General features: G+C 40.0%; 3 protein-coding genes and 1 long non-coding RNA gene across 12 annotated transcripts in view; 2 read left to right on the forward strand and 2 right to left on the reverse strand.

Annotated features, from left to right (window-relative positions):
- Positions 1-49,184, forward strand: part of tex9 (testis expressed 9) — a 128,776-nt gene extending 79,592 nt beyond the window's left edge. For 6 of the 7 annotated variants that reach the window (XM_048562944.2, XM_048562941.1, XM_048562942.1 and 3 more), the window contains exons 8-12: positions 5,829-5,911; positions 13,328-13,501; positions 25,028-25,162; positions 26,492-26,626; positions 26,785-27,007. In XM_048562944.2, coding sequence (XP_048418901.1) covers positions 5,829-5,911; positions 13,328-13,501; positions 25,028-25,162; positions 26,492-26,626; positions 26,785-26,859 — 602 coding nt within the window. In that variant the 3' untranslated portion in view covers positions 26,860-27,007. Of the gene's footprint in view, positions 1-5,828; positions 5,912-13,327; positions 13,502-25,027; positions 25,163-26,491; positions 26,627-26,784; positions 27,008-48,691 lie in introns of those variants that run through there. The other variant, XM_059639215.1, reaches the window with a different exon arrangement.
- Positions 26,745-61,079, reverse strand: mns1 (meiosis-specific nuclear structural 1). 2 transcript variants are annotated; one of them, XM_048562938.2, is made up of 11 exons: positions 60,963-61,079; positions 59,577-59,775; positions 56,910-57,131; positions 46,248-46,375; positions 45,014-45,116; positions 44,057-44,286; positions 42,329-42,545; positions 42,119-42,226; positions 36,997-37,254; positions 34,363-34,488; positions 26,745-29,639 (listed from the first exon to the last, which is right to left on the reverse strand). In XM_048562938.2, the coding sequence occupies exons 2-11, from the start codon at positions 59,742-59,744 to the stop codon at positions 29,532-29,534; spliced, it is 1,668 nt and encodes a 555-aa protein (XP_048418895.1). In that variant the 5' UTR covers positions 59,745-59,775; positions 60,963-61,079; the 3' UTR covers positions 26,745-29,531. The 2 variants fall into 2 exon arrangements, with proteins under 2 accessions (XP_048418895.1, XP_048418896.1); XM_048562939.2 differs by lacking the exon at positions 59,577-59,775 and having other exon boundaries at positions 60,963-61,073.
- A 17-nt stretch (positions 61,080-61,096) lies between these two features.
- LOC125467291 (uncharacterized) lies at positions 61,097-74,136 on the forward strand. Its single transcript, XR_007250602.2, has 3 exons — positions 61,097-61,160; positions 66,150-66,220; positions 73,792-74,136. It is a non-coding gene; the product is annotated as an uncharacterized LOC125467291 (long non-coding RNA).
- Positions 74,137-132,557: 58,421 nt separating this feature from the next.
- Positions 132,558-243,060, reverse strand: LOC125467170 (zinc finger protein 280D). Of its 2 annotated transcripts, none has more exons than XM_059639306.1 (20): positions 242,946-243,060; positions 222,483-222,636; positions 211,046-211,138; positions 210,685-210,818; positions 209,417-209,546; positions 195,400-195,579; positions 188,125-188,225; positions 187,633-187,853; positions 178,188-178,345; positions 169,327-169,427; positions 169,091-169,237; positions 164,150-164,284; positions 160,003-160,244; positions 158,309-158,449; positions 156,641-156,703; positions 154,419-154,540; positions 150,990-151,014; positions 137,557-137,602; positions 136,473-136,534; positions 132,558-136,307 (listed from the first exon to the last, which is right to left on the reverse strand). In XM_059639306.1, the coding sequence occupies exons 2-20, from the start codon at positions 222,619-222,621 to the stop codon at positions 135,578-135,580; spliced, it is 2,970 nt and encodes a 989-aa protein (XP_059495289.1). In that variant the 5' UTR covers positions 222,622-222,636; positions 242,946-243,060; the 3' UTR covers positions 132,558-135,577. The 2 variants fall into 2 exon arrangements, with proteins under 2 accessions (XP_059495289.1, XP_048418589.2); XM_048562632.2 differs by having other exon boundaries at positions 137,557-137,605.
- Between the last annotated feature and the right edge of the window lie 21,679 nt (positions 243,061-264,739).

Consider the following 264,739-nt stretch of genomic DNA (forward strand, 5'->3'; position numbering starts at 1 on the left):
TCAGGCCTCTTGCTTTGAAATAAATGGGATTTAATTTATCAGCCCTACCTCATTCTCTGCTTTGTTCCTGCCTGAGTGTTTGACTTGCTCCTCTCCCAACTGCACCAGTGTCAGACTGATCTCTTTTCTCACTATCTCCCCAGGTCCCGTTCCCCCGTGCACCCCCCCCTCCCCCGCCCCACTAGTTTAAATCGTCCCTAGCAGACCTCCCCACCAGTATATTAGTCCCTTTCTAATCCAGATGCAATCTGGTTTTTTTATATGAGTCACCACAGAAGAGATTAGATTAGATTCCCTACAGTGTAGAAACAGGCCCTTCGGCCCAACAAGTCCACACCGCCCCTTGAAGCATCCCACCCAGACCCATCCCCCTATAACCCACACACCCCTGAACACTACGGGCAATTTAGCATGGCCGATCCACCTAACCTGCACATCTTTGGATTCTAATGATCCAAAAATGTGAATCCTTCTCCCCTGCACCAACGCCTTAGCCACACATTCATCTTCTCTGTCCCCCTATTCCTACTCTCACTAGCTCATGGTACCAGGAGTAATCTAGATATTACTACCCTCAAGGCCTACTTTTTAACTTCTTGCCTAATTTCCTATATTCTCTTCTCAGAACCTTGTCCTAGTCTTATTCTGTGTCATTAGTCCCAATGTGTATGACAACTTCCTCCTGGTCCCTCTCTCTTTTGAGAATATTCTGCATGATCTCTGAGATGGAGTTTAATGCGGAAAAGTGTGGGGTGATTCACTTTGGAAGGAGTAACAGGAATACAGAGTACTGGGCTAATAGTAAGATTCTTGGTAGCGTGGATGACCAGAGGGATCTCGGTGTCCATGTGCATAGATCCCTGAAAGTTGCCACCCAGGTTGATAGGGTTCTTAAGAAGGCATATGGTGTGATAGGTTTTATTGGTAGAGGGATTGAGTTTCAGAAGCATGAGGTTATGTTGCAGCTGTACAAAACTCTGGTGTGGCCACACTTGGAATATTGCATACAGTTCTGGTCGCTGCATTATAGGAAGCATTGTGGAAGCATTGGAAAGGGTGCAGAGGAGATTTACCAGGATGTTGCCTGGTATGGAGGGAAGGTCTTATAAGGAAAGGCTGAGGGACTTGAGGCTGTTTTCGTTGGAGAGAAGAAGGTTAAGAGATGACCTAATAGAGATATACAAGATCATCAGAGGATTAGATAGGGTGGACAGTGAGACATTTTTCCTCGGATGGTGATGGCTTGCACGAGGGGACATAGCTTTAAATTTAGGGATGATGGATATAGGACAGATGTCAGAGGTAGATTCCTTACTCAGAGAGTCGTGGAATGCCCTGCCTGCAACAGTCGTAGACTCGCCAAGTTTAAGGGCATTTAAATGGTCATTTGATAATCATATGGATAATAATGGAATAGTGTTGTTTGATGGGCTTCAGATTGGTTTCAAGATCGGCGCAACCTCGAGGGCCGAAGGGCCTGTACTACACTGTAGTGTTCTATGTTCTATGTCCTTGCTCCTGGTACCAGAAAGGCAACATATAATTAGATGTCTTGTTGTCAGCCCCAGAAACACATGTCTGTGCCTCCGGCTAGAGACTCCCCTATCACAACTGATTGCTTGGAACCTGACATACCAGTTGTTACATTAGAGCCAGTCTTAGTACTAGAAACCTGGCTGTTGGTGCTACATTCCCCTGAGAGTCCATCACCCTTACATTTTCCAAAACAGCATACATGTTTGATATGGGGATAGCCACAGGAGACTCCTGCACAACCTGCCTCCCTGTCCTACCTTTCCTGGAGGTAACCCATCTACCTGACTGTATCTTTGGATTTTCTCACTTCCTGCAACTACCATATTAAACATCACCTACACCCTGTAAATTCTTCATTTCCTCTAAGTGCCACTTTAACCGATCCATGCAATCCAACAGGATTCGCAACCAAACAGACTTCCTGCAGACATAATCATCAGTAACAATGAAATTCTCCCTAACCTCCCACATCCAATAGGAAGAACACATCATTCGACTAAATATCATCTTTGCATCTTATTAATCCACAGACCCAGAAAATAGCGCAATCTTACTGCTCTAAAAACACTGCTCCAGGATAACTTAGTATTTATGTTTTATATTTTTTAAGTTTAGACAAATCTCAATAAATAGAGGGAGAACTAAATATCTGGATACAGAAGTGGCTTGAAGGTAGGTGACAGTGGGCGGTGGTGGAGACCTGCTTTTCAGACTGGTGGTCTGTGACAGGCCGTGTACCACAAGGATTGGTGCTGGGTTCACTGCTTTCCATCATTTGTATGAATGTTTTGAACGTGAACTAGGAGGTATGCTTAGTAAGTTTGCACATGACACCAAAATTGGGGGTGTAGTAGACAATGAAGGAGGTTATCTCAGAGTATAACAGAATCTTGATCAGGTGGGCCAATGAGCGGAGGAGTGGTAGATGGAATTTAATTTAAATAAACGTGAGGTGCTGTCTTTCAGAAAGGCAAATCAGGCAGGAGTTGTACACTTAATAGCAAGCTCCTGGAGAGTGTTGCTGAACAAAGAGACCTTGGAGTGCAGGTTTGTAGTTCCTTGAAAGTGGAGTCACAGGTAGATAGGATAGTGATGAAGGCCTTTGGTATGCTTGCCTTTATTGGTCAGTGCATTGAGTCTGGGTATTGGGAAGTCATGTTGCAGCCATGCAGGACATTGCTTAGGCCACTATTGGAATACTGTGTACAATTCTGGTCTCCCTGCCGTAGGACACTTGAAAGGGTTCAGAAAACATTTACAAGAAACTTGCCAGAATTGGAGCGTTTGAGCTATAGGGAGGGGCTGATAGACTGGTTCTGCAGTCACTGAAATGGTTGTGCCAGTGTCATCCTCCATTAGGACTGGGTGACCATTTAACCAGATGTTTATTTTGATTGGTTTTGATTTGAAGTTGCTAAGCAATTTAACTGTTCCAAACCAGCTGTAGGTGGACTTTCCAGGGTGTGTAGTCTCTTGGATACCAATGTATGAGCTCTGTTACTCAGTTTAGGCCAAGTGAGACTCTTTTGTTGTCTTGAGTCTAGGTTTTAGCACCTACTGCAATAGCCTGCTGGATTGGATCTTCAAGAAAATTATATTCGTTTGGCCAATTGCCTGCCCTTGAGAGGTGTTCCCCAAGCTCAGTCAGACTGGCAAGGGTGTCCACTTCCATTGGAATACCCTGTAACTCATGATGGATTGATTGATTTATTGTCATGTGTACCGAAGTACAGTGAAAAGTAGTACAGCCAGATTATAGTAAGCAAGGATGTGCACATCAAAAAGACTTAGAGGCATACAGGTTACATTGCACAGGGTGTGTGCTAGGTGAGTTCAATGTTAGCAAGATTGGCATTATTTGAGGCTAGAGAGTCCATTCATCGTCTAATAATGGCTGGGAAGATGGTCCTGAGCCTGCTTGTGCACGTGTTCAGGCTTCTGTATCTCTGCCTGACTGAAGAGTTTGTAGGAGGTCGTTACTGGTGTAGAGTGGGTCTTTGATGATATTGGCAGCCTTTCTGCAGCAGCGAGCCATGTAAGTGGAGTCCGTGGATGGATGGTTGGCTTCTGGGATGGTCTGGGCTGCTCATACCACCTTCCGTAGTTTCTTATGGTCCTGGGCAGAGCAATTGCCGTACCAAATCATTATCCACGATCAGTATACTTTCAATGGTGCATGTATAGAAATTGGTGAGGGTCTTTACGGTCATGCCAAATTTCCTGAGCCACCTGAGGAGGAAGAATTGTTGTGCCTTACTGACTGTCGCATCTATGTGGCAAGTCCAGGATAAGTTGTCGGTTATCGTCACTCTCAACTTGACGCTCTCCACCCTCTCAGCCTCAGTTCCATTGATATAGCTGAGGGCGTGCTCTCCTCCTTTCTTTAAGTCAATGATCAGTTGTTTAGTTTTTTCAATGTTGAGAGAGAGGTTGCTTTCATTGCACCTCATCACCAAGCCCTCTGTCTCCCTTCTGTATTTTGACTTGTTGTTGTAAGATACCTGTCCCACTACAGTGGTGTCATCAGCAAACTTGTAGATGGCATTTGTTCAGAATTTGGCAACACAGTCACAGGTTCACAAGGAGTACAGCACGAGGCTGAGGACGCTTCCTTGGGGGTCTTCAGTGTTGAGTGTTGTTGTGGAGGAGGTGCAGTTACCTGTCCTCACTAGTTGCGGCCTATGGGTCAGAAAGATGAAGATCCAGTTGCAGAGGGTGGAGCCAAAACCAAGGTCATGGAGTTTTGAGATAAGTCTGGAGTGGATAATGGAGTTGAAGGTGGAGCTATGGTCAATGAACAGGAGTCTGAACACGAATAGGTGTCTTTGTTGTCCGATTGTTCCAGGGATGGGTTCAGGACTAGGGATATGGCATGCACTGTGGACTTGTAATGTAGGGAGGCAAACTGTAGAGGATTGAGGCAGGCTAGGAGACTGGACTTGCTCCACTTGTCACATTTTCCAATGATAAAGCCAGTTGTAGCACCTGTTTGAAGTGTAGTTGGGCTTCAGCTAGTAGATGATTTTGCATGGTCACGTCATTAATCGCACATACCTAATGGTTTCTCAGCATCTCATTAAGTGTTAAACCAAAGTCACATGCCTTTGCAATTTTCCTTACCTCAAGTCAAAAATCCCAATTCAGATTCCCCTGGATGTTGAATTGCCGAGTAAAACCAATTGCATTTCACAATTAGAGGAGGCTTGAGTTTGTAATATTCCTTAACTAAATCCGTTAATTCTTGAAAGGTTTTAGTATCTGGTGCCTCAGGAAAAGTTTGGCTCCTAATAATCGAAAAAGCTGTAGGTCCACAAGATGTCAGGAGAATTACTTGTAAGTTTTCATCTGCCCCAATGTCATTTTGTCAGAAAAATTAGCGCATTCTTTCCAAATACTGGGCCTGGTCTTCAATGGCAGGATTGAACAAGTCAAACTTCCCAAATAACAGTGTGGTGCCAGAAATGGCTACCCCAAGTAAAAGACAACTGTGGTGAGCAAATTTCTTGTCACCACTGAAATAACACCAGAGAGGCCTGTATCCCATCACCAAGTTGCCCTTTATTTACATGTGGAGAGTCCTTGACACTGATCCAGCCAGCTCTCAGAGTGAACAAATTGTCTGACTCTCCTATTCTTATCTGTCAGCCAGGGCTCCCTGATTGGACTAGATTAGCAGCCCTTGTCAGAGACCTCAAATTTTAAGATGTCCACCTGGCTGACCTTGTTACAATCACTACAATACCCTTCTAACCAAATAGAGAAAAAAATTACTAATTTTAATTTTGTAGGACCTGGCACTGTGGCTCAGTGTTTAGCACTGATACCTCACAGTGCCAGGGATCCAGGTTCGATTCCAGCCCTGGGTAACTGTCTGTATGGAGTCTGCACATTCTCCCCAGATGGTCGAGTTTGCTCCCACACTCCAAGGATGTGCAGGTTAGGTGGATTGGCTGTGCTAAATTACCTGTAGTGTCCAGGGATGTGCCGGTTAGGTGAATTAGCCATTGTAAATGCAGGGTTATGGGGATAGAATTAAGGGCTGGGTTTGAGTGGGATGCTCTTCAGTGGGTTGGTGTAAACTTGATGGGCTGAATAGCCTTTTACCACACTGTTGGGATTCTATGATGCCATTCTGACAGTGATAATCTACTTTTTCTTTGTAGGGCAACCCATCTACCTGTTAACATTATATGCACTGTAAAGAATTTTTTAAACACTTTTGTTTTCTTGAATTCTGTTCAATTAAATTGATAATAGAAAAAATAAGAAAATGCGTTTACCTGACTTCACAGAGGCCCAGATACGATTTCTGAAAGCGAAACTACGAGTAATGCAGGAGGAATTGGATCGACTAGCTCATGAATACAACAAGAAGGTAAGATTTTAAATATGTAATTACACAATATCACAAACATTTACTGTTAGCTGCATAGATGTTATAATGTCATGATCAAATACTAATAATATCATTGTCATAAATTGCATGCACGATGAATAGGTAATTATAGAGTAATAAGAATAAACAACATGTTAAAATACACGGAGAAGGGATGAAATACAAAGATTACTCCACAATACAATAAATATATGGCTGAAAGTCACAAGGCTATTGAAGTTCATCCAAAGATTTACGAAATCAATTAATTAATCAGTTTAATAAATTAAAAGCTATCCTTAGTAAAGGTTACCTTGAAATGATAGTAATTGTCACGAAAAACCAACTGGTTCACTATTGTATTTTAGGGTCTTTTGTGTAGTAACCTTTTGTGTTATTTTATCAAAAGTGCAATGGCAGCCTCAAGTGAATATGTGCAGTGACTGACCTCCATAGTAACTGAAAAGGAAAAATTCTGTCCTTGGTTCTGACTTGTTCACTTCTTTCATCAGATGAGATCATAACACCCTGTAGACACAAACTCCTGACAACACATTGAATGTATCCTTCACTGTGTTGCGTGACACAACCATTGTGTTATATGCTATAAACTTGTAGCAGATCTAGTAATCCAAAATAAAGCATCCCTGAGGAGAGGTGAGCCTTCATCTGCAGAAGAATTGTATTCAACCACAATCTGTAACTTATGGCTCAGTATATTCCCCACTCTGCCATTTCTTTTAAGATGGGAATCAATGCAGATTTAATGAAGATTGCAGGAGAGCATGACAGGAGCATCATCAGGGCAACCTCAAGTTAAAATGTCAACCTGATGAAGCTCCAACTTGACTGCCAGCTTGCCAAACTGCAGAGGCAGCATGTGATAAACGGAACTACGTGATCGCACAACCAACAAATCAGATCTCAGATCTGCAGTACTGCAACATCCAGTTATGGATGGTGATGAACAATTAAACAACTCACTGGAGAAGCAGACTCCATTGTATCCCTGTGTTGAATGACGGGGGACCCAATACATCAGTACAAAAGACAAAGCTGGGCAAACATCTTCAGCCAGACATGCTGAGTGGATGATCCATCATAGCTTCTTCCTGAAGTTTCCAACATCATATGTCAGCCAATTTGATTCACTCCATGTGATATCAAGAAATGGCTGCAGGCACTGGATACTAGAAAGGCTGTGGGCCCTGACAATACAGTGTGCTTTGACTAGCTGTTCCCTAATCAAGCTGTTCCAGCTCTACAACACTGGCATCTATCTAACAATGTGGAAAATTGTCCAGGTGTATTGTATCCACAAAATAAAGAAGAAATCCAATCCAGCTAATTTTTATCCCATCAGTCCACTTGCAATCATCAGCAAAGTGATAGAAGGAATTGTTGATAGTGCTATTAAGCAGCACTTACTTAGCAATAAGCCGTTCACTGACACTCAGGTCCTGACCTCTGTTCAGGTCCATATACATGCAAAAGAGCTGAACTCCAGAGGTCAGCTTACTGGCCTTGACATCAAGGCAGCATTTGACTAAGTATAGCATTAAGGAACTCTGACGAAATCAAAGTGAATAGAAATCAAAGCGAAAACTCAACACTGGCTGGATCTATGCCTAGCATAAAGGAAGATAGCTATGGTTATTGAAGAGCAATCATCTCAGATTCATGACATTGTTGCAGGATTTCCTCAGGGTAGTGCCCAAGGCCCAAATCATATTTGCAGCTGCTACGTCAATGTCCTTCCCTCCATCATAAGTTCCTAAATTCAGCAACATTCACAACTCCTCAAATTCTGAAACCGTTCATATTGAGGTCGAACAAGGTCTGGACAAAATTCAGGCTTAGTTTTTCAAGTGGCAAACAACATTTGTGCTGCACAAGTGCCAAGTAATCATGATCTCAAACAAGAGAGAATCTGAACTTCATCACTTGATATTCAATGGCATAGTTATTGCCCTACTATTCACATCCTCGGGACTATCATTGACCATAAGCCAGTGTTGTGTGTCATGAAGGTGAACTTCCAGGTGGTGGTGCTACCATTAATCTCCACTTACCTGGATATGTGCAACTCCCAACACTCAAGAAGCTCACACTATCCAACACAAAGCAGCCTCTTTGATTGCCACCCCATCTACTAACTTAACATTCACCACCCCTCCATCATCAAATTACAATTTCAGCACTGCAGCAACATACCAAGGCTCCTGTGGTAGCACCTTCCAAATTACCAACCTCTACCATCTAGAAGGACAGGAGTAGCAGAAGTTCACCTCCAAGCCAGACAGTACTCTCCTCCTAACATTAGAGACCTTACACTCTAAGACTGCAGTGGTTCCAGAAACCAGTTCACCAACACATTTTCAAGAGCAACTACAGCTAGGCAATACATGCTGTTCTAGCCAGCAATGCTCTTACCTGTGAAAGAATAAAATAAACTTATCCCAATCCTGCATTTAACACCTTCTTTCATAAATTGAATTTCCTCAACATGCTTTACAAGTGTAGACAGTTGTCAGTGTTGGGAATTTGTACACAGATGGTTTTGCGAATAGTGAAATTAATTCCCCAAATAATTTGATTTCAGTTTTGCTGGTTGAAGGATAAATATGGGCCAGGACAGCAAGTGAACACACTTGCATTTCTTTGAATAACGTTATGTAATCTTCTCTGTTCACAAAATGGACGAATATTGCTCCTTTGCTAAGCTAGGATGCTTGTAGTATCAACCCATTACAAGTATTCTGAGAGGGTGTTTGGAAACCCTGAAGAGTAGGCAGATTGAATACCAAATAATGGTTGTGAGATTTTGAGTTGGTTGGAGTTCTCAGAGCCAGAAGGAGAAGGAATTCCAATCCACACTTATGTAATTGGAAATTAACTGTTATATGTAATTTTAGTAAGATTACATAGGTGAAAAATTGAATGTAGAGAGTCTCGAAACACTTTTGTCACTGACTTGGAGCTCTTAATAAATCTGTCCCTAATAGCAAAAGATACTTCTTATAGACTTCCTGTTGTCATTTAAAACTGTATATGCTTAACTTTTAATTTCATATATAAATATTTTAAATATTTAATTTACAAATATATTCTAAATATATATATATATATATGTTATTTTATCTGAGATATTTGGATAGTTAGACACAATTGTGGCCAGCGATTGCTGAACCTATGGAATACTTACTTTAAGTAGTGGTACTCAGTTACCTTAAAAAAAAGTATCCCTTCTTGGCTTATCTTCAGCTCCTTGATGACCACTATACTTTGTGTTCATTGGAAAATAAACATTTAATTATCACAATGCTAAATGAAGCAATATTTTCACTGTACATGATGCAGCATTATTATTACCCACGTGTTTTCATCGGACTGAGCATTAAAAATATGCAATATAACATCTCAGTTTGTGAAAACACCTGTGACAGCATGTAACTGATATTTATTTATTTATTTATTTATTTTGAAATCCTCTTACACACTCTGTCCTCAGCAGAATTAAGCTCAGGTCATTAAAAGTGTTAGTACTAGTTAATAAATAGAAACATTTGTAATCTTTGAATGTATAATACAATTAAAACACATTGTTGTGGATAAATACCAGACTAAGATCTATGCTGAAGGAAGTTGTCAATGGTAACTGTTCTATAATGTTACACCAAACCTATGAATATTTTTGACAGATATCTTGTAAAACCTGCCTTTAAATGAATTCTGAAATTAAAGTCTAGCTGAGAGAACCATTTGATCTTAGGAGCACCAGTCATTGTAAACATTTGATATTAAAACATAGTGGGTTTGGAAAATATTACACATGCGGTAGATATTATCTGGACGAGGGATAATTCATTACACGTTTGCCTGAACTGACTTTATTTTTAACAGGGTTAGTGTTTGTTTTATTGGCCGGTTTCTCTTGCCCAAAATGTCTTTCCCTCCTTCTCCCCGAACTCTCACAATGCTTAACGCTCTGTCTTAGAGCTACCTCAGAAAACTGCAAACTCTAGTCAAAATATAAATAAGGAAATTTCTGTCTCATTACCTGCATCATTCATGACTTGCCCACATTATTGATTGTCATGAAGTCAACATTCTCAATTGGACTCAGTCATCATGACTCATGCATTTTAAAATAAAAATCCTACAATGTAAGGTCTGTTTTCTGGTTCTTGTAAGAATTAGGTATGCTCAACTTATTCTTGATGTTTAGCAATATTTCTCCGGTAATTTTTCTGTGCAACAATTTTACCTTGGCCATTTACTAGATTTGGAAAAAGTTAGACATAAGTGCTGCTGAATGAATTTTGTCATCGGCTCATGAACTCAACAGAGATATTCCAGAAGCAACTTTGAGTTGATGGTACAGGTAGGAAGAGAAAAGATATACTGTGGACTGGAGAGAGTCTATACCAGGATGAGTAAAAGCAGTGCATAAGCATTCTATCACCAGAAGATAGAAAAATGTTAAACGTTTAGAAAACAGCACTGTAAACTTAGTTGTAGTACTTTTTAAATGATATTTGGTCTCAGCAACTAGATGCTGGCTACAAATATTCCACAGATAGTAATGCAATGTACCTAGAAGCATGTAAACTCATTTGAGAAGTATTATAAAGGAAGTTAATGAAATTTTAGGTTCAGGCAGTATCCATGGTTGGAAACAGGGGGATACATTGTGCTATGTTAAGACACAAAAGACAGAATCTTCCTAGCCACTGAACAATGTGGGTATGGTGAGAAACGTTGGGAGAATCATAGCATTGCAGGAGCCAATTTCGCTCTGTCCAATGTGTTTAGAGCAATTTGCAGGAACTCTGCAGTGCAGCTATGGATTATCAGCAGTTGAGTGGATGCACGACTAGTACCTTTGCTAAGAACCTGGGGGATTTTGGCTGTGGCCAGTAATTCCACTTATGGCGAATGGGGTAATATGATGAGCACGTTACCATAGGGCCTGGTATATTGGTAGTGAGGTGAGTTTGGGAGAATAGCATGAGAAAACCCACTAGGTCTTGCAGAGGGAAGCTCACCAAATTAACACTTAGCCAATTTCTGATAAAATTCAGTGGAAAGTCTTCAGTGTTTTCTTACTTTTTCCAACAGTATCAAATACTTATAATTTTTTTATATTAATTTATAGAATGTGGGTGTTGCCACATTTATTCAATTCTACATGTCAGCCTCAATAGCTACTTATTGCCCAACATCCATGCCCTCATGGCTGTGAATTTATCTTCTACGTTCTTCCTGTGATTTTCCTTAATTTAAGTTCACTGTTCACCAATTTTATTCTTTGTATATTCAGTAGTCAAATTTTCACAAGCCTGATTTTTTTCAGCTTTCCCTTCATTAATATGGTCTTTCTTTACATTATTTAAATGAATCTTCTCTATGTGCTTTCCACTACTTCAATGCTTACCTTTCATAGGGTGCTGAAAACTACATCCAATTTCCAGTATTTCTTCAGTCTTTCAAATATGTTGGATAAATTGAATATCTGTTTCTTGTTTTTGCCGCAGTACTTTTTGTAATAGTCTATTCTACCTGAACTACCATCACCTTGCACCTGCAAATCAGATTTGCTTTTATATTTTAAGAATTGTAACATTTCACACATCCTTCTACCCTGTTTTTCTTAGGTTACAACATATTGCTTTTCTTCATTAAACTGCATCTGAGTTGACTGACGACTTCTAAAACCCATCCATGTCCTGCTTTAACATCCCACATTCTTTTCCACTGTTCAAATACCCCAACTTAATATTGCTAGTAAATGTCAGCCTCATTCCTCTTGCCCATATTCCAAATTATCTTTATAAATGGAAAACGACTAGTCATTTATCAGGTAGCATAAACTTATTTATCCTACTCTTTGCTTTCTGTTCCTTAGCCAATTCCTTACTCGCCACTTGCCCCCACACCTCCTCCCTCACCCCTATCCCGGGCCCCAAGATGACATTCCACATTAAGCAGAGGTTCGCCTGCACATCTGCCAATGTGGTATACTGCATCCATTGTACCCGGTGTGGCATCCTCTACATTGGGGAAACCAAGCGGAGGCTTGGGGACCGCTTTGCAGAACACCTCCGCTCAGTTCGCAATAAACAACTGCACCTCCCAGTCGCAAACCATTTCCACTCCCCCTCCCATTCTTTAGATGACATGTCCATCATGGGCCTCCTGCACTGCCACAATGATGCCACCCGAAGGTTGCAGGAACAGCAACTCATATTCCACTTGGGAACCCTGCAGCCCAATGGTATCAATGTGGACTTCACCAGCTTCAAAATCTCCCCTTCCCCCACAGCATCCCAAAACCAGCCCAGTTCGTCCCCTCCCCCCACTGCACCACACAACCAGCCCAGCTCTTTCCCTCCACCCACTGCATCCCAAAACCAGTCCAACCTGTCTCTGCCTCCCTAACCTGTTCTTCCTCTCACCCATCCCTTCCTCCCACCCCAAGCCACACCTCCATCTCCTACCTACTAACCTCATCCCACCTCCTTGACCTGTCCAACTTCCCTGGACTGACCTATCTCCTCCCTATCTCCCCACCTATACTCTCCTCTCCACCTATCTTCTTTTCTCTCCATCTTCGGTCCGCCTCCCCCTCTCTCCCTATTTATTCCAGAACCCTCACCCCATCCCCCTCTCTGATGAAGGGTCTAGGCCCGAAACGTCAGCTTTTGTGCTCCTGAGATGCTGCTGGGCCTGCTGTGTTCATCCACCCTCACATTTTATTATCCCTTACTCATGTAACTAGATTTAGTTTAATTTCATGCCTTAATTGCTTCTACAAATGTTTTTTATATGGTACACATAGAATCATAGAATCCCTATAGTGCAGAACAGGCCATTCAATCTATTGAGTCTGCACTGACCCTCCAAAGAGCATACTTCCCAAACCCACCTATTCCCCCCCCCCCCCAATCTTATTCCCTATAATCCTCAATTTCCCATGACTAATGTATCAAACCTACACATCCCTGGAGACTCTGGGCAATTTAGCATGGCTAGTCCACCTAAAGTGTGCATCTTTCTACTGAGGGAGAAAACCAGATCATCCAATGGAAACCCACACAAATGCGGGGTGAGTGTGCAGACTCCACGCAGACAGTCGCCTGAGGGTGGAATCAAACTCGAGGCCCTAGCGCTGAGGCAACAGTAGCCACCCTATCACCCATATGAGACACATCTTTTGAAATTCTACTGCATTCCCTTTAACTTCTTTTAATTTGAAATGTTTAATTGGTGATGATTTTCTGTTCATTTTGTATTACTAATCTTAATGTTGGCTGCTGAAGCTGAGTGACCATTTCAATTGAAAGATTTTAATTTCAGTAAAAACCTATTTGCAAGATTATTTTTCATAACTTCTCATTGTTCATTAAATAAAAGGATGATGAAAATAATTCCTTGACCAATCGATTAAAAGAGATAGAGGAGGAACGTAACAAGTTACAGAAAACAACCAGCATCCAGCAGACACAAATTGATAAATACAAGACCCTGGCAGATGAGGCACGCAGGAAAAGCGATGGATTGCAACAACAAGTGACTTCTTTGCAAAAGGTATAATTTATATTGTAATGATCTGTGTAATTCTTAATTAGCCGCCGCTAATGAATATCACTTAATCATTACCGAATATGGTTAAAAAGTGCAGGCAGGTGACCTGTTTTCAGGCCTCTAACAAATTGTTCTAAACTGGTCATGAGTAACCATCTCTCTCAAAGTTGTGTGCGAATGTTTGGTTGTCACTTGCATTCTGCATTTGCTGCAAGTATAACTGCAAGGTTGTACACACTGCTCGCTAATAGAAATGCTGTTGGTAACTGCTTGTATCGAAGAATAGGATTAATATAGCAATTCAAAGGATTTTTCAAATTTTTTTAAAATCAATTCAACTAAAATTATGGAATCACAATATTCACAATGGCCCACTTTCAGCATTTGTTAGCTTGGCTTCTGACCCCTCACTGCCCTGTTTCATTGCTGTTTACTGATCCCTATGCACGGTGGCAACTAGAATGGGCTCTAGAACACTGAACAGAACAGTGATCAGTGCAGCAAGTAGAGCACTTAACAGGCTGGCAATGGGAGCAGGCAGCAGAGTGCTGAACAGAGCTGGGATTAGAGGATGGCAACAAGTGGAATACCAAATGCAAAGGGTAGTGTGAGCATTTCTTGGGTGTATGACCTTCGGTGATGTCACACGTCATTGGGAGCTGGCACCAACTTCCAGTTCCAGGTGCACAGCAATGTCCTCAAAAGCATAGACTTCCTGCTGTAGTGTGGTGGTAGGAGATACACAAAAATTGAAATGCTTTATTAACTATATTTGTAGTGTTTCTTCTGTCTTTCAAATTGTATATTTTCTAAAGTTTCCTGGTTGCTTCTCTGAGATTCTTAGTCTGTTTCTCATAAGATTTTCCAACTGCCAGTCATTTATTTGAACACAAATGCACCTTTTTATACTGCAGTAAAAAGTTACCAAAATGTTTCAGGATTTTAGGTACTTGGATATTTGTATATTTAGTCTTCAGAAAGGAGTTGTCAGTTAAATTATACTGAGCCGATCATAAAATCTGTACATTTGAAAATTATGCTACCGGGGACACAGTTATAATAGTTTTCCATTTCAGTACTTCCTTCCCCATGACTTTCTATCATGGAAAGAATTCTTCAGCTGCACAGTAAATGGTAGAAATCTATGGTTACAATTACAAGCTTCACAGCAAAGTACTGGGAGAATATCTGCTATTAGATTCTGCTTCAGCTGACTGTTAAACTCTGCAAATATAAACAAATTCTGAAGAGTTACAAAACCAAAATCAAGGCAATGATATATATATTTCATTACACTGATGTTTAACGGCAACAAAATACTATTGAAATAAATGATCAATGTACAGAATAATTCAAAAATAAACACAAAATTCTACAGCAAAATGCAAATGGTCGTCAGCTGAACTCTTCAAACAATCAGAAATATATGGTTTGTGCATGGCATAATAATAGAAAGATCTGTAAATATCATGGTCGATGCAGAGCTCAAATTTTCAAATTGAAAACAACTTGAGAATATGTTTGTAAAGTCACGGTGACAAATTAGCTTTTACGCTGATGGAAGAACTGTCAGATTATAAATACTAACTATTTTAATACTTTGTGTTACACTTTTCTCAAATTAAAATGTACAGATGTGTTTATTACATTATTATTACTAGGTCTTCCAGATTTGCAAAATATTTAAAGGCAAACCTGTTAACGGGTTACTACGAACACAAGATCTTGGTAAAAAGTACTCATAAACACGTAGAGAAAGTGCTGATTTTTCTTTAAGAGTACTGCATCATTACTTACACAGAAATAGATTTTCTTGGTACAAGTAGGACAGGTAGAGTTTTATTTTCTAGGATTCAGTCAAAAATTACTTGATCAATCGTCTCTGAACACCCTTTCCAAAATGCTTTCAACAGAAAATGTGCATTCCATCTCCAACTCACAATGAACAAGACCCCTGCTAATGTATTGAAAAGAATAGCAAATGTCTTAAATAAGTAAGATATTTGATTCAAAAATTGGATACTGTTTGTTACTCCCATAAGGTGTGCTTCATAAGTATATTGCTTTTATATTAAGTATTACATTAATGCTTTCAATATAGCTTGGTAGAAATGTACATGTTTTGATGTGCAAAGATAAAATGGTTATGCAAATATGATGACTCTACTGTAGATGTCTTCACTCCCTAATGTATGAATCTGGAGAGATCAGGTATTTTAAAATTGGCACCTTGGGACTCGTATTTGTTCCATTAAAGTAGAATTTTACATTTAATTTAATGTTTGTAAAATTTAATCAATTTTTTTGTCATTGGAGAGCAGTTTTCTGTGGGAATGTTTTCAAGGTATGAACCCAGGTAGTTCATTAACTAAGTTGTCTCATGAAGCATTTGTCTTCACAATAAGCTTCAATTATGTGTTATTATTGTTTCATGTTAGAAGTGAAATATTTCTAGCTTTAATGTTATCTTAGTGTGAGATGTGTGCGCATATGTGATATAGGATCATCTTTTCCTCCCTTCTTTCTTGAAGGAGACAAGCACAGCTGAGTTAATATCTGTAGAAGCGTATGTGTCAGGCAGGTTTTCCCAGTTCTTCATTTATAAACCTATGTTGTTTGACCATGGAGGGCACTACAATTGACCTTGTTCTTAACCAAACTGAACATTTAATTCTCTTAGTTGTACGGCATAGAAACAGGCCCTTCAGCCCCCCAAATACCAAAGAGCAGTGTCGCATTTACATGTACTTGGTACACTCATTAGCATTCGGAACAGAAATCCCAACAGATTTCTCAATTTCTTGTCCAGGTGTATTGGGACAATGATGGCTTTTCATTAGTTGCTCAGCAGAGATCAGCTAACTAAGTATGAATTCAGAATCAAAACTGAGATTTTCATTTGCTGAAGGTTTGGTATTCTGTACCAATGGTTCCCCTTTTTACAAAACTATTGGGATTCAAATATTTTATGGTCAATGACATTTCTTTAATCTAGTAAAATAAATATCCAAATCTATAAAAAAAAGTTTGTGACAAGTCATAATATGAAGTTACTAAATGATATTTCAACAGTCATGTGTAAAAGTCATCAAATCAGGGATTACTTTTTGCTGCCATCCAATGGCTAGCAAGGTAATTGTTCACTATCTATTTATTTTTTCCTGTGCTTTTAAACCAATTTCAGCACAGTCAGCACTGCAAATCATACGAATAACAATTGGAAATATTTTATTAATTTCCAATTTGAAACAGTAGTAAAACATTCATCAAATTATGAAAATGTATTCTTGGGAAGTCAATGTCACTGGCAAGGCTGTCATACTGCCTCCTCCAAAGTACCTCAAAGGTTGATGATAGGCTGTTATCTTCAATACTAGATTAGATATGAAGTGTTGCTACTTAAGGGCAGTTAAAATTAACCCATGTCCATGTGGGATTAATGTTTAAATATTAGGCCGAATAATGTAAGGATGGCAGATTTAGAACATAGAACATAGAACAGTACAGCACAGAACAGGCCCTTCAGCCCACAATGTTGTGCCGACCATTGATCCTCATGTATGCACCCTCAAATTTCTGTGACCATATACATGTCCAGCAGTCTCTTAAATGACCCCAATGACCTTGCTTCCACAACTGCTGCTGGCAACGCATTCCATGCTCCCACAACTCTCTGCGTAAAGAACCTGCCTCTGACATCCCCTCTATACTTTCCTCCAAACAGCTTAAAACTATGACCCCTCGTGCTAGCCATTTCTGCCCTGGGAAATAGTCTCTGGCTATCAACTCTATCTATGCCTCTCATTATCTTGTATACCTCAATTAGGTCCCCTCTCCTCCTCCTTTTCTCCAATGAAAAGAGACCGAGCTCAGTCAACCTCTCTTCATAAGATAAGCCCTCCAGTCCAGGCAGCATCCTGGTAAACCTCCTCTGAACCCTCTCCAAAGCATCCACATCTTTCTTATAATAGGGCGCCCAGAACTGGATGCAGTATTCCAAGTGCGGTCTAACCAAAGTTTTATAGAGCTGCAACAAGATCTCACGACTCTTAAACTCAATCCCCCTGTTAATGAAAGCCAAAACACCATATGCTTTCTTAACAACCCTGTCCACTTGGGTGGCCATTTTAAGGGATCTATGTATCTGCACACCAAGATCCCTCTGTTCCTCCACGCGGCCAAGAATCCTATCCTTAATCCTGTACTCAGCTTTCAAATTCGACCTTCCAAAATGCATCACCTCGCATTTATCCAGGTTGAACTCCATCTGCCACCTCTCAGCCCATCTCTGCATCCTGTCAATGTCCCGCTGCAGCCTACAACAGCCCTCTACACTGTCAACGACACCTCCGACCTTTGTGTCGTCTGCAAACTTGCTGACCCATCCTTCAATCCCCTCATCCAAGTCATTAATAAAAATTACAAACAGTAGAGGCCCAAGGACAGAGCCCTGTGGAACTCCACTCACCACTGACTTCCAGGCAGAATATTTTCCTTCTACTACCACTCGCTGTCTTCTGTTGGCCAGCCAATTCTGTATCCAAGCAGCTGAGTTCCCCTGTATCCCATTCCTCCTGACCTTCTGAATGAGCCTACCATGGGGAACTTTATCAAATGCCTTACTGAAGTCCATATACACCACATCCACAGCTCGACCCTCATCAACTTTTCTAGTCACATCCTCAAAAAACTCAATAAGGTTTGTAAGGCATGACCTACCCCTCACAAAGCCGTGTTGACTGTATTTGATCAAGCCATGCTCTTCCAGATGGTCATAAATCTTATCCCTCAGAATCCTTTCTAACACCTTGCAGACGACAGACGTGAGACTTACCGGTCTATAATTGCCGGGGATTTCCCCATTTCCCTTCTTGAAGAGAGGAACCACATTTGCCTCTCTCCAGTCCTCAGGCACGACTCCAGTGGAGAGCGAGGATGCAAAGATCTTCGCAAGTGGCGAAGCAATTGCATTTCTCGCTTCCCAAAGCAACCGAGGACAAATCTGATCCGGGCCTGGCGACTTTCTTCCCATAAGATAATGAGCGTACCAGTTCTTTATTAAAACTAAAATCCAAAATCTTAATAGTCACTTTTATTGTCACTATTAAACAGAATACAAAGAATTGTACTTGAATATGATCTGGGATTGTCTAGATTACTAATCATTTAACATAAGCCCTGTACATGAGCATATGTATAAAAATTGATGTAAATTTACATTAGTACAAGTGTAGATTCTTTAAAAAGACCATATGAAAGAAACAATGTGATAAAGCACAGTGTCATTCAGAATCAAAGATTCAGTAACTAACAATTGTTGAAATTTTGTAATTGCAAACTCAGTAGATAATAATCAAATCCTATATAGCTACAAGTTATTAAACTTATTTGCAGTTGAGTATTAACAAGTGAAATGCAAGAATTCTTAATTTTGAGCACAACATATTACTTCATTGAAGAGATTGGGAGAGGAGTAATATACCTTTAAATAAAAGTGACCATCTATGCTCAAGGAGAGGGGAGCTATCAAATTTGCAATTAAATTGCTCTTAGTTAAAGCTCTGTAATGAACTACTTAATAAACAAAATGAGAAAATTAATTTAGAAAATGCATGTCATGATTTCTAAATTATCTTGTTATACATTGTTTAGAACAATGTAATTTTGGTTAATTTATATTTTATGAGTTTGCGTAGGAGGGGAATTCCATTTTAAAGTTGTTCTTGTGGGCTTGATACAGAGAAGCCTAGAGAAGTTTTGTTTACATGCATTTTACTGAGGGTTTACCACCCTTGAGATGAATAGATGAGGGTTAGTAGTTTAATGCAAAAAAGTACAGAAATAAAACTGCTGTTGTTTAGCAACAAAGGTTCGTGGTCTCTCAGAGAGTTAGAAAAATCTAAAAGGGATTAGGTGAGTGTGTGTATTCAAAAAAGTGAAGACAGAAATGTTGACATCTGGAGTAAGAAAGCTGATAAAACTACTGGAGTCATAGAATAATACAACATAGAAACAGACCCTTCAGCCCACCATATTTATTCTAACGAATAAAACCAAACTGTACAAATCCCATCTATGTGCATTTGGTCCTTACCTTTCCATACCCCGGCATTTTAAAAGCTTACCTGGATGTTTCTTAAATGTTGTGAAGGTACCTGCCTCCAGCATCCTCTCAGACAGCAAGTCCCAGGGTTCTACTGCCCTCTGAGTAGAACATTTTTTCGTTTTGCTATTTATATATTCAGAAAATGCCTTGGGGTTTTCCTTAATCCTATATGCCAAAGATGTTTTGTGGCTCCGTTTAACCCTCCTAATTTCCTTTTTAAACATCTCCCCACAATCTCTACATTCATGAAGGGCCTCCCCTGTTTTAACTGGTGAGCACCTACCACATGCTTCCTTTTTTTAATCAAACTTTCGATATCCCTGACATCCAGGGTTCCCTGGACTTGCTGTCCTGGCCCTTACAGGAACATGCTGGCCCTGAACTCTCACTATGCTATGTTTGAAAAGCTCCCACTTTCCAAATGTAGAGTTACCTGCAAATATCTTCTCCTAGGCTTGCTGAACAATGGAAGAAATAGAATCTGGTAAACACACCAGTGTCCTTTTTCATAGAATCCCTACAGTATGGAAGCAAGCCATTCAGCCCATAAAGTCCACACTGCCCCTTTGAAGAGCATTCCATCCCTACCCTATCCCTGTAACCCTGAATTTCCTATGGCTAATCCACCTAGCCTGCACATCCCTGGACACTACGGGAATTTTAACACAGCCAATCCACTCAACCTGCATATTTTTGGACTGTGGGAGGAAATCGGAGCATCCAGAAAAAACCCACATAGACACGGGGGAGAATGTGCAAACTCCACACAGACAGTTGCCCAAGGCTGGAATTGAACCTGGTTCCCTGGCACTGTGAGGCAGCAGTGCTAGTTAGTGAGCTACTGTGCTAGCTCAAGCAGTATTTTATTGTTGGGATGAAAGGAATGGTGAGTATATGAATCCTTTTTTTGGTGTTTATAATGAAACATTTCCAATATTTTCATCTAGTGTAATAAAGTTCATGTTTTTCTTGTCTAATAAACCTTTCATTCTTTGCAGACTGCAGCGCAGGGGGAATTTGGAGTGTTAGAATCCATAAAACTCACAAAAAACTAGCAAGCATATTCAGCGAGTAATAGGGAGGTATATGGACTGTTGGCCTCTATTTCAAAGGAATGGAGTATAAAAATATGGAGGGCTTCCTAAAACTATACAAGGCATCAGTCAGACCACTCCTGGAATACTGGTCCCCTTATCTAGGGAAAGATATGCTGGCATTGTTGGCTGCCCAAAGAAGGTTTACTTGGTCACTCCTTCATATGGAGGGTTTTTAATGAAGAGAGGCCGTGTAGGTTGGAGTTGTCCTTGTTGAAGTTTAGAAGAACAAAGGAAGACCTTATTGAAACATGTAGGGTTCTTAAGGGGCTTCACAAGGTAGATGCAGTGAGGTTGTTTCCCATTGTCAGAGCCTTGGACCAGAAAACACAATGTCAGTATAAGGAGTTGCCCAACTAGGACAGAGATGTAGAGGAATTTCTACTCTGACAGCATTCTTCACCACAGAGGGCTGTTGAGGCTGTGTTGTTAAGTATATTCAAGGCTGAGAAAGCCAGATCTTTAATAAGAAAGGGAATCAAGGGTTATGCTGATGGGGCAGGAAAGTGGAGTGAGGATTTATCAGATCAGCCGTGATCTGATTGAACAGCAGAGCAGACACTATCAGGCTGAATACTACTCTGTTCCTACATCCTTCGGTCTTATGAATTCTTGTGAATGTGTACAGTACTAACTGTGAAGGTTGGTTTAAAAAAAACCAAACTAGGATCTATCAAACCAGCTTCAATTAGGGATCTGAATCATCCAGTATTAACATCAGTTAGGATCATCATAACATTAATACACATAATGTATTATTCCAAGCGGTACTGCTTTTAATTCAGTCTCTTCAGACTGTTAGGTGGAAGGCATTTCAGGGTCAGCAAATATTAAATTCAGCTAGCTAAGCAGGCTGTCATTGAAATTATTCAATTTTATTCAGCATACAGAGATAAGTGAGTCCTTGACCTTTGTGAATAAGACTAATTCTGCTGGTGAACAAATACAAATGACTACATAAATGAAATGAAACATTTAGATGTCTACATTATTACAAAAACCAACAAGGAGCACAAAGGACATTGACCAGGTTTACCTCTTAACAGGGGATTTTGAAAAACAAGGCCCATTTGAAAAACAAATACAATTATTATTCTGAAAATAAGTAGAGAAAGATTTAAGAAAGTAGATAATTAATGTCATGCAATATTGCAATAAAACAAGTTTTGAGTAGCAACACAGACATAGAATACCATGACATAGTGACTCACTGTTGCCTCACAGCGCCAGGAACCCAAGTTCAATTCCACCCTTGGGCGACTGTCTGTGTGGAGTTTGCACATTCTCCCTGTGTCTGTGCAGGTTTCCTCCGGGTGCCCCAGTTTCCCCTCACAATCCAAAGATGTGCAGGTTAGGTGGATTGGCCATGGGAAATTGCCCATAGTATTCAGGGATGTTCAGGCTGGGTGGGTTAGCCATGAGCAATGCAGAGTTACAGAGATACAGTAAGGGGATGGGTCTGTGTGGGATGCTCTTCAGAGGATCAATGTAAACAGTTGGGCTGAATGGCCTTTCCACACTGTAAAGATTCTATGAAATGTAGTGGGAATACAAATAGGATGGGAATCCAGCAGCAGTAAGAAGAAACAAAAGTAAAAAGGGCAGGGGACGAAAAGGCAGCAACTAATTGAAGTAGTAGGTATTCTTCTAATACAGTTCACTGAAAGATGCATTTTGTAGCCCTGTTAGCACCACAGTCATCAGGAAAAGAATGTGTAAGGCATAAGGGAGAGATGGAACAAAAGGGAGAAAAAGGCAATCAAAAACGGGCAAAGAAGGCAAATGCAGCAAAACTACAACTAAGCTGGTAGATATACTATATTGTCTCACACTAAATGAAATCCTGTAGAAACTTAAGTAAATAAGATATGGTATTGTTTATTGTGCATTTAATAGTTATTAGGTGATGTCTACTGAAGACAAATAGAGATTGTGTTCCCTTGTATGGAGAAGCACATTAAAATTATTTGACATTGCCATGAGGAATTTATAAGGATGTTAATGCGGATCATGTTTCTCAGACAAAAAATTGCAGGGGTGTGTGTTATTTGGACCTAACTTCAAAGGCTGTAAAATGCAATACAATTCAAATAGATGTTTGGATATGCAGTAAGAGAAATATACATTTTATTGAACACATTTCACAACTTCTAAAATATTTCACAGCCAATACAAGATATTCTCCCTTGAATAAGGCAAATAAAGTAAGAATGTCAGTAGTAAGTAAAGCCGCATGGAATTGTGTTGAAGCGTTTTCACAATATTTAAATGTTTTAATTAGATGAAGCCACCGACAACATGTGTAATTCAAAGTTTTGGCAAAAGTCTGCAGCTTGGGTTGTGGATGAGTTTGTTGACTTGCTCACCAAGCTGGCTTGTTCTTGTTCAGACTTTTCATTACCGTGCTAGATGACTCATCAGTGGACCCTCCGATGAAGCGATGTTATTCAACTTCACTTGGAATTTATACAGTTTGGTCCGTTATGTTGAGTAGTGTCACTTCTGGTTTTGATCTGTACAGGTTTGTATATGGGGTCCAATTCTGTGTGTTTGTTGATTGCACTCCAGGTGGAGAACTTGCCTCTAGGAATTCCCAGAGGGCTTGGGCCAAACTCAATTAAATGCAACAAACCAATACAGATCAAAACCGGAAATGACACAGCTCAACATAACGGACCAAACGGTATGAATTCCAAACGGAATAGAATAACACGGCTTCATCGGAGGCTCCACTGATGATGTCACTAGCATGATGATGAAACGTCTGAATGAGAACAAGCCAGCTCGGTGAGCGAGTCACCAACCTTAACTTGTGTAATTGGCATACTTAGTGTTTTAATATGATAATACCACTATTAAATCCATATTAATTAGTCCATTTGGGCAGTAAATTGCCAAAACCAATGTTTCTATCATGACACTCTTCTCTGCTTGCTATTTATTTGGCAAATGTAAATCTCTGAAACCAAGCGATTAGTCACTTCATCTGCTGAGTTTAACTTTAGTCTGCTACTTGGTCTGTAGAGGGGACACTTCTCATTAATGCACAACTTTGTTTGTGTCTCCCTCAAGTATATACATAGTTTGTTTGTACTGAAGCCATGGCAGTGGACTTTGGCTCCACGGGGTCTTGTCTTGTTCTGAACTCATATAGCAAGACTTACTCTGGCCATAGTTCAAAGCATGCCCTTCTAAAGATAGGATTTGTACCAAGGAAACTATTGACTACTTTCCATGTTTACCATTATTTGAACAAAACGATACCTGCTGTAGATCTTGCTCAGGAACATTGCGCTGTGTGGCACATCGAGATGGAAACTAGGGGTGGGATTAGTAGGTGAATGAAACAGGTCATCATGGAGTGATTGAGGTGGAATACAAATGGTTTCAGTTTGTGGGTTTTTCATCAGTCAGCAGGTGTGTGGAGTGATGTTTCCACAGACTAAAAGCCAGAGGAGTGGTGTTGAGCAGAGTTTCAGTCATGATGCACATTGCTGCATTTAATTGTGTCAACAAAATGTGTACATGATGGCCTATGCCTGACAGAGGTGCACTACCTTGCTGCGGACTATGATAGGGAAAGTGCTGAGGTCTGGAGTGCTGTGACAACAGTGCCCCACCTAGATCAAGTAAGTTCAGCTAATACAGCGTGTCTAGTTTTGACCTTTGTTCTTATTGAAGAAAACAAGAAGTCTTATCTACTCGAGTCACTCCTAATTTGTTGGGTTTGGATCGTGCTTTAATCTCTGACCATGCACATAGACATGCAGCTCCTTTTTGGGGCTGGCATTGTGGAGCTGGAACACACAGTATATGGTTTTAGATACCACATGCTGTAGTTGACTGTAAACTTAGTTAAGGATCTGGTCCATTGGTACAGAAAGATGATGCTTAGATGACATAAGCAATGTCATCAACATTTTGTGAGATATGGTGTTCACAGATTATTTTTATACATGTTGAACAATATTGGGGTTAGCACTGAACCCTGTGGTAGTCCACAGGCCAGTCTTCTCCATGCAGTTCTTCTCCTTTGTCTAATGTAGACTGTAAATTGTCTGCCGTGAAGGTCCTGAACCAGCTGCAAGTGCTCTAGACAGATTTAGGAGCAGGCCAGCATGCCACATTGTATCATAGGCAGCTATTGTTTAGGAAGAATGAGATACCAGTTAGGACCTGTGATATTTTTAGAGAAATTTTAATGTTTAGAACATGAGCTGCGTGTGTAATTTTCGGAGCCTCAGAAAAATTATGTATGTTCATGGATTTTAACGTCTGACTTATTAAAATATACAATAATTATTCTTCCACACACAATTGTTATCTTAGGAATTGGACAACCAGAAAAGAACTCAGAAGCAAGCTGCTACAAACCATAGTGCCACGGAGGTTCGTCTAAACAGGGCATTAGAAGAGGCTGAAAAAATCAAGACAGAGCTGAATAAATTGAAGCAGAATAACAAGGTAATGTTACAAATACAATGCTGCTGGTGAAGAGTATATCATAAGTCAGTGCAAGCTGGGGAGCTATTGCTACATTGTTGGAGCTTTATTTCCATCCAAACCTCCTTTGTCTGCAGCTCAACACTGGGAGTGAGGCATTAATGAATATTATTGTATTATGAAATTTACTTCTACAGTTAGCAGTGGGCATTTTGGCAAAAGGGAACTCAAACATTTCAAAAATGTTCCTCTTTTGAGGGTTTTAAGAAATTAATGGCAAATTATTACCTGGCTTGAAATTTAGTTTGATAATTGGAAACCCAAAGTAATAATTGTACCGAGTTCTGCACATGGTTACTGTTTGCATACCATCGTACTGGCATTCCAATGATAAGGCTCAACAGAGATTATACTTGGTACTTATTAACTAGTTTATTGGCAGTTCAAATCTTGTGGTCTAAGTTATAGATATATGCTCCTGCAGGGTGCCATTGTCATGATTAACTGAGTAAGGAGAAGCTAGAGGCATGCTCTGTTCTTCCGTCCTCCTCCAGTAGATGTTCCTGGCCAATGGGTCCCTTCTCTGTCCAGGTTCCTGTGCTGTGTGGGCTCCTGGTCCCCATCTGTTCCTACTGTCTTTGGGCTCCTGCTTCACGGTGCTTCTGTTCAGTCCATGCTTTTATCATGCTGTGCTTCCTCAGCATCATTCATCTATACAGGGGTCATAACTGGACACAACTCCATTTAAATGTGAACTAATATTTACTTGTTCATCAAAATTCACCAATTGTGTATAGTGTGTATCGGCTGAGTGCTTTATACATTAATCTGTAAAGAATCAATCTTTACGCTTCAGACTTGGTATATGGTGAAAATCACATCCAGTAGGTAGGATAGCTTTTTCAAACCAGCAAATAGAAGGGAGGTAATAATAGTTTTTTAAAAAGCTTAAAAAGTCCACATGTTAAATCAATGCTGCTTGTAATAATAAATTACATTGTTTTTTCTTTCTTTCTCTCACTGGTCAAGTTTTATCTCATATCCTCACACATTAACAATTTGTTTATTTGCTTCTCGTATATCTGTGCTCATTACCTGTTATGTATACTTAACAGATGTTAGAATATTTTAAAGAAAGACTGATATCAAAACTCAGCATTCATTCTGAGTGTCCAGAAGAAAGGCTTTGACTTGGATACGTTATCTGCAATCAGGCTCCACAGCTGTTGTAGGTTTTGAGACTGCCTAAAGACACTCTGTGCCTTCTCATTATCTCACTGGAAATTGTGTTTGTCAGAGGATGGCTAAAACATTATTGTATTGCCTACTATTTGTCTTTATATGTACTAGGACACAACTAACCAAGAGAAACTAACAATTGACCAACTGAAGACCGAAAACAAGAAGTTAGAAAAGCAGAAAACTGAGCTCATGACTGGCTTTAAGAAGCAGATGAAGTTAATAGATATCCTTAAAAGGCAAAAGGTAGGATGTGACAAAATGATCAGTCATCGTATTTTTGAGATCAAGGATTGTTATTTAATTGGCACCCAAAATAATCTGTTGATTGAAAGGTAATATATATATATATATATATATATATATATGCAAAAATTACAAACTCGCCCTTGCTTTTTTTTTAGATGCATATGGAAGCTGCTAAAATGCTGTCCTTCACTGAAGAGGAATTTATTAAAGCATTGGAATGGGGAAACTGACAGTTGTAACACATCTCAATGTTGCAAAACATAATTGTTGTTGCTATTACATTTGATCTTTTTCTCATTGAGTTTAGTATTTACATCCATCCTACTAAAACATTTTGTAAACTGGTAGCAAAAGAATAAAGATATAACTGTTTATGACCTCTTGTTAATTCATTGCACCAGGAGGGTAGTTATTGCTTTTATTCTCATAATCTTGTTTTCTCCTTTCCATTTAAGTCACAGACCACAAAGATCCTACATATATTTTCATAATTAGTTTCAAGCATATCCTACATCTTGAATTGTGTAGCAGAATTTTTAAAATATAAATATAAATAGATTACTTTTGATGATTTGTTTTAGTTTTAATTAGTGTTCATTCCCTAGAGACAAACAGTGGCTTTCATTTCTTCACATGTAATCTAAAAGCTGATCTTGAAACAGTTTTCCTGAATTCAAAGCATCTGTATACAGCAACCGCCAAATAGGGTCAGTGGCAAAATATTATAGAAAATTTGAATAGAATATCAAATACCAAGATACATCAGTATAATCTTCATCACCTTCACTATAAAAACACAAACATTTAAAGGACAGATCTGTGAAAGTTGACCCAGTGATTAATTAAGTGATGTTCATTCCATTTTATCAAATGAACAATTATGTCTAGGAATTCAGTATAACTGGTATTTGGTTGTGTATCCAGTCCCTCTAATATGTTCTTCATATACATCCTTATATTGTTATTCTTAAGAGAGAGACTAAACTGGCCATTTGAAATGACTTAAAGTTTGTCATACCTGTCTCAGGTGAAACTGTCCCTAATCTGTTTGAATATAAGAATTGTCCCATGGTCAATTTAGTTGTTCTTTTAAAATTTCACCTATTTTTCTAATCACCCTGTTCAGAGATGATATTACACACCTATGGACCAAGTGGGACTTGAATCTAAGCCTCCTGGTCCACGGGTAGGGAGACTACCACTACACCACAACAGTCTTTCAATATTAGTTGATATGTTCTCAGCCAATTATTAGTTCACAACAAAACCTCAAGTTTAACTTTGAATTCTGCTTGGTGAGACAATATTTCTCACCGTTACCTTGCAGGAAGACCCTGAAAAGGCCAGGTCAGCCAGAAATCTCTTCGTGAACCCATCCTTGGCTTACTTCTTCAACAAGTTTGACTATTACAGCATATTGGAAAGAGAACTGGATGTTTTCAGAAACATATACTGTTATGTTCCACAGTCCATGCTGAAGGTGACTTTGAAGAACAGTTGAGATTTAGGAAGTCTGTTTTCTAGAACTAGAACCAATTTGAACATCATTACCTCCTATTATTGAGAATGATTTAAAGGCAAATACATAGGTAGAATAAGAGAGAAACTCATTCATGTTAGAATTCCTTTCACTTGCACATAACAGCTTTGGACTTGTTACTCCAGAGCACAACCATGTTTTATACAGAGGAGTTAAATTCCCAGAATAACTAGTCCATAAACACTTTATGAATAACGCTTCTGTCAGATTTTCAGGCAGACCTTTATGTACAAACTGCTGACTGAAGGGCAGAGAGAAAGAAACACACTGGAGAACTTTAATATAAAAAAAATCAAATTGCAATCTGGCATCACAATGCAAAGGAACACTGTTCCTAAATAGGTCAAGCATGAGTAAATCATGATCATAGTATTCAGGGCCCAGACGCATTCTTGAAGCGGCTTGAGTTTTGTACATATTTAGCACATTTATGCACACGCACACACAACTCTAACTAAATAACACTCCCTAGGCACATGATAGTTCTGTATTATCAGCACCAGACAGTAATTGCTTGCTTTATTGCCCTTCTTTCAAACTTGTAATGCTTTCATAAGATGTATGGAAGATGCTTAATACTGATCATCTACTTTAATCAGCTTCTATCATCCCTGGAATGATATGGATGTGCCACAATCACGATCCATCTCCCATCCACACAAGTCTTGTAGATCCATTGGAATTTGTGGGTTAAAAATTCCTCATTCCTTCTGCTTAAAGTTAACTTTAACAGTTTAACATATATTGGTCTGTATGTGATGTGGGTCAACGAGACAACATAAGGCCATTCTTTAATCTCAACATTTCTGTGCTTGCTGGACATGTGACACTGATTAAACAACATCTAAGATATTGAAAAGATGTAAATCATTGAGAGAAGGAGGCCCACATGGGAGGTAATGTTTCATCTCCCCTAACTATTCCATGATCCTCCATTAATTATTCCTTCATTGTCTATTTCTTAAATTTATTTCACTGTGGTAAGTTTGCAAATGCTACCAATTCATCAATGAAACAGAAGTATTAATACAGGACATGCAGTACTGTAGAAGACTGTTAAATTGAAAGACCCAAATTTTATGAAAATCTGTAGATTTCAGAAATTGCTGATCTGATGACCAAGTTTAGCAAAATTCACTAATCTATGTTCCATTAATCTTCATAATAGATTTTCTCCATTGAGATGAACAATTTTACAGCAGTTCCAAATTATTTATTTATATAATTTCATTAACAATCATTCCAGTTACATTTTTGACTATTATAAATAGAGATCAATATAAACTTATGATTCAAAAGTAACTGTACTGGCTAGCACGGTGATGTTCTGGACAAAAGTTGACATGACATATACCCATAAGTCTAACAATCCCAGCCTTCGTCTGATGATAAATTAGCACTTCCTTTCTTGAAATTCTCTCTGAAGGTTTCATCAAATAATTCGAGCTCTTGTTCATCTCTAAATACCCCCTTTTAAAAGATACATATGATACAGTAATTAGTTTCACCAGCAAAATTCTATTATAACCATTGCTATGTTCATGCCATAAACTGAGAATATCTAAAAAAGAAGTAACATCAGTGTAAATAATTGAATTTTTTGGTCAGTGAGTTTTTAAACTAACTCGTCCTTGTACAGCCTACATTTCAGGGGGCCACAGTCTTACGCTTAGTTAATTCTTAAATTCAAAAACTTTAAGTTTAACCATAGCAGTCATCAACTAAACAAAACATCAAGATCTCCAATATAAAATGAAAATGTGTGCTTCATTTGCTGAAAACTAGTAAACGTGAGCATTTTGTCTTTTGTTTTAAAATATGCTTAAAAATTAATTGGAACAACTGGCAGTTAATTTCTCAAATTTAATTTTGCACATTATGGCATAACTCCTGACAAGTCTAAACAAATGGCCTATTGCACTTCTTTCACTGTATCTTTCTCATTTCACCTTGGCCAAAGCTTTCAAGTCAGGCATGCTGCCCACCTATACCTCTGAAAGTCACCATCAATACATTTAATTTTGACTACTGCACACTGCTATTCTCTTGCAACTTTCCATTGTGTTTGATAGTTAACTATTCCAACTTCTTCAAACAACTTTCACAGTCCAGCCCCACATCATGGTAGTTCTGCTTCTACTTGTTTCTTGAAATTGTTCATATTTCTCTTCCCAGAGTCAGCTTCTAATGCACTTAAATACCTTCACGGGTTTAAATTGGTAATATTAATCAGGATGTTTGGGATCAGCTGATGGCATCTAGTTCGGCCTCTCTGCCTCTTACTTTGACTCCCTCACCCATTGCTATTGTCTCAAATTGCTTACCAACAGACACAAACCAAATTTTCTCCAGCTCAGAGTTGTTAAATCTGAAGCATTCAAATTCCTACAAATGCTTGTGTGTCTCTGGTCTCAAGTCCATTTCCTTGCCAACCTGCTATCTCATACTAAGCTAGGAGGTGTAGGACATTGAGAAAGTGCTTAACCACATTTTCTCCTACATCTACAATGACAGTTTCATCTATCCCTGGTTCTGCTGTTTGCCCTTCAAATTCCTCAGCAGAGTCCCCTCCTTATCCCTGCTATCCGCATACTCCACATTAACACCAGCATACCCCTTCATTCCCTCAGCTTTCAGTACACAATAGTTCTGACCTTTACAACTTCCAACCTCAGCATTGATGTCTCTTGATAACCCTCTATTAAAAAAAAGACGCTTCTCTTTAGCCATGCTCTGTTCCCTTCAGTTCCAGTTTCCTCTTCAATCACATCAGGTACAATTAACTCATTTTATGACTCCACAGGATATGTCAGGAGGCTACTGGAATACTTTCCATTTGCTTGGATGAACACAACTTCAAAAACTGAGTGAACAATCCATTTCAGACTCCTTCGATCATTACACATGCCAGTCTTCAACTGATTCAATTCAGTCCTTGAGATATCAACAAGTGGCTGAAGGCATTAGATACTGCAAAGACTACATTCTGACAATAGAACACAAGAATTGGGCTTCAGATCGAGCTTTACCTTAGCCAAGCTCTAGTTCAGCTAAAACACTGGACATTTACCCAATAATGTTGATAATTGTAGAGCCATAGACCCCTTTGGTCCAACTCAACCATGCTGACCAAGTTTCCCAAACTAAACCAGTCCCACTTGCTTGTGTTTAGCCCATTTCCCTCTAAATCATTTCTATTCATGTACTTATCCAAATGTCTTTCTGAACGCAGCAGTACCTGCATCAACCATTTCCTCTGGCAGTTCATTCCACATACGAACCACCCTCTGAAAAAGTTGCCCCTCAGGTCCCTTTAAAATCTTTCTCCTCTCACCTTAAAAATATCCCCCATCCCAGGGAAAAGACCTTTGCTATTCGCCTTATCTATGCCCCACATGAATCTTATAAACTTCTCTAACATCAACTTCCTACACTCTAGTAATAAGAAGTCCCAGCCTCTCCTTATAATTTAAATTCTCCAGTCCAGGCAACATCCTGGTAAATTCTTCTGAACCCTCTCCAATTTAATAATATCCTTCCTATAACAGGGTAATCAGACTGTACACAGTACTCCAAAAGTAGTCTCACCAATGTCCTGCTCAACCTCAACATGACGTCCCAACTAACTGTGTAAATATTAATCTTGAATTGATTCTAAGTTTTGAATAAATATTAATTTGTTTCAATTCCTTTGTTCCATTAAATTTTTGAAAAATGAATAATTAAAGAGTTATTAAAATCAACGAGAGAGGCAGGAAATAATTCACCTCTTGCAAAAATTCAAAATAAAACATAAATCTACAAAAAAGACTCAAATATTTTGCCCGCCAAATGCTTGACATGCTTTTACACCAACCACTTCAAATGCCTCCACACCGTTGTCTAGCTGGTTGGGAATTCATATCTAACCATATTCAAATCGAGGACATGGATAATAAATGCTGGCCTAGCCAGCAACACCCATATCCCATGACTGAATATGAAAAAAACTAAATAGCTTTGCTGAGATAACACAGTGTAGAGCTGGATAAACACAGTAGGCCAAGCAGCATCAGAGGAGCAGGAAAGCTGACATTTCAGGCCTAGACCCTTCTTCAGAAATTTCTGAATTTCAGGCATTTTGGAAGAAGGGTCTAGGCACAAATCATCAGCTTTCCTGTTCCTCTGATGCTGCTTGGCCTGCTGGGTTCATCCAGCTCTATACCTTGTTATCTCAGATTCTCCAGCATCTGCAGTTCCTACTACCTCTATATAGCTTTGCTTCCCACTTCTGCATCATTAACTCAAGTATCCCCTAAGGGGAGATTCTTGGCTCCCTCCTATTTCTCATTTACACGTGGCTCCTCAATAACATAATTAGAAAACACAACATAAGTTATCATATGTTCACTGATAACACCCAGCTCTATCTTACTGTATTTCTTGACCCCTCCACTGAGTTTCAAACTGTTTTAGCAGAAATGCAGTGTTACATGAACAGAAATTTCCTGCAACTAGATATTGGAAAGACCAAAAATGATCTTCAGTTCCTGCCACAAACTCTACTTCTTGACTGCATGTCTACTTTATCCCTCTCCCTTTAAGCTAAGTCGAACTGTTCATGATGTTGGTGTCACAACTGACTTGGACGTGAGCTTTCAATTTTTTCCCCTCAAAGTCATTAAGACTTCCTATTTCCACATTCATATCATCGTTCTTTTGTTCACCTCCTGCTGATCTACACTTTTATTGCCTTAACATGATTATTCCACTGCACCCATGGCAAGTTTCTAATTTCCTACCTTCAAACCTGACGTCATCAATTTCTGCTGCAAGAGTATTAATTTTCATCAAGTCCCATGCGATTACTGACCTACATTGGTGCTTATTTAAAAGTCCTCATTTTAAACTTCTCATCCTTGTTTTTTAATTTATATCTTGGGCAGCACGGTGGCTCAGTGGTTAGCACTGCAGCCTCACAGCGCCAGGGACCCGGGTTCAATTCCAGTCTCAGGTAACTGTCTGTGTGGAGTTTGCACATTCTCCCCGTGTCTGTGTGGGTTTTCTCCGGGTGCTCCGGTTTCCTCCCACAGTCCAAAGATGTGCAGGCTAGGTGGATTGGCCATGCTAAATTTCCCATAGTGTTCAGGGGTGTGTGGGTTATAGGGGGATGGGTGTGGGTGGGATGCTCCAAGAGGCACTGTGGACTTGTTGGGCCGAAGGGCCTGTTTCCACACTGTAGGGAATCTAATCTAATCTACCTTGGCCATTCCCATTCCCAACTCAATAACTTCCTCCAGCTCCACAACCCTCTTAAGTAATTCAGGTTTCTTAAGCATACTCAATTTCAAATACTACCATTGATAGCTGGGGCTGAAGTAGCTGAAAGCACAAACTCTGGAATACCCTCCCTAACATTCTCCCTCTACCTTACTTTCCTCTTTTAAGACTCCACAACACCTATCACTTTGACAAATTTTGTAAGTCTGTCTCAACATTTACTTGTGAGATTAAGAGCCACATTCTGTTTTACAACACGTCTTATGGAGCACTTTGGAACTTGTATTAAAAGGCACTATATCAAGACAGGTTGTTGCTGTTGACCGCACAACTAGTGCATATGGTGGAAGATGATAACAAGGCAGCACCACACCCATTCAGAGACACCTTAAACAAGAACAACAATGTGAGGAAAAACTTTTCATCTACAGAGTGTGGTTGAAATCTGAACCTCATTGCCCTTAAGGGTGGCAGCGGCAGAAATTTTTAACAAAGTAATTAGATGTATATTTACAATGCCAAGGCATTCAACGCTACTGGCCAAGTGCTTGAAAATGGAATTAGAGTAGCTGGGTGGCTGTTTTTAACAAGAATGGCCAGAATTGGCTAAATGGCCTTTTTCTATGCTTTATGACGCTATGACTCTGGGATTCATCCCTAGCCATTTGAGACAAAAAAAGCTGACTTCCCACAACTTGCATCGACCAGCAATGCTAGCACTTAGAGCTGTAACTCAACGTATCCATAATGGCTGGAGTTCCAGGTGCTCAATGTCTGGGAGAATGTTCCACAAACAAGTGAAGTGATAAATAAACTTCGACAGCTGCTCTTCTTTTGCTACCTTTTCTACACAATATAATCTAAGTACAGTACTAAAACAATGAAAAGCCTATAATTCAGTTTTTAAACTGGTAAGACTTCTTACTATACGTACCTTTGGAAGGTAACCAAAAAGCTTGCTGGCATGGTCTTTGAGAAGTTTCTGCCTTTCTTCTTCAATTATGACTTGGAGAGCTGCTTTCTTCTTCTCTTCTTTATACTGTCTTTCAAGTTCCTGTTGCTGTAGAGTATTAAAACCCATGAATCAAAATCTACTAAAATGTATATATGTAGAGCACATAACTTCCCAGACTTCTTTTTAAGAAGCAGGATGCAATACAGGGTACCAAGGCTATGACTGAACTTAGTGACAAGTCACATTTTTAAATGTAAAAGTACTGAAATGTTGATCCTAGTATAAAGTGACAGACAAAAATGTTAATATACACCAAGAAGAACAGAAATTGCTGGAAAAGCTCAGCAAGTTTTGGAATACTGCATGCAGTTCTGGTCTCCCTGCTGTAGGAATGCTGTTGTGAAATTTGAAAGGATTCAAAAAGATTTACTAGGATGTTGACAGGGTAGGAGGGTTTTGAGCTGCAGCGAGGGGCTGAATAGGCTGTGGCTATTTTTCCTGGAGCATCAGGGACTGAGGAGTGATCTTATACAGGTTTATCAAATCATGTGGGGGATGGATAAGGTAAATAGACAAGGTCTTTTTCCCAGAGTGAGGGAGTCCAAAACTAGACAGCATAGATTTAAGGTGAGAGGGAAAAAATTTAAAAAGGACATAAAGGGCAATATTTTCATGCAGGGGGTGGTGCGCGTATGGAATGAGCTGCCAGAGGAAGTGGTGGAGGCTGGTACAATTATAACATTTAAAACGCATGTGGATGGGCATATGTATTAGTTTAAGAGGGATGTGGGTCAAATGCTGGCAAATGGGACTAGATTAATTTAGGATATCTGGTCAGTATGGAAGAGTTGGACCGAAGGGTCTACTTTTGTGCTGTGCATCTCTATGACTCTATGAGGTCTGGAAGCATCTGTGGAGGGAAACGAGAGCTAATATTCTGGGCCAAGTGAACTGATGACAGCTAGGAAAATATCAGTTGAAATGCAGTCGATAGGGTGGGGGCAGGGGGTAAGGACTAAATGATAGGTGGGGCTAGACCCAAGGAGAGAACAGATGGACAGACAAAGGAGCCAGAAATAATCTGGCTCGGAGGGTGAATAGTTATTAATGGGTACTGTTCGTGGCTAACAGTGGGTCGTGTGTAATAACAGACTGTGATAACAAGGCCTGGTGTGTGGGGGCTGGGGTAAAGACATGGGAAAGCTCAAGCCCTAAAGACAATAGAATCCAGAGGCTGTAGGAACCCCAAGCAGAAAATGAGGTGCTGTTCTTCCAGCTTATGCTGAGCACTGCAACACTGAGCACTGAGACAGAAAAGTTGTCCAGGGAACAGGGCGGTATGTTGAAGTGGCAGGCAACTGGAAGGTCAGGTTCCTTTTTTATTGGAGAGAACGTAGATGTTCACTGAAATGGCTACCCAGTCTACACTTTGTTTTTCCAATGTACAGGAGACAATATTGTGAGCAACAAATGCAGTAGACTAGATAGAGTGAAGTGCAGCTACAGCACTGCTTCACCTAGAAAGTGTGTCTGAGCCTTTGGATACTGAGAAGGAAGGAAGTAAATGGACAGGTGCAAGGGAAGAAGTCATGAAGCTGTGGAGTTGGGGGTGGGGGGGAGGTGTTAAAAGTGAAGGAAGAGTGGATCAGGGTGTCGCGGTGGGAAAGATCCCTGCAGACGACTGACGAGGGGAGGGGAATGTGTGTCTGGTGGTGGCATCTCGTTGGAAGTGGCAGAAATGGCAGCTAATGATCCTCTGGAGAAATAAACACCAATATCTTCTTTTATACTCAAAACATGAGTGGACTGTTTTGAATAATGAAGAAGTAATCTTGCAATAAGAAATGGAATCCTAAAACAAGCACTATTAAGTAACAAGGTGTCAAATGATGAATAAAGCATTTTGCTTTGTAAAAAGAGAGGCAATATAAAAATCAAGGATGCAATTCTAAACCAGGTGCAGGGTATACGTGCATGCAAATCTTTGAGTGTGGAACAGCAGGCTAAGAAAGCAGTGAATAAGGCACAAAGGATCCTGGGTTTTATAGACAGAGGCACAGAATACAAAATACAGTGGAGTACTGTGCACCAAATTTTAAGAAGAATGAGAAGACATTAGAAAGGTATCTGGGAAAGAACGACTTTGGTTATGTAGTTGGACTGGAGAAACTGAGAATATTTTCATTAGTGAAGGGAAGGTGCAGAGGAGATTTGATAGACACATTCAAAATCATGAGAGATTGGGACACAGTAAATAGAAAAAAGCTATTCCCATTGTCAGAATGATCAAAAACCAAAAGGACACCAAGTCAGGGTGAATGGCAAAAGAACCAAAGGAAGCATAAAGAAAAGACTTGATTTAATATAAAAACACTACATGTAGGATCTGGACTGCATTGCCAGAATGTGGCGGAGGCGGATTCAATTCATTGCCTTCAACAGGGACGAAACAGTAAGGTGTAAACTTGCAGGCTACTGGAAAAATCAGGCTAACTGAGTAGCTTTGGACAAAGCAGGTTGTGTTGCCTTGTTCTATACTGTGAACAATCTATGGTTCCATAACGTCTAACAACAGGGCAAAACAATATTTTATAAATAATATATAATGCATACTTGGTTTGCTTCAAATTGTTTGCGTCGATCTTCAATCATTTTCTCCACAGCTTTCTTATGCTCAAGCTGTTTCATACGTCTTTTCTGTTCGTTCATCTGTTCAATACGGTCATCCTCTGCAAGTTTAGCCATCATCTTCTTTCGTAATTCATCTTCTTCTTCTTTCTCTGCCTGTATACGCTTCTGTTTGAAAGCCATTTGGTCTTGGTAGGTCTGCTGCAATTCAAGACGCTGATGAATCTGCTTCTCCCTTTCTGCCTGTGAAAAAACAAAGTTAAAATGCAACACATTTTTGCATTACCTTATAGTTTAATCTTAACTGTATAACAAAGTGAAGCAATATTATGTGGTACTATCGTAGCTAGGAATAGAATTTCCAGCCTGAAGGTCACGTCTCCTGTAAGAAGATTGTTAATTGCTTTCATAAGCTTTTGTTTCATATGAAAAACCGGGAGTATAATTACATAATCTTCTATTGCTAAGAACAGCATCATACACACACAAATGCTCAATTTTAAATTTGGAAAGTAACGGCTGAAAAGGAAGAAGTTAGAAATTGCACCTCCAACAGGATTCTCCTTCTCATCAAATGTGTGCAACAACAGTTGGTCATCACCATCACCACGCTCTGTTCTGCCAAAGACAAGTTCAAGACTTTTTGGAGGCATCCGTGATCAAAAAACGAGCACATGATTGACTTTGCCATTCCTCAAACCCAAGACCAAAAGGATGTCTGCATCACCAAAGCGATGACCAGTGCAGACAACTGCTGAATTGCTGCACTGGTTCATCAGCTTCTCTATGTCCATCAAATGCCACCAAATGCAGCTAAAGATGAAGAAACAGTTCAGAAACAAGCTCAATTTTGAACAGCTTCAAGAGCTAAGCAAACTACTGAACTTCAAACAATGGCTTCACCAAAATCTCCAAACAGTTAATTTTATTGTTTATTGAGAAACAACCACAACAGCTAAGATCTCATCAAGAAAATGAATGCTCTTCATACCTATCAAAACAGTGAGGCAAAGAGGAGAACATATCTAACAAGAACTTATCTAAGGTAGAGTTATAAAGAACAATGACAGAAATCACGAATCAACAGTGAAACACCTTGCTAGCAAAGCACGACACCTGACACCTGGAGTTTCTTCACAGCTTTGCCTTAGATAACAAAGTGTGGGGCTGGATGAACACAGCAGGTCAAGCAGCATCTTAGGAGCACAAAAGCTGACATTTCGGGCCTAGACCCTTCATCAGAAAAGGGGGATGGGGAGAGGGTTCTGAAACAAATAGGGAGAGAGGGGAAGGCGGACCGAAGATGGATACAGGAGAAGATAGGTGGAGAGGAGAATATAAGTGGGGAGGTAGGGAGGGGATAGGTCAGTCCAGGAAGGACGGACAGGTCAAGGGGGCGGGATGAGGTTAGTAGGCAGGAAATGGAGGTGCGGCTTGAGGTGGGAGGAGGGGATAGGTGAGAGGAGGAACAGGTTAGGGAGGCGGGCACAAGCTGGGCTGGTTTTTGCAGTGGGGGGAGGGGAGATTTTGAAGCTTGTGAAATCCACATGGGAACCTTGCAGCCCAATGGTATCAAAGCGGAATATGTGTTGCTGTTCCTGCAACCTTTGGGTGGCATCATTATGGCACTGCAGGAGGCCCAGGATGGACATGTCGTCTAAAGAATGGGAGGGGGAGTTAAAATGGTTTGCGACTGGGAGGTGCAGTTGTTTATTGCGAACCGAGCATAGGCGTTCTGCAAAGCGGTCCCCAAGCCTCCGTTGGTTTCCCCAGTGTAGAGGTAGCCACAACGGGTACAGCGGATGCAGTATACCACATTGGCAGATGTGCAGGTGAACATCTGCTTGATGTGGAAAGTCATGTTGGGGCAAGTGTAGCACTTCCTGCTGGTATGGTGGGGTTGAAGGGGAGTGTGGAGCGGACAAGGGAGTCCTGGAGAGAGTGGTCTCTCTGAAAGGCAGACAAGGGTGGAGTTGGTAAAATGTCTTTAGTGGTGGGGTTGGATTGTAGATGGCAGAAGTGTCGGAGGATGATGTGTTGTATGCTGAGGTTGGTGGGGTGGTATGCGAGAACGAGGGGGATCCTCTTTTGGCGGTTATTGCGGGGGCGGGGTGTGAGGGATGAGTTGCGGGAAATGCCGGGGGGGGGTGGGGTGTTGTGGTCCTTGAAGAACAAGACATCTGAGATGTATGGGAGTGGAATGCCTCATCCTGGGAGCAGATGTGGCGGAGGCGATGGAATTGGGAATAGGGGATGGAAATTTTGCAGGAAGGTAGTTGGGAGGAGGTGTATTCTAAAGCAGCTGTGGGAGTCGGTGGGCTTGAAATGGACATCGGTTTCTAGGTGGTTACCTGAGAAGGAGACAGAGAGGTTCAGGAAGGTGAGGGATGTGTTGGAGATGGTCCAGGTGAACTTATGGTTGGGGTGGAAGGTGTTGGTGAAGTGGATGAACTGTTCAAGCTCCTCTTGGGAGCATGAGGCGGCGCCGATACAGTCATTAACGTAACGGAGGAAGAGGTGGGCTTTGGGGCCAGTGTCGGTGCAGAAGAGGGACTGTTCCACATAACCTACAAAGAGGCAGGCATAACTTGGGCCCATGCAGGTACCCACGGCCATCCCCTTTGTCTGTAGGAAGTGGGAGGAATTAAAAGAGAAGTTGTTGAGGGTGAGGACGAGTTCGGCTAAGCAGATGAGGGTGTCGGTGAAGGGGGACTGGTCGGGTCTGCGGGACAGGAAGAAGCGGATAGCCTTTAGGCCATCTGCATGGGGAATGCAGGTGTGTAGGGACTGGACGACCACGGTGAAAATGAGGTGTTATGGACCAGGGAATTGGAAGTTCTGAAGGTGGAGGGCATGGGTGGTGTCATGGACATAGGTAGGGAGTTCCTGGACCAAGGGGGAGAAAATGGAGTCCAGATAGGTGGAAATGAGTTTGATGGGGCAGGAGCAGGCGGAGACAATGGGTCGACCGGGGCAGGCGGGTTTGTGAATTTTGGGAAGGAGGTAAAAGCGGGCGGTGCGGGGTTAGGGAACAATGAGGTTAGAAGCTTTAGGTGAGAGGTCACCTGAGGTGATGAGATTCTGAATGGTTTGGGAGATGATGGTTTGGTGCTCGGGGGTGGGGTCATGATCCAGGGGGCGGTAGGAGGAGGTGTCGGAGAGTTGGCATCTGGCCTCAGCAATATAAAGGTCAGTGTGCCATACTACAACTGCGCCTCCCTTGTCTGCGGGTTTGATGGTGAGGTTGGGATTGGAGTGGAGGGTTAGGGTTAGTTGGTGCAGAGTAAGGATTGAACTCTTTTGAGAGAGAGAGAAAACATCAGCATCTAATGAAGAGAACACTTCAAAAATATCCCAAACCATGATACAGTCATTCATTGACGAGATCATGTTTGAGGAAATCCCCCAACTCCCCATCAAAGATGATCCTGGTCTGACGTAAGTGAAAACTGCAATTAGACACATGAAGAATGGAAAACCTGCAGGAGTAGATGGGATTCCAGCAGAGATTTTCTGCTCTCTCAGAACAGAATCTTCAAGCCTCATTTAATGCCTTCATGAAAGCATACCACGGTGGTCTCCGCCTCAACCTCACAACAACTCAAATTATTTAGCAATTTGTCCATCCCTCCGGTTAAGATTAATGGTAAAATCCTCCCAAACATGAAACATTTCATCTACTCTGGAAGCTACCTCTCATCGATGGATGACATCAATACGGAAATTCAATACTGCATGCAAGCGTTGCCTTTGGCAACCTAAGGATGAGAGTTTTTGATCACCATGACATCCGTGCTTATACCCAAGATCCTTGTATACAAGTTAGTCATCCTTCCTGCTCATCTGTATGGCTCTAAAACTTGGACTATGTCTAGATGCCGCCTCAAGACTCTTCAGAAATACTATCAACGCTATTTATGATGGATTCTCTGCATCAGCTGGGAGAATAGCCATACTAACATCAGCACCTTTGAAGCAGCTGAAAGGGCCAACACTAAGTCTACAATCAATCAAAACCAACTCCGTTGGGCTAGCCACATGCTTAGGATGCCTAAGTTCCGGATACCAATGCAAACCTTCCTCGCTCAGATTAAGGCAGACACTCAAACTAGATGACGACCAACGAAGCATTTCAAAGACGCCCTGAAGGCATTCCCTCAAGGAATATAACATAGATGTCACCGTATGGGAAACCCTCACTTAGAAGAAACCAACTTGGAGGGAATTCTTGTACGAAGGGACAGGATTTCTAGAGAACACACATCCTCAAGAGGAAGTACAGAAAAGGAATGTGAAAAAGCGAGGTCAATGATCTCAAGGCCAAGGACCACTTCCACCTCCCAGAAACACTTGCCAAACGTGCAGTCGGAGATGCAGCTCTAGGATCGGACTCCTCAACCATGAAAGGAGCCAAAGAACTCATGACCAATGACACAGAATTTCCTGTACGGGCAATCATTCTCATTAAGAAATGATTGCTGATGACAACAAATTGCAAGTACCCTTCCTTCACTGCTGATTGCAAAATCCACGTCATTACCCTTGTAATTGTTGCACTACAATTACTATTCTTATATTGTCATTGAAGAAAGTTATTTTAAAAAGAAGAGGAAATCTTTTCACTCATGTGATGTCCACTAAAATCTCCCATGCCGATATAATGAAGATTTATAACAATTATTATCTGAACCTGCATTTCCTAATAAATTAAAAATGATGTTAAGATACAAATACTGGACTATGATCTGAGTTGACATGAGTTAAACAAAACAAATATTTCCTGGAGATGAAAATACCAAGGATAGTAAAAGATACATGCACATCAGGCTCAATTTGATACCAATTTTTCAAGTGCAGCATAAGATAATTATTATATGTTTTCAACGCACCAGCTCAATACTTTTACTGCCAGAAACAAAGCAACTTTTAGAACATAGAACATAGAACAATACAGCGCAGAACAGGCCCTTTGACCCTCGATGTTGCGCCAACCTGTGAACCAATCTAAGCCCCTCCCCCTACACTATCCCATCATTATCCATATACTTATCCATGAAGTATTTTACTTTAAGAAACAAGATTATGATAAAGTCTTTTGGATACTGACTATTGCTTGCTGCCTGCGAGCCTCTTCTGCTTTTTCAAGGTACAGTTCTTGCCGGACATTTTCGAGTTCTTCACGTTCATGCCGTTCTTTCTCAATTTCAGCAGCAAGCTATAGTGAAAAACAGCCAGTTACTTGTTAGAAATTGGAATTTAAAAGTTAGCGTATTTAGGAGATATATATGGAGACTGATGTTGTAAACAAATTTGTTACCTTTTTGTACAACATATTTTTCTGTTCGTCTCGTTCTCGAACTTTGGCCATTCGGTCATCCTCCCTGTTTTGTTGTGCACTAGCGAATTCCTTAACTTTTCTGTTCTCTGCTTCCATTCTTTCACGTTCCATTTGCTTCCATTCAGCTCGTTGCTTCTGGAATTCCTCAATGTACTTCTGAGTTTCCCTCCTCTTTTCCATCTTCAGCTGTCTGTCCCTGTGCAGCACAAATGAGTTAAATAGCTGTGGTCTCATCCAGTGGTCCAATTCTAATATCACAAACTAATATCATTAAGGGGCACAAATATTAAAAGTTGGCAACTTAGTCAGCACTGCAGCACAGATTTGAAAGGTGCTGGACTTATTATTTGTTTGTAAAGAGATAATGTGATCAATTCTCAAGAGAAGAATCTCATAGCAATCTGAGCGCCGCGGCAGGATCAGATGAGAAGTCCAACGAGGCCTACCTCAACATCAGGAGCATTTTGGTGCAAACGTTTTGCCTTTGCTGAGCACTGAGCAGAATTTCTTGCTGGCAGCAGCAAGTTGTCAATTAGGAGGGATTATTGCTTGTTAAACACCTTCTGAACATTACAGCTCTCCCCATGAATGTTCAGATTCCTATCTTACTAAACAAGTTACACGACGAGAAATCTCTCGAAGGAAATCTGAATGGGTATCTGGCAACTTCAGCTTGCTGTTGGTAGTAAACAGCTTCCACATTGATCGGCACTGTACAGCATCTCTGGGCACCAACTAAACGGATCCCTTATCCACAGACCTTGGCATCCAGCATTTGCCAACTACTCACAACCATCGTAGTACCTGTGTAATTCACTTGTAGGCTCTTAGGGCGAAAAGGTCTGCATTGCAGGAACACTGGCAACTAGCACTGAAAGACTACGGCAGGAACACTGTGTGCGGGGACAGGCATCTGGCACACAGATTGGACGAGGCTACATCTCAGAGCTGCTCACTTGCTCTCAGCACTTCCTCATTTCACACCTACTTGCATGCTCACAGTATCCATGCTTTGTCACTTCTCTGAATATAGAGCCACTGACCACTCAAATATTCATCACGTACCAAGTCTGAACTTGTTCCTATCCACTGTCCACATGCCCACATTTTCAAGAAGTCTTTGGATAGAAATCAGGAGCAGTAATTTTGGATGATATTTTCCACCTTTTCAACTAGTAATTGCCAAGTCAACTAGCATTTGTCAAGTTCAACCAGAGTATTTGAACTGCTGTCCAAACTGATATCAGCTATTTAGCACAGCTGATTCATTGCCTAGTGAGAAGCTCATTATAAATATACTTGATAGACAATGTTAGAGGACAAAAAAGCTCAAGTGTTAACATTAATTTATGACCCTTTCTCAAGGACAATCATATCCATTTGCTTCCACTAAATGCAGTGATTACTCTCTTTAAATTCAAGTGACATCCAGATGCACATTAACAGTACAAGAGGCTTTAAAAGACTATGGCATTATAGGAAATTACATCCATGGAGGAGGGATGGGAGGCCAGGAGAGGGAGGGGGGACGGGGAGAGAGAGGGAGGGAGGGAGGGGGAGAGAGAGAGAGAGCGTGAGAGAGAGAGAAGATACATTTAGTTTAATAAAACTATATTATGGATAAAACTCAAGATATGCTAATTAGTTTACATTTACATTTACATTTATTACATTTAAATTACATTTAATTACATAAATTACATTTACCTCTGATCTTCTTCATAGATCTTTCTTACGATTTCATCAACTCTTAGTTTATCTTTTAGGAATTCATCATATGCTTCCTGTCTCTTTTGTTCATTTTGATCAAGTTGCAGTTCGAGCTCCTTCTGATACTTTACAGCTTTTTCATGGCGTTTCTGTTCCTCCTTCAACTCCTCTGTAGTGGCTTTTTCATGCTCTTCCTTCATCAATTTTGCAATCTCAGCCTCTCGTTTCTAGTGAAAATGATAACTATACATATGACTCCAGAACCTACAGCAATCATTGCCTGTCCCACCCTCTCCACATAGACCACACTTTAGCTTATGATAAGAATCAGGTTTATTGAATGTGGTTATAGATTGTGCACAATCCAAATCTTTAGGCATTATAGAAGCAGATTTAGCAAGAAAACAAAAACCGCCAGAGTTTTAATTGAGTAGCACTTCATCAAAATATGAAAATTTGCAGTTTATTTGTCCTGATTACTGTTAGACTACGTTTTGGAGCCTGTATCACAGGTGTGTGGAATTGGAAGTTCAATTTCCAGAACAGACTGTGGTGATGGAGAAAAATTGGAAAATATTTTAATCTCATGAAGGTTTCATAGGGGATGAATTAGTTAAAATAAATTGCAAGTAAGATTAAAGTTTTAAAAAAGTTAAAATCACAAAAAGGTCAGGTGAGTAGAATTATTTAAGATTTAGCATTTCATACAGCAATGCATGGAATTAATATGGTCTACGATACATTGATAGAATATGCAACCCAAAACCTTTTGAAAATAAATTGGAATAATTCCCTGGATTTGCCAGCAGCTTACAAAGAAGCATACCACATAATATGTATGCATAAACAGGTAGTCAGTAAAGGAATAAAATTATGTGTTTTCTACCCTTGTAACACAAAAGCTATTTCTGAGCTATTCTCACTAAACTGCTAACACGTAAACACAGTACTTACAATCTTTTCTAAACGATTTGCTTCTTTTTCAGCTATCTGAACAGCTCTTTCTTTGTTCACATAAGCAGCCTTCAACTTGGCTTCCAAATCACGAAGCTCAATGCTAAGTTAGTTATGCAGAAACACAAGAATTACTAACAAAAGTAAAAGTAATCACATGGAATAGTCACACTAGTTTCATATTGAAATGGTATATTGGGCTGAATTTTATTTGTCTTTCATCGAAAATGATTTAGTCCCATGTCGCAATAGTCATAGCCAACAAACAAGTCTCCAGTGAATGTTTCAGAGGGCAGTGCTGAGATTACAGGTGGAGAACTGTGCACAATATTGGTCTCTTTGTTCAATGAAGGATGTATACGCAGTTCAGATAAAGTTTACTAGAATAATATCAGAAATGGGCAGGTTGTCTTACAACAAAAGGTTCGATGAGCAAGGCTTGTACCTGCTCGATTTTTGAAGCATAAAAGACAATGTGATTGAAACATGAAGGCCTGAAATGAGGGGATTGTAGGAGTGATTAAACGTCAAAAGGGATGATTGTGTAACACAAAGCAGGAGGCAATGGAACAAGTTTTTTAAAAAAAATCTATAAATGGCAACAGCACTACTATGACCCACTTGAGTAAAAAGCAAATACTGCAGAGGTTGCTAATCTGAATTAAAATCAGAAAATGATGGAAATACCCAGATTAGACAGCTCATTGAAAGAGCCAAAAACTTACACTTAATACTTATTCATGAATCAATCAATAATCTAGCACTGGGGCCAGTAAATTCAATTGGCTTGATAGCTGGCTTGTGATGGAAGAGTGTCACTAACAGTGAAATTCAATTCCCACTGTGTAAGGCCACCACAAGCTCTCTGCGTCCTCAACCTTGCCCTTCAGCCGAGGGACGGTCACCCAAGGGTTAAGCCCACCACCAGTCATCTCTTTTTCTCTCCCTCGCTACTGAAACAGCAGCATATGGTCCTTTAGGATTATGGTGACATTCACTTTCATAATCTAGCTTTGTGGTCAAGGCTCATCTGGGAAAGGAAAAATATAGATTTATTTTACATCCAATATCATTGTAAGAATGTGTTTCTGATCACTCTTAAAAGAAAATACATTCCTTAGACAGTACCTTAAAATTCACAACAGCAAATTGCCTTTCAAAGCTAATGAGTTGTGCGGTATTTCTAGCAATGTGATGAGGTAATATATAAATTTGACATGCTTCTACTTGTTACCTGTTTTCTCTGACTTGCTGTCTCAATTTTTCGTCCTTTAGTTTTTCATACTTTATTCTTTCTAGTTCCTTAGCAATTCTCTCCTCTTGTTCTAGTTGTTTTGCCTTCAATAGTTTTCTTTTTTCTGCCTATTACAAATATTAGAAATAGTCAGGCACAGTAAAGCTTGAGAATTAAATATGTTAACCAATAGAAAACAAGCTCTTCTAGAATTTTACTAATGGTCAATACAATTTAATTTTATACATCTGCACTTGAACTACATTTTGTTTTATCAAATAACAAGTTAAATTGAAATATTTATGTAGCAGAACTTGGTATCAGCATTCCATTACCCATCTTCATAGTTCTTTACTTGAATTTACCCAGCATAAAGCTTTGAGAAAGGCAACACTGCATTACATGACACCAATCTCCCTCAGCTGAAATAACTCAACCTGAAAACTGAACTCAAAATTATTTGGTAAATTGTCCTTTTCTTCATGCCTAGGGACTGGTGTTCCATTCAGGCATGACCATACTTGGTATTTAAATTATCCACCAATTTCTAAAATCTACTAAGGTAAGAATATTGAGGTTTCATTACATTTTTTTCTCCTGACTTTCATTTTCTTTTAAAAAGTGAGTCTTGTAACCTTCACCTAGCAGAATTACAAAGTGTTTATAACATGGAAACAGGCTGCTTCAGCCAACAGGTCCATGTTTATGCTTCACATGATTTTCTTCCCCCTTAATGCCTAAGAAAGGGATAGTCGAATTCATTACATCAGTAAAGAGGAATATTAGAAAGCAGCAGCATATTTTCTGTAAAGCATCCCATTAATGCACTGGAGACACAGAAATAAAATTGGGTTGCTATCATTTGGATTTTTTCTCCCTGTCCCCTCCACGTCTTCACTGGCCGCTGAGGATTTTTCACATCAGTACTGACCATTCTTTATCATGCAACTTGATCAATGGGAAGTAGAATAATTCAAGATCGAACTGATAAATTACATTGGGAAATCAAACAAATTATTTTATCCCTTTTGCTGATGCAAACAATTCTGTAGCTTTACAGTTTCACCAACTAAGGGACCCTTTCCAACAACTAGATATTAATAAGTTAAATGACACATTCAGATTTTCAAACTGATAAGCCACTCAAGAGCACTTTCTCCATCTGAATTAGGAGTTGCATTACTCACTGCAGTATTCCTAGCTTCAACCTACTCTTGTAGCCACTGTATTTATACAACAAATCCAGCTGAGCTTCCAATCAATAGTAACCCCCAGGATATTGATAGCAGGGGATTCAGTGATGATAACACCATTGAATGTCAGCAGGGGGAGGGGTTGGTTGGGTAGATTGTCTTTTATTGTAGATTATTATTGCCTGGCATTTGTGTGTAATGAATGTTACTTGCCAATTGTCAGCCTAGCCTGGGTATTGTCAGGACCTTGTTGGTTTTGAATGTGGACTGCTTCAATAACTGAGCAGTCATGAACACACAATGTTCAGCACCAATCTTTGGCGAACATCCCCACTTCTGATCTTACAATAGAAAGAAGGTCATTGATGAAGCAGCTAAAATTGGTTCACTTTAAGATATCATTCCTGAGGAACTCCTGCAGAGATGTCCTGGAGTTGAGATGACGGACCTCCAATAACCACAATCATCTTTCTATCTGCCCAGTAGGAGTCCTTAAGATGCTAGGCCAATAATTACAGAGTTTAAATTTTTTATTATTCTTCTGTTCAAAATACTCCATACCGATAGTATAAATTTAGAAGGTTAAAAATCTGTACTTTTTAAATAAAGGAAGCATTATAATTTATCCTCCTTTCATCATCAAATGTCTATTCTAATGGTAGCTATAAAAGAAGATTGCAGACTGCACTTCCCCAAATATGAAAATATAAGAAAACACTATCCTTCAGACAGTATATAAACAAACAGACAAGCATTCAAACCATCTAAAATTTTCAGGTCAAAAGAACTTTCATTGGAGCATAGTGATCATTCTCTGATGAAGGAGCACTGATCCAAAATGCTAACTCATTTCTCTCTCCACCAATGTCAACTGACCTACTGAGTTTTTCTCCAGCATTTTCTGACTTTACTTCAGACTTCCAGTTCTTGCTGTTTTTCAAAATGCAAAATACTAATTTTAGGTTATATGAACTTAAAATAAGTACTGTCATGCAGAAGATCAGAATTATCACAAAGGAAAATGTTTTTCCTACGTCTCTCCAATATCCCAAAGCATGGAAGGCTACTGGCTAGAAGAAGTGGGAAGACCTGATGTAATACATATATCCATAGATTTTTTGAGTATAGGTCTATCTTTTACCCTGCAAACATGCTCAAACCAGCAAACTCACCGCTGGTGATGAGTGCTAACATAACTTGGGAGGTTTGCCTTAAACAGTACTGTTGCATTTCTGTTTTTCTCCTTTTCAGAGAAGCCCAAAATGCACCTGAAACAGTGAAGATGAAAGTTTGCTGAGAACAGGATCAGTATACAAAAATCTTTCAATAAAGCAAGGCAACTGGAGCCAGAAGACCACTAGATATATCCAAAGCTCTGCTTCAAGGATGCTTGCCAGAGTGAGATGAAGGCTCTAAATAACAATTTGGCAGCTGCGAGAGATGTGGTCTGGTCAAAGTTGATACCGGTTGGCCCCAGCCACAAACATTGAAAACAACATACAAGGACACTCGATAACCATTTCAAATGTTACACCTGTGCCAGATCATGCCTCTCAAAGACTGGTCTCTTCAGCCATCAGCAAAAGTGTGCTTTATGAAGCTACAAAGATTTGCTGCATGTCAATTATCTTGTAAGGATGTAGATGGGTCAATGGATTAAACGCACCATAAATAAACATAGTCTTGCAGGATAACATGTGCAGTCAAACTATAATACTGATCAATTATATACGTTTTTATTCTTAATTTAGTTAATATTTGCAAATGGAATTGTACGAGTTTTAGAAAACATACAGAAGGATGTCAAAGTAATAAAGTAGTAAGTGATTAAAAAGAATCAATGCTTTCATTGCTATAACATTGGACACAGCAAAGGCTATTTTGAGATATTAAACTAGAATAAATTGCAGTAATAGGAAAGTTTAAGGAGACTTCAGATAAGGAAGCAAAAGGCAAGGAAGGCAGAGTAGCCATGGTACAAATAGAACATATTTCCTTGTAAAGTGCTATTAATAAAGAAAGAAATGGCTCAGGACAGTCATGAAAATTCTTATTCCAAGATGGGCAAAGAAAATCAGACTAGTCGTGGTTCTGACTGTTTTATCTCAAAAGGGGAGCTATTTCCTTATGCTTTGACTCAAGGATGCAAATCAAGAAAGATACGAAGAGACACTGGAGCACGTCAGCCACTGATGCTGGCTGATGACACTATTTGTCTTCCAGAGCAGTTTGTGAAGGAGAAAATATTAATTGGAGGTATTAATGGAGGTTATGAACATGTTTCATTATACAAAGTTTGACTAGAGAGTGGCTTGGTAAATTGAAGGATAGAGTAGAGAAATAAATTCTTTACAGAAGGAATTAACTATATTTTGGGAAATGACTCTTCAGGCTCAAACAAGGGTGGTTGAACAACAAATGGAGGTAGAAGAAACTGTAACGTTGTCAAAAAAGAACATTCTGGTTTGTTTCCTGACAGTGTCATGACTAGGTCTCAGGGCCACAAAATTAGACAGGAAGGAAAGAAGTCTATGATACAGAGATATGAATTGGAAGTGCAATTATCGGATACAATTTTTGAAAATATAACTGAAAAGGATGAAGGCAAAGAGAATGAAGTTTATATATTTAGTTTAAAAAGGACTAAAAAAAAAGACTTGCAACTGAAGAGTTATACATAAGAGCCTACTCAGAAGCTGAATCAAAAACCTCATCCAAGTGTTATTACTTCAAAAACAAAGTCTAAGTGATGAAATGGACATCACCTCATATCAGCCATAAGGAACGGACGGTGGTCTGAGGGTAGTTCCATCTGTGTGTATAATGAAATTTTATAAGTGGGTCATGAAATTCCAATGCAGGTTGCTTAAGAGTTAGGTAAAAATAAGGTTAAGTATTAAAATATTTTTATTGGCCAGGATTGGTAAAGTTGGTAGTTGGTAAAGTTGTAGTTGAAGTTATTTCAGTTTTTTTTGACAAGACATGGATTACCCAAAGTACAATCAGATCAATGATCAAATTTTATGTCACAGATATTCAAAGAAATGATGACTAGTTTCAGATTAAATAATTTACATCTCACTCACAATGCATTGGAAAGATGACACCAAAATTGTCAATTTCAACAATGTCAAAAACAAGTGCAAATGAAAGTCAATCAAAATCAATAAGATTAGGTGAAAGTTACGAGTTTTAAAGACCATATCTTTTGTAATATCTGACGTGGTCTAAATAATTCCTCAAGTCATTAAATTTTGGTCAGTCACTGTGGTTGTACTTCCAGTCTACTACAATAAGAAAAAGTCTCAGATTCTAGTATTTCATGCATTTAATTCTCAGTATCATACAGCTCTCTCACATAAATCATCTTTTAAATTTAATTTTTAAAACACAATAACACATGTTACATCTCATTTCTATTTCATATTGAGGAGCCTTTTAATATTCACAGTGATTAACTAGAACACAAAATGACTGTTGAACATGACCACGAGCAGGAAGTAGATACCTGTGCCAAGAGTTGGTATCATTTCTCCACAGGTGTGATGATAAGCCTGGGACAAGATAGTGAGGTCACAGGTGAGTGAGAGTCAGTGAGAGGAGGTGGATGCTACAAAACAGAGATGACTTCAAAACAAAACAAATTATTTTTATTTTGTCATACAGAGTACCTCATTTTATGTTCATCTTAAACCGGCAGCTACTTAACATCACTTGAGAATGATGCAAGCTTTACTTCTGCCGTTGCACCACCTACAAGTGGTGTTCTTAGGTCACTCTGCCTTCAATATCTGGCATAGAAACAATGAGGAACAGATCAAAGCAACGTTAGATTGCTACAGCATTATACTGTCTTTTTCAAAAGAAAAATCTGGCAAGGAATTCCAGTTACAGAGAGGCTGGGGCTGTTCTCCTTCGAGCAGAGACATTTCAGAGATTTGAAAGAGATGTTCAAAAATTATGAATTAGTATTGAAAGTCAGTCACATAATAGCAGACATCTTTTTGACATGTAAGAAAGCAGCAAAGTTTTTTTTTAAACAAACAGGAACATGCTGGAGAGTCTGCAAACTACCAGTAACATCAAAAGGGACTCCTTGCACAGAATGTAACAGCATCTCTCTCTCTCTCTCTCTCATTTCCAAATCAAATCACGTACTCTATTACTGTTATACCTTGTAATATATCATAGACATGGAGAATTTTAATTGAAAGGAGTTTCAAGTACCACAGAACCCATTCTGGCTTGAAGCTTGAGAAGAGATGACCTCCAGAAGGGGAAAAAACAGCTTACAATCAGCTGCAACACCACTTGAACTCAAGATTTATAAAGGAACACTGAAATGGGATAATTCTTTTTACTTATATAATCTTTAACCTTTCACAATTCCACCTCCTCCAGTGTATAACTTCCTTTGCTTTTACATCCCAATGTGGAAACTGGGACTGCTCTTAGATGTAGTAGGAGGGAGAGGAAAAAAGTACATACATTGGCAGCAATGGTGAAAAATCATAAATAACCTTTTACTTTTGTAAATATATGTTAACTTGCACTGTTAATGTCCGCTGTAGTATAACTTTCACTGTTGGAACTCATTAAGTGGGAGGTGACGGCCAAGCGGTATTATCACTAGACGGTTAATCCACAGCTCCAGATAATGTTCTGGGGATCCGAGTTTGAATCCCACCATGGCAGATGGTAGAATCTGAATTCAATAAATATTTGGAATTAAGGGTGTAATGATGATCGTGAATCCATTGTTGATTGTTGGGGAAAACCCATCTGGTTCATTAATGTCCTTTAGGGAAGGAAACTGCCATCCTTACCTGGTCTGGTCTACTTGTGACACCAGACACACAGCAATGTGGTTGACTCTTATCTGCCCTGTAGGCATTTAGGGATGGGTAATAAATGCTGCCTAGCCAGCAACACCCTCATCCAATGAATGAATAATGAATAAAACTCATTAAGTCACACCCATGTGAGAGATGATCAGTCTTTTCAGACATCCAAAAGATGAAGAAAGTTATAATGACCAAGTAATGCTCATTTCTCACAAAAAATGTAGCTGTTTGAGTGCAAATAGCCTCAGACGTCAGATATTCTTGAATCGTGACACGGAGTGATGCAGTCAAGATATTGCATTCTAAAGTGGACAATATTGAGACTAAATTCTACAAGCAGGAAATATCCCAGAGCATGGCTTGCACATGTCATTCCATACTTAGACCCACATGTGAAAATATGGAATCAGTGAAGATTCCACATATAAAGTAAAACTTTCCTTGCAAATATATGTCAGATTTTAAAGAGAGCACACTGCCATTCAAATTAGGGAGATGTACGATGAGCAACTCACATATCCAATCTCCCTCAAAGCACATCAGACTGCTGGAAAAGGTGTATAAAGCTTTGCTTCTTGAAGGTTTAATGCTGTCTTAAAGAACACTCGAGGATTTCAGAGCAATTTGGCAATCTACGCATACTGAAACATTTATATGTTACTGCTGATAGAACAATCAAAAGGTGATTCTGTAGGATTCCTCTCACCTTGCTGGTTACCATGCTGATCTCTAATATACAGACACTTGGATGGAAAACAATAAGACATGAAAACATAAGTAGGCCATTTGGTTCATGGAGTTCAATGAGATCATGGCTGATCTGATAATCCTCAACTCCACTTTTCTATCTTATTATCATAACCCTTAATTCCTCAACTGATTAAAAATGTCTTCCTCAACCTTGAATATACTTAAAAACTCAACTTTGACAGCCTTCTACAGTAAAATATTCCTCAGATTCACGAACATTTAAGACAAGAAATTTCTCATTTCTATCATAAGTGGAAGATCCTGACTCTGACATTATGGTCTCTGATCCTAGATTCTCACACAAGGGGAAACAATGTCTTTGTATCTACCCTAATGAACCGCCTAAGAATCTTGTTTCGTAAAGCTACCTCTCATTCTTCTAAACTTCATATGAGTAGAAGCTCAACCTGTTCAAACTCTCCTCATAACAAAATCCACACAGACTGGGATCAACCTAGTGAATCTTCTCTAGACAGATCCAATGCCAATATATCTTTCCTTAGATAAGGGAACCAAAACTGTACAATATTAAAGGTATTGCCTAAATAGTGTCTTTTGTAGTATTAACAAAACCTGTTTATATACTTCACTTCCTTTGAAATAAAGGCCAACTGACCACTTGCCTTCCCTATTATCTGCTGAACTTGAACTCTAGCTTTCTACGATTCATGCATAAGGATCCCTCAAATCCCTCAGTGATGGAGTTATCTGTAGTCTCCCTCCATTTCAATAATATTCATATTATATATCCATCCTGCCAAAGTGTATAACATCACATTTTCCCATATGATATTCCATCTCATTTACCCTGTATCTATTCTTCTCAAGACTCTGTGTCATCCTCACTACTTGCCTCCCTACCTGTTTTTCAGTCATCCTCAAACTTGACAAGAATACATTTACTTCCCTCATCCTAGTCCTTAATATATATCTTATATAATTGTGGACGCAGCACTGATCCTTATTGCACTCCACTAGATGCAGGTTACCACCTGGAAGTGCCCTCTTCATCCCAACTCTATCTTCTATTAATCAGCCCATCTTCTATCCATGCTAATATACAATCCCCAACAGCATGGTCTCTTATTAAGTAGCCTTATGTGGTAATATAGGAATGCCTTTTGGAAATACAAATAAATTACATCTATTGGTTTCCCTTTATCTATTCTGCCTATTACCTGCTCAAAGAATTCTGATAAACCTTTGAGACTTGATTTCCTCATCATAAAGCCATGCTAACTCTGCTGGTTATATTGTATGTTTCTAAACGTTTCGCTATTACATCCTTTACAATGGTCTTGAACATTTGCCCAATGACAGATGTTAAGCTAACTAATCTATGGTTACGAGTCGTTTCTCTCCTTTTTTGAATAAAAATGTTCCATAATTAGTGGAGAAAATTCCAGATTAAGGATTCTCAGAAAATTACTACCATCACATCCACATCTCTGCAGCTACTTCCTTTAAAATCCTAGGATGCAATCCATCAGGCCCAGGGGGCTTATTAGCCTTTAGTCCCATTTTTTTCCATATTATTTTTTCTCCAGCGGCAGTTATCGTGTTTACTTCCTCTCTCCACTTAGCCTCCGAGAAGTAAGCCTTAGATCCCCCATACCTGCCTCACCTCCAATGTTAGAGATAATGAGAACTGCAGACGCTGGAAAATCCGAGATAACGAAGTATGGAGCTGGTTGAACACAGCAGGCCAAGCAGCATCTTAGGAGCACAAAAGCTGTCGTTTTGGGCCTAAACCATTCAGATGAAGAGTCTAGGCCCGAAACGTCAGCTTTTGTGCTCCTAAGACACTGGTTGGCCTGCTGTGTTCATCCAGCTCTACACTTTGTTATCTCACCTCCAATGTTACCTTTCCATCTGATCACAGGCCAAATTTACATTACATAATCTAAGGGATGAATCTGCCTCTTGGAACTAACTGTCCGGGTAACTCACCCCTTCCCCGACATGATGCAATGTCTTCACCTCAAACTTCAGCTCAACTTGCATCCGACAACCATATTCACTGTAGATTACATTGCTGTCCAGCAATTCCCACATGTTGTAACTGCAACACATCACCCAACCTGCTGTCTCTATCATATTTAAGTTAATCACTGCAGTATCCTTCCTCTTTCTACTTGAGCAATTCCCATTCTTTTACACTTTGTTATTTAAAAAAAAGTAAAAATCTCATACCTAACACGCGCTTTGTAAGAAAGAGAGACAAAAATAATTCAAGATCCAAACATAAACTGAATATCTTACTTTTATTTAACAGACTAGAAATGCCCATGAATCAGCAAGAATGTTTTTGAAAAAGCAACCATTCTCACTTCTTCCTCCACTTAATCCTCTGAGGGCTTTGAAGCCTAGCATTCAATGGTAAGTCTCACTATCAAGTGAAAAGTTATACCTCAGAACTGTTCCAAGGAAGGGTCACCGGACCCAAAATGTTAACTCTGTTTTGTCTTTCACAGATGCTGCTAGACCTGCTGAGGTTTTCCAGCAACTTTGTTTTTGTTCCCAATTTACAGCATCCGCAGTTCTTTTGGTTTTTATTCAGTTAGGTTCTGTCTGGCTGTTTAGTCTCTGTGAGGCATTGATCTGTCATACTTTCTTGGACAGTCTTCTTCAGCAATGCCCTGATCTTCAGCCTGAATTTTATCCCCAGGTGATTGCCGTCATTCCCCAATTTGTATGCATCCAGGACATTTACAGACAAAGAACAGGTGCACGCACAGTTTCAAGTCAATAAAACAGGCAACAGCCATTCTTTGGCTCTTTTCTCAGAGTAATGTCTTGACCGATCAAATTCTGTCTTGTTGGATCATGTTTGTGGAGTTAAAACGATATGTGCTCTTATCAGCCCAATCCAGAAAAATATACAGGTCTTGTTGCATTTGCTCATGGATTGATTTAGTATCCGAGGAATCATGCAAGGTATTGAACATTGTATATATTTGCTAATAATCGCACATTCTAACTTTACTATGGAGGGAAGGTCATTAACATAGCAGGGGAAAGTATTTGGACCTGAGGCCCAGGACATTAGGATAATTTTAAGATATCAAGACAAGAGAAGTGTGTAATCTTGAAATATTTATTCCAAATAACAAAATGCATTTTCCTCAAGTCCTGGACTTTAAGTAGTTCAGCCATCAAACTGGTGCTGTGATTCATCAGACCAACAGTTGTTTGACCAAAAACTGAGCTTGTCTATCAATAAAACCACTAACATTTACAAAGTCCAAACTGCATAAAATGTGGTCAGGAATATCCTGCCTTGCACCAAATACTGCATAACCATCAGAACCATCTTTGCTGAATTACAATGGCTCTCATTCCCTAACACATGACATTTAAGATCTTTGTCTATTTACATATTTTCAAAGTCCTGAAACACCTATTTTTGCAATTTCCTGCAAGAGAAATGTCCTCCATAAAATGTTGCTCCCTTCACTTATATGCATTCCTTTCCTTTGACTTCCTAGGTGGTCCCACTGTCTGACTGCTTTCTGAAATCTCTTTATTCTTCACATCTCAAAACAGCAAAAGCCATCTTGGTCATCCTTCTAATCTCCTCTTTCTTTCCTTGGTACCCTTTCGCTTACATGTGTTTCAGGAGTGCAGATTACTCAAGAGTTAGTTATTTTAAACACATGCCCACCCCGCCAACCCCGATTACTGACCAGAAGCTGAATGCTGTGTTGAAAACAGAATAACAATGATATGTGCCTGAATACTTAAAGAGAATGAGGTTTTATTTTAGAACAGAATTCCTTAATAAACATTAAGAGATCCCTACTTGAGACAACTGGCACAGTCCCTCTATATTAAAACAGCTAAACAATAATGAAGAACATTAACAAATTCTTTACCTTTATAATTGCTTCTTCCATCAGTTTCTCCTGTTCTATATCATTTATTATCCTTTGGAAGTACTTCATTGGTGCCAATTCATCAGATCTCAATCTAGGCAATATTGATTTTTCTTTTTCCAATTTTTGAAGAAAACTTGCAAACACTGAATTATCATCAATCTCATCTTCCAATGGTAGGCTCTCTTGATTTTTCACAAATTTAGTTGGGCAATAAGAAGCCTGTTAATTATAAAGAAAGGAGTGTACATTACATAAAGAATTTCTTCCAAATACAGATACAGAAAATAAATTAAGTCAACTTCAGATGTCAAAATTCATTTGAATGGTATCTGTAATTCAAATCATTCCCTGGATTAATAAGAATTTAACTGTTTACAAGTGGATATCAACTTCTGGCACAAAGATGTGTCGTATCCAAACCAGGATCCTCCAAGCAGACAGCACAAACAAACTGAAATAGTCATTCGGACCCATTATTTTGTCTAAAGACTAGTTCTTAGTAGTCAGGGACAGATTCAAATCCTACCAGAAGTCTGCTAAAAGCACATGATTTTTAGCCAATAGGTCATTTTCATAATTTCATAATGAATCTGTGAAGTATATCAGTGGTGCAAGTGGAAAATTGTGAGAGGAAATATTAAAAGACCAAATAAACCAAAGTTAACCATTCGGAGACAAAATCCCCAGCCTTAGAGAGCATCAAAAAACGTTCTATATGTAGCTGGGGATAGTAGGAACTGCCGATGCTGGAGAATCTAAGATAACACAGTGTGAAGATGGATGAACACAGCAGGCCAAGCAGCATCAAGGAGCAGCAAAGTTTGACGTTTCAGGTCGGGGCCCTTCTTTTTTTTTCTGAAGGGTCCCAACCTGAAATGTCAAACTTTCCTGCTCCTCTGATGCTGCTTGGCTTGCTGTGTTCATCTAGCTTCACAACATGTTATCTCCTATTTGTAGTCTTTGCCAAGGTTGAAGCAGCAGACTAAGAAGCAACAAGTAAAAATTAAAGGAAATCCTTATGTAAGCACAAATTTGTAGGCAAGTGGTTCAATAAAAAGTGGTGGTTAAAGGATGATGCTGCACCAAGTGTTTTCAATGGAATGCCCTCTGTAAACTCTCCCACACATTACAGGCTTGTGATCTCTATTTGACCCAAACTTCAGGTTTGCAATCCAAAATACTGCCTTAGTTGGGGAAATCAGAGATGAGGAATCATGAAAGTGAAACTGCCACCAAGAGTGAGGGTTGTTTTTAATAAATATGTCTGGAGAAAAAGGGGTAAATTGATATCAAGGTTGACAATCCCTTCAAAGGCTTTACTGACACAGTGTGAAGAGTGTGGTGCCACCAAGAAAGGCTCTCTGAGGGCATTTGTTCAGTATGTGGGCAATGATCTGGCTTGGATAGCCATTGTCACAATTTGAGCAATTCCTCTAATTCCACACGTGGTACAAGTTACCACATCACCCTAGCCCACCCTCATCTTAATGATGGTGTTCAGAATTTCCATGGAAGGTCAGAGTTGTGAGCGCATGGAATAGTTTGCCAGTGGTAGTCGTGGAAGCGGAGTCATTAGTGACATTTAAGCGACTGCTGGACATGCACATGGACAGCAGTGAATTGAGGGGAATGTAGGTTAGGTTATTTTATTTTTGGATTAGGATTATTCCACGGCACAACATCGTGGGCCGAAGGGCCTGTACTGTGCTGTACTTTTCTACGTTCTATGTTAAATTAACAGGAGTGATGAGATCACAGGTTTTATTAGTGTACAGTTGGTGATATCCACAGTCAGCCAGATGGTGCACTATTAAGAGGGCAATCTGTCATCAGATTGTTGAGTGTTATGTGTTCCAGTAATAAACATGGAATTTTAGTTGAGTGCATGGTTTAGTTTAAAGTTCCGGCATGTGAGTATGTCAACCTGCATCATTTTTTAAGGAGGACAAGAAAACGTCGCATCTGGAAATAGGAAAGAATTTCGCATTCACTTCTGTGACTGAAAACTCACAATCCCAAAACAGTTTATCATTCTTGACCATACATTGACCTGCTTATAACATCTCCAGTACACCAGAATCAAGCTCAAGACAAGAGTGAATCTCATCCAGAAACTGGCAGATACATTCTGAGGAAATATAACCAAAATACTCTGAAGCTGCAAAAGCTGCCATCCTGGTCTATCCAACAAGAAGCAACTTAAGTAAGTGGTTGAGGCAGAAATCATACTATCTTATTTGACAACTTAAATTAGAACCTACACGTAAATTATGATTGCTTGAGAGTGCCCCGTATCCTGAAATCTTCACCCTTGCTTTTACAGCTCCAGACATATTCTAACACTTTTAATGCTAATCTCCCAACATATATTTCAATCAAAACCCTGTTGCCCAAGTGCTATCAGATACTAATCACATTTGAATGAATGGTTTTACTGTCAAGCGTACTTTACAGTGTAAAATACAGTGAAAATCTTCCACTGCGACCATGATCCGGCACCATTTTGAACAGTTTAAGAGTAATTTAGAAAAAAGATATAGGTAAAAAGATCTTAACCCTTCTGCAACCACTTTGGTGCTGCCAACACCAGTCACCACCAATGCCAATGTTGCCACTCCTCAAGCATCATCTTTCACGTGCACTGATGTCAACTTTTGTGCTTACCCCTCCGCCAGCCGACTCCCCAACATCACTGCCAGAGTCCTGCTCTGGGCTCACCAGATGCCTCGTTACCGCCAGTCTGGGCCACACTCTGGGCTTATCAGTCCCCTTGCTGCTGCCAGTCCTGCTCTGGGTCACCAGCCACCACCACATGATTTCATGATTCCTCATCCAGACCCCAATAAAGCCACGTACCGCAATGCTGACGCCATCAATGCCACCACGACCGAACATTCCCCAGAAAGTAAGCAGAAGCAAAAATTTAGAAGAAATAAAAAGAAAAGCAGGTCGAGCGGACGAGGCCCTGTGCTCTGCCTACTCCACTGCCTTGATATGATCATAGTTAGCATGGCCTGCTTGCTGAAGAAAACTTACTTGTAAATTAAACAATCATAACAGCTCATCAAAGATGAATGTATCTAATTAGTTCAAGCTAATGGTTCCAAGTTATGCTAGAGTTGTCCAGGAAAGGGATTGTTTGGCGGTAAAACTCTGTGGTGAATTGCTAAAGTATCTGATCTGAGAATTTTTAAATAAAAATGATGGTACTGCATTGTCAGCATCACCAACACCTCTCTGATCTATGCTGACATGAACTTTTAACTCACAAAAATTTCCAATGTGATATTTTTCACATATATACACATATACTCACTCTTCCTAATACCTAATCTCCCCCTTGCCTCCAAAATATGTTCTTGATCTTAGCTCTTCATACATCCCAAGAGTGCATTTTGGTGTTCTCTCCTGAACATCACAACTCACACCCTTACCCCTTTGCATCTTGAACACTTCTGTTACCAAGATGTTGGTCACCCTTCCTGAAATATGTATTTTCTTAATCACTTTTTAAGATTGAATATTGGGGAAAATAGAAAAGCACATTATTTTGAGAACCAGGTACACCCTCGACATTTCTTCATCATCATGCGCACGACCTCCCTTGATCAAGGTAGGCTTGTCCAAAGAGTAGGTGAGCTTTACAGATTCCTGGTACAACTTTTTGTTTGGCTTTGGATTAGAAACGTGCCTTAGCTGGTCTCCCCATCACAGAAATTCAGGTAAGATTCGGGCAGCAGGACCATGGCTCTTGTGATAAAACAACCCCAACTTTCTCTCACACAAACAGAGCTTGCTGGTAAATCTCAGCAACATCTGTGGGGAAGACTTCCGAATCTTCGCACACTGTCACCAGAGGGCACTAGCTGCCTACTGCAACAGATACTTAAAATATGCTCACTATATAAAAGCGTTAGCACTAACGTTCATAAAATAATTTTGAGATCTTGATAGGGCCATGCAGTAATTCCAGTTAACAATCAACAAGTGCCAGAACCCGTGAACTGTACATACATATTTGCGACATTCCCCCCTCCCATCAATTCTTACCATTTTTCTAAGTGATAGTGTACAACCGTGTTTTATAAATTATAATTTCGACAGCTACAAACAGCCAAACTCTCCACCGAAGCGAGGACGGTTACCCTGGAAACGCCTTTCGGCGCCTTTTCTGACTACTCAATAACAGCCGCTCCGATTGGCTGAGACACATTTCTACAGTGTTGGCGTTCCTTCGCAACGTTCTTGGTGAGTCTCGATAGTTAGTTCAGTGGCACAAGTTGAAACAATTTAAAGGAAAATGATATTGCATTTATAAATAGATCATTTTCTGTCAAATCACACATTCCTATACAGTTCAAGAGGATAACTTGCGTCGTCGATTCAAATACACGTGTCACGTTCACAAATTTTATTTTGAAGCTAGGTTTAAATAACGACTAAAAATAACAAAGCGTGGAGCTGGATGAACACAGCAGGCCAAGCTGCATCTTAGGAGCACAAAAGCTGACGTTTCGGGCCTAGACCCTTCATCAGAAAAGTAAAAGCCTACCAACTGAAGAGGAAAACAAATCATGTTTTGTTCTATTCACTCATTGGGACGTGGGCATTTTTGGCTGGCTGGCATTTATTACCAGCCTGTAACTGCCCTGGAGAACACAGTGAAGAGCTGCCTTATTAGATTGCTGCATGCACATCCTGTAGGTTAACTTACATTGCCCTTAGGGAGGGGATTTCATGATTTCCACCCAGCAACAGTGAGGGAATGGCAATATATTTCCAAACCAAGGTAGTGAGTGATTTGGAGAGAAATTGGAGGTGGTGGTGTTCCCAAGCATCTTCTGCCCTTGTACTTTTGAGATGGAAGTAGCCATGGTTTTGGAACATGCTGTCCAAGAATCTACGGTGAATATCTGCAGCGCATTTTGAAAATATAGCACACTGCTGCTACTGAATGTCAGTAGTAAAAGGACTGGATGTTTGTGGATATGGAGCCAATCAAGCTTCTCCCTTTCTTCCTTTGCTTTCTGCATTTCGACATTAATCTCATTTGATTTTATAAATATTCCATAAGACAGAGCAAATGTTTTACTCTTTTTTTATCCATCATAATACTCCATTAAAACTTGCTGGCATAAAAGGTTTCACGTTGCTTTGAGCTGTAACATTATTGGCTCAATACTTCATATGTAATAAAATTAACTAATTTCAACTAGTTGATTCAGTTTTTATACACTGAGTGCTAATAAATACTGGAATTTCTCAATCAGTAATACAAATCTTTTGCTTTCAGTTCTTAAAAGGTAGTTTGTTCATTGATACCAGTTGAACAAACAACTACCCTGCTGACTTGGACGTTAATTTTATTTCATCTATTAACATTCTTAACAATAATTTGTCCTCTGACTTTAGTATATTTTCTTCCATTTCTAAAACTACTTTCAAGATTTTCTCTGTTGTATCAAAGATTTACAACTCTTAACTTTCTGTGCTGTATTTTCCCTGGATTTTTGGCAAATCGTTTTCTCAAGTGGGATTTATCACATCCAATCCCATCTCATTAGTTATGCATGTTGATCCCATGTTTGTGTCCATCTTGTGAAATTGTGCAGTATGAGGGTTAGAAGTTTTTGCTACTGCTGGGATGTTGCAACTGCTGGTACCATGTTTTAAACCCCAGCTGCACACCACATTAGATGCTGCAAGCCAGGAACTGCTGTTCACACCTTGGTCCATATGGTTATCCACAAAGAAATGGCCCAGAAAGGCCATTAATGGCTTGGTCAAAATATACACAGGAACAACAGGCAGGTCTAGCAGAGGCAGTTCGTAAATCTCAAACTCATTCCAGGCATCCCTTGCCCTCAAGGTGACAGAGTAGTGTCAGCAAGATGCGTTTAGGGAGGAAGAGCCAACAAAGGATCCCCTGAAGCTTTATTTCAGGACACTCCAGTGTCTTGCTTGCTGGCATAAAACTTGCTGGCATAAAAGGTTTCACGTTGTTTTGAGCTGTAACATTATTGGCTCAATACTTCATATGTAATAAAATTAACTAATTTCAACTAGTTGATTCAGTTTTTATACACTGAGTGCTAATAAATACTGGAATTTCTCAATCAGTAATACAAATCCATTTCCTCCTGACTGAGATGGCAAAACCTGTGAAACTCCAAGTGTAAGTGATCCTGCATGTGGGTAAAACACCCTCAGGAGATCTAGGCCCAAGTGCCCCCAGGGATGACCATCTACATTCTCCGAACCAGCAGGCTCCCTCCACACTAGCTGTGGACGATGGGACTCCACTAAGACTGAGTGGGAAGGAAAGAAAGAAAAAATTTTAAAGGGCACATAGGTGGTACAGGTAACAAATCATTATAAAAGTTCATTTGCTTTTGTAAATATATATGTGCTTTGCATTCTTAAAATGTTCGCTCGAGTATTTTTGTCACTATCGATCCTGATTAAGTTGCAACCATCTGAGAGGTGAACAGCCTCTTTTTACATCCCAAAGCTGAAAGAATCTGTAATAACTAAGCATTGTTCATCTCTGACAAGCAACTGACTCTTTGACTGCAGATGTCATGGATGCTTGAACCATGACATTGATGACTACAACCAAGGTTTGCCCTTGAATGTGGGCATGCTGAGGCTAAAAGCAATGTGTGCAGTTTGTGCTGCGGCCTGCCCTGCACACATTTTTCACACTAATGCCCACCTTGTGAGTGAGAGTACAGAATTTATGTTGATTCAGGACAGCTATGGAGGGAAATGTTTATTCTGATGTGTCAGCTTTTCAAGGGAGCTGCCATTCAAGGCTTGAGAGGTGCACAGTGGGAAGTTCACTCATCCATTCTCCCACATATCACGTTGGCCTGCCAAGAGCAGATACACGAAATGCTGCCACTGTCAATTAAACACTGCCACACAGGATGTTCCAGCATTTCCGGGCCAATTTAGAAGCACGAGCTCCAAAACTTTGAATGATGAAAGTGTCATATGGAGTTGCCTCAGAATTTCTCTCAACCTGTTGCCTATTGTGAATGATGTCACCACACAACACCTGAATATCATAGTTAAATTTCGGGTCCAGTGACCCTTCCTCAGAATTGATGGTGGCTGGGAAAACGTCAGTTTATATGCAGAAAATAGGGAGGTGGGTAGGGTAGGGAGTAAATGATAGGATAGAATCCAAAGAGAGAGAAAGACAGATGGACAGACAAAGAAGTTGCTAACAATCAGGCTGGGAGGGTGAATAGTTGTTAATGGGGACTGTAAGTGACTAACAACAGGGGGTGTGTAATGGCAGGCTGTATGGTACCAAGGCCTGGCATGTGGGGTGGGGGCCTGGTACTTGGGAGAGTTTAGGCCCTAAAATTACTGAACTCAATATGGAGTCCAGAGGGCTGTAGGATCCCCAAGAGGAAAATGAGGTGTTGTTCCTCCAGCTTGCACTGGGTTTCACTGGAACACTGCAGCAAGTCAGAGACAGAGATGTTGGCCAAGGAGCAGGGTGCTGCATTGAAGTGGCAGGTGACAGGTAGTTCAGAGTCTTTTTTGTGAGCAAAGCTTGGCTGTTCTGTGAAGTGGTCGCCAAATCTACTCTTTGTTTCCCCAGTGTAGAGGAGACCACAGTATGAGCAGTGAATGCAGTAGACCAGATTCTGGGAAGTGCAGGTGAAGTGTTGCTTCACCTGGAAAGTATGTTTGGGTCCTTGGATACTGGGGAGGGAGGAAGTAAATGGCCAGGCGTTGTACCTTTGCCGGTTACAGGGGAAGGTGCCATAGGGCTGTGGGGATTGGGTGTTGGGGTTGAAGGAAGTGTGGACCAGGGTGGCCCAGAGGGAACGGTCCCTGCGGAATATGGCCAAGGGAGGGGAGGGGAATATGTGTCTGGTGGTGGCACCTTGCTGGAGGTGGCGGAAATGGCATCTGATGATCTTCTGGATGTGGATGTGGTGGCATGGTAGGTGAGGATAAGGCTAACCCTATCGCTATTGCGGGAGGGAAGAGAAGGGGTGAGGGCAAGTGCGGGAGATGGGTTGGACCTGGTTGAGGGCCCTGTCAACAATGGAGCTGGGGAATCCTCGGTTGAAGACGAAGGTGGACATTTCGGAGGCTCCTTTATGAAACCTTCTGTCTCCCTGCTGCTGTTTACTCCTGAACATTATTCTCCAATTATAACACTGATTTCTTACAGTGGGCACCAGGAACCCTGTGAGCCTATGTGTAAGTGATCATTATTTCATGTATGAGTCTTGATTACAAGTGTCCTCAGACGACGGTCTGTGAGCTATTTGCACACTCTCAAATTGCCTGTGGTGTTCATGAATGTGTAGATTAGGTGGGTTATAGGGGGATGGGTCTGGATGGGATGCTCTGAGGATATTTTGTGGACTTGTTGGGCTGAAGGGTCTGTTTCCACACTAGGGATGCTATGATGAATGAAGCATGGGTCTACCCAAAACTTTAAGAATGCTTCACATCTTCATCTTTAGCAACCCTCTTGGATATAAGAAAAGGTTTGACATCTGATAATCAATCCTCCTCTGAGCTCCAACTGCTAGTGTCTATCATGTTCTTTTTGGTCTTTCTTTATTTTATCAACACCTCTGAACATTTCTTTCTTTTCTCTTTGATTATCCTACACACTCTCCTCCTTTCTGCTGAAATGAAAACTAATGACAGTGTCTCATTTGTGGAAGGGTCGAGAATAAGCAGGTACAGTTTTAAGGCCAATGGTAAAATAAAGTGCTGGAAATACCAGGAAGAGCCTTTCAAATGATGACTGGTTAGGGTCCGGAATGTATGTACTGTGTGAGAATGAGAAGACATTCAGGAGGGAATTCGTTTGAGATGTTCAGGAGGGAGTTGCACTATAATCCTAAAAGGAAAATGTGCTGTGCTAGGAGGGGAAAGACAGGGAGTGGCACTGGGTAAATTGCTCTTCTGGAGAGCTGCTGCCAACACAATGGTATGAATGACCTCCTTCTGTGTTGTGATGATTCAGGACTTTAAGTCATTCCCAAGAAATTGAACTATGATGCTATTTATTTCCTTCAGCTATCCTGCTTCCTATTATCTCGTTGCTTCTAAATACTTGCTTCTAAGTTTGCCAACATCTAATTACTGTACTTCTCTTAATTTTGGGTGATGTCCTGCATTGTGTGCTCTGACATTTACTTTAGATTCTGAATTTGTGAAGAGTTGTACATCACCTGTTTGAATTTTATCTTCCAGCTAGACAACAATGCAGAGTGCAGGAGATCAATTCATGTCATGCCAAATTGCTGAACGTCTAAGCAGTCAAGGTAAATACTGAGGAAAAGGTGGAAGGGAGAGGTGATGCATTTTGGAGTTCAATCCGAGCAAATGCAAGGTGATGCATTTTGGAAGATCTAATTCAAGGGCGAACAATACAGTAAATGGAAAAGTCCTAGGGAAAATTGATGAACAGAGAGATCTGGGTGTTCAGGCTCATTGTTCCCTGAAGGTGGCAACACAGGTCAATAGGGTGGTCAAGAAGGCATATGGCATGCTTTCCTTCATCGGAGGGGGTATTGAATACAAGAGTTGACAGGTCATGTTACAGTTGTATAAGACTTTGGTTCGGCCACACTTAGAGTACTGTGTACAGTTCTGGTCACCACATTACTAAAAGGATGTGGACGCTTTGGAAAGGGTGCACAGGAGGTTCACCAGGATAATAAAATGTGAGGCTGGATGAACACAGCAGGCCAAGCAGCATCTCAGGAGCACAAAAGCTGACGTTTCGGGCCTAGACCCTTCATGAGAGAGGGGGATGGGGAGAGGGAACTGGAATAAATAGGGAGAGGGGGGAGGCGGACCGAAGATGGAGAGTAAAGAAGATAGGTGGAGAGAGTATAGGTGGGGAGGTAGGGAGGGGATAGGTCAGTCCAGGGAAGACGGACAGGACAAGGAGGTGGGATGAGGTTAGTAGGTAGATGGGGGTGCGGCTTTGGGTGAGAGGAAGAACAGGTTAGGGAGGCAGAGACAGGTTGGACTGGTTTTGGGATGCAGTGGGTGGGGGGGAAGAGCTGGGCTGGTTGTGTGGTGCAGTGGGGGGAGGGGACGAACTGGGCTGGTTTAGGGATGCAGTTGGGGAAAGGGACATTTTGAAACTGGTGAAGTCCACATTGATACCATTAGGCTGCAGGGTTCCCAGGCGGAATATGAGTTGCTGTTCCTGCAACCTTCGGGTGGCATCATTGATGCACTGCAGGAAGCCCATGATGGACATGTCATCTAAAGAATGGGAGGGGGTGTGGAAATGGTTTGCGACTGGGAGGTGCAGTTGTTTGTTGCGAACTGAGGGGAGGTGTTCTGCAAAGCGGTCTCCAAGCCTCCGCTTGGTTTCCTCAGTGTAGAGGAAGCCACACCGGGTACAGTGGATGCAGTATACCACATTGGCAGATGTGCAGGTGAACCTCTGCTTAATGAACCATTAAGCAGAGGTTCACTTGCACATCTGCCAATGTGGTATACTGCATCCACTGTACCCGGTGTGGCTTCCTCTACATTGGGGAAACCAAGCGGAGGCTTGGAGACCGTTTTGCAGAACACCTCCGCTCAGTTCGCAACAAACAACTGCACCTCCCAGTCGCAAACCATTTCCACTCCCCCTCCCATTCTTTAGATGACATGTCCATCATGGGCCTCCTGCAATGCCACAATGATGCCACCCGAAGGTTGCAGGAACAGCAACTCATATTCCGCCTGGGAACCCTGCAGCCTAATGGTATCAATGTGGACTTCACCAGTTTCAAAATCTCCCCTTCCCCAACTGCATCCCTAAACCAGCCCAGTTCGTCCCCTCCCCCCACTGCACCACACAACCAGCCCAGCTCTTACCCCCCACCCACTGCATCCCAAAACCAGTCCAACCTGTCTCTGCCTCCCTAACCTGTTCTTCCTCTCACCCATCCCTTCCCCCCACCCCAAGCCGCACCCCCATCTACCTACTAACCTCATCCCACCTTCTTGACCTGTCCGTCTTCCCTGGACTGACCTATCCCCTCCCTACCTCCCCACCTATACTCTCTCCACCTATCTTCTTTACTCTCCATCTTCGGTCCGCCTCCCCCTCTCTCCCTATTTATTCCAGTTCCCTCTCCCCATCCCCCTCTCTCATGAAGGGTCTAGGCCCGAAACGTCAGCTTTTGTGCTCCTGAGATGCTGCTTGGCTTGCTGTGTTCATCCAGCCTCACATTTTATTATCTTGGAATTCTCCAGCATCTGCAGTTCCCATTATCTCTGATACTAGGTTGTTGCCTGGTATGGAGGGTGCTAGCTATGAAGAGAGGTTGAGTAGATTAGGATTATTTTCATTAAAAAGACAGAGATTGAGGTCTACAAAATCATGAAGGGTATAGACAGGGTGGATAGCAAGAAGCTTTTTCCCAGAGTGGTGGAATCAGTTACTAGGGGTCATGAGTTCAAAGTGAGAGGAGGAAAGTTTAAGGGAGATATGCGTGGAAAGTTCTTTACGCAGAGGGTGGTGGGTGCCTGGAACGCTTTGCCAGCGGAGGTGGTAGACGCAGACACATTAGCGTCTTTTAAGATATATCTGGACAGGTACATGGATGGGCAGGGAGCAAATGGACACAGATCATTAGAAAATAGATGACAGGTTAGACAGAGGATCTTGATCGGCGCAGGCTTGGAGGGCCGAAGGGCCTGTTCCTGTGCTTTAATTTTCTTTGTTCTTTGTGAAGGACAAACTTGCAAATGAATCACTTTTAACCAACTTCTAAATAGCCAGAGCGTGGCACAATCCAAGGTTTGAGAGCTGGTTTATTGCTTGTCATCACAGATGGAGAATAGTGCATAGTACATGGAGAAAGAAGGAGGAGAAATTAAATTTAAATAACAAGAGTAGAAGATATTTCTTTAAAAAGCCAATCCAGACTGCTACTTTCAAACTCAGTTGACATATTAAGGATTCTGAAAATGATTTATCATTAATGCATATATAACAGCTAATAATTCGATAATATTTACTTAATGTTCTATATTATTACATCTTTTGGGACCTGCAAATATGTTCTGTTGAAGTATATAATTACCTCCAATAATAATCTGAGAAGGATTTACTTTAAGTCTCCAAGAAACTTACTCTGTAACATAATATTGATTTAAGTATGTACAAAATGATAAGCTCTGTGGATAGTGATAATGGGAACTGCAGATGCTGGAGAATCCAAGATAATAAAATGTGAGGCTGGATGAACACAGCAGGCCCAGCAGCATCTCAGGAGCACAAAAGCTGACGTTTCGGGCCTAGACCCTTCATCACCTCTGATGAAGGGTCTAAGCTCTGTGGATAGATCTGTTTTTCTGTAATGTTTAAATATCTGCCCATAATGTAGAGAGCATCTACTGCTAAAAAGCAATTACTGTTCGTCACATTGCTTTCTAGATTGTGACACATGCCAATGTACAATGAAGCTTGCAGAATAAGTTGGGTTATTACAATAAACTTTGCTTTTTTATCATTAATAATGGCAATTTTTCACTTCTGTTATATCAAGTCCCAAGGGGCACAGTTATGCTAATATGTCTTAATGTTTCGCACAAATGAATGATCACACTACATTGTTCCTTTGATTTAAACTAATTGATGCTTAAAGGAGCATTATTATCACAAAACAACACTCAACAAATTAAAGTCAATTAATCTTATTAGTATATGCCTATTGTGCTGAATTGAAACTTGTGAAATGGACAGTGGCTTGTGTTCGTGTCCCATTAAACATTTTGTACAGTGCTTCAAGATTCGCAACCTAATACTATTAAAAAATTAGGTCGCAATATTAGGCTAGATTGCCAAATGAATTGTTTTAACCTAATAATATTTTGCCATAATTTTTCTATAATACTTTTTGAAATACAAGGTCAACTGTACATGAAAACTTCAAATAAACCTAAAGAGTTTCAGACATCAAGACATCATTTGGTCCCTTGAAACTATACTGTATAAGATCACAGTTGCATCACAAATATAATAACCTATTCCCCTGCCGCATAACAGCAAAGCACACTCTAAAATGAAGTAATATGAGATGTTGGGCTGCAGTATAGATAGAGCCTTTCAATCACCACTGTTCCCTAAACTGAATCATGTGGGAAGATAATAAGTGCATGTCAGGCACCTTCTTGACCCCGCTAGGCTTTAGATTGTCATTAATTCACTGGAGAACTTTGTCTTCACAACTTGTCATTGTTAGCTGAATGTATAAATATATAGTTTTATCATTTTGTGAAGAATGGGTCAAATAAATTCAAAAACATGGATTTTACAATCAGGGTAAACACATGGTGCTCAAACAAAAATAGAGAATGCTGGAGAAACACAGCAGGTCTTGCAGCATCCATAGAGAGAAACAGTTAACACTTCAAGATCAGTGACCCTTCATCGGAACTTAAAATAGCTGGTAAAACGTGTTATTCAGGTGAATAATGGGATGGAGATGGGGAGTGAGTAGTGTACATGGAGACGGAGCCCAGAGAGAGAAAGGATAGGTAAACAATGTGATCAAACACTAGGAGGGAAAATGAAATTAACGATGATGAACAAGAAGAAAGATTTAAATGGAAATCCTTTTGGAGACCTTCCTTATGCCAACAGTCAACAGGAAATGTTTCATGCACTTTTGAGTGACAACGTCATAGGGTTTCCAGTGGAACACTGTGCCCTCTACAGGGATCTGAAATATGTAACAACGTGTCTCAATCAATCAGATTGAAGAACTCTTTCGAGTTTAAAGTCTGGCTCAGTGAGTTCAAATTAGAAAATTTAATTCAATATAAGATGATGCACAGAAAGTAAAACAAAGAGAGGAGAAAATGAGGACAATTAAGAGATAAATAGATTAATTAATTTCTTGAGATCTCCAAACATAATTTTAAAATTACGTGAAGTCTCATTTTTTCAGGTTAAGTTTGTTTTTGTTGACGAGTTATTTTCAGTACTTAAAACTTACATGAACAGACAGGAAGTACCGACCACGTGCGGGGTAGATGAGATTAGTTTAGAATGGCATCATACTCAGCACAGACAGGGTGGGTTGAAAGGCCTGTTCCTGTGCTTTTCTATTCTATGTTCTATTAAAACACCATTAAGTATTCAATCACACCAGAGAAGACATGCCCTAATTTTTTCTGACATGTTTAATGAATAACCAGTGGGTATGTACAGCAACCTCATACCCTACATGTATTTTAATGTCCAGTATATCAGTGTAGCAAAGTTTGTCGATTGCCAGGATAAATTGTAGAGCGACTTCCAGACTTCTGTGTTTTGCTGTGCATGTGCTACTACCGGAAGTTATAATCAACTCACGATTTTATAATGATGAACATTGATGACTTACAGTAAGTATTACCCACAACATCTATGCCAATGCAATTTTCTCGGAAATGATCTTGAATCAATTCAAAACCGAGTTTTGAAATTTGTATGAATTCTTATTCACGATGATGAATGGTTACAGTATAGAGAAAGGTCATTGAGTCCATGGCATTTATGCCAGGCATCTTGGCCTTTTTATATACATTCATGGCATGTGAACACCACTGGATAGTCTAGCATTAACACAATCCCTCACTGACCAGAGGACTGAGTCAACAACATTGCTGTGGATGTGGTGTCACATGTAGGCCAAATCAGGTAAGGACTGAAGATTTTCTTCCCTAAAGGATCTTAGTGAACCAGATGTGTTTTACGTCATCGCCATTGGGCTAGCATTATAGTCCAAATGTTTATTGAATTGAAATTTCACTATCTACCACTGTGGGACTGGCACCCATGTCACCAGGGCATTTGCCCTGAGTTCTGGAATCCTGCTCCAATGGCATTACCACTATGCCATTGCCTTCCAAGCTTTATTTAATTCCATGTAGATATTTTATGTATTAAACTGGTGTGTTTAAAGAAAGCAAAGCCGATACTTGTAAAATATCACTACAGAAAGTTAAAGTCAACAAATTAACCGTGCTACATGATAAATTTTGATTATGAGATGAGAGCTCTTTTCCTTTTAAAAATGGTTTACCATTTTGTACAGTTTAGAAGACTACATTCAGCTCTTTCAGAGTTACAGGCAGCAGCCATATCAATTGGAGGAAAGTTTGAAAGAAAATGTCTCATCTTTATTCTATATAGTTTTTGATGTTTTTCTTATTTATATATTCACATTTTGAAAAACTGTAATCAATCTTATATCTTGTTTGTACTGTATGTATCAACATATGGATCCAAACAGTACAATGAAGCAGAAAGGCAAGTTCTTTTTAAAAAAAAGCCTTTTGGGTTGGGCTGATGGTGGGTTTTGAATGATTATCACGGTACTCAAGTGAGAAAAAAATGAGATAGTGGTAGGATACTAAACAATTAGAGAATGCTAAGCTTTACATTGTCCTTCAAACAAAGAAAACATATGAAATGCTGCTAGGTATTGTACCAAAAACATCCCATTATTAAAATTGAACTGATCCTTAAATACTATACGAAATTTTGTACTGCTCTAACAATGGAACAATCCACAATATTCAGGAAGGAATTACAATCACTAAAAGCAGCCAAAAGAATATTACTGTATTCAAGACCTACAGGATTTGGAGGCTCTTATTTAAATTAATTAAAGGCAAAGTGTTCTCCATAAATTTTCTACTTTGTAAACTGATGGTATTTTACTAACTCCCCATTCCCTAAATCTGCTCTAGCAAGTTATCTTGTAACTCTATGCTTTTAATGTGACTAGCACTCCATATTCACTCAAAGGAAGCTCTGCTCAGAGCAGATAAAGATGACCCCTGTGCATGTTTTCGTCCTGAAAAGTAATACATTCTCGCTATAACATGTATCGTCAACAGCCTGTCAGAATAATGACAGAAATCATCATAACTGTGGCTAATGGTTTGAAAGTCAACCAGCACTGAAACTTTCAGATATTTAAGATGACACATCTTGTGATACTCTGTGTATCTTCCTAAAGATAAGAACTGATTCAAGAGGATATCAGCAGTTGTCTTGGAGGAGTCATTGAATGCAGAAATTTGACTGCATTGAAACAAATCCAAGCTCTTTCAAGAAAGATAATAAAGCTGATTTTTATTAGTGACAAACATAATTATGTGAATAAATTTATGCAGTACTTTTGCGAAAGTACTTGTGTAAGTGACAGAAAACACAATTTTAGACAAGACAGACACAAAAGCAAAATTCTGTGAATGCTGGAAGTTTGAAATAGAAGCAGAAAATGATGGGAATACTCTGCAGGTCTGACAGCAATTGCGAGAAGAGAAATGGAGTTAATGTTTCAGGTTGAAGACCTATGCCAAACTCTTTTATTCTTCAAGTAACAAAGTTCTCTCTGACATCTATTTCAAATAAGCATTTGAGTCATTCCCTGGCATTCTTTAAAATTCTAGTCTTCTTGATACATATATAGTGAAATGAGAAAAAAGCAGCTGTGCACAGTCCAGATTCATACTATGCAGGAAAAGATGCATTTTTGTTTGTGAACAAAGTATTGAAAAGGACAATTCCTAAAATAGAATGAAGTTCTCGTTCTAACTAGTAATGTACTACTCCCAGGGAAGTAAAACTGCTATTTTATAGTTTTAGGTAGTTTATTAGTTAAATGTAGAAGCAAACCTTTTAGTTTTTATTGGCCTGTGCTAATGAGACCAAAATTGGCACTCGGCCAGTGAACTTACCATTCTGCTTCTCGTTCTGCTTCACTGTGCTGTTAGTCCTGCAGTACTGTACAGGACTCAATTATTTCACTTTCCTTTTGCTACCAAACTTGTTTTCTGCCTGACAGGTCTTTTTCACAAACTGTTATTGTATTCTGCTCAGGGACTTTTGAGGAAAGCTGTCTTCTTCCATCTCCTCAGATGCAAGACCATTCTCCTCTCAGCCGAAGTGCAAGTAACAGACCATTTATCAGAGTGAAGGATGCTCTCAGGGGAAAGTAGACAACAGTACACTGAGCGTGGCCTGAGTGACAGCCCAACCAATAGAGATTGATTTTAATGAAGCCTGGAATAAACAGTGAGATTAAGAGGTTGCGTAGTGGGCTGACAAGATTTTACTTCACCTTCCTGTAGAAAATTGGAGCCAGGCTGACCAGCTGATGCCTGTCTCTGCTTTATGAATGTGTTTAGCTTTCACTCTTCAGTGATTGGCTACATTTGTGCAAAGTCCTTGGGGGAAATAAATAAACCTGCTGCTCCTCTGATTTATGAACTTCTTTATAACAAAATGCTCTCTATAACCAGATTAATGCCGCTAGATTGCATAATTCATTTTTCAGCAATTGCAAATTAACTGCTTTGGTTCATTTTTCCATTCTACTGCCAAGCCAATCTCTTGCAGGCTCCTCCTGTTTGCCTGTCTTTTTAAAAGGTGGCTCCAATGCAAAGTCTCACTTTAAGGGCAGTTTAAACCATATTCTCTGCCCTTTATAAAAATGTTCTTTGCATGTAATTTTCTTCAGACTTCAGCCGGTGGAAGTAGATCACAAAATTGTTTGTGGGTCCTGATTGCAGTTTCTTTGTATAATTTCCCAGGTAGTTTACATGGGATTGTTGACATACCAACTACAACCTCCAGACGTAAGCAAGTGACTAAACAAGATTTTGGGAAGAATGGAAGATGAATCTCAGTATAACTGATATTTAACTCCATGTACTGTTAAGACTTCCCTTTATAACAGTAAACAAAGCTTTGGCATGGGTTATTAAATTTAAAAAGTGTCTAAAGATATTTTGTGTCAATTCCATTGCTATTCTATTAACAAGTTGCTCGACAATTAAGTTAATCCTAAATAAAAACCAAAAGAACTGCGGATGCTGTAAATCAGCAACAAAAACAAAGTTGCTGGAAAAGCTTCACAGGTCTGGCAGCATCTGTGAAGGAGAAAACAGAGTTAACGTTTCGGGTCCGGTGACCCTTCCTCAGAATGGTGGCTGGGAAAGCATCAGTTTATATGCAGAAAATAGGGAGGTGGGTGGGGTAGGGAGTAAACTATAGAATAGATTCCAAAGAGAGAGAGAGACAGTTGGACAGACAAAGGAGTTGCTAACGATCAGGCTGGGAGGGTGAGTAGTTGTTAATGGGGACTGTTAGTGACTAAGTTAATCCATTCAGTGTTGGAAGTAACAGCACAACAAATAATTTAAAACTATTTTTAATTCTTGAGGAGCAAAATGTAGCGAGTAAAGTTAATGCATTGAGAAGTATGTGCATCACATTAACTGACTATTTTCAAGATCACAACTAAACAGCACAACCAATGTGGACAGAAGCATCTTGGCTAATCATACATATTGAAGTCTGGGAAGAGTGAATTTCAACTGGCTCCTGATAAAGCAATTACAGAATGGGACAAAATCAAGCATTACTTTCATGTCTGTAGGTCAAACATTAGTGTAATATTTAAATAATGCCCCATTGATTAAGTGTGTAAGCAAACCATCTCAAACTGGAATGAATGCTGAATATCCTACTCAGCAGGTTTACATTGAAGGCAAGTCACCTGGTTAATGTACTTGAGGGTTACCAGCGTGGGTCAGTGCTTTTATAAGGGGAGGAAGAAAAAGAGTCAAAGGATAAAAATAAAATCCTTAAAAAGTATGTTGTAGCCAGATAACGATTGACAATAAAACTAAAGTTTTGAGAGTGGAGATGTGAAATAGCAGTGGACAGGAGAAAAGACTGGGCAGTCAGTTGAATCAAGTTGAACATTAAAACCCATACCTCATTTCCATGAGCCATGAACATGATCATTTTTGCAATACACACCCTGAAACTGGGTCAAAGCCTCTAACGTGGCTTATATGCCAAAAATAGGAAGGAAGGAGAAAACACAAAATGGAAAATGTGATAAACCGAAAGGGAATAAACCCATCTCATCAAACCAGCTTTTCTGAATTGCTCCACCTTGTGCCACCACAGCTGAATAACCAGCTGATAATCACTGTCAGCGTTCACACAGAGAGAGTGGCCAATGTATCAAGATATTGGAGACCACCAGGTGCTCCTGACTGAGCTTTATGATGAAAAAACTGAAAGGAAAATGAACATTGTTCAAAAATGTACTACATAATAAAGCTTCAGAGATAGTAAGAATTGCAGATGTTGAAGTCAGAGATAACACAGTGTGGAGCTGGAGGAACACAACAGGCCAGGCAGCATCAGAGGAGCAAAATAGTTAATATTTCAGGTCGGGACCCTTCCTCAGAAATGGGGAGAGGGATGGCAGCTCAGAAATAAATTGAGAGAGGAGGGGTGGAGCTGGGGAACGTAAGTGGGATGGTGATAGGTGAGTGCAAGTAGGGAGTGATGGGGATTGGTCAGTGAGGTGGGGGGACAGATCGGTGGGAGAGATGATGGGCAGGTTGTGTCAGGTCAAGGAGGTGGGGATGAGGAGGAGGCTTGGTCATGGATGAGGCCCTGGCTGGGGAAATTTTGAAACCGGTAAAATCCACATTTAGGCTATTGGGCTGTAGGCTCCCGAAACAGAAAATGAGGTGCTGCTCCTCCAGTTTGCAGATGGCTTCATTGTGACACTGTAGGAGGCCCAGGATGGACATGTCACTCAGGGAATGGGAGAGGGAGTTAAAATGGTTGGCGACTGGAAGGTGTTGTTGTTTGTTTCAAACAGAACACAGATGTTCTACAAAACAGCCTCCATTGGTCTCACCAATGTAGAAGAGGCCACATCGGGAGCAGCGGATGCAGAAGACGACGTTGACAGATGGGTTTGTGAATCCCAGTCTAACGTGAAAGGTTTGTTTTGTGCCTTGAATGGAAATGATGGGGGAGGTGTAGGTCCAGGTGTAGCACTTCCTGCGCTGGCAGGGATAGGTCCCGGGGGTGTGAGGTTAGTGGGGAGTGTGGAGTGGATGAGGGAGTTGCAGAGAGCGGTCCCTACAAAAGGTAGATAGGGGTGGGGAGGGAAATATATCTTTGGTTGTGGGGTCAGATTGTAGGTGGCGGAAGTGGCAGAGAATGATACGTTGGATGCGGAGGTTGGTGGGGTGATATGTGAGGACAAGGGGGACTCAGTCTTTATTTTTGTTCAGGGCAGGGGATGTGAGGGCAGAGGTACGGGAAATGCAAGAAATGCAGTTGAGGGCATTTTTGATCACCAGAGTGGGGAAGTTGCAGTCCTTGAAATAAGAGGACATCTGGGATGTGCAGGAGTGAAACACTCCATCTTGGGAGCAGGTGCAGCGGAGGAATTGAGAATAAGGGATGGCATTTTTGCAGGAAAGTGGGTGAGAGGAGATGTGGTCTAGGTAGCTATGCGAGTTAGTGGGATTGAAATAGAAATCGGTTTCAATGTGGGCATCAGAGATGGAGACTGAGAGGTCCAGGAAGGAGAGGGTCATATCAATAGAGTTGATAGCCAGAGACTATTTCCCAGGGCAGAAATGGCTAGCACGAGGGGTCATAGTTTTAAGCTGGTTGGAGGAAAGTATAGAAGGGATGTCAGAGGCGGGTTCTTTACACAGAGAGTTGTGAGAGCATGGAATGCGTTGCCAGCAGCAGTTGTGGAAGCAAGGTCATTGGGGTCATTTAAGAGACTGCTGGACATGCATATGGTCACAGAAATTTGAGGGTGCATACATGAGGATCAATGGTCGGCACAACATTGTGGGCTGAAGGGCCTGTTCTGTGCTGTACTGTTCTATGTTCTATATCGGAGATGGATCAGGTGAATTTGAGGTTGAGGCTTGGTTTGTTGAATCAGAGTCCATTGACCTGAGTGCCTAACTATTAGAAGAGGGACGATGACTGAATATCTCTTAAAAAAACAAATTTGCAGCTAAATAAATTGACTATTGATATATAATTGGTGTTAATGCAGTGAAATGTAGGCATTACATTGCTATTGCAAAAACATTAATCTTTATCAGGATCATGAAAGTTTGATACATTATCCATATATCTAATATTATATCTTAAGTTCCCTCAGGGACAGCAAGAACTGCAGACGCTGGAGTCAGAGATAACACAGCATGGAGCTGGAAGAACACAGCAGGCCAGGCAGCACTGAAGGAGCAGGAAAGTTGACATTTTGGGTCAGGACCGTTCTTTAGAAAAAGGGTCCCAACTCAAAACGTCAACTCTCCTACTCCTCTGATGCTGCCTGGCCTGTCGTGTTCTTCCAACTCCTTGCTGCATTATGTGTTAAATTCCCTTTCCCCTCTGCAGAAATGTCTGATAATTATTCTTGGCATTTTCTGCAAAAGCATAAATAGGAGAGCAATTTCTAGTGTCTGCCCATGTGCAGTTGAATATAGACATTTAGACCATAAGAGCATAAGACACAGGAGTGGAAGTAAGGCCATTCGGCCCATCAAGTCCACTCCGCCATTTAAATCATGGCTGATGGGCATCTCAACACCACTTCCCTGCACTCTCCCCGTAGCTCTTGATTCCTTTTGAGATCAAGAATTTGTTGATCTCTGCCTTGAAGTCCTCCAACGTCCCGGCCTCCACTGCACTCTGCGGCAATGAATTCCACAAGCCCACCACTCTCTGGCATTTATATCAGAGATATCCTGGATGATCCCCACGGCATTCTGTTAGACTCAACACTGAATTGATTGCAACAGCATTAACCTGTCCACCAACTTCATAGCAGACCAGAAGATGTAGATGCAGAAGTTGGACATTTTGTACATAAAGTGTGCTCCACAATTCATTGAGATCATGGCTGATCTGATAATCCTGAACTCCATGTTCCATTCATAACCCTGTAATTCCTGGCTCCCTTACTGTCTCTGTCAGCCTTGAATATACCTAATGGTACAGCTTAGATAGCTCTCTGCCATAATAGAATTCCACAGATTGGCTACTCTGTTATAGAAAATAAATTGCTACATCTCTGCTATAAATGGATGACCCCTTACTCTGAGATAATGTCCTCTGGTACTAGATTCTCCCACAAGGGGAAACAACTCTCCACAACTAGCCCGGTCAAGCACCCTAATAATCTTACATGTTTCAATAAGGTTTTCTCTCATTTTTCCAAACTCAATGAGTACATGCCCAAATTAAATAACCTCTCTTCGCGAGAAAATCCCTCCATACCCAGAATAAACCCAATGAAATATCTTTGGATTGTCTCAAATGTAAGTGTATTTTCTATATTGAAGGGGCCAAACTGTTCACAGTATTCCAGGTATGGTTTCTCAAGAACCTTGTAAAATTTTGCCAAGACCTCCCTATTCTTATATACCAGTCATTTGAAATAAAGGCCAACAGTCCATTTATTTTTCCTATTAACTACTGAACTTGGATATTAGGTTTTTATGATTCATGCTCAAGGACCCCAAATCTTACTGTGCTGAAGTTTTCTACAGTCTTTCCCTATTTAAATAATATTCAGTGCATCTATTCTTCCTGCCAAAGTGCATAACTTCACATTTTCCTACATTATATTCCACCTGCCAAATTTTTTTGTCCACTCACAAAATCTGTTTATTTACCTCTGTAGACTCACTGTGTCACTCTCACTACTTGCCTTCCACCTATTTTTGTATCATTAGCAAATTTGGCAACAGTCCATTCACGTCTGAGTCATTTATATATTGTAAATAATTATGGCTCCAACACTGATCTCTGAGGCACTCCACTCATTTCAGATGGCCATCTTAAAAATGCCTCCTTCACTGCAACTCACTTTCTTCCATTAGGTGGCCAATACACTCTCCATGCCACTATGCTGTACTGTTGCAGGCTGTTTGCCTCCACTGAATCAGACATGGATCAAGGGAAATCTTGAACAACAAGCTGGCAAACGCCCCATGGGTGAAGCAGTGAGGCAAACTATGAGGTGTTGCTGTGGGATCAAAGTGTGGGTTATGGTTTTATTTTCCCTCCAAAAGCTTTAGAGATTCTTGAATTTACATCATCTAACCGGGAAGTTCATTAATGGGAGAAGACCTTGGAGTGATATTCATTCTAATTCTCTAACCAGCGTTCATTTGGAGGTGGCCCACATTTCAACTCAAAATGTTATTTATGAAAACATTTACTTTAGAACTGGGTCTTAAGTCAGCAACATGAAGACAATTGTTTAAAATAGTAAAGAAGAACTTTTTTCACAATTCGTGTTATGTTCTATTCATTATACAACCATAAAAAAATGAAAATATCGAGATCATAGCTGCATAGTTACCTAATAGTGTTTGAGGGACTCATGCAAAAGACAAGTAATGGTTGGCCATGATTAAAGGCTTTATTGATGTTTCTGCCTGATAAATGACTCACATGATGACAGCCACTACTGTATACAGCTTGAGTGGCAGTTCCCGGTCAGTTCTTTTTACAGATAGACATGCAAATAATTTTAAAACAGGCCCTGGGAACACAGGCTAAAATAGGAGGAAATGTATCACAGGTGCCTGAGAAATGAAGGCTTTTTCGATGTGAAGCTGTACCTTGAGAATTTTACCAGCTGTCAGTATTAAATGTCCATTTGGGAGAGCGAAAGAAGATTTCAGCAAATCTCACAGGTTACTGTTATGAGATGCAGAGAAGGCAAATGTTTCACAAAGCATTAAACTTAATAGAATGAGATTTAAATTCCTCTAATATTGTTTCAGAGTTAATGGGTTTTTCTTCTGATAATTGCATGTCCAATTTGATTAGTTTCTGCTCCCTTTCAGTCTTAATAAAAGTAAAGGCAAATCTCTTCAGAGAGAGGGCCAGGACCCATCAATTTATTCCTGATTGTGACTGCATTAACGTTCAGCTTAATTAAGATTAACTCCTCTGATATTTGTTGATATAAAAGATATAAATTATTACAGTATATTTTGCAGTTCTCCAATGTATGCTCCAAAAATCTCCAACTAATTCAAAGAGATTCATTTCTTTCACGGCTTTGCAGAAATATTATTGGATAGAAATATTGGAACATTAAAGGTGAAATTTTACCTCAATATCTCAACTTGAGGGCGTAATGTTATATCCCTTTGCCTAGTTATGTTGGATTTGACCAGATGTTGATTTTGGAATCTCCATCCCACAGTCCAATCCATCAAACAGCTCCTGTGCTTAAAAAGTGAGCATTAGTACCATTAAAATTCAGGGTCAGAAATCTTGAAAAAAAAAGCGTAGTTATATCACTCGCAGGTTTGGTTATGTTGGGAAAAGCTGGAACACATTGGAGCCTTGAAAATTCCTCTGTGATTCCTGGTCTCAAATCTCTGCATATGCTGACTCCAAGTGAGATGCCACTACTGGCACTTGTCAAAAGAATTAAATCCCTTTAAAGCTTGTTTACAGCTAAGCACTTGTCATACTGTTCCCCTGTGGTTCACGGCTGGTTGGCTTTTCTATCGCTCTGCATAAGATTTAATTTCTTTCTGTTTATGTGTGTACTTACACATGCAGGTGCAGAGCACCCAGCTGTTGGGAACCTGCAGTGGCATATGTAGAATACATAAAAAAAGAAACTGCAGACAGTCTTGCATCTAATGAAACAAATTACAAATGGTATGGATTGCTATTATCTGGTAATTTATACAGTGAGCAAGCTTTAGAAACCTCCAAGGTCTCTTACAATGATAAAATGTTTGTGATTAATGTATTAAAAATACCTATAATGCATAAAAATGTGCAAGGATCAGATGTATTGTATTACACCACATTTATTTGATTTATGATTAACATAATGATTACAGCCACTGCACATATATATTTTTTGATCTACAGAATGAAAAGATATTTCAAAACTACATGTTCTTGCAGTATAGAATAAAAATAAAAGGTTTGCACTTATGTTCTGTCTTTCATAATCTTAGCAAAGAAGCCAGAACATCAAGATATCTTCCTCCCCTCTTTAAATAGTGTCAAAAGATCTACCTGAGAGGACAGATGTAAGGGCTTGATTTAATAGTTCAGCCACAAACAGTATGTCCGACAGCACATTGCTCCATCAGCACTGCGCCATGAGGTCTGGATTTTGCAGAAATCTCTAGACATTGATTTGAATCCCAAAACCTCTGATCTATAGGCAAAACTGACAAAGAAAATGATGCTGAACAATAGGAAACTATCTGTAAAGCTATTAATGATTATAACCAATTAGGCAGATTTATGATTTAGCAACATAGTAACTTGAATTTCTCTAGCACCTTTAGGTTCTCGACAAAAGTGTTGCCACACAAAGTATAAGATCAAATCACAGAAAAAGCTGTCAGGAGAAATGGTCAATAACTTGATTAAATGAGGTTTTAAGCAGCATCTTAAACTGGAGAGAAGGAGAGTAGTTTAATAGAGAATTCCAGAGCTTAGACTATATGCAGCATGACTGCCAATGATGAAATTATTAAAATCAGAACAACAGAAGGGGCCAGAAATACACTGTTTTCGTAGGACACTTAATCTAAATTAAATGTATAATGATAATGGTAAAAACATTAAAGAAACATAGAAGATTGGAATGGGGGAGACCATTCAGCCCTTTGAACCTACACCACCATTCATCACAATCATGGCTTATTGTCCAACTCACTAGCCTAATCCTGCTTTCTCCCCACAATCTTTGATCCTATTCACCACAAGTGCTATATTTAGCCGTTCTTGAATACATTCAATGTTCCGACATCAACTACTTCCTGTGGTAGTGAATTCCACAGGCTCACCGCTCTTTGGGTGAAGAAATGTCTCCTCATCTCCATCCTAAATCATCCAGCCCAAATCCTCAGATGTGACCCCTGGCTCTGGACACACCCACCATCAAGAACATCCTCTTTGCACCTACCCTATCTAATCCTGTTAGAATTTTATAAGTCTCTATGAGATTTTTCCTAATTCATCTGAATTCCAGCAAAAACAATCCTAACCTAGCCAATCTCTCCTCATACATCAGTTCCGCCATACCTGAAGTCAGTCTGGTAAGCCTTCGCTGCACTCCCTCGAGAGCAAAAGCATTGTTCCACAGAAAAGGAGACCAAAACTGCATAAAATATTCTAGGCGTGGCTTCACGAAGGCACTGCACAACTGCAACAGCACATCCCTGGTCCTGTACTCGAAATGTCTCGCAATGAAGGCCAACGTACCATTTGCCTTTTTGACCACCTACTGCGCCTGCATGCTTACCGTCAGCGTCTGGTGCACAAGGTCACCCAGGTCCCGCTGCACACTCCCGTCTCCCATTCAGGTTGTAATGTGCCTTCTTGTTTTTGCTTCTGAAGTGAATAACCTCATATTTATCCAAATTGTACTGCATTTGCCATTACGGTAATTTGAATGCTTGCTAAGTTCTTCTGATTGTAAAGAAGATGCACACTGAAGCTTGGGTCTCAGTTTTTTTTGGACATTGAGAAACTGTTAAATCCTCTCGCAAATGTTGACTCAAAATGTATCTTAAATGTCTTCGTGATTGTTTTATAAATATACCGCGTAGTTTTAGTGTCACGTTCCATTCACAAAGCATCACAATAAGCTGCCACACTGGGATATACTGTTGTGAAATATGAAAGCATTAACAAAGAATGGGTGATAAGCAGATAACTAACACAAGAAACAGTCAATTGGCACCTGAGGCCTACCATTATTTATTTTTTGTCAAACAAATAGAGTGCATTTCAGATGATGGTTCTTTAAATTTGCTCTGTAATTTATCCTTAAAGTCAGTCAGAGGCGTGTTGATACTTTGTGTTTTGTGCGTGACTGACCCCTGTCAAATCTGAAATTTCTGTGTAATGGTATATGTCTGATAGTGAAAACAGTGTATGTTCAGCAAGATAGACTAGTTAGGGTGAAATTATTTTCTTTGCATTGTTCTGAGCATTTGTTTCCAGATGCTGTATTAGTCCTGGAAAATTTCAGGTGCAAATTAACAGGAATATTTCTCATTATTCCACATAGAATAGTATACTAAATTTTACCCCCTCCTTGGTTTCAGAAGGCAGTCTCGAGCTAGTTGCTCAGCTGCGCTGGCAGCAGTAGGGCATCAGTATCAAACTCAGGATGGCCGTGTGTCATCAGTGTTGGCAGATATTTTTGAGAAGGAGAGAGTAATGCAGTCAATCTAATCTGTCTCCTGTCTAATGTCTATTCACGTATTTGTCCTTAATGATCACTGGTACTAGTCAGGAATAGCCACATTTGGAAGCTAAACTGCTAGTACAATTCAAGACTAGTCTTCAGGGTGAATATCTCAATTGGTTGATTTTTCTTCTGCTTATACATTGAGCAGAATCTTACTGGGGCTTGAATGATGAGGGCTACGGTGAGAAATAGTGAGAAATGTGGCAGAATACCATACCAAGTCTAGCAAGGCTTCTCTCAATAATTGGTATAACTCGCCATACCTTTTAATTTTGTTCAGGTTGTTGAGGGGAGATTCCCATTAGGCAGCAGCAAGCTGCCTATTAAGGGGGATTATTGCTTGCTACTGACATTATGAACTGCAATTCTCACCACATTAATATGTAGCTTTCTCTTGGACCAGCTAACATGACCAAACTGGACACTGAAAATTCTTGACATGGAAGTCAGAGGAGTATCTAGTGAGTAGCTCACCTCTTACTCTATAGGATTTTCATGTTGGACACCACTGCTGGATCTAGGAGAGAGGTTGTCCTGCCCCTACCAACCTGTTTAACAGGACATCATGTCCCTGTCTGCAAAGTGGGATGACTGTTTCCCCTTATTGGCACATCTGGAATGTCCTAGAGGCTTATGTTACTTTTCCGGGTGTACAATGGGCTTTCAAAGATGGTATGGGTGTGGGGGCACCAGTGAATTCCTGCATAACCACTGGGTGGCAAATTGTTTTGGGAATAGCACGTGGAACGATGGGGCCAGAAACGAAGGTGAGGGATGCCACAGGGCTGGAGTAGATAGTTAATATGCCAAATTTGGAAGATGCACCAAGAAAACTCATCAAACCTTGTAACAGGAATCCCTCCAGAAAGTTTAACTTGGATTTTGCAAAAATCTTAATTTCAAACTTGATTTACAGTTGTCAGGTTGGTAAAAGTAACAATAAGTTTGCACACAGCAAGTAATGATGTAAATGAACAGAGTGAGAAGTCACACAACACCAGATTATATATGATGCTGCTTGGCCTGCTGTGTTCATTCAGCTCTACACCTTGTTATCTCGGATTCTCCAGCATCTGCTGTTCCTACTATCTCTATATCAGATTATTGTCCGACAGGTCTATTTAAAATCATAAGCTTTTGGAGTGTTGCTCCTTCATCGGGTGAAGTCCAACACAACCCAACACTAGCATCTCCACATCATAGTAAATGAACAGATAATCTACCAATACAAAAACTGAAATTGCTGGAAAATTTCAGCAGATCTGACAGCATCTGTGGAGAGAAATCAGAGTTAACGTTTCGGGTCCAGCAATGTTTCTTTACATAGTCTGTTGTTGTTTAAGGGATCAGTATTGTCCAAGGCACAAAACGACATAAGACTCCAGGTGAATAATGTAATCACAGGGACATAGTATTAGATGAGCTCATGTACTGGTTGGTGCAGACTCAGGTCACATTTCTGTCAACATTTGTCTCAGTTTCACCTGCAGATTGAATTTGGGCAAACGATAGTGCTTGAAAGAAATGAAAGGAGAGATAAAATTTCAGTAACAGGAAGCCTCCAGTTCACTTCAGCATTCTTAATAACTAAATCAAGAAGAGCATTAACATTCCCACAAAAACAAGGAAAAACATTTCATACCTGTGCTTGGAAACTGTAGGTGGCATAGTTGCCAAAGGGAGTCAACAAAATAGTAAAAATTAAAATATTATAAGAAGGACTTTAGAAACTGAAATTAACTACATCAGCCTCACTTGTTCAGCTACTTAATAGAAAGTGGATAATGTAGTTCCTTTGCAGAATTCCACACTGAATGCCATTGTTTCTGTACCATTTAGGCTTTGAAGCAGGATAGAGAAGCCAATAAAAATAGGAATGTGAAACAAGTTGATTCATCAACAAAATATCTATACACAAATATGATAATAGAATCTCTAACAGGAAGGAATTCTTCTCAAATTTGATTGTTTCTAATTTTTTTAAACAAAGTATTTTGACTCTCTATCACTAGCATGCAGACTTAAGTAAATTTGACTGAAAGGCTCTGTTACGGTGGCTGTGTTATTCCAATAGTAGATAAAGAAGGACACAATTTGACTGGGACAACACATTCGTGATAGCATGAGCCAAATAGTGACATGCCAGGGAATTCCCAGAGTTCCGACCGGAACTCCATCAACAAGCTCATTGAACTGGACCCGATGTACAAACCACTGAAAAAGAGAACCAGAAGTAATCCAACCACCCCAGCAAACCGAGGCACATAAATAACAAATGGGACAGAGCACCAATGCTTCAATCGAGGTGCACTGATAATGTTACCCAGCAGGGTGGTGAAACATCTGCAACCAAATGCACTGGCTCGGCAAGCAAGCCAATAGCAAAACATAGTTAAGTAATGTAGTATACTACAAAATTTTCAAAAATGAATTGAGTTCAATGAAATACTTAAAATTGTTGTGAAACCAAACACTGCTCCAACAAATTTTGGCTTTGTGATCTAATACGGAGAATTTGGATATGGGATACCAGGCCTTTCAAAGACAAGAGTGGCAAAGTTTGAGGAAGCGCCTTAAGTTGAGGGTATCGTTGGGTGAGGAGATGAATGTTATTTAAGTATATCAAAGTACACAGCACTGGAGAAGCAGAACAGATGAACAGTTGAAAGCAAAGCAGAAAAGAATATATTCCATGCTATGATATTAAAATGATAACTCTCTTACCCAGTTCCTGCTGATGATTTAAAACTTTAACATTGAATTTGAGAATTCACTGGTTGGATCAGTCAGAATCCGTAATATAACATTCAAACTGGTTTGTTGCACTAATTTCCAGGTCCTACAAAATATGTTAATGTGAAAATAATTCAAGGATAATATACTTTTTATAAAGCCCTAAACTACAAAGCATCTCAGACCTGAAATGATGGCTTTGTATCTTTCCCTATACATATGTAAAGCTAAAATCACCATAATCCCAGAGGATCATAGGGCTGCTCTCATTGGACAGAGAGAGATGAGTGGTGGTGACTTTACCCTGAGGGTCACTGCGCCTCAACTTTTTCTGAATAAGGGTCTAGACCCGAAACGTCAGCTTTCCTGCTCCTCTGATGCTGCTTGGCCTGCTGTGTTCATCCAGCTCTACACCTTGTTATCTCAGATTCTCCAGCATCGGCAGTTCCTACTACCTCAGGTGAGGAGTGAGGTTGAGAAGTGGGACCTTCATGATAACTTCAGATGGCACAGTCCTTGAACCCATGTTTTTGGCAAAAATCTGCATTGCAAGTCAATATTCAGCCAACTGAACTAAAATACCTCCCCCAGGCTCCCATACAGATGCCACCCAATTTGCTGAGTTTTAGCGGCTTTTTCTTTTATTTCAAGCTGAGAAAAGGCCTCCAGCCAATATGAAATGGTTGTTCTGCCAATGAGCTTTTCAACCAATATTCCTGACTGGATTACTAATCTGCATGGAGTAGCAGTGTTGGTAATTGTATGTTCAACCATATTTTTATTCATTTTGTTTCAACTTCTTTAACTGAACCAAGATTTCTAAAGTAAAGCAATAAAAAACATTGCTTTTTTCCATCCGCTCCATGACGTTATCTAAATCAGCAGTCAAAGAACATGGCTGATAGACAATGGGTACCAAAAATTATGCTAAGGCATGTAAGATGCTGATGAAATTCAACAGTGGCACAGTTAATATTGTTGTCAACAACTCAGAATAAGTAACATTTACATTCTACACCAAGCACCAAGTGAGATTCTGTCCTTGAACTACAGACATGCATATCGATTCTAATTCCAATTTTGCTCTAATTAGAATAATAGGAGTTGTCAAAAGAAATCTAATGAGCATAACATGCCTGTATCCTGGTGGGAATATTCATTTCTAGGAAGAGCAAAATGCCTGCACGTCAACACTTGATTGCTTAAGACATTTGTTCAAAAATCAGTACAATCCAAATAATATCAATAATTCATTAAAGACTTCATAACACACGAAGCACCACCTGATGTTACTAGCTGCTTTCAATGCAATCTGTGGAAGTGAAGATGGAGTAATTAGATCCTTTTTAATAATTCACGCCTTTATGTAGGTTTGAACAAACTGCCATCTAGATTAAAAGAATATAATGAAAACAAATTATTAAACTTTTAAAGTTAGTTTTTTTTAAGAATTAATAGTCAGAACAATTGTGTATCATTTTGTGTACAATGACAACAGGCCAGGGAACTAGCAATAATTCCTTAGCTAGAACTTACAGCACAGGAGCTGTATTTTGCCAGCTGGTCAATGCCAGTGTTTATGCTCTTCTTAAGCATCTTCAATGCACCATTCTTCTTCAATCATCATAACCTTTTATTCATTTCTCCCTCTTCTCCACAAAGATATCTATGTAATTTCAATCAACTACTGGCAGTGACTTCTGCATTCTCACAAATTTCAAGGACGGGAAAGCCAACACATTTCTAAATCGATGGGCTGTTCATATGTTATGGGATGGCTATATCAGATGTCTAGAACATGATGCCTGTAGCTACAAGGATGCCAGTTCAAACTCCATACTGCCAAAATTTGCTTGTATTTTTAAAATATCTCAATGAATTTAAGAGGTATCTTGTTATGTACTCAGAGTGGTGTAACTGTAATATTGTGGAACAAGGGAAAGTGGGATTAGTCTGGATAACTCTTTTTTGACCAGAACAACTGAAGCCAAATGATCTCCTTCTATATTTTAAATTATCAGTGCTAATATGAAATGTAATTTTTGTTTTATCAATTTAACAGTAATAGGAGTTTAACAAGAATATTTTTGAACATCATTTGCATAGAACATTACAGCACAGTGCAGGCCCTTCAGCCCTCGATGTTGTGCCGACCTGTCATACCGATCTCAAGCCCATCTAACCTACACTATTCCATGTACATCCATATGCTCATCCAATGACGACTTAAATGTACCGAAAGTTGGCGAATCTATAACCGTTGCAGGCAAAGCGTTCCATTCCCTTACTACTCTCTGAGTAAAGAAACTACCTCTGACATCTGTCCTATATCTTTCACCCCTCAATTTAAAGCTATGCCCCCTCGTGCTCGCCGTCACCATCCTAGGAAAAAGGCTCTTCCTATCCACCCTATCTAACCCTCTGATTATTTTATATGTTTCAATTAAGTCACCTCTCAACCTTTTTCTCTCTAATGAAAACAGCCTCAAGTCCCTCAGCCTTTCCTCGTAAGACCTTCCCTCCATACCAGGCAACATCCTAGTAAATCTCCTCTGCACCCTTTCCAAAGCTTCCACATCCTTCTTATAATGCGGTGGACCAGAACAGTACGCAATACTCCAAGTGCGGCTGCACCAGAGTTTTGTACAGCTGCAGCATAACCTCTTGGTTCCGGAACTCGATCCCTCTATTAATAAAAGCTAAAACATTGTATGCCTTAAGACCAAGCGACATATAATGAGATACTGAAGTTAACCAAAACCTTTGTGAAAAGTTGGCTTTCAATTAACACTCTTATTAGAAGAGAGAGAGAAGTGAGAACTTTATAGAAGGAATACGAGAATTCAGGGCTTAACAGCTGAAGGCGTGACCATAATGATAGAGCAGTTAAAAATGGAGAAGAGCAATATGCCAGATTTGAAGGAGGAGGAAGAGATTACAAAAATAGAGAGTAAAACCATGGAGAAATATGAAATCAAAGATGAGAAGTTTGTAATTGAGATTCTGCTGAAGCTGGAATCAATATAGGTCATCAAATACTGGAATGATGATGGATAGCAGGTGTTAAATTTTAGAATAGTTGATCAGGAGAGCATTGGAATAGTTGAGTTTAGAAGTTTTGAATGGAAGTGACAGAACTCCTTAGAGCATCAGCAATGTTATTTGTGCTGTATAATTCATACAACTTTGAAGTATTAGAACAAAAGCAAAAGCTTAAAGTCACTGAATTGTCTTTAAGTTTAAATTTCTTTCAAGTTTACGTTGCCAACGTAATGTCCAATTTACACAAATGACACTAAAAGGAGTAATTTTGTTTTTCGTTTGCACCCAATGGGACAAAGGTACACCATCAGAAATTATAAACAGCAATCTTGATTCTCCAGGTTCAAACAGAGAGGGAGCTGTTGCCTCTGTTGTAAAGATTACTTAGTCTATAATTTAGCATAGAAAATTACATTTACAACCCTATCACGCAAAGTTAAAAAAAACTTTCCTCCGAAAGAAAAGTATGTTTAATTTCATTCCTGTGATAAGGAAGGACAGAATTACATTTTTTTGTGTCTAAAGACCTATGTGAGCTCTGACATAGCAGCTTTATTCAGACACCAATAACAACTCTCAGATAGTAGTTGCATAGTCTAAATTGTGTGACACAGGAAATAAATCACCACACAATGCCAGGAGGATGTAATTAAGAAGCTGGAATGAATAGTAGGTGACATATCTACTGTCACAGGTTAATTGATTTTCTGGTATTGCACAACCCACAAATTAGCAATTCTATTGACATGTGCAAAACAATGGAATAAAATAATTATATACGTTTTTAGGTACCTTTCAGAACATGATGTGACAATTAGCTGAATGATTTTTCAATTCCATGTGAAGCTGAAATGAATTTCAGCATATGAGAAGTCGTAATTATTGTAAGCAAAAGAAATCCTAAGAGATGAATGATTATATGCCAATCTTTGTTGAACTGAGTATGTATTAAGGCATTGTTTAAAAAGAAAATCAATGTTTATGCGTTCTAGCTCATTTGACTGACAGTTGGAATTTCTCTTATTCTTTCATGGGATGTGAGTACTGCTGGCATTGCTACCTTTTGTTGCCCCTCGCTAGCTGACCTTGCGAGGTGGTGGGGAGCTAACTCTTTAAATTGCTGCAGTTCATTTACACAATACTGGGAAGGGAGCTCTAGGTTTTTGACTCAGCAACAGAGAAGGAAAAACAATACCGTTGCAAGTCAGGATGGCACATGGCTTGGAGGAGAACTTTCACTTGCTGCCCATGTCCATTAAGGTGGTAGAATAGGTTTTGACAATGTTGCTTAAGGAAGCCTAATGGGTTGCTGTGGTGCATCTTACAAATGTTACACTCTGCTCCATTGGTGGAGAGACTGTCGTTCAAATGCATACTTTTTTCTGGATGGTATCAAACATTTTAAGTTTTATTGGAGCTGCATTCATTCCAGCAAGGGCACATTTTAGTCATAGATGTTCAGTTCCTCCTCCACACACACTCAGTGTGTGCAGTCTCCAAGAATACCCCTGACTTGCTCAAATGGGTGCAGTTCCCATAATATTCAGGAAGCTTGACACCATCCAGGATGTAGCAGCCCACCTGGTTAGCACCACGTCCATAAACATTTCATCCCTCCTCCACTGCCACGGTCACTCAGTAGCAGTAGTGTGTACCATCCACAAGATGCAGTACAGAACTTCACCAAGGCTCATTCAACAGCACCTTCCAAGCCACAACCATTCCCAACCAGAAAGACATGGGTAGCAGATACATGGAAACACCTCCACCTGCAAGTTCCTGCACAAGTCACTCACCATCCTGACTCAGAAGTATATCATTGTTCCTTAAGAGTTGCTGGGTTAAAATCTTGGAACTCCATCCTAAAGGCAACCAGGAATGGACCATAAATACTGGCCCAGCCAGAGACACCCACAACCCTTGAATTCTTTTAAAAAAGCGTGATTTGTACCTTGTCAATGGTGGACTGATTTTGGGAGCCAGGAGATGAGTTCTTTGCTGCAAAAATATCCAAGCTGCTGCCACATTGTTTACAGCCCGAACCAGTTAAGTTTGTGGCCAGGATAATGATGTTGGGTATTCAATGATATTACTGCCTATGAACATCAAAGTGAAATTGTTAAATAACTGTTGTTGGAGTTGGTCATTGCTTGGCGTTTGTGTGGCATTTATGTTTCTTGCCGCCTAACAGCCCAAGCCTAAATGTTGCCCAGGTTTTGCTGTCTGTGGTCAGGAAGAGCTTTAGTGGTATCAGCAGTCAACAATGATCTTAAATGTTGCAAAGTCACCAGAAAACATTGCCACTTCTGAGCTTGTGACAGAGAAAAAGGCAATGGTGAAGCAGCTAAGTTAGAACCAGAACATCATCCTGAACATCTGCTGCAGCAAAGCCATGGGTGTGAGATGTTTGGCCTCCAACAAATACAACAATCTTCTTTTGGGTATGATTCCACAATGAGTGCAGAATTTTCCCCTGATTTTAACTGACTTCAATTTTGATAGGAGTATTTGATGCCACACCTGGTCAAATCTTGCTTGTTGTCAGAGGCAGTTACTCTCACTTCAGCTTTGGAATCAATTTCTTTTATGCATATTTGTGCCAAGACTGTAATGTGGTCTGGATCTGAGTTGCCAAAGTAGACCCCAGTGTCTTTTGTTGTTTAGTTGCTGTTTTATAGCTATATCAAGACATCTTCCATCATCGGTTTGTTGTTTGATGAGGCAGTAATTAGCCAGATTAGATTTGCCTATTTTTAGAGGACAGACCAAACCTGGGCAATTTTTCATGATGTCAGGTGGATGCCATGTTTTAGCTGTACTGGAAATGCTTGGCTAGGGCATGATTAACTCTGGAGCACCAATCTTCAGTACTACTGTCATAAACCTCTGATTTATCCTGTACCTTCAGCCAGTAAACTTCAAAATAGGTTTGGTGAGAACTATCAAGGGATCCAGGAGCCACTAAAATAAGTGCAAAACTTTCCTGAACTGGAAGCATCAGCAAAGCTCAAAAGAAAGAAAGCATGCCTAGAGACAAATGAAATTTGAAGTCCATCAAGGACCTGTAACCTAAGGAAATACATTGAGTGGAAAGACCGATGTAAATCCAGTCAATTTAGCAACAGCTATAACATGCATGGATTCTTCAGTCCAGTCAAGACTATCAATAGCTGAATCTCCCAGGGATCTGCCCCACTAAGAGCTAAGAATGGAGTGACATTCATTAACGACAGAGAGGCAATCAGTGATCATTGAAGGAGCAGTTTGGTGATCTCCTCAAAAAAGACTTAGTCCTTGATAAGAGTGCCCTTGATCACATTCCACAGCATGCTACATATCACAACTCAGCGTAACACCTTTCTGACAGGAGGTTGACAGGTAAGAACCAAGGACAGCTAAGCTGGCATAGATGGAATCCAGTTGAAATGCTGTGATGTTAAGAAGAACTTTTGGCATTAATGCATAACCTTACCTGCAAGGAGGAGAGCGTGCCGGCTGATCTCCAAGAGACTCTGAATGTGGCTACCTTCAAGATAAGAGATAAGACTGAGTAAAGTAATTACAGAGGGTTATCCCTGCTGTTCACAAGGAAGATTGCTGGACAAATTTGCCTCAGTTTCCCTATCCCAGTAGCTGAAGAGCTTCTACCAGAGTCACAAAGAGGATTCTATCCATCAATGAACATGATTTTCACAGCAAGACAACTCCAAGAAAAATGCAGAGATCCGCACCTGGCAACTTAACCGTCTTCAACCTCATAAAAGCCTTTAATTCTGTTAACTGGGAGGGATTATGGAGCATCTTCCTTAAATTTGGCTGCCCATAGAAATTCGTCATCACCATCTCCCGAATGTACAGCAATATATAACCTTAGTTCTTACCAATGGACCAACAGCAGATCATGTGTGCAGACCTGAGTCAATCAAGGCCATATCACCATGCTAAAATTCCTTTCCACCTTCTTTACTACAAGATACCACACGGCCTTCTGCTGGAGTGGAGGTTCTCTACGGGACAAATGGGAGACTGTTCAACCTGCGTTACATGCAGTCAAGAACCAAGACCATCCCAACATCTGTTGTCAGGCTGCTGTGTGCAGATGATTCTTGCATGAACACACATTTTGTGGCTGACCTCTAAGCCATTGTTGATTTATTCACGAACACAACTATGAGAATGGCACTCAGGTTAGCATCGGGAAGACAAAGATCATCTACTATTCTGCTCCCACCACACAATACCTTGGGAGCTTTCTCATGATGAGGACAGTCACAGTGATGAAATTCAATTTTGCCTCCAGTCTGCCAGCGCGGTCTTTGGCTCCAGGGGAACAGGGATTTTGACAAAGTTATGATAACCAGCACCAGGTTCATGGTTCAAGAACAAAGAACAAAAAAAGTTACAGCACAGGAACAGGCCCTTTGGCCCTCCAAGCCCGCACTGACATGCTGCCCATCACAACTAAAACCCCCTACTCTCCCAGGGACCATATCCCCCTATTCCCATCCTATTCATGTATAAATAAGACACCCTTTAAAAGTCACTGTAGTATCTGCTTCCAGCACCTCCCCCGGCAGTGAGTTCCACGCACCCACCACCCTCTGCGTAAAAAAAACTTGTCTCATACATCATCTTTAAATCTTTCCCCTCGCAACTTAAACTTGTGGCCCCTGGTAACTGATTCTTCCAACCTGGGAAAAAGCTTCTGACTGTTCAGTCTGTTCATGCCCTTCATAATCATGTAGACCTCTGTCAGGTCGTCCCTTAATGCCCGTTGTTTAAGTGAGAACCACCCAAGTTTCGACAACCTCTCCTCATAGCTAATGTCCTCCGTACCAGGCAACATCCTGGTAAATCTTTTCTGTACCATCTCCAAAGCCACCACATCCTTTTGGTAGTGTGGCAACCAGAATTGAACACAATATTCCAAATGTGGCCTAACTAATGTTCTATAAAGCTGCAACATTATCTGCCAATTTTTAAACTCAATGCCCCGGCCAATGAAGGCAAGCGTGCCATATGCCTTGTTGACTACCTTTTTCACCTGTGTTGCTACTTTCAGTGACGTGTGAGCCTGCATACCCAGAACTCTCTGCCTATCAGTGCTCTTAAGGGATCTGCCATTTACTGCATGTTTTCCATCTGGATTAGACCTTCAGCAGCAGTGTTGCCTGCCTTTCTGTACGTGTCAAAGACATAGATAATATGCAGCAGACAGCTCAAGCCCCTAAAGAAATATCATCAACAGTGTTGGTGTAAAATCCAGTACATCCAATGGTATGATAGACATTCCAATATCAAAATCCTCTCTCAGGCAAATATTCCAGACAGGCAGAGTCTTCAGCCATCTCCCTCTGCTGTTTGAAATTCCCTCCTTCAACTATTTTATTTTTCTACTTTTCACTCCATTGTAAAAACCTTTCCAGAATCTAAGTCAAAGCCTATACCTTCAATCATTTTCCTAAGTTAACTGTGTTGCCACTATTGCTCAGTGTTCCATTGTTTGTGAAGTGCTCCAAGCTATTTCTCAAGTTAAAACTACTGTATAAGTGCAAGTTATTGCTATTTTATAAACTTGACAGATAGAGCAATCACACAGTGGTCGAGTAGAAAGCTAACGCTACATTTTGAGTAGACACGGAAAAATTTCACTGTAGTTTTCTATTAAGTGTTGCTGTACCTTCAGTGATTTTTTTTAAAGCTCTTTTTGCAAGATTTTGGTCTCCGAGTTTTTAGTCACTGAATTTATAATATTGAAAATTAAGTTTTAATGTAGGGATTTCTCACTTATTGTGTATTTGGAGAGATAAGAAAAGGATGAAAGTGGATTAGTTCACATCAGAAGGAAACTGCCCATACCTATGATATCATATTTACATGAGTCTGAACAATTAAGTCAAGTCAGAGACAGTAGCCTGGAGAATTCTGTCTTACGAAGGAACTGGGGGACAAAAATGCATTATTTTCTAGACTCAGAGCTTCAACTAATTCCTGCTGCAGAGACAGCATGTCAAGGTCACTACAGTTCTGAACTTTTATGTATCTGGGTGAATGTAAGCTGTCACAGTGAAAACTGCCAGTATCAGTCAATCTGTAACTCACTGGCATATCAAACAGCTGACTGATGAATTGTTCACCAGGGTAAAAAATTTCATTTCCTCCCGCAGCTGAATTACAGAACTGTGCAATTTGCTTTGTCTGGCATGATTTTCCTAAGCTCAGGGCACTACTGATGGCACCCAAAGGGCTCTGTGGATCCCTGCACACAATTTCAAACCCTTTGTGAACACTTGTGTTTCCACTCTATCAACGTGCAGGTTACCTACAGTGGTTTATGACTTGCCACCTCTTCAACTTCTTTTAAACGCAGGTCCTGCGTGGTCTAGATGCCAAGATACTAAACCAAGTAAAGTACACAGATTGAGCTTTTAGCCTATAGGTTTACTAATGTTCCTGTATCTTCACCTGCTCCCTTACACAAATGCAGATCTCGTCAATTACTTAAATTTCCTGGGTGGAGCTGACTGTATTGATGCTTCCAGTGATTAAGTGGCCTGTGAATTAAAGACTTTGTGAGAACTGCAGGTTCTGTGCCTTCATTCTCGGGGGAACAGTTGGGAGCAAAACAAAACATATAGCAGAAACCATAATGCCCTCTTCAAATAAAGTACACCCTAGCAAAGCGTGTCATGTTTTGCTGCAAAGTGTATGTGAGAGAGTGAAAGAATGCTGTTGAAGAGGAATAAATATAAAGCAATGCTACTTATACTCAGGAGTGTCTCCAGCTCAAACATAGCCCTTTCCATCTATTTTCCAAGTTCCTACCATGGCCAGCTAATGTTGACTAAGGAGTCTAAAATGTCAAGATCTTCCCCAGTTGTGGTTTGTTCCCTGTTGCTGTGTGACACTTTGTTTTGCAAACAAAGAGATGGTGCAAGTTTCAGAAATTTGTAAATGACAGCCACTTCATCACATTGCCTTATGTGTTGAGAGTGTAGAGACAAACATGTGTCTATTATGATGGTTGTATTATAAGTTTCCTTTATGAAAATATTCTTCTTAGTGTGGTCATAAAATGTCAATGCTTGATATAGTTCCAGGCCAGGATGGTGAGTGGCTTGGAGGGGAACTTGTAGGTAGTGGTGTTCCCATGTATCTGCTGCCCTTGACTTTTGAGATGGAAGTGGTCATGGATTTGTAAGGAACTGTCTAAGGATCATTGGTAAGTTTCTGCAGTGCATCTTGTAGAAGGTATACCTGCTGCTACTAAGCATTGGTGATGGAGAGAGTGGATGCTTGTGGATGTGTTACCAATCAAGCAGGCTGCTTTGCCCTGAATTGGTGTCCAGCTACTTGAGTGCTGTAGGAGTTGTATTCATCCAAGCAAGGGAGGAGTATTCCAACACTTATAGACAGGGAGTCAGGATGTCAGTTAGTCACCGCAGTATTCCTGGTCTCTGAGCTGCTCTCATAGCCACAGTGTTTATGTGGCAAGTCCAGTTGAGTTTCTGGTCAATGGTAACCCCCGGATGTTGACAGTGGGACATTCAGTGATTGTAACACCATTGAATGTGAAAAGGTGGTGGTTAGATCGTCTCTTATTGTAGATCATCATTGCCTGGCATTTGTGTGGTGTGAATGTTACTTACTCACTTGTCAGTCCAGGTCTTGTTGCATTTGGACATGGACTGCTTCAGTATCTGAAGAGTTGCAAATGGAGTTGAACATTGTGCAATCATTAGCAAATCTTCCCACTGCTGACCTTACGATGGAGGGCAAATCATTGATGAAGTAACTAAAGATGCTGGCCCAAGACACTACCCTGAGGAACAGCAGAGTTGTCCTAGAGATGAGATTACTGACCTCAAACAACCAAAACAATATTCCTGTGAGTCAAGTATCACGCCAACTAGTGAAGAGTGTGCCCCCAATACATTTCAGTTTTGCTAGGGCTCCTTGATGCCACACTCAGTCGAATATGGCCTGGATGTCAAGGGCTGTCACTCTCACCTCACCTTGGAATTCAGCTCTTTTGTCCATGTTTGAACCAAGGCTGTGATGAGGTCAGGAGCTGAGTGGTCCTGGTGGAACACAAGCTGGGTGTCACTGAGTACGTACTGCTCGATAGCACTGTTGAGGACACCTTCCATTGCTTTACTGATGATCAAGAGTAGATTGATGGGCAGTAATTGCCTGGGTTAGATTTGTCATGCTTTTTGTGTTTAGGAAATAGGCAATTTTCCACATTGTCAGTGTTGTAACTACAGGAAGAGCTTGGCTAGGGGACCGGCAAGTTCTGGAGCACAAGTCTTTAATACTATTTCAGAGTGTGGTCATAGCTTTTGTAGTGTCTCCAACCATTTCTTGGCTGAAGACTGGTATCTGTAATGCTGGAGACCACTTGAGGAGGCCAAAATGGATCATCCACTCGGCACTTCTGGCTGAAGATTGCTGCAAAAGATTCAGTCTTATCTTTTGCACTGAAGTGCTGGGCTCTTCCATCATTGAGGATGGGGAATTTTTGAGTCTCCTTCTCGATTGAGTTGTTTGATCATCCACTACCATTCATGATTGGGTATGGCAGGACTGCAGATCATAGGTCTGATCTGTTGTGGGATCACTTCGCTCTGCCTTTCACTTGCTGCTTATGCTGTTTGGTGTGCAAGTAGTCTCTGGGCTGACATCTCATTTTTAGGAATGCCTGGTGCTGCTCCTGACAAGCCATCCTGCACTCCCCATTGAACCAGGTCACATGGTAATGGTTCAGTGGGCGCTATGATGGGCTATGAGGTTACAGATTCTGCTAGAGTACAATTCTGCTGCTATTGATGGCCCACGGTGTCTCATGGATGCCCAGACTTGAGTTGCTAGATCTGATCGAAGTATGTCCCATTTAGCAGAATGATAGTGCAAAAACATCACGTTGGAAGTTATTGTCTGTGTGTGGTCGCTCTTACCTATACTGCCATGGATGGATACACCTGCAGCCAGCAAATTGGTGATGATGGAATACTGAAATCCCCCACCCAGAATACACTTCCTGCCCTTGACGCCCTCCTCCAAGTGTTGTTCAACATGGAGGAATACTGATTTAGATGCTGAGGGAAAGCAGTACAGGGCAATCAGCAGGTTTCCTTGTCCATATTTAATCCAAAGCCATGAGACTTCACTGGGTCTTAGAGTAAATGGTGAGGAATCCGAAGGCAACTCCTGACTGCATGCCACTGTGCTATTACTTCTGCTGGATCTGTGTTGCCAAGAACATCTCCAGGAATGGTGATGGTGGTGTTTGGGGCATAGTTTATACGGTATCTATAAGGTATAAGGCATTCTATGAGAATGACTATGTCAGGTTGTTACTTGGCTGGCCTATAAGACAGTTCTCCCAATTTTGCACTGGCCCTCAGATGTTAATAAGGAGGACTTTGAAGGATCAACAGGACTGTTTTTTTCCCATTATCTTTACTGGTTCCTAGGTCGATGTCAGGTGGTCCATCTGTTCTCATTTCTTTGTTGAGACTTCATAGTGATTGATACTACTGAGTGGCTTGCTAGGCCATTTCAGACCGCAGTTCAGAGTCAGTCACTTTGCTGTAGATCCAGAGTAAATTGTAGGCCAGACCAGATGAGGATGGCAGATTTCCTTCCCCAAAGGACATTAGTGAGCCAGATGGGTTTTTCCTGACATTCAACATTGGTTTCATAATCACCCTCAACAGATTCTTAATCCCAGATATCTTTTGTTGAATTCAAATTCCTTTGAGTTTCTGGATTAATAGTCCAGTGATAAAACCACAAGGTCATCACCTCCTCAGGGTAATTAAGAACAAGCTGTATATGATCTCTCATGTCCTGCTGCCCTCAGGTTCTTGCAAATGAAGTCAACTGGGCAGGGATTATGAACAGGTTCCAAAGACTTGGAAAATTCTGCGAGGTTAGAGCACCAGGATAAAACTTAGTACAAATTTTGCTGAGAGATAGTAGGAACTGCCAATGCTGGAGAATCTGAGATAACACAGTGTAAAGCTGGATGAACACAGCAGGCCAAGCAGCATCAGAAGGGTCTCGACCCGAAGTGTCAAACTTTCCTGCTCCTCTGATGCTGCTTGGCCTGCTGTGTTCATCCAGCTTCACACTGTGTTATCACAAATTTTGCTGATCTATGTTCTTATGAAAATTTTCCTCATGCCATCCTTAGAGTTGGCAACTAACGGGTATGCATGATAATAAGATTTCCATTTCCTTCCAGTTTTGCTGATCTACTAAGTCGAAGTCTGAAGGCTGGAGCTTGTCAATGGAGGTTGCTGAGGAAAGGTCGTGCAGATTTTCAAAGTCATTATTTTGTCGAAACAAAAATGTATAATTTAAATTGAGACTGGATACTAAATGTAACCTGTTATAATCATTAGCTCTGATGGCAGTGCATTAGATTCCAAACCAAAAGGGCTGTAAGTTTGGATGCCTCTCCACTCTCCCCTATTCACAATGGGAACAGTTTCAGTTAGTTAGCTTCTCAAACTGTGCTGTGCTGTTCTGAAGTCGATATTATGTAAAATATCCATCCTTGTCAAGAGTGATTTATTACTGTGCTTGTCACTGCTTGATCTTCAGCTTGCATTCCCCCAGCTGTGAAAAATATGACATGTACATGTACGCTTGTTTACTAACTATAAAATAAAGGGATGTTGCTTTATGTTTGATTTGGAATTTCCTGTGTACAATTTACACTGATTCCAAATCCATTGTTTATAATGATCCTTCATATTTGCAGTCTCTTATAGTTTTGTCCCCTTAATTGTTTCACATTTTCTTTGATGTAGGACTACTTCCTTTGTTTACTTCATAATGCCATATATTTGTTTTATCTTACTGATATGGTAAATGCCGTATCTTTATTACTGAGGGTTCGGCTAACTCAGTCGGCAAGACAACTAGAGCATGGTGGAGAATACAGCCAACAACACGGGTTCATTCCTTGTACCAGCTGGTTATTCATGTAGACTTTCATCCTCAACTTACACCATGCTTGTGGAATTGTGGGATTGAATTACCCTTAAACTATACATAATCAATTGCCTTTCTCAAATGGAGAAAGATGGTAATGATCATATCTGGACTATCGCTCCTTTCTTCTATGCAGTACTTGTATTGAAGAAATTAGAAAAGATAACTTTAATTGTGTTTAGTTTGATAACCACATTCACTGAAAGTTTCACACCTGAATGAAGATAAACTGGTGCCCTGCCATTTAATTATATGTGTTCTGCAAGCCAGTCAATCACTAATTCAAATAATTCTCAGGATTTCATTTAATATCTTGACCACAAGGTGGCAAAAGAACCTTCAACATTAAAAGCATACAAAATGGAAGTACATGCTTTTCCCATTTCAATTAAGTTACTTTCGGGACATCTGGATCTATTTAGACCACATTCGAGGCACTGCCTGCTGTCACATGAATAGAATGCAATTAAGAGCAAATGTACATCCTTTAACTGTAGTGCAGGTGGGCCAGTGAGGTTCACCCTGCTCTACATAATTAAAAAATCATATTGAGAAGTCAAAGTGTTACCGGAGATAGAAGATTGTTTTGGGAACCACCATGAGTTATAGACAGTTGCAGTCCAACAGAACTGTCATCTCTACCCTGATCATTATCAAGTGGCCCATGTCGAGGCATCATGTACGAATGGCTCAACATGCAGCATCTGTACTATTCCTGGTTTAGAAGGGGTGGAAGCTAGGAAGTTGTTTCTGTTAGGCGGGGAGACTAGGACCTGTGGGCACAGCCTTAAAATTAGAGGGGGTAAATTTAAAACTGAAATGAGACTACATTTCTTCAGCCAGAGAGTGGTGGGCTTGTGGAGTTCATTGCCGCAGAGAGCAGTGGAGGCCGGGACGTTGGATGCCTTCAAGGCAGAGATCGACAAATTCTTGATCTCAGAAGGAATCAAGGACTACGGGGAGAGTGCAGGGAAGTGGTGTTGAAATGCCCATCAGCCATGATTTAAATGGCAGAGTGGACTCGATGGCCCAAATGGCCTTACTTCCACTCCTATGTCTTATGGTCTTATGGTCTTATGGTCCTCATGACCCGAATATGCCAGCTTTGTTTGATATTTGAACTTACAGTTTACTTTCTCTCCTCAGTTTAGAAAACATGGCCTGCCTGTGTCAACTTTCAAGTTAAACTGTCCAAACTTAGTAGTACATCCCCATGTTTTAGTAGAATTAGATACACTGCAATAATTACTGGTTAAATTAATAGCAATACTAATACATTGTACATTTGGATAATATGCTATGGTCATTAAATTTCTGCAATTTATTCATTCAGAATTTATCTATATTTCTGGATGTGAGTTTGCTCGCTGAGCTGGAAGGTTAGTTTTCAGACGTTTCGTCACCATTCTAGGTAACATCATCAGTGAGCCTCCGACGAAGCGCTGGTGTTATGTCCCGCTTTCTATTTATCTGGTTAGGTTTCTAGAAGCATGGCATTCCAACCGGAACTCCATCAACAAACACATTGACTTGGAGCCAATCTACCATCCCTTGAGAAAAAGAACAGGAAATGACATCACCAACGCAAGGAAACCTAACCAGATAATTAGAAAGCGGGACATAACACCAGCGCTTCATCGGAGGCTCACTGATGATGTTACCTAGAATGGTGACGAAACGTCTGAAAACTAACCTTCCAGCTCAGCGAGCAAACTCACATCCAGAACCTCAACCTGAGCTACAAATCTTCTCAAAACTCGTTATCTATATTTCCTCTGCGCCTATAGCTTACAAAATGATCCATGAACCCACATGCCACTCATTTTTGCCACTAGGCTAGATATTCATTGTAAGTATATTGGAAGGCCGGTATTCATTGCAAAAGAAAACTTACTTCAATCAAACATTTCAAAACCAAATTTGTTCTGTCTCACACTCAAAACCTTCATCACCAATTATTCATCAAGTTGAATCAGACAGTACAAAACATTAACTGAAAAATACCTATCCTACCCGTCACTAAGGCTACTTACTTCCATACTGCTCATCTTAACCCATACTGCGTCCCTACTTATCCAAATTCCTTAGCCACACTTTTATGCTCAATCACTCCAATTTTTCCCTCCTGAACTCCATTGTGCATACAATTCATCATAAACTCCACTGCCTATTCTTGTAGGCCTTCACCAAGTCAGTGCCCCTTCTGACATTCACCTCATAAGTTGAAAATCCTTGTCCCTATTCACTAATCCCTCTGTGACCTTGGTCCTTCAATCTCCTGAAACCTCATATTACAGCCTCTCCTGGGCCTCTGGCCTGTGTTATTCTTCCCACCGTTCCACCAGTCTATCATCTGTGATATAGTCTTTCACCATTTAAAATGCAATCTAAGTTTCATTCTCCAAATCCACCCTTGTTATTCTCTCCTTCCTTAAAAATCATATTTCCAATTATGTTTTGGACTTACAGCTCTCTTACAACTGAACGATGCTTTCTCTGTCAAACATGTTTACTTCATAAAAGGCTCTATATAAATGCAATTTGTTCTATTGTGATAATCTTAAACTCAATATCAATGCTACAATTATATTACGGGTTGGAACAACACAGTCACCCTCTGATCCTTCATACACTTGTTCCAATATGTTATTTATTGTACTTTTTCTGAACAAAGCTAAAGTAAATCTCTTCTGACAAATATTCATTCTTCTTTGGAATTTCTTCATTCAGACAGTGAACCTTTGGAATTCTGCATCCCAGAAGGCTGCAGAAGCTCAGTCATTTAATACGTTGAAGACAGGAATTGATTGATTACTAGATATTAGAGACATCAAGGGGTATGAGGATAGTACAAAAATGGCAATGAGGTAGATCGACCATTGCCTGGGTGAATGATGGAGTAGATTCAAGAGGCAAAATATCTACTCCTTTTTCTGTTTCCTATATTCCTGTAACAAAATATTTAAAGAAGTAGTTGCTGAGAAGCAGCCATTTGTTAAGCTCAAGTTGAGTTAGTGATTGCCTGATATTTTGAAAATTACAGAGTCCTCAACTCTCAACAAGAGAATGGAATATAAATCAATATGTCGTGCTTGGGCTTTAAAAAGTCATGAGTTTGTTAACAGTGTTGGACTTTTGAGGAAGGAGTCAAAATTAGCCTGGGAATTGTAGTAAATGTCGAAATGTAGCAACCTGCAGCACCCACAGATGCCATCAGGATGGCCTACAAACTAATCACATTAAGGGTGCTACAGGTTTAAGCAAGTATGAATGTTCATCCAAAAAGCAAAATTGTTCCATCATCAAAATGATCTTGACTAACCAAAATAGCAGTTGGACTATGATGCAAATTTATTTCATGTGTTAGTAGCTAATGCATTTAGAAGGCTGACTTATTTGCATGCAAATATAAGTGGTTGTGTATCAGCTGACATTTAGCTCATTTTGTACAACAAAAGCAAATAACCTCATCATCCGGTATCTAGAAGTTCTTTTTAGAAATGTATAATATTTTACCAGATAGAAGTGATAGAAGGAAATCAAGTTCTTCACACAATACAGTGCCTTCAATATCACAGTTGGCAAAGGTAGACTGCAACAGTAACATCTGTTGCAAATTTGCTTGTTCCTAAACCTGTATTAGTCATTCTAATGTCATTTGAGAAAAGGCTCTCGGAAAATGAGTCTCTTCACTTTGAAAGGAAACATCTCTGTCTGACATTTTATTTGAAAGAGAAAAAAGGTTGCATCTGTTCCTAAATATAGACTGTAGCTGTCAAATCAGTCATGATCTCATTGACTGACCGAACAGGCAGGAGGGGTTGAATGACCCACTTCATGCTTATATTTCTTAAAGCTGTGGTTTATTAGTGAGCAGTGCCGTTTTTCGCACTCATACTCTGAACTTGACTGAAAAGTGTGTATCCACACAAATGATTGTAAATCTAAAGAAGACAGGCACTTTGAATAATTGGTCATTGTAAACTTGTCAAATTTTGATAGAAAACTTTGTAAACTCACCAAATGCTTAGCTTGCATCAGTTTAAAATACATATTATCTTTTAAGTCATAATTTATTTTGAAGTTCTTGAGACAAAATAAGCTGTGCACCCTAATTTCCTTGCTTCTGTACTCTCACAAACTATGACCTGACATGATCTCTTTCTACCTACGTTAAATTAGATTTATAGCATTGAATGTTAGATATTTGTAACTAATGCCTGAGAAGGTCTATAATTGGATAACAGGAAGAGCGCAGTGTCAGAGGCCAGGGCTGATTCTGTCAGTTTTCTGTCAGCCCCTAAAATTAAATGCTTCTGCCATACTATCTCGCAGTCTCAAGGCAAACTGAAGAAACCCATCTGGAGTCAAATGATTTCAGATGGCAGCTCTGGGAGAAGAGATGCATTACCATCTGTCCAGGAGTGGCTTATTTGTCTGATATGTTTGGTGGCACAGCAAACACAATGGGAAGCAGCTGTAAAATGGATACATGTCTTCTAAAGTTGACCTGGCAGTTGCTTAGAGCACATGGAAATTTGGAGCAATTGTAATAAGATTCCAAGAATCAAATCATGAACTTTTCCAAAACTCTTGATTGCTATAATAATCCTACACCAACAAGAACTTTCATGAAACATTGGGATATGGATTTACCCAAAAGGAGTATTCTTTAAATTCTACCTAATTAAAGGCAAGCTAAACTTAAAATATTAAGCTCGCAGTCATCATTGCTTAGTCCATATCAGAAAGTGAATGGCTGTATCATTCAGCAAAGGCAGAGTAACACCAAAAGCTACTGCATAATTGTTAGAAATATTAAGAGCCAGTCTTGAACTTACTGGGCTGATGTCCTGAGGTTTTTTTAGTCAGCAAGTTCCCAAGGCTATGATAGTTAAAAGGTGCAGGGATTACAATTCTGTACCATGTGATTGATACCAGGGTTACTACACCCAAAAGAGAAGAATCCTGATTTTCCATCCCAGAAATTAATCTGACCGTGTGTCTGGGAGATAATAAAGAAAGTAATGTCTGAGTCTTCGCAGTCCTTATGACCAATACTACTGGGCCTAACCAAGAAGGATGTTGTGTCTCTGAAGTCCTACTCAGTCTGTCGCTGTTTTATTAAGGTAACGAGAGCAAGTATCCATATAGCTTCTCAAGGCAGTTAGTTTTCAACAATTAACGCAGGAATTAATACCAATAGCATGTGATTCGAAATATTAATGGTACAGATCAATGATGGATGTTTTTAATGGTAAAGATCAATGATGGATGTTTTTACCATCATGTCCATTTAGAAATGGAAAGCTAAAGTGAATCGATTTAGAATATCTCCATCATATTGGTTCTCCTAATTTGTCTTGAAATGGTTTGATTGAAATTTAAATGTTGTGCTATACAACAGGAAAGCAAGAAAATAATAATAGGAAACATATTTCAGAAATGTTGAATTGAGAAAATTACAATGTTTTTATTTGGTTTAGGAGCTCCAAAATTTAAGGAGTAAGGTATTTAAACGTGAAAATAGCATTAAAAATGCTAAAAATGATCAGTGAAGAACTTTATAGTAAGAAGGTAAAGGATTTCTGACCAGGTGTGATAATAATTGGAAACAGTCCTAAAACACTTCACAATTCAGAAATGCACCATACATGATTTCACTGAGGTCTGTATTCTATCTAAACTACACAAACAGAGCACATGATGCTGCTGGAGTGTTGGAGTGATATTGGTTATGCAGGTGCATTGGCAATTCTGTGCTGAACTTTGAAATGATTGAGAAGGAAGGATCCAGCAAAATTGTGGTCCCATAGAAAATCATTTTAGCTAACAAAGCTAACAACTGCTTATAATTTAATGCTAAATCAGCAACTTCAAATAAGTCCTGAGGATAGGTTGAATGGCAAACACAGTGATAAAAAACAGAATTTAGAAGTAACTTTGCGTTCTATATCTTGCAAAACAGGGTCAAACATTGGGTTTCCAAGTGCATATTAAGGGAGGAAAGTCAGGAAAACAAGTGGGAGAGATTAAGAATACTAAACCCACCATGTTAGAGTAACAAAAGTCAAGGGTGTTCAAGGGCCAAGAATTAGAGGAGTGCATATATTTCAGAGAATTCTGGGGCTGGAAGAGGTTACAAAAATAGGGACGTAGAGGTATTTAAAAAGTTGGATGAGAATTTTGAAGATCAAGGATGCTGTTTAAATGAGGTGTGAGCTTTTTAGACAGCAAATGAGCTTTGCAATTACATTAAAACTATATTGTAAAATGTCAAATTTCTCCAAAATCTGTAAAAAAATTCCATATGTATTTTAAAACATGTTCGTTTTAAAAGATTATTTTCCTCTATTTTAACTTCTATCATAAGGTAATCATGATTTATTTTTCCAAAGGAAAGTTGACAGAATTTGAGTTTTTAACTTCGTAGTTTGTTATGTATGAAAATTTCAATGTGATCATTTGACTACCTGCTTTGCTGACATCACTGCTGCTCAATGCCAAGATAACCCTGACTTGGTACTGACTTTAACCTTATTGAGAGAGAAGAAAACCACATCTAGATTTCTAGATCTTTTGGGCAGCTTTCTCTGAGGTCAGCTGTAAGGACTTCTTGCTTCACCACTGACCACAAAATTGAAGCCAAGTATTTTGATTACTGAAGTCCTTCAGACATCTGCTCTGACCATCTTTATTTAGATTATGTACACTCAAAGAAAAGACTTTACAATATTACAAAATTTCCTTGCAATGTTCAGGTATAGGAGGTTTGGAGCCATCAGTAATGAGGATCAATTAAAACAGAAAGATAGAAGATGGCAGATGCATTTAATGTCGACAAGTATACGGTCATGTTTACTGAAATGTGAGCTAATTGTACAATATGATGGAATGTCTATCAAAATGAATAAAAAAGAAAAAGATTTGGATGTGATTATTGATTAAGCAACTAGAAACATCCCATCAATATGAATGTGTCATAAATGAAGTTAGTCAAGTCCAAGGTTATAGCTCAAGGACTTTTGAAATTAAGTCAATACGTTCTGATTACAAATCATTGGCTAGGTTTGATATGGAATATCGTAGTCAATTGAGAAAAATATAAACTATTAAAGTGGCTGAGCAAACCCAAATTTCTGAAATACAATGTGGCATGCCTGATATGGAGTTATTTTTGCATAACTTTTCTTGGGCTATATTACCAAGTCAGTTAGTAAGATTTGAGATAATTGATGCTCACAGGATTACATAAGATATTTAGTACAGAATCAGGTCATTTGACCCAACTCGTCCATGCCAGCCTTTATGCTTCATTTGATCCTCCTCCCAACTATTGTAACCATCTACTCCCTTCTCCCTTAAATGGTTTATCAGCGTTCCCTTAGTAAAAAGATAATATTTGTTTCAGCTGTTCTCTTTAGTAGCAAGTCCACATTCTTACAGCTTTTTAACTATGTAAAGAGGTTTCTTATGAATTCACTACCTATTGAGTATCTTGTACTAAAAATGTTATGCTCTTCTCCCTAAAAGGCAACGTTCGCTCCGAATCCACCTCTCAGAATCCTTCTTAATTTTCAAAAGATCTCTCAACCTTTTTCTCCACAAGAGAAAAGAGTGGCAGACTGTCTATCCTTTCCTGATAAGTTTATCCATGCATTTCTCCCCTTCAGCCTTTTCATGTTTATCTGCAAAGCATCTTTGTAAGTGTCTCAAGCTACTCCTGTGTCATAAGATTGAATGGCTTGGAAAAAAATTGGACTGAAGTTAACTTTAGAAAATAAATCTACCCCATTGCCCACGAATAGTGCAGTTTCATAAATTTATAGAAATAATTTCAACTCCATGATTAAGTTGCAACATTAAGCTCAGTTTATACCATGAAATTATGTCTTAATCAATTAAAAATGACATAACTGCAATAATAACCTTTTTACTTGTTATTGGTAGATGTGATGTTTACTAAGATCAGTATCAGTAGAAATTTGACAGCATTTATGCTGAAATATTCTACCTGGCAAAATAAAATGTAGAAAGGAACAAAACAAGGTGTTAATGAATAAATTTAAGTTATGCACAACACTTATCATAGGTTTTGCTCAGGGAATAAACTCCCAGTTCTACTGAGACATTAATAATGTTGTAGGACTAGTAGTGAGAATACAAAAAATTGGATAGTAATTGAAATGTTTTACTCTCGGTAGTGTGAAGACCACAGCTTTTTACTTTGGTGATAATGGGAACTGCAGATGCTGGAGAATCCATGCCTCTTGCTCCCCAGAGGAGCTCGAACAGTTCATCCACTTCACCAACACCTTCCACCCCAACCTTCAGTTCACCTGGGCCATCTCCAGCACATCCCTCACCTTCCTGGATCTCTCAGTCTCCATCTCAGGCAACCAGCTTGTAACTGATGTCCATTTCAAGCCCACCGACTCCCACAGCTACCTAGAATACACCTCCTCGCACCCACCCTCCTGCTAAAATTCCATCCCCTATTCCCAATTCCTCCGCCTCCGCCGCATCTGCTCCCACGATGAGGCATTCCACTCCTGCACATCCCAGATGTCCAAGTTCTTCAAGGACCGCAACTTTCCCCCCACAGTGGTTGAGAATGCCCTTGACCGCGTCTCCCGTATTTCCCGCAACACGTCCCTCACACCCCGCCCCCGCCACAACCGCCCAAAGAGGATCCCCCTCGCTCTCACATACCACCCCACCAACCTCTGGATACAACGCATCATCCTCCGACACTTCCGCCATCTACAATCTGACCCCACCACGACATTTTTCCATCCCCACCCCTGTCTGCTTTCCGGAGAGACCACTCTCTCCGCGACTCCCTTGTTCGCTCCACACTGCCCTTCAACCCCACCACACCCGGCACCTTCCCCTGCAACCGCAGGAAATGCTACACTTGCTCCCACACCTCCTTCCTCACCCCTATCCCAGGCCCCAAGATGACATTCTACATTAAGCAGAGGTTCACCTGCACATCTGCCAATGTGGTATACTGCATCCACTGTACCCTGTGTGGCTTCCTCTACATTGGGGAAACCAAGCGGAGGCTTGGGAGCCGCTTTGCAGAACACCTCTGCTCGGTTCGTAATAAACAACTGCACCTCCCAGTCGCAAACCATTTCCACTCCCCCTCCCATTCCTTAGATGACATGTCCATCATGGGCCTCCTGCAGTGCCACAATGATGCCACCCGAAGGTTGCAGGAACAGCAACTCATATTCCGCTTGGAAACCCTGCAGCCCAATGGTATCAATGTGGACTTCACCAGCTTCAAAATCTCCCCTTCCCCTACCGCATCCCAAAACCAGCCCAGTTCGTCCCCTCCCCCCACTGCACCACACAACCAGCCCAGCTCTTCCCCTCCACCCACTACATCCCAAAACCAGTCCAACCTGTCTCTGCCTCCCTAACCTGTTCTTCCTCTCACCCATCCCTTCCTCTCACCCCAAGCTGCACCTCCATCTCCTACCTACTAACCTCATTCTACCTCCTTGACCTGTCCGTCTTCCCTGGACTGATCTATCCCCTCCCTACCTCCCCACCTACACTCTCCTCTCCACCTATCTTCTTTACTCTCCATCTTCGGTCCGCCTCCCCCTCTCTCCCTATTTATTCCAGAACCCTCACCCCATCCCCCTCTCTGATGAAGGGTCTAGGCCCGAAACGTCAGCTTTTGTGCTCCTGAGATGCTGCTGGGCCTGCTGTGTTCATCCAGCCTCACATTTTATTAGCTTTTTACTTTACTTCTTTTTTATAGGCTGACTTGGAAAAAGAACTGTTTTACTACAAAGGACTGAGGAAGGAACTTTTAAAAAGTTAATTACTGAAACCTGGTAAAAGTCACGTTGACATTGTTGCTTTGCAAGCAGTGGGGGGAGGTATGAATGGTGACATCATGGCTCCAGATTAAGTACAGAAACCTAGTTGGTGTTTTCTACAAACCTCTGTTAGGTCACCCCTCCAATGCTCCAGGGAAAATAGCCCCAGCCTATTCTGCCTCTCCCTTTTGCTCAATCCCAGCCACATCCTTGTAAATCTTTTCTGAACCCTTTCAGTTTTCACAATGTCTTTCCTACAGCAGGGAGACCAGATTGCATATTGTTTCCAGAAGTAGCCTTACCAGTGTCCTGTACAGCCGCATCAGGAATTACCCGTAGTGTTCAGGGGTGTGTGGGTTATAGGGGGATGGGTCTGGGTGGGATGCTCCAAGGGGTGGTGTGGACTTGTTGGGCCAAAGGGCCTGTTTCTGCACTGTGGGGAATCTAATCTAATCTAACCTAATCTGAGTTTATCTGGTACTTAAATTGGGGACTCTGCATCATTTGATCAATTTTTGTTTTGTTTTAGTTTTGTGATGTGCCGAGGAATAGTGGAGCATGATTCCCAGCACACTATACCTTTCCCTGATAGATTTTGGGAATGTACTTTGAAACACAGAAGAAGATAGGAGCAGGAAGAGGCCATTCAGCCCTTCGAGCCTACTCTACCATTCATCGCAATCATGGATGATTGTCCAACTCAACAGCCTAATCCTGCTTTTTCCTCATAATCTTTGATCCCATTCGCCCCGAGTGCTATATTTAGCTGCTTCTTGAATACATTCAATTTTTTGGCATCAAATACCCACTGTGGTAACGAATTCCACAGGCTCAACACTCTTTGGGTGAAGAAATGTCTCCGCACCTCCATCCTAAATGGTCTACCCTGAATCCTCATACTGTGACCCCTGGTCCTGAACAGCAGGAGGCATTGACCCCAAATATCTTTTCTTCTCTAATTGGCATGAGAAAACATAGTTACAAATTTCCAAAAGTCCATAAGTGCTTTGAGTCTGAACTTTCAATCAGCCCACCCAAAATTCCCAAGACAGATCATTACTGTGACAATTGAATTGGCATCTAATGACAGTTCTCAATGTTGTTTTGTTTAGGAATTTTTGAGATTTGATCAATATCTGTGTTTATTTTAAAAATAAAAAAAGTTGAGATTGAAACAAATAATATTTTAAGAAACTGTGATCCACTTATTTTGCGCACTGCAGTGAGAAACCAATAACAGAACTGTAATATGGTGTTTTCATACGAATATGACATTTTCCAGAGTGGGCTATGAAAACAATCCAATATCAATTATGCTTTGGGTGACAAAACTTTACTTTGCTGTTTGCCTTGAGAAGATGATTGCTTTTTACTGAACTGGGAACCAGAGGTGGGATTTTTCTCTTTGGCATCAAACAAGAGACCCCTTTTGTGAAAGGGCTCATGTGTTAACATCAGAGAGAAAATATGTCATAATGCACAGGCTACAGAAGCAGAGAGCCACCTAACATTGACCTACAATGCTTCTTATAACATGGTTGGTACGTGATAATATGGGACAATGTATCATTGCGGCCGGACTTGAAGTAATTCTTATTCAAGGGCAGCTGCAATGCATGGGAGTGTTTACATCATTACTTTATTTATTATGCAAAAATGAGAACAGATTCACATGTGAATTCTTACCAACTCAACATCTGTTCTACATGCAAATTGGCAAAATACCAGCCTCTTAACCGGGCTGGGCAAACCTCAGTCTCTGGAATGATACAGATAAAATGCGTAATCTACGCCTGAATCTGCCTGGAATAAAACGGCTGCTACACCAAGTTCTTATCATTAAGATTTTCTTGCATCTTGTGAATGTACGAACATAAGAAATAGGAGCTGGAGGACGCTGTCATCCATCAAGCCTGGTCTGCCATTCAATAAGATCACAGCTGATCTTTTTGTGAACTCAGCTCAACTTATCTGCCCGCTAATCGTACCCTTAATTCCTTTAATGTTCATAAATCTAACTATCTTTACCTTAAAAACATGCAATGGCACAGCCTTGACTACTTCACTGGGCAAGAATTCCGTAGATTCACTGAGCTTTGGATGGAGAAATTTCTCTTCAACTCAGTCCTAAATCTGCTTCCACTTATTCAAGGATAACAAGGTGTAGAGCTGAATGAACACAGCAGGCCAAGCAGCAAGAGAGGAGCTGGAAGGCTGATGTTTAGGGCCTCAGCCCTCCTTCAGAAATGGAGGAGGGGAAGGGGGTTCTGAAATAAAATAAGGAGAGAGGGGGAGGCGGATAGAAGATGGATAGAGGAGACGATAGGTGGAGAGGGGACAGACTAGTCAAAGAGGTGGGGGTGGAGCCAGTAAAGGTGAGTGTAAGTGGGGAGTTAGAGAGGAGATGGGTCAGTCCAGGGAAGACGGACAGGTCAAGGGGGTGGGATGAGGTTAGTAGGTAGGAGATGGGGGTGGGGCTTGAGGTGGGAGGAGGAGGTAGGTGGGAGGAAGGACAGGTTAGGAAGGTTGGGACGTGCTGGGCAGTTTTGGGATGCGGTAGGGGGAGGGGAGAATTTAAAGCTTGTGAAGTCCATATTGATACCATTGGGCTGCAGGGTTTCCAAGAGGTGGGGGTGGAGCCAGTAAAGGTGAGTGTAAGTGGGGAGTTAGAGAGGAGATGGGTCAGTCCAGGGAAGACGGACAGGTCAAGGGGGTGGGATGAGGTTAGTAGGTAGGAGATGGGGGTGGGGCTTGAGGTGGGAGGAGGAGGTAGGTGGGAGGAAGGACAGGTTAGGAAGGTTGGGACGTGCTGGGCAGTTTTGGGATGCGGTAGGGGGAGGGGAGAATTTAAAGCTTGTGAAGTCCATATTGATATCATTGGGCTGCAGGGTTTCCAAGCAGAATATGAGATGTTGTTCCTGCAATCTTTGAGTGGCATCATTGTGGCACTGCAGGAGGCCCATGATGGACATGTCATCTGAGGAATGGGAGGGGGAGTTGAAGTGTTCACAACTGGGAGGTGCAGTTGTTTATTGCAAACTGAGCGGAGGTGTTCTGCAAAGCGGTCCCCAAGCCTTCGCTTGGTTTCCCTAATGTAGAGGAGGCCACAACGGGAACAGTGGAGGCAGTATACCTCCCACCTATCCCCTCCTCCCACCTCAAGACCCACCCCTATCTCCTACCTACTAACCTCATCCCACCCCCTTGACCTGTTCGTCCTCCCTGGACTGACCTATCTCCTCCCTACCTCCCCACCTACACTCACCTTTACTGACTCCATCCCCGACTCTTTGACCTGTCTGTCTCCTCTATCTTGTCCTCTATCCATCTTCTATCCGCCTCTGCCTCTCTTGCTATTTATTTCAGAACCCCCTTCCCATGTCCCATTTCTGAAGAAGGGTCTAGGCCTGAAGCGTCAAGCTTTCCTGCTCCTCTGATTCTGTTTGGCCTGCTGTGTTCATCTAGCTCTACACCTCATTATCCCTGAATAATTATCAATTCCAGAATCAACCTAGTGAACCTCCTCTGTACCCACCCTCCCCCCAACCCCCATGCCACCTGCCATCACACCTCCCCACATCAGGATATCCTTTCTCAAATAAGGAGACCAAAACTGTACACAGCACTCTAGGTCTGGCCTCATCAGTGCCCCATGCAGCTGCGACATCACCTCCCTAATTTTTAAACTCCATCTCTCTACTGCATAACTGTGTTTTCTCTTCCTGCCGCCTTGACTACAGGGTAACCAGCTCAGTCAACTAGGGGCGAACACCTGTACATGTGCATAAATGCACTCCCTTCTGGCTTGATTATGCACATTGTAAAGTGGTGCAATATCAAATTATCTCTGAAAAAAATCTTGAAATTACAAACCCAAACACCTGGGCTGGTGTTTATGCCACCTCAGTATAATTCATTACCCATAATCCAATCCATAATTCACTAATAGAACCTATTGTTCTTCATTTTGATCCAGTCGCTGATTTCAGCAAAAAAGCTGAATGGGTATGAAGTGGTGACAGATGCTTAGTAAAATTATTAGACTGAGGTTTATAAATTTTTTATTCACTCGTGGAATGTGTGTGTCACTGGCTTGGCCACCATTTATTGTTCATCCCTAGTTGCCCTTGAGAAGTTGGTGGTGAGCTGTTGGAGGGGGAGGTAATGTTAAGGGACGGTGATCCGATGATACTTGAGGTACATCAGTATATTTCCAAGCCTGAACGGTGAGTGGCTTAGAGGGAAACTTGCAGGCGGTTGGTGTTCCCATGTTTCTGCTGCCAATTTCCTGGGTTGGAAGGTGTTGTTTGAGGAGCCTTGGTGAATTGCTGCAGAGAATGTTTTTGTGAGTGCATGCTGCTGCTTTTGAGCACCAGTGGTGAAGGAAACAAATGTTTGTGGATATGGTGCCAAACAAGTGGCACTATCACTATGCTAAGTGGTAGAGACTTTGAAAAGATCTAGCAATTCAAGACCAGGTATCCAAGATGCACTATAGACTGTCAGCAGCAGTCAAATTATTTTCCAATATAATCTGGATGGTGTCAATTTTGAGAGTGCTGTTGAAGCTGCACTCTTCTAGGCAAATATTCTCTCACATTCCTGACTTGTACCTTGTAGTTGGTCGACAGGCTTTGGAGAGTCAGATGATGAGCTACTCACTGCAAGGTTCCTAGCCTCTGACCTATACTTGTACTTAGATGGCTCATTCATTTGAGTTTCTGGTCAATGGTAACCTGCAGGATGTTGACAATGGGATATTCAGTCATGGTACTGCCATTGAATGTCATGGGGAAATTATTAGATTCTCTTGTTGAAGATGGTCACAGCCTGGCACTTGTGTGTCACTAATGATACTTTCCAATAATCAGCCCAAGCCTGGATATTGTCCAGGTCTTGCTGAATTTGGGCATAAACTGCTTCAGTTTTCAATTGATTGTGAATGATGCTGATGTTGTGATGTGATGATAGAAGGAAGATCACTAATGAAGCGCTGATGTTTGGAAAGAGCATTGCCCTGAGGAACTCCTGTAGAGATGTCCTGGGCCTGAAATGACTGACCTTTAACTACCACAATTATCCTTTGGTACTAGGTATGACTCTTAAACAGTGGAGAGTTTTCCCTGTGATTCCCACTGACTTCAATTTTGCAGGAGCTCCTCGATGCCACATTCAGTCATATACAACCTTGTCACTCTCAGCTCACCTCTGGAATTTTGCTCTTTTGTCTATGTTTGGACCAAGGCTGTAATGAAATCAGGAGCTGAGTGGCCAAGCTGAATGTCAGTGAACAAGTCAGTGTTAAACAAGATGATCTAGAATAGACTAATTGACTGGGTTAGATTTGTCCTACTTTTTGTGTACAGAACATGTCTGGGCAATTTTCCACATTGGATAGATGTCAGTGTTGTAACTGTACTGGAACAGCTTGCCTAGGGCAGTGGCAAATTTGGGGAACACAAATCTTCAGTGCTATTGTCAGAATGTTGTCATGCCTTTCTGAGCCCAGTCCTCCAGCCATTTCTTGGCATCACATGAAGTGAATCAAATTGGCTCAAGGTTGGCATCTGTGATGCAGGAGGCCTCGAGAGGAAGCCATTATGGATCATCCATTCAGAACATTATTGCAAATGCTTCAACATTATTTTTTGCACCGATGTGCTGTGATTCCCCATTATTGAGGATGCAAATATTTGTGGAACCTCATCCTCCATTAAATTGTTTAAGTCACCATTGGATGTGACAGGATTGCATAGCTTAGGTCTGATCCATTGGTGGTGGAATCCTTTAGCTTCATCACTTGGTGCTTATGCTGCCTGCCACGCATGTTTGGTAGTTTCACTAGTTGATACTTCATTTTTAGCTATGCTTGGTGCTCCTCCTGGGTTGCCCTCCTACACTCTTCTTTAAACCAGAGTTGCTCCCCTGGTTTGATGATAATAGTAGGAGGAGGGATATGCTAGGCCATATGGTGGCAGATTACATTGGAGTACAGTTTGACTGTTGCTGATGGTCTACGGTGCATTATGGGTGCCCAGTCTTGAATTGCTAGATCTTTTCAAAGTGTATACCATTTTGCATGGCGACAGTGCCACACAACATGATGGAGAGCATTCTGAATGTGAAGCTAGGACTTAGTTTCTGTCAGGACTGCATGTAGATCACTCTTACTGATAGCATCATGGATAGATGGATCTGTGGCTGGCAGATTAGTGAGGATGAGGTCAAGTATATATTTCCCCTCTTGGTTCCCTTACCACCTTGCAGAAGTCCAATCTAGCAACTTTCTTCTTCATCTCAGTCAGCAGTGGTACCACCAAACCATTCATTGTGGTGAACGTTGTGATTGAAGTTTGCCACTTGAAGTAAATTCTGTGCCCTAACCACACTCCGTGCTTTCTCTAAATGGTGCTTGACATGGAGGAATACTGAGTCATCATCTGAGTTGTATTGGACTTGAAATGTTAACTCTATTTTTCTCTCCAGAGATGCTACCAGACTGCTGACTTTCTTCAGCACTTTCTATTTTCATTTCAGATATCTGGCATCTGCAATGTTTTGCTTTCATTATGGTTTGGAGCCATTTCAGAAATAAATCTGTTTATACCATTCCTATAACACATCAGCAATTAGTGATAAAAGTTATCAAAATCTGTCAGTTTTTATAGTTGAATGTATTGATTTTTGTCAAACAGAAATGTCAAATTGTATTTGCATACAATTAGTATGTTTCGTTGGAATTGCTCTGTGTGGCTAGGATTGTTCCTGTTCATTGATTGTTAAGATTCTCTCACATCTTGTGTTGGAATTGATTGAGTTTTGCATTGAATGTCTACTGTTCCCTTGAAATGGAGATAAATGAGGAACAAATTGCAATGACTAGCATGAAGATGGTGGCCTTTAGCAGCTGTTTCATGACAACAAGAGAGGGAGGCGAAGCAGTTCATCCTTCTTGACAGACTCAAGTGTCAAGTATTGTTCATGATCAAGCAAGACTCCAAGAAATGGAAAAGAGGACTGCCTGACAAGAAAGTGGTGATACTGACATTGATGACCACTGTCAAACTTGAGAGAGGGGAGTAGCCAAAGCAAGGAAGTAACATCCCCCAGCATGGAACCTCTGGTCGCCAACAACTGCTGGGGTCCCTACAATGGATTCTGTTGTCCTTGACCCCAACAATAACAGAACTAAGCACTTTCTGATACTGAGCAAGTTCACACAGACCATTCACACCAACCTGTGTGTTAGTACATGATTAGCTTGTGGTTTTCCGCCACCCCCCCCCAACCAAGTATTTGATGTCAGATTCACAGTGATCAGTGGTACACCTTTATGAGCAAGATCATTGAGCATTACCAAAAGCCACACCAATCCCCTATTGTCAGGAGGATAATGGTATGAATGATTTGACCCTACACTGCACAGCTGTCGAGCACCTTGCCCAAGGATGATCAAACGTGGTCAGAGTACCTTCCAGAGATTATTCATACATATCATAGAATTCAGCACTCATCCACAGGCTATTCTCCACACTGCCTCTTCTTTGAATGAAACATAGTTATTCCTGTGGATCGTGTCCCCTTCTCAGGTAGCTGGCCAGGTGAATGAGTGGATAGCAGAGTAACACACAATGTTGGAGGTGGCATCCAAAAGGACGAAGTAGTAGTGTGGAGAAGAAAAGTGTTGAATGATCAAAAGGCTGACAGGATTGAAGTTCCAATCAGTGCAAGGGTGTTCCTCTGAAACTGGAACATCAGGAATCGGAATAAGGTATAAAATGATTGGGATTCTGAACCCCAGAACAGCTGACCAAACAGGCAGTTTGCAATCTATGTTGTTGAACATAGACAGCTCCAGAAAACAGTTCACACAGAGGAATTCTTTGAGGTGAAAAGGCTGATGGATGATATGGATGCAATGAATTCACTCAGCAGATTGTGAAACCTGGAATGTGTGCATGATGACTGCAGTGAATTGCAGTTTGTGTTGCTGGTAGTGATGGCGAGGGAAGAAACCAGGTAGTCGAGCTCAAGTAGTCAAGCAGATCCTATCTGAAGGGAAAGGTGTCTTTAGCAGAAAGAGGCCTCATGGAGAGAGGGAAAGACAGACAAAGGTGTTCCTCAGCCAGATATGAACTCCACATAAATACATTTTCTAAACATAACCTTAATTTCCCTTTATATTTGTGAAGGCCTGATACCAGTAGAACAAAGAATCCCTGATTCATTATCCGTGCTTAAATCTCACACTACTCCTATTCTCGCTTATGCACAGTACAGAGACCATTCCAGAGATTAGTATCTTTGAAGTGTTAATTTTCAACATTCACTCTAACACCTGAAAATAAGGCCATGGCAGGATGATGACTACCGACTCGACAACATTACTGCCGTTGTGTACCACAACCTAACAAATAAATAACGTGGTGATTTTCCTCGATCTTGCATTGTGCTTCGCTGTTCCAGTTCAAGGATCAACACGTCATTTTCCACATAAACTCTTCATAGCCTCAAAGTCTCAGTGTTAAGTTGAATAACTTCAGAAACTGATCAATTATGTCTGTTTTCCACTTTTCTGCATCCTTCCCAGCCCCATCTTGTTTGGACTTGGTTTACTATGGTTTTAGTATAAAGGACTCATTCACACTCATTTGACATCTCTCTTCCTCTTCCTCTTCCATAAACCCCTTTGATTTTTGCATTGGGCCTCTGCCTCTGTCAAAAGCTTAAGAAAAATTATTTCCAACACTTTTAGTTCTGAAGAAGAGTCGCATTAGACTCAAAATGTTACTCTCTCCACAGATGCGGCCAGATCTCTCCGTTTGCACCACAACATAGTTCACTCCCATCCATCTGCAGAATATTCTGTGGTGTCCATTATGCTAGAGGGCACTATGGAGGCAGCACAAACGTGGTCAAGTCACAATGATGATGAGAATTACAGAAATGCTAACCTGTGGGAACACAGTATCCCGGAAACACACTTCCTCCCTGATGCTGTACAATGATTCGCCTGCCAATTAAGTTTGGAAATCCTGAGCTTGTATTCAAGCAGGTGGAACCACTTGGTAGACGTGATGATAAAAATCAGATGAAGTGTTCTGAAATTCCTGAATGGCACAGGAATTGCAAGCAACAAGTCACAGGTGCTTATCCGTAATGTGTACAAGAAACAAAACTGTGTGTTACAATCTAGCCAGAGCCTTGTTTGAACAATTAATTTCAATGAAGCCCTCTCGGCCTGCCCTGACCTTATAGCTTACAGCCTTATTACCTTACTTACTACTGCAATATCCCAATTTTAAATCTTCATTCCCCAGCTCCTAATTTGAAGCAAATTTCAATGAAAGAGAAAAATACTCACCAACTAATCATTCCCATTCCCCATGGCATCATGCTTTGACCTTCCTTGGAAAATTTCCTCTGAACTTGCAGTGGCTCTCCCACTCTTTCTGCTTCTTTTCTAGCCCATTGTACTTAAATCTCTCCTATTGGTCTTCCAATTACAACATGTTATACTTTTTTGAAACTTTATTCCAGCATTGAAACATTTAAATATTTTATGATCTTGTTGACAGGATAGCATTAAAACTGGTGAAGTTACGGTAACTCTCTTTTTAAAGTATCAGTTAAATAAACTTTTCAATTTTAGCAACTATTTTCATTTCAATGTATTTCTCTGAAAGATAGGCAGTAATAATGTGCTGTTCAACATAAATTTAGTACAAATCTTGCTTCTTGAATAAACATAATTGTTAAATCTTTATACATAACTTTCTTTGTTTGTCAAAATGTATCGAAAATGTTTCTGGACTTCTATTTTAAAGGCAGTGACTAAAACTGATATGTTTCCATGGACACAAGCAGAGTGTTTCGCCCATAGTGGTATTCTGGCTAATTCATTGCCTGTTTGGTGTCTAACAATAGAACATGATGGCCAAAGCCACTCCTCTCTTTCACAAATCCTCCTTCCAGTGGAGCTGCTGGTTAACCGTCCGAAGGAGTATTCTGGCTAACATTTTCCACCTCCGAACCATGATATGATGGAATTAATCACAGCTTTAATGTTGCTGTGATCAGCTAATCAACACAGACCAGGGATTAAAACCAGCAGCTTTCTTCTCTAACTTAACCACTCCCTGTGCTAATTTTAATCTGCTGAATCAATGGCACAGCTCAGCTGTCATCTTTTTTAGATGTGTCAATTTTTCAACTTACATAGAGCATAAAAAAATGTTTTTGAGTTTGCTTCATATAAATATTGTTTTTCTAGCTGCTGACTTCAGTGAGTTTTATAATGAGAGCTCTTCAAATGACGATGATTATTATGGCAAACACTCACCATTACGTGGTTAACCAAACTACAAGTTTGTTAACCAAAATAAATTCCAACCTCCAAAAGAATAAGTAAAACATGTATTTAAAAATACACTGCTGAAAAGTGAAGGTGTTGTCAACAATTAGCACTGCAATGTCTTCATTTTATAATATGTCTTCAGTTTTCCTCTATTGCAAAACCTAATTGTCTCTCTAAAGCACACTTATCAAGAGATTTATTGTAATTATAAATCATATTTGCTGATTCTTAATACATCAAATATCTTGGCATCAGTTTAAAAACCCAGATCCCTGATTACAAAACAGCAGAATGCATTATCCTTAAAAATGTGCTTAGTCCATCCTTGTGTCAGCTATTTTTGCTATTCCCTTTGTGATTTTGGTTATTTTGAGCAACAGACATTCAGCATTAGTCACTTAATGAGGTTCAGTAAGCTGCAGGTTACATGAATGCCTGGTACTGATAAATATGTCCCCAGGTAGAATTCCCTTCGTATAAATCTGCATCCATGTGTCAAATCACTGAGCCCAACAGGTAGCATTTCACTAAAAGTAATTATGTTCCAAAGGACACCTACATTATCCAATATTACATGCTGACATGCATGCTTTGTGTTTTCTTTGAGTAACTAGGAAGATGCTAGTCACTTATGGTAACTCTCCCACCCTGTTGGTTAAAATAGATGATTTTTAAAACTGAACTATATGGTTTACTGCAAAATATTTCCCCTGTGGATGCAATTTAATTTGAAGCATTGAGCACTTTTGGGCTTCCCTTTACAGATGATGAAAGTTTCTTTCCTGCAAGCTTTTAACCAATAAAACAGCTATATTTGCATGAAGCAGTGAAACTGCCAGTTCAGACTGCCTTGTTTCAGTTGCTCAAGCTTTGTATGAGTACAATTGACAAATTACTGCCTCAAAGACTCAAATGGTATTTTAGTAAAGTTTGTCAAGAAGTGGCACACAAAAGACCATGTTAAGAAATCATAGCTTCTGCACGTGACCTTTTTTTTCCTTTTTCTGTTAAACTGCCTGGCCACAGTCAAAACTAAAGTGGTAGTGTTCTGATTATGATGCTGTTATAGCAACCAAGAGATTATGAGTTAAAATGTCACCCAAGAATCCAATGCATCTTGTAACTTCTGGATGAGTGTGATTAAAAAGAATTGCTACATTGTTTTAAAAACCCATGTGTTCACTAATGTTCTTAATTGAAGAGAGCCTGCCACTCTTACTGAACTTGTGTACAAGGGCATAAGGGTCTGAAAGGGTTAATGCCGCATTGAGCTTTCAGCATCATCCAATGCAATATCATCATATGGACTTGGAACAGTTTAGGATCTTGAAGGAGTAAGATCTATCATCAACAACTTCCTCAGTCTCTATAAAAATGTCTATCATGATACATTGCACTTAGTTGATATTTTGCGATAAAACAACAGCCTGATTAGACTATAAAATGTGAGGCTGGATGAACACAGCAGGCCAAGCAGCATCTCAGGAGCACAAAAGCTGACGTTTCGGGCCTAGACCCTTCATCAGAGAGGGGGATGGGGGGAGGGAACTGGAACCGAAACGTCAGCTTTTGTGCTCCTGAGATGCTGCTTGGCCTGCTGTGTTCATCCAGCCTCACATTTTATTATCTTGGAATCTCCAGCATCTGCAGCTCCCATTATCTCTAAGCCTGATTAGACTACCAAGGGTTTCCCTCCAGCACACTAAACCACCCAGTCCCTGTAGATCCCTCACAAGAAACAGTATGATAGCAGAAAACCTACCAGATACCACACATGAAATCATGACAAGTAGTGAGAATTAATCTTTCAGAAGTGGCAGCTAAATTCAATCAGATTACTTGATGACACTGGAGTAGATGGTAAGGACATACAGCCAAAATTGGCAACGTTCTTTTACTCATTTGCATGAAAGTTCAACTCACTTAACAGAGTAGGAGGCCATACTGAATTTCGTGTCAGGGCAGCCTAGAGGCAAAGTGGAGTGTGAGAACACAACCACCACCTTCTTACCAGCCAGGGACAGGCATTAAACAAAGCCTTGTTCATGTCATTGCACCCGACAAGAGTGGGAAATTTTGGACGTGGTTTACCAAACTATGTACGGTCTCCCACAACACTTCAAACACTTTAGGGAGTAAAACAGTATCTGTTATCATTGCTATCACATCAGTGTGCCAAGCTACCAAATGATCTGGAGACTTCCAAGAAGTCAGACAATTTTGCAGATCTACTAAGGTCTTTAAAGTGTCAGGAAGAAACATGTGACTTTAGGTCAAGGGAGGTTTGATACTTAGAATCACTGAATCAGGCAGTATAAAAGAAACCCCTTCACAGCCTATCAGGTCTATTGCGCCAATTGTTGTTTGTTTCCATAGATTTTGGTAACACTCAATCATTTCAAAGCTCAAATTGCAACTGTGGATGAGGCAATGGTTTATATTGTGTGCTGCATTCAATTAGCTGCAAATAGAAATTGTGTTAATTGTCTGATAGATTCCCATTCATTAACTCATATTTTCTCCATAATTTCTTCTTCATACTTTGTTTTTATTATTTTAGTGAATGGGAGCAAATATTTGCCTAGTTTTGTTACATTTTTGCAATGATATGGAACTTTGAAGTGACAAAAATGTTTCAATTATCACAAGAAGTTCCTTTTGTACCCAACTTTCGGGATTCTCCGCTCGGATGTCAAGATCTTGTTTATACCATTGTCATCAGGAGCTGATTAATCTCTTCCTCTTATAATGCCGCCAATTGAATGTCAATTTTTGCAAATTATAAGCAGTTTTGTACTTTTAACCCAGACAAACCAAGTGAATTAAGATGACTCAAATTAATTTCAAGCAGCATCTGCCAGCTGAAAGTAGTGTCTTACTGATGGTAACAAACTCATTCCACATTTATGAAGGCAAGTACTGTAGATACTAGAAATATAAAATAAAAACAGAGAAGGCTAGAGCTTTTTGTCAAGATTGAACATGAATGAAAATATCAGCTTGATGACCTTTCATTGGCAGTGATAGCAGAGCATAGTAGTTTTGAAGCAAATAAAGTGGGAAGGGAACAGAGCTAATGGACAATTAGACACAATTGAACAAATAGACATGTTACAGATGTACAGGTGAGTGTCCAGGCTTAACGTCATGTTCAAATATTTCAGATCATAACTGTTGCCTCATTTTTTGGATAGCAGCTGATGGTGGTGATTCTACTGCATTGAATTACATCTTGGGAAAAAAATTAAAACAGAAAACAGATTATTAACTTCATCTTTACCCATGAATAGACCCGTGAAGCCATTCAGCAAATCACTCAGAATTCTGTTTATTGTTCAAAATTAAATTTAATTAATTGGACAGATCAGGCCAAATGTTTGTCAGCTTTAGCCGCAAGCCTGATCATTCATAGGTACGAGTAGGAGGTAAAGATTTTCCCCTGTACTCAAAATGAGTAGGTTCAGTAGCCTGGTTGTTACTGGCCTGGAGCAATAGTACAGAGACAGGAATTCAAATCTCACTCTTGCATCCAGGAAATTTAAACTTCATTAAATAAATCTGGAATAAAATCCAGGTGTTAGGAAAAAAGTGACCATAAACTTCAGATTTTTGTAAATATCCAGTTGGTTCACTAGATATCTATCCTTACTCAGCTTGGCCTTTGCCTCTTAGCTGCCATGGCTCACTGTAACAAACTCAAGGAAAATTAAGCGTGGGCAATAGTTTTTTATTCATAAGCAAAAATCTAACTTAAATTTGAGCACTGCAGCAAAGCCTGTAGTGATTTTGTCCTACAGTAAGCAAAGAATAAAAATGCTTCAGAGTTTCTATTAGGAGGAGCTTTTCCTTTATTACATTCAGTTTAATTTTGGCAGTTTATGTTTGCAATTCTTTTCACTTCCGTATGTTCAGCTTGGAATACATCAGCATTGCTTGCATCAGTCAGATATCTACAAAGAATAAGGATAGCAAGTCAGTGCCAAAAAATAACTTAAAAATATGTGCGATTTTTACAAAATGTCAACAATCTACAGATGCGGCACCAATAATTAATAATGCTTTCTGCTGTTATTGACTGGAATTCCTGATACACAGTTGCATGCCAAATCCCAATTCAATTAAAGAATGCTCTACATATTTCAATTTTTTTTTGCTCAGTTAACCAAGACTGTTGCTTCACCATATCTGCATTTGTACACAGATAGCATTTGGAAAAGCTTTATGGGCAATTGTTTTAAATTAAAGGTGGTCACAGTATAAATAGTCAACTGGCATTTAGAAGTAAACATTATAGATTTTTTATTATTTATTTATTTCCAACTCAAGACCTTTGTCAAAAGCATAGACACAAATGATTAATCACATCAAATGTAAGTGTTCTGTTTTTGTTCCTAATGCTCATAGTCCAACGTAATCATACATTGAGACAAGCAGGAAAAGATTAGAACAACACAACTGAGCAGACAAAAAAGGTATTTATAGATGACAGTGGGTATAGTAACTGCTCAAGGTGAATGAGTAATTGTTGGGGTATGAGGCAGATAAAGAATTTGTTATCATACATTCATAGGGATTAATTACAAGTCAATACTAAATTATCCTCCGCTAAACTATTTCAAGTATTACCTTCTAATTACATGATGAAGTTTTGCTTGGATGAAAAAGGAAACTCTTTTCCCCCTCTGGAATTTCTCTGATCAACCTGTTCAGTTGTGTTATAAGACATATGTGGAGCAGGTGGGACTTGAACCCTTTTCTGGCTGACTCGGAGATGGGGGTACTTTCAATGTATCACAACAACCCCTAACCCTTTTAAACCTTTTCTAAGCCAACATGTTCAGAGATGTTATGACATATCTCTTGAATAGGTGGGACTTGAACCCAGACTTCCTGGCTTAGAGGTAGGGAGGCTGCCACTTCAGAAGATCCCCAAATGTTTTGGTTTTGTTTTATAATTGTCTTGTTCAGAGATGTTATTGCACAGCTTTGGAGCAAGTGAAACTTAAAGCTGGGCATCCTATGGAGGCAGGAGGAATACTACCACCACACCACAAGAATCCCTAATTTTTATTAAAACCCCATTTCGAATTAATCTGAAATAACAAGGTGTGGAGCTGAATGAACACAGCAGGCCGAGCAGCATCAGAGGAGCAGGAAAGCTGACGTTTAGGGCATAGACCCTCCTTCAGAAATGGGGGAGGGGAAGAGGATTCTGAAATAAATAGGGAGAGAGGGGGAGGCGGATAGAAGATTGATAAAGGACAAGATAGATGGAGAGGAGACAGACAGGTCAAAGAGGCAGGAATGGAGCCTGTAAAGGCAAGTGTAGATGGGGAGGTAGGGAGGGGATAGGTCAGTCCAGGGAGGACAGGTCAAGGGGGTGGGATGAGGCTTGTAGGTATGAGATGGGGGAGGGGGTGTGAGCTTGAGGTGGGAGGAGGGGATAGATGAGAGGAAGAACAGATTAGGGAGGCAGGGACAAGCTGGGCTGGTTTTGGGATGCGGTAGGGGCATGGGAGATTTTGAAGCATGTGAAGTCCACATTGATACCATTGGGCTGCAGGGTTCCCATGCGGAATATGAGGTACTGTTCCTGCAACCTTCGACTGGCATTGTTGTGGCACTGCAAGTGGCCCAGGAATGTCACCTGAGGGATGGGAGGGGGGGGAGTTGATATAGTTTGCGACTGTGAGGTGCAGTTGCTTATTGCGAACCGAGCCTAACTGTTCTGCAAAGCAGTCTCCAAGCCTCCCCCCAGTGTAGAGGACGCCACAATGGGTACAGTGAATGCAGTATACCACATTGTTCACCTGCACCATCTCTTGATGTGGAAAATCTTCTTGGGGCCTGGGATGGGGGTGGGGTGGGGTGGGGGGGGGTGTAGGGGCAGGTACAGCACTTCCTGAGGTTGCAGGGGTAAGTGCCGGGTGGTGGGGCTGGAGGGGAGTGTGGAGCGGACAAGGGAGTCCCGGAGAGTGCGCTCCTCTGGAAAGCAGATAAGGGTGGGGAGGGAAAAATGTCTTTGGTGGTGGGGTCGGATTGCGGATGGCGGAAGTGTCTGAGGAAGATGCGTTGGATCTGGAGGTTGGTGGGGTAATACGTGAGGATAAGGGGAATTCTGTATTGGTTGTTTTTGTAGCGAGGTGGTGTGGTGTCTTCAGAATTTGGCAAGATACAATTCCAGAATTTAAATACAAAATGAGGGTGATCATATTGTTGGGAGGGTGTCACATACACGTAAAAACAGTCAGGGAGAGACAGAAGGCAGGTATGTAGGCAAATTTCAACGTAGAAGTAAGCTGCCCAATAGGAAGTACAGAGAATCAAAAGAGACTTTGGTGTGCATGACCACAAATCTGTAAAGGCAATAGGGAGGCGCAGATAAGGTGACATGTAGGACACTTGCCTTAATAGTACACAAAAGAATTATCTAGCACAGGTTTAAAATTAACAACTTATCCAGCATCAATTGTTGCTTGTGGAAGAGAATTCTAAGAGCATTTGTATACGTAAGTACTTCCCAACAGCTCTCCTGAACAGTCTGGCCCAAATTCTCAGACGATGCCATCCAGTTGTAGCTTCTGAAATCAGAACGTGAACGAGCAAATACATACAAATAGGAGTAAACCTAATGATATTATATATTACCAAGGTGTGAAATACGCAACAAACATCTCTGTTAAAAGCCTTTACCAATTATGGTAACCCGAAGATATCCTTTGAATGACCTCTACAGATTAGAGGTGACATGGGATGAGGGTGATTTAAAAGCTCAAAAGAGACTGAACTGTTGGAATTGCTGATTGGGCTGTCAGATTTATTATACTCAAAACATGACTTAATTCAAAATAAAGCCACTCAAATGATTAGTGAAACAGAGGTCCAGAAGCAGCACAAGTCAATCCTAACAGGAGAAAATCCAAGATAATAAAATGTGAGGCTGGATGAACACGGCAGGCCAAGCAGCATCTCAGTAGCACAAAAGCTGATGTTTCGGGCCTAGACCCTTCATCAGAGTGGGGGATGGGGTGAGGGTTCTGGAATAAATAGGGAGAGGGGGGGAGGCGGACCGAAGATGGAGAGAAAAGAAGATAGGTGGAGAGAGTATAGGTGGGGAGGTAGGGAAGGGATAGGTCAGTCCAGGGAAGACGGACAGGTCAAGGAGGTGGGATGAGGTTAGTAGGTAGATGGGGGTGCAGCTTGGGGTGGGGGGAAGGGATGGGTGAGAGGAAGAACAGGTTAGGGAGGCAGAGACAGGTTGGACTGGTTTTGTGATGCAGTGGGTGGAGAAAAAGAGCTGGGCTGGTTGTGTGGTGCAGTGGGGGGAGGGGACGAACTGGGCTGGTTTAGGGATGCAGTTGGGGAAGGGGAGATTTTGAAGCTGGTGAAGTCCACATTGATACCATTAGGCTGCAGGGTTCCCAGGCGGAATATGAGTTGCTGTTCCTGCAACCTTCGGGTGGCATCATTGTGGCACTGCAGGAGGCCCATGATGGACATGTCATCTAAAGAATGGGAGGGAAGAGTGGAAATGGTTTGCGACTGGGAGGTGCAGTTGTTTGTTGCGAACTGAGCGGAGGTGTTCTGCAAAGCGGTCTCCAAGCCTCCACTTGGTTTCCCCAATGTAGAGGAAGCCACACCGGGTACAGTGGATACAGTATACCACATTGGCAGATGTGCAGGTGAACCTCTGCTTAATGTGGAATGTCATCTTGGGGCCTGGGATAGGGGTGAGGGAGGAGGTGTGGGGGCAAGTGTAGCATTTCCTGCGGTTGCAGGGGAAGGTGCCGGGTGTGGTGGGGTTAGAGGGCAGTGTGGAGCGAACAAGGGAGTCACGGAGAGAGTGGTCTCTCCGGAAAGCAGACAGGGGTGGGGATAGAAAAATCCAACCCCATTGTAAGATTAGCAGAATCTGTTCAGTCCTGAAAGTACAAGTTCCTAAAGCTACACAAAAAAAGCAGTAGAGTTGGACTGATAGTTACTAACAGTCATTACTAGCATTACAGAGCAAGGAAACCTCACAGGTAGAAGCAGTGATGAATATTTAAAAGTACAGAATGTTTTATTTGTAAAGCAATGGGTCACTTATGGCAAATGAGCTGATTGTAGGATACAGTCACAAAGCAATAAGTCAAACAGATACTCATAGAAGTCATGCGGTAGAACAGGGTACAGTAGAAGAACAAATGTATTCCTTTGAGAAATAGGTGATCCAGGCACAACCAATCGGCAACAATTTGATTTTGTCAAGGTGTATCTAAGTTGAAGCATGATACAGGGGAAAGAATCACTATTATCAGCTGGAGTACCATATGAAAAAAATGATATTTACACCCTACAGCAGTGCAATGGCTTGGTCCAGGAGATATAGCACATAAGATTAAATATGTGCTACAAGCAACCCTACCACACAAAGGGTATCGGGTAACAGAAACCTGTAGTGAGGGGAAGGGCCAGCTTCATATTCAAGAATTCTCACTCTTGGGCATGAATACATTTTGGACAGATCATCTTCAAACAGGGGAATGAGTCAAGTTAAGGTCAAGAAATCACTGGTCAAGGAACAACAAGTCTTTGTCTTTTTTAAAAAGTGATTCAGAATATTGTCAGATAAAATTACCCAGTTCAGAGATCAAAGGAACTACGAGATTAAAGTGCCTGTTTCAAGCCATCCTTGTGAAGGAAATTTGAGATTAAAAATTCTCCAGGTATTACTGTGGGGCGATTGCCTGTTTCAGCAAGAAATAACTCATAAGAAAGCAATCCTGGAGATGAAAGGTCCCTCAGTTTAAAAGGACTTTTAGACCTCTTGCTGTCAGGAAAGAATCAAAGTCAACAGTTTTCAGTCCAGAGATATACCAATCTTTCAAATCCAATGAAACCACGTTCTGGGAGCACCTGAATTTGTCAAATCATTTACTTTCGGGGAGATGGCATAGGGGTAGAAGTAATTGAATTACACGAATAATCACATTAATGCAATTCGCACATTATTCCTATAACCTTAAACAGTTAGAAGTTACAAAGTGGAAATGTGCAAAGTGATGGGTGCATTATCAAGAAGACACAAAAGACAAGTGCATTAAGTTATTAGGAAGGCTAGTGGGATTCTGGCCCTTATAGTAAGATGATTGGAGTACAAACAGTGAAGTCTTCCTTCATTGTGCAGGAGTTTAGTTAGACAACACCAGGAGTATGTACAGTTTTAGTCTCATCTCGAAGATATTACTGCCATGAAAGAAAGTGCAATGAACGTTCACCAGACCAGTTTCCTGGGATGGTAGGACTCTCCTGTTAAAAGAGATTGGACAGACCGGGTCTGTTTTCTTCAAAACTTCATGGAATTATAAGTGATTGCATTGAAAGCTAGAAATATTTTAAGGTATAGACAAGATATATACAGATGTTTTCTCTGGTTGGGGAGTCTAGAACAAAGCATGCCTAATTAAATGGCTTAGCAGGTTTGATGGGCTGACCTGCTACTGTGCCTATATTGCAAGAAACAGCATTTTGTTTTCAGACAGGAGTCTCTTCTAGTTGGAGGAAAACCACTTGGTAGTCTATCACACAAGCCCTGTGTATTCCAATGAGGAAAGATGGTGTCAGCAAATCTACCTAATAGATTAACTTGACAACTCACTCATCGATTTGCACTAGTGCCTGCTCCATTGCTAGTAATCTTCTGCCACTCTTTGGGAAAGTTCACCTCATTGTTCCAAGACCTCCAGATAACAGCTGAGAGATCCTGCAAATAGTCTTCCAAGTCTGCTTTTCATTGCTGCGGTTTCAAAAATACAAGTGCCACAGAATCCATGCCATAATCTAATTAGAAATCCTTCAGCAGAATGGATAGTCCATTCATCCTGCCTAATTATTCATGGAATCTATTGTCAGAACGCTAACGTTTTCTTTTTGAGAACACTGAAAACAAATTCAAAACTGGGTCCCTGTCAAAAAAAATGGCAGTGCATTTCAGCAGGAACCAAGTGGACAAGATTCCACACAATGGTTCCAAGGAAACATTTTGCCATTCTTCCAATCTTTGTGAACTTCTTCAAAGAGCTCTGCTGCTCCAATCTTCCACTAAAAATGCTGCTCCTTCATCTGTACGCTCTGAAATTATCCCCCAACCCCAAGAGTTAAATAATAAAACTTGTGTTTCAATCATCCAATACATTCAGAGGTACTGAATGTACCTACTATCAATATGGGTTTTAGGTTTGTAAACAGTGTGCTCTAAATGGTATGATACTGCTTTGTGATGGCAATTTTCTAGTTAGTTAAACTGGGGTGAAGTGAGAGATTTCTCACAATTAGAACAAAAATGGCAACAAGTTAAGATACAGGTAGTAGGAACTGCTGATGTTGGAGAATCTGAGAAAACAAGGTGTACAGATGGATGAACACAACAAGCCAAGCAGCATCACAGGAACAGGAAAGCTGACGTTCTGGGTCTTCAGACATGAACACAAAACTTAACACAAGTTGCTTTGGCATTTACTTGAGACTTTACAGGAGTTTAGCTAATAGCCACCTTCAAATGAAACCCATATCAGATTCATTTCCACTAAAATGCATCATCTAACACTCAAAAAAAAAATCCAGAGCATTTTACACGCTCAAAACAAAGGACGTATAGCACAAGCTGTTCAGAATTCTGACAAAACATCATGCTTTATTTCAAGAATATTGGTTCAATGACTGAACTGCTGGATATCAACCATTCTTACCAAGCTTCAAAACTGTTGGGTTTAGAGAAGCTGCTTCTTCGGAGGTAGGGGGAAAATATGGCATTAAAACTTGCAGTCAGGTTTTGAATATTGCTAGTGCTGGCAATTATTTGGGTTTGAAAATGAGGCATTGGCTCAGGGAATGATTACATAAACATTATTAAATAATTCAGGATCTTTTAAAAAAAACACTCTAATGAAATGTGCATGTCACTGGCTGGACCAGCATTTAATGCCTGCTGCTAACTGCCTTTGAAAAGAATAATTTCTGGCTCAAGTGTAAAAAAAAAACAGGGTATACAAATGACAGTTCCTAAGAATACCAAAGATCTGAGCAATATATTTGGCTATCCACTAATATGATTAAACACCAAACGTGCTACCAAGATTGCAGAAAAATGAAAAACAAAGTTAACATGTTCCACATTTGCACCACAATTAAGTATAAATAATTGAAATTTAATAATTCCAAAAATACAAATATATTCATTTTGCTGTAAAACAGACTGCCCAGTGAACATGTGCTTTGCATTGTGCAACAGTGGTGGGGGGTATTTTTACTTGCTAACATTATGTTAGTAGAGTGCGTGTATTAGTCAATCTCTGACAACTGTTGTGATGACCATTGGAAAATGATTGTGTGCTGATGTCAAATTAGGCTTAGCTGAAAAGTTCTGTTGGACAACAACCACAACATCGTCAAACTTCAGGTCCACACGTGAAGAATGGTTTGAATACTGGGGTCTTTCAGTCCCCATAATTCACTGGCTTAGTAGGGTAGAGAAGATCACAGAAGAAGTGAAGAAAAATACATGGAATGATAAAATTACACAGTTAGGAGTCATTAGATGCAATTTCTTTATTTGAGCTTGCAGGCACTGGCATTAAAATTACATTTAACTTCTACAAGAAGAAAAGTATATAAACCATTATTTCCACCCCTCCCTGCGTCCAGTAACCTTACTCGGAATAGGAGTCAATTCAGTTCCAGAACTAAAAGTGGCAATGGCAGCAATGAAACATATTTCTTTTTCCAAGTTAACCAGCATTAAAAAGTCACACAAAGTTTTAAGAAAAGCCTTTGCACCACTGTTACTAATTTTAATGTAGTTCAGAGGTCCAAACTGTTCTGACAAGTGTAGTTTAGTCCAATAATGTAAATTTGCCTCCTTTGTCCATTGGCCAAGATTTGCAAGCATAGCATCTATAATGTTTATTCAGTTGCACATTGCTTTGTTTACAGTTGTTTTTTATACCCTACATTCATGAATATATCATGGACTCAGATGCAAGTATCCTGGAGTGGAACAAGCAAATTTACACTTTGGACGTATAACAGTAATAAAAGATCAATGTAACTCCAACATACAAATATGGAGATTATTCTTAAAGTAAAGTACTAACAATTTCTAATTTAATAATTTTAAAACACATAACAAAAGTATTTACAACATTACTATAAATTAACTGTGTAAAGGAAATTATATTAGATTGGGCTGCATTTCAGTTCTCATTTCCCCAACAAGGTAGACTACATATGCTAAACCCCAAACCTGGAAGGCAGCTACTGTCAAACAATTCTTGAATAGTGTCCACATGGATTAAAAACACAGTTGAGTACCTCTGATGCTACAGTCATTAGGTTGTGTATTTTTTTTAAAAATACAAAATAAACTTAGCTGTTTTGGAGGAGTCTGGTACAAATGACATGGAAACATTGCCCTTATTGCATTCACCAGTTTGAAATGCCTGCAGATAAGTCTAAACCATAAATATTTAGCATCAGCTAAGCCAGGTTTTACACATTAGTGAGAGATCTCCCATCCTGAATTGGGCTGATATTTTTAAACAGAGACTTCAAAACTAAAAACACAACGATTTATCAGAACTGGGCATTACAGTTTGCCATACAATGTTTGTATAAAGATGTTCTACAAAAACAAACTGCAAGAGATTTAAACTTGCAATTGTATTATTCAATAGCCAAAAGAATTTTTAGGAATTTGTGCAACTCAAATTACATATTTCAGCAGTTAAGGTCTCAAAGTCCAAAGCTGCTTCAATGAAATTTTTCAGGTACACACTAAAAGCTACCAATAAATTTTCTGGGAAAGAAAAGTTGACAGCAACGAACAAAAAACACCAACAAGGACATGTCCAGCTATGCAACTGCAAAAAGGCGTTGATGGCAATCGAGGGGAAGTCAGTAAGATGTAAGTGCTGTCCTGATGATATTTTATGTTTTTAGGGCTCATAGCCCTATATGCTGTGGTGTTTCAACGATCATCTCAATACTTCTTAAAGGTCTCAAGGATTCCTGCCTGTACCATTCATTGAGACAAACAGCATGGGAGATAAGTTAGAAAGTCTGCAGAAAATTGTCACATTTATGAATTATTATTTTAATTTAAAAAACTGAAAGATTCATTTTCATGTCATAAGGCAGCCAGAACACACTGACAGCCACTCAACAGTCACTTTAAGTGGGTTCTCAAATGCATATTAATATTAGAAAATATGTAAGACCCCAGTTTAATCAAGGACTTAAATAAGAAACGTTCACATTTTGTTAATTATTTCTCAGAAGTGGAAAGTGCAACTGCTCAAGATGTTTATTATGCAATTACGATAAGAAATCTTATTTGACTAAATTATTTATATATTGCTTTGTGGCTTGAAATCTGCAAGTCTAAGAAACAATTCTATGTAATGAGATATTAAAAATTATGTCTGTTAACAGATGGAACAAACATGTTTGAATGGCAAAGTTTTGGAGAAGAATATTTAAAGCAGTAATTGAAAAAAATAACTGATTTGTAAAGAGACAATCAGTAAATTATATTTATCATATTTTGATACATGCTATTTTATACTGCTTTACCCATCTAGTCTTTAGCAAAATACACTCAACAGATATAAACAGCTATCAGCATCAGGGTGCTCTCTCATACCCACAGCACTTCCAAATTTTGGTAATTATAATGCACCTTCTGGTACTCATAACTAAAATAAACCAACCTTGATAACAAAATAAAATTAAGACACATTTGAAGAGTCAAGTCTAAAATTTTGATATTTAAATAGGGTTTTTGTCTCCTGCACAAACTGTTTGTACAACTAAGCAAGCCACTGTCAGTCACGAGCAAAGTACATGTCTGGAGCTATTTACCAAATATGTAGCAAAAAATATTCAGTATAATTTTAAGCAGCTTTATTCTTCCTGATACACACAGTTAGCTTGGCACAAGAGTACTGCAGTATGTTTTTTTTTAATAAAAATTCACTGTTACATATTCTGCAGTTCTTGCCTTTTAATGTCTACCTTGGTAAGCAGAATCAACTGCTGAACAAAACATACATGCCAATACAAAGAAAGCATTACTTAATACAACGTATCCTATTTTCTACAGTAAAATGAAAAAAATGAACTGCACTTTGGTTTACCATGTAACCCATCCTAAGTGATCTACTTCTAAAGACTATTAAAAGAATATGCACTGGGTTACACCAACAGCAGGATTATGTCTTTTTGTACATGACTGAGGTCAGATTTTTCTGCACAGCTGCACACTGGCATAATCTCATGTAATCTGTAATGATTCCACTTTCACTGAAAGTTTACTTAGGTAAGCTAAGAGCCTGGCAAGTTTACACCTATACAAAGGTGCTTAATTTTATACAGAATTTTCAGTCCTTTCTATTCACATGCTATGTTTATGACAAAGACAGGAATGTGAACTCTAGTCTGAACAGGATAAGAATATCAAAGCCTATAACAGTACAAGTATGTGTGTGCTTGGTGTGTATATGTCTGTATCAACAAAGTTCGGTAAGATTGTAAAATGCCCCACCCAAGACTTCAGCTCTTATTTTCTTCTAGATGTTCTGAGCTCATGAGTATTGTGCTAGGACTGGTCTCTTTAGTAGTTTCCTCTACATACTCAGAAGCAGTTGCTCCTTTTTTCTTAGTGGAGGTCACCACACTCCCCTTCTGTAGAATCTCAGTAGCTTCATGCTCTAAAACCTCAGATGGAGTAAGTGGCTCCAGCTGGATGCTGCCCTGCTCACTCGCATCAGAACCAACAGCTTCTGGTTCATCCTTACTCCTAAAAAACTGTTCAAAAGAAACATCTTCTTTGGGATCCTTATCCTGTTCTACACTTGCATCATCACCCTTGTCTCGCGTGCAGTTTTTCTCATCCCCTGTACGTTTACACTTCTGCACGGTATCCTCAAGGGTTTCACAATCTTTTGTTTCATCACAAGCAGTGTTGTCCTTAAATTCATCTTGTATTATTTCTACATTATGATCAACTGAATTAAAACTCTGAGCAGTGCTCGAAGCTACTGTTTCGCTATCAGAGGAATCATCTTGTACCATCTCCTCAGTGTTGCTTTGCTTCTCTGTACTCAATTCAGATGATAGACCATCTGTCGGTTTCTCAGTGCTTTCACTGCTTTCTAGATTTTCAATCAGCCTTATTTTGTCTTCATGATCACTTAATTTGTCACAATTTGATAAAGGCACAGCTTCCACAGATGGACGCTCAACCTCAGATTTTAAAGGCTGATCAGTGTTCTGTTGACTCCTGTTGACGGAAAATAAAACTGACATTCAGTATTTCAATAGTACAACCAAGAACTCATGCAGTTTTCTTTTCAATTTAGAAGATTCTAAAACAATGGACCTTCAAGAACTGAATGAACCATATACAGTCTGTTATTCACTAATTACAACAAAAAACTTTAATTACCCATCAGAAGATAAATCAATTTCCAAACTTTCTGCTCCAGCCAAGATGGGAGATGGTTTCTCCTTCAAGACAGACAAAAGGAAACTTTTAAAAACTTTAAGACCGCCATATCTTTTGTTTATCATTTGATAGGAGGAGAAATACACCCAATAATTGTCATTTTCTGACAAAATTTAATCGATAAGTTGAATCAAACAACATAAAAGAGAGCAAAGGAGGGCATGAATACCAAAAATATGAATTATCAAGCAATTCAAATTATCAGAATGAGCAGTCGAATCTGAATTCAGAAATCACACATTCATTATTTATTTTTTGTCCATCACCGACAGTGTTTAATCAATCATTCAAACATGGAACAAATAGACCCAAGTATTACAGGAATTAAAGTACTCATGTACCAGCTGTAGCTTTATTAACAACTGTCAGTTCCAAAATAAACAACTTAAATAATGTTTTAAATTACATTTGATCGGCTTATCATTCTATTCTCCCAACATTTCCTCTTGGGTCATTTCAATGTTACTTTCCCTCAGACTTCGAGTTTAGTGATTCGCTTTTTCAGTGCTTTATTTTCCATTCATGTTGGACATACAGCAAATGTAAAAAGTTTTGTCTTCCTTGCAGATTAGTTATCTAGTCAATCAGAAGCACCACATCATACAAATGACATAACTGAAGAGCAGGCAAGACTGAGCCTACTTTCAGTTTGTAAAGTCATACTGGAGCTGAAAGCAGCTCTTTGGGGCATAAGCATACTTATCAGTGGATCAATAATCTGATAACATCCTCACTGTCTGACAACACCCAAAAATCTAAATCAGGCGGAGAATTTCTGACTAAAAGTCAATTTGCAGGCCAACTACATTGAATCATTGCAATTTCCTGCAATTTTCCAGTGCTCTAAGAGCCAATGACTGCACACAATCTTTGAAAGAACCCTTATTTTGGATTCTCCTATTAACAAATGTATCTGTTATCTGTAATAGAGCATTTACAATATATTTCGCATTCAAGTAACATTCTACTCGGCAGCAAATATGGGTCTGATAAGCACTGTAATGGTGTAAAACATTGAACTTACCTCAGATTTCTTCATTTCCTCAGCTACTGCAATGTCCTCATTTGCCCTGCTGAGTCAACAAAATATTATTAGCTTAGATTTTTTTAAAAGATATGAACCCAAAATTATATAGCGAACTGCTAGTTTAAAGATCAATTTCCAAGACAATGTCAATTGTTTGCATTTTATCAGACAGTGGCAAATCAGAGCTTTTCTGCAGTTGCTTCAGACCAGAGCTCTTTTTTATCTCCACTTCCTTTTATTACGCTCTTGCCCCCTTCCTTAGCTATTTTTTTGTCCAATATATTCAAGATAGATAATAAATGCTGGCTTTGCCAGTAGCAGTTACATCTCATTAACAAATGAGTAAGTCCTTTACTCATTCCACCCCTAATCAATCCCTTCACTTTCTATAGTTAAAGGGATCAGACTTGAATGAGAGATAATGGGAAGTGCAGATGCTGGAGAATCCGAGATAACTAAGTGCGGAGCTGGATGAACACAGCAGGCCAAGCAGCATCTTAGGAGGACAAAAGCTGACGTCTCAGGCCTAGACCCTTCATCAGAAAAGGGCTTGAATGATCTGGGACAGAAAGTTAACTATGCATCACCGGATATCATTGATGTTCTTATTGCAGTTGCATAAAGTTTTTTGATCTAAGGCCTTCCCTACAACACACACTTTCCTGTGTCCAACCCTCTCAAGTTAAAATCAGCACTTCTGCCCTGGCCTGAAATTTAACCCATAAGTGTTGATAGCATCCCTGCTTTAGAAGTTCCCAAACTGACTGCACTTTCCAAAATTTCCCTACTCGTGTAGCTACTTGGATTGTCCTCTGGCAGAATTCTACTCCAGTGAACACACTGTTCCATTCTTTTCACTGTTGCTTTAAAAATATTTCCCACCAGTGTTTCACCTCAATATCAACCACTTTCCTTCGTTCCAATCTCTGCACTGACCAAATCCTCAAACTGATAGATTTCAATCTCAGGAGTTCATTGCCATCCAGTCATTACTATAACTTTTTTCTGTTGTTTATAACCTCATTCCACGGGTCACCCCTCAATCATTTAATCTCCCATGGCCATTCCTCACCACATACATTAGCCTAATTTGCCCCCCCACCGGTAACCTGACCTTCTAAAAAGAGTAATCTCTCAAACCTTAAGCTACAGAGACTTCGGTCTCCTGTTAAGAATTCTTCTGAAGCTGCTGACTTAACACAACCAATCCTCACATCCACCTAGGAAACCCTTGTCCCTGGCAAAAGCTAACTGTTTTTGACATCAAAGCAATGTTTTTACAAAGTGCATTATCAAGGAATCCTAGTCAAAGTGAAGTCAGTGTGAAATAGCAGAAAATCACTCTCCTGACTGGGGTCAGGCCTAAACAAAAGAAAAATGGTCATTGTTATTGTGGCCAATCATCTCCGTTATAGGACATTGCTGCAAGTTTCTCAAGGCAGTGTCTGAGGCCCAACGAACTTCTGCTGATTCAATGAATTTCTGTCTAACACAAAGGCCAAAGTGACGATATTTACTAGTCATTGCGAAGTGATCAGTTCCATTGGCTATTCCTCAGATAGTGATGCAGTCTATTACAGAATTCAGGAAGTCATCAAGTGGGAAGTGCTTGGCAATAACCATTGACCTGTCTGTGGAGAGATTGTTCACTACACCTTTCTCTTTGGTCACCTCTCCTCCATTGGACAGTTCAGTGGAATTAACCTTGTTCAACAAAACTTGCTTGATTTTCTTTAAAAATTATTTCCATTTCAGGTGAATTATTAATTTGAGGAAATTAAAATTCTGTTCACACAAGATTCTTGTCAGAAAGACAATATCTATAAACTATATTAACAGAAGTTTTGGAAAAAAATGGATATAAATTCCAAATAGAAAAAAGTATGGAAAAAACATAGCAGGCTTTCCAGGGTCCATTTCCAGTTATTTACAATGTCACATATTCCAATAACATGCTGTACTGATACACATCCGATCAATAATTCAAATAATTCCACTAAGTTAACACATTTTGAAAAGAAACCCTGCAAACGTTCTGCACTATTTTGCTATGTAGATCAGGACACAACATCATGTTCAAAAATAACGTCCATGAAGGAGTAAAGTTTGCAGTGCATTAACTGGTTGATATGCTGAAATCAGTTTTGCACCAAGTTACTTCTTTACAGAAGAGTCTAGAGATAAATCCTAAATGGTACGCTTTCAGAACACATAGGTCCTTGCATACATCTACAAAAGATTATAATTTTAACACATTTAAATACTGTCACATGTTAGCATTCTGAGCCAGTCAAGTCCCAGGTTCCACTTCAATTCTGCAGTAAAACATCGGCTGATACAGATTTTAGAGAAAAGTGATATGTTCAATGAATATATCCAACAAAAACATTCAAGTTTGCCAAACCCTTGCACTTTTAGAAACATGCAGGAGCATGTAGTTATTTAAAATATTTATATCAACTCTGTCAAATAAATGAACTTTACTGGCTTGTCAAGACATTCAAAAGACTGTCCTGAAATCCATGACTACCAGATTAAAATGGTCAGCTTGCACATATTTCTATCATAGCCACTAAGGAAATCAATTTAATGAAACAAATGCAAGATATAGAGGAATACTCCTGGGGAAGATCCTGAAATTACTTTGTACTGGAATAAAAAATAAAAACTCCTTGTTCTAATTTTCTTACCTTTGTTTCTGAAGGAAGTGATCCACTAATATGGTTCAATATGCACAAGCTCTTGCCTGGGCAGCCATATGAACATAGGTAGTGAGATTTTGCAGCCAATTTGGCCAAAACTCATTCCTGTCCTTGTCAGATGTGTAAAAGCAACATATTTTCCATTAGGATAGTGATCAGAGGTGGCAAGCTTAATTTTCTAGCCCATATCCCACACCACACTCCTCCACCATCCCCCTCCCCTCCCCCCACCACCCCGCCCCATACCCAGACGAACATGAAAGCCAGAGTACCTATTCCCCACTTTGACAAAAATCAGCAGACTCAGCAAAAACAATAGCCTGAACCTGGAATGTTCCCCCAGTAAAGAGCTTGTAGATAGTGTACCTAGCCTTTCTTTAAAATGCAGGCAACTAGAAAAAAAAAACTATCCACAAGGCAGGCTGGGAAGAGGAGGAAAACTCAGGCTGCACATCAACCCACTTCCAAGTGAATCTCACCAATGTAAGCTCAAACTGAGTCCAATCAAAGGTAAACTATGGTCAGTTAAATCCACCTCCTTTGGCTCAGACCAATCTCCAATCCTGACCAAGCAATCAGGACTCGGGGCTAAGTCTTTTTTTCTTTTCTAGCTCTGCTTCTGAACTGAAAAGCAAGAGGTTTTATTCATAAATCCAGCATTTTAACGGTTATTTCTTCATCAATGTATTTATGGCTTTGGAATCTGAAAAAGAAATCTGATGTTTGCTTTGTGCAAATGTAAATTTTCAGAAATCTGCTGCTACCCACTCAGAAAAACTGAACTGGGGCCTTGTTTGTGAAAAGGGTCCGCAACTACGGTTTGTTCGATTCCATACCTCACACTAGCAGTGCACTCAGCAACTGAACCATCAGATGGGCTGCACAGCTTTTAGTATTATGTGAAAAGTACCTTCACCTCCCCTGAAGAGAGAGCAATATCTGAGTCTCAATGCAAAGACAGGCTGAGCAGCATCTTTTAGCTAAGCCAAGCAGAATATACTTGCATTTTAACAACAGAACACAAAGTGGTTTTGTGCCACTGAATTTATTTTAAATTTAGAACAGCTGTACGTTGGTTTGGTTGATAAAATACCGATTAACTTAGGCATAGCCTTCATTTTTTAAGATTAAATTGGAAGTGGGGAGAAGGATCAATGAGGAATTCTACTCCTGGCTGGGATTCAGATATCTTGAATGAGAGAGTGTAGATATGGATGTTGGGTTGGGAAAATAACCAGGTAATATCCACTCGCACTTCTTACAAGTGCTTAGCTCCTTACCTTGACTTGGTAAGCTGGGCCTGTGAATGGTGACATAGTGCACTATTCTATAAGGAACCTGATTCCAGAGGCTGCCTCAAACACCAGTCAATGGGTTTGGGGTAGAACTATAGACAGGCTTACAAAAAATTAGGCAAGAAAAAAAAACAAATCTTCTTAGACAATATCTTGAAGATACTAAGATTTGAACATTTTGACTTTATAAATGGAATACTTGATGAGGCTGTATATGGTGGAACTGAAATGTCCTCAGTGTGGTACAAGGGATCTTAAGACTAGCTTGCAACAGACCTGTTTACAACTGCTTCACAGGCAACTCCAGAATCAAATCTATTGAGAATTAATCAGTACTTTGATTTATGCAGTTAAATAACAATGATAACTCCTAACAGAATGCAAAACTTTCAGCTGAGACCTTGAACATGAGTATAGATGGTTTTATTAGTAAGTTTGCAGATGATATGAAAATTGGGGGTATCGCTGATAATGAGGAGAATGGTCTCAGGCTACAGCCTGATAATGATCAGCTGGTAAACTGGGTACAGCAATGGCAGATGTAATTTAATCCTGATAAGAGTTGCATTTTGGGAGGTCGAGTGTGGGAAGAATATATACAGTAAATGGTACGTCCCGAGGAACAAAGGGGCCTTGATGGAAAAGTCCACTGATCCCCAAAAGTGTCAGCACAGGGAGACAGTATGGCAAAGGTGGCATATGGGATGCTTGCCTTCATTAGCTGGGGTGCAGAATATAAAGGTAAGGAATTTTTGTTACAACTTCATACAAGATGTGTTAGGCTATAGATGGAACACACTGTTCAAAGGAGATTCACCTGTCAATTATAAGTACTGACTGGATTGGCTGGGTTAGTTTTCCTTGGAGCTGGGTGGGGGGGGGGGGGGGAGAAAGAGAAGAATCTGATTGAGGTATATAAAATTATGAGAGGCAGAGTAAATTGTCAGAATCTCTTCCCCGTGTCTAAGACCAGACAGCATAAGTTTAAGCTGAGGAGCAAGGGATTTCAAGATCTGAGAAAATATATACGGAACTTCCTGTCTGAGAGGGTGGTACAGGCAAATACTCCTAACAACAATCAGGAAACAAGTTTTTGAGTACTCAAAAAGCCAGGGCATTGAAGGCTATGTGCAGGTAAATGAGATTAGTGTAGTTTGGTGTTTGATGGTTGCATAGAAATGGTGGTCTGAAGGGCCGCTTCCTATGCTGTACAGTTTTACAATTCTCCATGACAATTCATGCTTCTGGGTTTCATAATCTGGATAAGGCATCATGTTTTCAAGATTGAGAAACTTAGAAATAAACCATTTTCTCTAAGAGAAAATATGATGCCATTACAAAGATAATAAATTCAAGAAAATTCCACTCACCTTAACGAACCATTCAATTCTTTCCCAACACAAAATGTCCTCCTTCAATACGTTCCCACTTCCTGATCTAAAGAAACTAATCTGATTTGCACTACTTAATCAATCTGAATGAATCTAAATCTAATGGAAGTGATAAATACATGGCATTCCCTCATGAATTGCGTGTGCAGTGCGTGTGCGTGTGTTGGGGTTGGGGGAGGGGGGTGTTGGGGTTGGGGGAGGCTGTTGGGGTTGGCGGGGGGGAGAAAGAGAGAGTGCTGAAGGGTAACAGAATCCGAACAGACCTGTGATATGCGAAACAGGGTTTGTCTTGCAGGCTGGCTGAGAGGAAACGCAATGGAAAAACAAATCAAGATAGCAGGCAGGCAAAGTTTTATTGTCTTAGGGAGGGCTTTTAAAGTTTGTGCTGGTGGCCCAGATGCACAAAGAACACCAAAGATAGCACCTTTTCCCCTTCCCATGGTTTTAGTAACTTCACAAAAGGCTGCCAACCCTCACCAAGCTGATCATACCAACAGAAATCAAGACAGAGATAATAGTACAGGATCAATCAGCTTTTAACAATTTCAGTTAATGCTCATTTAATAACAAAGATGGGAAGACTACAGATTTTGCCATCTAACCATCCTCTACATTGTGGGGATGATCCCATGGTTGATGGGAAGTTGGAAGAGTCAACTCCTGCCCAATTTTATATGACCAGAGCTACCGCCCCAATAAAATCACAGCCAAGTGATGCATGCACTATGAAGCCTTATGACTTAAATAGAACTCACATTACAAATTTGCATATATATTACATGTAACTGAAACCATGGATGCGGACGACATTTGGCACAAGCTTCTCTCGTAACTAAATCGAAAAAAAAGCTTGAATCCAGCAAAAAGAACCTTCTCTTTCTCACATTCAATGTCAAGATGAGAATTTTCTATTTCAATTTTCAAACAGGTCCCTAAGTGGTCACTAGTCACCAATGATAAGTTAACTAAAAAACATAACTAACAATGGAGTATGGTTGACATTTTGACTAAATTTTCAATAATCATGGCCTCTGGCTTAGGCAGATGCACACAAAATGCACAAACACATTAACGTTTATATTATACTTTGGAAAATCATCAAGTCATGAACCCAAGACCTTTTGAGATGAAGGGTTACCAATATTGAATGGAAGATTATGTCTGTGAAGGAATTGGAAGAGACATGTTCAGATTATGCTTCAGCCAAGTGATGGTCAGATTTGTTTTGATTTGCAGTAAAAAATTAAAAATTAAGCAATTCATACTGTTCAAATGAGTTGGTCCCTAGAAACATAATGTGCTGAAAATTGAGAGGAGGGGTGAACCAGCTTCCAATTCTTTCAGTCTCATCAACAGGTTTTGACAAAGTTCAAGCTCTTTTTAAGAATTTGGTATACTTTCCTTAAATTTAAAATCTTAGTTAACTATCGTACCTGTGCAAAAAGGAGGCAATTGAGTCAGAAAAGGAGCAGTTTTATTACCCACTAAACCAGAGCAAAATAATAAATATATGATATAAAGCATACGGCTTTCATGCAATCTTCTGCACCCTCCCATTTTCAGACACAAGGTTAAAAAGGGGATAGCATCCAAAAAGGGAGCTAAAAAAAGGTATACCTTAAAAAGTCCTTTGAGCATAAAGTTTACAACTAGTTTCTTGGGGGCAATCAGCTGTAGCAAATGTTAGTTAGTTTGAAGTTATCCAGCCTCACATTTTATTATCTTGGAATTCTCCAGCATCTGCAGTTCCCATTATCTCTGCTTCTTATTTTAGGCTGTTTCTGTGTAAAATGGGCCAGTTGTTTTGGGGAACATGAAGATGCACGGGAGGGGGTGAGAGAATGAGAGAGAAAAACAGAGACAACAGTTTCCCTTTCAATCATCTTCTTGGAACCTCCCCAGATACACTGATTCAAGTAGGTATTTCCAAAGGCTATTTTTAAATGGGATCAGTCTGTGACAGCCATGGTGTCAACATCCCATAATTTGCATGTTAATTTCTTCCCAGAATGTCAAAGATTTTCATGGTTGTTTGGATTGTAGGAAGTCTCTTTTCATTTTCCACTTTCTCAAGGACAAATCTTTTTCTCTCTTAACCCAACTTTGGTTTCTTTGTCTCATTTCAATCTGCAACAGCTCCAATGGAGAAGAAAATTGTAAAAACCCTATCTTCTAAAATGCAGGTGTTTAGTCCCAGGGAAACATCAACACATATTGGGATGCACTAACAGCATTTGGAAGCAGTGTGCAAAATTAAGTGCCCTGCCTACAGTCCTGGTCATGCCAGATGGACTGGGAATCTTTGAACATTTTTCTGAACTCTATCAAAATGAACACAAAAGTTGGAGAACAAACAAAAGCCTCGACTGGATCGATTTATTGAAACTGGTAATGAGTTACTGAAGTAACACACTAGAATGATTTAGCTGGCTTCCACCTGTTGTCTGAAGCTCTCTACAGCATCATTTTTCTTACGATTCTCAGAAGGTAAAACATTTTCTCAGTTTATTTTGCTCAAATAAAGAAATCATAATTACTAAAATGTATCTGGTAATACCTCTAGCTTAAACCTATTTTGTGACATACTACATTTGCTTGCAATATCCTCAATATCCTAATATAGATAGAACGTAAAAACATCCAACTCTCAATTCTATTTTGAGATTCCATCATCACTTACTGGATTATTCATTCTGGTGTATCTCTAACATACTCAACATTAACGGTCACTGCCTTATATTCTTAATTCCTTCATGCTGATTTGCAAAGTAAGCTTAATTAAAAGCATGGTCTGAGATTGTTTAAAAACACAAATGTAAATTATAAATCAAAGTAGAAGCAACAATCTGTTGTTTAATTAGTATTTCCATTATTTCAAATGGCTGACTATTGTTATGCTAGTACATATCAAGCTGTCCATTGAAAAATATTCAATATAACCACATCGAATAATTAAACAGTAATATTACAGATTAGCTAATGGTCACAGGTTCTAATTACTGATGAAAACAATGGAGTCTTTGTATATTGATTCTACAGGTGATTACTGTACAGTATAATACTACAACAGTACTGCTTAGTAATGAAAGGTTCAGCACTTTCTTCAACAGCAATACATTCTATGAGCAATCACTCATGTAACAGGGAATGGCTGGCAACTGCTTTTTCTTTGTAGCAGCTTCACTGGTGTCCATTTTTGTCAACAGAACCACTTTTGTATAAAATATGAAATCTAGTTCATCATTTAAACTGTATCCTCTTTCCTGTCAGTAGGTGATTTGACTGGAGGCCTGTCACCAGTGGTGCGCCACAAGAATCAGTGATGGATCCACTGCTTTTCATCATCTATGTAAATGATCTGGATGTGAATATAGGAGGCATCGTTCGTAAGTTTGTAGATAACCCCAAATTTGGTGATGTGGTAGACAGTGAAGGTGGTTATCTGACAGTGTGATAGGATCTTGATCAGATGGACCAACGGGCCAAGGAGTAGCAGATGGGAGTTTAATCTCGATAAATGAGATGTTGCATTTTGGTAAGGCAAATCAGGGCAGGGCTTATACAATTAAATGGTAGGACCCTGGGAATGCTGACAAACAAAAAGAGACCAAGAAATGCTGGTGCATAGTTCCTTGAAAGTGGAGTTGCGGGGGGTGAAGGCAGCATTTGGCACACCTGCCTTTATTGGTCAGTGTACTGAGTACAGGAGGTGGGAGGTCATGTTGTGGCTATACAGGACATTGGTGAAGCCAATTTTGGAAAACTGCTTACAATTTTGCTCGCCTTGAAATAGGAAGGATGTTGTTAAACTTGAGAGTGCAGAAAAGATTTACAAGGATGTTGCCAGGATTAGAGGGTTTAAGCTATAGGGAGAGGCCAATAGGCTGTGGCTTTTTTCCCCCCTGGAACATCAGAGACTGCGGGATGATCTTATAGAGATTTCTAAAATCATGATGGGCATGGATAGGATGAATAGCTAAAGTCTCTTTCTTAGAATGGGATAGTCCAAACTAGAGGGCATAGGTATAGGATGAGAAGGGAAAGATTTAAAAAGGAGCTGAGGAGTAACCATTTCACGCAGGTGGTGGTGCATATATGGAACGTGCTGCCACAGGATGTGGTGGAGGAAGGTATAAGTACAACATTTAAAAGGCACCTGGATGCGTATAACGAATAGGAAGGGTTTATAGAGGGACATTGGCTAAATGCTGGAAAATGGGACTAGGTCAGATTGGGATGTCTGGTCAGCATAGATGAGTTGGACTGAAGCTTGTGTTTCCATGCTGTATGGCATTGACTCTATTAAGCACAGTAAATAGATACCATAAATTAAGTTGATGAGAAGAGTGTTTGGGAAATGAGCATTCAAAAGTCATGAATTGATCACTAATTTAGTAATAAATTGGTTTTCCAGTAAGTTATCTAGTCTAAGAAAAAAGTTCTTACCAACTTTATTTTTGCAATTTGTTTTGAGCCATCGCTATGAATGATTCAAGTTCACTTTCATTTACAATTCAATTATATTGACAGCAAACAGCAGTTCCATTGTACTACTTCACAATCCATTTGCATTAACAACTTTGAGTTGATTTATGGCACATAGCTGCATAATAAAATTTAAAAATTACTCAAACCACATCTGTTGTTATAAAGTTCTGCTTTATTACCAGTAGATCATCATATCCCACCAGGTAATTAACAATACAAATCATTAATATTAGCAAAATAATGAGGTAAAACAAAATCAGAACACAATAAATGATACTTTCAAAGTATTTTCAGGTCAGGGAATTAGAATCCCCAAATGTACTTCATCATTAACATAGCCTTCCTAAAATGTTAAATACAAAAGAAATACCCATGTATTACAGTTAGTAATTGCTTCACCATTATTAATTATTGTGGTCTAAATGACAAAATTTCTAATACTAACATATTTCAATAAAAAGTTGCTATCTGTCCTTACTAAATCTAAAGGAATAGTAAACTGTTCATCTTAGGTTATCTAACATGTTGCAATCTGCCTTCTACAAAATGTTGAATTTATACGGCATGTTTAGCACAATACAACTCCCCAACACATTTCACAGGCTGGTATAAAGCAAAACTTGACATACAAGGAGGACCTGTGAACTAATCTAAGCCCCTCCCCCTACACTATCATCAAGATGGTCAAAGAGGTAAGCTTTAAGGCTCATTTTAAGAAAATGATAGAGTGTTTTAGGGAGAGAATTGTAGATCTTAAGCCTCGTGAGCAGTGTCAATGATGGAATGATTAAAATTGAGGGTAGTTGAGAGGCCAGAAAGAATTTTGGATAAATGGATCAATACGCTTATCATCCAGGTCAGTGAATGTCAACCTGAAGAATAGTTTTCTAATTCCTCAGTTTTTTAAAAAGTAAAATTATTCAAGTTTCGGTTAAGTCAGAAATGTGGTTCTATTTGTCAACTATAGCATTAGGTCACTTGCATGCACCTATCAAGTACAAAATAAATATGCTGAGTCACAATTCTATGAATTTAACAAGGCTCAATAGTAAGGTTAAAAAAAAAGTAAGTTAACGTTGCTGTAGCTACCGAAGCATTTACTGTTTGTGAACATGATATTGATCAAAATGCAAGTAAAAATCTCTAGCAAAGAAAAATATTCCACGAAGAGTATGGGATTTTGAAATTGCTTAAAACTCTCGCATCTCAGTAGACAAATGATCGGTTGAAGATACAGCCCAAAGACAAAGGCACATGTTCTTGTATGACTTGTGTAATTCCATAAAACCTAACTGATGTACTAGTTTAATAAAATTGCAGTCCTCCATAAATTCTTGCTCCTTTGGGGTGTTTTATTAAGTGAAATGATAGATATCTAAGTATTTCGTTGTTCAAATCCTTTTCTTTAAAATCGTGCCAGGAAACATCGTAAAAACAAACTACTTAGTACAACAACAATACGACTTCTAAACCTAACTGGGCAGCACATCTATTGCTTTGTTTGAAACATTATCTGGTAGGCTAGTCTGAAGAACCCACATGATATCAAATAATTGATACTTTCTGAAAATGGAAATCAAGGAATAAATGCTTTGAAAGAGCAGAGTATTAATTCTTAACAAACCGGCTCCCTGTGTTTTATTTGCTTCCAATGAGTTAAGTAATATCAAAGCTGTCAACCTTCGTTAAATTCAAATGTGAAGTTTTCAGATGTTCACTGAACAATAGCTGTTAATAAAAGGCAATGCTGCACATTAATTCAGCTGAAATGGTGAAACAAATGACATCAATATATTCTTCTCTTGCCAATCGTTCCAAGTTCTGTTCACTGTATTTTTAATCTTTCCTCATTTGTTCCTCAACACAAACTTTCTAGTATTTCCCTGTATCTAAAACAGATTTGCCAATATCCACAGTGGAAGTGAAAGCCTCAATTCACAACCATTACAGAAGCAGGAATAGTCAAGCATCCATCAATTTTTGTGTACTCCGAGAAAGCAGGACGTGTGAGGAATTATGGGCACAATCCTCAGAGAGAGATATATGATGGATACAGCAGAATTAGTACACTTTTGTAACTAGTATACAGTTGCGGAATGGAATGAAGCCTGTTGAAGCATGCAGACAATTCAACTTGAAATATAGATAGACTATACAAGCACTGACAGTCAATTTCTTTGCCTGTACTTATCTAACTTTTAGAAAAAAAAGACTCATCATTAACTAACCACTGCAACTAGTTTAGCGGCATGGAATTAGAGACAACAGCTAAAATATGTCAGGTATCATGGGGCTACTTATACTTAGAAAAAAACATTTTTGCACTTTTCACAGAAGTGCCATACTGGGAAAAGAACTTTATTGTGAGCAATGTTGATACTCAGACAAATACAAGGCTCAGAACATATGGTACAACTTTATTTCCTCTGCAAATTTAATAATTCCCACCAACATGCACTTCACAAATATAACTTTTTCTACAGTTCTTTTATCGTATCTGAACAAAATTAACTGTATTATCAGCTGATATTAACTGTTCATGCTCAGGTAGCATTTGTGAGCCCATCACAACGATAACTGGAGTTACTGTGGGAATAAACAGATACTTGGAAGTGCGGACCTTCTGGCAGGGGAATTGCTTTTCTCACTCAAAAGTTATCTGCTACAAGTTGAAAGTAATGAACATTTAAAAATATAAAAAACTACACGGCGTAGTATCATATCAAGGAAAAAAATAATTCTTCCCACACACAAATGTAACCTCGAGCAAATCCTAAAATTATTTTTAACCTAATATGGTTTATAAAATAATGTAATAATCTGATCAAGTTAGACTGCACCAAAGTGCTTCATTTACATTCAATATATATCATAGATATGTAACCCAGTCCATCAACTCATCAAAATATTTCCATATAGAAAAAGGAAATCCTGTTGTTTCAAATGAAAAAGTAAATACCATGAATTTTACAAAGTAATGTATATTTCACAAGACAGGCTTGTGAATGGTGGATACGCAACTGCGATACATAAAAATGCAAACCAAAGTGGCAAATAAAATTGATCGGAGGCAAATGTTTCTTGTACACAAAATATAATTACTTTGCATAATGATTCATATGGGGAGGTAATCCACATCACATTTATGCACTCCAAGCAGCGAGTTATAAAGTACTTGCAGACAGGTGTCCAGCTAGGTTTTCAAAGCTGGATAATTTTGTTCAACATGGGGGAAAAGAAGTAGTATTTAATCCCGATAACTAGTCAATTTGTTACAAATCTAAAGACTCCATTTAGTTTAAAAATATTCCTACAACCCAAAACAGTATAAAAAGCAATAACAGTCCCAAATCATTAAAGCATGTGGGAAAATCAAATTATAAAGATTCCTGTTCCATAAATACTTCATTGAAATCTTCAGAAGCTACAAGTGATAAGTAACTAATCAGAGGAAAAGGAAACATACCAACTCTTTAACATGCAATTTCACAATAAAAGTGCCATGTCCAAAATAACTTAAGTTTTCCAAAGAACACTGAATAAATGATACTTACTTGAACGTGCTGTCAACACAAGAAGCTGAAAGAGAAAAATTAACAAATAATATTCCTTCTCACCATCATAAATTATTGGTTTTGTGATCAACGAACAGACATGGATATTGTTATGATTCCAACTGATACTAAAGCTGGACAAATCAGATTCCAGAATGAAGCCTCACTTGCTAAATCATGAATAGTTTTTGTTTGCAATGCGACACGTTTTCATTACAATAAGACAATTTTTGAACAAGATTGCAAAAGTCACCATTTTTCATAATCCACAATAGTTTAATCACTTCGCTAAATTTGCAGATGAATAGTATTTTTAAACATCGCCCATATCTTTTTCTTAATCTTAGTCATAATGCAAAATCAGCTTTTAATCCTAACTCATGTGGAGAGCACAAAATAGGAATGGTGACAAGTCTTAAAAATGAATTAAGAACTATTTGTTTGGGAGTTCCATATGAGGTAATCTATAAATGCAGTAAAGCCATGACGTTAGATCATAACAAGAAATATACCAGGTCCTTGCTGAATTAATTTTGGGAAAATGTCTCACTGCCCCCAGCATAGAGAGTGCAAAACAAAAATAAGACAGGGTCTAGTGATATCCAGCAATGCTTGTGGCAAAAGTGTGTGAATATAGTGGCCGAGTTCAAAACTAATCCACCCCGTAAGTTAAGAAGCTTACTATTGTTCAGTTACTCTGGACAATCAAATATAGCCACTTAAACAGGTTATCCAGAGGCTGATGGAGAACCATACACCAGTGCAAAACACTGCCATCAAGACAGGGCTTCAGAAAACTTTAAAATATTATTTGGCAACTGTTAGTGTTATCAGCACAAAAGCAATGCAAGGTACAATTTGAAAACAAAACACGTCTCTTGAGTTTCTTTAAAAAAGCCCTGCTTGGAACTATTTAAGTAATTATATAGATTTTATTCTGTAAATAGAACATCTGATGATTTACTAAGAATCCATAGGCTGACATTTCACTTTTGTTTTAAGAGTAAGGTAGCAAAATCACTGTTGACACCAAGAATTCTGCACAGACCTCCTCTCAACAAAAGATAAATAATAAAAATATGTACATATTATGACCTCCAAAACTATGAAATGCTTTGAAAGGCTAATCATCACTCAGATCAACTCTAGGCAACGCTAGCTGATCATTTCGGAAATGACTGCCAGACTACTCAGACCTCTTGGCATCAGGGTAGCCCACAAACCCCCCAACACACTAAATGAACTTAAAAGACCCTATACAGATAACAAGCAAAACGAACGTCATCTACAAAATACCTTGCAGTAACTGTGACAAACACTACATTGGACAAACAGGCAGAAAGCTAGCCACCAGGATACACGAACATACAATAGCCACAAAACGACATGACCCACTATCACTCGTATCCTTACATACAGATGAGGAAGGACACCACTTTGATTGGGACAACACATCCATCCTAGGACAAGCCAAAGAGAGACACCCACGTGAATTCCTAGAAGCATGGCATTCCAACCGGAACTCCATCAACAAACGCATTGATTTGGAGCCCATCTACCACCCTCTGAGAAAAAGAACAGGAAATGACATCACCAACCCAAGGAAACCTAAACAGATAAATAGAAAGCGGGACATAACACCAGCGCTTCATCGGAGGCTCACTGATGATGTTACCTAGAATGGTGACGAAACGTCTGAAAACTAACCTTCCAGCTCAGCGAGCAAACTCACATCCAGAACCTCAACCTGAGCTACAAATCTTCTCAAAACTCGCTAGGACTTCTCAAATGTTAATTCTGATCTCTCTCTCTCTCTCTGACCCTTCTCTATAACTGTAACGCTGTATTCTGTACTCTGTTCTACTTCCCTGAAGCACTTTCTATGGTACTATCTGCCTGTATAGGATGTAAAACAACACTCTTCACTCTATGTTGATACATGTGACAACAATCAAACATCTCCAGTAACACTTGTGTACAGATATGAGCTACGTTAGTATTCTTATTACTTTATAATTATGTGGTTACAAACAAATAACAGCCTTTAATATTACTCTACATAATTAATCTGTGGTTCTTTACTACTTTTGTGTAAAAGCAAAGGCTGATCATGTAATATGGACACTAGCTGCTGAGAGTTACTCATCTGAATATATTGTAAAAGCATGGGACTAACATAATTGAAGCCGCAGTAACATTAAGGTTGATGAGTTGTTGTTTTCTGCATTCAGCCCCCTTGTATGATCAGAGTCAGTAACTCTCAAAACATTGGAGTAAGTTTTGACTGCAACAACGTAGAACAGGTGATATTGGAGATATTAATAGAAGTGAACACCGAGAAAAAAGTATAAAACAGGCTACTATGTAATGATCCAGTTCATGGCATTACTGGACAGGTCAGATCCCAGAAAAAATGCAGCTTGATGGATCATAGGTTTTTTTTGTTTCATTAGTTAACATGGCAGTTGGTCAATGAAACACATTCACATGAGGCTGCAGATGTTCTTTGACAACAGAACAATTTACACAAAATAAAGAAAGCAAATAAATCAAGTGCTTATTTCATTCTTTTTCTGTATCTTTACACACTAAAACAGTTTCACTGTCTCCCAATATTTTCTCCTACAATTCGAGAAAAACTATCGTCCCATCTTAACATAAGTTGGTATCTAACTGACTCCTTCCAGTTTCTTTCTCTTCAAGCATACAGACAACTTTATGATTCCTGTCAGAATCTGATGTCATGAATCTTTCACATTTATGATGTACTAAACTTCTGCCAAATTTTAACAACTTGAGAATTCCAATGCAAAGCTCTCCTGGTTTCTCTGAAACACAAAAACTAGAACAGTAAATAAAACATGCTCTGAACTCAACTCTTGATTCTTCTCAACTTAAGCTCTCATGTGTTCACAATTGAGTTTAAAGCCTAACGTATGGTTTAATGCATTTCCACTATCATCAAACCAGAATAGAAACAACTTATTCAGTTAGCACTCTAGGTGTCCTCTCAAGTTTTTCGTGACAATCATGTCTTCTTGGAATTGGCACATTTGGCTCAGTAGTCCAAAATGACATGAATTTTGACATTTTATGAGAAAGAATTCCATAGCACTAACTTACACATTACGCGGTTTTTAAACCAAATTCCAAAATTTTTATGTTACACATCATTACTCACATCAACCATTTTATATTACATCACAAAGACAAAATCTATATATCTCAGTATATCAGAAAACAGCTTTTGAAATAAAATATATTTTCTAAGAAAATTGAACAGCCAGGTCTTTCCAACAAGTACTGCAGTTTATACTAAGCATCAGGTTTACAAATAACAGGTACTCATGGGGGAAAAAAGACTCTTTAAACAAAGGGGTGAACAAAAGGACAATCTGTCTCAATTTATTTGTGTTTCTTTTCTCTTACCAGTGGACGATGAAACAATAAGACAGCCATGGTATTGATTTCGAACAAGATGCTTTGCCATGGCATCTGAGCCAGTAGTATCAGCTTCAAATGGACAGTGAGTACACACCAGTTTGACATCTCTGCAACAGTATAAAGTACATAACTCTTTGAAAACAAGTTCTTAATTATCTGAAAGGATGATTTGACAGCTCACAACACCTGAAAATTGGGATTACTCAAGGTATTTGCTTTCGGACGGGTTTATAACAGCTTGGACTGGCTGATGGAATACATCATTTCAATCAGTTAGTTTGAATTTCCATTGGGCACCTACTAGCATGCAATACCCAAGTTAGCAAGCCTACGTTGACTTGACTGGAGATTCTGGACAAAGATCAAGTTCTCAGCTTTTGCTGTCATTCTATTTTTGCCACATCACAATAGGAGAAGCGTATGAGAAAAAGATGTGGGTACATCTCACAAATTAGGACAGAAGAGTGAATGGAAATAGATGGGTAAACAAAAATCCAACTACGTGCATTTGAGCAAGTCACAGAATTTTCAGATCCAAATCGTGCTCCAGCAACATTATTCCACACGATGTGGAAGAGCCAGTATGTGACCGGGGTGAAAAAAGTTAGAAGTCACACAACGTCTGACAAAAGAAGCAGAGCTTCAAAAGCTTGTGATTTCAAAGAAACCTGTTGGGACTATAACCTGGTGTCACGTGACTTCTGATGTTATTCCACATGGCTGTTAACCAGTTATGAAACAACTGCATATAACAAACAATTCAGAGCATCCACAAAATTGGTAAGAGGATTCCACAGAGAAGTTATGAACTAAAATGTACTGCTAAAACTCTGCAAATGTCTCAGATTGCATTGAATGCACCAGATCTTCTGCATGCCACATAAATAGAGACCTCTGGCTTGCACTCTTTTGGGCAAATGGTCAAACTTTTTTGACAACGAACTGAACATATTTCCAAGATGCTACACAGTGGGACCTGGTGGGGAATGACTATCCTTACACTCTGCATGTTTTAGACTTATCAAGTTCAGGGACAAAATATATATTTTTGCAAAATCCTATCTGTAAAATTGCAATATTCCATAAATGAATGGAAACAAACCTATAGTACATTGCGCACCTGCCCCCACCACCCTGCCCAACATCACCCCCTCCCTTCCACCCAGTCTACTCAGACCCAGATATATTTCATGTACATATGCAGCAATAGCTGGACAAATTCCAGGCTTGGTTTGATAAATGGCAAGCAACATGCGTGCCATACAAGTATCAGGCAATAACAATCTCCAGCAACAGAGAATCTAATCAACGCTTGACATTCCAAGACAGGACCATTGCTAAATCCTCCACTATCTGTGTTCTGGGGGGGGGGGGGGGGGGGGTTTACTGTTGATCAGAAAATGAAATGCAGTCATGTAAATACTGTGGCTACAAAAGCGGATGCAGCAAGTAAATTACTTCTTGTCTTTCTAATGCCAGTCTACCATTTACAAGATACAAGGCAGCAGTGTGATGGAATACTTTCAACTTGACTGCATAAATGCCACTCCAACATCTCTCAAGAAACTTGGCATTATCTAGGTCAAAGCAATCGGTTTTATCTGCACCCAGTCCACCAGCTTCAACATTCACTCCCTTCATTGCTGATAACCAGTGATAGTAGTGTACGCCATCACTAAACCTCCTTCAATGCTACCCTTCAAACCCATGACCTCTTCCACCTAGAGAGAGGGATGTAGCAGAAGCACGGGAACACCAACAGCTGTAGGTTCCACTCCAAGCAAATCACCATCTTGACTGCATATCATTGTTCCTTCATTGTCACGGATCAAAATTCTGGGACTCCCTCCCCCACAGTATAAGAGCATTCTGACACCCCACAATTGCAATGGTTCGGAACAACTAACCTCCACCTTCACCACTGCATTTAAGCATGGGCAATAAACGCTCATTGAGTCTGTGACACCCACGTCCCACAAGCAACCAAAAATAAGTCACTGAGAAATGCAACTGAAGCTGAATGAAGGCTTACTGATCTCTAACGTGAAAACAATCTTTCTTACAGAAGTTGACAATTCGTCTTCACCATACAAACTAAGTCTGCATTTGCCAGTCAACTACATTATTCAGTTTGAATTGAATTAACTTATTGGTTTTGTTTCCTATCAGATGGGGTAATACCAGTTTCAAGAAGCTAATTTTCCTACCTCAATTTGTTTGAAAATTCTCTGAACATCAAAAATTTCTTCTTACTTGGGACAGTATGAAATCTGCAAAACAGAATATATTAAAAAGATGACATGGGTATATTTCAGAGAATAATCGTCATTGTCTCAATTATGCATGATCTAAATAATAAAAAAAGTTAAATCAGACAAAATAAAATCCTATTTATGAACACAAATTAACATAATATATTTATATTTTCAAATTGTCAACAGCTGAACAACATTGCCCATTTGAAATAGTGTTTCTTTGTTGGTGTTTAATTTCTTGTTTGAGCATAAAATATAGTTAAATCCGCAGAGAAAACTAGGCTGCCAAAAACTGTGATGGAAGTTAGTAAAAACAATTTACTTTGTATATTATAAGGGACACAAAAGAAAGATGAACCTAAACAACACAATAATTAGTGAGATTAACTAAAACAATTCTTATTTGGCCAGATTTTTACTTCATCCCATTAGATGTTTATACATAGCAAAATGATATCGACTTATTGTTGAGGCTCTGACTATTTACCTACACAACAATAAAGATTGTTCAAAGTTAAAACAATGGATAATGGCAACCTTGTAACTAGTAAACAGTGTTATTTTCTCCTCTCTGGACAGAGCAAAGAAAATGACACAGAGGAGGAATAATTAGACAAACTGGCCATGGAAAGATTCTCCACCTTCTGCTCATTTTCTCATCAATTACATTCCAGGCAAGGTGGTCCATTGGGAACTCTCCTAATGCATCAACTAACACCCTCAACTTGCCATCTCTTTGATGACCTACCTTCACAACAGGCGAGGTGGCGGCTGGTTTCCTGGCTGGATAACAAAGGCAACCACGGTGGTAGTGGTGGTGGGCTCCAATTTCCCCACAATGACCCTCTGACTCCTCATTCTCCCTATGAACCCCACCCTATAACAAGCAAAAGAAAATGACCTACCTTCTCGTCAGTGGATTCCTCGAGGAGTTGGCCTTGACTGACAGTCTCCAGGACTCAGAAGCTGCCAGCGTCTGAGGAGCCAGGATGCCACGGTCAAGTAATAGACCAAGATACTTGCTGAAACTCACGAGTCAGCTCTTAACAAGCTGCCTAGTGTGCCAATGGTTAAGCTTGTTCTGCATTAAGGCTGCTGAGTTGGTTCACGCATAACACACTTGCCCCCAAAAAGGTAAAAATCACAGCCTTGTCATGTGACTGAAGTTAATTCCATATTGACCTCATTCTTAAGAGGCCACTGATGCTAGTGCAATCATTTTACCCTAGCCAACTAGGAATTAAAGACTAACATTTGTTGTATCATTTAGTTCTCTCATCTTGAAGACCGAGATCCTGACCCTTAATTTTTGATTGAGAAAAGGAATGAAGTCTAACTATACACATCTAATCTATTACCAGCACAAAAAAATATACTTTTAACACATACTCAAGCTGCTATACTTACATGCATATCTTGCACCTAACTTCTGATAAAATGATAAATTGTATATGAAGGGAGCAAGTTAGCAACTTGTGGAGGATTTTTTTCTTCTACACCTCTTCACCATTTAACTTGCCCATTTTGGTAGTGGAAATTGATAAAGAATTACTGTAATAATGCCTAAAAAGTGACACAGTACTCAGTTTTGGGTAAAACATAACCAAAAAGATATCCTACCTCTTCAAGTGAGCCACGTAAGATCTGTTGCAGCTACTTCTGAATCGACAGTAAGAGCAATGAGCATAAGTAGAAAAGTGATTGGCGAATACTTTAATTTCTGAGTCACACTCAATACACTTGTGAACCCCAGATTCAGCCCTGCAAATAATCAAAATGTACCAGTCAAGAGTGGGAAAAACAAAATCAAAAGTATTATTAGTCTAAAAGTAAACAATTATCCTTTGAGAAAGCACCAAACTAAACGGATTTTTTAAAAACAGCATAAAAATTTTAAAAATGCCAGAAAGCCATTCATTCAACATCAATAATTAATATGTCAAAACCTGAATTGTCTATTTAAGGGGCTTGGGTACTTCATACCCTATTCCAGCGAAAGAGCAAAAAGGGTAGACTGGTTGCCCAGTCAAGAAATTGCATCTAAACCAACACAATGCCAAACTGACCAATTGGCCATTTCTCATTTGTTTGCAAGATCTTGACAAATAAGGGACTGTCAAAGGGTACTGGTGATGAACAGGAAAGAACTAAAGCCACATCCACGATCATCAACCTAGCTATGACAGTCCTCTTTGGGGAAAAATTCTACAGATCCAACATCCTTACAAAACCTTCCCTCTCATCCCTATCTAAGACAATTCAGAGTAAGGAGTTGCTTATGTCCTCTGGTCCTTGGCTTGCCCATGAGGGGAAACAACCTCTCCAAATATACCATGTCAAGCCCCCTAATAACCTTTATGTTTTAATAAAGATCACCTCTCATTCTTCTAAACTTCGATGAATAGAAACACAATCTACTCAACCTTTCCTCACAAGGTAGTTTCTCCATATCAGGGATCAACCTCGTAAACATTTTCTGGGCTGCATCTTATTATATGCAGTACCTTACCAATGCTTTTGGGTAATCTAAGCATATTACACTCATTAGTTACCCTTCATTTTCTCAGCTTGTCAATTCCTCAAAAAACTGTAAGTAAACTTGTCAGGCATGATACTCCCTTCATGAGCCCATGCCAGCTCTGCTTGGTTATATTACTGCTTCCAAATGCTCTGATATCATATCTTTTAGAACAGACCCAATATTTTCCCAATGACGATGTTAAACCAAGTGGCCTATAACTGACATTTCTTTTTCATCTTCCTCCCTTTTGGAATTAGGTGTTATATTGGCAGTTTTTCAGCTGTCGGAGACTTTTCCGGGATTGAAAGATTCTTGGAAGATTACTACCAGTGCATCCACTATACCTTCAGCCCCTTGATTTACTATTTTTGGAACGCTATTAGAGTCCTCTGCTGTGAAGATTGAATGTAAATATTTGTTCAACTCTCAAGGTACCAAATGGACTATTCCTTCAACTTCATACTTAGTATCTTACTCCATGGAAAAGAAAATCATTACCACAAATGCCGATGTCACTTTTATTTTTCCTTAAATTACCATGAAGATTTAAGCAGAGACATGATGTTAGCCTGGCCTCTCTCTCAATGCAAAATTTCACTAAAGACATCCAAAGAAATCAAATTGATTAAGGGAGGGGATGAATTCGGGTCTCTCATTTTTCAATAAAATGAACGCGAGAAATGAACATGATGCTGGCTCTGCAATTAATCATTTAGCTTTATATAGCCTTGTTTATCTATTTTTTGAAGGTACGCAAGTTAAGCTGATGTGCAGATAATTCTAGAAAATTTACCTGAATGATCGCAGTACCAAGTTAGCAGATTTGGTTATTCTTTTATTGGGTAGACTTGGCTTCTTTTCCTCTTGCTTGAAGTATGGTGATGATAATGAACTTGTTCCAGTATTAACTTGATTTATAGTCGGTAACTGTGATTTAGTTACGGATGATGAGCACTGAAGTGCAGTTGCAGTGTTAGTCGAAGGCATGGAAGATGATCCCACCTGATAAGGTGTCATGGAAGCACGAATAGTAACCTGTTATATTAAGAAACACATCTATTAGAAGACTATAGGAAATTCGCCAACCAACAGACATTTTCAGTCCACGAATAGAGTTTTTCAAACCATCAGATAACACAACTGAGCCAGACGAAGGGCTTATCTTATGAACAAACTGTGAACGTATTCACTGAAGTTTAGAAAAATGAGAGGTGCTGTTATTGAACCATACAAGATCGCGAAAGGATTGGTTAGAGTGGACAACAGGCAGCAGTTTCCTCTTGTAAGGAACACTAAAACTCGGGAATGCAGTTTAAGAATGAGAGGTAAACAAAGTCAGAAAATTCTGCAGAAATGCAGCATGTCTGACAGCATCTGTAGACAGAAAAACAAGTTAATGTTCTGAGTCCAGGGACCCTTCATGAGAATTGAGAACAGCTGGCAAAGTGTGGTATTTATGAAGATGGTGGCTGGGGAACAGAGCAAAATGGATTGATTAACTCCGTGCCCAGCGAGAAAGAAACAACAGGCAAGCAGAAAAGGAGAGTGCTGACAGCAAGCCGGGTAAAAGGAGAAGCTGAATAGATGATAACAGGGACTGAAAATGGGTTGGCTGTGCTGACAACAACCCTGCAGGACAGGATCTGGGAGTGGGTAATGAACGTTGAATAACAGAATCACAGACATACAGAGAAGTGTTAATGCTCTGAAATTGCTAAATTCAGTGTCGAGTCCTGAAAGTTGCAATACACTTAAGCAGAAGTGTTATTCTTCCAGTTTACAAAGAGCTTTGCTGGAGCACTGCAGGAGGGCCGGGACAAAATGTCTGGCACGGGAATATAATGGGGCATTGAACTAGCAGGCAAGTGGAAGCTTGGGATCATTTTTATGGATTCACTGGAGACGTTTAGCAAAGTGGTCACCCGGTCTGTATTTCATCTCCCCAGGGTAGAGGGCAGCGCAGTGTGAGCAGAGGATACAGCAGACGAGATTGAATGATGTGCAGGTAAACGGAGTCTTCACTGGACTGTTGTGCCTAAGGCCTTGGATAGTAAGAAAGGAGGAGATAAACAAGCAAGTATTGTACCTTCTGTGATCGCATGGGAAGGAGTCATGCAGTTGACAGGTGGTGTTTACAGTGAAGGAGTAAAGCAGGGTGTCACAGAGGGAACAGTTCCTGTGCAATGCTGACAAAGATGGGGAAGAAAATGTTTGTATGGTGGTGGCATTCCACTGGGGGTGGTAAGAAATGGCAGCTTATGATCAGAGGTTGGTGGGATAAAAAGTGATAACAAGGGAAACCCTAATGTTGTTGTGGGAGAGAAGAGAGGGGGCGAAATCAGATGCAGGAAATGGCTCACACGCAGCTGAAGCGACTGTAACCACTATCATAGGGAATCCTCAATTGAGGAAAACCATTGACAGGTCTTAGGCTCCCTTATGCAAAGTGGCCTCATCAGAACTGATGCATTTGGGATCAGAGTAACTGGGAGGATGCAAAAGTGTTCTTAGAGGAAGCAACATCTGAGGCTGTACAGGCAAGGAAACTATGGGAATTGGTGAATTTGTAATGAATATCAATGACCAGTCTATCTTCAGAAATGGAAAAGCATGTCAAAGAAGGAAACGGAGGAGTCAGATGCTGACCAGGTGGAGGTGAGGGAAGGATGGAACTTGGGAACAAAAGTATCATTTTCCAATTCCAGTTTAGACAGGAAAGCAGCAACGATGACATGGGTATCCAAGCATTCTCAGAGCCATGCTTTTTCTCCAATGGAATGAATAAGCGTTCAAATTGTAACAAAGGAGATTCTTTAATCACACAAATTCCTGCTACTTAACCAATAAAGCAAAGATCTGAATTGAAGTTTTTCGAACTGGTTTCCCCAAGGAAATCCAAAGTGGGCGATGTTATCATCAGATTTCTGACTATCTCCAGTCAAGCAAACCATAACAATGGTGTTTTGAATATTCCAGTACATCAATAGATACTGAATATATCTTCCAGAATATTTTTGCAATGCAGTTTATGAAAAATTCAAGACTCAACATATGAACTATGTAGCACGCTTGGGAGTAAAGACGACAACGGACACAGTGGGATTGCTCCCTCTTATTTAACTGGATCAGCTGTTGACAAATGGATAGAAATTTGACGGCAAGTGCCTTCTTGGTACAGCAGAATGGATTAGCAGTAAACAGTTGACCAACAAGTGACAGACCACAGTTACACTGATAAGACCAGGTTAGGACAGCATGTTTTCTTCCCTTAAGGATAATCATGAACTAGAACATGTAGTTATGCTACAATGCATGTTTTGTTGCATGTAATGTGAATCGGGCTTAATGCAATTGAAGAAGAGTGGATGCTGTTTGGACAACGCAAACTTTCTGCTGTACAGGTATAGCAATTTTCTTTAGTGATTTCCCGATAACAGGAGATCCCACAAGAACGCAATTTGCGCATTATAGGAGAACTACCTGTATGTCAACAAAATGAAATTATTCAGTCTGACAGCTTCACACTAACTTCCACTGAAATACTACTGAAGTAGTTGTAGTTATGTTTAAAATAAAATGAGTCCAAATTCTTAACCTGCTACAGCCTTAAGTCCAGGTTTCGAGTCCACGAACAGAAACATGGCATTATTGTTGTTTCATCGGGATGCTATGCAACAATTAATTATTCTGCTGCTAGTGAGAATGTTCATGTAACTGGTACTTTCTAAAGTGGCAATGAGGGCCACCAAGTATACCGTCTGATCTGTAAGAGGTTAACTACTATCAGCTGATCTTCAGGTTGATCAAGGGCAATGGCTTTTCTGCAAAATGGCGGCTGCCTGTAAATCCAAACCCAATACAAGGTCAAAAACTAAAAAAAAAATTGGCTACCTCTTTTAAATTGTGAAAGTATTTTTCTGTTTTTGTAAAGTACTTATAAATGTATTATGAGTGCCAGTTACAATCAAAAATCTTAAAAATGACAACTTAACATACTTAAAATACCATGCAGTTAATGTCACGCAATGACCAAAGACATTTCAAACTGCTGGAGAAGTTTCATGAATTTCTCTTGAACCAGCTTGTCAGGTGTCCACCACAGTTGCCTTAAGTTGTTATTTTCAATTCTCCCTTTCTTCTTGCATTTAACGTTCACATAAAACCCTTCCAAATTTAAATTGCTGGAAGCAGCAAGTAAGAATTAGACACTAGCCATCTCTCATTATTCTGGAGTTCAACACACAACTAATAACAAGTGTGCAAGCTGCAGGTGATGAAAGGGTCTCTCTATTTTATCTTTCACTTGAAATTCCTGATTTTTTTCACTTCAAGAAAAGCATACTTAAAGCAAACAATAGATGGCAACTGTCACACTGCATTTAAAATTTAGCAACAAACACTATTTTCTACACTGGTCATTTGCATTGGGCATGAATTAGTGCATGGAGTCACACAATGTTATGGATAAAAATAGTGGTGACAGTGGTGAGCAGGGGGTTATGCTCTTCAAACATGTTTAAAATTCAAGGCCCATTTGCTGAAAAGGACAATTGAGCAAGTACAGCATTCTCAGATTTCAACTACATTCATGGCTACAAGAATTATGGAATTAGACCACGAGTGCTGTAGACCTATGTCCCACTGAATTTTCCTTCAGGAAGAGACAAAAAACAAATTAGACTTTGACTTAAAGCCCAAGTACTTATACAATTAAAGAAATGTGCAAGGTACGTGTATATACAGTGTTACATCAAGCACATTCAAAGTGACTACATTGACAGCCTTCTATGCCTTTACAAACCAAGTAGGTCTGACAAATTTAAAATCGAATGCTTCTTTGAAACATTTGACATCAAACTAAACAGTAACATTAACAGGAAGATGAAACAATTATTATATTCTGCAATAACTCTCTCAAAAATACAAGCATAAAGCTCTACCTTTGTTCCAGGAGGTAGACCTTCTAGCTGCATAGGTTTCCGAAATGTCCTATGATGTTGAGTTTTATGATCCAGTTTTTCTTTACAGGTCAAGAACTGAAGCTTACACTTGCTGCAACGGTAGACTCCTTTTTTCTAGACAAGGAACAACAAGCTTAAGCACTTCTTTGAAAGTAGAATGTAAAAGGAGGTGAAATTTACGTAATTCACAGAGCTGGTTGGTGTAATAAAAGAGCACTTAAAAGGGGAGGGAAGTGAATTGTGGCAGGATGGTTTTTCATCGAAAAGATTTGCTTGTTTTGAGTTTTACACTGCTTTGTTTGAACAAAGCAATATTCGACTTGTACCTCTCAAATGACATCATTTCCATGTTTAAGTTGGGCAGCACAGTGGTTAGCGGTTAACACTGCTGCCTCACAGCACCAGGGAGTTGGATTTGATTCCAGGCGTAGGAGTGCTGATAACCACCTTTCCAAGGTGCCAATCTCCTTTGTCCCCCATAATCCTGCACATTTCTTAAACAGAAACAAACATCTAATTCGCTCTCCAATGCTTCAAATGATATACACACATGCCCTTTAAAATAATACCATTATTTTGTATTTCCTCTATTCATTTTTCCCAAGCTTTATCACTCAAAAACTTTGAAAATGTTCTGGACACCCAAATTGAGGTAATTAATGTGCAATCAAGAAAAACAGCAGCTGTAGTATAAATCCTGGTGAACCCTACTGTATGTTTTCCTCTAGTCCATAAACAAACATTCACTGCCACTCAAATTCCTGGTACTCAGTCAACTTTGTGTACATCCAAACATTTCTCTTGTTACCCAGCGTCTTTTGGAACTCCAAATACACTACATCAACTGTGTTAGGTCATCAAAAGACTCAAGCTAGTTGATTAAACATTGGCTTAAACTGTTGCTAGTTTTCCCACATCAATATTTATCCAACCACATGTTAATTTCAACCCCAATCATCAGCTCGAACATCTCAAGAACCGGAGTATCTCATTAGCATTTCTCCAATCCTCTTGCATTCCCTCCTAAGGTGGTACATCTGCTTTTCTAAAAGGATATCAGGAACAAGATTTCATTTTAACAACAGAGATAGCAATGTCACAATAAAAGAGAACTGAGAACAGTTTTACATTACAAACTTAATAACTGTATTTCAATTCCACCAGCTGTCACAGTGGGATTTGGACCAGATCATACGCTGCATTAAGATAGCTTGTTGTTCTGTGGATGTTAATGGGTAGAGTCTCTTTTTTAAGATGATCAATGCCTGGCACTAACCGAGACATACAGTTGTACAGAATGAAAACAGATCCTTTGGTCCACTCATCCATGCTGACCAGAAAGCCTAAATTCATCTAGTAGCACTTGCCCCATATTCCTTTAAACCCCCCTATTCACAAAGCCATCCAGATGACTTTTAAATGGTGTAATTGTACTGGCTTCCACCACTTCCTCTGGCAACTCATTCCGTATCTCTCTTCTTGAAAAAGTTGCCCTCTTACATCTTTTCCCTCTCACCTTAAAACTACACCCTCTAGCTTTGGGCTCACCTACCTGAAAAAAAGACATTGGCTAGTCACCCTATCCATGACCCTCATGTTTTATAAACCTCTAAGGTCACCCCTCAGCCTCCAATGCTCAATGGAAATTAGCCCCAGGGTAGTCAGCCTCTTCCTATAGTTCAAACCATCCAACACTGCAGGATCTTTGTTAATCTTTTCTAAACATTTTCAAGTTTCACAACAATCCTTCCTTTAGCAGGGAGACCTGAACTGAACACAGTACTCCAAAAGGGGCCTAACCAATCTCCTGTACAGCCACATGACATCCAAACTCCTACACTCAATGCACCGACCAATAAAGGTATGTGTAGCAAAGGCTTTCTTTACTACTCTGTCAATCTGCAAGTCCACTTTCAAGGAACTAGGGCAGCATGGTGGCTAAGAGGTTAGCACTGCTGCCTCACAGTGCCAAGGACTCAGATTCGATTCCTCCTTTGGATGACTGTACAGAGTTTGCAAATTCTCCCTGTGTCTGCATGGATTTCCACCAGGTACTCCGGTTTCCTCCCACAGCCCATCATGTGTAGGCTAGGTGAATTGGCCATGCTACATTATTCATGGTGTTCAGGAATGTGTGTGTTAGGTGCAAAAAGGTGCAAAACCAAACCCAGCAAATACAAGTGAGTCTGTTTAACTTCAGTTGCAATGCCATTTTCTGAAACAATAATGCAGGTCAAAATTAATAGTTACATGTATAAATCCAGGATATTTCAGGAAACCAGCATTGGCTTCTCAAGGTAAAGTCATGTTTAACTAACTTGCTGAAGTTTTGGCAAAAGCTACAGATGTGGTGCACCTGGTTTTCCAAAAGGCACTGGTTAAAAGGTGTATAACAGATGTGAGCAAAGTTAGAGCTAAAGGATTAAAGGACAATAGCAATATGGTTACAAAACTGATCAAGTGACAAAGAACAGTAATGATTAATGGATGTTTTTCGGGCTGAGTTTCTCACGGATTGGTGGTGCTGGGAGTGGTGCCTTTCCTCGTATTCATGACCTAGATTTTGGTAAACAGGCACAATCTCAAGGCTTGCTGATTATGTAAAACTTGGAAGCAAATGATAAGCAGGATTGTGTACAACTATTAAGACATAAGGGTATTGGTAAAATAGGCAGGAGGGAGAAGAAGTTCAATGAGGAGAAATATGAAGTGATTCTTTCTCGGTCAGAAGAAAACAGAAACAACTTAAAAAGTAGGAGATATTTCAAACAGAAGCAGAAGGATTTGCCTGTACATATGTGTAGTTCACTGAAGGTGGCATGACACGTCGGGGGGGGGGGGGGGGGGGTTAGTAAAACTGACGGTAACTTAATTAGAGAATGGAGTACAGAGCAGTGAGGTCATGTTAAAACTTGTTGAAGACATCAGTCTAGTCTCTGGAGCACTGTGTTTAGTTCTAGACATTGCCACTTCAGGAAAAATATGAAGGCACTAGAAAGAATGTAGAAAAGGTTCTTAAGAATGATTCCATGGAAGGAAGAATTTTGGTTATGAAGGTAGATTGGAGAAATTACAACTGTTCTAGGAGATTTGATGGAGGTATTCAAAATCAGAAGGCTATGATAGTTATGGCAAACTGTTCCCACTCATGCAAGGTTAGAGTATGGAATTGGCAAAAGAGGAAAAGCAATATGCAAAAAAAAAATCATGCTACAGTAGTTCAGATCTGGAATAAGTGCTTGGACCATTATCTTCCCAACAGACAGAAAGCATACTGAGCTAACTTACTGGAGAAAAATATCACTATTACTTATCTTTTTCGCTTTTACAGATTACAAAATTCGAAGAAAAGTGCTTACTCCATAGATGGTGTCTACTATAAAATATTGTTTTCCTAGACTTAAGGAATTTATAGGCTGAAATTGGGAAAGAACTGTTTTAAAAGAAAGAATTATTGAATGATTATTGCAGTTTTTGAAAGCGAGTAACCTGACACTCATTGGGAGTGCTGTTTACATATGGCTGCTTATTCAAGCAGTAGTTAAATGTAGTTCACAGATGAGCTGAATAAGGAAGGGTCAGTAAAAATGGATAGTCAGCTGGCAACAAACTGATGAGTCTGGGGACTCGTGATCAATTATCAATGACAAGGGTCTTCTACCTGCCAAGAACTGTGTGATTGAGATTGCGGCTGTAAACAAGATACAGGCTAAACTATCAGAATTTGTCCAGGGCAGGCGCTCTTTGCTCCCTGCAGTACAATTCATTTTAAGCCTGAAGAAAGCCTGTTTAATCAATCCTTCTGTAGTCGCTGTAAGCTATGACTCTTAACTAGTAAGTCAGACATCTTTCACAAGTGTGAACAAGCCACACTATGCCTCTTGCAATCCACTGAAAGCACCCAGGAAAGATAAACTAAGAAGCCGTGAACCATCTCAGCAGGTACTGTGAAGAGACCACCAAAACTGCTTTCTCAGTTTTTCCCTCGGCCCATAACACCCATGTTTTTCCCCTGTGTCTATAAGGGGAAGGTTATAAAGAGATTAGAGTTGTAATTATTGAACAATCATTTACCTGTATCAAGTAGATACAGGTTCTGGTACCTGTATCTACTATTAGTAATAAATAGTAAATTGTGCTCACTACAGAGACATGCTCAAAGCTTTCTGTCAATCAGAGTCTGAAAATTGGGTAAACTGGGGAAGTTGCGTGCACTTTTCAAAACCTTTGTCTTTTGTAATGACGCCAGGAAAGTCTTGATTTTCAGCATGTTACCCCAGATGAGGCATAGCATGGACGAAAACATATGAAGTCAGTATTAAAAAAACTTGATTACAATATTTTTCCTGCAAATTATGATTTATGCATTAGTACATAAACAATAAGATAACCAACATCTGTTGAAACTGTGCGTAGTCAGCTACTGCAAGGGCACTGAGTTATAAAGTTTAATCAGTCCACGGCAAGTATATAACTGAGGACCGTATTCTAAAACTGGATTCTGGTAATGCTGACTTCTCAAGTTGCTCAGCTATAAGCTGCAAATAGATTTTTCTGCTGACAGTTCTGAAGTAAGCCGTTCAATACAGTACACTTAACAATGAACATCAAAAACAACAATAATGTTATAACTGAATACTGACCTACCTTTCCTCTTAATTCAGATCTTTCCCTCATATATGTATTTCTCTCCTGCTCTACTACATTTAACGCAAAGAGCAATTTTTTTTATTAGCTAATTGCCTCAACTGACCCTAATCACAACAGACATTCTTTTCCAAGTCATCAGCAAGTTAATTTAGATATAAAAATAACTTTTGGTAAATTATTTATCCATTCTCTGTAAAGAGAAATTGAACAAACTACATAACTATAAAAACACATTTATGAAGTTATAAATGTGCAATGCTAATACTGTACCTGATGTCTCATGTAATGCTGAACATAAGCATTTCCACTTTTAATGACCTTAAGGCAAAAAGGGCACAGCAACTGCTTGGTATTTTCATGAACAACGCGGAAATGGTTATCAACATCTGAATACATTGATGACCGATAGTTGCATACCTAATTTGGAGAAAACAAAGGGAAGAAACTGTAACTTTTTTAACAAAAATGTTGAAATGTTCTTTAACGAAAAGCAACTGAAAAATTACCTGACAAACATATGGCATTTCCCCTGGTTTATGATTGTCTTTCATATGTTGCAGAAGTACTTGCTCAGATTCATAGGACAACTCGCAAATTTTGCAAATTGCTAAAAGGCAACCAAAGCACAAGAATACAACAAATTACACAAGATTTGCTTCTTCAGGTATTTTCCAACTTATAAATCTTGTCAAAATTAGAGAAAAAAAAAGTATCGTTGTGTCACCCAACTCGGAAGAATGTGATGTTTAACAATGGGGATGGAACAGAATATCTCTTTTAAATGTTACCAAACTCCTGCACATTACTGAAAGTTGTGGTATTCTTATTTGCAGTAGTGTGTTACAAATAAAATTAAGACATCTGATCTATAGATTTACGAGGGGTGGACATCTGGACAAGCCTCACCGCTGATCCGATTAAACCACAAACAATTTTTGCTTCCTTTTAGTTCTGTTCAGATTCAACTTTTGTACATTGGAGGTACGTACAGAAACGTCCCCGGTGTCTGGCACATATGAGCAACAGATGCAGCCAGTCACCTGTATCTGACAGTTGCATGACAAGTATTAATGGTGGCTGGGAGAACACAACGTGTCAAAACTATAAGGTGAATGCACATTTTAAAATCTCGTGGCAAGGACAGCTTAATAATTCAGGTATACCTGGGTGCGATAGATGAATGTGACTTTATTGGTAAAGTAAGTCTTGAACAAACTAATAAAGCATGCACACCATCAATCCCTTCCAAGTGCTCAAGTCTCCGCTGTCCAGATCTCAAGCATCCAGAATTATTACACAAATGGATTCAGAGATTGAAAGGAGAATTTGGAAGCTTGAGATCAGCAGAACAGGGACTTCACTGTAAAGAAAATGTGTCTTCTCAAAATATTTAAATACATTATAACAGCTTTTACTTCACAGTTGTGCCATGCTGAGATTTAAAAGTTATTTCCTTTTGTATTTCCCACAATGCTTTGCTGCAAAATGACAACTTTGAATCTCCAAAATCTATTTCTCTGATACACTGCAGATTTTCTCCAACGTACTTTGCAGTTCCTATTCATCAAGTAATTTATCAAAATAGCAATCTTATTTGTGCTATTTTTATTTGGAACCAACACCTTTGCTCCAAGTAGTACCGGATTTACAGCAAGTTTAGTTACTGCAATACATCTATTCGAAGTGTTCGTCTAGCTGACTCTCCAATTTGCCTTTTGCCAAACTGTGTACAGCATATATTCTCACGTGCAAGAATAAACTGAGCAGCAAATTCATCAAACTGCATTCCACTGCCATCGAAAAATCAATCTTTGCATGAACCAGGCCTCCCAGATACTTACTTTAGGTCAGTTATGTTAAAGCACAAAAACAACATATAGTCAGCTGGATGTAAGATCTGAATCAGATATTGGTGGTCTGTAACCGAATTACGACTAACTCTACATTAATAAAACTGTCTGTACATATGTCATGATGCTATTAATATTCTTTACTAACATTTCAATAATTAGCGAAATGGCGATTTTATTCGAAATCAGGCAACAATAACAGCTGGATATTATCCTTTCACTTCTGGGATCCAAATTTGAATTTAGCTGAACTATAAAGATAAAAATCTACTTTCTCAATTGACCACAGGAAATCCACATGAATGTTAGGGAACCCCTACCAAGTCCTTGATGAACAGCGGTCATCAAAAAACTGCGCACTAATTTACAACAAATTTCAAACAAGGTATATGAAGAAAAGGTTCATTCTGGTTAAACAAGTTCAAGTTGAAGCAACATTTCATATCACAGTAAATTAAATCTAGAGGCAATATTGAATACCCAAGGGGACAAGCATTCCTTCACCATTTACATGCTTTATTGTGAGATCACAAAAACTCAATTAAGAAGGTTGTGTTACAAATAACTTTCGACAAATAACATGGCTAACACATTGCCTTGCCAGTAATGAGAATTATCCAAACAATTTAAGATATCCTCCTAAAAAGTTACACGTTCCAAAAACACTACTTCCATGAGTTTCTTGACTTGCTCGCTGAGCTGGCTTGATTTCATTCAGGCATTTCATCACCCTGCTAGGTGACATCATCAGTGGAGCCTCCAATGAAGCAATGTTATTCTACTTCGTCTGCTATTTATACTGTCTGGTCCATTATGATAAGGAGTGTCATTTCTAGCTTTGATCTGTATGCGTTTGTCCAAATTTGTATGTTTTTTGATTGAAGTATGGGTAGAGAACCATGCTTCCAGGAATTCCCAGGACAGCAAACTCTCCTTAGCATTGGTACATTCAGACAAAGGAGGCCATCAATTTAACTGAGACAAGGTAGCCACAGTACCCCAAACCAAACAGACACTCATGGGAACTCCCAGAGGCATGGTTCTCCACCTGTATGTCAGCAAACATATAGAATTGGACCCCATATACAAACCCATACAGAACAAAACCGGAAATGACACTACTCACCAGAACATATATTTGTGCGGTTGCATTACCCGAAACACTTCTCGGGTAGTGTCTCCCACCCATCCTCCTCCTTTAACCAAAAAAAAAGGTTCTGTGTGCCAGATTGGTAAGGTAACTAGTTTATTTTTTTATTCTTTATTTTTCAACAGTCTCTTTGGGAATTTAGAATAATGGGAATGGAGGTCAGGGCAGTTGAATGTTCCTCCTGCAGAATGTGGGAGGTAAGGGTCACCACTAGCGTCCCTGCTGACTACATCTGCGGGAAGTGCACCCAACTCCAGCTTCTCGAAAACCGCGTTAGGGAACTGGAGCTGGAGCTGGAGCTGGATGAACTTCAGATCATTTGGGAGGGAGAGGGGGATATTGAGGGGAGTTACAGGGAGGGAGTCACTCCTCAGGTACAAGAAAAAAGGCAGATGGGTTACAGTCAGGGGATGGAAAGGGAACTGGCAGGCAGTGCAGGAATCCCATGTGGCCATTCCCCTCAACAATAAGTATACCGTTTTGGATGCTGTTGCGGGGTGGGGGGGACGACTTACCAGGAGAAAGCAGTGGGGCACAGATCTCTGGCACAGAGTCTGTCCCTGCTGCTCAGAAGGGAAGGGGGAAGAGGAGCAGAGCAGTAGTCATTAGGGACTCCATAGTTAGGGGGACAGATAGGAGGTTCTGTGGGGACGAGAGAGACTCACGATTGGTGTGTTGCCTCCCAGGTGCCAGGGTTCGTGATGTCTCTGATCGTGTTTTTGGGATCCTTAACGGGGAGGGGGAGCAACCCCAGTCGTTGTCCACATAGGCACCAACAACATAGGTAGGAAGAGAGATGGGGATTTAAGGCAGAAATTCAGGGACCTAGGATGGAAGCTTAGAGCTAGGATGAACAGAGTTGTTGTCTCTGGCTTGTTGCCCGAGCCACGTGCTAGTGAGGCGAGGAATAGGGAGAGAGAGGAGTTGAACACGTGGCTACTGAGATGGTGCAGGAGGGTGGGTTTTGGATTCTTGGATAATTGGGGCTCGTTCTGGGGTAGGTGGGACCTCTACAAGGATGGTCTTCACCTGAACCAGAGGGGTACCAATATCCTCCGGGGGGGGGGGGGGGGGGGGATTCGCTAAGGCTATTTGGGTGGGTTTAAACTATTTCAGCAGGGGGATGGGAACCAAAATTGTAGTTCGAGTATAGAAAAGGTTGAGAGTAGGGAGGTCCGAAATCAAGTTTCAGGGGCGCAAGATGGCACTGGCAAGCAAGAAGTTGGTTTGAAGTGTGTCTACTTCAATGCCAGGAGCATACGGAATAAGGTGGGTGAACTTGCAGCATGGGTTAGTACCTGGGACTCTGATGTTGTGGCCATTTCGGAAACATGGATAGAGCAGGGACAGGAATGGTTGTGGCAGGTTCCGGGATTTAGATGTTTCAGTAAGAACAGAGAAGATTTTGCGGTGGCGGCGGCGGCGGGGGGGGGGATTGTTGGTCAGCAACTGAGGTAGTATGGGCTGAGGTTAGAAACAGGTAAGAAGAGGTCACCCTGTTGGGAGTTTTCTGTAGGCCTCCGAATAGTCTCAGATATGCAGAGGAATGGACAGCAAAGATGAATCTCGACAGGAGGGAGACAGACAGGGTAGTTGTCATGGGGGACTTCAACTTTCCAAATATTGACTGGGAACACTATAGTTCGAGTACTATAGATGGGTCAGTTTTTATCCAGTGTGTGCAGGAGGGCTTCCTGACACAGTATGTAGGCAGGCCATCAAGGGGTGAAGCCACAGTGGATTTGGTACTGGGTAATGAGCCTGGCCAGGTGTTAGATTTGGAAGTAGGTGAGCACTTTGGTGATAGCGATCACAATTCTGTTATGTTTACTTTAGTGATGGAACAGGATAGGTGTTTACCACTGGGCAAGAGTTATTGCTGGGGGAAAGGCAATTACGATGAGATTAGGTAAGAATTAGGGAGCATAGGATGGGGAAGGAAACTGCAGGGTTGGGCACATTAGAAATGTGGAGCCTATTCAAGGAAAAGCTCCTGTGTGTCCTAGATAAGTATGTACCTGTCAGGCAGGGAGGTAGTTGCAGAGCACGGGAGCCGTGGTTTACGAAGGAAGTGGAATCTCTGGTCAAGAGGAAGAAAGCGGCTTATGTTAGGATGAGATGTGAAGGCTCAGTCAGGGCGCTTGAGGGTTACAAGGTGGCCAGAGAAGACCCAAACAGAGAGCTCAGAAGAGCCAGGAGGAAACACGAGAAGTTGTTGACGGATAGGGTCAGGGTAAACCCTAAGGCTTTCTATTGGTATTTAAGGAATCAAAGAATGACGAAAGTAAGATCAGGGCCAATCAAGGATAGTAGTGGGAAGTTGTGTGTGGAGTCAGAGGAGATAGGGGAAGCACTAAATGAATATTTTTCGACAGTATTCACTCTAGAAAACGACAATGTTGTCAAGGAGAATATGGAGATACAGGCTACTAGACTAGGTGGGATTGAGGTTCACAAGGAAGAGGTATTAGAAATCCTACAGAGTGTGAAGTTAGGTAAGCCCCTGGGCCAGATGGAATTTATCCTAGGATCCTCTGGGAAGCCAGGGAGGAGATTGCCGAGCCTTTGGCATTGATCTTTAACTCATCATTGTCTACAGGAATAGTGCCAGACGACTGGAGGATAGCAAATGTGGTTCCCCTGTTCAAGAAGGGGAGCAGAGACAACCCTGGTAATTATAGACCAGTGAGCCTTACCTCAGTTGTTGGTAAAGTGTTGGAAAAGGTTATAAGAGATAGGATTTATAATCATCTAGAAAAGAATAAATTTGATTAGGGATAGTCAGCATAGTTTTGAGAAGGATAGGTCGTGCCTCACAAACCTTACTGAGTTCTTTGAGGTGGTGACCAAACAGGTAGATGAGATTAAACCGGTTGATGTGGTATATATGGATTTCAGCAAGGCGTTCGATAAGGTTCCTCACAGTAGGCTACTGTACAAAATGTGGAGGAATGGGATTGTGGGAGATACAGCAGTTTGGATCAGAAATGGGCTTGAAGGAAGAACACAGAGGGTGGTAGTTGATGGGAAATGTTCATCCAGGGGACCAGTTACTAGTGCTGTACCGCAAGGGTCGGTGTTGGGTCCACTGCTGTTTGTCATTTTTATAAATGACCTGGATGAGGACGTACAAGGATGGGTTAGTAAATTTGCAGACGACACTAAGGTCGGTGGAGATGTAGATAGTGACGAAGGATGCTGTAGGTTGCAGAGAGATACAGATAAGCTGCAGAGCTGGGCTGAGAGGTGGCAAATGGAGTTTAATGCAGACAAGCGTGAGGTGATGCACTTTGGTAGGAGTAACCGGAAGGCAAAGTACTGGGCTAATGGTAAGATTCTTGGTAGTGTAGATGAGCAGAGAGATCTCGGTGTCCATGTACACAGATCCTTGAAAGTTGCCACCCAGGTTGACAGGTCTGTTAAGAAGGCATACAGTGTTTTAGCTTTTATTAATACAGGGATCGAGTTCTGGAACCAAGAGGTTATGCTGCAGCTGTACAAAACTCTGGTGTGGCCGCACTTGGTGTATTGTGTACGGTTCTGGTCGCCGCATTATAAGAAGGATGTGGAAGCTTTGGAAAGGGTACAGAGGAGATTTACTAGGATGTTGCCTGGTATGGAGCGAAGGTCTTACGAGGAAAGGCTGAGGGACTTGAGGCTGTTTTCGTTAGACAGAAGAAAGTTGAGAGGTGACTTAATTGAGACATACAAGATAATGAAAAGGTTAGATAGGGTGGACAGGGAGAGCCTTTTTTCTAGGATGGTGACGGCGAGCACAAGGGGGCATAGCTTTAAATTGATGGGTGAAAGATATAGGACAGATGTCAGAGGTAGTTTCTTTCCTCAGAGTAGTAAGGGTATGGAACGCTTTGCCTGCAACGGTAGTAGATTCGCCAACTTTAGGTACATTTAAGTCGTCATTGAACAAGCATATGGACGTACATGGAATAGTGTAGGTTAGATGGGCTTCAGATTGGTATGCCAGGTCGGCACAACATCGAGGGCCAAAGGGCCTGTACTGTGCTGTAATGTTCTATGTTCTATGACGGACCGGAGAGTAGGTAAATGGAGTAGAATAACATCGCTTCATTGGAGGCTTCACTGATGATGCCATCTAGCATGGTGACGAAACATCTGAACAAAAACAAGCCATCATGGCGAGCAAGTCAACAATCTCATCCAAAACCTGAGATACAGATTTTTGCCAAAACTTAAAAATACATTTGAGCTAGTTTAAAGATGTAGAGGTGCCAGTGTTGGACTGAGGTGGACAAGGTCAGAAATCAGATGACACCAGATTATAGTCCAACAGGTTTATTTTAAATCACAAGATTTTGTCGCGTTGCCCCTTTATCGGGTGACTTCACCTGATGAGTGGGCAACGATCTGAAAACTCACGATTTCAAATAAACCTTTTGGACTATAACCTGGTGTCTTCTGACTACGTATTTTTGGCCAGACTTCTGCACTATCTTGATTTTAGCATTAACTGAAAAAAATCACAGTGGATGAAGGTTGAGGGGTACTAGGTCATTGGAGGTTTGTCATTTGCAGGGCCAGCATTTATTGCCCATCCCTAGCTGTCCTCAAGAAGGTGGTGGAGAATTGCATTCTTGAACTGCTTTAGTCCATTGTGTGTCGGTATCCCCACAATGCTGCTCGAGAAAGTTCTAGGATTTTTACCCAGCAAAACTGAAGGAAACACGAAATATTTTCATGTCAAGATACTGAGTACTTGCAAGAGGTCGTGTTCCCTTGAATTTGATGCCCTTGTTTTTCTAGAGGGTACAGGTCATGTACGTGCAAGGTGCTGTCTACGAAGCACTGGTGAATATTTGCAGCGTGCCTAGCACACAGTGCAGCTTCCCACTATGGGTGGTTGAAGAAGTGAATATTTACGGATATGATGCCAATCAAGCAGGTTGTTCAGTTATCAGTAAAGTTAACAAATCTGAAGAAGGAACCAAGATAAATTTAACTTCTCACAACTTATGCCAGGGTGTAACTTTCCATATTTTTATATTTTAGAACGAATGTTACTGTACAAGAACATTTTGCAAAAATATTGAGATGGAGAACAGTATCAGCACAAAGTCAAAAAACACAGCAACAGCAGGTGGCCTTTCAACCCTCATATCTGTTATTAAATAAAGATCAGCCATGATCCAATCTCAAACCTAGTTGCCCTTCTTTAATTCATCTCCTTAAGATCTTTATACAAGGAAAACATTCACTTCACAAGATTACAGTACAATTGACTAATATTCCATTTAATAGTGACTGTAGCACATATACACAGTGTATTACATTGGTAAAACCTCAGAGGTCAAAAGAACTAGTTGGCCATTCACAAAAGGCTTGAAATTTCAGAATTCTGTGTGCAAGCAAATCTGGTCTGAGGAGGATTACACAAGAAATAGAGCCTGTTTGCAGACAAGTAAGATCAAAAGATGCATGGGCTCAAACATAAATACAATTGCGATTCTATTAACTAATATATCAAAATCTTAATTAGAAAAATGTAACATTCTCAGATGCAGTTTCCCTTGAGAGCAGAGTCTGCACCCAGGAGTCAGTTTCAGGATAAAAGGTCTGTCTTTTAAGGCTGAATTGAGAAATTGCTTCAGGGATTGTGAACCTTGGATTTCTTTATCCAAGAACGCTAAGACAACAAATATATTAAAAAATGAATTATGGGCTTGCCAAATGAAAAATGCAAAAACTAATGGAAGAACCCAGTATGGCATGCATTGTACATGTATAAACTTATTTTACTTGGGTGAAGTTTCACCAAACAGTGAAAGTATAATTATCCCAGGTAACAGACCAAATAAAACAGGGGAATGATAATGTTATGCTTTTTGGATATCAAAGTCACTTGGACAAGAAAGCTGTTCGATGAAATTTTATTTCTGCACATCAAGTGTGTCATGAAAAAGGGAGAATGAATTCACACCATTCACCAGACACCTGTAATACCCTGTGTACAACTACATTGATAACAGGCATAGAATACAGAACTACAAAGTAAAGATTAACAAATTGAGAAACATACCATATTCAAGAAAGTGCATGGCTTCTCATTTTCAATTAATGGGAATTTCAACACCATTTACAGATGCAGATGTCAGACCTAAGGACTTATAAAGCATCCACTAATGGTTCCCTGAATTTATTTCAATGAGCTGTTGGCCATGGATTTTTCTAGCTTTTGTTAGATATAGGCATTCTTAATATTATTCAATATTTCAAATAGAATACACAATAAAATCTTAAAGCACAATATCCTAGATAATTTAATCAAACTTGCAATTCCAAAGATGAGATCTGCCATGTAACATCATACGAAATGATACCGAACACTTACTTGTTGACTCATATGGACTGTGAGCAGTTTCAATGTGGCACTGCAGCTGAAAGGGTGTGGGGAACTGACGATGACAATGTTGACAAGTAGTGTGGTTTTCCCAGCTCTCACTGCTCTGCTTCTCTAACTCCATATGATGCTTCATGTGATTCATAAACCTATCAATGACAAGGCCACTAATCAGACACTTATCGCTAAGACAAAGCTTTAAACAAGTGAAATCAACTGCAAGTAACTAAAATCTATGGTTAATTCAACTTTGCAAAATGCCTTACATGCAGTTTTAAACTTGACAATTTTAACTTTAAAGAATTTTGAAAAACCAAGTCAGCAAAATCATCCAATTTGACCATTTTTAATCCATCTTCATTTAAAAATATGTAAAAGTGCAGACAGCACCACTCCAAAGAGACTGAATACTGGACATGCTCAGTTAGGTTTGGCAAAATTCAAGCTAAGCAATTTTGTTTTTAATATTCCTTCATGGGATGACATGTGTCATCAACTATCCCTAATTGCCCTGACGGCAGGAGAGTCACATGTAGGCCAGGTAGAAAGAAAACAGTTTCTTTCCCAAAAGGACTTTAGTGAAGCAGACGGGTTATCCCCAACAATCAGCAAAAATTTCATCATCAACTCTGAACACTTAATTCCAGATTTTTTTTCAAGAAACTGATTTCAAATTCCACCAGCTGCCATGGTGGGATCTGAACACGGGTCATCAGAACACCACCTGTGATTCTGGATTAATAGTTAAGTGTAATGCCAAGATTACCACCTCCCCATAGAGTTAACATTTCAGTTTGATAATGTTTCATCAGAGCTCATTCCGTTTCTTCAGCCACAAGTACTGTGAACTCTGAGGAGAGGTATACTGGCATTGGAGGCAGTGCTAAGAAGGTTCACTAAGTTCATCACAGGCATGGAGGAACTGTCTGATGAAGATGAGCAGGTTGAGTTTATACTCAGTAGAGTTTAGAAGAATGAGAGAAGAATGAGAGAAGACCTATTTGAAACATATTTTTTTACGAAGCTTGACAGGATTGATATTGGCAAGTTATTTCAACCTGTAGGCAAGTGTCAGACCAGAGGGCATAATCTTAGAGCAAGGGAGTCACCCATTTAGAACAGAAATGAGAAGATTCTTTTTCTGTCCATGAGTGGTGAAGCTGTGAAACACTTCACTGCAGTGTCTGGCAAAGGGTGGGTTGTTAAATACATTCAAGGATGAGACAGCCAGACTTCTAATCATTACAGAATCAAGAGTTATAGGTATAAGGCAGAAACGTGGAGCTGAGGATTCCCACATCACCCATGATTTCACTGAACAATCGAGGTGACTCAACGGGCTATATGGCCTATTTCTCCTCCTCGGTCTTATGATCTTGAATGCTGCTAAACCAACTGAGATTCTACGACTACCTTGATTTTGAAGTTTTGAATTCTGGCATCCACAGCATTGTTTTTGTGACCAACACAGAATTTGCTCATTATATCAATCCCAAAATTAATGATTTTTGACATGCTGAATTTATCATAACTGATATTTTCAGTTACACACTTACTGAAAGCAGAAAACAGCATTAAGTAAATCGACTGAGTTATTCACTGTTCATGATATGAAGGATACAAAATTTTGTTGCATGAATCCAGATTAACAAGGCCTCAAATATTTAATGCAGTTGTATTTCCAAACAATAGGAGGGAAGTTACAATCAGAAAATCATGGGACTTAACACATGGAGCTGGAGGAATGCAGCAGGATAGGCAGCAGAAGAACAGAAAATCTGAAGAAGGTTCCTGACTCGATACGTCAGCTTTCCTGTTCCTCTGATGCTGCCTGGCCTGCTGAATTCCTCAAGCTCTACACTGTCATCTGACTCCAGCATCTGCAGTTCTTTCCATCTCTATAGAAGGTAGGTTTTTTTTCTGGGAATATAAAAAAGCTCCTTGCTCAAATACTGGCCTCATTGATAAAAACTGCTCCCTGATTACCACAAGAAAGGCTCCAGGAAAGGAGTTAAAATAGTTAACACTGAGAAACATCGAAAATAGGAGCAAGAGTAGGTCATTCAGCTCCATGAGCCTACTCCATCACTCAAGAGGATCATGGCTAATTACCGAACTTAGTACCCTTGACCTGCTTTTTCCCTACATCTTCAGATCCTTCAGCCTGAAACTATACCTAACTCCTCCTTGACGACATTCAACATGTTGGCCTCAACTGCTACCACTCTCTGGGTTAAGAGATTCCTCCTTATCTCAGTTCTAAATGGCCTACCCCTGTACCCTTAGTCTGTGACCCCTGGTCCTAGGCTCCCCTGTCATTGTGTTTACCTGTCAAGTCAAATTATAATTTTACAGGTTTCTATAAGATTCATTCATCATTCTTCTAAAGCCCAGGGAATATTATTCCAACTGATCCCATCTCTCTTCATACATCAGTCCTGCCATCACAAGAATCAAGTTCCTGTTGATGAGAGGAAGCATGGTTTGGATGGTTTATGAATGATTTTGGGATGGTTAAACAGATATTAGGTGCAGAGATTCATGTCAATAGAACAACTTGGGCTGAGAAAAGGCTTGCTTGGGGGGCTGGGAGAATGCTCTCTGCTTCACCGGACGTTCAAGCAAAGCTGGCAATGCAAATACCCCACTATCAACATCCTGGAGGTTATTCTTGATCAGAAACTCACTGCACTCAACACAAACACAGGAACTACAAGTCAGAAGCTAGGAATACTGTGGCAAGTAACTCAGCTCCTGACTCTCCAAAGCCTGGCCACCATCTACAACGCACAAATCAGCAGTGCGATGGAATACTCCCCACTTGCCTGGATGAGTGCAGCTCCAACAATGATCAAGAAACTCAACACTACCTAGGACAAAGCAGCGTGCCTGCCTAGCATTACATCCACAAGCATCCACTCGATCCACCACCAATGTTCAGTAGCAGTGTGTACTAACTACAAGATGCACTGAAGAAATTCAAAGATCCTCAGATAGCACCTTCCAAACCCAAGACCACTTCCATCCAGAAGGACTAGGACAGCGGATATATGGGAAAATACTACACTCCAGTTCCCCTCCAAGCCATTCCCCAGCCTGACTTGGAAATATATCACAGTCATTCACTGCCAGTGCGTCAAAAGTCTGGAATTCCCTTCCTAATGGCATTGTGGGTCAAACAGCAGCAGGTGGGCTGCAGCAGTTCAAGAAGGCAGCTCACCCCCACCTTCTCAAGAGCAGCTAGGGAAAGTCAATAAAATGCTGGCCAACCAGCAACGCCCACATCCCACTAACTAAATCAATCCTCACAGCAGTCCTCACCTACGTTGGCCTTTTGTGTATTCCCAGCATGATAGTTGCATGAGGAATGCATGGTGCATCCCCAAAACGTTTAAACACATGAACAATAAATTTGGGAGAGGGATAATCCTTGACCTGCCTTCACTGAATTGACAATGTGAGAGTTCCAATTTCAGATTTTTAGAAAAAAAGTTTTAACATCACACGTAACTCAAACTCCAGTTGTAGTATGGTGCCCTGACCTTTACATCGAGGCCAGATGCGAACTCTCCAACACCTCCTCCTACCGCCCCCTGGATCATGACCCCACCCCTGAGTACCAAACTATCATCTCCCAAACCATCCACAACCTCATCACTTCAGGTGACCTCGCACTCAAAGCCTCCAACCTCATTGTTCCCCAATCCCTACATCACCTGCTTCTATCTCCTTCCCAAAATCCACAAACCTGACTGCCCTGGTTGACCCATTGTCTCCGCCTGCTCCTGTCCCACCAAATCTATCTCCACCTATCTGGACTCCATTTTCTCCCCCTTGATCCAGGAACTCCCTACCTAAGTCCGTGACACCACCCACGCCCTCCACCTCCAGAACTTCCAATTCCCTGGTCCCCAGCACCTCATCTTCACCATGGACGTCTAGTCCCTAAACACATGCACTCCCCAGACAGTTGGCCTAAAGGCCCTCCACTTCTTCCTGTCCCGCAGGCCCGACCAGTCCCCCTCCACTGACACCCTCATCCACTTAGCTGAACTCATCCTCACCCTCAACAACTTCTCTTAATTCCTCCCACCTTCTATGGACAAAGGGGGTGGCCACTAGTACCCGCATGGGCCCAAGCTATGCCGGTTCTTTGCAGGTTACGTGGAACAATCCCTCTTCTGTACCTACACTGGCCCTAAACCCGACATCTTCCTCCATTACACTGACGACTGCATCAGCACCGCCTCGTGCTTCCATGAGGAGAGCAAACAGATCATCCACTTCAACATCTTCCACCCAACCTTACATTCACCTGGACCATCTCTAATACCTCTCTCTCCTTCCTGGACCTCTGTCTCCATCTCCGGCAACCACCTAGAAACCAATATCCATTTCAAGCCCACCAACTCCCACAGCTACCTAGAATACGCCTCCTCCCACTCACCTTCCTGCTAAAATACCATTCCCTATTCCCAACTCCTTCGCTTTCGCCACATCTGCTCCCAAGGTGAGGCATTCTACTCCCACACATCTCAGATGTCCTCGTTTTTCAAGGACTGCAACATCCCCCTGCATCAGTGGTCGAGAACGCCCTCAACCGTGTCTCCCGCTTTTCCCGCAACTCATCCCTCACACCCTGCAATAAAAACCAAAACAGAATCCCCCTTTGTCCTCACGTACCACCCCACTAACCTCCAAATCCAACACATCATCCTCCGACACTTCTGCCATCTACAATCACCAAAGACATTTTTCCCTCCCCACCCTTATCTGCCTTCTGGAGGGACCACACTCTCCCCTGTCCGCTCCACACTCCCCTCCAGCCCCACCACACCTGGCACTTTTCCCTGCAACCGCAGGAAGTGCTACACTTGCCCTTACACCTCCCCCCTCACCCCCGTCCCAAACCCCAAGATGTTCCACATCGAGTAGACGTTCACCTGCACATCTGCTAATGCGGTATACTGCATTCGTTGTTCCCCTTGTGGCCTCCTCTACATCGGGTAAACCAAGTGAAGGCTTGGGAACTGCTTTGCAGAACCCTACACTCGGTTCGCACTACACAATTGCACCTCCCAGTCACGAACCATTTCAAGTCCCCCTGCCATTCCACAGATGACATGTCCATCCTGGGCCTCCTGCAGTGCCACAACTATGCTACCCAAAGGTTGCAGAAACAGCACCTCATATTCTGCTTGGGAACCCTGCAGACCAATGGTATCAATGTGGACTTCACAAGCTTAAAAAAAAAACAAAAAAACAACTCCCCTCTCCCTACCACATCGCAAAACCAGCCCAGCTCGTCCCCAGCTCCCTAACCTGTCCTTTCTCCCACCTATTCCCGCCTCCCACCTCAAGCCCCACACCCCCATCTCTACTTCATCCCACCCCACTAAACCTGTCCGTCCTGCCCGGACTGACCTATGTCCTCCCTACCTCCTCACCTACACTCCCCTTTTGCTGGGTCCATTCCCACATCTTTGACCGGTCTGTCTCCTCTCCACCTATCTTCTGCTCTATCCATCTTCTATCCACCTCCCCCTCTCTCCCTATTTATTTCAGGGCCCCCTTCCCCTCCTCCATTTCTGAAGGAGGGTCTAGGCCCTAAACATTAGCCTTCCTGCTCCTCTCTTGCTGCTTGGCCTGCTGTGTTCCTCCAGCTCTACACCTTGTTATCTCAGATTCTCCACCATCTGCAGTTCCTTCTATCCCAAGAAGCTATGATGTTAGGAATTGAGGAGGATCAACAACGTCACTTAACGTGAAGAAGTGGTCATGTAACAATTTGTTCAGATAAATGACCAAAATCAAAAACATTAAAAGGAAAGAGAAACTGCAATTAATACTATTAAGTCCTCACTTCTAGAAACGGACCAAAATAACAGCATGCCACTACAAATGTTTACTTTCTACTTCATTATTTCTCAGTTAGAAAAAGTATTCATTAGACTCCAGATGATCTCATGACCGACCGCAAGCACATCCACTTAGGTGTATGCTTCTAGATACATATAATTGCAATTAAGATGCCCTCAATTATACACAGCTTTTGCTTTATTTAAGCAAGTTCAACCTCCCTAATGCACCTACTCAGCTCAGGTTTTCAAGCAGCCTGTGCTCTCAGAAGCCAGACTCATATTTCAATTTTCACATTTTGCTATTTCAGCTTCCCTTAAAGGATTCTCATTCAGGGGAACAATGACCTTAACTGCCAGCACATGACAACGAAACAAACAGGTGTAGCTGTTAAAAGAGCTTACAGAAGCCTTTTGGCAACATTTTAAAGTAAAGTTATTCAATCAAAAGAACAGTTCTTGCACTGTATAAATTACCAACTGTTTTTCACTACACATCCCTGAAGGGAATTCCACTGAAATCTGCTGATAATGCTATCAATATATACAGAAAATGGTAATGAAGGTTGTGGAGCCTTGCACCATAGAGTTATGGGGCAGTATAATCACCCTTGAGGGCACTTCAAAGTCTGCTCACCAAATTTGGTATTAAAGTAAAATTAATTTAGCAAATTACTTCTATAGCAAAGAAGAAACAGTTCTGCAAAAACTTTAGAACAGTATTCATTTTTTAAAAATGCCTCATTTGTTCCCTCAGTCCAATGTTTTATGTAGTTGGAAGCTAAGCAGTATCCAAGATTCTCTAGTTAGGCACTCTGTAATTAGTTATTTGGAGATTATTCAATATGACCCATGGTAACCAACTTGCCAATTTCTCCACCGTGTGGAGAATGTTTTGATTCTGCTGAATACTGTGAAGCAGCACAAAATAGGGTGTACAAAATGTCAGCACAAAGCTGTATTCTGTGAAGACAAGATCAATCTTAATCATTACATACGTTTCCTCTAATCATAAAATATTCACAACCATCCAACAGTTTCTAAAAATGTGCTTTTCACGTTGCACCCGAAAACACGAGAACACATTCCCCTTTACTTTCCTTTATCCAATTTCAGAAATGTGCTGTTATAATCCCAGCTGATGCTATTACCAGACAGGTCAGATCCTAGAAAGAATGTTGACTAGGCAGATCAAATTAGGTATCTGGTAACAAGCACACAATGCTGCAGATTTGGTCTTAACAATAAACAGAAGTTTATAATGCAAATGGAATAAACCAAGTCAGGTGCACATAACTTGATCTGAAAGATTTTGAAATACAATAAAATCACAATTCCATCTATCCCAACACAATCATTTTACAATACAAAAACCTGAAACTTCTCTAACACATCAACAGGCTTAACTGTTTCTAATTCCCTATCTCAAGGATTGTTAGCCTCTTTCCTGATTTGTCTCACAACTGAACTTAGACCTGCCGAACTTTCAACAGTCTTTTCAGAATTCTCACCAAATACTTCTGATTTAGAACTTCCTAACTAAAATCCAGACAATGAGGTAACCATTTCTCAAATTTTTCGAAGTGAACTTGTTTCTCTAGGAGAAACATCCATGTTCCATCAGAATTTCTGTGAAGAGGCAACGGCACTACAAACTGTGACTTTTTGCCGAAGTAAAAAGAAAATTTCTGATCCTTCTGAACAGAAAGCCAGTGAATACTCTTCAATGATTCATTTCTGTCCACTCTTCAAACTCGCTCAATGCAAAAAAAAAAGTCCCAATATCACTCCAGGAAGTTTCCCTTTCATAGTGGTTTTTGAAAAAAATCATGGTTCAAGAAAGCCTGGCAACTATTAGTTCTCATCATACCACAAAGACCAAAACTCTCAGGTCACTATAATATAAAAAACTGTTGACTTGTTACAATGATCCCGCCCATCAACCATTATTCAAACTGTCAAATAAAAACTGAAAAAAACTAAGGATGCTGTAAATCAAGAGGACAAGAATAGAAATTGCTGGAAAAGCACAGCAGGTCTGGCAACACCGGTGAACAAAAATCAGAGTTAATGTTTTGGGTCGAATGACCCTTCCTCAGAAATGATAGCAAAGAACATGTTGGTTAAGATGCAGAAAATTTTGGGGGCAGGGGGGTGAAGAGAGAGAGGACAAAAAGAGAAGAGAGGGAGAGACAGACAGAAAGAGAGGGAGAGAGGGAGAGACAGACAGAAAGAGAGGGACAGACAGACAGACAGACAGAGAGGGAGAGACAGACAGACAAAAAGAGAGTCAACAATAGGAGTGAATAATGATATAGCTAAGAGGATATTAATGTGGACAGTTAGTAGCTAACAATGGGTAGTGTGTGATAACAGACAGTGTGATAACAAGGCCTGGTTTGTGTGCATTGAGGTAACTTGTAGCCGTTTTGGGGGCAGCTAAAGGGAAAGGTGGCAAGGAGTAAAATTACACAAAATAAAACAGAGGAAAGGAAGTTACAGTAATTCCTGCTTTCATCTCTGCACTCCTTCTGATAACTGCAAAAAATATGGGACATGTGTTTTACCAAGTAATATAATGCCAACAGCCAAAACCCGATTATAATAGAGATGGGGTGAGCTATGCTCCCAAAAAGGATATAGTAGTATACATGACATTTAGAATAAGTTTTGTTTATTGCTTAAAAATGTTTGTTATAAATTAACTGTTTTTTTTCCCCAAATGCCGAACTACAAATTTTAGCTAATTTTCGCAAGCAAAACATTCCTACTGACAAGATTTTTGCATAAATATTTTTGAACGTCATGAAATAACTGTTTCATGTTCTTGTTCCACCTACTCTGTGCTGACCATTATTATAATGTACATCTAGCTCAGTCCACGAGAACAAAAATTATTTTTTAATCTAGACCCAACTCAGAAGAAATTTGTTGCACCAACTAATTATCCAAGATTTTAATTTGTTTATTCTAATTTGGATTGAAACTGTTCCTTAAAAATTTATGACATTCCTGAATGATCTGGTCATAAAAATATTCAATATTCAGTGTCACTTTTAATTAACTACAATATAAATGCAGAGTGCATTTCAGAAAACTGCAACTTCAGGACCTGACAGTATGGAGAATTACTGTGTAATCAAAACACAAACATACAATTGCTCCACTCAATTCCAAAACTTCATTACTATGACAGATAGGATGAAATACAGGGAGACAACTTCCCACAGCTCATGAATCCAAAGTTTCGAACTAAATACTGAAATGAAAACTAAGCAAACAAGTCCTAAGGCACCCAAGTCAGACTAGCACAGATGAGAATTCAAACTGCAGTAGTGCACAGCTGGCTCAACATCCAAAGACAGAGTGAGTTCGGGCCAAGGTGATTAAAACAGGTTTGTGTTTTCCTCCTCCTGTTATTAAATTTCTGGTTATTTTAATTTAAATACAGATTTAATGGAATTATAAAATGATAAACATTTAAATGAAGTCTTGAGTTTGAATAACATTCTACTTTAGAAATATGGTGCAAGAGTTATATTTGGGTTGTTAATTTAAGCAGGAATATATTTCAGTACCTTATATTATTCTTAAGGATCTTTAGACAGCTGTAGCATTTGAAAGTTGTATTGGTCTTCTGATCTTGTTGATTTAGGTGGGCATTGCCATCATCTTTTCCATAGTAAAAGTCATTGACCAACATAATAAGTTTCCCTTTATCAATCTCCAATACTTTGTTTGCCGATTGTTCGGATGATTGCACAGAGCAGTAGCTGGACACCAGATCTGGACAACAGAACTCAACAGGTACAAACAAATTGTGTTATCTATTTTCTGAGCTTTCAAAATAAATAATTTTAATATGATCACAATGGCTGTGCATGATGCAAGTTAAAACAAACACATGCCACTGGGGAAAATCTTGGTTAATAAAGATACATAACCATAATTACTACTTATTTGAAAATGCTGCTTTATAAAATTGTAATTTTAATTAAATATTCAAATAATTACATGCAAAACCTACAGCACACTATTTTCTTTGTGGAATAAATAAACAAAATACTTACAACCATATGCTGCCGTAAAGAATCCAGGATATTGAAGTGAATGTTGCACTTTGGACAAGCCCTTGGGACTGGTACACCATTTTTAATATTACTTTGTGGTCCTGTAAACATAATTTCATTTCATTTTAAATAAGTACTTCAAAAGATCAATGTAACTACATTCTCATTACAAGGGTCTCCGTGGAATCTGCAATAACTACGCTTTCTCAATTTATTGGTGTAATAATTGTTGGACAAGAGAAAAAAGAATGCAGAAACCTTTCCAAGTAGGCTCGCTTTGTCATTTCTCTGACTAAATCAAAACCTGGATCATCCAACACAAGTCTGAATCCTTGCTGGAGGGGTGACAATCCATTACAACGGAAGAAAACAGCTAGAGATTAGAACACAAGAACTAGGAGTAGGAGTAGGAGTAGGCCATCTGGCCCCTCGAGCCTGCCCCACCTAAGATCATGGCTGATCTTTTTGAGATTCAGCTCCACTTACCCATCCACTCACCATAACCCTTAATTCTTTTACTGTTCAAAAATTTATCTAGCCTGGCCTTAAAAACATTCAGCAAGGTAGCTTCAACTGCTTCACTGGGCAGGGAGTTCCACAGATTCTCAAACTTTTGGGTGAAGAAGTTCCTTCTGACCTCATTTATTTTGAGGCAATGCCCTCTAGTCCTAGTTCACCTGCTAGCAGAAACAACCTCCCTGCCTCCACCTCATCTATTCCCTTCGTAATTTTAGATGTTTCTTCTTTTGACAGGTTTTCATTTTACAGAATGTGCTCACTGTAGAAGTTTACAGCTTGGAGTTTAGTTTCATTTTAATGGTGCAAATGGGAACGTTTAAGGAGACTGGTGCAAGTGTCAGTGGCAAAGCAGGATTTGTAGGCATGCAGCTTGCTACACCAACCCCAATTTATAGCATTTCACTTTATCACATTATGAAATGAGGTCAGAGTAATAATTCTTGTGTTAAAGTCAAAATGGGTTCTCTCTCACCCTATTCTTCTGAATGCCAATGAGTATAATCCCAATCTACTCAGTCTCTCCTCATAATCTAACCCCCTCAATTCTGGAATCAACCAAGTTAATCTCCTCTGCTCCAGTGCTAGTATATCTCTTCACAAGTAAGCCAGCCAAAACTGCACACAGTACTCCAGCTGTGGCCTCAACAGGACCCTACACTGCTGCAGCACACCCTCCCTGTTTTTAAACTCCATCCCTGAGGCAATGGCAGACACAATTCCATTTGCTTTTTTAACTACCTGTTGAACCTGCAGTCCTACTTTTAGCAATTCATGTACAAGGACACCCAAGTCCCTCTGCAAAGCAGCGTGCTGCAATTTTTTAACACTTAAAACATAGTTATTCCTACAAAAATAGATGACCCCACATTGTACTCCATCTGCCAGACCTTTGCCCACTCACTGAGACTATCTCTATCCCTCTGCAGACTTTCAGTGTCTTAAGCACACTTTGCTCTACCTCTCACCTTAGGGTCATCTGCAAATTTTGACACACCACACTTAGTCCCCAACTCCATTTCAACTATGTAAATTGTAAACAATTGTGGTTCCCAACACTGATCCCTAAGGCACACCACTAGGCACTGACTGCCAACCAGAAAAACATCCATTTACCCCTACTCTTTGCCTTCTACTAGTCAACTAATCTTCCATCCATGTCAATACATTACCTGTAATACGTGCAACTTTATCTTATGTAGCACCCTTTAGTGTGGCACCTTGTCAAATGCCCTCTGGAATCCCCACACGCCACATCCACAGGTTCCCCACTGTCCACCACACCACCCACCCATTCTCAATGGAAGTGTAGTAATCCATTCAAATTTGCAAAGCAGCTGTTGTTCCTAATATTTTCTTGTCATTTAATTTCGAAGGACTTGACAAACACACAGTGGTCACTGTAGCAATTGTAACAAGGCCAGCCAGGTGGACCTCAAAGAATACTGAGGCTGTAAATTCAGTCTTATAAGAGAGCCCTGGCTAATAGATATAAACAGCCCTGTGAGAGGTTCTGTTCACACAGAGCTGTATCAGTATCAAGGACTCTTGATGTATAAATAAACAGTGACTTGGTGATCGGATACTAGCCTTTGTGGAGTTATTCGCGGCAATGACAGAAAAGCATGCTCCTAAAGGAATTTACTTGCAACAGTCATCTTCGAGTTGGGATAAGCATTTCTCGCATCACACCATTGTTTGGGAAGCTTGACTTGTGCGATTCTGCCATCAAAGACTGAGCCCAGTATGTGGAAAGACCGTACATTTGTTTCCCCTAGGCAAATGACAATGGGCAGATGAGAAGAAATGATAATTCTCCTGACTGCTTGGGGACCCTGCCACTTTTTTGGTTATTAGCATAGAGGATTTTTATGCAAAGCTGGCAGGGAGGCTGTCCTCCATGACGCTGGACATGAGCCATGCATACCTGCAATTACTGTAAATGTATGAAATCCCAGAAGTATGCTATAATTAATACCCATAAGGATTTGGAGCAATACACAAGAATGTCACTTGAAGTATCATCAGACAGTGCAATTTTTTTTAGTGGACAGAGAACATTTTACAAGGTTTACCCAAGGTCGGTGACGGGCTCACAACAGGGAAGACCAATAAGGAGCACCTGGAGAACTTGGACATCGTACTTCGGCCCTTCTCGCAAGCAGGCTTTCGAACGGAAAATTTATGTTCCAGACACACACCACTTATTGGGCTACAGAACCAACAAGATCAGGCTACACCCATTGGAAAATAAAGGGAGGGCGATCAAAGATGCCCCAGTTCCCACGTCTGTGACAGAGCTTAGGTCTTTCCATGGGCTGGTGGATTATTACAGAAAGTTCGCACATAACCTGGAATCCATCTTGACACCTTTGCATCAACTGTAAATGAGGTTTAGCCTTGGAAATGGTCATACATCCAAGCCATAGCCTTCAGGGGAGTGATGAAACGGTTGTCATCCTTGATGGTGCTGCCGCACTATGACCCCAAGCAAGATCTGGCACTAACATGCTATGCCTCCCTGTATGGCATTAGGATAGTATTAGCTACTAGGTGGCCCAGTACGTGGAGGCAGGGAATTTCATCAATAACTTAATGCACATAAATTTGTAATAAAAACCGACCACAAGCCCCATCTAGATTGATTTAAAGAGAACAAGGCAATGCCACTTAAAGCTTCAGGCCGAATTCAGTGGTGGGCTCTAATTCTACTTGCATGCAATTACAACTCAGAACACCATCCAGAAGGTGAAAGAGCAAATGCAGATGCACTGTGCTGCCTCCTGCTGACAGATATACTACCAGTGGTACCATCACTGGAAGAACATAGAACATAGAAAAGTACAGCACAGTACAGGCCCTTCGGCCCACGATGTTGTGCCGTGGAATAATCCTAATCCAAAAATAAAATAACCTAACCGAAATTCCCCTCAATTCACTGCTGTCCATGTGCATGTCCAGCAGTCACTTAAACGTCACTAATGACTCCGCTTCCACGACTACCACTGGTAAACTATTCCATGTGCTCACAACTCTCTGGGTGAAGAACCTCCCTCTGACATCTCCTCTATACCTTCCTCCTAACACCTTAAAACTATGACCCCTCGTCGCAGTCAATCCTGCCCTGGGGAAAAGTCTCTGACTATCGACTTTATCCATGCCTCTCATTACCTTGTACACCTCGATCAGGTCACCTCTCTTCCTCCTTCTCTCCAGAGAGAAAAGTCTGAGCTCAGTCAACCTCTCCTCGTAAGACAAGATCGCCAGTCCAGGCAGCATCCTGGTAAATCTCCTTTGCACCGTCTCCAAAGCCTCCACATCTTTCCAATAAAAGGGCGACCAGAACTGGACACAATATTCCAAGTGTGGTCTCACCAGGGTTTTGTAGAGCTGCAGCATAACCTCGCGGCTCTTAAACTCAATCCCCTGTTAATGAAAGCCAAAACACCATATGCTTTCTTAACAACCTTATCCACCTGGGTGGCAACTTTGAGGGTGCTATGCACTTGAACACCAAGATCCCGCTGTTCCTCCACACTGCCGAGAATCCTGCCTTTAATCCGATATTCAGCATTTAAGTTCGACCTTGCAAAATGCATCACTTCGCATTTATCCAGTTTAACTCCATCTGCCATTTCTCAGCCCAGCTCTGCATTCTGTCAATGTCTCGCTGTAGCCTGCAATAGCCCTCAATACTATCAACGGCACCTCCAACTTTTGTGTCATCAGCAAACATACTAACCCACCCCTCAACCTCCTCATCCAAGTCATTTATAAAAACTACAAAGAGCAGAGGCCCAAGAACAGAGCCCTGCGGGACACTACTCAGCACTGATCTCCAGGCAGAATACTTACCATCTACAACCACTCTCTGCCTCCTGTCAGCCAACCAATTCTGAATCCAGACAGCCAAATCACCCTGTATCCCATACCTCCTGACTTTATGAATGAGCCTGCCGTGGGGAACATTATCAAGTGCCTTGCTGAAGTCCACGTACACCACATCCACTGCTTGACCCTCGTCAACCTGTCTCGTGACTTCCTCAAAGAACTCAATAAGATTTCTAAGGCATGACCTGCCCCTCATAAAGCCATGCTGACTCCCTTTAATCACGCTATCTTTTCCAAATAGTCATAAATCCTATCCCTCAGAATTCTTTACAAAACCTTGCTGACCACAGACTTAAGACTGACTGGTCTGTAATTTCCAAGTCCATAATAGTTTGAAGTTTCCCGGACACATTTTCAGTCATAGCTGACAATATCAGGTTTGGACACAGAAAGATCGTGCCCCGGCAAAACTGAAACAGCTAGGGGTGATGGGAGAAACCAAAGGGCCGTCACAACCAGAACTGAAACGTTTTTGGACCCAGAGAGCAGATCACAGTAGAGGATGGCATATTGATATGGGGAGCAACAGTGACTGTCATCAGCAAAGATCGCTGCCAGACACTAGCTTAACTCTACCAGGGTCATCCAGAGGTTTCCAAAATGACAATGTTGGTGAGAAGTTATGTATGGTGGCGAAGATTTGCTGCTGACACAACCACTCTGGGGCAGGGCCCAGAGTGCCAACAAAGATAAAAATCACTGCCATCAGCTCCCTCACATTCAGCTAAACCCTGGTCTTGATTATACATCAATCATGCACGTCCTTTTACAGGCTCAGCCTACAGCTTCACTAGATACCATTTTATACCAGTTCCTATTACTTATCAGACCATCCTTCATGCAACTACAGGGATAGCTGCAGCAGGGTTACTAATGAGAGAAGAGGGGAGAAATGTTATCATAGAAACAGACCCTTCAGTCCAACTCATCCATGCCGACCAGATATCCTAAATTACTCTAGTCCCAGATGCCAGCATTTGGCCCATATCCCTCCAAACCTTTCCGATTCATATACCTATCAAGATGCCTTTTAAATGTTGTTATTGTACCCACCTCCACCTTTTCTTCTGACAGCTGATTTTGTACACACGGCACCCTTTGCAGGAAAAAGTTGCCCCTTAGGCCCTTTTCCCTCTCACCTTAAATCTATACCCATGTAGGTTTGCACTCCCCTACCCTGGGGAAAAGGATCTTGGTAATTCATCTATCCATACCTCTCATGATTTTATAAAGTTACCCCTCAGCCTCCAACGCTCCAGGGTAAATAGCCCCAGCCTATTCAGCCTTTCCCGATAGCTCAACTGCTCCAACCCTGGCAACATCCTTGTAAATCTTTTCCAAACCCTTTCAACTTTCCCACTATTCATGTTTTAGCAGGGTGACCAGAACTAACGCAGCATTCCAAAACTGGCCCAACAAAATGTCCTCTACAGTCACAATATGATCTTCTAACTCCTATACTCAATGCATGCCAATGCCGGACACAGACTCCGCTAAGCGAGACACAGTTTACTTCAGAGCGACAAAGTTTGGTGTAGGAACCACTGGTAAGGCCCTACATGGCTAAGGGACATGGCTGATACAGTCAGGTTCAGTGATTGTCTCATACAAAGTTCGGGTCAGTGCAATGGTCCTGAACAAGCTCGTGGGCCAAATGAGAGCTGCAAACTCGCAAACAGCGTGGGAATAAAACATGCCTGGCTCCTCAACTGTCTCAAACCTGAGCGTTCTCCCTCTCTGTCAAGCATTGAAAATACCTCGGAACCAAGAAATCAGTAGCTGCCAATGGTGCCCACTCAATGCCACTATATTTGGTGCTCACAACTTGGTCTACTCTACACTGAGATGAAACAGACTGGACAACCACTTTAAGGGACACCTACGGTCCACAAAAAAGACCCGAAACTTCCTATTGCTTACCACTTCAATGTCATGTTATTTGGCCAACATCAATCTCAGGCTTGCTGCAGCACTCCAACGAAGCTCAACTCAAGCTTGAAGATCAGCATCTCATTTTCCACTCAGAGACCCTGCAGCCTTCTCGACTTAGTATCAAGTTTAATCACTGTACAGCCTGAGTACCTTCAGTCCAAACCTTACACCTGGCCTATCAGCATGGGCTGCTACCACAACCAACCAATTTCAGCTAGTATTGGTCAGCAGTTGTTGATTCTCCCAAAGGCCGACCTTTAACCATTCCCTTGTCTGCCTGATTCTTGTTCTCTCTCTCAATCCCGGGGGTCCATCTTAACCTATCGTTTACTCCTCCCCCTCAGCTCTTCAGCACAGATACCAAAATTTTCAGAGCTACAATCAGTTTTGAAGAATGGTCATTGGACCTGGAACATTAATTCTGCTTTCAGTCCACAGATGCTACCAGGCCTGCTGAGTTTTTCCAGCAAATTCTATTAGTGTATTCGATATCCAGCATCCACAGTTTTTTGGTTGTTTTGCACAGCTGTTCTTTGTTCATAACACTGTTTTTCATTCGGTCAATGAATTTTTAATATTTACTCAAGATGACTGAAGTATCTTACATTAATTTTTTACTTCTGTTCTTGTCAAAATTTTAACTTTTCTCTCATAGCTTTTTACGTAAACGTACAAAATGGCCTCAATCTGAAGTTCCAGGGCAATTATAGCTTTTGCAGAAAACATCACTGGCTTAGTGCTGCACTGTAAGTTTGGCTTTTTAAGCAAAGGCTGAATTCCTAAATGTGAAATTATGTTAGTCACATAACTGAAAGAAGTGTCTCTCAAGTTCAAAGATGAACGATCATTAGTATCCCCACAGTCTACAAATTCCAACAAATGCTTTGCAAAAATTTTTGTTTCAACGTTAATTGCTCGATTTAATGAAAATAGTACCTTTTGATGTACTGTTAAATGAGGACACCACTACAGAACAAGTGGTTGAAGATGGTGACAAGATTGACGGGCTGCTCCCAGATCCAGCTTCAATGCATTTTGATTTCTTTGAAGTAATATTGTTTGTCTCACAGATTGCTGGACGCTTGTTACTGACATTCGTGCTCTGGGCTGCATTTGCTGAAACGAAGAAAATAAATTTGGTTCATTATAGCAGTTTAAAAATATACTCAAGTGTCAAATTCATGGAGTCGAATCAAGAACATTCCTTAACATCACCATCCTATTTAATACCATTAATGAGGTGCAGGAAACAACCTGACTAAAGGTTCCAGTGGACTCCTCATTTAAATTTAATAAGCTTTATTATTTAGCAGTTCAGATATTGTGTCTTAAAAATTATTGGTTGGATTGTTTTGTTTATTAAAATTATTTGTTGGATTTTGCAGGCATGAAGAGAAGGAAGTAAATCATCAGGTATTTCCTTAAGTACTTAGAGAATAAAGATGCTTATAATTTCTTGCCAAACTGTAATATCTATACATAAGATATATCCCAACTGGAGAACATAAACTTAAAATAACTGATCTGCTGAGAGGTTAAACTGACAGAATCTACCTCCAATTGCTGATTTACATCTGACATTTTGGATTGCTTGCCAACTACAGTAAAGTCTAATTTAACTGACACAATTGGCTCCACTGTCATCACCAGCAATTTTTCAGATAAAGGGCCTCTCTACTCAAGTTGTTACACCAGCATTTCTTTGATGAAAATGGACACGGCACAAATATGCTTTCAGCGACAAGGAAAGGATGCAGTGATTCTAAACAAGGTGTCATGATACCAACCTGATCCTAATCATCTGCAAAATAATATGATCAATAATGTCAGATAACAGCACCTGGTCAACAATAATTTGTTTGTGAACACAAAGCTTTGATTTGGAAAGCCACAATGCCAGACTTCATTACAGCTTTGATCTAGAAACAGAGCAAAACATGATCAGAAGAGCATGCAAGACACAAAACGGAGACCAGGGGTTGAGAAGGAAACCAGCCATTGGCAGAAAACACACCTAATACACAGGAAGATGGTCATACTCATAAGAAGCTAATAATCATAACATTAGTTGTTCTCAGACAATGGTTCATAACTGCTTAATCGTAAGATGGCAACAAGGGCAGTCCAAAGGACTACCTTTCAGCAGAAAAGATTTGGGAAAATAAGTTACTTAAGTGTGAAAGGAAATTTTCCACATCGGTTTAAAGAAAAAAAAAATGACAGATGATTGTTTCAAAATGTAAATTCCACAGAAAAACATTTCAAAAACATTACATGTTAACCTGTTAATTTTCAATAAATACCCTCAAAAAAACGTGTTAGACAGGTCCATGCCCTGACTGTGAAGCATGTTAGTTAGGTCCTCTACTTTGGATGTGAACACAGAAAAGAATAGACAAAAATAGGAATCCAGGCCCTATGAAGGGTCTAGGCCCGAAATGTCAGCTTTCCTGCTCCTAAGATGCTGCTTAGCCTGCTGTGCTCATCCAGCTCCACACCTTGCTATCCCAGGAAATGCACTGAAGATTTTATGAAAATTTTGAAATAGAAACCTAGCGAGGACAACAGCAGAAAGTGAGAGAAAACCTCAAAGTCTGGCAGTTATGAACCATTAGGCTGAGAACAACTAATGTTATGATTATTAGCTTCTTATGAGTATGACCATCTTCCTGTGTATTAGGTGTTTCCTGCCAATGGCTGGTTTCCTTCTCAACAGTGGACAGAAATCAAACAATGTTTAAGGTCGAGTGACTTCTTCAGCAGAGTAATTAAGAGTTAAAGCATTAAATGACAGTGTAGCTGTCTATGCCCTTCCAAGAGACTGGGTCAGGTGCAGGGTGGCACTATAATGAGGATCTTGCAAATACAGATCTACACTTGTATTGCCAGGCAATTGCACCAGTCTGCAAGAAATGGTTCCTGCCATCTTGAGAGGTAGAACCAATGAGGACTCATTACCTTCCTTCATGCCTTTGCTGAAAACAGACCTAATTTCACAAGTGTCCTTCTTAGGAAATACGCATCATCATGGCAAGTCTTGCACTCACTTATTGTTGCAAAACCATTGGGTTTGTTGTTTCAGCTCAGTTTAGGAAAATAAGCTACTGCATACATTAATTTACTTATTCTTGGCAAATAACACTTCTCTAAAAAACTTGATCCACATCTTGTGTTTGCAATTCTGCTGCTTTTCAACCATTTGGCAGTGATAATAGCAGTGAGAATGTTACTTATTTAAACAATGGTTCACCAAGATTTCAAACAGAATTATGACATAGACAGGCCATTTGGCCCATCATAGCCAATCTCGTGCCTTTCTCCCACATCGCTGCACCATTTCTATCCAAGTCATCATCCAATGCACCCTTGAATGCCTGAACTGAATGTGCCTCCACCACATTTCCATGCAGTGTACTCCATATCCTGACTCTTATATGTGAAAAAAAGTTGTGTGTCAGATTGCCCTTGCCTCAGTTGGACATAAAATCTATCCCCTCTTGTTCTTTTCTTCCTTAAAAGAGCAGAAATAGTCTCTGCCCGTCAACTCTATCCTACCTGCTCAGAATTTTGAAAACGCCATCAAATCTCATTTCAGTCGCCTTGTCTCTCTAGGAACAGTCTTTTTCAATCTATTGCCAGAACTAAAAGTTTCTAATTTCTGGAACTATTCTTGTAAATTGCTTCTGTACTCTGTTCAATGCATTCACATCTTTCCCTGCAGGTAGCACCCACAATGGCACATGATACTCCAGGTGAGGTCCAACAAGTGTCTTATACAGGTTCAACATCACCTTCCTGTTCTTGTACTCTCCGCCCTAATAATAAAGCCAAGATGACTGTATGCTTTATTAAATGCACTCTCCACTGGTCCTTCCACCTTCAAATCATCTGTGCTCATGTACGCACAGGTCTTTTTGTTCCTATACCCACATTAGAATTGTGCCCCCTATTTATGTTGTCTTTCAAAAGCTCTTCCCATCACCAAACTGCATCACCTCACACTTCTGCACTGAAACTGACCAGCCACTGACTTGTTCACTGCTCCAACTTAGGTCAGAAACAAAGAACAAAATCCACAAAACCTATGTGGAATATCTTTGCGCAACAATGCTATTAATAAGAATTTAAAATTTGAGTTTTCAGTTCACAATGACTTTGAGCATTAGGTTTCTCCTATGTTATTTACAGAGATCATGCTGCACACACAAGAAAATGCACACACTATATTCTTGTTCAATTTTTAAACATGAAATGAACTTCCTCTCTGCTTAATCTGAGAGGAACACAAGCAGAACTGACAAAAGATTAAACCTTCAAGTGTGTTTTTATCAATTTGAGAATCATTTTCACAATGACATCAGGAGCCTCCTTGTCTTCACCACTCACACTTTTGACTGATCCACATTTAGATCAATTTGATTGTGCTCGTGCTCCAGTTCCTACCCTGTACAAAATTTGCAAATTGTTCACCCTCTGGTGACCTTCAGTCCAGAAATTTGGTTTTAGCATTCTCCTTTTACGAATTCCAATCCTTCTATGGCATTGTCATCAACTTCCCAGCTCTACATTCTGTTTGTGGGATAATGAAATTCTGTTCCTCTTACAATCATTCAGATGCCAGTGTTTCAGTCACTGCAATCCAAGTCTCTCTTCAGTTTCTTTTGTTTCATCTTGCCACTTCCATCCCTGCCTTCAGAAATGGCTAACAGATTTCTTTCAAATCATGTCTTGTTTGTCTCCTCCCTTCAATTCCCTGGTGTCTCAGCACACCTAGATCTCCTCCATGCAAAATGCACATTGCTCAGAGTTTCGAAAACTAGGCAAAGAAAATATTTCTCAACATGATAGACTGAGCTCCAAGCACTCACATTGAGAAAAAAAAGTATTTCCTTTCAAAAGGATTTAGTATAGAGCCAGTATCAAGACATTAGACTAGAATTGTCAACAAAATTGAAATTTGCAAACTCATGTGGTTTGATTTTGCAACTTGGCAGAAGAATAGTTAAGAGTTGAAACCAATAATTAAAAATAATTACACACAGATTGAAGAAATAGCAATCTCAAGTGTGCAATGCATGGAAATAGATTCTGATCCCTTAATGAGACTCCATAACCATGCACTGCATGCAGAAATGGAAATAACTAATAAAAAAATATCAATTTCACCAGAACCATGGAATGTAAGACCACAAGATATAACGGTGAGGCTTTTCAATGCACTAACTGAATCACACTTACAATAACCTGTTAAGTTTGGGTCACTTTGGGTATAAGTTAAATGTACACCCACTGGAAAAGGTCATCACTGATCCTAAGCATATAATCAATGAAAAATACTTGAAAGTTTGTGTTTTATAGTAGTGGCATCTTCTTAAGCACTAGATCACATTTTGAATCGAAGTACAATCCAGGAACTACGTGCAAGAAGTTACAGATTAGGCAGGTTATTTTCAGTGCTACATAAATCTGAATTAGGTATATACAATTATTCATGCCTATGACTGCACATTACCCGCCAATGCCTTGAAGCTTGTGCTGTAGTTTGAGACTACTACTCTTTACACAGTGCAATACATGGACTTGATTAGCTTCATTTGGGAGAATGTTGTCTCACAACATGACTTTGGAGCTAAAGTAAACTTTAAAGCATAGGATTGAAGAAACAGATATTTTTCCTCTGTTCAAGTCTGCAAAAACAGCTGCCCGTTTGACTTTCATTTCAATGTACTTTTGTATTGTGATTATCTCTAACAATGCTGTTTTGTAAACCAAACACCAAATGGAATTTGGTAGTCAACCGATAATGTCTACTTGAATAAGCAGATTTGCAACAAACATGATTTGTTTCATCACATAAAATTCTAGACATTGCTTGCTGAATTTCTCAGCTGAATTCCTCAGGCATGCAAAGAGGTTTCCTATGTGGAACCTTTTTTTAAATCTTTCGCTTTATTCCCCCCTCACATCTTCATCCAACTTGAAGAGTTACAGCATTTTATAATTTTCATTAGGAGGTAAGCAGGCTTGATTTCAATTTGAATGCATTCCCAGCTCAGTAAGTGTGTTTACTCTCTGTCCTATCCCTTGAGCTCACAGTTCAGCTCTTCAGTTTTAACATCGTCCAGAAGGGCTTTGAACTCAAGCAACCACAAGTTGTCAAACAGTCCATCACACACTTCATTCCTGGATTAAAGAAAAGTGACAATTTCAGGGACTAGACCTAAAAATTTTTGCAGAATTTCTCTTTGACTTACAAACACCTCACATCAGCATGGAGGATTAGTACAATGTCGGCTGCGTCATGTTCCTTGAGTAAGGATTTTAACAAGCAATACTGGACAGCTCTTGTTCAAGCTGAGTTTACAATTTTAATAACTTTCATTACATGACTTTACTTGCTAACGTATGCTGGTGAATGTTACAGTATCAAAAAAAGGGAAGAATTAGGATCACTTCTGCAAAATGCAATAAAGCCTGCAGGTTGAGCCAAGCACGCGTGGTATGCCACTACTTGTGATGGAAACAAGTTTCTTGATTGGAATGTTATTCTCAAGTAACAGGTAGATATCATCACTCTTTGATCTCTCTTTCATAGGAGAGAAGGCCCTCTTCAGTTGTATCCTTAAAAGCAATGTGCACAAAAACAATCAGCTGGGCTGTGATGGTCATGTTGATCAAATCATCTAACCACACTGGGAGAAGTATTCACAGACCTTCAAGTCCTGCTGCAGTTGTTGCAAGATATCTTTGGAGAAAGATTCCACTCTTCTTGCTCTTGTGAAAGCACCAAGTGACATGCTCTGGACTGCCGTTATTATTTCTTTGTTCTTAAACTCTTTTGGAAAAAAAAAAGAATCAGCAAGCCACTGTAATTGCTTCTTTGATTACTTTGCCATCTGTGAATGAATTTCGCATGTTTATCACAAGATGGAAAAGGCAAAAATGATGCTTCCAAGCAGGCCTTCCCTTTTGCTGCTGGCCGAGAAGTATTGAACTTTCAAAACAGCCTTCAGTTGGTCAACTTTCTTTGCTCAAAGCATGCTACTCAGGGAAGACTGCCTTTCAATTTACTGAGTATTGCTGTGTGGTGTACTTCCAAATTCCCTTTTGTTTATTTACAAACTTTGGTGATAAAAATGGCAAATGCACTCAACTTTTCAAAACAAACTCATTTTCTCACTCCACGTAGAAGTTTTATATGTCTGGTTTCTCTTTAGGTGGTCCAGTTTCAACACTCATCGTCATTACTCAACCCTGTAGCTCATTATATCACTCAGCCACTGATTGAGCTCAGGAGGCATCTGGATCTGTGCCAGAAAATTGTCGCCTGCTTTCACGTGTGAAAACATGGGAGATCAGTTCTGTGGTTGCAATTCTTTTCCTCCCCTGTTCCTAAGTCAGCTTGCATGGCTCAAATATTGCATGTAGGACAGCATTTGCCATAATTTTACTTCATCCTACACAGACTTATTCGATAAATAGTTGAAGGAAAGACAAGCTGCAGATCTACAGAGAATGGGCAGAGAAGTGGATTAGCTGAGCTGCCGTTGCAGAGAATCCACAAAGACATGAAGAGTTGAATAGTCTCATATTCCTAGGACATGAACATTTTGAGAATATCGAAGGCATGGCTCCTAAATTTGTGGATGACACCCAAAATTGGTGGTGATCTAGTGGGCAATGAAGGTTATCTAAGATTACAAGGAGACCTTGGTAAATTGGGTCAATGGACTGAAAAGTTTAATTTGTTTAAGTGCAAGGGATTGGTAAAACAAATATGGGCAGGACTTATGCAATTAAAAGCACACCCTTGTGCTGTGTTGTAGAGCAGAGAAACCTAGGGGTCCAGTTCATAATTCATTCAGACTTGTGTCACATACAAACAGGGTGGTTAAGGTGGAATTCAGCACTCTCACCTTCATTGTTCAGACCTTTTGAGTACAGGAGTTGGGACATTATGCTGCAGTTGTACAGGGCATTTGGTGAAACCTCTTCTGGAGTACTGTGCCCAATTCTAAATACCCTGTTAAAGGAGGGATATTATTAAGCTGAAAAAAGAGTTCAGAGGAGTTTTTCTGGGATGGTGCCAGGAATGGCGAGTTTGAGGTTACGAGAAAAGGCTGGATAGGCTGAGACTTCTTTCACTACAGCATAGAGGATGGAGGTGTGACCGAATTGAGACTGATAAAATCATGAGGGGTACAGATAAGTTGAGTGGCAGGTGTCATTTTCAAGACTAGGGAGCATACTTTTAGGTGAGATGAGATAAATTTTAAAAAACATGAGCAGCTATTCTTTTAGACAGAAAGTGGTTCAGGATGTGAAATGAACTTCCATGCGAAGTGGTGGATGCAGTCATAGTTATAACATTTAGAAGACATTTAGACAAGTACATGAATAAGGAACATTTAGAGGGACATGGGTCAAGGACAGGCAAGTGGGACTGGTTTAATTTGGGATTATGGTCAAAATAGACCAGTTGGACCAAAGACTCCTTTTCCGTGCTGTATAACTCTGATTCTGTCTTGGCTTCACACAGTTCCTAACATATTTTTATTCATTTGTTTACATTACCACCACAAAACCTACTTGATCTTACATTGATAGTCCATCTGGATCAAAAACTAGCAAAAAAAACCCAGCTTTTCTCTTGCATCCAGAAGCCACACAGCTAAAGTCACTCAACTGCAGCATGATCGATGTACACATGGTGACATGAACTGTTACATGTGCACGGTGAGGGAATGGAGACAGGAGAGGAGACCAACTGTCAGAGACTCTGCAACCGACTGATCAATTGACCGCTGTACGTTGGAGATTTCTGACCAACTCAAAATAGGTCATGTAAAGTGTTAGTTATGGTTGTATCATTTATTTTGGTAAATACAGTAATCCAGAAGGCTGAGGGTCACTTTCTGGAGATCTTCACTGTTATGAGCAGCCATGCAGCTTTTCAATTCAGCCAACTCCATGAAGTTCTATTAATATATTAAAGTAACATAGATAATAGAAAGCAGATTCCAGTAAAGTGAGAAAGTACAACTATACAACAAAGGGAATCACAGTGAAGTGTAAAGTTAAATCAGAAAATAAAATAACATTTCAAAAGTCAAAGTAAAAAGCATACAAATTAATTGGTTGAGCAGAGAAACAGGAACTGAACACTGGGGTTGTTCAAGATACAGTTGCTGCATTACAGAGGGAAAGCAACTGTGAAGGAATGAGCTTTCAATTGGCCAATAGTGCCCAGCTCATTCTAAATGAACACTCTGGGTTTTTAAGTCTTGCCACAGTAAATGTATGAAATCCATTTATAACCAGGTTTCATGCAATACAAGCATACTGCAGCATTGAGAATATAAAAATGAAATGTGTAACATATGTAATTCAATGCCACTGAAGGTGCACCTTGTGATAACCTTATCTATTACATGGATGTGCAGCCGAACACCATTTAGTCAGTCCAAAAGGTTCATCCCTTAATCAGGGGTGTTCAAGGGTTATAGGGAGAAAGCAGGAGAAGGGCATTGAGAAACTTATCAGCCACAACTGAATGGTGGAGCAGACTCAATTGGCCGAATGCGCTAATTTCTGCTCCGATGTCTTATGGTCTTAATGCTCTTTACAAATCTCCTTCCACTCAATTTCATCTAACTGATAAATGCACAAATTTTCCACTCCTTTCTCCCTCATGTGTTTATTTAGTTTTCCTTAAAATACATCTACACTATTGGCCCCAATTTATTCCCTGTGGTTTCAAATTCCATGTTTCAGAAAATCTAACGGTAAAGGTGCCCTCCCAAAGTAGTGCCTGTATGGTATCTAAGGCCCCTATTTTTGGTTACTTCCACAACTAGAAACATCATCTCCACAACTACCTATCAGAAGGTGTCCATGTACACAGATCCTTGAAAGTTGCCACCCAGGTTGACAGGGCTGTTAAGAAGGCGTACAGTGTTTTAGTTTTTATCAATAGAGGGATCGCGTTCCAGAACCAAGAGGTTATGCTGCAGCTGTACAAAACTCTGGTGCAGCCGCACTTGGAGTATTATGTACAGTTCTGGTCACCGCATTATAAGAAGGATGTGGAAGCTTTGCAAAGGGTGCAGAGAAGATTTACTAGGATGTTGCCTGGTATGGAGGGAAGGTCTTACAAGGAAAGGCTGAGGGACTTGAGGCTGTTTTCATTAGAGAGAAGAAGGTTGAGAGGTGACTTAATTGAAACATATAAAATAACTAGAGGGTTAGATAGGGTGGATAGGCAGAGCCTTTGTCCTAGGATGGTGACAGCGAGCACGAGCGGGCATAGCTTTAAATTGAGGGGTGAAAGATATAGGACAGATGTCAGAGGTAGTTTCTTTACTCAGAGAGTAGTAAGGGAATGGAACGCTTTGCCTGCAACGGTAGTAGATTCGCCAACTTTAGGTACATTTAAGTCATCATTGGACGAGCATATGGACGTACATGGAATAGTGTAGGTTAGATGGGCTGGAGATCGGTATGACAGGTCAGCACAACATCAAGGGCCGAAGGGCCTGTACTGTGCTGTAATGTTCTAACATCTAACAAAAATACTTTGAAAATATTAATTGTAGATTTACTGGTTTAAAGATGGGATTTAAAAAAATACAAGGAAAACCGAAAAGAAAAGTGCAGATGCTATAAATCAGAAACCAACATAGAAACTGCTGAGAAAGCTCAGCTGTTCCAAATCCTAAGGAAGGCTCACTCAACCCAAACATTAACTCTGATTTCTGTCCACAGATGTTGCTAAACCTGCTGAGCTTTACTAGCAATTTCCGTTTTTGTTTAAAAAAAATACAACTTGTCCTGGTGTCAATTTAATCATAACTCCAATTATTTGCATGGTGTGAGTACCTTAGACAAAATTGAAAACTAGTACTGACTTGTTTAGCTATCTGAAAAGTTCCAGTGCAGTAATTCACAAACGCTTCCCGTGTGACCCCATGGTCTGGCCTCAAAAATTGAGGAAAACCCTCAGTGAGAACTAAAAAGCTAATATTGAGGGGGGGGGGGGGTGCAAGAATTATTATAACTGTTTATAACTTGGTCATAGTTCCACAATAGCCACTGCTGCCTCAGCCTTAGAGGTCCCAAAATTTCTGTGTTTCATTTGACTTAGGCTCCAACCCCACTTTGGGAAAACTTGCCTCATATGAACATAAACAACTAAAAATAACAACTTTCATTGATTTTTTTTTAACCACAGTGTTTTAGTTCTCACTGCGAGTTTTCCTCAAGTTTAAAGGCCAGAAATGGGGTGTCAAGGGAAGTGTTTGGGAATTACTGCGCTGGAACTTTTCAGATAGCTCAACAAGTCAGTACTAGTTTTAAATTTCCTCCTCCCATACACTTCATAAACAAACAAATATCCAGTCAGAATTCAGCTGATCGATCTGAAGATCAATATTTTTCTTGTATATCATTATGCTGGTCAGTCCAAAAAATTTTATGACGTAGAGAAAAAAAACTCTCAATAATAAATGATTTGAGTGATTATCCTATCCAATCGTTAGCAGGAATTAATTAAGGTAAGCAATTATTGTTTTTAGTTCAGTCTACTTTCTTTTCAAAAAGAAAAAATGCTTCACCTCATTTCAGATAATTTGTTGATAGCATGCCAAGAACAAGGGCAATGAATGACAACACTATTGATATGTCACAAACATATTATCATGAAACAGATTTGGAGTTAAAAGACAGAATATTTTACCACTGAAGTTAAACACAATACTATTATTAATAGAAAAAAACAAAATGGTGGTTACAACAAAAGCAATTTTGCCCCAATTAGTTGTCAATAGTGCATCACTGAGCATCAGGAATGATCAACACATCTGCTCAAAGAGAGGAAAAAAGCCTACAGGAAATTATGCTATAATAATCATGAGAGATTCCAACAGAGGTTTGAGTGGGAACATCAAGACAGCCAACAAATATCCAGAAGAACAAATTTCAAACAAATGTATCAAATTTGCTTCCAAAAAGAGCAAAGTTCAGTCTTGGATAACAAAGTGTAGAGCTGGACGAACACAGCAGGCCAAGCAGCATCACAGGAGCAGGAAAAGCTGACGTTTCAGGCCTTGACCCTTCTTCAGAAAGGTCTAGGCCCGAAACGTCAGCTTTCCTGCTCCTCTGATGCTGCCTGGCCTGCTGTGTACATCCAGCTATACACCTTGTTATCTCAGATTCTCCAGCATCTGCAGTTCCTACTATCTCTGAAAAAAATTCAGTCTTGATTGCTTTGAAAATCCTGTAAATGGCTGTGAAGAGTAAACAAAATGAAACACCAAGATTTGCAATTAGAATTTCTTTAAAAAAAAACTGGAGTAACTGCTATTACATGAGGCTACAAAATTCTTCATCTCATTTTCTAAAGATTCCTCCACAGTAACCTCACATCTTAGCTTGACAGTAGCACAAGGTGGATTTGAAAAGAAACTTCAAATTTCAAGTCAAAGATCCTTCCAAAGGAATTAACAAAAGATTATTTAACTTTATCAAAAATATTTCTGGAACAAAGATAAAAATCAATAGTGAAATACAATAAGTTTACATGGAAAGGGAGCAATGCTGAATGGAATTTTGCAACAATCTAATTAGAGTGTGGTGCAGCTCAGCTGGTTCGCAAACATGACAATGGTGCTCTCGTTTTAATATTTTGAAATGATACAAAGTCGTTTGACCAGATTTTCAATATGACCTAGGACAAGGCCAGCCAAAAATAAATACTGATCTAATTCTGCACATGGATTACAGAACAAAATTAATCTTAAAGCAAATAAGAGTTATAGCATTATATGCTTGAGAATGGAGGGATATAGTTCATGAATACATAACTAAGAGAACCAGCAACATAGTTCGAAAAGGAATGAAATGAAATCTCAATGGAAATTTCTTTTGGGTGTAAAGCTTGAATTAGCAAAGTTAATCATTACAATTCAGCTCAAAAGCACTTGAATATAAATTCAAATGCAGGTAGTTCTCCTATAATGCAATTGTTGCATTCTTGCATCACCTCGTGCTTTGTACCATCCACCTCCACTTAAGTCACTATTGGACAGGCTTCCAGGGCAGACTGAGAAACTGAAGCTGTGGAGAAGTGAGTGACAGGAACCTGATCTAGGTTTTTAAACACGCTGAGGGGCATGGAAAATATCAGTGCAAACAGATTTTATTTGAAGTAGAAGCCACCACAGTCCGACAAAACTGAAAGGCTGCTCTCTCATTAGACAGACATAACTGGTGATTTAACACAGCGGTCATCATGCCTCAGATGAGGGGAGCGACTGAAAAGTAGGGTCTTCATGGTAACCTGAGCCAATGTGGCAAATAAACCCACCTACACTGTTGACATCACTTTGCATCACAAACCAGCCAACTGAGCCAACCAACCACCAAGGACTGTATTTATGCTCGAGGCTCAGTAAAATAATGTATGTATTTCACTGTGATGTATATACAATCTCTTTCTTTTCTATCTGGTGCTCCCAAATCTAACAGTGATAAAGCACAGATTCAAAGCGCAATTCCTGAACTTTTATAGAAGGGAGATGGATAGCATGGCTGAAGGGATTTTGGTGGTGGGGAGGTGTAATGAGGATCCTATTAGAGAAAAACAAAGATCTTCAGTTTTGTTGTCAAGTACTTTTGAGTTGGAAGCAGGTTAAAATAAACTATGCAGAGAATGATGGGGAAATACAAGGTGTTTGGAAAAAAGGCTGACAGAGCACTCTTGTTCAGAAATGAAGTCAGGAGCACACAGACAATAATAAACCTATGAGTCTTCAACTCTACAAATACCATACATCAGAAGAAAGCTTGAGGAGTATTTGAACAAAAATTCAGTAAACAGCAGCCAACAAGGCTGGCAAACCCCTGGCTAACAAACTTCTCGGAATTGTTTAAGGAAACAAAAACCCAACTTAATTGCAGTGATCATACAATGTTGTCTACATAGGTTATAAAAGTTATTTGATGATGTTCCATAGTAGAGGCCATTATTTTAGATAATAGTCATAGGAATGAAATACAAAAAAGTACGTAGGCACCAAAGTGCAGTGGTAGATCATGTGCGGATAGAGGAGAATCTTTGGCACACATGAAGGACTGGATACATGGTTCATGAATTGGGCAGGAACAGTTCATTTTGAAGTTGAAAAAACAATGATGTTATTGTTGAATCAGGACTAAATATGACAAACTGTAATCCCAAAGCTAAGACAATTAAAATATTAGAGCAAAAATCAGAGGAATTGATGACCAAATTGCACAATGCTCCAAAAAGAATAACCTGAAATACTGTGTCCAGTTCTGGTCAGTGAAATTCAAATGGAAGACATTTCAAGACTGAAAGCAGTACAAAGCACAGCAAGAAGGCGAATCCTCAGTATCATTAATCTGGGTAATAAGACAAGTGAAATCTTAGTTTTTCCAGTCTGTAAATGATACATCTGAGAGATGGCTGTAAAATTTTATGTAGAAACTTTTTAAAGTCATATTCTTTGTAGGAGTAGAGCCAGAGAAGCTAGCATTTAAATTCATGAACGCTAACTTCATGTGAACATCAGACGAATCTTCTTCATAAAGGGAGTGGAAAATATTCGCATGACGGAAGCAAGATTCTTCAGACAATTTAGCAAACAATTAAATGCAAGGGAGGCAGAGAGAACAGGGTTGCTCAAGGAACAAATAAAGTTTAACTGTATGGTTTTCCTCTTCTGCTATTTAACTTTCTTCCAGAATTAATTTGATTGGATAGATCCAGGATGGCAAGTGTAGTCAAATAGTCGAATGGTAGGAAATTAATGTTACATTCTACTAAAAATACTGATCACATCTATGTCTCCTTTATCAATTACTACTTCTACGGTTAAAATAAGAAAAATTGATAAAGAAGAGCAAAAATCAAAAGGTGTCATAGCATGCATACCGGAAAGCACAGGAACAGTTGGTCTGTTTTGATAGCGACTTAGACTTGGGTTCTGTCTTGCATTGTATCCTACTCCACTGGAACTCTGAGACACAGTTGTTGGTGGATCCACATCATTAGCAGCAAAACCCTAGCCGAATGGAAAGATTTTCAATAAAATCAAATTTGTTTTTCAAAAATAAATTTAAAAAATGAGCATGTTAGGTTCACATATCATCACACTAAATATAGAAATTTGTTTCCAACACAATGGATTGCACATAAACATGGGTACCAGTTAGCAGAATCAGTTATACAAAGGTCAGTACAGTATAACGATCCAAACTACCCTCAAACAGTTTTACAAATTCTCATTTAAATATCAATTATTCATTAATCTATTGATTAACAAGCCAATGCACTTAAAACGTTCTGGAATCATACTCCCTTGTTGACCAACACCAAAGAAAATAGGAGAAATAGGCTATTCTGCCTATCAATTCCACTCCACCATAATCGATCTGATTGCAGCTTTGACTCCCCTTTCCTGTTGAATTCAGTTTGGAATATTTCCTATGACTCAGCCTCCACTGCTACCTGAAGAGGAGAATTCCAGACATGCAAATTACATTTGACTTTCAAATTTGATTTCTGTTTGCTTTGAACAACAGGTTGTGGTATTACAATTAGTCTCAGTGCCAGGAGTTGGGTGATCGGGGTGGGTGGTCATGGACAAAACATCAAATCTCACCAATATACCGGTGCACAGTCACCCTTCTCAATTTACAGATGAGAGTTTTGCATCAATTAATCCTTCACAGAAATCTTTTTATTCAATATAGAATTTAGCTTTTCTGCGCTAAGTTCATATGCTAAATTTTCACTATATCACTAGATATTCTAATTTATGCAACCGTAAAACTAAATTTCCTTCAAGAGATTCTAGAAATAACTTCAAAATCCTCTGATGAAAATTTGATACTTAGATTTCATTCTCAGAATTGCCTTCCTTCCAGGAAGGCTAAACACCAACAGGCAAGTTGGACCAATTAGTCTGTTTTCACATTTTAACTGCTAACTTGATGTAGATTCTGTGTCTCAATTCCACATTAATTTATTAAATTTTTGAGGGAAAAAAATCAAGAGACATTCAATCTTGTTGGCAAAAAAGACTCGTTCAAGACAACGACAACTGGAAATAAACCGTACAGCATTGTTCCAACTTAGAGAGTAAACTGAAGTCAACTGAACTGTGTTTAAACAAACAAATCACACCATTTTGTCATTACCTGTGTTGTGACAATAGGCTGTGTTGGTACTGAAGCAGGCATAGTTTGTGATCCTGGCTGATACACACCCATTGCGCTCGAATTTAATGCAGCAGTCTGATGGTTGATTGATTGGTTTGTGGATGACACACCCACTGCAGAAACATATTTTTTTACACCTTCAATATTATGGAGCATTTCTATAAACCCACAAAGATGAACACATTACTACACATTTGACAAATATTTAATTAAGGAGACCCACTCTTCTACATTAAATGGCACTGATGTTTTAGAGAAATAAAAATAAATTTATTAACAAATACTGTCTCAGCATTCAATTAAGACACTAAAACAAAACAATCACTTCAGTATCTCTTACCACTGCTAAAAGACACCATCATGCCTCTGCTAAGTCCATTCTGCATTCCTCCTTGCTGGGTCAAATTAAATGTAGTGCCTTCTGTTTTATTACCTTGTAGACAAATAAAAGATGGAGATAATAAGCAATCTTCTAAGGAGAAATTTGAAGGATCTGGAAAAATTCAAAACATGACAAACTATTATCCTTCCAACTTTTATTATCACAACTCTACTGATTTTCTCATGATCTGACAACGCAGGCAGATTTCAGAAAGTGGGAAAAATAAGGGTGACTCTGAATGGCTGAGTCAACAATATTCAAATTAAGATATTTACCACTAACTCCCAGAAACCGTACCATGGAAGTGCTTGTAGATAAAATGGAAGGATATACTTTTTGTAGAATGGCCTCTCATGTGAAAAATATGGTTTATTACACAACAAGTTTAGTTGTTCTATTTTCTTAAATAAATGACCCATTGTGGAAGAAACTTAGAAGGGAGAGGTCTCCCCCAAAAGACCTGCAACAGAAAGTTTAACTAGAACACTATTATTTAAACATGTTTAATAAATATAGGAGCACTTCTCCACCTGATAATCTCCTGCACAATTGAAACCTTCTGAGAATTGTTGCAGAACAAGTCTAACAGCTTTAATTCATACTCTAGTTTTAGTCACTGAAAAATTGCAGCACTTTAGGAGGTTCCAAATTATCCTTTTGGTTGTTGATGGCCAAGACATCTATCACTAAGCAAATTCAAACTTCACCAATTACTGCCTGTATGACAGTGGAAATAATGCTTCAATTCTGCCTTGTGTTGTAGGCTTCTTCTTCTTCATTTAACTAGATAACCCAAAACTAAAACCAACAATGGAAGCTTAAAATTCTCAATTTTGGACGGCTTTCATAGTGGGTAAATTTATTGTCATAATTAAGAATCAAATGAGGGGAAAAAAAACTTAAACCTTCACGCCCAAGCAAAGACCAGACTTCAGTGTAAACTTTACTTCAGTCTATTCTTAAACAAGGGAACATAGACAGATGATTATCTTAAAAGACCTCTCTCAAGACACAACTCCAATTATCTACTCTGGCCAGAAGTCAAGCCAAGACACTGATCTTGTGATCCCCAAAATGATCAAACAGACATTGATGTTCATATCCAGTCATATGAAAAGTCAGCCCTTTCTCTCCTCCACACTTCTTGGTGGTTGAAAACACAGTATGTTACTTTGCCTAGGCACACAGGTTTGTTCAGGTCATGTTCTGGAGGAATTGCTGCTGTAGCCTGGTTGCACTTTTGTTGACTCCTGACATACCAAAATGACCATCTTCTATTCATAGATTATTGTTTTATTCAGTATGCTAGCATGGCAACTGTCGGGAAAAGTAGTTGCAAAGATGCAGCTGTAATACTCTACACTCGAGATGATCGCACAAACTTCAGGACTGGAGCTTATCAATGCATAAAAATCTGGAAAGGCTGCCCAGGAAAGAAACCACAGGTTTTTCTGATTTAGTTGAAACTGTTTTTATAATATTAAAGCAAAATCAAAAAATTGGTTCCAATCAACAAGACAGCATTTTTAAAGCCCCTTTCAATATGCCTTACAACATTTCCTATAAAGTGGATATCATTCACCTGAGCATTATAAAAAGGCTGAAATGGAAAACAAGCTTTTGCCACGAGACCTAAAACAATACGTCTGAAATATTAACTTCTTTTTAGGTTGCAACTCGAACCCCTCGTAACTGGTTTCAAATCTATTAACTTTATTGAATGCCAGTGTCATTTAAATTTGGAACTCAGTCAAATTCTTCAAAACAAAAAGTTCTAAAATCTAAGTCAAGTATTTAAAGACAGAATCAGTAAGTGCCGACAAGTGAATGAATACATTATGATTTGACTGTGTCTAAATTTCTATGGCTCACTGTGCTCAGCTTTCAACTCGTAAACATTGCAACCACTCTGTGGGTATATTTAATAAGCTCAAGAAATTTAGCACATCACGACCAAATTTGGAGGACTTGTTTTATACAATGATGGTGACCATCAATTGGGTTCAGGTATGCCGCCAGTATTTAATTGAACTCTGAATTTCTTGAATTACAAGTATCAGGAACGTAAAATGACAGCACACTAAACCAATCTTTACCTCTCACCTACCCAACAGGCCTGCTGAGGCCTTCCAGCACTCTGTTTTGATTATTTACCCCATCAAGTTGTTTGAATTTTCAAAAATCATCAATGTTGCAATTAAATCACATAGCAATTTTCTAAATTCTAGACAAGGCCTTGTCAACAAAAGATCTCCATGTCAGATAACCCTTTCATCCAACAGCCAGTCCAAGGAAGGTCTGCTGCATTCATTGCAGGGCATGTATAGCCTTCTTTAGGTAAGGACACCAAAACTGTAACAATAACCAGACTTGGCTCCCCAAACAACTTGATCACAGACTTTTTAAGTTACATTCCCAATTTTGGTAATAAAAGCCAACATGTCATGTGCTTTCCAAATTGCTTGACATAACTGCATGTGGTTCATGTCAAGAATGCCCAGCTTCCCCTAAATACCAATTAATTTAAGTCTCTTGCTGTATTAAAACTTGTTTCTCCACTTTCAAAGTGAAAAGCTTCACACTTGACAAGATTACGCTCCATCTACCATCTTGCTGCCTACTTAATTGATCTGCTTAAATCCCTGCACAGTCTCTTTGCATACTTATCAAAGCTTAGTCTTCCACTCATTTTCCTCATCAGCAAGCCTGTATATACTGCAATTGAACCATCATCAACAGCTTTAATATAGATTGTAAATAACTGAGTTTCAGTGTTTCTGAGGATATTGAGATTTGACAAACGAGATTTTTCTGAAAATTATTTTTACTCATTCAGGGGATGAAGGTGGTGCTAGTAAGGCAGCATTTATTGCTCATCCTCAATTGCCCAAGAGGGAACTTCAGGGTCAGTGACAGTAGGAACTGCCGATGTTGGAGAATCTGAGATAACACGGTGTGAAGCTGAATGAACACAGCAGGCCGAGCAGCATCAGAGGAGCGGGACAGCTTGACGTTTCAGGTTGGGACCCTTCTTCTGAAGGGGGGTCTTGGCCTGAAACGTCAAGCTGTCCGGCTCGTCTGATGCTGTATGGCCTGCTGTGTTAATCCAGCTTCACACCGTGTTATCTCTGAAGTTCAGGGTCAACCTCATTGCTGTGGGTCTGGAGTCACACGTAGTCCAGACGAGGGAAGGATGGCAGTTTCCTTCCCTAAAGGGCATTTGTGAACCAGGTGAGTTTTTCCACCAATTGACAATGGATTCATGGTCATCATTAGATTCTTAATTCCAGATACTGAATATGATTTAATTCAAATTCCACCCGCATCTGCCATGGTAGGATCGGACCTGGGTCTCCAGAACGTTATCTGGATTGCTGGATTAATTGTCCAGTGATAATACCACTATAACTACGTGTTTACTTTGTCCAATCGCATAATGACTATCCCGGAGCTTCCTGAACATGTCCTGAGTAATATATTTGAACACCTTCTGGCTAATCAGTCTACAGTTTATTATCCCTACATCCTCTCTCATACAACCAGGCTATGTCTTCTACCTTTCAATCAAGAAGAACGTCTTAAATGTTTCTGAAATCCCTGAATTCCGTATCAATGCATCTATTATGTTTATAGCTACCTTTTATCAATTCACATTATAATTTGACTCGTCTTTGCATCAAAGGGTGCAGCATTTAATTTTAAACATTTATTTTTATGTTTAGGTACTTTAAAACAGATACTAAAAGCTTCTATTAAGTTTCTTGCCAATTCTCAGTCTTTTGTCATCCTTCATCAAAATTTTGATTCTCTTATTGGTTACAATTCTGAGTCAGGAACTCCTTTAAGCTCATAACTCCAGCAATTAGAAATCTCATCTTTCAAATATAATACTACCCTAAATGTCTCTTCTGGATTCAGATAATGAACCATAGGCATCAACACTGAAATATGTATTGCAGAAACTCAGTTCACCTGAATATGTTACTTTTTTCTGAACATCTTATATTTTTATCTTTTTTCCATTACTGTGAAGCACTGCATTGATTACTGCTTGAATGCAACTTAACTTTTTTCATACTTGGGCTTAAAATGGCTGGCAGGTTTAATATTTCCTGCAGGTTCACAAACTACTCCTTAGCCATCTCGAAAACATACAAATCAACTCACATTATCGAACAGTATTTACATCCTTATAGGCAAGATAAAGCTCTTGTCCCAAATCAAGGAGTCTAACACGAGGAGCAAGCAATTTTCATCTAGGAGAAACAACCTGCAGAATAGCATACGAAAGACGACAGATCAGCTAAGACAATCCTAATGCTTCTTCTAACAACTCAACTTTCTACTAAGGAAATTCCAAACTTCCATCACAAAATGTGAACTGTTTATAAAATTAGTCCCCACTTCCCTATCGATAGCTTTAAATCAACATATCTTAAAAGTTGTAATACCTATTCACTATTTCAAGCTGGTCTCAGCTATTGCTCAGGGTCCGACCTCCATAAGCCTCTTATCCTCGTATTTTATACTTGGAAAATGTATCGGCAATAAACAATTCACATTTGCAAGGGCAAAGTCCATGTGAATATGAATAAATTTCATATTTATGTTTACAGATTAAGTGGACAAAAAAATCTCACATTTCCATTATTACACAGCTGACTAATACTTGATAACAATACCGACAACAATACCTCAACAGAAAGATCAACTGCAATGATGACAAAGCATTTTCTAACTTCAAAAACAATGACTTTCTGTGTACTCTCAGAGTGAATCTAAATTGCACTAACGCTGACACCAATTGGTAATTTCAAGACTTGACACACAAGTCTCATCGACCAAGAATTAATTTTCTCACTTCTGAATGAAATGCCAACTCGAACTCATAGGTTGCCTCAATGCTTAATGTGGCAGAGGTGTTCTAACCAGCATGTCAAAACTCTCAGAGGGACTCCACTTATACTACTAGTAACTCCTCAGGGAAATTCTCTATTGTGTATCAGTGGAAACTCTGAAGTTCTGCGCAGACTGATGTCAAATGTTGCCCTGATAACACAGAAGTGTTATCATTTTGGCAATACATCAAACACTTTCTATACAGTTCACTGACTTTGAATCTGTCCCCACAGGAAATGTATCTTGCAAGAAAGCTGACTACATACACAGGCCAATACAGTTCTGAAAACTCATAGCTATATAGTAAGCTGGAAATCACATTTTGAGAGGACAACTTCAACTGTCAAAGTAAAATAACCACTCAGGAAGATAAGTAGGAAGAAAAGATGTTCCAAGCTTCATTTCTATTGTAGGTTATAACTATAAGTTATTTCTTCTCCTTCAAAAGAAAAACAGCAAAACAAGAGAAATTAAAATCAGTATACAGGGACAGAAGTGCCAAATGATGCAGCTTAGTCTGAATTTAGTGCAGCCTAATCTATAACACAAAAGTTGTACATCTCAGGATGACAAATCTACTGATTTTTAAAGAGAGTGCAATTGTTAAAATCTGAAATAAAAACAAACATTTCTGGAACAATACAGCAAATCAAACATTATCTATGGAAAAAGGAAGATAGCGTGAAAGGACCTTTTGTCAGAACCAAGAGATACTACAGATAAACAGCTTTAAAGGAAGAACACACAGTCAGTGAAAAGTCAACACCAAGGGATAAAAGAACAGTGATTAGGTCAGTGATGTATAAATAGTTCATGTCAAAATACAGAAATGCGGCAAAGTAAAGAAGGGTCCAGCTCCAGTGGCCCAGGAGAATGATGAAACGAGATGTACCAACCGCTTTACCACCCACTTGCCAACAGGGAATTTCTATCCTATGCAACAACTCATTAAATCTTTCATTCTTGGTGTACCAATTAAATTAAGCATAAAGCTTCAATGAAAAAACATTATTAAAAGATAATAAGTTAGTATTCCCAGGAAGAAAGCAGTCAATCCCAGCAGAACAAAACTAGAATTTAATAAAGAAATGGGAATTTTGATGTGTGTTTATTAAAGATTTGTTTTTAAAAACTATGGGATGATTATATTCCATTAATATCTCCGTTATGGCAGAGTTGGATGACATGATGTTTTTCCCAGTTTGACTGGATGAACCAGTGTATATCATCCAGTATTACTAAATCTTCTGAGTTATGAATCCTGGTGAGTCATAAGGTTATGCTATTTTACAACATGTGCACACATAACAGAAAACATGCCGCAATTTGGTTCCTAATAATCTGAATGTATTTCTTTAATAACCAACATGCCAAAGTCCATGGTAGATATGAAAGGAGTACAGATAGCATCTAGAACCAGATGGTATTTTTTGGGCTGCATCATTTCTTCTCTAGAGTTGAGGCTAATGGTGGTGTGTATTCACACTATCACCAACTTGAATTTTCAATCACAACCTTGGAAGCATGCTTCATGACCCAAGAGGATTCAGAGTCCTGTCGACCTCCCCAGGCCACGTCTACTATAATTAGGATGACTGGAAGATATCAAACATATTAGTGGTTTGAGGCATAGACTCTGGTCATAAGGAAATGCATCCTCACTGCTCCAGCACTGAGACATTGATGAGCCTTTGGAAAGGGATGGGTGAGTGACTTTCAGCAAGAATCATCACCAAAATTCATCGTTTTGTAACATCATCCCATTTGTAACTTTATCTGTCTCAACTTACAAATTTCATAAATTTCTATTAGGATCAGGTGTCACTGAGAATAATTTATGCATCTGCTTAGATCATGTAGTCGATCACTAGGAGATGACACAATCATCTCAAATGTTCCTCGATAGCACTTTGTTCTGAAACAAATAATTACAAAACTACGGATGCTTAATTCATGATAACATACAACGTATAGCTAAGTAATATATCCATTGGCCTGTCTCACACTTTGTTACAAAATGAAATTTTACAACCGTGTCCTGATTAAAAGCTCTTTACCTCAAAGCATTCTCACCACTGAGCCTGGGTTTACATCAATTTGAATCATAAAACCACGCAACCATAAATCTATGACCTAGGCCAGACAGCTTTCTTTCCAATAGAAAATGTCTAAATAACCACATTGAAACAAAATATTTCTTTATCACTTAATTAAGATTAGTTTGACAAACAACTCAATCCTACAAAGCCCTCGGCCATACTGTTTTTCAACAATTCCAGCACTCTCCTAGGTTCACCCCATCTTCCAACCCCACAAACTGATCTCATAAGAAGACTTCACTTATCTAACTCGTACCAAGTTCCATTCTCCTGTCACTCATTATTTCAACATTTTCTGAATAACCTGTTCAGAGACACTATTACAAACGTCTGAATTGGGTGGGACTTGAACCTGGATATCCTGGCCTTAGGTAAGTAAAGTACCAGTACCATAACAGTTTTGTATTTTGTTTCATTCTGTCATGGCATTTTGGCATCATTGACAAGGTCACTATTTGTTGCTCATCATCAATTGCTCTCAAATGTAGTAGCTTAGTTAGCTATTTCAGAGAGCAGTTAAGAACCAATGGTATTGCATAGGTTTGAAATCATAGATAGACTTGTACATGTGAAGGACATCAGATCTTCTTCCCTAAAGCACAAGGGAACCAGATGGGCTATTAAGACAAATCAACAATGGTTTCATGATCACCATCACTCAGACAAGATTACAATTCCAGATTTCTTTTTTCAACAAATTAATTTTTGCTTGTCGTCCTAGGAAGATCTGGATGTTTCTTTGCATTGCTATTAGCATGGACTTCTGGATTACTGATTCAGTCACATTACCAATTTCTCCCCTAAACTCGCCAAAATAAATAGGCTACCTGTATAACATCAACTCAAACTTGAAATTTCTACCCCTACATTCACAATCCTTCCACACAGTCATCCTTCACTATCTGAATTTTTTCCAGCCCCAACTCTAAGACACGCCGCCAATTCTGGTCACTTGGATATGCTGGATTTCTTACACTCCATTACTGCCAGCTGTGCATTCAGCAAGCACTGAAATCTAAAGTTTGCACTTATTCTTTGCCTTGCTGCTTAAAAATGATCCTTAAAACCTACTTCTTTGAACAAGCATTTGATCATTTGTTCTAATGTCATGAAAGTAACTGAAAGTCAATTTTTTTCCTCCAACAGGATTGCTAAGAGTCTAGGAATGTTTTGTAATTTTAACTGCAAGTTATGGTGCTACACTGCACAACAAAGAAAAGCTGATTATAAGCTTGGTAATGAAATAAAGGATCATTCTGGTGGTTTGCTCATGCACTACTCCATGGAAGTAGCACATCATTTCTCAGGATAAATTGTACTTGGAGTGTAAAGATTAAACAAGTTGGATTGAAAGCATGCTGCCATAATGAAAACAACTCGCAATGAAGTGAGACTTTTTGTTTCAAACAGACAGCTATAGAAGAGACCAGTTGCCTAATGACACCAAATTTTAAGAGTCTCTCCAAATCAAAATCAATTTTTCACTTTGCATTGAACTGCCACGTTTGTGAGTGCTGCAAATAATTTGTTATTTCTTTTGAATTGTCTATTGACTTTACATCCTATTAAGATCAGACACGATGTCAAACAGATGGCAATTTCATCTTAGATGGGTTCGGGTGGAATCATCTGCTCGGTTTCCAATCCTGTCTCGTTCTATTTCAATATAAACTACATATCAGATAAGTTTACTGTCACACTGACATTCAGATAATTTGCTATATGTAAATTAAAACAAACAGTTCAAATAATAATATTTCATAAAGCTAAGCTGAGCAACTCCTCCCCATACCTTTGTTACACATTTCTATGTGCCATTTAAAATTTCATTGGCTTTTAGTGTAATTAAACATTTTTAAATTGTGATTAGAAATAAAAAATATGAACATGAGTAGGCCATTGGGTCCTTTAGACTCCACCATTCAATAGTCATGGCTGATGGTCCTTTGCAGTATCGTGTCCCCGCTTTCACCCCATTCCCTTTGATTCTGTTAGCTGTAACAACTACATCTAACTCCTTCTTGAAATTCTATTTTTGCCAATTTGTCACATCCTTAAAAGCAACTGATGCGATTTGCATGCCACTACTTCTGATTAAGTTCCTATTCGACAAGCAGAACTCCTATTTACTCCTCAATCACAGAACAGTTGATACTATTAAAATGTTTAGACTATGTTTTAAAAGTAAATTCCATAAAAATATTCCACAGAGAAAAGCCAAATTCCATATACAGCACAAGTGCATCTTCTTCAATTAGAAAAAGAACATTTTAAATAAGAACAGAATTGTCACTTATGACATATTAACATACAGTTCATCTACCATGTTACCAATAAATTAAAACTGTGTCTCTATTTATCTCCTACTTGAATTTTTCCATGTACATCTCTCTATCTTTGTACTTCTTCACTCTTCGTCCTCCAACTCGGCCATATTCCTTCTCTGCCAATGTTAATTCCTTTCTACGCTGTTGAGTTTTCCCCAAATTCTCTTTAAACTTGTTGTCGGTAACTCTTTTCCTCTGTATGTCTCCTAAAACTAGTACTATGCTGACCTCCCTTCCATATTGGCAAGTCTTCAAGTTTTCAAGTATTCCTTGTTTCCCATGTTCTCATTGGTGACTGCCTTGTTTATTGTGCATCTTTTACATTCACTCCTTATCCTGTAATTAGAAGCGTTGGGGGGGGGGGGGGTGCTGGTGTGTGTGAGAAAAGCAAGAGAGGGTGTTGGAAACCAGTGAGCTCATGGACAAAACCAAGGAACTAACAAGGCTTTGATTGAAGTAACAGAATAAATTTGGAATCTAAGCATGTTGGTAGCTTTCTTTCTGATGGAGAGTACGCTTAGATAATAGGGCTTGAGTTTTTAAAAAAAGTCAATGGATAAATGCAATAGAAACACAGAAATTTGTGTGGCAGCCTTGCACTCACTATCACATAATCTGAATTACAGTCACCGCTCAGAAACCCATAATAGTGAGCCAAAGCTAGCCCTTTTTAATAAGGTTAAACACTGTCTAACTGTAACCCTTACTATGCCACAGCATTTTTTTTTGACAAGGTACCCAAACTGCACAAAGTCCAAACTTTATTTTTTATCGTTGCACACGTTGCTTCCAAAATAACAGAAGCTCATAATTAGTTGGGTTAGGCAGCTATAAAGTCTGAGCACAACGTACACTCAAGAATCTACTAGAAATTCATTCCAGCCTAACTATTAGTAGGAATGTTTATCTAGCTTCCCAAAAAAAAGTAGTGCCTTTCCCAAGACATTTACATTCAAGAAAATTGATTCCACCCCTCCATCAGTCCATCACTGCCAGCTGTTAACTAGACTTGATTTCCATCAGCTGCAAACACCTTATTTTCAAACTTCTCTGCAGAAATCATTACAACAATGTACATACAGAGGGATCCTCAAACTCAGCTGTAAAGAAGACAAAAGGTATTCAAGATTAATTACTCCAGAAAGTATTATTTATGGCTCCACGTGAAAAAACTAAGATTGGTAAAGTAACTGTATACAGCAATTTGATTTCTTCACATCCCTGAGGAAAATTAAGACAACCTAGTTTTAAAGCATGTAATTTAGAGAATTAAACTATCTTCTCATTGTTTTTTGGCATATAATTTTAATGTAATCAGTTGAGCAGACAATGTACGCTCTAACAGTAACAGCACTGTAACGGTGTTCAATCCAATTTTTTGGTCCTACAGCATCATACAAAGCCATAGCTGTACAATGCACTGTACACTAAGAGTAACATAGATTCAGAAGGCATCCTACTCTTGACAGAATAATCTAGTATTTGCTACTGACGGCAGGCAATTTTCTCCACCTTCATAGAAATTACTCACACCATGACAAGAAAAAAAAGCTTTATTTGCTGATGTTATGGATGATTTTTAGGGCAACAAATTCCTCTTCACTGAAGGGCTGATGATATCAGGTTATCGTTAAATAAAAAATGGCCATCAGACTTTTAGGTCAGAAAATATCTCATCAGCTAAAAAAGTATTTAGTCATTCTGCATGAAAACTGTAATTTTTAAAATTTGTACTCAATGAAAACAAATTGCTGCAATAACAACGTTATTGCTTTCTTTTAAAAAAGGAGGGCAATTTCTTGTACAATTCCATCAAGTGATTTGCTATTCTACTTGTGTCCATTCCAATACAAAATGGTGGGCAGGCAAGATTTCAATTTTACAATGAATTGGATTGAAATCAGCTTAAATATTCATTCATTTGAGTGAACAATCATTCACCCAGCAACAGAAAGTAATGTTCAATTCCACAGAACATCCAGTTATGGCAAATAACTTATTTGCACTGAAAAGAACTGTACTGTCTCAGATTCCAAATTAATCTTGAAGAAATAAAAAGTGTTATCATACTTGGGTAAATGGAGCTTTTGGAGCTTGTTATCTCTCCCACAAAAATGGGCTCATCATCATCATCATCTTCATCATCTTTCTTCCCTTTTTGCCAGGGCTCCAGTTCTTCTTCTTCACATTCCATGAACAGTTCTGCCATTCTGATGCCTCAGTCCTGATTTTGGAGGGGAAACAAAAAGGTTGCCTCACTTAAAAAAATTCAAATATCATTACATCATCTGAAAATTGAAATAAATATTCATACATTTTCAATTCCTAAATTGAACAATGCCAAACAATACAGAATTAGAAACTGAAGTATTACAACTGAAGAATCTTGATATTATCCTCTTACGCAAGTGCACCATAAAATGCCATACCAAACGTCTTAACGAGGTGAAAAACAACAACCTGCTTGGGTCCCTTTCATTACAATACAAAGAATGTCATTTAACCTTGGTTGGCAAAATATAGCTAGAGAACAACAAAAAAAACAGGGCAATTTTATCAATATTCCCAGCTATCTATCATGTTGTTATGAAACTCTTTAGACAGTTTTTAAGTCTTATCAACATTAACAACTATTACAACACCGCAAATTAAGACTACCACTAATGTTAAAGATGCAATCAATACATAGTCTGAAATGTCTAAGTATTAAGTAAAAGATAGACATGTCCACAAAACATTTCATTTCGCATAAGTTTCCAAAATTCAAATGATATAATTTTTGTTACAGGTGAAAACGTGCTATTTCATTGAAAAGTCAGCTCTGCTCAACTGAAGCACTGCTACAGATTTCACAAATAACTATATTAACAATCAACATAAGATAACCAGTTACATTGTGAGAGGAGAATACATTCATAAAAAGGGATCCATTCTTTGTCAACAAAAAGATCAGTTCAAGGCTTGTGCCCATTTTGAATTGCCCAGAAGCATGGAGTGCCTATAGTTCCGTTCCTTTCTCTACATGCCTTGACCAACTGGAATCAACATGCCGATCAGAATCCTTTTTATTACAGTAATACAAACCGTGATGGTTTCAATTCTTGTTTGTCCTCATGAAAAGCTTCGGAAATATGTCTTCCTTCTCAGCAATTCACAAGTAATTAACAGTTACATTTGTACAAAAAAATTGAACTGGTCTAAGAGAGCCACAAAATTCAACAACTCAACTGGTAGATGGCATTATAAAACTGACTTTTATTCTTGATAGCAATCTCCAAGATGTTTCAACACAGCCAGCCAAATTAGTCTCCCAATATCTGAAGTTACAACTGTGGAAAATTAAAATATGCAATAACCCTCAAAACTGACCACAATGATTCCTAACCAGAACTTCTGAATGCCTCATCCCAAGCTTTGTAAATAACCGATACCAGACACTAGGTTTATTACAGAAACAAAAGATTTAACAACTTATTAATAATAGTGGCATTAGCAGAGCAAAATTACACCACAAGGCAATCAAATCAATGTTCAGGAGTTAAACCCAATCCTTTTTAACTCTAGCCCTATTCTCACACAAAGACAGACAGACAGTTAAGGCATAAATCAAAAGAAAAAGAAATAACTTGGATGTAACTGGCCTGGTCACTTAAGCAGACTCCGTAATACATTATCTTGTAATCCACCACAGCTGAGGTAAACCTATGCTGCAGTGTCAGCATCCAATATTAGCTGGACAGGAAGCTCTTCAAACTTAGCTGCTTCCTCAGAAAATTAAAAATTACATCCATGAACAGCCATGATCTTCAGTTTACGAATAATGACTGCAGGATGGCTCACTCCAAAAAGGACATACAAAGGATATCCAAAGTTGAAAGAGGGCACATCAAAGCCATCTTTTAGATTAGATATTTCTCATTGTAAACTGCAGATAATTATGAACAGGCCTAAGACTGTCTCTTTTAGCCCTGAGCAGTTCCCAGATTACCACAGGTTACCCTGGAAAGGGAAAGTATCTCAAACATTGAGGAACAGATGAAGCTACCTGTTTTACACTATTTTGCAGTAAAAGCTCAACCACTAGTGGGATGCTGCCGTCAAGCCAAAAAAAAAATTCTACTTATTGAACAAATCAGTAATATCGCAAATGAATTCCAGTGCTAACATGATGCTTGGTATCTAGGCCATCCATTTCAAAGTGTGGATGCTGAGAAGTGGTTTCCATTAGGAGGGGAGACAAGGACCCATGGGCACAGCCTTCGAATTAAGAGGGGGTAAATTTAAAACGGAAATGAGGAGACATTTCTTCAGCCAGAGAGCGGTGGGGCTGTGGAATTCCTTGCCACAGAGCACAGTGGAGGCTGGGACATGAAGTGTCTTCAAGGCAGAGATTGACAAATTCTTGATCTCACATGGAATCAAGGGCTACGTGGAGTGCAGGGAAGTGGAGTTGAAATGCCCAGCCATGATTTAATGGCAGAGTGGACTCAATGGGATGAATGGTCTTACTTCCTATGTCTTATGGTCTGATAATATCATATATGGGATTATATCATGCTTAGCTTCTGACAACAGTGATGCATGCAAGATAGATTCCAGTTGACTCCAAGGAATATTAATTCTGATGACTGAGACTCCATTCTCTGAACCTTCGATAAGTTGTTCATGAGAGGACAACCATGGAGAGCAACCAATCCTCCATCCCACAGCACAATCCTTATGACCCATACAGTTCAAAACCCAGTTACAACTCTGGCCTCTCTCTGCCAAGCTGACTGTCTCCCTAAGAGGTCAGTTAACATTCAACGCCTGCCATCTGAGTCCAAGAGTCTACAGCACACCTTTTAAGAAACAACCTGCAACTGACTTTGAAATCTGGCCTGAAACAAACATCAGTTTGTTCTTTTTCAGGAAAAAGCAAGCTGGTGCTCAAAGCCCGAAGTTGATGGACAGCTCACAGTTCACAACTCCAAACCAAAAATAATTTTTAAAAGTTTGAAGAAAAATCATTAAGGGTATAACCAAAGGAGAAACACTTAAAGGTCCAAAAGTTTGCTTTTCTCGCATTGTATTGTTTGTGGTGTAAAGATTAGGGACAGGTAACGAATATCCACGTGTTACCTGTTTTCGCAATATCTAACAAGTATCAAGTGTAAATTAACACAACTGGAATTCTGTAGTACGCGGGTGAATAATTTTATTAATCCTGACTTCACCCAGAGCAAAAGTTTTGATATAGCTGCAAATTCTCTTGGTCATCTGATCATTTGTTTCTTCGTTATTGTTAATGAGATGGAAATGTTCTTCAAGTGTCAAAAACAAACCCTCAAAACTGGTTATTTATCACATACCATGGGTAGGATTTTCATGCAGAAAAATGGACCTGCTCATATTGTACAACAGGATTGATTTCCGATACAGCTATTCGAACATTTTGAAACTGTAGAAGTTGCATAAGCACACATTCATATGTTCTTTGTACCACACCAAGGATTCAAGGCAATTCCATCAAACAAAGACCTCAGTTGTTATCCACATGTTTCTAATGTCATTATATCCCCAAAAAAGGTTTCTTGCCAGTCCCTATGCTGCAACTCGTCAGGGCATCTAGGTGTCAATGAAAAAGTTGGTGGTTCAAAACCACTAAAGAGCACAACTTTTGTTATCAGGGCCCTCTTGTGGCTCAGTTGTGTTCCTACCCTGGACTTAACAGGCCTGAGTTCTAGTCCCACCTGCTCCAGAGGTGTGTAATCACATTTCTGAACAGGTTGACTAAAGAAAAAAAAAAAAATCAATAACAAAGAACATCTGGTAGTTCAGGAATGGCATCACTTGTACCCAATACACGGACTGTCATGGAGCTAAACAGCAAACAGTCTTATTTGTAGCCTGCAAGGTCAAACAGTTGAACCAGTTTCTGGGTGACTAGATTAGACTAGCAAGTGGCAGAGATACACACACACACAGAGCCACTTTTTACTCCAACTGCATTTCAGCTCTCTGGCTGGTATAAAAATAATCACGATGTAGATATGTGTACATGAAGCAAAGATATGGCTGTTCCAAGGCAGGACATGGATGCTGCATCAATTATTCGAATTGTGCAGTTATACACGTAGACAAGGCATATGCATACACGGATAGGTAGGTAAGTCAGTAGGACGGAAGGACAGCAAGAAAGAAAGCAAGCAAGAAAAGAAAGAAAGCAAGCAAGCGAGGAGAAACAAAGAAAGAGAGAAACAAAGACTATAAGTAAATCAGGGGAAAGGTAAGTGAACCCCCCCCAAGTCTTAAAGAGATCTTGGAAATAGACAGACAGTCATCTAGTAATGGAGAATCTGCACGTGTAACTATCACATTCAAAGAATAAATCTTCTATAATAGAACTAATCCAGGTGTATATTCAGTCAGGTCAAAACAGCAACTGGAAAAAATATGAAATGCAACCCAGACTGTTTTTTTTAATGACTTTTGCCAAACCACATTTCAATTGAGATACTAGTAAAAAATCAAATGTTACGTTTATGGACAAATTGAAAACACAACACAACATTCAATGTGTGAAGAGCTAAGTTTCTGACATTTAATTATTGACATTTACTACCCAATCCACCATAGCTACAATCACACGGACTGTGGTATCTGAAACATGGCTATGATACTTAGTTAAAAAGCCAAAACTCAATTTGTACCATAAAAAACAACGCTCAGTTACTTCTCAATGGGAAAAGAACAAGTCCTGTTCATGACCTATCACATCAATTGGAAGCTGGTGCGTGGTGGCTCAGTGATTAGCACTGTTGCCTCTCAGTGCCAGGGACCTGGGTTTGATTCCAACAGGTGATGGTCTATAAGGAGTTTGCACATTTCCCCATGTCTGCGTGGGTTTCGTGCAGGTGCTCCGGTTTCCTCCCTCACTGACAAAGTTCCACGGAAGGGTCACTGGACCAGAAGTGTTAACTCTGACTTTTTCTTCACAGATGCTGCCAGACCTGCTGAGCATTTCCAGCAACTTCGTTTTTGTTCCTGATTTACAGCACTCTGCAGTTCTTTTGGTTTTTGTTTAAAAGTCAGAAACAGCTGGAGGACACAGCAGCAATGTACAGTTAATGTTTTCAGTCTAGAGCTTCTTCAGGATTGATCGTAGCTACAAAAAGGTGCTATTTATTCTGATAACAGCAGGTACATAAGGGGAAACGAGTGAGTAGACAGATCGAGACATAGCCCAAACTGACAAAAAGAAACTTCAACATACAAAGGAATGGTTGATTATAAGCCAGGGAAGAAAAGCTGATAACTAGATTAGATGCCCTTCAGTGTGGAAACAGGCCCTTTGGCCCAACAAGTCCACACCCCCCTTTGGAGCATCCGACCCAGACCCATCCCACATAACCCACACACCCCTGAACACTACGGGCAATTTAGCATGGCCAATTCACCTAGCCTGCACATCTTTGGACTGTGGGAGGAAACCAGAGCACTCGGAGGAAACCCACGCAGACACGGGGAGAATGTGTGAACTCCGTACAGACAGTTGTCAGAGGCTAGAATTGAACCTGGGTCCCTGGCACTTTGAGGCTGCCCTGCTAACCACTGAGCCGCCCTGAGTAGGTGAAAATAGGATGGACGTATTAAAAGCAGCCCATCTCATGACAGGGTTGGGTTGTGGGGTTGGGTAAAACACACGTAAGGAAATATTAGGTTAAAAAATGATTGAACGCAATATTAAGTCCTCAGTGCTACAGGGTCTCCCAAGCAGAAGACAGATGCTGTTCTTCAAACTTGTGTTAAGCCTTGCTAGAGCAACAAAGCAGGTCCCAGACATAAATATCAGTCTGGTAGCTTGCTAATGTGTTGAAATGGCAGGCAACTAGAAACTCATGATCATTTTTTATGGACAGAACGTAAGTGAACTGCAAAACAGTCATCCAGTTTGAGATTTGTTTCCCTGTCTAAAGACTGTGACACTGAGCAGTGAATACACTAGACAAGACTGAAGTGCAGACAAACTGGTGTTTCGCTTGGAAGGTGTGTCTGGAACATGGGAGAGGGAGGAGATAAATAGGTGAGTGTTGAATCTTTTGCAAAGGTGCCACGGAAGTGTGGGGCGGTGTTCAGATTGGAGGGCAAATGGACTATGGTGTCCCAGAAGGAATGGTCGCTACAAAATGCTGATAAGTGAGGAGAGGGAAACTGAATGTGGTAGTGGGATCCTGCTGGAAGTAGCGGAAATGGCACGTTGTGATCCTTTGGATGCAGATGCTCGGGGTTGCATATTCAAGATTATGTTTTGTGGGAGAGAAGGGGGGGATGGAGGGCAAAAATGTGGGAAATGGGTCAGACACAGCTAAGGCCCCTGTCAACCACAGTGACAGGAAATCCACAGTTAAGGAAAAGGTGGACATTTCTGAGACACCCTGAAGAAGGTGGCATCATTAGAATAGATGTGACAGACCCAGAGAAACTGGGCGAATGGGACAGAGTGCTTAGAGAAAGCAGGGTGTGCAGATATGTAGTCCAGCTAACAGTGGGAGTTGGTGGGTTTGTAATGGCTATCAGTGGCCAGCCTATACCCAGAAATTGAAACAGATGTTGAGTAAGGAAAAGGAGGAGTCAGAGACAAGCCAGGCAAAGGAGACAGCATGGTGAAAATTGGGAGCAAACTTTATCATTTTTCCCCAATTCTGAATGAGAAGGCAAGCAGCACTGATGATGTTATTGGTATACCAGACAAAAATCTGAGAAGGGGAACGCAAGGATTGGAACAGGGAATGTTCCATCTATCCCACAAAGGGATAAGCATAACAGGTACCAATTTGGGTACCCACAGCCACATCTTTGACCTGAAGAGTCAGAGGAGTTAAAGGAGAAATTGTTCAAAAAGTGAAAACGAGTTTGGCCAGGCAGAGGACTGCTGAAGCCTTCTTTCCAGCAAGGAGCCAAGAGCTCCAAAAACCATCATGGTATGGGAATGAACGCATAGAGGGATTACACAAATGAGGCAGCTGGTGCCCACATACTGCAAATTTTGAAACTGACATTAGGCATCTGAAGCATTGCAGATGGTGGATAGGAGTGGGAAGAGATTGAACAAAGTGGGGAAAATGAGAGGAAAAAAAAAAGAAACAAGTTCTGTTGGGCCAGAAACACACGGGTCTGCCCATGCAGTCCTGTTTGCGCATTTTGGGAAAACAAAATTAGAAGTGTGCTGTACAAGGTGGGAAGACTGAGTCTGAAGAGTTCCTAGATATTAATGACTGTCACGGATATGAAAATCTGATGGTCAAAGCTGGGTTCATGGTAGTGACAAATAGGACAAAGTAATCAATGGCCAGCGCTCAATCTTGGCAACACAGAGGTCAGTATACTAGCAACAGTACCACCACCTTCATCAGCAGGCTTGATTACAGATTCAGGGCTAGATCCAAGGCAGAGTGCAGTCAGCTCAGAGGGAGAGAGGTTTGAACAGGTGAAGGGGCAGGGAAATTAAGGCAAATGATGTCACATCAATAGTTCTCAATGACAAGGTTAACTCAAAGGAAAAGGCCAGAGGGAAGGGCCCAGCTGGAGGGAGAATGTTGGAGGTAGGAGAAGGGGTCTGCAGGACAGGAAAAGGACTCTTGTCCAAAGAAATGGGCATAGAGGTGAAAGAGAAGGAAAAAGACAATCACTATGTTGTGGCTGAAAATCATGGAAGTGGGAAGGATAGTGGGATAAAATGAAGTCCTTCGCTGATTTCAGAATGCTCAGCATTGGAAAGCAGAAGGTCAAAAGGGATTGTGAACAGCAGACAAGTAGTAGGGTTAGGAGAAGTATTAGAAACAGTTACAGGGAGGAATGTTCCAGAGGGGCATGGGCACTTCAGTTTTTGCAACTTGTGTTCGTTAACATCGAAAGGAAGAGAAAAAGTTTCTTGTCAGAGCACCAAACAATGTAGAGAATGAAGTGGAAGCAGGAAAGGGTAGTTAGGACTGCTGTGAAATAGCATGAGATGGTGCTGATGGAGAGAGGTCAACAATGTCCATACCAGAGCTAATAGGAACAGCAGATGCTGGAGAATCCGAGATAACAAAATGTAGAGCTGGATGAACACAGCAGGCCAAGCAGCATCTTAGAAGGGTCTAGGCCCAAAACGTCAGCTATTGTGCTCCTAAGATACTGCTTGGCCTGCTGTGTTCATCCAGCTCGATACTTTGTTAACAATGTCCCTCTGGTGGACATGGCACAGTGTGGTTCTCAGAAAGCAGTGACAACAGTGACCAAAAGAGCTCTGAACATCTTGGAGGTACAGGAGATCCTGGGTGGATTCAAAATAGGGAAGTCGAAACTTCAGTTGGAATACTTTTGATATGCTTAAGTGAGAAGAAGATGCACAAAAGAAGGGAGGGGGGCATAGGGGCATGGAGTTGTTTTTAAGTCTTCACCTATCACTCATTAGGCAGACAACAGATGTTGAGTTTTACCCGAGGGTCACCACATTTCACATAAAAGCAAGGGTAAGAAGAAAGCACCTTCATGGTGATCTCAACTGATGTGGGAATTGAACCTGTGCCATTGGTGTCACTGCATTGCAAACAAGCCATCCAGTCAATTATGTTAGTGAACCCCTCCACAGGAAATATACCTAAATCCTTGAAAAGGACGTAACATTTTAGCCTCAACTACTTTCTATGGCAACAATTCCATAAGTTCACCATTCACTGGGTGAAGAAACTTCTCCTCATCTCTGTCCTAAATGGCCGACCCTGTATCTTTAGAATATTTAGATTGGAAGAGATAAGCTTAAACGTTACACATGGTGACTTCAGTCCATATAGAAAAAAATTATTCAATTACACTAGCTGGCAAACCAGTCAGCAAGACAATGTTTTAACAACAGATTTGAGTGACACAATTTAGCCAGCACACTCTCATTCACTGGATGTTGTCACCTAATTTTCATGTTAAGTGACTGCTGTTAGTGTCGCCCCCATCTTTTAGAGAATAACCTGCCCCGCGAAACATGTATTAACTTAGAGTAGGAAGTTTTGTTTTGAGCAATCAAGCTTTTTTTTTTTACACGGCAGGTGTATTTGGAAAATTGATTCTTCAAGTTCATGTCATGCTGTGATAGCTTCTGCAACCACACAGACATGTCAATCATTTTTCAAAAAACGAAAATTGAAAAGTATTCGACGCTACTATAAAATACTCAATGTAACATGCAGCAACCGACATCTTCCACTTGCATACAAATTATGTATATTGGGACACACAGAATTAAGAACTTTGAAACAAACCATCATTTTAAGTCTCTAAATAATGTGTGGTAAATAATCATTGACATACAATCACCACAAATAACTCTCAGTAACTACTTGTCTTAGTACTGGATGTTAATGATTAAGGCATTCCGACAAACATTTTCAAAAATGTGTTTGCTGATGAACAATAACATTAAAACTACGAGCAGTTGCACTAAGTCTTTTGTGCAGCAGCTTGCTGGTAAACTTTTGATTAACAGTAACTTGGGAATACATATTCCATGAAGAAATCTCCTGAGCATGAAACCATAATGACTTACTTTAGAGGCAGTCCCTTGAGTGCAAACGAGTTCTGTGAGTCCACTTGCAAATTAATTTGTACACAAGTCAGAACACAATGCAAGAAATTAAAGTATCGCCACTGGTAAGTACAGAAAATGTTTGATGTCAGATCTTCACATTTTCGGCCCTGTATGGGATCGTGTTCCTAAGTATCAGTATCTGTATGGAACATTTTGTAAATTTTTTTTTTGGGGGGGGGGGGGGGGAAGAGACGGACACACCCCTTAACAAGAGAAGATTGCTGGCAATCAACCATCATTGTCACTGAAGAAATTCTGAAAGTCATGCATAATTTTAGCACGTTTGGAACATAAACTGGAAACCACTGTAGCAAAAGAAAACGTTAAACAATTCTTTGAAAGGATTAAGAGCCCTGGCACAAATTGCAGGAAGTCCTCCAATCTTTGGAGTCCACCACTTGGCATTTTCTTCACATTGACATCAATCCTCAAGTTAGCACTGCTACTCTATCTTCATGAACATCAGGAAATTACCTTATCTTGGAAAATCACTATTTCACATGAAGGTTCAAAGTCAGTTTGACTTTTGCTTATCACTGTGCAAAATGTTTTACAGGTCTAGGGTCTTGTAAAATTCCTTAATCAAAACAGGAAAAAAAGACGATAATTAAAATAGGGTCTTCGCCTTTTAAAAGTATGTTGACTTATATTCACGAGGTCAGTGACAAACCGACAATCCCCAAATTTAGTCCTGATGTCTCTATACCAGACAAAACAATGGAATTAATCTAAGAATATAAGTAGTATGAGTAGGCCATTCAACCAGAGTCAGCCCAATTTTTCAATACATTTATGGCTGAGTTGACTCAGGTCTCAACCCTTCTTTACGACAGCTCCTCATGGACTTGAAATATTGGGGAGTTGAGGATTATGTACCTCTACTTTGAATCCTTCCAGAGATCTACCTTCTTCCACTCTCTGTGGTAGAAAATTCCAGACATTCACCACCCAGAGGGAAGAAATTCCTTTGCATCTCAGTTATAAAGAGGTGTTCCCTCATTCTATAACAATGATCTCTTTTTTTGAGATTCCCCCACTCATGGAAATATCTCAATACCTGTCTTGTCAAGCCCCCTCTCAGAATTCTGACAATTCACCATGCTTCCAAATTCTAATGAATGCAGACCTATCACATGTATCCAATCTTGATAAATCAGCTCCTTAATCCCAGTGGCCGAGTTTCCTCCTTTATCACCATGGCCTGGGTAACATCTGCTTCCTTGTCATGGACAAGTGCAGTGCGTTCATTCAATTCATCAGCTGCATCCCTTCAATGAATACATTTCCTTCGTTGTTCCTCATCAACTCTGATCTTTATTCTACCTCCTTGTAATACTGTTGTGCTTTTAACGAAGGTACTTGGCACGATTTGACCATACATGGGGAAACCACAACCACAACCACAATCGTTTTCAAATCATTTCCTTAACATCTTTTCTGTACTGTGCATCAGGCAATTTAAACTATACTTATTAGCAAAAATGTTTTTCAAATATTCACAAGGAGAGAATTTCAATTAAGTTTTACTTTAAAAGCACAGATTAAAACATCATGAGCCTCCTCCACTTCATTCTTGCATTGTTACCTCAATTTCTACTTTCCATCTGGCCTCTAAACATGCAGCACTGCCCAATGTTTAGAGGCCAGATAGCAGACATTCCGGGCCTAGACCCTTCTTCAGAAACGCTTTTTAAAAAGCGTTTTCTGAAGAAGGGTCTAGGCCCAAAACGTCAGACTTCCTGCTCCTCGGCCTGTATTCATCCAGCTCTACACCTTGTTATCTCAGATTCTCCAGCATCTGCAGTTCCTGCTACCTAACTGCTATAATCCTAGTTTTTCTGTAATACCAGAACACATGGACAAAATAGAAACCCTATTCTTAGATATGAAAAATTAAGCAAATGTGACGTTTTCAAAAGCATTAAGCTAAGCTTCCCCATCCAGCAATTATTGTTAGGTACAATGCAAATCATATAAACACAGATACTATGCAGACATTGCTTCCTCGTTCAGCCCAAGTGCTTCCAAATTCATAATTTTTACTGTGGAATATGGAATTTGTAAACTGAAACACTTAAAATTATCCCTCTTTCACGTTTGTTTCAGCATAAGACACAATTTAGAAATACTATTCATACTACATGTTTGCAGGTACAACAGGTAATTAAGGTGGCAAATGGAATTTTGTCCTTCGTGAGAAAAGGGATTGAGTTTAAAAGCAGATTCATTATGTTGCAGCTGTACAGGGTGCTGGTGACGCCACACCTGGAGTACTGTGCGTGAATGTGGTCTCCTTAGTTGAGAAAGGAGACACTTGTACTGGAGGCGGTACAGAGAAGCTTCACGAGGTTGATTCCAGAGTTAACAGGGTTGACTTATGAGAAGAGACTGAGCAAACTGGGATTATATTCATTGGAATTTAGAAGAATGAAAGGGGATCTTATAGAAACGTACAAAATTATGAAGTGAATAGATAAAATAGAAGCAGGCAGATTAATTCCACTCGTGGGCAAAACTAGAACAAGAGTGCCTACCCTCAAAATTAGTGGGTGCAGATTTCGGACTCAAGTGAGGAAGAACAACTTCATCCAAAGGGTTGTGAATCTGTGGAATTCGCTGTCCAAAGAAGTAGTTGAGGCTATCTCATTGAATGTTTTTGAAGCTAAGACAGGTAATTTTTGAACTGTATACGAATTGAGGATAGAACTGAGGCCATGATCTCAGTGTCATCTGCAAACTGACAAAGCATACCTTCGATGTTTGCATCCAAGCTATTCACATAAATGATGAAAATCCGTGGATCGAGCTGATCCTTGCGGCACACTGCCCCTCACCAACCTGAAAAGCAATCCTCCACTACCATCCTCTGTCTTCTACTTTTGAGCCAGTTCTGTATCCAAATGGCTAGTTCTCTCTGTATTCCCTGTGATCTAAACTTGCTAACCAGTCTACCATGAGGAACTTTGCTGATCGCCTTACTGAAGTCCATTTAGATCACATTCATCAGTCCTTTTCATTGCTTCTTCAAAAAAACTCAATCACGTTTGTCAGACACAATTTCCCATGCACAAAGCAATGCTGACTATCCCTGATTAGTGTTTGCCTTTCTAATCACATGTAAATCCTGTCTCAGGATTCTCTCCAACAACTTGCCCACATCTGATGTCAGGCTCACTGATCTATAATTCCCTGGGTTTTCCTTACCACCATTCTTAAATAGCGACAACCGCATGAGCCAACCTAGAGTCTTCCAGCACCTCACCCGCGATTGATAATACAAATATATCAGCCAGGGCCCAGCAATCTCTTCCCTCACTTCCCAGAGTTCTAGGGTGTGCCCGATCAGGTCCCAAGGACATATCCACCTTTATGCATTTTAAACTGTCCAGCACCACCTCCTCTGTAAATGGACTTTTTCAACATGTCACTATTTATTTTCCCACGTTCTGCATCTTCCATATCCTTCTCCAATGTAAACACTGACGCAAAATAGTCAGGTCATTTTAAATAATCAATCATACAATGTAACATGATTGGTGAACAATAAATTTTCTCCTGTTTGTTCACTCTATGCCTTCAATACATTGGAACTATGACATTTGAAGGTATGCAAATTCCAGTGATTTCCAAATTGCTTTACCCCTCTCACCTTGAATAAAAATGATGTTTCCCCAATTATTCAAATGCCCAGTGAGACAAGAGAGAACGACATAGGTCCCCAATTCCTGCTCTCTGCTGAATCAATCTCACAGACTGACATATTTGTGTGGGGTGCACTCCATTTCATACTCTTCAGCGAGAACAGCACCACAATGAAACTCACTCTAACCTGTCCCTTAATTTCCCCCCTCCCTTTTAAAATCATATCTATCAAAGTGAAATTATAGAATAATTCACAGAAATTCTCAGGATTATGTTTGTGTCCATTTGCCTCAGCGCTTGGGTCATTAATTCAGATAATACATCATCAAAAATGAAAACAATGTGCTGGGGAAGCTAAAAGATATGACAGCATATATGGAGAGAGAAACAGAGTTAATGTTACAAGTCCATTATGACTCTTTTGCCCCAACTCAGGAGGCCCTGAAAAGATAACATCTTAACTGGGAGACAAGGAAACGGAGGCAAAAGTGCAAGAAAAGCAATATCCCACTTAATTCACATCTTTCTCTGATGTTAGAAGTCACATGACACCAGGTTATAGTTGCCCAGGTTTATTGGAAATTGCAGGTTTTCTGGAAATTGCAGGTTTTCAGAGTATAACCCCATTGTCACCCAACCAGTTGGACTATAACCTGGTGTCACGTGACTTCTGACTCTGTCCACCTCAATCTAACACCGGCACCTGAACATCATTTCTCCAATGTTATCATTGACGTATTCTGCTTTCCTGCCCATTCCAAATCATTTCAGGACAACATCAAGCATTCAGAGGCGTTAAAGGACCTGTCAGTACCTTCTTCTTGACTTTTTGTCATAAAGATGTTCCCTCGGACAAAAGTCAGGAGGATGAGCACCCTGACCTCCTTTTTCATTTGGCAGACATTTGCTTATGTTGCAAGACAGCTGTGAATACTTAAACCTTAAAAATGGGCGATTCTACAGCAAATGAAATCAAATAGCCAGAAGAAAATGTTCTTGATCCAGGTTATTCCCATTGTACAGCAAAAATTAGCTGAAGATGAAAATAAAGAATATTTGAAAATCTCCATTACAAATAAGAAAATTTAGCGGGGGTGGGGTAGCACTTAAAAGCCAGTGGGACAGTGTGCATGCCCTTAATATATACATGGTTATAAATCAACATACACAGTGTTCAATTTTTCATCAAACTCCAATCACTTTCTACAACTGACTATTCTTGACTTTCCGTGAGACATTCTGCAATGATACTGGTACAAAATGTACTCTAGGTCAGGAAATACGAAACTGAAAGTAGATACAACGTTGACCTCGGACCTCAATGTAAATTGTTAATGCAAACTAGTTTCACCATACTTGTCTAATGTATTTCTATAACAACCATATATTAGAAACACATGAAAACTGATCTTGGCAAAATTTAATACAATGATCTCATTTTGACAATTCTAAGATTTGTAAATTTCACCAATTATTTAAATTGATTTAAATTTGAATTGAAGACAGAATATGTAAATCATTTGGGAAAAAGCTGAAATTTCTAGGTTTCTCAATAGAAGACAATAGCTTTAAAGGCAGTTCAACAGCCTTTCCTAATTTGAAATGAATCACTGAGCAATTCTGAACACAAACATGAGATTTTCACCACAGTTAATGTTCTATTTTGACCACCAACACTACAGCCAAATTTACACATGACACAAAAATAGCTGAAATAGGCAATGGGAAGGACACAAACAGTTTACAGAGAGATACTGATCAGTTTAGCAAGTGGGCAAAAACTTAGCAAATAGTGTGGGAAAATATGAACTACTATGTTTTGGATGGAAGATCAAAAGAACAGAATAGGATTTGAATAGAGAAAAATTGCAGAAAGCTACAACACAAAAGGACTTAGAATTACTTGTCTATTTACCATGGAAAAAACATGGAAGCTAGAGAACTTGGGGAAATAAATACTGATGTCATGAAAACAATCCACATTACAAAAACGTGCTGGAGACCTTAAAAGGCATGAAGGGAGATAATCTCCAGGACTTACTCAAGTGTATCCCAGGACATTGTGGGATGTTGGACAAGATATTTTTATCATCTACAGCCATGGGTGAGATGCTAGAAGACTGAAGTGTGGCGAATGTTGTGCTGTTATTTAAGAAAGGCTGCAAGGGAAAAACCTAGGAAACTAGGCCAGTGAGTCTGACGTCAATGGTGGGTGAGTTATTGGAGAGAACTTACTTGCATTTGGAGAGACAAGGACTGATTACGGACCGTCAGCATTGCATGTGTGTGGGAAATCAAGTCTCACAAACTTGTCTGAGTTTTAAAGTGAGATGAGGCAGAGTGGTAGATATTGTTGACATGAACTTTAGTAAGGCCTTTGATGAGGTTCCGCATGGTAGACTGGTTAGTAAAGTTAGATCACATGGGATTCAGGGAGAATTTGCCAATTGGAAACAAAACTGACTTGACAGGAGGACAGCAAAAGTGGTGGTGGAGGGCTGTTTTTCTGACAGGTAGCCTGTGATCAGCAGTGTTTCATAGGGATTGGTGCAGGGTCCACCACTGTTTGCCTTTCATATAAACAATACGCATGAGAAATTAGGAAGCACGGTTACTAAGTTTGCAAATCACACCAAAATTAAGATTACAGAGGGGTCTTGATCAATTGGGCTAACAGACCAAGGAGTGGCAGATGGAGTTTAATTTAAATAAATGTAACACGTTACATTTTGGTGAGACGAACAAGGGCAGGACTTGCACAGTTAATTGTAGAGCACTGGGAATGTTCTCAAACAGAGGCCTAGGGGTTCAGGGAGAGTTCCTTGAATTTGTGTCACAGGTAGACAGGGTGGTAAAGAAACAGGTGTTTGGCACATTTGCCTTCATTATTCAGATCATTGACTATAAGAGCTGAGACGTCATGTTGCAGTTACACAAGATCTCACGAAGCCAAATTAGAAGTATTGTGTACAATTTTGGTTGCCCGGCTGGGGGAAGGATATTAAATCGGAGAGGGTGAAGAAAAGATTCACGAGGATGTTACCAGAACAGGTAAGTTTGAGTTAAAAGAGACCCAATAGGACGGGACTTTTTCCACTGGAACATGAGATTTATTAAATCATGAGGGTTATAGATAAGATGAATACCAATGTCTTTTTCCCCCCTATGGTGGGGGAAAGAAGAGTTCAAAACTAGAAGGCATAGGTTTAAGGTAAAAGGAGAAAGATTTACAAGGGATCTGAGGGGCAACCTTTTCACACAGAGGGTGGTTTGAATGTGAAATGATCTGCCAGAGGAATGGTAGATGCAGGTACAGTTACATTTAGAAGACATTTGTACGGGTACATGAATAGGAAAGGTTTTGAAGGATATAGACCAAATACATGCAAATGGCACTAATTTAGTTTGAGACGTGGTCAGCATGCACAAGTTGGACTGAAGAGCCTATTCCTGTGCTGTATGACTCTGACTAATAACAATAAGAACAGAAATTTGTCTATTCAACCAGGGCCAGATTAATTGTCAGCCTTCTGTCAGGCTGTATTGAGGATTTTAAAGTAAATTCGATTTTTCTTCCTAAAAAACAGAACTGCCATCTAATTTTGGCAGATCAGCTGCTTACACAAGTGAGTTCATTCATATCCTGGTTGGTGGAAATATCTTAGATAGGTGATATTGATTCTTTTTCGTTTCTTGTCATTTATCCCAGTCCTTGCGGCACAGCAGGAGGCCCAGTTTGAAGTCCCATCTGCTCCAGATGTGTGTCACAACATCTCTGAACAAGTTGCTTAAAAGGAGGAGTCATTCATCTCTACTTCTGCTTCAAATTTTACCACTCATCTGCAATACAAGTACATTTTTGATTCAGCTAATCATGATTCATGCTTTATAAACACAGGAGTCATCAGAAGCTGGGAATTCTGCAGACAGAAACTCATTTTTTGACTCCCCAAAGCCTAACAAACATCCATAAGGCAGCAAAGAGATAAACTCTCTCTTGGATGTCTTTGAAAAGTAAAGGAATTAAGGGTTATGGTGAGCAGGCAGGCAAGTGGAGCTGAGTCTGCGAAAAGATCAGCCATGTTCTTTTCAAAGGCAGAGCAGGCATGTTCTTATGTTGTTCTCAATTGTCTCAATGAGTGCCATTTCAGCATTAATGACTGTAATAGGAGCAATACTCAAACACTAACACTAATGGTGTGTATGTTAAATTACTTGCCAAAATGGCCAATTCCCCACTTCTGCACTGTTACCTAGTTCTTGAATGAATCATGAAAACAGCCAATTAGTATGAATGAATAAAGCAAGTGGCAAGTACTGACCAACATTTAAACTTTCAGCTGGTATTAAAACTATATCCCCTTAATGCCATACATGTAGACACATTCACACAACACAAAAAGACAGGTAGGTGTCTACAGAGATGAAAGAGGGAAACAACAACTCCCTTAGACCAAAGTCTGGTAACAAAGGATAAAATACAATAACTTGTTACGTCCACTGAATTTCCTTTGAACACAGCTGTCAATTGATAAATGCCCAGGTCTGTTCCAATCAACTGGGATTAGAGCTGTTGAGAATGGGATTACAGTCTACTACCTCAGGCTTCATTACAGAGACAGAAATACTAGTATTTAGAAACTCTATGCATTTATCAGCAAAGACTTCTCAAAGCAGGACTTCTGGGGTGTCTTCACAAATCACTGACTGCTAGGACTGTGAATCAGAATTTTCAAACCACAGAACATTGTTAGGCATCTATTAGTATAGGTCCCCGAGTCCTCAAAGCCAGTTTCGTTCCCCCAACGATACCATATTCATTTCTTAATTTCCTACCTTACCTTGGTTGCTTCTTGAAAACCATTTGATTTCCAGAAAAACTGCAAGTGGTTTGTAGCACACATTAAAAATTTCACTTCCATAATTTGCAGGTAGGTCTTAGGCCTCATACTGCTGAACATAATTGCCCAAAAAAACATATTTAATTCAAGCCAAAAAAGGGGTCCAAATGATTTTATACCTTCCAGCTTCCTTCAGAATGTTTAAATATAGATTTGTCTTTCTAACACAATACTCAAGAAGCTCAACACCAACAAGGACAAAGCAGTCTGCTTCATCAGGTTGCAGACTTGCTCACCGAGCCACGGTGTTCGGCTCAAATCTTCTCAACAAACTTTAAAGCCTGCTTCATCAGCACATATGCCACTTTAAACATGCAATCCCTCAAAACACCACCATACATTGGCAGCAGTGCACATCATTCATAAAAAGCAACAACTCACCGAAGTTCCTCCAACAACAGTTGTGAAACTCTCAGTCTCCACAATTTACAACAACAGGGGCAACTCAACACAAGAACACCACTGCTGACAAGTCACACACCATCCTGATTTGGAATGATGTCACCAGAGGTGCACTGACAATGTAGCCTAGCAAGGTGACGAAACATCTGCAATCAAACATACCAGCTTGACGCACAAGTCTACCACTGAACTACAAGCCAAGCTACAAAACCTTGTTAAAAACTTTAGATGTCACCTTCAATTTTCGGTCACTTCACCGGGTCAAAATCTTAGAAAACCATGAAGTGCTTCACAAATGACATTCGTGACTTCATAGGAATGGCAAGAAAGCACCGAGTTTTCCAGCAACATTCAACTCCCAGAAGGAATTTTAAAATGAAAGTCTGAAAAGCACCTCAGTCAAACACTGCATCTGTAATCATGCTCTTCAAAAAAAAATCAATACTGTGGCCAATTTTCAATAAAATTATCCCAAAATATGGGTACATTTTGTAGTGTCTCGTCACACTATTGTCCAAAGAACAAAAACTTATATCTTCTGTAAGATCAAAAGGAATTGACTGACTATAAACAATATCTGACATCGCACCATAAATTCAGCTCTTGATTCAGTGCGAAGATTTTCCTGAACCCGTGTTGTCAACAATTCGGGTACTGGATTATCACAACCTGTAACCTCCTCTCAACTATAGTACTTTTGGAAAATTATAAATCTACACATTGTTCAGAACAAATTATGAATGAAATTATAGTCCTAGTCCTAAAATAAATATCTTAAGAACTAACTCAAACGCTTAGCACTTATTTCAGCATAAATACAGGAGCACTACATACCTTTTGTAAAAAAAAGTGCTACCTGCTTTTAGCAATTTTTTTAACTTTAAGCAATAAAAAAAACTTTTAAGGATTAATATGAGATGAACTGGATGAATACAGCAGGCCAAGCAGCATCAGAGGACGAGGGAAGCTAACGTTTTGGGCCTAGACCCTTCTTCAGAAATCTTTTTAGGGTTAATGCCAGTTTAAATAATGTAATACGAAAGCAAATGCGAGTGATTTTAATCCTCCAAAACGCATGCAACTTACAGAAAGAAAAGCATGAAAATGCCTCAAACCGAGGTACTACAGTAAATTCAGAGAGTTGTTTGAGTGAAGTGTACAGACTGAAACCTTGGTTCAGGGGTCAACATTTTTATAAAAAAAGTTACAAAATAAAGGCAACAATATTCAAATCAGTAATCAAATAAAGTTTCATGCAATGTAAGTGAACATTTGACATTTTAAGGAGAAATTGTATGCAGTGGAAGTGACCATCTGCCACTTTTTTTTATTCTAAAGTCTTAGCCTTCAAATTTTGGAAATACACTACGTGAAAGAACACGACGTAACTGTCAAAAAAGGAATAAACGCACGTGTGTTGCTTCTTTTGTATCATGTAAGTTGCATTAGGTTGTGGTAAGCTGTTGAGTAAAGCGTGTGCGTGTATCTTTTTAAAGAGCTACCGATGTTAGGAAACAGCTGCTGGTCGCCTGGAACGCTACAGGCGCCTGTAAAGAGCGGGGGACAGATCTCGAATCACCCATCCCCGAGCTCTTTCTTTGCCCTTTTATTTTCTGCTGGCAGCGGGCAGCTTCTGATAAATAATCTTCGCCACAACAACGAAAAATCCATCCGAACTGCCTGTGATCGGGGGAAAAAAAAAGTCTCGGGGAGGGGATCACGACGTGACAGATGGCACAATAAGGCGAATGAAGTGCTAATTAATAAGTGGTCGGCCCGCCCAGAGGCCTCGCCTTGAATCTCGCCGTCCGTCCCGTTCTTCTATGCGAAGCGACAACAGCAAACATGGCGCTGGTGGTCAGGCCGCCCGCTCGGCAGGCCCCGACCTACCCAGCCAACTCCCACAGGCCGCTGCGGGCCCGAGGCTATCCCCGCACGGTACTGAACCTCCCTAATCAATACCCGTCAGAAAGAGTGACTCACCGCCTGCTTCTCTGCGGCCTAAACGCGCAATTTCTTAACGCCGGCCATCCGCCAAGATTATTATGATATTTTTTGCCGCTGCTGCTGCCGCAGCTGCGCAATGGGGACGTCCCCGAAGCATCATGGGTAACAGGCAGACCTGGCGCGCGAAGACCCTGCTGCTGTGCACGGGGCTGCACCTGGACATGCGGGTGCAGTTGGGCATGAGAGAGCTGAACATTGCAGCAAGGCATGGGGGTGCAGTTCGGCATGAGAGACCTGAGCGGTGCAGCTAGGCATGAGAGACCTGAGCGGTGCAGCTAGGCATGGGGTTCAGCTAGGCATGAGAGAGCTGGGCATGGGGTGCAGCTAGGCATGAGAGAGCTGAGCATTGCAGCTGGGCATGGGGGTGCAGCTATTCATGAGAGAGCTGGGCATGGGGTGCAGCTAGGCATGAGAGAGCTGAGCATTGCAGCTTGGCATGGGGTTCAGCTAGGCATGAGAGAGCTGGGCATGGGGTGCAGCTAGGCATGAGAGAGCTGGGCATGGGGGTGCAGCTAGGCATGAGAGAGCTGGGCATTGCAGCTGGGCATGGGGGTGCAGCTATTCATGAGAGAGCTGAGCATGTCAGCTGCAGCTGGGCATGGGGGTGCAGCTAGGCATGAGAGAGCTGAGCATGGCAGCTGCAGCTGGGTATGAGGTTGTAGCCGGGTATGGAGGAGCTAGACATGGGGCAACAGTCCAGCACAAGAGAGCGGGGCTTGTGCCTGCAGCTGGGCATGACAAGAGTTGGATGTAGAGTTCCAGCCAGCATGAGGAAATTGAGCTTCGGGTTTGTGACCACAGCTGGGCATCGGGGAGCTGAGCATACGGCTGGACAAGGATGATGTCTGGCCTAATGCCTAACTACATCCTATGTACCTTTCTTCGTAACGCAGCAGCAGCCCTTTTCCAAGCTCCCCAAAACCCAGCATTGTTCCCATGCCTAGCTGCAGCACTACGCTAAGCTCCTTCATGCTGAGCTGCAGCTGACATGCCCATGACCATCTTTGTGAAGATAGAAGCAATGTCGTTACATTAAGAATACACTGCATTGTGTTATGTGATACAGTCACCGGGCTAAGAACAGATTTAGCAATTTAATATTGGGCATCTATGTGGCATAGTGTACCAGCAGCACCAGAATTGTCCTCCAACACAATCTGCAACCTTATTGCCTGACATATTTCACTGTTCTACCATCACCATGAAGTCAGGGAATGAACCCTGGTTCAGTGGAAAATGCAGAAAGACATTCCAAGAGCAGCACCAAGCCTGACTAAAAATGAGGTGTCAACATAGTGAAGCTACAAAACAAGTCTACAGCAAGTGCCAAGCAGCAAGTGGTAGACAGAGCTCAGCAATCCCACAACCAACAGATCAGAGCTAAGTCTTAGCGGAGGCTTCACAAATATCCCCATCTTTAATGACTGAGTTTTTACATGAGCTGGCTGAAGGCTGGCATCTGCCATGCTGGAGACTTCTGGAGAGGCCAAGCTGGATCATTCATTCAGCACTTCTGGACAAAGGTTACTGCCTTATCATTTGTGCGGATGTGTTGGGTTCCCAGTCATTAAGGATGGGGATATTTGTGAAGCCTCCTTCATTCATTACAGGATGTAACAAGACTGTGGATCTAAGAACGAGGCAATGACCATATCCCACAAGAGAGAATCTAACCATTACCCTTTGACTTTCAATGACATTACTTTCACTGAATTCCTTGCCATCAAAATCTTTGGGGTTACCACTGAGCAGAAACTCAACTGGACTCTGCACATAAATATTGTGGTGACGAAAGCAGGTCAGAAGCAAGGAATACTGTGGCAAGGAACCCACTTCCTGATTCCCTAAAGCCTGTACACCATCTACAAGTCAAGGATATGGTAGAATACTGTCCACTTGCTTGGATAAGTGCTGCCCCAACACGACTAAGAAGCTTGACACCATCCAAGACAAAGCAACCCACTTGATTGGCACTTTTTCCAAAAACATTCATTCCTGCCACTGTCAGTGCTCAGAAGCAGTCATGTATACAGACTAGAAGATGCAATGCACAAATTCATCAAAGCCACTTAGACAGCACCTTCCGAATCCATAAATACTACCAACTAGAAGGATAAGAGCAACCGATAAATGGGAATACCAGTACCCGCATTTTCCCTCCACTCACCGTCCTGACTTGGAAGAATATAACCATCCTTTCAGTGTGGCTTGATCTAAATACTGAAACTTCCTCTGAAAAAGCACTTACGCCAAATGGACTGCAACAATTCAAGAGGCAGGTCACCACCAACTTCTCAAGGGAAAACACAGGTAACCAATAAACGCTGGCCCAGCCAGCAAAGCCAATATCCCATGAATTAATCTTTTTAACATCTGAGAATTAGAGCAGCAGCTCGGAGCTGGGCTGCAGTTAAGCATGGATGAGCTGGGAATTTGGGGCCGCTGCTGTGCATTGGATCCACAGTTACACACTGGAGCTGCACTGGGTATGGGGAAATTAAGCGTATTTGTCACTGACAAATCAATAGAAACAGAAAAGTTGAAACAAAAATAACTTCCGCCCACAAAAATTTCTGAGATCTTAACTCATATTTTCTATGATTTTTCCTTATTGCACAGTTGTATCCTCCCACTCCCTCTATTTTGGAGAACTACACCATTGCCTTAACAAGGAACTGTAGGTGAAATGTGTATTTATGTCATGATCACATATACTGATCTTTTCACAAAACATTTCAATGCATTCTGTTCAACAAAAGTGGATGGCATCCTCAAGGTTCCCCATGGTAGGCTCATTCAGAAGGTCAGCAGGAATGGGATACAGGGGAACTTAGCTGTCTGGATACAGAATTGGCTGGCCAACAGAAGACAGCGAGTGGTGTAGAAGGAAAATATTCTGCCTGGAAGTCAGTGGTGAGTGGTGTTCCACAGGGCTCTGTCCTTGGGCCTCTACTGTTTGTAATTTTTATTAATGACTTGGATGAGGGGATTGAAGGATGGATCAGCAAGTTTGCAGACGACACAAAGGTTGGAGGTGTCGTTGACAGTGTAGAGGGCTGTTGTAGGCTGCAGTGGGACATTGACAGGATGCAGAGATGGGCCGAGAGGTGGCAGATGGAGTTCAACCTGGATAAATGCGAGGTGATGCATTTTGGAAGGTCGAATTTGAAAGCTGAGTACAGGATTAAGGATAGGATTCTTGGCAGCGTGGAGGAACAGAGGGATCTTGGTGTGCAGATACATAGATCCCTTAAAATGGCCACCCAAGTGGACAGGGTTGTTAAGAAAGCATATGGTGTTTTGGCTTTCATTAACAGGGGGATTGAGTTTAAGAGTCGTGAGATCTTGTTGCAGCTCTATAAAACTTTGGTTAGACCGCACTTGGAATACTGCGTCCAGTTCTGGTCGCCCTATTTTAGGAAAGATGTGGATGCTTTGGAGAGGGTTCAGAGGAGGTTTACCAGGATGCTGCCTGGACTGGAGGGCTTATCTTATGAAGAGAGGTTGACTGAGCTCGGACTTTTTTCATTGGAGAAAAAGAGGAGGAGAGGGGACCTAATTGAGGTATACAAGATAATGAGAGGCATAGATAGAGTTGATAGCCAGAGACTACTTCCCAGGGCAGAAAAGGCTAACACGAGGGGTCATAGTTTTAAGCTGGTTGGAGGAAAGTATAGAGGGGATGTCAGAGGCGGGTTCTTTACGCAGAGAGTTGTGAGAGCATGGAATGTGTTGCCAGCAGCAGTTGTGGAAGCAAGGTCATTGGGGTCATTTAAGAGACTGCTGGACATGCATACGGTCACAGAAATTTGAGGGTGCATACATGAGGATCAATGGTCAGCACAACATCGTGGGCTGAAGGGCCTGTTCTGTGCTGTACTGTTCTATGTTCTATGTTCAACAGTGCTATTAAGCAATAACCTGCTCTGCAATAATTTGCTTGTGATGCACAGTTTGGGTTCCACCAGGGCCACTCAGCTCCTGACCACAAAACCACCTTGGTTCAAACATGGACAAAAGAGTGGATTCCAGAGGTGAGATGTGACTGACAGCCCTTGACCTCAAGACTGCTCTTGACTAGGTGCAGCATCAAGGTGCCCTAGCAAAACTGGACTCAATGGATATCAGGGGGCAAATTCTCCACTGGTTGGAGTCATACCTGGCACACAGAAAGATGGTTGTGGTTGTTGAAGGTCAATAATTTCAGCTCCAGGACTTCCTCAGGGTAATGCCCTTGGCCCAACCATCTTCAGCTGCTCCACCAATGACAATGCCTCCATCATAAGGTCAGAAGTGGGGATGTTTGCCAATGATTGCACAATGTTCAGGACCATTGGTGACTCCTCAGATACTGAAGCAGTCCATGTTCAAATGCAACAAAGTCTGGTCAATATCCAGACGTGGGCTGACAAGTGGCAAGTAACAGTCACGTCATACAAATGCCAAGCAATGACCCTTCCAAAGAGATGGATTGTCTAAATGTTGGGGAAAACCCATCACTCATGTCCTTTAATGAAGGAATTCTGCCATACTTACCAATTCTGGCCTACATCTGACCGCAGAGATACAGCAATGTAGTTGTCTCTTCACTGTCCTCTGGGCCTTAAGTGGTGGGCAATAAATGCTGACCCAGCCAGTGATGCCCTCATCCATGAATGAGTAGAAGCAAAAGAGACAATGTAATCACCAGCCGTCGACGTTCAATGGTGCTACAGTCACTGAGTTCCTCACTATCAACATCCTGGAGGTTACCATTAACCAGAAACTCAACTGGACTTGCCACATAAACACAATGGCTACAACAGCAGGTCAGAGGCTAGGAATACTGTGACAAGTAACTCATCTTCCAATCCCCCAAAGCCTGTCCACCATCTACAAGACACAAGTCAGCAGTATGATGGAATACTCCCCGCTGGCCTGGATGGATGCAACTCTAACAACATTCAAGAGTGTGACAATCATCTCAAATAAAGCAGCCCACTTGATTGGTACCACATCGACAAACATCCTCTCCCTCCACCCCAGCACTCAGCAGCAATGTGTACTATCTACATGAGGCACGGTAGAAATGCACCAAAGATTCTTACACAGCACTCTCCAAACCCATGACGGCCTCCATCTAGAAGGCCAAGGGCAGCAAATACATTGGGAACACCGTCACCTGCAACTTCCCCTCCATTCCACCATCCTGACTTGGAAGCATATCACCATTCCTTTACTGTCACTCGATCAAAATGCTGGAAATACTCCTTAAAAATCATTGTGGTTCAACCTACAGTGTGTGGACTTCAATGGCTCAAGAAGACAGCTTACTACCATCTTCTCAAGGGCATCTAGGGATGGGCATTAAATGCAGGCAAGCCAGCAACACCCACATTCCATGAATAAATGAAAAAAATGAAAACATATTTATCACAAATTCCTAGTTGGCTTATGTCAGTTGAAAATAAATTTCACATGGTTAATAACATTTTTAATTATAACGGCAATCTTGTTGTAAATGTCAGATCATCCCTATTTCCTGAAACAGACATTGGTTTTCCACACCATGGTTATCTGGTAATATAAAACAACGCTCTGCACATGAAACTACACATTAACCTCTTTCAGAGGCACATTTTATCACATATTGTTTCAAAATTTGAGATCTTTGAGCCTTGGTTGCTTATTTCCATCTGCAACGATCAAAATAAAGTACGATGCATTAATTGGATCACATGGGTCATTATTTTTCCAGGACAAAACTGTTTAAAATTTCTCAGAATGTGATTCCATCGCCTAAAAGTGGAACAGCTGAAAAGTTTTTGAGTTCATCATTAGTTCTAATTTATTAGTTGCTCAACGAGATGAATGATTTCATATTGTTTTGTCTACCGTTGTGAAATCATCTTGTTCACTTCAATATTAACACTATATGTATTTATAAATATTTATTTTATTTTCAAGTCCATTGTCAACATAATTATGCATCTGGGCTACAGTAGATAACCTCAAAGCCTTTGGTGTTTTCTTATTTACTTTTTAGGTCACTTTCAATTTCACTGTATTCTTCATATTGCGAACAACTACAAGAAAATTAGTTTTAATGCACAATCGGTTTCCTTTCCAGTTACATCCCAGATCAATGTTTAATATATTCGACACCTTGCCAATATATTTGTAAGGAACAAACAAAAGCAAGGAGTATATGTTTTGGTTGATTACTACCTTCTCAAGGGCAATTAAGTATGGGCAAGAAATGCTGGTCCAAACAGCGTTGTGTAGCATGTTGGCTGATGACCTGTGTTGCAGAATTAGGACACCTTCTCCTAAATAATGTCGACTGTAGAATCATAGAGCCATACAGCATGGAAACAGAATCTTTGGCCCAACCTGTTCCGGCTGACCAGGTATTCTAAAACTGAACTAGTCCCATTGGCCTGCAATTGGCTCATTTTTCTGCAAACCTTTCCTGTTCATGTACCTGTCCAAATGCCCACCTGTTTTTTAAATGTTATCACTGTACCCACTAATACCATTCCCTCTGGCAGCTCATTCCATACACGAACCACCCTCTCTGTGAAAAGGTTGCCCCTCAGGTCCTTTTTAAATCTCTCCCCGCTCACCTTAAACGAATGGCCTCTAATTTTGGACTCCCCTACCCTTCGAAAAAGACCTTTGCTGTTCACCTTTTCTGTGCCCCTCATGATTTGATAATCCTCTATAAGGTCACCTCTTAGCCTCCCTGCTCCAAGGAAATAAATCCAGCCTATCCTGGTAACATCCTTGTAAGTCCTTTCTGTACCCTTTCCAGTTTAACAACATCCTTCCTATTGCAAGGTGACCAGAATTGTATGCTGTATTCCAAATGTGGCCTTACCAGTGTCTTGATCCTCATCGTTGCCATGATGATAATACAAATGGTAATAACCTAGCATGCTATAGTATCTGCAGGAGAAAATACCCGGTTGATCAGGATGAGGTTTTGAACCAAGGCTTAAGTGTAATGGATCTTGGATCTGGAACCTTCAAATCATTGTATGCACGAATTTGGTGCTGATTGCCTAAATCGCCACTTGCGACTACTGTGGGTATATACATTTCATTGTACGAAGTTGAAGGTTGTTTGTAGCTCAACCAGCCTCTCATTTTGTCTGTAGTTTATGCCAACCATTCATTTTTGACCATCTCATTTGGATGGGAACAAAAGCTTCTGTTGGTACCACTGTGCTAATACATTCTTTGATGTAAATCAAACTAAACGGTTGCTCACTTAATTTATTTATATGTTGGTCATCCTCGTAATCTGACTAACAGCTTAGTGAGACATTTGGTGGAGCTTGCCTTTATGCTGATTGATGTGTGCTTGGTTGCTGAGAGGTCTGTACCTATCTGGCTTTTGGATATAGCTTAGGACATTGAACCACTTGTTCTGCCTTTGCCTTTAAGCTGTAATGTCCTCTGGTGCTGCATGCCTTGCGTACAGTGTTCAAAGCTGAGCATTTTCATTACTTAGAAATGTTCCTTCACTGACTACAGTGCCAGTACTGGATGAATTATGCATAGCCTGGAGATGCCGACTACTCATTGTTGTGGCTTCATATTTGTATCCACTTTATCATTATTTTTCCCACATATAACATTTGTGTTTGTCCAAGATTTCTTTTTAGGACATTTTCCCTGATGTAGATACTACTGGAAGCTTGGTTACACTATCAGCTAACTTTGATGGGATTAAGTTGCAATCTACATTTGCTTACTTATTCAGAGCTCTTTGTACTTGTTGCCTAAAAGATGGTGTATTCAAAAGCTGAGCTTCACTAATTTTTGTACTCAGAGTGGTAACCTGATGTTTTCTGGATTCTTAACATGGTCATCATTCAGACCTGATGCGTTTAGTCAGTGGAGGACTTCATTGCCTACAGCAATTTTAAATTTAATGTCTTGTCTAACTGGTAAAGAAATTCTGAGATCCAAAAGCTATAGTTCACCACTCTGTCACAACAAAGTAAACTCAGAATCACACAAGTGTTATGAATGCAGAAGGAGGCTGATTGGCATGGTGTGTCTGCAGCCCTCTCTGAGCAGGTTAACTTTGTGTCAGTCACCTGCCTTTTCTGCATAACCTTGCACACTATTTATATTGAAATAATCAGCCACTGCCCTTTTGAATGCCTCAATTGAATCTGCCTATCCCATAATCTGACGGGAGATCCATTGCTTTCAAGTGGGTAATGGAGACTTTGTAGTCATTTTCTTGCCTTGTACAGGTTGCAGGAACTTTCATCAGACATTCAAATTTCTTCCAGCTTTTCTAGGCTTAAGGAGCCCTGAATTGCAGAGCCTTTAGCGGCCACTGCCTTGGCTGGTCATAGGCAATTACTTGACTACCATGGTGGCACTGTTGAGCTCCTTTGGCTTTACTGAATTCACCCACAATTTTTTGATATTAAAATTGGGTTGCCTGATTCAAAGAGTTGTGAATCAGTCTAAAAAGGGTTTTTTTTTATTACCTTCCATTACATGTTCGGAAATGTTAACCGATAGGGTCTTCTTCCTTGCTCAGTTTGCAGTATTTAAGATCAATTCTCCTGTCAGCAAGCTTTACTTAAAATGAAGTGTCCTTCCACAATCTGCTATTTCAGTCTGTTCCTGCTTGAGACTCACAGCTGACGACTTAATCTTCCCCAAATTTAGGCAGTCTTTTGGTGGCTCAGTGGTTAACAGTGCTGCCTTACAGCACCATGAACTGGGTTCAGATTCCAGCCTTGGGTGACTGCATGGAGTTTGCCTGTTCTCCCTGTGTCTGTGTGCTCTGGGTGCTCTGGCTTCCTCCCACAGCCCAAAGATGTACAAGTTAGCTGGATTGGCCATGGTAAAAGTGGGATAGGATAGGGAGCTGGCTCTGGGTGTGATGCCCTTTAGCAGGTCAGTGCAAACTTATTGAGTCAAATGGCCTCTTTCAGCACTGCAGGGATTCCATGATTCAGTACAGGGATTATATGTGATGTGTGTATGGTATCTGCAGAGCTTCAGAATCTCTTATAGCCTGGTGAGACATTTTTTAAGTTGTTTCCCTTTGCACCTGTCTATTTTCTTCCAATGGTTATGAAGGGGTTGAGTCTTTTATTCTGCGGAATCAAAAATTCAAATTCATACAGTAACATGTTAGGGATAGTGCACTTAAAAACAAAACATCTTTAGAAATTGCCAGCTGGCATCACTGTATAATTGTGTAGATATAAATCTAGCAGTCAAACAGAAAGATTAATGAAACAATAATACAGTTCTGTTATTTGTAGATATGTATGTTTACAGATAATGACAGCTAGGAGCTTAGTATAGACCATCTCACTTCTAACACTGTTGAATCAGTCTTCTCCATAACACATATTATCCTGTCAACATCGATAATGATCAACTGACGTTGAGGGTACATCACCTTAAAGGTATATCACATCATATAACAAGTGATTGTGACACAAAAAGTAGCTGGAAAGGCACGTTGCAACAGGGAAGAAAACAATTTACATAGAGATATTGACAGGTTGAGCAAGTGGACAAAACGTTGGCAAATGGAGTATAATGTGAAAAAATGTGAATTGTTTGTTTTGGAATGGATAACAAAAAAAACTAATATCATTTAACTTGGAAGCAACTGAAGAAAGCTGCAACACAAAGGAGCTTGGGGGTAATTGTGCACAAAATACAGAAAACTAGACAAAGATGCAGCAGGTAATCAGGAAGGCTAATGGAGCCCTGTTATTTCAAGGAGGTTGGGGTACAAAACAGAGAAGCCTGACTGCAACAGTACAAGGTGATGGTGAGATTGTATCTGGAATACTGAGACGAGTTTTGGTACCCTTATTTGAGGAAAGATATAATTTCATTGGAGGCAGTTCAGAAAAATTTCACTAGAATGATTCCCGGTATGAAGGGTTTATCTTATAAGCAAAGGCAAAACAAGTTGGGACTCTACTTGGAAGAAGAATGAGAGGTGATCTCATTGAAACATGTTAGACAGGGTAAATGCTGAGAGAATGTTTCCCCTCTTGGGAACAGTGTGGTACCAGAGGCCATAGTCTCAAAACATAGGGGTGCCAATTTAAGATAGAGGTGAGGAGGAATTTAACTCTCTTGTGAGTTTTTGGAACTCCTTGCCAAAGAGAGTTGTGGGGTACAATTCATTTGTATACTTAAGGCTGAGATGAACAGATTCTTGATTAGTTACAGAATCAAGAGTTCTGGGAAAAATGCAAAAAAGTGAACAAGGGGAATGTTGGATCAGCCATGATCTTATTGAATGGCAGTGCAGGCCCAATGAGCCGAACAGCCTCCTCCTGTTCCAATTTCTTATGATCTTAAATATTTTGAACTTCTCTATTCTATATTTTAAATGATTCTCAGTTGAGCATTACAAATGTATTTAAACATGTTGTAAGTATAGAAAGACATCACTCAGCTGTGCAGGTTTTACAGAAGATGACTGCTGTTCAAGATATAAGGAACATCTTCTCATTCGTAATAATATACACTTATTTTAAGAGATAATAGGAACTGCAGATGCCAGACAATCTGAGATAACGAGGTGTAGAGCTGGATTCATTTCTGAAGAAGGGTCTAAGTCTGACACTTCAGCTTTCCTGCTCCTCTGATGCTGCTTGGCATGCTGTGTTCATCCAGCTCTACACCTTGTCACACTTATTTTAATCTACTTGTCGGAAACCTCCTTAAATGGAAAGCAGAATGGACAAGAATATTTATTCATTTAATGTGCTGGTTATCCTAGCAAATTAAACCAAATTCTAAGAAAGTTAGTTAACACAGATCCCACTTCCCACTGTTAAGGCTACAAATTTCATTGTGCTGTTGAACTTTTTCATCTCGCACTCATCACTACACACATAAGAATGTCATATTTCAAAGACAAAATAACTTGTACTGCATTGGAAAAGGATGTTGAATGTTTGGCAAATCTGAAAACTTTGACAGCACGTCTCTTTTTCTCAGCAAGTCAAATTTAAAACACTTTTGCATTTCTGTTTCTGTCATCAAAATTATGGCCGACTAATGACTATAATTGAGTGTACATATGGGTTTGCAGTTCTGCTATTGGGATAAGCACAGTAATTTCAGAAACGTAAGGAATTGGAGCAGTCACAGTAATATTACTGTGCTACAAGCTAACCTATGGAAGCACTGAATGAAAAGCACTTTAGGGCAAGTGGATTTCATGCTCCTAAACTTTCTGAAACTACTTAACAGAAAAATGATTTCTCGGAGTGACAATGGAATGGAATTCAGAAAAATCCCAGATTCAACGCTGCCCCCACCAGTCTGCTGAGTTTGTTGATTTCAGCAAGGCTAATTGTACTCAGTGCTCGATGGGGAGAATGAGCTGGTTCTAGTCATCTTGTGCAAAACAGCAGATACTGCCATGCAAAAATGTTATCTCTGTTAGCATGAAATGCTGATATAGAAGTAAACTTATTATAGCACATTTCCAGGCCTAGCCTTTGAACTGGTGTTATTTTTGTGAGCATTATTAGTACCTTCCCAATGAATAATTTTGAGTTGGAATGCTTTACATAATGGATGTGAGTTTGCTCACTGAGCTGGCAGGTTAGTTTTCAGACGTTTCGTCACCATTCTAGGTAACATCATCAGTGAGCCTCCGACGAAGCGCTGGTGTTATGTCCCGCTTTCTATTTATCTGGTTAGGTTTCCTTGGGTTGGTGATGTCATTTCCTGCGTTGGTGATGTCATTTCCTGTTCTTTTTTCTCAGGGGATGGTAGATTGGCTCCAAATCAATGTGTTTGCTGATGGAGTTCCGGTTGGAATGCCATGCTTCTAGGAATTCTCGTGCGTGTCTCTGTTTGGCTTGTCCTAGGGTGGATGTGTTGTCCCAAACAAAGTGGTGTCTTTCCTCATCTGTGTGTAAGGATACGAGTGATAGTGGGTCATGTCGTTTTGTGGCTAGTTGATGTTCATGTATCCTGGTGGCTAGCTTTCTGCCAGAATACATGAACATCAACTAGCCACAAAACGACATGACCCACTATCACTCGTATCCTTACACACAGTTGAGGAAGGACACCACTTTGATTGGGACAACACATCCATCCTAGGACAAGCCAAACAGAGACACGCACGAGAATTCCTAGAAGCATGGCATTCCAACCGGACCTCCATCAACAAACACATTGATTTGGAGCCAATCTACCATCCCCTGAGAAAAAGAACAGGAAATGACATCACCAACACAGGAATGACATCACCAACCCAAGGAAACCTAACCAGATAAATAGAAAGCGGGACATAACACCAGCGCTTCGTCGGAGGCTCACTGATGATGTTACCTAGAATGGTGACGAAACGTCTGAAAACTAACCTTCCAGCTCAGTGAGCAAACCCACATCCAGAACCTCAACCTGAGCTACAAATCTTCTCAAAACTAGCTTTACATAATGACATCATATTTGTACATCTTACCACAGAGGGCTACTAATGACCATATGTTAACATTCCTGTACTTTGCCTTGTCTCCTAATTGGTTCCATTGACCTTGTTGTGAAATTTGGTAAAGTACTTGTGGATTGGGAGGCAGGAGGTTAGAATTTGGTGTTTGTAAAGTGCTAGGGGGGAAAGCATTACCTGGTCTCTTAAAAAGGTCATGTGCTTTTTCTGTGCTGCAAGAGTTAAGATGGATCCAGCAGCTTGGAAGTTTGCAAGTACACAGAAAGCACCTAAATTGAAACATTTGTATTGAAAGGCTGTGCAGTTAGCAGGCTGAGCAGCAGTTTTTACCAAGACAACAGGCTTTTGAATTTAGCCAATCAATTTGAACCAGGTTCTTAGATACCAAAAACCTATTAAATTTAACCCTCATGGTTTTGACAACATAGGACCAATCCTATTATAAGAAATATTGATATGTCATCAAGGGTATAAAAAGAAGGGGGCAGTTGACAAAGCCCCACATTAGCTGCCATCCACCAGAGCTAACAGCCCTCAGCTCTCAAGAGACAATCGCTGGCTGTCATAGCCGCCTCTATGTCTTGCAGAAAGCACCATCTAAGTAACAGTAGGACCAATGGCATAATGAGTTAATATTCCTGACAGAAGAATCAATGGACAAGGCACAGGACAGTCCAGAAAGCATGTAACCTGGCTATAATTTTGAGAGACTAAATTGTTTTTCATTTAAGTGGAACTTGTAATCACTGGTACAGCGTACCACGAGCGTCTTGCTTCGTCGAGTCATAGAGTCCTACAGCGCAGAGACAGGTCCTTTGGCCCAAACTGGTCCATGTCGACCAAAATGTCCATCCACACTGAGCCCTTTCCATGCACTTGGCCCATATCCTTCTAAACCATTCCTATCCTTGTATTCATCCAAATGCCTTTTAAATGTTGTTAATGTACCAGCCTCAACCACTTCCGCTGGCAACTCATTCCATACGTGTACCACCCTTTGTGTTAGAAAAGTTGCCCCTCAGTCTCCTATGTATTATTTCCTCCCTTAGCTAAAACTGATTCCCTCTCGTGCTTGATCCCCCAACCCTGGGAAAAAGACTGAGTGCATTTGGAGGCAGCACGGTGGCTCAGTGGTTAGCACTGCAGCCTCATAGCAGCAGGGACCCAGGTTCAATTCCAGCCTCAGGCGACTGTCCGGAGTTTGCACATTCTCCCCGTGTCTGCGTGGGTTTCCTCCCACGGTCAAAAGATGTGCAGGCTGGGTGGATCGACCATGCTAAATAGCCCATAGTGTTCAGGAGTGTGTCGGTTATAGGGGAATGGGTTTGGGTGGGATGCTTCAAGGGGCTGTGTGGACTTGTTGGGCCGAAGGGCCTGTTTCCACACTGTAGGGAATCTAATCTAATCATTTACCTTATCTATACCTCTCATGATCATTTACACTTCTGGAAGATCTCCCCTCAGTCTCCAATGCTCGAAAGACAAAAGTCCCAGCTTATCCAACCTCTCCCTGTAACAGCCCCTTCAATCCTGGCAACATCCTTGTAAATTTCTTATACATTTTTTCCAGTTTAATAACACCTTTCCTATAGCAAGGTGACCAAAACTGAACGCAATACTCCAAGTACAGCCTCACCAATGTCATGTACAACTGCATCAGAACTTGCCAATTTCTATACTCAATACCCTGACTGATCAGTGCCAGTGTGCCAAAAGCCTTCTTCACTGCCCTGTCTACCTGTAACTCCACTTTCAGAGAACTGTGCACCTGAACTCCAAGGTCCCTCTCTTCTATTCCACTCCTTAAGACCCTACCATTCACCATGAAACTCCTACCCGGATTTAACTTTCCAAAATCCAACTCCTCACAGTTATCTATATTAAACTCCATTTACCACTTCCTGGCCCACTTCCCCAGCTGATCAAGATCCTGCTGCAATTTCTGATAGCCTTCCTCACTGCCCATATCGCCTATCTTAGTGTCCATATGCAGACTTACTAATCATGCCTTGTAAATTCTCATCCAAATCATTGTTATAGATAACAAACAGCAATGAGCCTAGCCCCAAACCCTGAGGCATACCATTAGTCACAGGCCTCCAGTCAGATAAGCATCCTTCCAGTATTACCCTCTGCTTCCTACCATCAAGCCAATTGTGTATCCAATTTGCCAGTTCTCCATGGATTCCATGTGATTTAACTTTCCAGAACAGCCTACCATGTGGAACCTTATCAAAGGCCTTACTGAAATCAGTATAGACTATGTCTACAGCTTTGCCCTCACCAACCTTCCTTTATTAAAGAACTCGAACAAATTTGTGAGGAACGATCTCCCATACACATAGCCATGCTGACTCCTCATCAAACCCTATCTTTCCAAATGCATGTATATCTTATCCCTCAGAATTTTCTCAAGTAACTTACCTGCAATAGTTGGTAGTTAGAAGGGATTTATTCGGTTTGTTAATAATTTAGTTAATTTTTTTCACTGTTAGAGTTAGATAAATAAACTGTTACTTGTTGATTTTAAAGTGAGTGTCAGGAATTTATTTTTTTTAACTACTAGAAGTTGCTGCAAAGCAGGTTCACCACTTTTCATGCTCCTCGGCCTGCTGTGTTCATCCAGCTCTACACCTTGTTATCTCAGATTCTCCAGCATCTGCACTTCCCATTATCTCTGACGCCACTTTTCACACTCCTTTTACAGGTCATGGGGCAAGGTGCTCCTCTCTGGGTGTTTTGGTTTTAGTTCTCAGAGGGAGGTCAACCTTCAGTTTATAGCAAGCTAAATGCTGTGAGAATTGAGCAATAGCAAAAATTATATTCTTGTCTCTCATTTAGTAGTTTATGGTTATTGTATTTACCAACGAAGCAGCTGCCTAGATTGCACAGTTATAAAAACTGAGTTTGGGCATCAGTATCTTGTCGCTTTAATTTTCTAAGCCTGTGCCTGAGCAACAAGTAGTTAAATTGCCATTGCACCATAGTCAGAGTTATATCTGTAAATAACTGATTTACTGAGGTATTGATGTCATTAGTATAAAAATAGTTTCTTGTGAGAAATTTACAGTGACTTCAGAATAATTTTGATATTCAGTTAACCAAGCTGAGACCAAGGATTAATCTGAGATTTTTTTTATCTGTACCATGCAGCACAATAACAAAGCGTGAGGTCAGACAGTTTTAATACCAAAAGCAAGTGTATATGTATTTTAATTAAAAGCAGCAATTTAAGAGAAAAAAGTCTCCATTTTTGCTTTTCATTGTAAGCCAATTTTGACCAATTATTAAATGAAAGTATCTGCATGTCAACATTTAAATCTTGTTCACCCTTCATTGATGTGAAAAACTGACACTACTTAATAAAATGTGAAGGTGCATAGCTATTTCAGTCACAGAAAACAGTGATTTGACAGGGCAACCAGAAATGCATATATTGTTCTGAAAAAATGTAATTTTAACATTGAAGAATGAACATGGAAAGCCTGTGAACTTTGGGATATTTTATCTGCTTCTCCACTGACCTATAATGATGTATAAATAGTTGAAAGGCATTTTACACCTTGAGAAGCCATCAGAATGAATTGACAAGATGACAGTGATGAGTTATAACTTTGGGTAATGAGACAGGCAGGAAAGAAGAATAAAGGAAGAGCTTTTACTTATTTTGTGCATTTCACAACATCTGAATGTCCCAAAGCAGTTTTAGATCCAATTAACTACTGTTGCAGTTTTATCCTTGTCATAATGTGGAAACACAGGAGCCACATTTGTAAACAGCCACAAATAGCTGTGGAACAAATGACCAAGCCCCCACTTTAAGTGTAAATTGAGATTTAAATATTGTCCAGTATGCCCTGCCCTTCTTCAAAATTGTGCCATGGGATATTTCATGTTAATTTCAGAGAGAAAATGTTTTAAAGTTTTATCCAAAACCAAGATATCCAACAAAACAGCAACCTGGAATGTTGGAAATTAAATCTCTGAACTAGTTTTTAAACCTATAATCTTCAGATTCAAAGATGAGAATGCGATGAAATTAAATGAAAGTAGATGGAAGACTGTTGACATAAAGTCTTGGGAGTGATATAAACTTGAATAATTATAAAATAAAGGTTTCATCAGGCTCTGTGCCTGGATCCAAAGCATGCAAAGCTGAATTAAAATCAAAAGAGATGACCAAATTTGTTTAATGTAGTAAAATGTTGCAGGATTCATCACAATACCATCACAGAAATATACTAAAGCCGAACTTGATCTTGACCCAAATCAGTGAATGTTCAGGCAAGTGTCCAAAATGACAGTCAAAGGGTAAGGTAAGGGATGTGTCAAAGGAGGAAGGAAAAGATATCAGAAAGATCGCACAGCAAATTGGTTCCAGGAAGCTGATGGTGTGGCAATGAATGGTAGGGCAATTAGGATTAGAGATGCTTAAGTAAACAGAATTCAATAAGTGCAATGATCTCAGAAGGTTATGCGACTGACAGAGATTACAGAGACAGTGAGAAACAAAGCTACAGGGCAATTTAAAACAAGAAGGAGAAAGTAAAATGGAATCTTTCTCAGTGGGAGCCAAATGCGCTAGCAAACATGGGAATAATAGATGAATGGGCTGGTTGAATGAGGATACAGGCATCAGTACTTTGAACTATTCCATATTTAGAGTGATAAAATATGGGGGATCAGCTAGGGGAGCCTTCGAAAAATCAAATCTAGAGATAACAAAGGAATAATTAAACAAAAAAACCAAGGAACTGCTGATCCTGGAAACTAGAAACGAAATCAGAAATTGCAAGAAAAATTCAGCAGGTCTGGCAGCATCTGTGTCGAAAAAGCAGAGTTAATGCTTTGGGTCCAATTATCTTTCTGCACAATCTTCTGAAGAAATGTGACATCCAAATCCTGTGAATGATAAAAAAAAAATTAATTTCCATGCATCATCTCATCACAGTGTCTGGGTAAGCAAAAGCCAGGACATTTTTCCCACTGATAGCATCATTTCCATTGAGAATATTATTCAATTCAGAAGCACAACTGAGTCCAAGTTGGTTGTACGCGTTTTGTTTGACAGTGAGCCAGCTTGGCTCAATTGTTAGCATGGGATGTTTGCTCAGTTGATTTGTTTATCTTAGTTCAGTTGCCAATGTGCCAACTAAACTCAGTTGCCGGCACTCTCACTCATGAATCAAATATTGGTTAGTTAGAAATTCACATTACATCTCGGATGCACAATCTAAACTGGAGTCTTATCATACAAAAGGATGACGTCCTTCAAATAAAGCATTTAATTGAGATTATAACCAGGTGATGTTGTACAGCAGTGGTGGAGTTGGTATTCTGGAACCATGAAATTCAATGGGTTAAAATGTATCCTTCATCCTGACTTCATGTGCTCAAATATTAATTTGTTAAGCAGACTTTGAGACAACTATTTTGTTGGGCGCTGTCTGAATGAGAAACATAACTACATGCAATTTGTATTTTGGTACTCCCAATCTCTAATACCTGAAAAAGAACCAAAAATTTACTGCACAAGAATAGTTAAACAATGCTTAAACAGTCCCAAGTGCATTACAGCTATTTATTTTTTCTGTGGTTTCTACACTCCATAGTCATCTATCTAGTTCATCACTGGCCTTAGAGACCAGTTAAATATGTCTTTTATTAGATACATTTATACAGGATATCACAGTTAGGCTGAGCACTTGTTTACAAGTGATTTTTCACCAAGGGCAAAACAGACAGCAGCAAATGAAATAAATAAACACAAATCAAAATGGTTCATCCTTTGACTGTTCTAAATTACTGAGGCTAACATATTTGACTGACCACTGATCAGCATATGAGCATGGTGTAGTTGTGCATGCTAGATAATAAATGTGTCAAACAGCAAATGAGTTTCACTTTATTGGCTTATGATTTTGTGCAGTGTGGCACAATGCTACCCTATAAAATTTTCAAGAATTAAAATTTCAGTTTTAAGTATGACATTGTGTTACATCAAGATAGATAAGGACTTCAGCTATTTTTTGAAACTGCAACATACTTTGAAATGAGAAGTCACTGGTCCAAATCTGAAGGAGCTTTGGAATCAGCAAGAGATCACCGGAGTGTGAAGGTCAGAATTTTGCATTCACAGAATCATAATTTGATGCAGCACAAATGAAGGCATTTTGACTCATTGTGCCCGCCAACTATCTGAAAGAGTGATCCAATTGCTCCCATTCCCCTGCTCCTTTCCCATAACCCTATTTTTCTTTGCTTTGTGAAGCATTTAACAAATTCCCTTTTGGAGTTACCATGGAACCTGCTTCCAGTCTTACAGTTAGCCCAGTTTTGACTGATGTCCAGATATGGCAACTTCTGTGGAAGAATTTCACCAATTGTTGAGGAGAGCTCAAATTTGGATATGCTCAGTGGTACTGTGCTCCAATACATGATATGAAAAATAACGGCCAAAAACAAATTGGCAAATGCATTTGATGGTTAAGATATCAAGAAATGTGTGATCTGTACTATCTACTATTTTGAATGAAATAACAAAGCATCAGTGAGGACCTAAAGGAGCAAGAGGGAATGACATCATGATACAAATTTAAACAACTTTTGGATTTGTTATAAACTTATCATATCCACAATTGGTGAACTTACTCTCTAATTTAATGCTCTCATATGTGGTTCTTTTATTGGTTCAATCAGATGTACAATTTTGATTCAGAAATTATTGAAACCAGGCCACTGCATAATGAATGTAGACTGTGTGGACATCAATTATTTCCCTTGTCATCTCATCTTGCTTTTGGAATCAAATTAAATTGGATGCAATCTAATGTTTTATTTTTAATCTTAAATATCCTGAAAGAATAAGAGATGTTAAGAGAAAATTGCAACTTCGACCTGTAAAATTTACTTAGGTCGTAACATCACCTTGGATTTTGTGTATTGTGAGCAGTTTCTTCTCTCAGATGGTACACATATAAATGTGAAGCATATCCATGACGGACACTGAAAGGTTTTGCATGACAGGCAGCCCATGTCACAATTATTACCTAAACTTTGACTGAGTTCCTCGGGTCCCATGCAGGATAATGGGCAGCAAGTTTCGTTCACCAGTCCCAGTAGGGAAAGTGGATCCATCCCCTCTCTTTTTATGGGTAATGCAGTTGTTAAATTCTAAGTTTGAATGACACTAGAATGCCATACAGTTGACATTAAATTGATAGCAGAATGCCCCTGGTGTTTATTTTTCAGGCCTCCAAAGCTAGGTTCTGAAAGCACATTAATAATTTGCTGTCCTTCAAAACAGTTTGAACAACCACAAAGTTTTGTCAACCAAAACAGTACCATTAGTCTAACCTTTTCAGGTGGCAGACAGGACAAAAGTGAAGCAAGGTATGTTTGTAGCAAAGGGAAGAATGCTGACTACGAGCTGAGCTTCCAACCCATTTATCCTCTCCAAGTCTATAACCACCTACTTCCACTTTTGTAATGTTATCTAACTTCACTGCTCCTTCAGTCTATCTGCTGTTTGCCCCCACCTCCATGTCTTTGTCACCACCACATTTGATTACCCCAATGTTGGCACCCCATCATCCATCTAATTCAAATTCTTCAATTTGTAGTCAATCCCAAGACTTGCACTGTTCACTCTTGCCTTTGTTGATCGAGCCCCTTTCCCAAGTACCTGAAATGCCACTCTGCTCCATATCTCTAACTTCCTGCAGTCCTCCAATCAGCCCCTGAAGTCCCTGTTCTTCTGATCTTGGTTATTTTGCTTTTAACTGCCCAAACTATGTCCGAAATTTGGTGTCAGTGCATTAAGGTGTCCAGATCACTACTTCATCTCCAAATTCTTCTGCTCCTCCCTCACCTCCTCTAAAATCTTCCTTCAAATCTACAATTTCACCATGATTTGGGTCATCTGCCTTAATGTCTCTTTCTTTGCTTCGTATTTTTGTTCACACCTCTCGGAAATACATTGCAACATTGTTTCCTTTTGAGTTTTTTGAAGAGGTGACCAAGAAGACAGATGAAGGCAGAGTGGTCGATGTTGTCCATATGGATTTTAGCACTGCCTTCAATGAGGTGCTTCATGGCAGGCAGGTTAGATCACATGGAATCCAGGGAGAGCTAGACAACTGGATACAAAACTGGCTTGGTGGTAGGGCACAGAAAGTGGTGCAGAGGGTTGTTGTCTGGGGAAGAGACCTGTTTTATTTTCCCTTTGATTCAATTTTGGATTGCTTGGAAAAGCCAAAGGGCCCATATTTCAGCTGTGTACTGTTCATGTCCCACATGTGCTTGGTGCAGATTGGTGTGAGGGGAATTTCATTTTTAGTTGAAATGAGCAATGGATTTTCCCCTGGATTTTAAACCATTATTGTCCCTAATCTGGGAGCATTCGGTGGGGATGGGTCAGACGGAATTTATTTGTCTGTTTGTTTATTTCTTTGTTTGCTTTGAATATCCTTGAGCTTATTTTTAATTTGGTCCCCTGTGGTCCCTGCCCAAAACAGGTTTTTGGGAATGGTGTCAAGGGAGAGCCATCTTTGTTTGTTTACTTATTTTTGTTTTTCCCCAGAGTAATAGGATCTTTATTTTCATTTAACAAAGTTAAGGAACCTTTATTTTCTATTTTGAGTATAGAGTAGGCTTTACTCTGTGTGTTACCTGGTGCTGTCCCATTCCAAGGAGCGTCTGATGGGGACAGTGTCAGGAGGTCTTGGTTTTTTCTGTTTACACCTTTCGTTTCAATGAGTAGAAGGTTGTTGTTCAGACTGCAATGAAACTTAAATGAAGTTTCAGGAATGCTGGGTACCAAAATAATGATATTTCTACGATAATTGATGTGTACGCAAATCAGTTTGGAGTTCGTTTTGTCAGTTTAAATGTTCTGAATGTTTAAAAACATTCGATACTGACATCAATACAATTAACTCACAAACCAAAGTAACTATAAAATTAAACTACCCCTTTTAGACTCTTAGTAAGTAACTGAAAAATTTCCCATTCCTGGGGAATATATACTTCTATGGGCAACTACACTTTCCTTTAACTGCCTTATGCTACTTACCTTACTCCAGCAGTTTCACCTGATTGTAATCCAGCTACCAATGCAACTAGAGTCCTATCTTTCTGCCAATTGTGTGAGTCCTAGAGAACATCAGTTTGAGCAGTCTTGGTCGGACTCCGGTCTACTATCATTTAAATTTCTATTCGAACAATACAAAGAGAAAAACCTATACTATGCCTGGAGTTAAAGTGACTAATCACATCAAGTGCACAAAGCTGAAAATATACATTTTAAATGCCT

The sequence above is a fragment of the Stegostoma tigrinum genome, chromosome 33 (assembly GCF_030684315.1).
Source record: "Stegostoma tigrinum isolate sSteTig4 chromosome 33, sSteTig4.hap1, whole genome shotgun sequence".
In the NCBI taxonomy this organism is placed as follows: Eukaryota; Metazoa; Chordata; class Chondrichthyes; order Orectolobiformes; family Stegostomatidae; genus Stegostoma; species Stegostoma tigrinum.

Bases quoted from the DNA above. Each gene is read 5' to 3' on its own strand.
- mns1 (XM_048562938.2), bottom strand. From the start codon at position 59,744: ATGAGGAATCATGAAATCATGTGGTGGTGGCTGGTGACCCAGAGCAGG. The intron at 46,376-56,909 runs GTAAAGAATTTG...TATTTGTAATAG, and splicing joins TGGAAGAAGCAATTATAAAG to GCAGAAAAAAGAAAACTATT. The intron at 45,117-46,247 runs GTAACAAGTAGA...TAACTAACTTAG, and splicing joins CAGCAAGTCAGAGAAAACAG to CATTGAGCTTCGTGATTTGG.
- LOC125467170 (XM_048562632.2), bottom strand. From the start codon at position 222,621: ATGGCAGAACTGTTCATGGAATGTGAAGAAGAAGAACTGGAGCCCTGG. The intron at 188,226-195,399 runs GTACTATTTTCA...TTATGTTTACAG, and splicing joins ATTTAACAGTACATCAAAAG to GACCACAAAGTAATATTAAA. The intron at 136,308-136,472 runs GTAATTAAAGTT...TTCCGTCAACAG, and splicing joins ATTGATTTATCTTCTGATGG to GAGTCAACAGAACACTGATC.